Genomic DNA, 288,358 nt, shown 5'->3' on the forward strand with positions numbered 1-288,358 from the left:
TGCAGTCTCTGCTTGAATATTTCTTGTCCAGGAGTCTGTTTTTGTATCAGAAAACAAATACTCCCCATTAGCTGCACTGGCAGCTTTATCTCTCTGTAATAAACAGGCAAGACATATTACACTGAAACAGCATCCAAAGGCCAATGCAAGGACAACACGCACAACAGATGCTCAGTTTTAGGGTTTATTTCATCTGCTAACATTCATCCTTGATCTAGACAAAAAAGCAATTAGATGATTTTTTAAAATTTTATTTTTCTTGTGGAAGAAAAAACCTTTTAACACTTTTTGTAAGATGCTATAAATAAATATATAAAGCTTTAAGTGTTACTCGGCTCAAGTTAAACAGTTGCCTTTTATTTTTTGTTGTTTTTAAGTTCCTGAAGTGAGGGGGAAAGTGCAAACCATACACATTCAGCCCAATAGAATGAGTCCAGCCACAATCACTTTCAGAGAAGCTGAATCTGTCTGATCTACAACATGGAGGATGGAAGGCAGGTGGGGGGGACAGTTGTAGTTTTAAACCCTCAGTCACACAACTCCTAGAGGAACTGCGTTCCTTGGTAAGTTAAGCACACAGGAAAGGGGAGAGGAAGAAAAAGAAAATCCTGCCTGCATTGCCCTCTCCCTGCTCTGTGCAAACTGTGCAGCAGAGAGGAAAGAAGAGACAACATAAGCAAAGTCCCAGATGAATAGAAATGACAATGAAAACCAAAATCAGATAGCTGTGAGGACAGTGAGAAATCCTCTGCCTGTTGTGTGTTTGACTGGCAGACTACACATAAACACAGAGGAACTTCACATTGAGAGAGGATGGGGATTTTGTCTTCTCCTTATGGAAAAAAAGAGATTAAGAGGGGCAATAAAAATAAGTTAAATCATATTCCAATATGTACAAAACAAATCATGCTCAGTAAACCTTTTGAATATAAAATTATTCATTATAGTACAACTCTCTCAATCCAGTCTCCAGAATTGACACCTGGGGGAATTGAACAGGGAAGGGGAATTGTGGGGCTCTGAGGAGACAGACTCATTTGCACATCTTATTTTTTTTTTTTCGGCTTGCATGGCTAAGAATGACAGAGCTGGGACAACATAGGCTTTAACACCCATGTGCTTCTCAGGGCTGCATTCACCTTGGCAGAATTCTTGTGGATGTGGTAAAACAAGCAGCCATGGATAGCTGGGATTGTGTGCCCTGGCTCACCTGAGCTGCTCCTATAAAGGCTTGGAATACTCCTGATCAGGCAGTGAATCCCCTGTTCAATTCTGCCTCTGGAACATGATCTGCTAATATTAGTGAAAGTGAGAACAGGAATAAAGAGAGTAGGCAGCCAGCCCTGTGATTTGAATCCAGCAGTGTCACCCGCATGCCAAGCTGGTGACTACAGCTGGGAATACAGTGTCAAGCACAGTTTGGGTGATGAACTCCTGTCCTGCTACCCCTTTGTTGTAATGACTGGCAAAGTCTGTGGGATAGGAGGGGGTCTGGGTAACTGAACACTAGTGAGACACTGGAGATCTCCTTAAGCCCATGACACGAAGCTCAGTCAGGTCCTGTGCTGTTACCATCACCTTCTGTAGCTGTCCACTGCCCTCTGTGAAGTGACTTGATGGGCTCAGAGGGAAAACCTCCTAACTGTACTGCCACTGGGGAGTCTTGCCTTGGTCATACTCTCAGCAACTGGTCTAACAGGACAGCCCTGGGAGAGAGGATTCAAAGCCTAATTGGAATTTTTCTTATGCTGCTTTCATTGTCATTCTAGTTTTGTAAGCAAGTAAGGGACTGTGGGGTGCAAAAGCATCAGCTGAAGTGCTCCTCATTTATTCCAAAATGTTGGGCATAAAGGGAGAAATTCAGACAAGCCAGAAATTCACACTGATCCTTTGCTGACTTTTCCTTTTTTTTGTTGATGACTTGGAACCCTGTGACAGGCTGGGCTGGCAGCCTCACCAGTCAATCCTGCATTTTGTGACCTGGTACAAGGTGGCACCTGAGTGTCTGGAAAGCAAACTCCTTCAACAGAGCTAATAGGATGAGACAAACCAGCAAGAAAATGTTTTCTTCAGCAACTACACCCACCAAGCAGTGATGTTTACACTGTTCAGGTGACTAAAAGCAAATTTCTTAGCCCTAAGAAGTCACCAAGTCTCTAAGAAGCAAGTCCAGTCTTGCACCTGCCTGCACTGCTCCCAGCACTCTCCTAACCAGACCATGATGAACTGACAGACCCCCTGAAGAAACACTTCAGATACTGAAGAAGGTCTTGGTGTGTCTGGAAGTCACAGGAAAAAACATTTTGGAAGAAAGGGGCAGATATTGAATAAGAATCTACTATCTGGCCACTACTTCTGCCAGAGTGCCTTAAAGCCATTGCTCTCCATTCATTTTTAAAACTACACACACACTTTTCATGTTATTGTAGCATCAAAATATCAGTCCTAAAAAGAAAAGAAATAGTACCACTTCAAAGTGTGGTACGTAGAAATCACAAAAAACTACATTCACATTATGTTAAAAAAGTTCCCTTGCACCCACTAAAGGAAGAAGATAGTGCCAGGTATGTCCTGCAACCCATGTTCTGGTACACAGCACTTCAAATAAATTAACACATGGCTTACAGCCAGAAGCAGACCAGCACAGCAGCCAGGGTGAGGGATGGCTTTTGGGTGATTCTGTTCACTCCCATTACTCAGAATCTGTTTCAAAGTGCCCTATACTTTTCATACCTTGGAGTACCCTTTTAGAGTCCGTAAATTTGTTACTCCCACTGTAGAGGTGGAAAAACTGAGGCGTTTCCTGGGTGCAGGATTTAAATCTAGAAACTTCTGCCTCAGTACTAAGTGAGGTCAGCCCTCCTTTTGTGGTTGAAAAGAAACTGTTAACCAAAGACAGTTTTCAATATAATTTCATTTCTTCTGCTTGTTAATGCAATACATTACAAAGAAAATGCTGGAACAAGGTATTTTACTGACATGCTTCTAAGGTCAGAAGCTGCTTCTGATTTAGACAACCCTGCAGACAGATTCATTAACATCCAGCTGGTTACTCAGAGCCTGTAACACAGGAATAGCTCAGGCAGACACAGCCTAATCACAATACTGGTCTGAATCACACACAGCCCCAGCAGTGCGACACAAACATGGATTAGCTGCAGGAGCCACTTGTGCGTTATGGATCCATGGCACAGGACACACCCTGAAAGCTTTTGGGGAAAGGTGAGAACTGTGCATGTACAATAGTTGCTTTTTTTATCTCTGGTGTGCTGGTTTTGTGGGTAAACAGCCTGTGAAGCTGCATTTTTAGAATACAGTTTTGGAATTCGGAGATGAGCAAATGCACTTGTAACACCTTCTCTGTCCCCAAGCCAACCACCAAATGCTGCTTCATTTTGCTTCCCAATTTTCATCCAGGAGGAAATGCTTATGGCCAGATTACACTTTTTTTGGGAAGAGGAGCCATTCTGTGGCAGAAGCACTGACACAGCCTCAAAGACATGGACACCACCAGCACATACTGGTACCAGCCAAGTGTGTGGGTGACAATGTCCTGCTGTGCCTGCAGACAGGTGTGTGCTGTGCACTTTGCACCAGCAGGATGCAGACCTGACCAAAATTCACCTGCAATCCACAGGAAGGACATCCTCTGACTCTGGTGGGCTTTGGCTCAGGGCTGTAAGAGGATTGTATTTGAGCCCTAAGTGCTCTTTGTATTTTCTCAAGTTTTTAGTTGTCTTTGCTCTTCAGGAGGAGAATGTCTCCAAAAGCAAGGTGTATGCCCCAGGGTGTGCACAGGAGAATAAAGAAACCCCTCCTTTGCAAAAACTCAGTCTGAACTTGAAACTGCTGGAAACAGCACACAGAGGCAGAGAAAGAATTAAAATACAAACCAAGCAGCACATCAGTGGATTTGTGTGATGGGAAAGGGATGCTATAAAAATGACATGCTAAAGTTGAGTGCATCAGCTCTCTGCCTCTCCTCCAGTGATTTCAATGTCATATTTGATTTGCAGTTAACGTGGCCTTTGAAAATCAAATCATATTCCACTTGGTTCAGCATTTACCCTAAACAATGGCTGGTTCAGGTCTTACAGGCTGAGTAATAATGGAGGGAGACATGAACCAGGCGAAAACTACTTCATTTCCAAGCTTCCAGCCAAACAAAGAAGTGCTTGCAACAGCAAAAAAATAAGCCATATTTTAATTTGGTGAGTGGGAAGAGGAATTAGAGAAGTCATTGTTGTTCTGTGACACACAAGTCAGTAAGCAGAACCTGGTTAGACTGTCCCCACACTGGAGGATTAAACTTACATGAGGCCCTAAAAACCAGCATTGAAAGAGAAAGACTTCTGCTTTGAGAGTGGTCTGAGACTAAAAAAACACTATCCATGATTCCCCTTTACACTTTTATGAACACAGCTTGTTCATTTAAAGTAAGGGCTGCAGAACAGGCACCCAGCCAAAAGACAATGTGCACTGTCTCATAATTAATTCAGACCCATAGTCAGAAATTTTCACAGCTCTGGAAGAGAGCCCCATCCTGTTCCCACTTAAATCAGTTCTAGTAACTTCACTGGAAGCAGGCTGATGCCCATTACCTCTTGATAAAAGCAAGTAAAAATAACTGAAATAATACAGCTAGAGTACGTCTGTATGCTTATTCTGGGTCACTATTTCACATAGCAACAAACAAAACAAAATCACCCCCTTGCCACATTCCCATTAATGACTTCTCATTTGCAGGGTCTGAATTTTGTGCAGATTTATAAAGGACTATTTAAATATTTCTTAATTTTTTTTTGAGTACGTAGGATAGGGTTTTTGTGTGCTGTTAACACACAGTACTGATAGTGGCTTGCATGGTAGTGGTGTAAGCTGACAGGATAACATGTGAGTTAAGGTTTGAGTCTGTATTGGCTTTTAACTTGTTTTGGGACCTGTCTGGGAAACAGACCTGGGAGTTTTGTGTACGAATTCCCTATTATTTTTGTGATGAAGCTACATGTGTATATGTGATACCACTGCAATGAATCAGAACCATGGTGCTAAGTACATTTCCCAGGCCACAGTCAATTTGCTTTAATGTTTCTCATCCTCTGACTGGTTTTCTTCTTTTTTTTTTTTTTTTCTTTATGGTGCTCTACTTTCTGGTAGTGGCTGCCAGCTGAAATGCTGTGACTGCCTGTGTGCTCAGATCGCAGCCTGACAGGATGACCCATCCTCAACTTAGTCACCATTAACAGTTACTGACAAACAGTGCAATTCTCATCCCACCTCCCCATAACAGAAAACCTCAGTTTCCTTGGTTTTTAATTATGCATCTTTAGATCATTTCGCTCAGGGGATAAACAGATTTTTAAAAATCCTACTTCAGCCATTTGTGTTAAAATTGCAAGGATAAGAGACATTCTTCTGGATTTGGCCTTATGAGTGGGTACCTGCACTTGTGCATTTTTTATCTCTGCATTAGAATGTTGACCTCTTTTTTATTTTTATGTATTTATTGGTTTTTTTTAAGAATCTCATTGGTCTTGTAAGAAACAGTAAAAAGACCCTATGCTTAAGGAAGCAATCTATCTTCTGTTTTACAGACTTCTTTTTAAATAAAATATTTTTTGTCTTTTTTTTTCTTGTTTTTGTTTTTTTTTTCTGTAATTTTACTTCCACAACCTCTTAATATGGAAACCCTAGAACGTCATTAATACAAAAGTCTGCCTAGGCTACCACTTCTCTATAATATGGCTCATGTAGTCCTCAGTGGGCAAACGTCCTTGCTCCTCGGTCTCTTCCTTGGGAAGCGCTTCGTTGGAGCGGTGGAGGAGCCTCTCCTCCCGGTTCTTTATCCTCTGCTCCATCCTCTCCAGCTGCCTTTTGTACTGGTAGCGCTGTTGGAAGAGGTCCTTTGCATAGTCATAGAGCTGCATGTCCAAGTCATTGAGCTCCTCAATCCTGCGGATGGTGTCGTTGTCCACCTCCACCCCGCCCGCCCGCGTGCTGTTGTACTGCATGAAGGGCCGGATGAACTTCAGGTTGAAAGTCCTCTCAAACAGGTACTGAGTCTTTCTCTGGAACTCTGTCAGGCCGAAGAAAGCCATGTCTTTGAGGTTTTTTTTGGCGCTTTCCAGCAGGATCTGCGCCCGCTTGTTCTCCGGGATGAAGGACATGTTGTAGCAGCCCACCAAGCTCAAGTCGGCCAACATCCTCACCTGGCGGTTGTTGGCCAAGTTGTAGGGGCAGTCCATGAACTCCTGCAGCGTGCAGCCCGACCAGTCCGTGCCCTCATAGCACGAGGGCAGCTCTTCAGGAGTTGGTGTCCTGCCATCACACATGTGCAAGGAGGTCTTCCAAGTAGCTCCTCGCTGGACGTGACGCCATTCGCTGAGGTAACGAGACACGGGGTCTCTCAGCAGTGTGATGTAGTAAAATTTTCTACAAGGAGAAGAGAAAACAGAATAAATATTCTGCTAACAACAGGAGAGATGCTAGGAAAGCAGACATCTAGTTCAGATAGCAAAAACCTAAGACTAAATCAACATCACATCATCCATTCCACTGTTCTGGTGGGTTATCTTTTTTCTTGCAATATCTCAAGCAAAACAGTTTGTGCAACATTAGACCTGTGTTTCTCTTTCTCATTTTAGCCTTGCCAGGTAGTAGCACCTTCACCAGGATGTCCATTCCCAGCAAGAGACCACAAATTCAGAACAAATCACCAGGACTGAACCTGTCTACTGACTCCAGAGAGCAGCTGTGGCTCCTGGCAGTGCCTGGCCTTTCCCACCAGGTACTGTGTGCCCATTGTGTCAGCCAGGATCTGCTCTGAAGGACAGCCCAGCAGCCCCTCTGTCTGTGAGCTGGGCCTGTCTCACTTCCACTCCATGCAGATGCTGACCAGGACACCCACTGCTTGATTGATCTGGCTGCCGAGCTGAAATCTGGGAGTCTGCAGTGAGTAGCAGGATAAAACCACAGGAACATAAATGAAAAACAATGGGAAATTTGGAATGCAATATGCTTTGCAGGAAGAGAAGGCTGAGCTGACAACCAGCAATAATTTATTCCCATTTCAGTCAACCTGGTATTAAATCAAACAAACTTCAGACACACTTTTGACATAAGACTAAATAGAAGGGAAAAGCAAGGCAGCCAGGAAGAACACACATAATGACATGGGGCATTCTTACTCTTCTAAGTATAATGAACTCCCCAACAATACAAGCTGTCCCTAGAACTGAAAACATGACAGCTGTCTCTAACAGAGACCCTCTGGCTTCAGCCCATGAAGTTCTGGGATTGACAGAGATGGCAGCCTGTAACAGCCCTCTCCACACAGAGGAAAATGGGCCTTTTCTTCCCTAACTGCCAGCAGCGTGGGACTGAGGGGTCTTTGTGTGTCTAGAAGGAGGAAATACCTTCTCTGGTTCCTAAAGCTGGCATGTTCTTGCAGGGCATGGGGCTGTGTGACACTGTGCACACACAGAAGAACCTGGCTTTGGCAGGGAACACACAAACACAGCTGGAAGTGTTTCACACAGGGGTGCTGGTGGATTCATGTCCCAATCAGAAATGCATCTCCAGAATGCTGCTAGGAGTCATTGTCATGGTTCAGGAACACTGAATGGAATGGCCATTGAGATGGCAGTGAACAGTTTTCTGAGGAAAAAAATAGTAAAAGTATTCTGTTTTGGCTAATTTTAACACACTCATGTTCTCCTAGCACCTTCACTATTATTCTTCCTAGCAGTAACTTAAATTTCTGCAATAAGAGCAATTTAATTTTAAAATAACAGATCAAAGCCATTGCCCAGGAAGTCTCATATTAAGCAATGTTTGCTTTCCTAACTCATTATAAACTTGCTGAAGGGCTGTTGCAAAGCAGTCAATTTGGGTCTTTCCAACAATGGCAATGGGTGTCCAGTCCAGCTCCAATTCCTCTCCTGTTTTCTGCCTTTGTAACTAAGGCTGGTACAGGCATTTGTTATTTTTGGAAACTATTCCCTCACTCTTCAATTGCAAGGGTATCTTGCTGTCTAGTAATACTGTCCAGTACTATCTGTGTACAGAGAGAGGGGATGAAAAGGGGAGCAGATACTTTCCTTCAGTCCACCTCTTTTTCCTTCCTTTACCTTGCAGCCTATAGTGATTCCACTGCCCTGGCTGAGAATGAGGCAGCTGTAATTTATACAGACTAAGCTAAGAAACCTCCAGTAGATGGGATAAAATACAGCAGTGGAAAGAAAAGGAAAGCAGTGATGAATGCCAGATGTTCCATGACAGCCATTGGTGCTAAACACTATCAGCAGCTTTTGACTTGTGAACTGCAGTGGACTTTTTATTTTCACCAATGTAATCCAAAGGTTGCATTTTTCACTGAGCAGGTCAAAGCCATTTATTATCCTGTGGCTACAGAAGCAACTAGAAGGTTGCTTCTCCCTGATCCCTAAGATCAGGGATTCATTTGTGTGTGAGGTATCCAGAGACAAAGGAGGAGCTGATCCCTGTCCAAAAACACCACCTACACAAGTAAGGATGGGGAAAAAAGGGAAGAATTGGTATCTGCATTTGTCAGACAAAGGAACCACAAATATTAAATGATGTGCATAAAGTCAAATACAAGTGTCAGAGTTGGCATGAATCTGATTCCTGCAAGCCTGAGTCCAGCTTATCTTCTCTCTCTCTGTTTACACTTTATGAGACTGTTAGTAAATCAGATTAATAAACATCATGCAAAGCTTCTGGAGTCCATTGAAACAGAGACATTGAACAGGACATGGATTGGAAAAAAATTAAGGAGCGAGTGCTTCTTTCTTCACACCTGCTCTATTACCTTAATTAATGTAACACCCTGGTAAATATTTTATCACGAGTGATCTTTCTTAAAGATTCATCTCAATGAATAGAAAGAGCAGAAAAGTAAGTTACTGTTTTGGAAATTCTGCTGAATCCAATTTGCCCCTTTCCAGGTCTGTCACATAGAAAAGTGCTTGCTGGTAAAAGCTTGCCTCCTAACACAGAAATCAGATTTATCTTTGGAAACTGGAACCAGGCCCCTGGAAGTACTTATGGAAGCTGCCCCAATGGGGCATAAATAATAATTAAATAAAACCAAACCCAAAACCAACCAAACAGAAAAAACCCTAACAAACAAAACTAAAACAGATACTTTAAAACAAAAGGATAGTTTCAACTGCCTAAATTCAGATGCATATGGACATAGTGAAAGTTATGCTCCCAAATTTGTATTTAGCTTTCTAGAAAGGTATTAATTTCCAAGGAGCAGATTCCCTCAGCCCTCAGACAAGTGAGCAGTACACCTTCCAAGAGACTGAGACCTCAGGAGCCAGAGAGGTGAGCCACTTGGATATCAGAGAGATGACTGAGCAGGTGTTCAGCCAAGGCATTTAACATACTGAAGTTTCTGTTCTTGAAGTGTAACTTGGGCTTGCCTTTAAGCTTAGAGAAAAACTAGATAAATGTAAAGCATTGTCCATTAGCACTGAGACAGTGAGAAGGCTGGGGGAATTCTGTTCCAGCATGGCTGAGAACACAGGCAATGCCACTTGTTAACAGTGGCTTGAACACGACCAGCACTTTTTTTTTTTTTTTTTTTTTTTAAATCAGAGCTAAAATAAACCCATAAACCCCACACAGCTGTGAGTGCCCTTCATTCAGCATGGTGTCCCAGACAGCCACTTAACTTTGGTGTTCCTAAAAGCTCATTTCAGAAGTGTGGTCTTCTCCTAGCCCAGATGGTTCCACTCAATAGTGCCTCATAAAAAGCCCAAGCAGCCCCACTTTGGTCATGCAGTGTCACATCTCACTGATCTTTCTGGATTTAACAAGCTTGAGTAAGAGAAATGGATGCTGGAGTTATAATACAGATTTTTCTTCCCACATGAAGCTGAGCACAACAGCATTACTGCTCTTGGAGGCTCCTCTTCTACACACCCATGGGGCTGTGAACCCCAAGGGCACAAAGACAGGCAGAAGACAAAGTCACACCTCTGCCCTTTCTTGCATTGCTGCTCCTGGCAGTGCCAACATGAAAATCCACCTGAAGTTCTCTGAGGCATTTGCAGAATTGCAACTCAAACCTGCATGCAAGCTGCAGAGTGTCCAAGGAAGGAATTCCGAGCATATTTATTAAACAGAACAGAATAAAAGAATGTTTTTGATCAACAACCCTATACCTGAACTAAAGTTTCAGGAAGAACAAAATCCAGTTTTAGAAAGGAAGGCCAATCTTGTGGTCATAACACACAAATTAATTCAGGAAACTTCACTTTAAGTGCCCATTCTGTCAAAATTAGCCAGCTTGCCCCAGACAAATCTCCCTCTCCCTGCCTCTGTTTCCCATGTGTGAAGGGCTGACAATGTCTCCTTTGTCTGTTTTGGAAATTCAAAACATAACATCTTTTGGAGCAGGAGCCAGTCTCCTGGCATGATTATGCAAAGCCCCTGTTTCAGCATGGATTGAGGTCAGAGGACAGTAGTTAACTGCAGGAATATTTTCATGACACAGGCGTCAGAGGCACCACTGCCCCACAGGATTCCCACCCAGATCTCTCCTTCCCATTCTGACATAGCAGCACAAAGCAGTCTTAGTTTTGCCAGCAGAATTTTGGGGTTTAAAAAAATTAACCAGGGCCATGCTGCAAATGCAGTCACTGAGCAGCCCAGGGTTAAAAATAACCCTTTCTTGCATGGCTGAGACTGCCATTTAGCAATGTTCTGTCTTAGTTCCTGTCAGCAGGTTCCTCAGCTAATGAAGGGGAAATGAAACCCTTCTTCCTCTAAAAACTCAATTCCTTCTCTTTTGCTAATAACCAGTCAAGATTATTCTGGTAAAGTGACAGATTCTAAATATGATGCTATCATTTCTCTTCAGTTCATTTCCACTCTTTTCTACATGCCAATGCATCCTTCTTACTGCTGCTGGTCTCTAAATTCTGCCAAGAACTGCTTATTTGACTGTGCAATTCCCTATTCTTTCCTGTGCTTAAAAGCTTCCTCCCACATAGCCAATTTTTTTAAAAAATTAATTTTTACAAGTTCTTTACTGAGCTTTCAAGCATTCCTCACAGGAAAAGCATAATATTTAACAAGTCCCTTTTTGACTACTGTGGTGGCCTTCCATCAGATAAAGAACAAAATACAGCTAGCCACTTGCAATCATAAATGCCTCATCTGCCTGCCGGGAGGGGGAAGGGGAAGGAAGCTGCATAGGTCAGCTTCAGCCATATAACCTCAATCTGTCAAAGCAACATTCCCTCAGGCTACAATTCTCCTACAGCTAAAAAGAAAGAAAAAAAAAATGTAAAAAAGTCATTCTGTGTCTTTGCTGAATTAACTGAGCAGGGGGTCTGCCATCTTGCAATAATGAGGAATACTGTGTTTTGTTTAAAGATGTAGCAATGTCAAATTTGTGGCTGATTTAAGACATCCTTGTAAGTCAAACCCATATACTGTGCACTCCATACATCCTTGGCGAGGGTCCTTTTTCCATTTATGCTGCCTCTCACTGTAAGTAATTTATCACTGAAACAACCACGGATTTTGCCTCCCAGCAGTGAAATGCACTCGGGCAGCTGCCCTGCTCTTAGTCTGCAGGGACCAAGGGAAGGAGAACCAGAGCACTCAGCACCCCCTAAACCACCTAAACCTGCCCTTGGCTGGAACACTGAAGGGAATTGCCAGGTAAGGGTTATCGCCATTTAAAATGAGCAGGGTATCCTCAAGGAACAGGCCCAGCAGGGACCTTCAAGTAAGTAATAAGTATAGGTGAGTCATGATGGATGAACTGAGAAAGGGGCACAGAGCTGTGCCAAGGGACACTTATATTGGACATTAGGAGGAATTTTTACTCAGAAAGGGGCATTGGATATGGGAATGGTCTGCCCCGGGGGGGCGCTGGTGGAGTCAGCACTGTGGAAGGTGTTCAAGGCAAGCCGGGGTGCAGCACTCATGGCTCTGCTCTGCTTGCCAGGGTGGCCATGGCTCACAGGGCAGAGTCGGTGATGTCCCACAGCTCTGCCAAGGCAGGGCATTCTGTGATTCTGTGACATCACAGCCTCTGGGGACAGCACCGTGGCTGGCAACAGTCCCCAGCTGTCACCGTGGCCCCAGAGCCTGGGCAGACTTCATTGAGGAGAGATGCCCAGAGCTGGTGTGGTGCTGGAGCTCCTCACCCAGAGCACCATGGCTTGCCAGGGCTTCTCATTCCTGCTCCAGTCCTGCCTGCTGCTGCTCCTGGTCTGTCCCCTCGACCCTTCCAGCAAACCTGAGAGGGACATGGGCACCTTGGGGCTGCTCCCCGAGGAGCTGGAGGACATGGACCTTGAGCCGGCTCCGTGGCTGGACTTGGCCCTGGTGTCCTGGACAGTCTGCCTGGCGGTCCTGCTGATGGCAGGCCTTGTCCTGGGACGGCGCCTTGGCATAAAGCTCTGGAGATGGTGGAGAGAGGTGAGGGAGGGGGCTCAGGCAGGCAGGATGGGGCAGCCCCATGGCAGAGGGGCTGAGCCCCAGGGACAGCAGCAGGCAGAGGTGGCCGGAGCTGCTGCAGCCTCTGCCTGGGGCAGCCCAGCCAGGCCCATGTCTGTGCCAGAGGCCAAAGGCAGCCCCCCGGGCCTGGGCCCTGCTCTGCCCCTTCCAGCAGGATGGATCCCTGTGCTTTGCCTTGCAGAAGCGCCAGAGCCCCGGGGCCTGTGCAGGCCCGTGCTGCTGCCAGGGAGAAAGGTGCCCAAGGAGGCTGATACAGCTCCTGAGGCACAACCGGGCCCTGCTGCGGCTCTGCCTCCGCTACAGCCGCCAGGAGAGGCCCAGGACCAAGAGAGCAGCCAAAGGGGCCCTGTGGAAGAGGAGGAGGCTCTAAGTCTCCCCTCGGTGCTGACCTCCAGCTCCAGCATTGCAGGGAATGTGTGACCAGTGCCCAGCCAGGGCACTGTGACATTCCCCACCTTAGGATTTTTAGAACCCCCCATCCTCAGTTGTAGTATTCCCTATTTCTCTTTAGGAGAAGTTAACATTTCCCTTAGTGTTCCAGCTGTAGAAGTTTAAGTATTTTAGGCCTAAGGTTGTTACCCCGTAGTTTTTTAGTCACCCCGTATTGTAGTTTTTCAAAGTTGTCAAGTTAATAAAGTTCATGTTTTCTGCACAAAGAGACTTGCTTTCACTGGGACAGCTGTTAGTGAAAATCTGGGGTATAACCTATAAAAAATGGCAACGTGCACAACTGTTCCTTTCCCCAGTGGGCACATTCAAACACTCCTTTGAATGGCCACAAAGTTGAGCAGCCTCATTGCACAGCCCCTTCTCCCATGTACAGGCCAGTGACCAAGGAGGCAGTGCCAGCCTTCTCAGGGATGGGCAAGGACAGGAGAGAGCAGATGGCAAAAGGGTCAGAAACTGTGTCAAGGGAGGCTTATATTGGATATTGGATATTGGACATTAGGAAGAATTTTTACTCGGAAAGGGGCATTGGATATGGGAATGGTCTGCCCCGGGGGCGCTGGTGGAGTCAGCACTGTGGAAGGTGTTCAAGGCAAGCCGGGGTGCAGCACTCATGGCTCTGCTCTGCTTGCCAGGGTGGCCATGGCTCACAGGGCGGAGTCGGTGATGTCCCACAGCTCTGCCAAGGCAGGGCATTCTGTGATTCTGTGACATCACAGCCTCTGGGGACAGCACCGTGGCTGGCAACAGTCCCCAGCTGTCACCGTGGCCCCAGAGCCTGGGCAGACTTCATTGAGGAGAGATGCCCAGAGCTGGTGTGGTGCTGGAGCTCCTCACCCAGAGCACCATGGCTTGCCAGGGCTTCTCATTCCTGCTCCAGTCCTGCCTGCTGCTGCTCCTGGTCTGTCCCCTCGACCCTTCCAGCAAACCTGAGAGGGACATGGGCACCTTGGGGCTGCTCCCCGAGGAGCTGGAGGACATGGACCTTGAGCCGGCTCCGTGGCTGGACTTGGCCCTGGTGTCCTGGACAGTCTGCCTGGCGGTGCTGCTGATGGCAGGCCTTGTCCTGGGACGGCACCTTGGCATAAAGCTCTGGAGAGGGTGGAGGAGAGAGGTGAGGGAGGGGGCTCAGGCAGGCAGGACGGGGCAGCCCCATGGCAGAGGGGGCTGAGCCCCAGGGACAGCAGCAGGCAGAGGTGGCCGGAGCTGCTGCAGCCTCTGCCCGGGGCAGTCCAGCCAGGCCCGTGCCTGTGCCAGAGGCCAAAGGCAGCCCCCCGGGCCTGGGCCCTGCTCTGCCCCTTCCAGCAGGATGGATCCCTGTGCTTTGCCTTGCAGAAGCACCAGAGCCCCGGGGCCTGTGCAGGCCCGTGCTGCTGCCAGGGAGAAAGGTGCCCAAGGAGGCTGATACAGCTCCTGAGGCACAACCGGGCCCTGCTGCGGCTCTGCCTCCGCTACAGCCGCCAGGAGAGGCCCAGGACCAAGAGAGCAGCCAAAGGGGCCCTGTGGAAGAGGAGGAGGCTCTAAGTCTCCCCTCGGTGCTGACCTCCAGCTCCAGCATTGCGGGGAATGTGTGACCAGTGCCCAGCCGGGGCACTGTGACATTCCCCACCTTAGGATTTTTAGGACCCCCCATCCTTAGTTGTAGTATTCCCTATTTCTCTTTAGGAGAAGTTAACATTTCCCTTAGTGTTCCAGCTGTAGAAGTTTAAGTATTTTAGGCCTAAGGTTGTTACCCCGTAGTCTTTTAGTCACCCCGTATTGTAGATTTTCAAAGTTGTCAAGTTAATAAAGTTCATGTTTTCTGCACAAAGAGACTTGCTTTCACTGGGACAGCTGTTAGTGAAAATCTGGGGTATAACCTATAAAAAATGGCAACGTGCACAACTGTTCCTTTCCCCAGTGGGCACATTCAAACACTCCTTTGAATGGCCACAAAGTTGAGCAGCCTCATTGCACAGCCCCTTCTCCCACGTACAGGCCAGTGACCAAGGAGGCAGTGCCAGCCTTCTCAGGGATGGGCAAGGACAGGAGAGAGCAGATGGCAAAAGGGTCAGAAACTGTGTCAAGGGAGGCTTATATTGGACATTAGGAAGAATTTTTACTCGGAAAGGGGCATTGGATATGGGAATGGTCTGCCCCGGGGGCGCTGGTGGAGTCAGCACTGTGGAAGGTGTTCAAGGCAAGCCGGGGTGCAGCACTCATGGCTCTGCTCTGCTTGCCAGGGTGGCCATGGCTCACAGGGCGGAGTCGGTGATGTCCCACAGCTCTGCCAAGGCAGGGCATTCTGTGATTCTGTGACATCACAGCCTCTGGGGACAGCACTGTGGCTGGCAACAGTCCCCAGCTGTCACTGTGGCCCCAGAGCCTGGGCAGACTTCATTGAGGAGAGATGCCCAGAGCTGGTGTGGTGCTGGAGCTCCTCACCCAGAGCACCATGGCTTGCCAGGGCTTCTCATTCCTGCTCCAGTCCTGCCTGCTGCTGCTCCTGGTCTGTCCCCTCGACCCTTCCAGCAAACCTGAGAGGGACATGGGCACCTTGGGGCTGCTCCCCGAGGAGCTGGAGGACATGGACCTTGAGCCGGCTCCGTGGCTGGACTTGGCCCTGGTGTCCTGGACAGTCTGCCTGGCGGTGCTGCTGATGGCAGGCCTTGTCCTGGGACGGTGCCTTGGCATAAAGCTCTGGAGATGGTGGAGGAGAGAGGTGAGGGAGGGGGCTCAGGCAGGCAGGATGGGGCAGCCCCATGGCAGAGGGGCTGAGCCCCAGGGACAGCAGCAGGCAGAGGTGGCCGGAGCTGCTGCAGCCTCTGCCCGGGGCAGTCCAGCCAGGCCCATGTCTGTGCCAGAGGCCAAAGGCAGCCCCCGGGCCTGGGCCCTGCTCTGCCCCTTCCAGCAGGATGGATCCCTGTGCTTTGCCTTGCAGAAGCGCCAGAGCCCCGGGGCCTGTGCAGGCCCGTGCTGCTGCCAGGGAGAAAGGTGCCCAAGGAGGCTGATACAGCTCCTGAGGCACAACCGGGCCCTGCTGCGGCTCTGCCTCCGCTACAGCCGCCAGGAGAGGCCCAGGACCAAGAGAGCAGCCAAAGGGGCCCTGTGGAAGAGGAGGAGGCTCTAAGTCTCCCCTCGGTGCTGACCTCCAGCTCCAGCATTGCGGGGAATGTGTGACCAGTGCCCAGCCGGGGCACTGTGACATTCCCCACCTTAGGATTTTTAGGACCCCCCATCCTTAGTTGTAGTATTCCCTATTTCTCTTTAGGAGAAGTTAACATTTCCCTTAGTGTTCCAGCTGTAGAAGTTTAAGTATTTTAGGCCTAAGGTTGTTACCCCGTAGTCTTTTAGTCACCCTGTATTGTAGATTTTCAAAGTTGTCTAGTTAATAAAGTTCATGTTTTCTGCACAAAGAGACTTGCTTTCACTGGGACAGCTGTTAGAGAAAATCTGGGGTATAACCTATAAAAAATGGCAACGTGCACAACTGTTCCTTTCCACAGGGGGAACACAAACATTCAAACACATTCAAACACTCCTTTGAATGGCCACAAAGTTGAGCAGCCTCATTGCACAGCCCCTTCTCCCACGTACATGCCAGTGACCAAGGAGGCAGTGCCAGCCTTCTCAGAGAGGGGCAAGGACAAGAGAGAGCAGATGCCAAAAAGTGTTGGAAGGTGTGCCAAGGGAGGCTTATATTGGATATTGGATATTGGACATTAGGAAGAATTTTTACTCGGAAAGGGGCATTGGATATGGGAATGGTCTGCCCCGGGGGCGCTGGTGGAGTCAGCACTGTGGAAGGTGTTCAAGGCAAGCCGGGGTGCAGCACTCATGGCTCTGCTCTGCTTGCCAGGGTGGCCATGGCTCACAGGGCAGAGTCGGTGATGTCCCACAGCTCTGCCAAGGCAGGGCATTCTGTGATTCTGTGACATCACAGCCTCTGGGGACAGCACCGTGGCTGGCAACAGTCCCCAGCTGTCACCGTGGCCCCAGAGCCTGGGCAGACTTCATTGAGGAGAGATGCCCAGAGCTGGTGTGGTGCTGGAGCTCCTCACCCAGAGCACCATGGCTTGCCAGGGCTTCTCATTCCTGCTCCAGTCCTGCCTGCTGCTGCTCCTGGTCTGTCCCCTCGACCCTTCCAGCAAACCTGAGAGGGACATGGGCACCTTGGGGCTGCTCCCCGAGGAGCTGGAGGACATGGACCTTGAGCCGGCTCCGTGGCTGGACTTGGCACTGGTGCCATAAAGAACTGATATTGTCATTATGAAATCACCCTGAATGTTATCTACAAATAGTAGGTGTATGAAGAACAGTTTTGCCCTTCTGCATAGAGTATAACCTTCTCCTAGGAATTGAAACTCTGGCTGACTCTCCAGCCACCACTCACTTCAGTTAAAGCTGCCTCCTGGCTTATTTTCTAAACCCATACTTACCACTTTTAAAGCCCAACCTTGAAAAAGACTCCACATATTTCCCTGTTTTCCTCTACAATCAGGTTTCTTGCATAACAAGCACATTCTCAGTTAGAGATTGGAATTTAATATATGTACAATGATTACTTCCTTTGATAGCAAATAGCCCTAATTTTCCCCAGTCTATTTCCTCTCATCTGTTGTTCATTTAGACTCTTCCTGCATTTCACACACAATAAACTCTTCGGTCCTTCAGAAGTCATAGAAACAGAAAGAAAACCCCAAACAAACAAACAAAACAAATGTCTTTTCTGTCCTCTCTGTTTAAATAAAAATTGCAACACAAAATCCCAAAAGCCATGAAACTGAACAGTAATCCTGCAGCTCTCAGACTGGGTAAACACCTAGAGCAGTGATTTTCTCTGCTAGGAAAGGAGGGGGTGTCAGTGCTCACTTTGGGAACCAGGTTTGTTTTGCATAATTGTGTTTGTTTTGCCTGATGCTCTCTGCTCTTGGGACTTGCCTGTATTAAAAGGGAGGACATTTGGAAATGTAGCAACAGCCTCACACAGGCTCTGCTCACCCTCCTCATCCTCACTCAGGGGGCTGATTTCACCATGGGCCAATTCAGAGCAATGCTCAGGCTGCTCCAGGAGGTTGAGGCAGACAAGAAGAACCACACCTCTCTCTTTTCACCCGTGTATTTCATAAAATGTGGGCAACTTGGAATGGTTTGCAGTCCTGGTGATGCAGCCTATCATCACAGCGTGATGATCCCACTGCAGAGCCTGCCTGGAGAGCAGAGCTCCTGTGGGTTGCACCTGTGTGCACCAAACACCACAGGCTGTGTGCAAGCATGACAGAGTCTGACAGTGAAAAAAGAGACTAAGAGTAAGCAGAGCTCAGGCATTTCCCGAGAGAAACACCCATCCCTCCATCCACTTTAAACAATCTTAAACAAAAGCTCCTTCTTGGTGTTTGCAAGCCATGAATGGGCTGAGTCACTGCTTAAAAAACACCAGAGACAGTCAAACACAACTGCAAGGCCTTCTCCAGCCTGGTGGTGAAGAGACCTGAAGACATGAAACCCAGGAAAAGGTCAATCTGTGTGCTTGATCCAGCCACACTGCATCAGGACAGCCTTGATTTTGGGATCTGTAGGAGCAGTAATGCCCTGTGCCTGCACACAGGGTGGCTGCAGCACAGCACGAGGTGTCTCTATTTAAAGCTGGCCTACAAAGAAATGCAGGTCTACAAAACAATAGTTAGAATAGTATTGTGTCTATGTTCCTGGGACAGATATTCCTCTTGAAATATACTGGCAAAGGCAGCAGAGCTGGAGGGGAGGCACAAAGGATGTGCCTCCAAGAGAGGTGAGATCTGGCTTGTCACAAAGTTGGGAGGGCACGTGGATCCTTGACACCCATGTTGGGAGAGGCAGAATGATACAGGCTATTCCAACCTGATTGATGTGTATGGTAATGCAAGGAAGCATTTTATGTCTGGAATCAAATGGAGCATCAAGGTAGCTCTGGCTGGGCATTCATTTCTCTGAAACCATCAGAAATGAACACTTTCAGGACCACTATCTCCATTTATCTCCATAAATGAAATAAGATGCACTTTTACGTCAGATCTCAGTGTTGTGCAAGGCTGGCACTCACTGTGCTCATACTGCACTGTTACACACAGCCCCAGTTCAGATTTGTTAGCAATGCACTAATAGGGTTTACCCAGGAAACAAGTGTGGTCCTATCATCCTCGTGTCTGATGACTTTTTTATATCCAATTAGCAGAATAGACACAGATAATGAGTTTTAACAACATCTCTGCTTTTCATAAAAATTGCACTGCTGTGTAAGCACAAGAATTTCCTGTTGAACTGTCTCTTTGCAAACAAGTTAATGTAAAAAAAGATGCACGGCATACTATGAACCTTAGGAGTGAACTGCCAGCTCATTTTTCAAAATGACAGATATGATGAAAATTGGACAAAGGCTTGGAAAAAACCATAGGGGTCAGGGTGAGGGGAGCAAAAGGGGGTGGAGAGAAAGGCATTCCAGAGCCCTCTGGAGCCTTGGACTCCTCTAGGACCCATTAAAAGCTTATGTTACTTGCACAGTTTATAAACAAGCGCTTTCTTTTGCCAGCATAGCTTTCCTCATGTGAGGAGCTTAGGAAGTGTTGACTGCTGTCTTCTACTGAAGCAAGGCACCAAAAATGACAGCAAGTCACAAATCAAATTGCTTTGATTGAGTACCTTTCCTGAGTTTTGGGAGGCTTGTTGTGATTCCTAAGTGACCTCAGCAAAGCCCCTAATCAATAGCACATCGGAATGCTGACAGATGGCAGAGGGAAGTTTCATTGCCAGAGGGATTACATCAGTGCTGGCAGGGAACAGATGGCAGAAAGGTGGACTGCAACCTGTGCTTATTCTTTGCATTCCTTTGCTTCTATTATTGCCCCTGCTGTCAGCAAGGTAGGAAGTTTCAGGAGGGAAAAACATGGCCATTCTCTGAAAGAAAAATTTTCACTTCCTTCATGTACTGGTTCTGTCACAGAGACTTTCAGTTACATTGATTTTGGCATTACAAAACATAGTAACACATTATACCCATATTTACTATAAAATATTTGCTAGAAGGGTTCTGTATCCTTTTTTTTTTTTTTTTTAGTATCTTCCTGTGTGTGGCCCCCTCAGAACCAAGCAAATAACAAATCAATGCCTAGACTAATGACACATTTGCAGTGAGCCACTGAACTTTTCATCTCTGTGTCAGAGATCAATGTCCACTGGACATGTAGCACAGGATAGCAGTTTTCACCCCACCACGAGATAAGTGGAAAGCATTTGGGGCTTCATTCCAGCTCCAGGGAATAAGTGTTTTCCCCTTAACACACTGCCCATGCAGGCTGCCAAGTCAGGGAGCTTTCTGCTGTGTCACTGGGGCTGAGCTGCACTGGTTCTGCACAGAAATCTGTGCAGCTTCATGCTTTGTCCTGGCAAGAGAGAATGCCAGGGATTTAGCTTCCCCAGGTGTCAAGTTGAATTCAATGAATAAAACAAGTGAATAACTAATAAAGCATTATTTCTGCATCTGATGCCTGCACACTTCAGGATGTAGAATATTGTCAAACAGGAAAAAAGAAATACAGAAGCAAGCTGATATAGAGCAAAGACAAAGCTGAAGTAACTATGCAATATGTAGAGATATTTACTTGAAGCAGCTGTAAATAAAGCAGATAGGCTGGAATTTGCATTTTCTTTTGAACTGCAAGTCAGCTTCTCTCGTGAATCACAGGAGCTCCACTGGCTGTGAGATTCAGAAAAGTTTCAAGGAAAATGTAACAGCAAGACAGACGGGAAATATGGCTCCTGGAAGAAGATTAAATTATAAAAAAAAACTATAGAGGAAGATTAAGGGAGCAAGAGTAGTCAGAGGAGCAGATATTGATTGCTTATGCGGGACAATTGAATTCCTTGGCAAAGGGAGGCAATGTTTGTGTCAGCAGCTGCAGCTACACCACAGCACCCCTGAGCTGCTCCTTGATCAATCCTGCTCCAATCAAAAACTGATGGAGGGCCACTTTTATTGGTCTGAGTAGGAAGACTCTGGAAACAGAATGGAGATGCAGAGGATTTTTAAACTGGACTGACATGTCCTGAACAGACAAGTAAACACTGTAACTTTCAGCCAACATACAGAAACAAGACATTCCAAGGAAGAAAACACAAACAGCGGCAGAACCCATCACTGAAAGCAGGCTCAGTGCAAGGACTGGATTCCAAGGAGCTCTGCAAGCCACACAGGGCTGCCAGGAAAAGGGAACTGCTGCTGCCCTGCAAAGCAATCAGCCTGAGCTGCAGCCTGCCACACACCTCACAGCATCAGCCAGGGGACTGCTCCTAATTCCATTTACCAGCTCCTTAAAATCAGTGCTGGGGGAGGTTCCCACACGGCTTCTTTTCTTGTGAATAGTCTTACTAGTGGCTTACAAAGAGTACCAAAGCTCCCTCTCCTCAATTAACTGACTCTCCCTTGCTCAGGAATAGCAGATGTTGTTAAGCAGCTAAAGAAAATCCTCAAGAAAGCAGAGCTACTAATCAGTCACTTTTATATTTAAGATCACTTGGAGTTGCCACTGTCTTATACTGTTTTCCTAATTAATTGCACTGGAATGCACTTAAGTAAGCCCCAGATCAAAGAATCATATGCAGAGATTGAAATTAATCCCGTCTGTGTTGCTAATGCCTCGGAAATGGATGACTTACTAAAGCATCCAAAATCCTGGGTTTCATGGTTCAAAACTATAGATAGTGTGAGATGCTTTCAAAGGAACAGATTTAAGGATGAAAAGGAAAAAGCTCTCTTCGTTTGCTCGTAAAAGACAATTAAACAAAGGCAATTGTTCAACTAATTTAGTGTGAAGTTTGTGTATCTTAAGTTCCTTATTCTTCACTTTCCTATCACAAGAAATCACAGTTCAGGAGTGTCAATTTTTATTACAGCAAAAACTTCATCATCATTACAGATTTTTTTAATGTGCTTTAATGAAGGGTTGAAATCTTTTCAAAGTAATGATAAATAAAAACGACTGGGGCTGAATATGTCACCAGTTGGTGCAATAAATCACTGTCTCTTCCTGCATGAGTCTCTTTCCCATGATCTAGAATATCATCAAAATGCTTTGATTGATTTACAGTTTAGTAACCCAGCCATCATCATCCATAATTCTGCAATAAACCACACCACTTAATGTAGCTGTTACAGATGTTCAGAAGTTCATTCCCTGCCTTTCAGGAGGAGATATTGACATGGCAGCTGCAGACACCAAGATTAGCTGGGGGAGAAAAATTTGTCTCCGGCACAAGAAAACATCCCATTTCCCTCTAACAATACCCTGTCTTTAAAGCTGAAAGACATGCTGCCAACCTTGAGACATCCAGTTTCAATTATTAAACACCAAATATCTATATGCATACAGCCACCCCCCTCCCAGCTGGCAGGAGTAACAAGCTGCCTGGCTTCTGTCTGAAACACATTATTTCCTGGGAAATCAAGACATTACTAAAAGCTCTATGCAACAAATCCCTCAAAGGGTGTGCAGTGAACAGCAGCTGATCTCAGGCCTCGCCAGCTTCAAGGAGCCCAAGCTGCATTCTGCATGTGGCACTGCCTCCAGTCAGCCCCAAGGAAACAATTGCTGGGATTTTGCACTTAAAGTCACCACCAGAGCCAGGCTGGGCAGGGGGGCTCAGCCCCATGGAGAGAGGGCTGCTCATTATGTTCTCTGTAACCAACAGCAGCCCTGCCCCACAGCACCATGGGACAATGCATGGGTATCATTAGTAATTTTTCACAAATTATTGATCTGAAAACAGTAGGTTGATTCTTGGTTTTGCTTGAGCCTGAAAACAATGCAGAATTAGCTGGCCTGCAATTATCACTTTCCTTAAAACTGCTTTCTAAAGAAAAGGAGAATATGCAACATGCAGAGTACAAAGTGTGGGTATTTCATCCCAAACAGCACGAGTGCTCCCTGCCAGCCTCAGCAGACACTGCTTATTTAAAGCAGGCACACAGACATCCCCAACAGGAATTGTCAGGGTGATGATCTAGCTCACAGAGACAATTTCTCTCCTAAGTGAATCACCATGCTGAGGAAGCTAACAAAGACTGCAAAATTCATTAATTGGAATGGGCTGCTCCAAATCCATCACTGCTCTGTCCTGGCCAGCCAGCATCCTGTCTGTGACAGTGACCTGTCCCTGACACTGCTGAGAGAGGTGCAAGGAACAGCAAAGCTATTTCTAATCACAGGAATCCTCTTTTTCCCCTCAGTTGCACTCACAGGAAGCACAAATCAGCCTCGTGGTTTGGGGCTTCAGATGGACATTTGAGTCTACAAAACTTCAGCAGCCTCAGGACTTCTGTGCCAGGTGATCCCTCAGACCTGTGCACTGTGAGGCTTGAGAGAGTTATGAAATATCAGATGGGTATTTCACAGAGCCAGCACCCCTGCACTGCGAAGAAGGGATATTTTGCCCTGACAAACCTTGGGTTCTTCTAAGGGTGCTTAACGGAATTCCTTGCCCTGTGGTTAGCAGGAGCACTTGTGAATACCAGAAAAGCAGCAATGTGTTAAATGTGATTTTAAAAATCTGATTTTTGATTAATAGATCCTTGAAAGACTTTTTATATTTAAATACAGGCCAACATCATTCCCCCACCTTCATGTGAAGGACTCCAGGGGTGTTCCAGCTGGCCAAAAATCTGCCAAATTCCTCTGCAGCTCTAGTGCAGATAAGTCTAACCACGTACTTAAAAGTGTACGTTGCCATCTCCCAACGCGCTGCTTTCTACTTGAAAAACCCTTCAGCCGGAGGAAGCCACAGAAAGTGCCCAGTGGGGCTATTCCTGCTCCTCTGCAGGCCGGGAATGCCCCGACCCCCCAGCGCAGGGGGAGCCCGGCCGTGCCCCGTTCCCACTAGATGGCACCGGCCTGCCGGGAATGGCTCCGGCGGGGAGGGACCGCTCCTCCCGCCCGCATTTCCCTCCCGTGGGATTTGCCACTGTAAGGCCAGCAGTGCGATCTCATTTAATAGCCGGGAATCGCTCACTGCGGCTGTTTCCCTCTCCGCAGCCATGCCCGTGTGTCACCCCGGAGTGCCGTGAGGTGACCCGGCCGGGAGCCTCCCGCATCCCTGCGGGGACCAGCCGGCACAGGAGCATCATCCTACGGCAACCCCCTGCTTGCACAGCCCTGCTCCCAAAGGCTCTGGAGCACCTTCCCCGGGTGTTTCCATTTCCAGTGTGACAGCTGTGCCCTGTTCACAGCAGTGCTGCACCCTCTGCCTGCGGGGGATGTGGCACTGGGACACACAGCACTGCCCTTGGCCTTGGGCTGCAATTCTGTCCCTACTGAGCCTTTTGCTCATCTCTCTGCTTCAGGCTTGACTGAGAAACACCACCTTTAAAACATTTACACAGGCATTTTCTCCCTCATAAGCTGAAAGAGTTTTGCTGGCATAGCTGTGCTGTGAGAGGTAGATAATGAAAGAACATCGCTGGCCAAATAGGAATGCCAGCAAAAAGTTGTGGGTGGCAATATCTGTGTGGTTGTGGGTATGGCTTATTCTGTCCAGGGGAAATGGGGTAAATTATGGAGCAGAGGATCCTTGCCAGTGTGAGCTCCTTCCCAAAAAGGGTTTTATCATCACAGCTCCACTGAAATAAGCAGAGCCTGAATGCAGCCATGTGCTCAGTCTCCCGGTAAGAACAATTATCACGGAGAAAAACTTCCTCGTGTTTGGTAAATTTTGAAGTAAGTGTGTGGCAATCCACATCCCTGGAGCCTGCTGTGCTAAGTCTCTGCCCACTGGGGTCTGCTGGGCTGGGGCCATTAGCTCTTTCAGACACTCTGGCAAACTGCTGAGCTTGAAGAGCTTTTCAGGCACCACCAATCTGGGGTGAATGAGAACTGGTGATCTTGTTCTATGAGGCTCCATATCTTACAGCTTTGAGTCATTCAGTCCCCTGCCTGTCTCTTCACATAATAATTTATCTTTTCTTTGAATATTTTGCCAATGGGAGCTGGAAGGTAGCAGGAACATTGCAATCCATTTCTTTCAATACTCTGGGGGATCTCAGCTTGGTGTATTGCATTTTTTTTTCATCCTAAAGAGAGGATGTATGCAAAAGCAAGAGATCTGGAAAGCTTTCAGCATCACAGAACTGCCAGCACTGCTTCCTTTGTCTGCTCCATTTAACCTGGTGATGTTTTTTTATTATCAGTTAGCTCAAACACTAGAAACACTCTCAGTCACCAGTGGGCCACAAATACTGGGCTTCAAACTTCCCTTGTTAATCTTTCTGAAAGCTGGGCTGATGCTTGTGCATCCTGTTATTCCAGTCAGCCCAGAGACAAGTGCCAGACCTGGCACAAAAGGTTTCTATCAGAGGTAAATTCCAAAGGTGAATTCCAAAGGTAAATTCCTCCCACTCCATGCCCAGGCTTGGTGTACCTGTTACTACATGTGTGTGCTCCTTGTGCCAGACACAGCAAAGGCAGAAGCAGCTGTGGAGAAGGACAGAAGGGGGATTGCTAATGCAGAAAATGATATAGTGAAATAATTAACACAGAAAAGATGCACAATGTTCACTCTGGAAAGACAAGGTGTTCCTTCTGGAGAATTCAGTGCAGGGAGGAACAGCAGTGACAGATTTGAAAATGATTTAGAAAAAAAAAAGGAAAAAGAAATCCAATCACATCCTCTATATTTAAAAATTAAAAAGACTACCAGATGCAATTACATTCATGATTAAAAGATCTAACAGAAGCATATTTAAATTCATTAACTTAGTCCACACTTTCCTGCCTCAGGAGACTAGCTGCTCCTGGAATACAGGGCACCAAAATACAAACTACATCTTGCTTGTATTTGATCAAAACCTTTTCGAAGTTCCAATGATCTGGCTGTTAACATCTCTTAGGTGATAATTAGGCTCTTGGGGCAGCAAACATTGTTTGGGAAAGAAAGTGCACAGTGGAAACATAAGTAATGGAGCTTTCTGCCTGGTGAGGCGTCAGTTATCCCACTGTATAAAAAAAGGCACCAAGGGCAAAATGAGACCATTTTCAAACAGAGCCTCATTTTCTCTGTGTATAGCAGCAATCAGCAGATGCTTTGCCTCTGTGTAAACTGTTTACTTTAGGTTTTGCTCATTTCTTGCAACATGTTTTAATCAAGAGATTTCAGCCCTTGCACACTGTGGCTCACATGCACAGCTCTCCTCTGGAAAACAGATGCTGCATGATTTTTCCATCACTGCTTGACAGACGTTTGGTAGCAGGTACCAGCTGGGGCTGAGCAGGTACTTCTCCCAATTCCTGTCCTCTCAAGTCCTGTCTCTCTGCTCAGGGGATGCTCCAGGGCCTCTGGATGAGCTTCAGGGCATTTTCAGAACCAGAATCTCCTTGTGGGATGATGTCTGTTATCAAACATGTGCATACATGTGATATTCTCTGTCCCAGGAGGACACTAAATTAACAGCAGAGGCACTGACTTATTTCCTTTCTCTTACTGCCAAGGGACCCATTTCCCTCTGATGGGACAGGAAGAGGCTTAATTAAAGACAACTGGGAATTTCTGTTTCTGTTGCATCTGACAGGTATCTGTCCTTCTCAAGCCTCCCTCCAGGTGCTATCCCTGGTTTTGGTCTCCTCCATCCTGCAAGGCTCACCTCCTCTGGATAATGACCCTTCCTTCTCAAGAGATCCTTTAAATATTTCTGACAGCTGGAGGCTCTGCTGTCCTTCCTGCACAGTCCTCTGTAATCAAGCACAGGAACATCAAAAGACAGAATTGCTCTATCAGACGAGACAGCTACGCCTGAATCTGAACTTTGAGTTCAGATATTTTCAGGACCCACTTCAGGATTTTCCTCTTGTCAGTTAGTTATGATCCATGGCAGAGATGTCTGCACCATGGAATGGCCTGCTCCCCTTCCTCTGAGAAGCATTTAGTGCCCTTGGAAAGTTGCAGCATTGCTGAAGAGCTGTAATTCAGCTTGAAACCAGCAGATTTAGACCCCAGCCTTTGATGTCTTGATGTCAAATGCAAAGGAAGATTCCCTTTATTGCTGTATTTTTTGGGACAAGCCTCCATACTGCTCCAGAAGTCCAAAAAGTACGTGCTCAAGTCCATTACAAAGTGAGATCACTTTCCTGAATGGGAAGCTGGAATTCAATCTGAGCTGAAGTTATTTACAGCAAAACTCCAACATATATAATGCAATACCTGTGCTTGTGCATGTAACCTTGAAAATAATGATATTTGGTTTTGTGAGGAATTGACATGAAATCATGAATGTTTTCTCCTCTTTCTTGAGCATTCAGTCTCAGAGAAAATGGAGATTATTTCCATAGAAGAGCAAAATGCCCATTATCACCATGAACACACAGAACTTTACAGATGGGGCTTTCTGATGGCACTTATAGAAATTGGGTGCCAAAGTCCCATATCCAGCACTGTGCCTTGATCTCATCATCAAGGAGTCTGTAAAAGCTGCTATGAGTCTTGAGATAGGGAACTGAAGATGATGGATGGCAGATTTATGAATCACATTCCAATTTTTTTAACCCAAAGAATCTTTAATACCTTTTGCTACCCTTTCCCCTCACAAGAATGTTACTGGTTATCCTTGACAACTGATAGCTCCACATAAGCTTTCATCTATCCCCAGTGAATACACGGATTTTCTTTAACCACAAACTCTCATCTGTCTGAGCCTTTAGGAGCAGCAAAATACTCTGGGAGAAAAACTCAGAATGATCCAGATGACAGGATAGGGAGGACAAGGAAGGAAGACAAGAAAAGAGGAGCTTGGGATGAATTGTGATTACATTTGTTAAGTTTAAACTTGATTAGATTTGTTAGATTAAACTTGTAAAATTATTTAAGACATATCAGCCTTGAGTACACCATCAGGTCAATCTGATGGTAAAACAAAGGGCTTCCCTTTTGAAGAGGGGGAATTAAAAATATTAGCAATTTTCTCTTTTAATGCTAGTTTGTGCAGCAGGGGATAGGTGAGGCTGCAAATGACACGATTGGCTCTCTTTGGGGTGAATATTTGGGTGAGGTTAGCTACATACATCATCATCCAAAAGCTTTATTTTAAAAACTGTATTTACTGTAATCTGACCTTTTTCTTTTTTGTGGATAAGATTTTCACAGGTCTTACTTAAAAAGCTGCATTGATTCCAAAGTGAGAAACTGTGATGATGAATTTTTCAGATGATTACCATTAATACAGGTGAATTACAAACACACCCAGCCTTGTTGCAGGCTGAAAGCTGAACACCTTAGGGGTCGATTGTCACTTTTAATTGACTGAACATGCCTCTAACTCTGACAGAGAACTACTGTCACTACCAGTGTTTTTCTGGGCACCAGTGCTGACCTCTCTGTTCCTTCCTGTGCTTGGCCTCATGCACTCAGCTCAAGCTTTTCCAGCCACCATTGGTTTGCTGAAATCTTTTTCCTTGACTTAAGTCACAGCTAGTCTGTAGCTGCCAAGTTTTCATTCCATTAGGGCACAATCCAAAGCTCACTGAACTCAGAGGGAAGATCTGCACTCGCTCTTGGGGATTTTGGATCAGACTTCACCTGCCTGTCTGCCAAAAGCTTTCCTTGAAGATAAAGCAAATGCTGCGTATGAGTTCTCTTAGGGAAGAGTGACAGCTGCTAGGGGAGGACACCTGAGGAGATGTGTGGGGAGAAGGAAATGCAGCCTGCTGGTGACCTGTGCTGGGGAGCAGCAGTGACAAGAAGAGTTAAAGAGAAAACCAGTAAGAACTGTGGCAGAGAGGCAGCCAAAAATGATTGCCCCATTACACATTATAACAATTGATCCTACAACTTGATCCTACTTTCTATGCCCAAACCCTTATTTAGAAGGATAATATCTAGGTAAAGTAGGAACTTGGATCTCCATGGGCCTTTCTCAGAAAGGGACAGCTGGGATCCCAGTAGGGTCCACCCTCCTGCAAAAAGGGCAGATATGTTTAACTGAGGACATGTGGACCCTACCAGGTCCATGTTCAAAGAAATCTTTTGAAAATCAGCTGGAGCTACTTTGCTTTCTGTATCCCCACCAGTTCCCCCAGGCTGCATCCACACCATCAGATCCAGGGACTTTTATCCAGGTGGGATAACCAGTTTGTTCAGAGGTGCCCCAGCCATCCTGTGCTGTGTTTTCAAAGGGCTGGAGGAGAGCTGTGGGCTGCTCCAGGCAGGTACTTTATTAGCAGAACAAACAGGTCAGGAATTGCCACAAATCACACATATCTATCCCTGGACAGAAGCAGTGTCAAACATCCCTTGGAAGGACAAATTGAGGAAAAAAAATATTGTCAAGCCTTGTTTAGGGAGCCAAACACTGTTTTCTCCCCAGAATTATGTCTTATTTGCCATTATCACAATGTCAACCTTCTGTCACCTGGGACTCTGCTGATCTCATAGCCGTTGGCAGAAGCACTGGGGTCTCCCAGCTGTTCAGCAGCACCAAAACCCCCAAACTTTTCCCTTGCTAATTCTCTAAGAAGCTAAAAGGTAGAAAATAAAAGCCATAGCAGAAACTTCTCTCAGTTCAGTCTGTGCCCCCCCGCCAGGGAAGCACCAGCGTAATTCATTCTCGTGGCATTTACTGGCTGTGATTCCCACATGTCCACGTGCACATGCAAAGTGGGGTTTACACTGTTTGTGGCTGATGGTTATAAAGGGCAAAAAATTTACAAATTGCCAGAGTCATGCATTCAGGAAATTTGACTCAGGCCCCTGGAAAACCACTGGACTGTCTGAAAAATTCCACCACATTAAGCTGACCTCATTCTGCTTAACTCCAAGTACTCTGGCAGGGGAGCCCAGGATCCTTCCAGCTCCAAGTCATTCACTCCAGTAACTACAGGAAAGCTGTGGGAGGAGTCCTCTGCCAAGGCTCCATCCCTCCCAACAGCAAAGCCTCTGTTTGTCAGTGAGCAACCTCAATTTCTGTTAGTTGTGGCCTAGTTCTGCTCTATTTTAGGACTTCTAGAAGCTGTTAAAAACTAATATCCTCTCACTCCCTCTTTCTAGAAACTCATTTATCACTCTGCCTCCTGCACAGTTACAGTTCTCTCTCTCTTAGCTGGCAATTTCTCTTCTATTTTGGATGAATTTTGGATGACCCCAAGGGCTTTGTAAGCACATGGGTGCAGTGGACCAGACTACACAGTGGCAAAGAAAGACTTCAGCAACTGGGACTGCTAAGCAGGGGGAGATTGTGTTAATTAGAAGGAAAAGGAACAGCAAATAGCTACAAACAAAACTGCAGAGATCCTCAAGCAGAAGGCCCTCACAGCCCCAGCAGCAGCAGAGTTCCCTGTGCTCTCTGACCCTTTGAAACAGAGCTCTGAAATTTAATGTTAATTATGAAATCTAAATTATGCAACTTAGTGATATCACCAATTTAGCTATAAATTCACTCTCAGAGTGTATTCACTGTCATGTCTGTGACTTGCAGATAGATCTCATGATAAGTGTTTTTAAAGATAAGCAAACACTAACTAAAGTAAGATGTGGAACTAAGAGCAGGCACCTGGAAAGGGAGTTAATACAGGACAAAAGGAAGCTTTTCAAAACCATTAATCTATTTTGAGTAGGTTGTTTCTACATGTCAGCTAAAGTGACTGAGCTCTTCCATAAACAGCTCAGCCAAAATACCTATTTAACTTCATGAGCATGAGGAGTAACTCAGAGAGTCTCTTCCAGGGCAACTGCTTTCTAAGGCTGGAGTCCCCTGAAGAAAATTGATCTCCCTCAAATCTAACAGGGGCTTTTCCTCACAACCAGCACAAGGCTTCATTCACTGATAACCCAGTGGCTCAAAATGTCATGGAAGCAATTGCTCCTGGGACTGTCACTGGGTATAAAACATTTGTATGCCTGAAACTCAGCCCATCACCAACCTGCTCTGCCTCCAAGCACTATGGCATGTCCATGGCTACAGACAAGAAATGTGTAGTGCAGGGCCAGAAAGGGCCAGAGGTAGCTGCTGAATGCCTCTGAACCCAAATCTGCCTTATCCCAGGATGTCTTGGGTTGCAATGCAAGATGTATTCTATTCCCATCTGTTGAAACTGGTTGAGGAGGTGTTTTCTTTTTCTTTATCTCTTCCATGACCTATTCCTCACACGTCTGGGGCGAGGAGGGGGGGGGGGGGCGGGGAAGAGGGGGCGGGTGTCTTCTGTTAATGGGCAGCTGTTAAACCAGCTGGGGCAGTGTTCTTTATCTCTTCCACCAACCATCCTCCCTCCAGGGGATCTCTGCTGTCCATGGGCCATCCAGGCTCACTGCAGGGCTGATACAATTCCATCATCCCATGGGGAGATGCTCCACCCAGGGGGAGGAGCCCAGCATTCCCACCTGGATCAAACCTGGCATTCAGAACAGCAGCACAGCCTGTTTGCACTGGATTCCCAGAGGGAGACCAGACCCATCTCAGCACCACTGGACCTTCAGAGGAAACCTGCACCCTTCTATTGGATCATCTCTGCTCCAAGAGAACCACATCTGTCACTGCAGGAGGAGTTGATGGGACTGACACCAACACTCTGATCAACAGGGTGTCAGGTTGTGTTCTGACTCTGTCAGGGCTTTTTTTTTTTTTTTTTTTTTTTTTTTTTTTTTTTTTTTTTGTTTGTTTGCTTTTTTGCACTACCATGTTTTTAATTTTCCTAGTAAAGAACTGTTATTTCTATTCCCATATTTTTGCCTGAGAGCCCCTTAATTTCAAAATAATAACAATTCTGAGGGAGGGCGTTTACATTCTCCATTCCAAGGGAAGCTCCAGCTTTTCCCTGGCAGACACTTGTCTTTCCAAACTAAGACATGCCAGTAGTAACTGGCAGTAGTTCAAAGACTGGCTTAAGTTTACAAGCTGTCAGGGGTTCCTGTGGGGCAGTAAAGCACCAGGGGATCAGTGGCAGTGTGCAGAGAAACCCACTCCAACTCCCTTAAATTGCCACAACACAGACTCCAGGATGCAACAAGGCTCCCCTCTGCTGGGATGGTAATTCAGGGATCAATTGCACTGCTGGAAATGCCTGCCCTGGCACCAGTGAGAGTCACAGTGAGCAGCATGAGACTGGTGTCTGCACCTGGAAGGGCAGTGGGGGGTACAATCCTCTACAGCCCACCAGGTGCTGGAGCATGGTGCGATGGAGAACACACTGATCACACCACAGACACCTCTGAGCCTCCCACTCCATTCACTGCTCACTGTCTTGCTTTCAGACAATCAATATTCCTTCTGCTTTTTGTTCACATTCTCTCACACACAAAAAGCAAACAGACAAAGCCAAATTTTCCCTGCTTCTCATCTCATTACTGGAATTTTCCTTGCAGCTCACTAGTTTTGTTCTCTCTCAGGTATGAGCACTCCAGAAGCAGGTTTCTAGCAGCAAATTAGACCAGCTAAATTACTGGAAGTTTACCAAAGGAAAAGGAAATAAAGACCTCAAACACCTAGACTTTTCCCTGCCTCAAATCAGTAGCTTGTTTATCCAAATAATAATAAAGCAGGCAGAAGGATGTAATTAATGTCAAGCACAATTCTTTCCTGTTACTTTGAGGTACTAAAATCAAAACCAGAAATCCTGACCTTGAAACAACATCCACGCAAAAAACACAAGAAAAGTTTTATATGTATGATTTTCTAATTTAGGAATGTCCATGTGCTATGTGAGCTGCTCAGCAAATTGAGCCAGGAAATACATTAACTGAAAGCTAATTTAGGGCAGACCTATTTTACCTCATGTTTGAAACTGTTCCACAAGGTTATTTCTCTGCAGCAAGGCAGAACATTTTGGAGATGAGGATGAGCACGACAAGGAGAAGAGAGAAGGGAGGAGATTTGCACTGTGGGTTTTTGGCTAAAATGGAAAGGAAGCTATTTCTGGTGAAGTGGACTCTCCCACACACATGGTTAATGGATAAATTGTGTAAGAAAAATGTCTCCATCCCAAGGCAGACCCAATTATGTTCCGCATTGACTGAAACATATGGGAACATTTCAGTATAAACAAAACCTGCACTGTATGAGTTTTTTTCTTTGAGCTTTCCAGTTCATTTAACCCTTGATATGGTGCACATTAAGAACAGCCTTAGATTACTGGTGTAACGCTCTACTAAGTATTTCTTGGCTCAGATAATGCAGCAGTATCTCCCAGCCTTTACATTGATGAACTGAGGGCCTGCTTGGGGGTATCAACCCCTCTCTTTGTGCCAATTTTGGAGCTGAAGGAGGTGAATGTTTCAGTGGGCTGCCTGAGAGCACCAGGTTGAACAAAAGGCAATTTTTTGAATAGAAAGATGGCAACACCATAAAACCATCTATGAGAAAAATGTTATTCACTTAGGCTTGGTCTCCCAAATTTCTTGTCTGCTTCTTGAAATGCTGCCACTATGTAATCCCTAGATTTTCCTGCCCTTTCAGGACTGTGCCCTTTCACCTTCCCACTGGGATTCCAGAAGCACTTTCTGCTGGTTACAGGGGTGAGCACCAGGAGTCATAATGAATCAAGACAACTCAAAGCTGTGTTAAAGTTCATGCACCTCTGGGTTCCAGAACAGTGACTCACTTTCTTGCCTTTTCATCTCCTTGCTTTTCTTGCCAAGACCTGCCCTGCTGAAATGATCAGCTGCCCCATCACTTTTTTCATCAGATAAATGAAGAGCTATCAAGATTCAGACAATTTTCTTATGTTAACTAGTCTACTTATACTTCAATGCCAATGTTGACTATGTCAACTAATTTACTTTTCTCTCTGAGAGCTCACTGACATGAAATCAGTGAATGCACGTCCAATCTCTCATACCCTCCTGACTGCTAAACCAAGCAGACACCAGCAGCTTGGGCATGGCTCTAATGAAAAGCTTTGGGTTTATATCTTCATACAATGCATGTGGCAGGAAAGAAGATTCACCAATCAAGGCAAAAAAGCCCTTCTGCCATGGAAAACAAGGGCAGTTATCTCTTCAGGATCAAACTACACACTGATTTTCATTTTCTGACCAAATCACAGTAAAACCAGGAACCTGTCCATCTCACTGTCATTCATGAAAAATAAAACCACAAAAGATTATTGCAATTTTGACTTCTGAATTACAGGGGCCATTGGGTTCCTATGGCTTCATTTTTCCTTGAATTCAGCATGTATTCCTGAAATAATCTTATTTCAATTGGACAATTGTCAGCAGTGCTCAACCCTGTACAATCCAGTGAGTTTTCTACAATCTTCAGCCCCTGTTTTTCTAGCTTCATCTGTCTTTAGTCTATTAGTCTACTGCCAGCCTGCTGTTCTCTTTCCAGACTGCAAATCAATGGCCCTTTAGACTTTGGGTTGAGCCCAACAAATTGTGCTCTATAAGCTTCTTCTGGAGGTCTGCTTTCCAGTCTTTTTTCTTTCACATAGTTTCCAAATGAATCCTCTTCTATTTATTTTCTGCCTTCTCCACCTGAGGGTACCAGAGCTGAAGAGGGTGAGTGAATGCTCCACTCAGAGCTGCAGGGGATGGGGTCACAATTCCTGGGTGAATACTTGTTGTGTACCTATAGTACCTCTCAAGAGGAGAACCATGGCACCAGACCCCCCTAATACCCCCTGGCCCCCTTCAGATGTTGTTAGGGTGAGTGTCATGCTGCTGTCTGGGTATGAAAAGTGTTCATAAACTGATCTCATCTCAGCAAACAGATTGACCTTCTCAAAAAGAGTACAAATGAAGGAACCATAATGATGCAAATACTGACAGGGATATTCTGGACAAATTTCACATTCTGCTACGCAGAGAAACAAGGACCTGAAATTGCTCAGGACTGAAAATTAGAGGTTGCAGCATTTGGCTTCTGGATCAGGAATTCTAATCAGATGGAGGAGGGTAATGAACAAAACCTCATTATCATCTAGCAGCCACTAATGTGTGTCAGGAATGAGATGAATACAGGACTTTGCTGACTAGCAGTGGCAGCTCCTATTTTAGCACGAGCTATGTTTGTAAGAAGGTCTGGAAAAATGAGCCAACATTCTGAAACCAAGTATTCCTTGGCTACAAAATTCTTGCAAGGTGGCAAGTGTGGGGCGGTGACTTTATTTCTAGGTCACTTTCTTATAAACCAGACAAAAGAGTACAGGGAAGCAGTTAATGCTTAGTTGTCTGTGTGTAAATCATTTACTGGCCAGTCCAGAGGGCAAACACTCAGGCTGGAGGCCAGGACCAGCAGTTTCCCAAAACCCATGGAGGGGTAGATGTGTCCAGCTGCCCACACTGGGTCAGCAGGGTGTGGAAATGAGGAAACCTGGGGCACAGCTTCTGGTGCTGCTCCAGGTCAGGAAGTCCAGTAGCCCACAGGCCTTTAACTGATCAGCTTTGATGATTTTAATTTGGCTGGCTGGGAGGAGGGAAGGTCAGTCTGCAGCTTTCCCCCAGGCTACAGTCTCATAAAGATAATTGCACTCTCACTTTTAGGGAGGACTTTCACTCCATAAACAAATGGGTTTTTTTGAAGCTCTGTGACACAAATGAGTGTGCCCATTCTCCCTCCAAGTGTGGACTGCTCTGGCAGTGCTGTGGCACAAGCCAAGTCCCCCTCTCTCTCCCCCACTGTGCTCTGCACTCACTGTCTCACTGCCTGAGAGGTTTTCACCCTGTTTTCCTAAATGTGTTTTTCTCTTTGGCTATTTTTTCTTTCCTACATGAAGTGCAAGCCTGGTAATATTGAAGAAGATGACAACTGTCAGACCTTCAGTGTTCAAGTCAACGAAAATGCTGATGAAATTATTTTCTTTGTCCCTGATCTCCACTGCTGTCAGTTGTGGTCCTTTTTACACACTTTGAGTTCACTTTCAAATGTGTCATCTTGGCTAAGGCGGGTCTTTGGGCTCAGGATCCCACCCTGAAATCCTTGCATGCTAGAGGAGGCTGCTGCTATGGAGAAGCCTTGTTGGTTCACAGACAGAATGCCCCAACTCCCACAGATACACCTTGCACAAGGGTTAAAAGAGGAAGGGACCATGGGTTTCACTGTTAGCAGCAATGACAAACCAAGAGAAAGAGTTCTGGAACCCTGGGCAGAAGAGTTCTGTTGCAAAACTTGCAGCAGAGGGTGGCAATTGGAGAGAGAGCGTATGTGGCCTGTATAACTCTGCTGGAGCACTGGGATAGGCTTGGGAAGAGGAGCAGAAATTTTTCTAGGTATCAAAAATGTTGTAAGAATCTCCTCATAACCTTTTCTCTATACCCGTTAGTTAAACTTCCCCTGATGACCTTCTCTGCTCTGTCTGAAGCGTGGTGTAAATCACAGACATAAAATCACACAGAGTTCTGCATGAGCAAGCACTTCCACAAGGAGTGCAGCTCCCTCCCCAGGTAACTGGGGATATTAAGAAGTTAAATCCTTCAAACTACTGTTGCGAACAGCAGCACTTGACACGGTAACCCCAGACCGGAATAATCTCGGACTCTGATCTAGTCAAGCATCCTTGGCTAATAACTGCCTCAGGCTGTCAGGCTGCAAACCTTGGAAAATAAAGTAGCATCACAATACAAAGGAATCTTACTGATGTCATTCCTGGCTGACACTCACCTTGAGCTGCCAGGTCAAACAGGCAGGTAGGAAGAGCTGGGGGCATGGAGGGTAGCCAGGCCAGCACCAGAGAAATCAGGGTGCACTTGGTCTCTGAATGGAAACAATTGCTGCTCTCAGCACTTTTGTTTCAGAGTGTCACTCCTGCCCTGTGAGCTGTGCTTGGTGAGCTGGGGATGCTGGAGGTGACAGTCCTGCTCTGTCTCGGGCCTGCCAGGCTTCACTTACAGCCTGGTACTGAGAAAAATGGAGACTTTTTTTTCTGGAGTAAGCACAGGAAATCCCTGGATGGTGACATTTGGAAATAGGGTCAGGAAAGGCTGTTCTCTGCAGGTCTTGGAGAACACAGCCCTTTTTGGAAGCCAGAACCTTTGTGGAGAGAAGTGCAGGATAAACAAGAGCCTCCAAAGCAGAGAAATGCCACACACTGATGTGCACACTCCAGAGAGCACAGGAAAACTTCAGAGCAGCAGCTTGGAAATGAACAATGAAAAATGAGGAATTTGGAGTAAATGAATAAATAAACTGAGGCCATGCTCAAGGACAGAAAAGAATTCATGACAACTGGCCCTTCCTGTCGGTGGCGAGCATGTTTCCCTGATCACACTCCTCCTCTTTAAAGCACACCATCAGCAGATTAAACTCCCCTTTGAGAGCAGCTCCAGCCCTGCCAGCCTTAGTTAGGATGTGCCTCACTGTCAGCCAGGGATGTGCTGAGTGGGAAAACTGGGCACAGACCCCAGGGACCCTCAGAAACTCCAGAACACCCCTTTGTGCTCCCATCCTCCATCCCCCTCCATGCTGAGTCCAGGATAGCACAGAAACATGAGAGCCCTTGAGGATCATTTACCATGTGACAGGTGTAACCTCCAGAGCTGTTCAGAGACCTTCCTTTTGCTTTTCAATAGTGGCGACAGTTCAAGGAGACCCTTAGAAATTCTTTTTTGTGTGCTGTCCTAAGACCTGCAGCTACACAGCCCCACTCCTGGAGGGCATCTACAAGTGTCAGCAACAGTCCCAGGGTTAAGTTCCTTCCTTTCTTACTGACAACAATAGTCTAAAGCTCCCCAGGAAATCTTTTGTTCCATATCCTCTACAATGAAGCCAAATGAGACCCCAGGACATCCCACAGTGATAATCCAGCCACATGTAACTTGTCTGAGGGCCTGTGAATTAACATTTGCAGGGACTGGGGAAGTAAAAACTTTCCTCTCAGCTGTTTTTTGGCACTGCAACACTCATCAGAGCCTTGAGCATACCTACAGTAGCACCACTGTGAAATGTTTGTTATGGCCTTGGATTCTGTGCACACACTTGGGTAAAGATCCAGCATATGATTCCTCTACTACCATATTTTTCTGCTCTTCTATCAATTAGCTTTCTTATAAATGTATATCCCACCTCGAAGCCCATTTTAATGGAGAACCCCCACCATTCCCAACAAGTTTTTAGTCTCTACTGGGCATGAACAACCATCTCCTCAACAAAACCCAGGAACCTTCACAGAGTTGATTTAATTTTTTGTGACACACTTGCAGCTTCTGTCGTTTTGCCTCTGGCACTGGCATCCAGCCACAGCGGTGAGTCACTGAAAATTCCATTGCAAGGGTTAAATTTACATGTTTTACATAATGAGTACACACATTTTCCAGTTCCTACTAATTAAATTCATTGAGTCTTCTGTGACTCCACTGTCACTATGTAAATGAAGGCAACCTAACATTGTGGAGAGAGGCACAAGGCTACTGAGTCCAACCCTCTGCCAGTCAGGCTCCGGAGCACAGCCAAGCCTTTGCAGGGTTGTGGAGATGACCCAGACACAACAGCGTGGACTTGTGGACCTCTGGGAAGTGGGGGAAGTAGAAAGTTTGGAAAAATAATAGTCTTTTCCAGATCTGCCACAGACCAGGACTGTCTCTGCACAAGCTGGGAAGCATCAGGGCTTCACTATTTGCCACTTGCTGGTTACATATTAAACTGCTCATTAAAATAAAATTTCTCACTTCAGTTTCTGTTGCTTGTCTTCAGTGGAATTCTGTGCTTGGAAATTGTCAGAAAATACACAGTCCTGCCTCCTAACATCTGCACATTTCTAAATTTCTCCTGCAAAACATTTTTTTTCTCAAGTGTCCTGGCTGTGGAGGAACAAAGAGCACTGAAAAGGCATCAAAAGGCAGCGAGGTTTGGGAAGGACAGGCTTGGGGATATTTCACCTCAGACTTTGGCAGACTCCCAAGTGGCAGAAAATGCAGTGTGAACCAAAGACATACTTGTAACAGAGCAGTAGAAAGCAAACACGGCCAGATTTCAGGGACAGACAATGTCCTTGCCTGTCTCTGGACACCTCTCTCTGCATACTCTGCTCTTGACTGGCATCCCCTCTCTATCTATTGTCATTTAAACTGGGTGATATATGTGATCTTTAAATTGCTGTGCCACCTCTGACAGTCCCAGTTTTCTGGGACTCCTGTGAAAAGGGAAACACCAAGTGTCTGTGTCTCTCCTGCAGTCCTGGGCAGATTTGCTGTTTTAGGCTGCTCTGATGCCCCCTGTGAGCTGGCAGAGCTAGGTGGCACAGGAGACAAAGCCCAGCTGGCACCGTGTCCTCTGTGCTGGGGGTGGCCCAGGAAAACTCAGCCTCCTCTGTTGGGGGCATCAGTGGTTAGTGAGGACAAATTATAAAATGTTCTTCTTAACTGGAGTTCTTGCACTCCAAATGGCCTCCTTAGCAACCTCCTCCCCAAAGAGCTTTCAAGTTTTATTTCTGTACCTCTGAAACATGTATAATAGTGACTGGGGAAATAATAATCTTACCTTTAAAGTGATGAAGCAGACATTGTCACACAGAGATATCAAAGCCACCAAAAGACAAATCCAGGTCAAATGGGAAAAGGGAAAAAAAAAAGAGAGAAAAGACACAGTTAGGTTTGTATTTCACTATGAGTACACCAGCTAAGCAAGGGGGAAAAAAAAGACATTTTAATTCAATTTAGTTTGGTTTCTCTGATAAAGCAAAAACAATGGGACAAATGAAATAGGGTGACACAAAATGCTTTTGTCAGTGGATAAAGATTTCAAAGATTTATGCAAATGATCTTTTACCAGCATTCCTTCATGACACTGACATGTCATCAAAGGAGTAACAGTAATATTTTCTGTACTATGAAATTTAACACAGACACACACCATTCCAGCAGAAGCCCTGGGTGCAGGGAGAGGGAAAAGGAAGGGGAGGTATCAATAGATCTGTCTGCTCACACTCAGCAGCATTAAGCCCTTGGCAAAGCTCCAGTTCCCAGTGGTACCAGCCCAGCCCACTGCATTTGCCGGGTTATCCCAGAGCCCCAGGCAGAGTTCTAACATCCAGCCCCTTTTCCCTCTGCTTCCAGCATTAGCAATGGGAAAGGCTTTGGAGACCTGTTAACACTAAAGCAAAAATCCATAAAACCACACAAGTTTGGTGCAATGAAGGTACAGAAGAGGGAGGGGAAGGATTACTTGCAAGAAAAGAAACAAAAGACTGTTCTAAAGCCAGAAAATCTGTGAATTTCCTGGGGAAATTATCAGACTGTAAGGTTTCCAGCACTACTGAAGGAAGCAAGCAGGAAGCTCAAGTCCTTCAACTGCCTCATCATCAGTGCTCCAACACTGTGGTAAAAGGTTTGATAGGAGTGTCTGTGAATAAAGGAAAAAACCCAAGCAAATAGGAAATTCTGTCTCACAACACCTGCGTCCCTTCCACAATGCCTGCATATAAATGTAATGAATTTGGCATGGCATCTTTGAATGATTTCTATATTTTTTTTCCATTTACAGCAATGACAAAAATTAGAAGATTTTTGTTTTTTAATCCTAAAAAGAACCTTTTTTTTGGGAAAGCAAAATCAAACTGGCTTGAATACAAAAAAACTTAAACTGTTTCTGTTTTTTTCTACTTGAGGTACAATGCTTGACCCTAAACGGCACACAGCTAAAGAGCTGTTCCTTCACAGAAATTAAGGTTATAATGTAAGAAAAAAATATTACAGACAAATACAGAAAACAACTGTAAATGTGCTGAGGTAGTGCAGCAAATGTATCTGCCATGGTGGCTGGAGGAAGACATGCACTCCCTGGTGTCTTGGGTTGCAATGCAAGATGTAACCAAAAGTGTGTATTCTATTGCCAGCTGTTGGGGAGGTGTTTTTTCTCTTCCATGACCCATCCCTCATAACACTGGGGGATCTTCTGTTAATGAACCAGCTGTTAAAACCATGTGGGGCAGTGTTCTTTATCTCTCCCACCACCCATCCTCCCTCCAGGGGATCTCTGCTGTCCATGGGCCATCCAGGCTCACTGCAGGGCTGATACAATTCCATCATCCCATGGGGAGATGCTCCACCCAGGGGGAGGAGCCCAGCATTCCCACCTGGATCAAACCTGGCATTCAGAACAGCAGCACAGCCTGTTTGCACTGGATTCCCAGAGGAAGACCAGACCCATCTCAGCACCACTGGACCTTCAGAGGAAACCTCCACCCTTGTACAGGATCATCTCTGCTCCAAGAGAACCACATCTGTCACTGCAGGAGGAGTTGATTGGACTGACACCAACACCCTGAGCAACAGGGGGTCAGATTGTGTTCTAACTCTGTCACTGTTGTTCTTTTTTTGGTTTGTTTGGGTTTTTTTGTACTACTGCATTTTTAATATCCTTAGATATCCTTAGTAAAGAACTGTTATTCTATTCCCATATTTTTGCCTGAGAGCCTCTTAATTTCAAAATTATCACAATTCAGAGGGAGGAGATTTATATTCTCCATCCCAAGGGAAGCTCCAGCTTTCCCTGGCACACATTTGTCTTTCCAAACCAAGACACCTGGTCATCCCAGCCTTGAAGGGGTGTAAGGAGACCCTTGGCCCAGCTGGCTCAGGTTGCTGACTGCTGCCTCCCAGCTAATCAGCTCTCCATGCTCTGCCTGGCTGCAGCTCCCAGGGCAGGAGCAGCCTGTGACAACAAGGAGCCTCCTCTCCTCCCCTGGCCTGAGCTGGGCGCTGGGAACTGGCCCCGCAGCCACCACACGTGTGGGGAGGCAGCAGATGAGCCTCAGAGATGGTGCTGGCTCTCACTCAGTGTGAGGCTGTGAGGAAAACCAAGGCCTTCTGCCAAAGCATTTCTGCCAGAGTGTTCTTCCATCCACCTTTTTTTGTTTATGAAAAAAGACAGGAGGAAATGAAATCTTGGATAAAGTCACTGTGCTGAAGGACCCAACAGGGCGGAGAGAACAGAGCTCTAAATGAATTCCAGTTATGATCTCACCCCTCAGCAACTACTGAGCAAAGATGAATGAGAAACAAGCAAGGGCACGAGTAATGAGACATACATTTCATACGGTCACAGAAGTAAGTGGGAACATGAACTGTGTCTGACTTCCACCCTAAAACCTTCACGAGCTGCCTCTTATTGCCCTGACACTCATCCATGTACTGAATTCACTCAGAGAATTCAACCTTTGACAAGGGGTGCAGTAAGAATGGAGGAAAGTGGTTAAAAGAAAACACAGCAATTGTTAGAGCAAGCCCTGTAAGGCAGGAGAACCCAAAGGGTCTGCACTTCGGGCAGAGAGTTGGTCTGAGAGCTCCTCCCTCCCACTGAGATCTGTCCCCAGCTGGTTTCTTTCTGGGCTGGGGGAAAACCAGCTGGTGTCTGAAAGGGATGGGGAGTTTTGTGAGGACTTCCTTCACAAGATTATTTATCTTTCCTTCTGTCTCAGCAGAGCTCTGTAGCTCAACTTCCCCATGAGGAGCTGGAATGAACGTCGTCTGCCGTGGGGCCTGGAACAGAGCACAGGGATCAAGGAAATATACTCTCTCAAAGATACTCTGATGCTTAGAGGTACAATATTGAGGCTGCACTACAGAATAAGCAGAATAAGAGTCCTACACAATTAACTCCACAAAAAAGATCCTATTTTCTAGGTGGATATGTAATGTTTTGTGTCTCTCCAGTTTTGCTTCCAATTGTGGAAAATGCTGCACTATTGAAAGATTACACATAAAGGCAAAATGGAATTACCAGTCTTTATTCCCAGGCCCAGCACTAAATGAGCTCTGTGAAGGTGGATGCTTACAAAGGCAACAACAATATGTGACAACACCTTGACACTTCAGAGCATATCCTACTGCAGGGTCAGAGGAACCTTGATACAACATCCATAAAAACACCCTGCAGGATCCTTGGGAAACCGGCAAAGACTAACAATTCTGAAAGGCAGGCAGGAAAGCTGCAGCCTGAGAGAGCTGTAATTAAAGATGCCCAGGAGGTGGATGCAGGTCCAGCTGCACTGTCCAAGCACAACCCTCCCCAGGCTCCTGGGCCAGGTGGGGCTGAGGCCAGGGAAGGGAAGGGCTGTGACAAGGGGCTCAGGAAGGAGGGAAGGGTCAGACAGGGTGGCAGCTGGGACCTGGCACTGTGAGCACCCTGCTGCCTGTGTCTCCACCCTATCCAGCTTCCTCTGGCTGCTCCCACCACTGTGACCATGGCCAGCAGAGGCTGGAAGGGGCTGGGGAGCCAGGAGCCCTTGGGACAGGGGTGCTGCTCTCAATGAATCCTTGCTGCTGTCTGGATCACCCCTTAGCAGCTGTAAAGGAGTAGGAAACAATAATCCTTGCCATGATGGAGCTCAGTTCAGGCTGTATTTTAAGCATCATCACTACTTCTCTGCTGCCACACGAACCAGCACAGCTATTTATACACCAGCCTTGATCCCAAGAGCACTGCAGCATGGCCATAAAGACTGCTGAGGTATCAAAGGGATTTGTAACTTTATTTTATCTCAAATGGCATGGTATTGATGGAAATATGTTCTGTTGCTGGAGATGAGCTGAAGATAATGTGGTTTGTATGGAATTGGACATGCCCTCTGTCTCCAGTGCTTGCTCTTAAACAAGAAAGCATTGCTCTCTGTCTGCTGCACTTCACTCCCTGCTGAGCCCAGGGCAGATTCCAGTCATTCCAAAGCTCCAGACAGTTTTAAGGGTCTAAGATGCAAGCACATCAAAACTCAGATTTCCTTTTAATTTATTTCCTTTTATCTTGTGCTGATGGGCACAGTGTCTCCTATCAGCAAAAATAAGAGCATCACCCACTAAATCTCTTTCCAGAGGTCAGCATGAGAGCACAGAACAATTGTCTAGGGAGAGCAAGATTATTTGCTTAATTCAAACCCACTTTTTTCTCATTATCTGGCAGAGAAAGGGAAGGGAGTAGGAAAATCAATAAATATAATAACTTTAATAATAATCACATAGGAAACAGTTGAAGTTAAATAAATGAAGTTTAATAATGATTTTTAATTACAGGGGCTTTCATTTCACTTTTCAAATGGATCTTAAAAACCTTGCCCTTGGAAGCCTCACTGTATTTATGAAATAATGAATAATTCAACACAGCTGCAGTTGACACTTTACACACCACTGATGGTAATAGCATTGCTGTGATCAATCTGCAGAATGCCTTTCTTCAAAGCTCCTACATCTGGCTGTTAATACAGCTCTGAGTCACAATGCCTTTTGCAGTCCCTAATTTTGTGAAGACATGCATGGAAGCAGAACTGAACTGCTTCCTAAGCTTCTGCATGCCAGCTTACAAAGGCTGGATTGCTCTGTGAGACATCTCATTCAGGGCTGGAGTCGGAAGCATGAAAGAATGGTCTTGGAAATTACAGCAGGATGGATCCTGGGTCTTGGCTTTGGGCAGGGAGAGGAGAATGCTCAAGAATGTGCCTGCAGGATGAAACCGCTGCGATGTGCCCTGGCACGCCAGCTGAACAAACCAGGGTTTTGTCTCTCTCCCAGGACAATGATTTCTGGAATCTTACAAATGGCAAACTGTCTTTAAGGTGTCTGAGCAGGAGAGTTAAGCAACAGAAGCTCCCTGCTCGATTATTGTACCAGGAGCCTGCCTCAGCCCCTTTTCCTGGAGCACCCCTCCATCAGCAGTGCATTGAAGCATTGTTTGTCTGCAGCAAGGAGCAAGCTGCACATTGCTGAAGTGTAAACTTCACAGACTGCTGGGACTGTCAGCAAGGTACCAGGGATGTAAAAATTCTTAAACATAAAGGAAATGGAAGGACTACCATTAAAAAACAGTAACAAAGCAACCTCCAAAAAACAAACAACATTCAGATTTCTGGAGGAAGTTTCCCCATGAGTGACAGAGTTCTCAGTATGTTTCATGACAGTAAGACAAGATACAGCTTTAAAGTTCTGCCTTAACCAGAGCAAAGCAATGACTTGAGAGTGTATTGTCTGTCCTTAATGCTTTTGGTTTTAAGCAACCACAAAATTATTAAGAAATTGTGTCATGTTGCATATTAATCCAGTTTTTCAGATGGTGGACTCTTCACTCAGTTGTAAGGAAAATTTTGAGCCACTTGAATGATTTATGCTCTTCGTTTTGTGGACATTTGGAGTTTACAGATGCAGACGGTGCTCTGTGAACAGCCACGTGGCTGAATAACCTCGTTCATATGATGTGATTCACTGGCAAGTTCATGTTGCAAAACGTGCTCACATTCACTTGGACTGGCTGGATTGGGGTGCCTTGCCATAGACATGGGGGGAAATAGGGTGTGACTGTGTTTCCTGGGGGTCAGAAAACTACTGGCAGCTTATTACAAAACTCTTGTGCTTTTCTTCTCCTTCCCTTTTGGAATGATGCTTGACTCTAGATGTTTGCCATGCAGCAGCACCAGAAGCAGGGCAGTCTGTACATCAGTTCGTGAGTTACTTCCATAACCACATCCCACAAATAACAGGTGAGGAGGAGTTCAGATTTCTTTCAGAACCCACTTGTGGGAAATCCCACAAGTCTTCAGTTTTGCTCAAATTCAGCCACTCATTCCTTTCAACTCACTTTCTTGACAACTGATCAGAAAGGCCCTTCAAAACAACTTGTACACTTAACTTTCCAAAAAAATTTAAAAAGACATCTAGAACATACTTAGGAAATACTCAAACAGTAATGGCCTTTTCATCTGAGGCTAATCCTATGGAAAAATCCTAAGTCTCTCAGGAGATTTCAGTTTTTACTGATCTTTTGAAAATTTCAACATTTTAATGTAATTCATAAAAACCACTTTGGATGCTTGTGTTCTCATTTACCTGCCAACCCCAACAAAGAAGTAGTACTAAAGCTTACCAGGCAGCTGAAAAAAATTATCCTGAACACCTATAGGAGAGAAATCTGTGGTGAGAGCCTTTTAGGGAGATGAGAAGAATGGGCTTTGTAGTGGCTCTATCAAGAGTCCCTGTGGCAGGCTCAGGGGTTTCTGTAATGCTTCCCTGGAATGAGCCCAGAGGTATCCACTGATACAGAGAGAGGAGAGATTGTGGCTTTGGATCCTTCCAACACTGGGCCACCAACTCCAGCAAGGCAGCAGGAAGAACAACAAGCTGTTCTCCTCACAAAGATTTGGGATTGGGCTGTTTCTGTCACTTTTTGTCTCACGTTAGCAAAGTGGGATTTCCTCTGTTACAGGGTGTGAATGTAGCATTGGTCCTGAGGTTTGGTGCATAACTGTAAAAAAAAGGCTGGAAATGCTCTATTTTCTTTTCAAAATTAAAAAAGAAACAACAAAAAGACCAAGAAAGGGAGATTTAAAAATGAATCCTGATTTAGGTGTTGGCCTTCCCTGTCTCCTGTGTAAAGTCACTGTTAAACTCCAGGGAATGCTGGCAAAGCGTGGGAGACCACACGGGTGCTGAATTCTGTCATCAGCTGGGGATCCTATCATTACAGTTTGGCCAGAAAGTCTCAATGAATCCTATCTGAAATGCTAATAAAAGAAACAACTCCCTAGCAAGCCTTCCATGCTGAAGATGCCATGTAAGTTTTGGTGCAGCTCCCCTCAAGGGCCAGTCCTCAGACTCTTTCAGCCCTACAAACTGTGATATCCCATTGCTCAGTGGTCTGCCCTGGGCACAGAGCTGACATCCTACTGTGTTTAGACAGAGCCATGTATTAAGCAAACCTTAGTAACATGTCCATGAAGTCACTGAGACAGTGCCAAGCTCTGAGGTGCTGGGAAAGCTGAAGTGCTGTATCATTTATGAAATGAACATTCACTTTACAGGAGTGCAAATTTCTGTAAAATTGCCTTTAGGTGAAGACAGAGCTCTGAAAAACTACTGCTTGGGTGGCAAGCTTTGGTTCTGCAGCCCAAGCTTCTCTGCAACCTGATTCTTCTTAGCCAAAGAAAACAAAAAGCAGAAAAATCTTGTCTGAACAGATTTTGTTTTGTTTCTTTTTTCTCTTTCCTTCAAAAGAATCGCTGGTGTCAAAAGATGTCAAAACACAATTAGGGAGGCCTTTCCTCCTCTTCTGTATGCTTTCTGACAGTATTAAATCATTACCTTCCAAATTAGTCTCAGAATGAGGATAAATAAATGGGGAAAAAAGACACCACCAGATACAGAGCAGACAGGGCTAACCCTCAGTTTGAGCCTCAGGTTCTGGCAGGTCTACCCCACATGGCCCCTTCCTGAGAGGGGATGGACAGTCCACTTGAGATCTGATGGAATTTTGGTGTTTCACTAGAGCACACCATTATATGAGCTAAATGAATTCTGCAATCTGCACATTGTAGTAAGGCATCTCCCACCCCCAAGTAAGTATCTCTGTATAAAGAAAGAGTTTCAGTTTACCTTTAGACATTTTAGGGAGTTTACCTAGAACTTTCCATACCCTTCTGACAGTGACTGGCTCAGTACCAAAAGAAAAGAGCCTGATGGACCTTGTCACTGTTCTTCAAATCCTGCACCTCTCCCTGTTAGCAACAAATTGTCCCTCCTAAAACATTCAGTATTTAGGAAGGAGCCCAAAGGAAGTAAGAGGCTTTTTGGAGTGTTTCTAGCAGGGCATCACAGGTTTTCTCAGACACCTGTGCATGACTTTTCTTTTGTTTTCTGTATCGTTTGTTATTTTTCACCTATTAAAACTTTTGCTTTACAAAACACCTCTGAAGAGCAGTCTTCCTAAAATTATTTTAAGCCAATCTGCAAGGCTGGACCCTTAGAGACTGATACATTTACACGTGGTTGATAAAACTCTGGCCACATGTTAACCTGTATCAACACATAGCAAAGCTGATACTACAAACCCCTTTTATTTAGAGAAATAGAAAGACAGACATTATCCTTAAGAGAATTCTGCAGCTTTCAGCCCAAGGTAGCACCAGTGCAGCAAAGATCAAACACAAACCTCACTCCCTGCAGTGTCTGACCTTTGCCTTTTGTCAGGACTCTGACAGCAGCCACCAGCACAGGGAGTTCTGCCATACAACAGAGTTTCAAGAAAAGCTACAATAAATAAGTGGGTTTCTGACAACAGTTTGGGTCTGGAGCTTGGTGGGATTTGATGTAGCTTTGCCAACATGGCCTAGTATAAAAAAATTGCATTTTGTTAAAAATTGATGGAGATTTGAGAGCTGTCTAATGTTCTTCTGGGTTCAGCATCATCACTGAGAGTCAGGCCAAACCATTCTGCACCACACCTGAGTGAGAGGAAAAGCAGCTGGCTTCCACCTACTTCTGTTCCTCTCACCTGCAAGCTTAAGCTCCTGCAGAAAGCTGCACTGAGCACCCACTCAAGGGATGAATTCCACAGGCAGGAATTCAGCACTGAGCTACTTTGCAGCTACTTCCTTTCCCTACCTGGAATATCCCTGCAGCACATCCTCTGGGCCAGCAGAGCTTGTCATATCTCATGCATCTCCCCAGGCTGGCAGCAGCTGAACCTGGTACTTTACATCTCTTGTAAGGCAAGCACCAGGTCCACCCAGGGTGCCATATAAATCAAAACAATCACTTCACTTGATGCAGCTTTGTCTTCTCTTGCTAAGTGGAAATGTTAGGGAGAAAATGGGGGAGAAATAAGGCTGGTTTTTTTAAACACTGTCCAATTTGCCTGGGTCTGCAGGGTGGTACGTCCCTTTCTCTTTGGGAGTCTTCAACACTTGCAGCTCCATGATTCCCAAAGGCATCAGCCCCCTTCTATGTCCCTGTCTCTGAAATCCCAGTTAGAGGACAGGAACCTCCCAAAGACAGGGCAAAGTGTGCAGCAGGAGAGGAGAGGGGCAAAAGAGCATCCCCCAAATTCCCTGCCCTGCTGCTGCTGCCTCTGCTGCCCATGGGCCTCACTGAGGGCAGAGCTGAGCTCTCAGTACAGGTGATGACAGCACAAAATCTGGTAATGGATTGGGAATTAAGGAGCTTTGTCACTTAGCTCTCAAAACCTGTTAATTTAACAGATAAGGGAAAAGATAAAATCCGATCAGCTGGATGGGTGTACCCATCCCACTGGGGACAGCAGTGCATGAGCAGGGACTGCAGGTTTTCCCCTCAGATTACTCAGCTGCATGGATTTCATTGAGGTTTTAATCAGGTCAGCTTCCCCCACTGTCTCCTCTTTGCACATTCATGTACAACATTGCCAGGCCAAGTATGGAACGAGTTAGGAGCCTCCACCTGCACACAGCCATAGCTTCTATTGTACAGAAAATACCAAATTTTAGAAAACTTCCTTCTGCTCCATAAGGGGAGTCCAAGGTGAAAGTGCAATTTCAGCAGCAGAGATATAAGGAAAAACCCTCCAGTGCTGCTATTAAAAAAGCCTCCAATTAGAAATGCTGTTATAAACACAAATACTAGTTACTGATTCTAGTGTGTATTTCAACTAATCCAACTCAGTTTGCTGTAACTCCCCTCTGTGTACAATATATAATAATATAAGCACTTCCTCTTACAGGTAAATTCAGTGTAGTCAATAATGAACCAAATATACACATTTCTATATTTAAATTTTTTACATTTATATACATTTTTGTATTTATATATTCATCTCCCATCCCTCATTTGTTAAATACTTGTGACTGTAGTTTTGGTTTATGGATCACTCACAGCTATTTTATTCACAGAAAAAGAAAAGAGATAGAAGAAATCCCATGGCAGGACAAGGTGACAGAGCTATGACCTGCAGTACAGAGTTTATTCAAGTTCTGTCTCCAGTCAGTTCAGCTGCCAGTGCTGAAACACTTGCCCATCTCCAGAGCTCCAGCCCAGCCTCAACCTACACTGCCAGGGCAGGAGTTTCCTCAGAAGGAAAAATCTCTGTGCTGAAGATTTCAGATAAATCCAGAAGGCAGGGAATGGATTGGGCTGTTGAAGCAACAGAGCAAAGTTTGGGATATGTCCTGACAAGGTGCTTAGGAATGGGACCTGATGAAGTGACAAACACCCAGGTGGAATTTCAAAAAACTCCTTATGAGTCAATATTTTGGCAGCTTCATCACTACCTGGTTCATGCAGAAAGATAAAATGAAATAATTTTTAGAGGCAGAGGACACAGGTATTGTTTGGCTGCTCGATGGGATGTGCTGAAATGTGCTTAAACACTTGGAGAATTCAGGATTTGGGATGTATCCATTGTTCGGGATCTACAACTGCATCTTCTCCCTGTGACAAACTGTGGTCACATTCTGCTTTATTCCAGTCTGGGACTCTTTCAGGCAGGACATGCACAGGGACATCCCACTCTCCCAGATGCTGTGGGACTGGCAGCCAGCCCTCCAACCTGCAGGTGTGCAGTGCTGCTGTGGAGTGCAGGGCAGCAGAAGTGACCAACACACACCCCAGGAGAAGAGAGAGAAAAGCCTGAGGATTTTCAAAAGACATTTTGAGGTAATTTAGGGTGATATATATAAAATATAGGGTGATATTTTAAAATATCACAAAAAATTAAATTAGGGTGATAATATAGATATTAGGGTGATATATATAATATAGAAATATATTATATATATATATATATATAATATAGAAAACTTGGGTGATCATATAAAAATGAGACCATGTCTGAGTGAGGCTCTGCTTAGAGCTGTAGCAGAAAGAAATAACAGAAAGAAAAGGTCAAAGCTACTCTGTACTTTATGACTTCATTTAGAATCACGTTTTCCTATGTGTCAGAAAATACTGATCCTGCAAGGGATTCCCAAACCCACATTCCTGAAGAACTTCCCATTTTTTTGCTAGAGAGCTTCTTTCCATTTGTCAGCTTCTGTCCCTCTGCAGTGGACAGTGAGAGATGAGTGTGCTGCATTACATATTTTTATTTTCCTTAGAGACACTTTTGGGGTTAGTGAATGATGACAGTAAAAATATATGGAAAGGAGGAGTGATCTGCTGGCACCAAAACATGACTTTTCTGGCAAGTTTTAATGAAAAGTAATGAGAAATACATGCAGTCGTGGTCATATCAGCCCGTATTGACTCTCTTGGACTAGTTACCAGAGGAAATCATGCCCTGGAATGCAGGCTGCTCTGCCAGAAGCATTATTTCTTTCTGGAATTCAGTTTCTCAACCCAACAAACAACCACTTTCTGTCTAAACTGAAAATACCAGACAAGAATGTCACATTTTAAGCATGTACTGAAAGTCTGAGTAAAAAGGGAAACAAAAAAAACCCCTCCCTTCTGCCCCTTTACCTTGCTCTGTCAATTCAAATGCTCCTTTCAGGCCATAAAGAAAAAGACTAACACTTCCAGAGATCTGGCTGGCTCCAGCATGACAGGAGTCAGACACAGCCTATTCTACTCCACATTTTCTTTAAAATAAGGGATCTTCTGAAATGGGGAGACAACAGAAAAAAAAAAGAATGTCAGTGCGTAAGAACTAGTGTATCATTTTGGTGATGGTAGAAGAAAGATGAGTGAACACTAGTGATGATGGACTTTTTAAAGGAAAAGGTTTCAAGAAAAAGCTTTTTAAAGAAACTGCCTGGCAAAGAAACAGCCTGCAAACTGCTTCTGGTCACCCAGTCAGGAAAATCCAGCCCTAAGGTTTGCCAGGTTATTCTGCATCTCTTTGCTTGAAAGGGAGAAATCTCCCAGGTCAGAGAATGAGTGAGCTCAGAAGCAAAGCAGAGAACAGCAGGTGGCTTTGCACAATCCCTGTGCAAAGGGGAATGTGAATTCCTGCCTTACCTGAGAGAAAGCTCCTAGAACATGAACAGAGTGGAAACATCACTGATATCAGCGCTACATTTGCATTCAAACAGATTATTTATTTCCTTTGAATGAAGTTGCTGCATGCCAAGCAAAACCAACCACCTTTCAGTGAGGATGCAATATTTGGAGACTGCCAGGGAAAGACTGAGAGCTGTCTCACACTTGTTGACATTGACTTTGGGGATGTGAGGGCAGCAATGGGCTCTGCAGGGAAATTCTTCAGGAATAACCCTGCTGGAGCAGTTTGTTGGAAGGACGTGCTGTGGGAGCCAGGGCCACAGAGGTTTTTGGGTTTCCACAAAGGTGTCTGGCACTGACAGAGAGAACACAAGAAAATTTTCAGCTTTTCTTGTGGAAAAGTGAAAGCAAGTGAAAAATGAGGGTGTTGATGGGACAGGCTGATGAGGAACAGCTACTGCTGAACTCAGAGTTTTATCAGTTAAATCAAGGGAGAGTGAAGCCATAACTAAATGGGACTTCATTTGTGGCTGTGCCTTTGGAGGGACAGGCCATCCTTCACATTTACCTCCCTGTATTGCAATAAAGCACTAGACAAAAGCACTTAATCTTCACTTGGGCCAGAAGGAGCCCTTTCTGCACTAACTGGTATGTCAGAAATGTCCTGGCTTTGATACTGGAAGGGCAGTGATTCCCTTGCAGCAAATACGCAAATATTTAATGGAGCTCATGTGTCCAGAGCAGGGAGATAGGAAAGGAGGAAGGAGAGACAGCAGCAATCTCAGTTATCTGTGCTCACAGTCCAGGAGAACTGATATCTGGACCATCGAGATAACGGCCTTGCTCCTCTTGGGACTGCAGGAACCATCTTCACATGGAACCAGCTAACAACATGCTACATCTAAAAGAGCTGATCACCAACTGCTTCACTTGCAGACTATTAATCTAATTTCTTTATGATTATCTTTCCAAAAATTGGATCCAGCTGTTCAGCAGTCTTCACTGCGAGGTTAATGAATATGCTGAGCTTGCAGAACAAAATGTTGAGCTTCAAAAAACTTCTGGGTTCATTTTTAATGAAATGTTTTAAATTCTTTGCTTTTAACTATCTTGCAGGCTTCAGAAGTAGCCCTGGCATCCTTTTATCTTGCTTATTTGATATTTTTCATTAAAGGAAACTCAAAAGGCGTGTATTAAAATGCATCATATCTGTTGCCCTTTTAGCCCAAGCAGTGTGCAAAATTCAAAGCCTTCCTGTCTTGTTTCCCTGAAAAATTTGTATGGCTCCAATACTCTTTTTGTAAATAAGGGAGGACTGCGCAAGAAACTGCAAAAAGTAAATTTTTCCCCCCTCTGAACATACAAGGAGTAAAAAGAAGGACTAGAACTACTCTTGGAGGGTGTTAGGGGCAGGGGCCCTCTCTGAGCACCATCTCTACCTACTGCTAGGAAAAGATGGTTTTGGTGGCCTGCTGCAGTGTGGCTGCCCTCCACTTTCCCACACCTCCCTTTCCTCCAGTGTTCTGCCTCAGAAAGCCCTGCCTTGATGTGCCTCAGCACCAAACTCAGCCCCTTTCCTCCCTCCCTTTCCTTCATGACTGCTTTCACAGGAGCTCAGGAGAACCTGAGAACTCTCTAACACAGTGACCCTGCCTGGCTAAGGAACATTCACAGAAACCATTTGGGATTTAGCTTTGGTTCTGGCCTCCCTTGCCAGACTGCAGTGTTGGCAGCATCTTCTGGTATGAAATCATGACCAAGAAAAGAGCATTTAAATGGCTTCACTATTTAGCCTCAACATAGAATGATTACCATACATATAGATGCTTTCCAGCTCTATGACTGAGGGCTAATTTTATCTTCCACCACTGCAAAATATTTATTTTCCCCCCAGAAAGACGAGAATGCAGCAGTGTAACCACGTCCCTGTGGAACATTTTACTCCTTGACAAATACTGCATGGCTTCCTCCATGCCCAGGAGTTCCTGCTTGGAGAACATCTCACCTTAACTCACAACACAGCACAGCAAGGGTATTTTGGAATGTGTCAGAAAGAAACTTCTGTCCCCAGGCCAGCTGATGCTGGCTGCTCCTCCAGGAGCCCTTCATCAAGGGCTTTATTTTGCTTCTGACTTCATGGGCAGCTTCCACCTCACAGCTCCTGTGAATAATCAAGGTACACAATTCTAGTGGCCAAAACTTTACCAGAAGGGCCTAATTGTTCACCTGGCTATTCACTACTGATATTTTACCCTCTTTCCTTCATGGAAAGATTGTTTGGGTGACCTGTGATTGTACACCTTGCTTTAATTCTATTTTCTCCTTCTCTTTTGCACCCCTATCTGTGAAATTCACAGAAAACTCCTATGGGTGGAGGTAAAATTTTCTATGAGGAGCATCACTCACTTACCTCCAGGACTGGCTCCAGGCACAGCACCACAGATGGCTGTGCTGTCTGTCCTCCCAGGCCAGTTTTTTTCTGTCTTGCTGGGCCTTATAAAACCATTTGGCCAAAGAAATCAAGAACAGTTCTCATCTATGCTTATCTGTGTCACTTTTGCATTTTCCAGCATCAGGCACCTGCATATGGACTTTGTGACAAGTTTATTACCTCTCATGTTTATGTCCCAGGCAAGTACCAGCAGGATAAGTGTGCTTCTGCTTCAGTCCCTGCTGGCCAGCTTCTTGCTAAAATAATTTTGCAGGATATTAATGCCTTTGGGTCAGATCTGAAAGCCAGTTCTCTTGTCTGTTTATCCCTTAACTAAACACTGGCAAACACAAAAAGAACACACCACCTTTCTGCAGGAAGAAGTAAACTGACCTTCAGCTTGGCTTTGCCCTTTGCTCTGTAAAATAATAAAAAGAGTAAGGAAAAAATATGTACTTGGTGCACAGCTCCAGTGACTTTCAGGCAAATCTACAGCTGGTCTGCAGTGCAGGAGTGGACACAGTTTATTACAACTCTGGCATTTTTACATTGGTTTACTATCAACAGGAAGCAAACTGTTTGAGAAATGCCAGACAAATGGCACCGTGTGATCCTGCAGCCTCCTAAGAGATGCTTTTAAGCAGCTAAACTGGGGAAATCTCTCAGATGAAACTCAGCAATAGCTTGCAGTCAAGATGTGCTGACAGAAGGACAAGGCACTGTTTCAGCCACAAGAAAATCCACTCTGCTTCTCAAGTTAAAGCTGTGCTGGGCTAATTATTAATTCAGATAATAACTGTAAGAGAAAGTGGGAGAGACTGTTCCCTGTGAGTTGTAAAATGCATTTATCTTGCACAACAGCCCTCCTGCAGTTCTGTAGGCACACAGATCTGCACACAAACAGCCTCATTCCCAGCTCAGCCTCTGGGGCTGGTGCTCCTCTGGCTTGCTCACCCCTAACATGTGCTCTCTCAAATCACTGTTCAGGGGTACAAGCTTCCATCTCCAAAAGCAAGATGATGAGAGTGGAAATTCAGTCTGTCCCAATAAAAGGCCCAGCTCAAAAGCCACCTTTACATAATTCCCTATGAAAGGTAAGTACTCCTTGTGTTCAGACCATAAGTTTCATACTTTGCTGGGAATACACAGCACATGGTGGATGTATAACACTCTGATAGATCCCATACACACAGACACAGAATTCTTTACCAACACTGACAAAATCACATTTTTGTAACTTTCTTTGTCTTGGACTGGTGGGTGGCAGCCATGGGGAAGAGTGAGCTTTAAAATACTGCAAAGATTTGCAGTGGAAAGTTAAGTTAATGGTTAACTTAGTTATAGTTAGCCATAGTTACTATCTAGAGTAACTGCATTTCTTTCTTGCAAGTTGAGGAGTCCAGTTTAAAATGCCCCTGCACGTAATATCCTCCTTCCTAGGAATACTCACCAAGTGGTGCAACAGCACTCAGCATTGCAAATTAATAATGGGCAGACTCCAATCATCCAGTATAACTGCTGGATACTGTGGTACTATAAACATTGACAAGGACATCACAGGTGGAAAAAGCCTTCTCATATATAAGACTTACCAAGATCTCACTCTAAATTGACATTTAGCTCCTTCATAATGGCAATAAAGAGCTTCATGAGTAGTATGTATTTTAAGAGCAGCTCTGATACTCAAGAGTAGGTGAATGGATCTAGAAAGATGTAATTTACACTCTGATTTTGAGTACATGCAACACTCACTGTATAAAAGAGTTGGCTGGTCCTCCATAAATATTTTTGAGGTGACATCAAAGGCCAGCTGGAATCTCTTCTGTGGAAAACATGCAAACTCTAGGATTACACACGTGGGCAGAGAGACTCAGCTCAGGGGCAAGATAATGAACAGCCACACTCTCCTCCCAAGGTCACGGCCCCACATTCAGCCTCTATGGAAGTTCCTACCTAGAGATTGATCAGGGCCTGACACAAACTGAGGCACTCCTAATCCAGTGCCTAGGCAACAGCTACCCATGCTAAAAAACAAACTCTGACAACTTGGTGGACAGTGACTGCCAAAGGCAGGACAGAGGCAGAGGAATGAGGACATGTGAATTAACGACCACTTTGACCTACATGCATCCTCATCATTGTAATAGCTCAGCTAATGTTCTTCAAAAGGTTTCTTCATGCTGAAGAGGAAACTCTGCTTGGGGACTGCAGGGAAAATTGTTCTTCCTCTCTCCATCATGAGTCTAAATGGTGAAGAGGGAGCCTGTGCACCAGCGCTCTCAAGGCAGCACTTCTCTGCTGTGCTGCATTCCAGTGGAAGAGTGATCTACATTTATTTTGGCAGCAAGGTCAACTGAAGCAGCTCCTGCCATCCATCCTTGCCCTGCACAGTTCTTTTCCACCCCCAAAGCATTCACTTCAGCAGTGTCACAGCAACTGCTTCACGGGGATGAAACGCTGGGCTTGATCGAGCAACTGAGACAAGTTAAAAATAACGCAGCAAGGAAGGGAGAGAGGGAGCCCTGAGTGCTCTCCCAATCCAGGGCAGCATGCAGCCCTGGAGCCAGCAGCTGTGGGAGGCAGGCAGAAAGGAGAGGGCAGCAAGGGAACGGTTAGCCCTTGAAGCCACCAATAATTAGATTTTCAAACCATGACCTAATTTGATCCTCGCATCCTCCAACCTTGTGGAATCACTCTATTTTTTGCCTCACTTTCTATACTAAGAAGAGAATGAGTTAGTTACTAACCAGAAGAGAACTCCAAAAAACATCACATGAAACTCCAGTCTCCTTATCACTAGGTTTTGGGGTTTTCAGAGTCAGACAAACTGGGTCTCTCTCCTCCTTGCAGTTCAACTCTACTTTTCCTACACATGATTTTTCCATGGGTCCCACCAAATATATGGGACAATCACATGCTAACCATTTACCAAGACAATGCAGAATTTCCAGCAAGACCACTCTCAACTCGCTACAGTATTACAGTCCCTTTGCTAGATTAAGAAACAGGCTCAGAATTCTTAAACAGATACCCAAGAGACTCTGTTAAACAGAGAAGACTCAGAAATACCACAACAAGGATTATCACAGTGCATCTCAATGCAGAAAGGGTCTATTAAACTTCCAGGGTTACACACCAAAGGCAGTCATCTACCCAACCCATGTCCCACTCGGCTCTGTATTTTTTGCTGTGCAATCCTGTGCAGGGCAAGGCAAGATCCAGTGACAGGACAGTCTGCTGTGGGCAAATATCCAGCCAGCAGCCAAAGTGACCACTGGCAGGACTCTGGGAACCTCCACTGTCAGAGGCTTTAAGAAGAAGTTATCTGAAGATCTGTCATGAGCAGTTTATTTTGAATGGATCCTGCCTGGGGGCATCCGAATGGAGCAGATCTCCTGTCCTTCCTAGGCTGATCTTCTGGAATTCTGATGAAAGAAGAGAGAGTGGAAGACTGATTCCAATCCTGTCTCTGACACTGGCTTTTCATTCATCCTTGCAATACACCATAAGCTCCTCAGAATGCTGTCCTTGCCATATAACTGGGATTAAAGCACTTCCTAATTCATATGAACACATAAAGTGCAGAGGCACAGAGACAGAAATGCAAACATGATGTGTTTCTCTAGCTCCATTTGTATCTGTAACCATTTATCTACAAAACACACATGCATTGCTCCTATAATGTCATTCCAGAGGAACATGAAAACAGTAGATGAGAAAGAAAATGGAAAAGCATTAAGGTTAAAGATTCAACAACAATAATTCCATAACTGGTACTTAGAACTGCTACTTTTGCAGCAGAGAGACTCCACCTCAGACCAGCAAAACTTTTCTGATAACAAGTGAGTTATGAGAACTCCTGACACCAGAACAAATAACCCACTGCTGTGGTAGACTGGAATCTGTGTATTCCAAAACATCACAGGTAGCAGGAATACTCCCTTTTGTGCCAGTACGTGCCAAAAGGAGGACAAGACAAGCTGTAAAATAAAGGAATATTCTCCAGCTCACGCCATGCTGAGAGGCTGTGTGAGAGGGACAGACAAAACTTCTGTGTGAAGGGCCCAGAAGGCAAAGAAGCTGCATTTTAAGGGGAGCTTTTCAATTAATGTCTGAGCAGAGCAGGCATTTAAACTTCATTAGAGCACTCCAAGGAGCAGAACACAGAAGAATCTTTCTTGGCTTATCTGTTCAGCTGTCACTTCAGTGTGCCAGCAGCTGGACTGTACTGCACAGTCGTGCATCTTACACATAAAATGCAGTTTACTGAATACATTCTACAGGAACACAAGACAAGATTCATACAGAACAACCAGGCTCCACCCCTGCAAACACAGGGCAGCCAAACCAAGCTGCTGCTTGTTGAATCACATTGATTGCAGCTCAAAATCTGCCTCTGCAAAGAGCAGAGGATGCACACACAGACATTGCAGGCACATTCATGGGGGCCAGCTGAGCCTCCTGCTGCCCTGCATGCATCTACATACATTAGCTGTGGCCAGGCAAGAGCTGAATACGTACAGACAAGTTTGGAACACCATACACACACACTGCACAAGCACATTTCTGCAGAGATTAGATGTCTGTTCTCCAGAAAATGACAGGAAATGACTGGGGAAAATTTATGAAAACTGAAATAATCGCCATGCAAATCACCAAAGTGGGTTTGAGATGCAAAGGGATTTAATTCATCAATTTGCACAGATTAGGCAAAACTGAAATTCACTGCATTAAGAGCTCCTATTTATTTCTTAAAACCTTTCTTGGCAGGGAGCCATTAGGTACTTGTAAAAGATTAGAATTATTGGTGTTTGATGGGCTCTCCTAAAAGGAATAGAGGGAGAAAATCGCAGTCTGGAGTCATTAGGATCATCTTCTGCTAACTCCTGTATTTTACAAAAATATACTTTAAAAAGCATAAATAGATGACAAATTGCCTACCACCTAGCATGATTCCTGGCCATCTGCACTCCCTGTGAGCACATTTTTCCAGGCAAACCACCTGCACTCCACAAGTGTTCCTCCTCACTCCTGTTGACACATCCCATAGGCTGAAAAATCCATTTTACAGACAACTTTGTTTTGTCCTGCCACACGAACACTCAGCAACTCCTCCAGAGCTGCAAATCAGCTATTTTATTATTTGGAACCACCAAGCTGGCTTTCTTCTCCTTTTCTGACTTGAGGCAGGATGCAGGAGAGTTCTCCTGGCTGCCTGCAGACCTTCCCTGTGAGCATCTGTCAGCACAGCTCTAAAGCAATCAGCAAATCTTCCCTGCTCTTCTCACCCCAGACCCTGCTCCCCTCCTCCCAGACATCCCTTGTTTGCATGATGCTGCTTCTAGGAAAGCACCACAAACATTCCAGGCAACATGATTTCCAAGCTAGGACCTAATCTCAGGTTTTTATTGGGCAAGAGATTAACACCCCAGCCCATTCCATTAACTCTGCATCACCAGGCCCAATTTGCTGATTGACTGGAGTGACGTGATTTGAGAGGTTTGTGGAAAGAAATGCTTATGCTGACCTTGTAGTCCAAAAAAGAAGAAACCCAGCAATTTCTTAGGCAGTTCTACAACAAAAAAGACATACCCAGAGTAGGCAAAGCAGTAGTTGGTGGTTTTTGAGGTAATTAGTTTTCAAAATTACGTTTATGCAGGCCCCCTATGTTTTATACTTTAAAAATGTCCTTTAACTTGCCTTCAGTGCTGCTTCTGCACTAGAATACTGACAAATGCAGCTTGAGAAATAACCAGAGTCGATGTGTCTCATCCTGCAAAACCTGATTTTGAGCCACCTGCTTGTCTTCAGCACATATGGGACTGAGTCTGAGGTCACTGATTATTCCAGGAAAGTGGACCCAAGTCCAGCTTCTCACAGTGGTTTTCCTTTTCCTTAATCTGTTGGTCAGCCGGAAAAATAGTTTGTTGTTGTGCCCACTTAAAGGATTTATCTTTTTTTCCCCAGATTTTGTAAAAGAATCTGAATGCTTCCTGTGTCCAAATGAAGGTGAAAGCCATCACAGACTTAAAAGTTCTCCTGCAAACAGCAAGATGTTAATGTCTCTGGTGTTAGCCCAGCCTGTCTCTGCTGCATTCTCACTGCACTGTTCATTGCAGCTCCTACAGGCACTACAGGAGAACTGGCTAAAAACCTGTGTCATACAAATTGTATTTGTCATGAGCAGCACTAGCCACAGCCATTTGGCCGTATAATTCCAGTCTTTTGTGAAAAATGAGCTACACTGACACTTCCTCCCTGGTTTATAATTGACACCAGGTGCTAACAGTGACCAAGCTACAGCTGACACAAGGGATGGGCTAAGAGGTGGCCCAGGAAGGGGAGGTTTGGCAGCCAGGCAGGTGCACTCAGCAGAATCGGCTGAGGAGCACATCTGTGCAATCTGTTGCTCTGCTGGAGGCTCAAACCTGCAGCTCTCCCAGAGACTGGAAAGGTTTTCAGCCTTACCATCCATCTTTTAAGATCAGTCAGTAACATGAAGGAATTTTGCATGATTTACCAAAGTGTTCTCTTTCCTTACCTCAAGACGTTCCAAAGGGACCGTGTGGGCTCGGGCTTTGTGGGATGAATAAACAAAGCTTAAATGCCACAGAGTTCTGAGATTTTCTTGTTTTGCTAAGTTTTTATCCCCTGCTTCTTATGTGTAATACAGATTTATGCCTTGCTTACTTTGAAAGGTCCTGCTAATGCCAAAAATTACCACAGCACGTGAATCAAGAGAATGAAAGCTGTGTAACAGAGAAGACCCTTCAATTCAGGCTCCTTAAAGGCTCTAGTATTTAGTTTAAAATTCCAACAGTTAATGAGCAATTTTTTGAGAAGGGATGTCCTTGTTAGGAATTCAATAGCTCTACTCTTTCAATTATCAAGTAAAATCACACTCATGCTTGAATACCTAGGAGCAAAAATGGGTACAAGCCACGAGCACAAGAACATCCTTTGAAAAGGTCACTTTTAAAAGGCATTCCAGAGTGCAATACAAGGCAGCTGTGTTACCTCCCCCAAGAGCCTGACATGTTTTCAGTCCTTTTAAATATAATTCTGGGGAAACGAACAGGCTTCATTTTTCTCCTCGGCTTTGCAGAGACCTTAGCCCTTGGAACACAGGTACTCCTGTTTTATGGCAGCCAAATTTTGACATTTATTCTAATTACCTGTGCTGGGAGTACAGGTACAACCTTCCTGGCCACTTAAAGGAGAGAAAGACTCCCCTGGAAGGTGATAAAAGCACGTCAAACAGAAGCCTCTCTCTCTGCTAACAATATAAAAAGCCTGAAGTTCAATACTGAGCTGCTGTTACAGCTGTGATGGTCTGAAGTTGCACATTAGCTCTGAATTTAGAGTGAATTAGTATGAATATACATCCTTGTGCTTAAGCACCTTCAAACCCAAGGCCATTCTGGAAAATGTCTGACAAAATTCAGTTATGATTTCCAAATTGTATATTGTACATTCATTATGCTCATCTATGCACAGGTACAGCCTCTGTGTGTGTGTGTTTGGAGGATTCCACCCTTTCATTTGCTCCTGAGTGTAACCAAAGATTGGATGGGACTTTTCAAGGCACCACGGGGCAGGGATCAGCTTGCTGCTGCACTTCTACTCCTCTGGATCTACACTTGGGAAAGGAAAGAAAAGCATATCTTTTGCCAGAAGCAGATGACAGTGAGTTTGGGAGGAGCTGGCGTGCTCTTTTTTATTTTCTTTTTTTATTTTTTTTTCTAATTTTTAATTTTAGTTATTATCTGTATTTTGGAGTTTATTTCTACAAATTTTCACAATAGATAATATTTGAGACACAGAGGAAAAAAACTCCACACTATTTTGAAACTAAACAGCTTTAGGAAAAGCTATAGTCACAAGGATAACTAGTACTAACAAGATGACAGCTTGGAAAGAAAAGAGCACAGGACTTAGAAACTGTGATTCACATCAGTCCAAGACTTCAGACAGCAGGACCATCAACCACTTCTGTTTCCAAAGGATATTCCTAAGAAATGCCCTTACTGCCTTGAGTGACAACAAGAAAGAAAAGAACAGATGATGGGGAGAGGTTAGTCTATGCTGTGGTAATGTACAGATCCAGCACATAAACTGGGTGAGGTTGTTTTTAGTCATCTTGGAAAAGTTGAAAAGAATGCAAACTTAGCAAAGGTTTTATGGGATAGAGAACCCTGTCATGTCTCTGCAAGCTCACTTGAGGCTTTCCACTCTGAACTATGGGACAAAATGACCTAATTAAAAGAAATCAACCAGTGGAGAACAATGCCCAAAGGAACAAAGAATGTTCATTAGCCAAGTGTGTCCAGCTCCACTTTACATAATGCCATATCCTGGGGACAGCAGCTGCTGGCTGTGCCTGCTGCCGTGGGCAGCAAAGCTCCAGCTGCTCTCAGGTAGGCACAAGGAGCTGGCAGATCTCCCCCTCACTCCTCAGGAAGAAGGAACCAGATCCTCACACGTATTTGTTGCTCCTTTCCCAACCAGCGACACGTAAATAGGCACATTGGGGAAGGGGGGCCTTGCCAGGAGCCAGCTGCTGCTGCCTCTCTGTGCTGTAAAAGAAAGCATGTGTGTTCCTGCATGTGTGTGTGCATGGGCTTGGACAGAGAGAGAGGATGAAGTAATGATTCCCAGCCTCAGCCCAGGCCAATTAACATTCCCGTGGAGGTTTTTAATTAAAGCCAATGTCTGCCTGACAAAGAAGGCGAGTCTGGGAGGTTGACAACTCATCTCCTCAAAAAACACACACAGACACACCTCCCAGATAAAGGCTATTTATTATCTGCTCAAGAGACTTTCTGGGATCCATTCCCCTCCTCTGGCCTCACTGTGGCCAAAGCGTCCCTTTCTTATCTGTCTGACAGGTCCACACAAAGCTTAATTGACTTGCCTGGGGTCTTGGGTTTTCTTCTTTAGGGAAAGCAGAGCTTTGGGGTGGTGATGGAGAGAGATCCCATCCTTTTGGCTTTTAATGAAAAGAATCCCATAATAATGCCAGCCATTTGCAACCATGACCCCCTAGAAGATACTGTGTGGACAACTGTTTTCCTCCCAGTGGGAGCTGGGAAAAACACAAGGCTGAATTCTCAACTACTTTGGCTTTTGTTTCCCTAACACTGCAAAAAATACAGTATTCAGAGGATGGAACTTCCCTTATGCTGAAGCTGGATTTTTGCAAACACCAAAACACATCAAAAAAGTCAGATACAGATATAGATACCTTGCTCCGATACAGGCATGGCTGACCACAAACACACCTTTGAAGTTTGACAAAAACTTCATATAAGAAAGTTTGAGAAGGGCCAAGCTGTTGCTGAAAGCCCACAGAGATCCTAAATAACAGCTGAAGGTGCCTGAGCTGAGTATCCTGAATGTTCATAGACCTCCAGCTATGAACACAAGAGCACCCAGCCCCAAGCCATGCCCTTACTAATGCCTTGGGAGATGTAAGTTCACTCCAAGGAGTTTGGGATTCACTCATTTTCCCAGAGCAGCACTGGATGGCAGCAATGACACTGTGAGCATGTTCTGATGGGAGGAGCTGAGCCACCTGAAGAGCCTGTGGCTGTCAGCAGGACCCACACTGCCCTCCCCACCTTGGCACACCAGGTCTTGCCCTCTCCTCCTGCACCAGCACACCCCTGATGTCCCCCTGAGCCAAGCCAGCACATCAAGCTGGGTGCAAACTCACATCAAGTCAGGGCCAAATTTGCACCCCTGCTGTTTTTTTGGGTTTTGTTCCCAAGTTTAGTGAGGCAAAGCCACTCACTGAGATGCCAGTGACAGCCCTGAATTAGTGCAAAGGAATAGGCATGCACAGAGTGGGGAAGGGAAGACAGAAAGCCACAGCTCCCCTTGGACAGCAAGCCATTAGTTGTCAGCTCAGACCTCCTGAAGTGACCAAATCTCTCAGTAAGGGGTCCCAAGCAGCCCCCCCATAGCAGACTCATCCAAAACTTTGCCACAAATGCAGTCTCAGTAACTGCAGATGAGAATATGCAGTTACTTTATAAAATGAATAATTCAGTTTACTTTATAAAAAGATATGAATACGCAGTTTACTTTATACAATGACCAAGGCTGGCCTGTGTGGTTCCTGGCTCCCCTTGCTCCCCATCCTTCCAGCAGAGCTGGGACAAACTGCTCCTGCCCTGTGCTTGCAGTCCTGACCAGGGCCAGAGCAGGGAAGAATTGAGTTTGCATCCCCTGCTTTTTTTTTGGCTTCAGCTATAGCCAGACATTGGTGAACTCACTGCACCTGGTGAAATCTGGTTGCTAAAAATTTGTTTCTCTTTCCCAGAAGAAGAGGAAGGCTCCTTACCCTGCTGGAAGGGGGCCAGCCCACCTCACCCACACCTTGCCCCAAGGATTTATTTTGTCTTGGAATCTGTGGCTGTAAATTTCAATTTTTCCTGAGGATCTGTGTGGAAATGGTGCAGCAGAGGAACAGTGCTGGAGGAAGGAGGGCTTGAGGGAGCCTTCCCCTTCTTCCCCCTCATGGCTTTAGGGCAGCACTTTGGAGAGGCTGCTGACAGCACAGGGAATGAGCCATGTGTTGCCACAGGGTAGGTGACAGCAGAGCACTTACCATATGTGAACATCTGTGAGATTCATGGGCCCTTAATACACCCTTGGGCTGGGTGAGATCTGTGCACTCTGCTAGTTGGATGGAATAAAATTCCAGAAATTCTCAGTAGAAAACAAGGAAAACTAGGATTCTTCTAACCAGTTGTAGTTCAGAGAACTGGTCACTGTTACTTTGTACTGGGAGTAAAAAACTGTTCCCGTGACTTGCATTCACTGAACACACTTAGTGTCTAGTTGCTGTATTAAAATCAATATTCATAATTAGATAACAAAAAGGAGAAAACAGAGAGAGACAGGAACTCTCTGAGTGCAGGCTACAGAAGCACCCAGCTAACATAATAAATCCAAGAGGAAATCTGCAATTAAGAATGAGGACATTCCATAAACTGTTTCTCTAATGACAGCTTAGCATCTCTTCTATCCTGCATTCTGAAATTAAAAGAGGCTGCTTCTGCATACCACCAGAGCTTCCCTGGCTGTCCTCACACAGCAATGTGATTCCATACCCCAGAGCTGTGAGCTTGGGACACAGTGCCCTGTGTGCATACACCAACTGGTCTGTTCCCAAAGTTTTAAATATAATAGCAGAGTCTTTCTAAAGTCCCTGTCTTCACACAGCATCTTGAACACACCTAAAGGCAGACAAAGTATACTAGGATTCTCAGGTGAAAGTGTAAAAATGCAAAGAACAATGATTATAAACAAAGCTGAAGTCCGTTTCAACAGATAAATGCATCATATATTCTGTGTTTGTGTATTAATATATGATAATTAAATCCCTGTAGCACTAATGCCGGCTTGGCCTGGAACCAAAGCAGCTGTCTTGGGGGATTCTCTGCATGGTACTCCCTCTTAAATACACTAGAAGCAGACACTTATCCACTTTTAGGCCTTTTATAATGTTTGCAGGGACAAAAATAGAGAAAAGAGGCGAAGACGGGAGGCATGGGGAGAAAAGAATAAAAACAAAAAAAGCAATGCAGGCTGGAAGTCAGGAGGAGCGGGGTCCCGCAGCACAGCTCCAGGGGTGCTTTCTGAGCCTCTCAATGGCGATTCACAGCGCCGGCGCTGACTGGAGGGAAGCAGCCTAAAGAGATTATCCAAGTTTGCAATTGTATACAGGTTTGGTTATTTTACATGCGGCCTCTGATGTCCATTTCTATCCCAGAGACAGAGCTAAAATCGCGGCTTTGTTCGGTCCCCTCGGGAGCGGGGACGCGGGCAGGCGCCTTTCATCAATGTTGCCATGCAGAAAAGTTCCTAATCTCTCCAAAGCCCAGCCTCACTCTTCTTTGTCACTTGGCCTTTGTCTGCTGGCATTTCAAACCTACAAATTCCAAAATGGTCCCCAATGTACACGTTAATGGGGACGCTTTAGTCGGACACTGCACTGTTACCCGGCCTCTCCAACTGCACCTTGACATGGGCCAAGGAGAGTGTGAGGAGCCAGGCACAGTGAAAATAAATATTTTGAAGAAGTGATGCCTTAAGTTTGAGCTTTCTTGTTTTCCAGATTCTGTGCTGCCTAGGTGTGTAGTTCTGACCCTCATATTAAGGTCACTCAGCTCTCTTCACAGAGCAGAGAGACAAAACAAATCCTTTTCCTGCTGAAGACCAAGGACAACTTTCAGGCCCAAAAGCACAAACAAGGATGGCTGAAGGGAGAAACAAGAAGGATGGGACCTCACAACCTCAAGTTGTAATTGCACAGTTAAACCCTAATGTGCAAATGGACCAAAACTTATAAAAATGTAAGACCTCGTCACTGGTTTGGTATTTTGTGACCATTTTGGGTCCACCTTGGGTGTAGCCCTGGTCAAGCTCTTGTCCTGCCCAAGGTGTACCCTAAAGGCCTTCCAATAAATATCTACTTTATTCTCCAGCTCTGTCCAGTCTCTGTTTCAGGTCAGCCCTCTCAAGGCATAAGAAGAACAAAATAATCTCTGCAGAAAATACAGCAATTGAATAATTAATAATGTATTTGAAACTCTGCATCAAGCAATATAAGCAACACTGTGTTCATAAACTTTGTGGAAAGAAAGGAAACTTAAGACCAAAAATGTTGAAGTTCTCAAAATTTAAGCAACATTAATCATTGGTTTTCCTGTTACAAATAACTAAAACCTAAGTTTAAGAAAATAAGTCACTCAGCAGGAAGAGTCTCATTATTATGGGTGCAGCTGAGAACCAAAGATTTCTGTGTCAGAGAAACATCCTCTTTTGCCATCTGAAAGACTGAAGCGCTGCTGCATGAGGCACAACAAAGGGACATTCCTAACGTTATTACCTTGCCTTCAGAAGGATCAGACCTCCCTTTAGCCTGGTGTTGTGGTTCTGTGGGGAAGTTCACCCCTGCCTCATTGTGTACCATGTGCTTAAACCAGTTTACCTGGAGGTTAAGAGTTCACCATTTCTAAAACTTCTCCCCTGTGACCACTTCCAACTCTCTCTTGACCTACTTCTCCTAAAGGTTTCAATCTATAATGTATAAAAGTGACTTTCTTATAAAGCATCCAAAACCCCGCTAAAGGGTCTACAGCCTTTATTGGCATTACAAAAAGCTCTCAGAATTTTGTACCAGCCTTCCTGGCTCTGCAGGTTGGCTCTGGCTCCATCCCTGTGAGCAGAAGAGAAGATAACAATTTGTTGCTAAATATCAACATCATTTTTCATATCATTCAGGGCAGTCAAAGTATTTCCAAGCATGTGAAGTAGCAGTATTGGGGCAAGGGATTTCATGAACTATCCCATCACATTGTTTTATATAAATGGCTTAAATTAGTGCAGGCTGACTGTGTCAGTGAGATATTGGTCTCCAAGCTGCATCCATATGTGTAACAGAGCACAGGGAGATACAGAGAGATTGAGGTCACGTTGAAAAACAAGAATAAGCACAAAGCCCAAACCTCTCTGTGTCTGTGGATGGCTGTTTACAACCCCGCACACTGAAGGAGCCATGAAGGAACCACCTGATACCTGGGAAGTTGGACACAGCCCCAGGTGTGACACAGAGAGTACCCAGAGGAGGTGAGGTGATGATTTCATCTCAGCTCCTGGGCAAGATCAGCTTTCCAAATCTTGCCACACTGAGAAATCAATCCACGACTCTTAAAGAAACTGGGGTTCATTGGTTCTGCTGGTCACAAAGTGACTTCTGTGCAAAGGCAATAGTCTGGGAAAAGGCTGCTTTTCTCACACAACATCCCCTAAATGCTGCCACTGGCAGCCTCTGCTGGAAATGGCAGTGTTTCATTGCATCTCCTTCACCACACAGGAAAAAACATTAACCTCCACTGAAGCCACTGTTCCTGGAATCTGAATTTCCTTTGCCTAGCACACACAGTAGATCAGGCAGAGTGACAGGATGGTGTGTCAAACTAAACTAAACTAGCACAGCTCAATTCTTTTTGTATCTTTTACAATAGTTGCAGCTAAAAATAAATGTCAGCTACTGACATACCAAGCACTAATCAGAGTCCGCCCTTTTTTACTTCAGGAGAACTTACAGTATTTTGTTTGCTTTTTGTCAGAAAATTCCCAATCTTAAATCTTACATCTGCTAAGGTTAATAAACCTCACTGTGTCATCCTGTTCTGCTCCTTATTCCTCCTTTTCTCTCTGTGCTCGTGCATGTTTGGAGAGCTGTGCCACCATTATTTATGACACCACCAACCCTCCTGTCTGCTGAGACATTTTTATGGCTCGTGGCCACATTCCAAAGCACAGCGTTAAGGGGTTTAATGGCTGTGGCAGAAAACTTTTCAGATATTACACATGTGTCAGCCTAATATTTTAATCATGCTGTGCTTCAGGTACAACACTCTGCCCTCGGGGGATTGTCAGGTTACAGCACACTGATATATGTTTCAACAGCTCTTTGCCTCAGGAGGGCTTAATCAAAATTTATAGTGGGGCAGTGCATTCTGTTCAAGGGCATGAGCAGGCATGAATCTTGCACCTTGGGCTGCATCATCGTCCCTGGCTTGTGGTTGGCTTTTTCTGCATGGAAACAGTTCACACACCTGAGTGAGCAGTGCTTGAAGAGCTGAGCTGGCTCCCACTCCCAGCAGTCCCTGCTGAAGTGTGTTTTCTGATCTGCCTGTAGCTGGTGTGACAGGGATGAGGCTGTCCTGGAGCAGGGTGTGAATTCTGGAGAGCCTCCTTGAGCTGCGAGTGCTGTGAGAGGCACAGAGGGGGGACAGGGCACTGACACCCTCAGCCCCAGCTCTGGCACAGGGATGTGCTCCTGGGAGTTACTCACCTCCACTCTGCACGTGTCTCCAGACTTTAATGGGACATTAAAACAGAAGTAGCTTGGATTAAAAGCCTGTCAGTTCACAGAGAAACACAAGCCACAGCCTGAGCAGGATGACCTAGAGCTGCAGGCAAGGCCATGACTTGACCCTTTCAGGTCCATCTGGCCATTTCCAAGCTCTGGTGCCAGAGAGTTTTCAAAAAGCGTCCTTTAAAAGGCAACTGAGACTGTGGAAAGCCTTGAGGCATGGACACACACCCAGCTAGTGTCTCTTCTTAAGCTCTGAAGGCACAGCACAAATTATAACAATCATCTTTTAACTGCTGGGGGCTGTTCCTCAGAAGTACCAGAATACCTCACATGTATTTTCCCCTGCCATCTGCCCAGCCCACCACACCACATAATTCTGCTCTGCTCAAAGGTTGGCCCCGATTGTGCAGAGGTGAGGCATGAAAAGGAGGATTAAGCCTCCTGACTCGAAAGCTTTGTAGGAAGGACTGATCCAAGGTCAGGCACACACATCTCTTTCCCACAATGCCCAATGGAAAAAAATGAACTGCAGATTAAGAGAATGGCCAAAAACACGACTGTTGTTATCTGTTTTCAATATTTTAAAAACAAAACTTGCATGAAAATTAAAATAAAGTATGCAGGAAGGAAATGTCTCTGGACATTTGCAACCAATTGACCACGTGCTTCAATATCTAAACTCAGACTGGCCCAAAGGAGAAGCCTGAGTACAAAATATCCTAAGAGAGAAGACAAGCATGCTCAGACAGGCCCCATTTGGAGAAGACCTTTCCAGAAGCTAGTTCTTGGGGCTACATTTAACACAAATATAATGACAAAAACTTGCATTCACAAAGCTATTTTCTGCCTCAGGCTGCAAACACACCTGCCTACATGCTCCTGTGACTGTCAAAGCTGGAACCTGCCACTTTTTCTACTGTAGAAGTCCAGTGCAAATTCACATTTCTTAAGAATATTTCATACACAGGCTCACTTCTGAATGAGAACACAACATAGAGCTTACTTCAAAACTAAATTAATATACACTACAACACAAAATAAACAAAATCAAAAGGGGACTGTTTAAATATTACAGAACAAAAGAGGTACCAGTTTTACTGTCTTCCATTTTTACCAGCCTTCAGATTGAAAAATCACTACAGGAATATAGCACTGACTGCTACTGGCTCCTTGTGTCCCTGCATGCCAGCCTCCAGCTGCTGATCTTAGAGTAGAAACTCTGACAGACCAAAAATACTGGATTGTCTTTCTGCTGTGCTTGTCCAGCTCCCAGCACAGTGAGAGTCTTCTGCTCCCTGGGCTCCTGTGCAGCACTGCAGTGGAGAACTGAAGCCAATTTTGAAGACACAGCTCATGTGCACTCACATCTCAGCTCCTCATCCAGAACCTCCCACAGTGCAAAATGAATATGGGAAAAAACAAGAAATCCTGTGCTCTCTGCATTTGTGACATTAGGAATGTGCAATGAATGCTCCAGACCATTATTCCTCAATGAGAATGAGGAGCTGGAGGCAATGACTGAGAAAGAAGGAAACCTCCAAAGCTGCGTTCCTTGCTGAGAAACTGCATGGCACCAAGGCAGCCTTCAGCACAGCTGGAGTGCAACCACCACTCTGAGTCTGAATGGGACATAAAAAGACCTTCTGGTCTTTGAGGGGAAAACAAAGAAGCACCTCCAGCCTTGGTGGGACAGAGAAAGGACTGTTCAGCCCCCAAAACAGCAGCAGAAACAGGCCACTGAGGAATGCTGCCCTCTGCAAGGCTCATAGCTCTTACAAAAAACTCTGCAGGAAAAAGAAAGTAATTCTTACAGCACAAAGACTTACAGAAATGCAGTGTGGCAAACCCAGCCTCTCTCCCCTGCAGAAAGCTGCCTGCTGTTCCCAGGCTCAGCTCAGATATGCCCTTCCCTGTGCTGCCTTCGAGATGAGACACTCCTGCCACCATCACCCTGATGCAGAGAAACTATCTCTGCCAACAAATTGACAGAGAATTTCAGTCTTAATAATCATCCTGCCCTGCACTTCAGCCTGATCCACATCCCAGAAGCAAGATTAATCCACTAAGCCTCTCAGCTCCTAGGAACGATACTTACAGGCAAACAACTATCCCCACTCATTCTCTCACTCAGATGATAATCAGAAAAATGTCTGTATTTGGCTCACTATGACAAGCTGATTTGAAACCTCCTAAGGAGCACAAGCTTGTTTGGCTCTGGGATAACCCTGCTTGTCCCTGTGCTTTAGCCTGGCTGCGTGGGGAAGAGCAAGGTCTCCTCAGAGGCCTTTTCCAACCTTAACAACTCTGTTTGTGTGCTCTGTGGAAGGGTTACGCAAACCCTGATCACTGCACACCCCAGCAGGGCAGGTGCCTCCGTGGAAGGGCTGGTGATCCCTCAACTCTTTCCTTCTCCCAGACAGAACAATCACAGGTGCTGCTCCACTTGACTTCAGCTTTTTCATCCTATTGATGCATTCTTCTGATTTGAAAAATGGCAAGTAGATATGGAGAGTTTGTGGGCACCTTGGTGGACCAGAATCCTTATAATCAGGTCTGAAGCTGGATGGCTTGTTAAGAACCAGCTCAAGCTTCCCCTATAAAGAAATCAGTACCTTTGAAGCTTTATCCCACCACACCTTGGTCTAGAAAGAGTATTTTGTTTAGTCTTTGCAAGGATAAGAAAAGGAGTGAATAAAGTCATGGAACATCATAGTCATAGCATTTAAGAAAGAACTGGTTTCCCCCTCCCCCCCCCATTAATTTTCCATTTTGATGCAATTATGCTTTATCATACGAATTTCAACTTTTTTTTGTTCTTATTTAGAGTTTTCAAACCATTTGAATGATGAAGCTTACTTTTAAAAATGTATTTAAAATAAAATATTCAAGCTGTTACAGGGAGCTAGTAAACCATACATTTTTTAATATGTGGATAATATATGCAATTTCTGGCTGGATGAAAATTGTCTTTCAGTATTCTATTTTTCCTTGGAATCAAAAGGGGCTGGAGAAGGACAGGAGAGGCAAGGAAACATATGCAATGTACAGTATGTCATGGTCTATGGCTGCTTCACATTAAGAAGAGGTTAATTAGAGCAGCAATAGAAAGGAACCAGCAGTGGAAACTACAAATAGTCATGCAGAAAGGAGAAGTAACTTGTCCAGCCCTGCCTTGCACTCACCAGGCCCCAAGGCTGTTCAGTAGAACAGATGGCCAAGGAGTTATGTCCTCTTAAGTCTTAGTAAATCTTCCTCCAGCTTTGGCTTCAAATGCATGGTGAAACAGGTCAAAGCAAACCCTGCATTTCTGGGAGGGCAGGTGGAATTAAAAGGCACAGGTAACTTAGGTCTGCCGTGGCAAATAACAGTTTTGCTCAGCATCACCTCTATCCAACACCAGATTTGGAGTCTCTGCATCATTTCCTTCCAGAGACAAGAGTTTTCTTGGATTTTGCCCACTGAGGAAGGTTCATCATGACACTCTTCCTAGGAGATGTGGCACATATCCCTATGGAGCCACAGCTTTGGAGGAAGCGGTGTCCTCCACTTGACAGGTGTAAAGACAAGCCCCAGGAAGAAACTGTGGGCACCTCATTGCAGTAAAATGAAAGTGAAAGTGGATGTAACAATGGGAGCAGGAGAAGAATTTGTTGTAAATGTTTAATTATCTGATGGCTAAGCAGGTTGGAAAAGCCACACAGACATAACAGGTCTTCATCTAAATGTCTGCAAAAATAAACACTTTTCTTTCAGCAGCTTCATGTTTTGTTCTTGCTCTTTTGGCAAAGTGCTTAAAACGTTCAGGGGCTGTATATGGTCAGAGCACACAAGCCAGGCAGGTCACTCAAGAAAACTGTGAACTCACTTTTTTTTTTTATTTATTTCTTTGTACATCACTCTGAGAAGCCTTGATTGCTTCAACACCTTCCTAAACCCTGCTCTCCTGCATCTTTTGCAAACTCACACCTACATTTTGTAGTCTCAACAATAATCCATTCCACAGTGAACTGGGTACTTTCTAACACATTCTCCCACTTCAGTTAGGCTCTTTTAAGGATAAGGAATCATTCAAAGGGCTTTACTGTGACTAATCCTTCTACCCTTCAAACAATTAAAATCAGCAAGCTCGATAAAACTAATGGCAAAAAAACATAAGCCTGGAACAACTGAGTTAAACAGAAGGTTTTATAACAACCCCTCATCCCTCAGTACTGAAATCCAACTACACAGGAGGGCTCCTTTCTCCTCCCTGCTTTTCTGAAGGGCTTTCTTGATAAAGTTCTGTGACAGGACTAATTCTGTGTATCCAGAGTGTGCTAATTGAAATGCAACCCATCATTTCCTTCTAGGTGATCTGTTCCTAATATCTGCTCTGCATCAGGGTTTTGATACTTAGATGCACCCACTGTGCCATTGGGAGGGAGGAAAAAACCCTATTAGCTGCAGCAGAGATGATGAAAAGCAGAGGAATCAAAGGGGAAGGGAGACAGAAGGCTCTCTCTCTTCAGCCAGGGCTGTTCCATATTCCCCATGACTCTCCAAGGCTGGGCCAGCACAGCCAAGTTGGCACTGGATGCCCTGAAGAAACAGGCTGGCAGTTTGGCATGAGGCTTTGAAAGACAGCCTGGCTTTGGATCCCATCCTTGCTCCCCAGCTGACACCTGACTTTGGACAGAGCTCAACAGGAAGCAAGGCATATGGAAAAAAAGCCTTGTCTAGGGAACAATGAGAAGCTAATAGAGAAACCTAAATGAGACATGACTCAATTAATGAGAGCTGATGGGGCTAATGACTAAACAGATGGTATTCCTAAAAAAAGACAAGGGAGAGGAAATATAGCTGTGATAATGGACCTGCTGTAGTGTAGATGGCATCTCTAATGCTGCCTCTTGCAGAGCAGTGAAAGCTCTGAGAAAAAGGAGTGCTCTTTGCCTCAACTGCAATACAGAGCAACCTGGAAAAGGAAGCTTACCTGAATTAAGGCACCTCATCCCTTCTTCCTGCAGGTGGAAGATAATTTTATCTAAAAAGCCTCCTAGTACAGCCCCCAACAGGCAGGTAAAAACAGTGTTACAACCATATTTTCTATCTGTACATACGCCCACTCTTTGTTTTTGACACACCACAGTAGAAAAGTCAAAGTCTTTCAAAGTCAGAAGTGCATAGAGCCGAGATATGGCTCTAACTAAGGAGATTCTAATTGCAAAGCACCACACAGTGCTGCTGTCAGCATCTTCCTGCAATGGTAGCTCAAGGACAGACAGACTGTCCTCTCTTGAGACACTCCTGTACATTCCTGGAGCAGCCTTGAGAAGGTTTGACTGGATTTGATCCCACTTAATGCTGTAACTCTGCAGAGAATTACAGGTCAGACGTTATGGGCCACTGGACTGTCAGGGCAAGTCAACATTAGGGCAAGGAGCAGCCCCTGTCCCTTTGGATGATCTGTCAAATACAATTATAATTGTGACATCTTATCATGGGCTGAGAAACTGTAATGAGCCCAGACCTAAAAATCTGATCCAAGGACACTTCCAGTTCCAACCAGCAGTCTCCTTTTACGTGTTACCCAGGTGTCCATCCATCAGCCACTCCTGGATGAGGCTGCTGTGATCAATACCTGCAGCTCCTGTGGATTAACCATGCCACTGTAGCACTGCTCTGATCCCAGCTGCTGCAACAATGGGCCCCTGTGTGGTGTTTGGCAGCAGGAGGGAGGAGGGAAGGCTCCTCCTGCTCAGCCATGTGTTATGACTGACAGGAGTGTCTGCTCTGGGATGAACTTGGGATTTCCTCCCCTAAACCCTGAGATAGCACACAGCTGCCTCCTCCCACGACCATCAGCCCAATGCAGCCAGCCTTACAGCCACTCACATCTCTTCAGGCTTTTGCATTTAGAAACAAGCTGGATGGAAAAAAGAAATAAAATAAAATTGAAGGAAATGAAGTTGATGTTCCTGAACATATAAAAATACTCTCCTAAAAAGGGTGGTGCCCTGTGCATCCATTTCCCTATTTATGGGCTTCTGTGAATTTGACACTCTGGTGTCACTTCTCACACAGGTCTTGGTGCTGCCATTGGAGGGCCCCTTGCTCTGACCCTCAACAACCCACAAGAGCCTGGCCATGGAATAATCCCCAGCACCAGTGAACCTGCCCATTCTATCAGGTTTTTCTTCCACCAGAGGAAAGGCAGCAACAGCTTCCCATAAGTTCTAGACACCAAGCGCAGGATATCTCTGTCTCCTCAACAGGGGTGTATCAGGATGTTTGGGAGATTTATAGCTGAGCCATAAAATAACATCTTTTCAAGGAATAGTTGAACAGCTGCCATCCATCCCAATTCCTAAATGCCATTGTCTTGATATGCCTGGTGACCAGAGACAGCTTGGGATAAGAAACTCCTCTGAACACAAATGGCCTCAGCAATTGCCACTAACACAGTGGACACAGTAATGAACATTTTATGATTAAAATGGGGGAAGGAGTTGCTCCTCAGGGATGATTCTGGGATGAATCCAGGTGACAGCAGTGAGATTCTGCTCTCTTAGCTCTGCTCAGCTCTGACTGCTGGGATGAGGCTGATGGGGAGGTCAGCATGCAGCTCCCACTGCCCAGAGAGGACTTTCAGCCTTCTGTTTCCTCTGGGAAAAAAAAGAGAGAAACAGCAGCACAAGTATGTCTAGGCTTGAGTTCTTTCTTACCAAAGAACATTAAAACACGATCATTAAATTCAGAAAGATTCAGGGACCAATGTAGAAACAATTTAGGAAAGAACAAATCAAATGAAATTAAATTCTCTACTTCTGTTTGATATCTGCTCTTGAGTGAGTGCCAAAAGCCAACGAGGCTGACTCACATGAACATTTCCACTGACTCTGGCAGCAAGGAGCATTGTCCAGCTGCCTCCCAGAGAAAGAACATATCCAGAGAAATTAGAAATGAGTGTTTGTGGGGAAGGAGAGGAAAAGAAGCCTCTGAGAAATGTCTGAAATTACACACAATAATGAAGGATTCATTATTGTTTCAGTCAATTACATTGACTGAAATAATTATATCATTAAATAATTATACATTAAATAATTATATCAAAACTCTCTTAAAATTAGAATATTTTGTTCCTTTGTTCAGACTACAGAGCAAAATAAAGAAAATCTTAGGCAAAAAAGCATAGAGGGGGAATTCTTAGATAGAAGCACAGAATTAAACTGAACATACTGGCACAGCATCAACAAATCTTTCAGAGAAAGCCTGACAGTCCTGCACAATAAATCTGCTCCCTCTTCATTACAAGCCTGTCTGCAAGAACACTCTCCACTAAAAGCATTGCTATAGCAAAGTTCTATTTATAGAAATCCTCGTGGCAATTCCCTGCTTCTCCTCCTTCCTACCCCTTGTCAACAATCACAATAATCATCTCTCTTGGATGGCAGTAAAACAAAGGTGAAGCTTGTGTTTCCCTGTTTTAAGAAATGGTACATATTACACAGAAGGACCAACAAAAACATACTAAACTAGTGCTATTCATGTTAACTTGTCTCAAGTCAGTTCACATGCATGATATTTTTGGGTTTTTTTGGTTTTGTTCCCTTTCCTCTTGTGATTGTATCCCTCCTGGAGCAGCACCAGCCCCTTGTCAGGCTGTGGGGAGAGCACATGCAGGTGCCTGTTGTGCTATCAGTGTGTGTTCAGGTGTGTTCGAAGGCAGAGCCTTTTTGAGGGACTCATTCCACACCCCTGCCTGACAAATGCCATGTGTGCTCCCCTTTCCTGCAGGAGCAGCAGCACAGGATCATCTCCCCAGCCTCACTCGAGCTGACAAAACCCTGCCCATTCTTTGCAGCTGCATTAGCCCAACAGAACACACTAACTATCCCTACTATCCTTTCTTCTTTTACTCTTTTGATCATGATGGCTGTAATATTCTCACTGTTACAACTGATCCTGCAACATTAGAGCTCCTGTCTCATCAGGGGAAAAGGGGGTTTGTGTTTGCTCACTCCTTGATCTCCCAACGAGAGCGGTGGTCGGGAGCGTGGCAGGTGGCAGGGGAGCTGCATCTGATTCCCCATTTGTTACAAAATGGAGCACTTCTCCTTCACTGCCTTTTTAATGAGCAATGAATCAGCCAGGAGTGAGGCTGTGTGTGTGCAGGGAGATTCTCTGTATTGCTTCTCTTTATTCTCCCGTTTTCAAAATCAAAGGTTCTTCCTTGCAGTCATATTCTCCACGTGTGGTTTGAGTTTCTGGGCCAGGGCTGCCTGCATTTTAGGATTACAGAGAAAACCAGGGCAGGGACACTGTTGTTGTGCTTCTGACCCTTAGGCACGGGTTATTCAATTGCTGGGCGAGAAAAAGTGGAAGCAGAGCACTCATTATTTTGCTCTGGGGAATTGACACTCCTGAACAAAGATGCTGCTGGCACACACAGGTTGCCAAGCTTCTCCTTTACTGGGTACAGCTCCAGCTTTAGCACTCCAACAAAAGCAGCTGCCTCCAAACAACTTCAGAAGCTGTTTCCTGTGCTCATCCCATCCTGGATGAGTGCTGTCCCCCCATCCCCTGCTTCCCAGGACATCCAGGGGCCTCAGGAGTCACCACAACAGCATCACAAGCCCAGCCTGAGCATGAGGGAGCAGGGTCTTGGTCAGCCAAAAGGCAACCCAAGAACCAGAAGCCTCTGTGAGAACAGTGAATGAATGAGGGATTTTAAAGGTGTGCATCCCTCCTGATTCCATTTTCTCTGTACTATTTCAACTCAATGGGGATTTTCATAGTTTTCTGCATTAATTACAATGCAAACAATACCCCTTTCAAATATTTAAAACATGTTTCAACTTTCTCTGATACAGGCAGGTATCTGCCTTTCTCTTGAAGGTACACATCCAGTCTGGTACTTTTGTTAAGTGACTCAAATCCAGGAGCACCAAGTTTCACTGTGAACAGCAGAAAGGAGGTGGTGGCACCATCCACACGGGCTCCAGCTGCAGCCTCAGTTTGTTCCTAGGACAGGGATTGCAAAGCCCTGCCAGGTGAGTTATGCATTATTAAAAGGAAACTCGCCAAATGCCAAGTAGACCAACTCTCAATGTCTTTTTCCATCCATCTTCAGTGTTGCTTTACCTCAGATTTGTAAATTGCCAAAAGCTTTTTTGTTTTTAAGAGTTTTCAATTATTAAAACATAACTAAAGAAACCACAGAAACAGGCAGGCGAGATTCACAATAAAACTCCAGCACCTTCTGGAGTGTGAACACTCTGCCTTGGGGAGCACTGCTGTTACTATAATGTGGATTTATTCTCCATTTATAAACAAGACTGAACAATCACTAGTGCAAAATTTCTTCTTGTCATGACAGTTAACAGAAAGCAAACTATCATAAAGGAATGAGATGTCCCTGGATACTGATTATGCACACAATGGCATCCATTTGAGTTTTGTTTTGGAGTTTGAATGCAAAATTGTTAAACAATACTAATGTTTTTCAGTAACCCCCTGGCAATCACTCTGGAATTTCTTATCTTTCTTACAGTAAATGAGACTATTCAAAATTACCTATTTGGGTTTTGTTTTTTTTTCTTTAACCAAATGACAGTATTTGGTACTACTCCTTACAGATGATAGAATCTGAAAAGTAATTTCTTCCACTTTCTCGACTCCTTATGGGAAAATTGGCCTTTTGTGCTTGTACCCAGCAAAGCACTCAGCCTCAGTCCAGCTGTAACTGACACAGGAGCCTCCAGCTGGGAAATCCTATAACACAAATTTTCACTTACAGCTTCAAACACTGCTTTAAGGAGCACAGATTTAAAACAGGAACTCAGAAAATGAAGAAACATACTTGAAATAACAACATACAGGATTAATGAACATGAAAATGCTTCCCTGTTGAATTTCTTTTGATGCTCAGCAGTAGCTTATTTGCAATCAGAAAGAAAGTGCTATGGATGCTGTTACACCTTCCTCTACATATTATATCTCTATTTTCTATGCACATAAGAAAGTAATATTAACCCTCTCCTTTTTTTTTTTTTTCTTTTAATTTCAAGATACTATTCTTATTACTGAGTCCTTTAATCCCCAAAAAGTTTTTGTATTATTTTAAATGGGGAGGAGGGAAAAAAAGCAGAAGTCAGATTTGTACTGCCAGCAATCGCTGTAACAGGCTATTTAGCCAAAGCTGGGGGGATACAAGTTAGGAGAGCTGCCAAACCCGGCAGCCTCACTACCTGTGCAGGTTCCTGACCCCCAGCAGGCTCTGCTGGTCCTGCTGCAGCTCTCTCCACTCCCAGGGAAGGTGAGATAAGCTGAAACCAACAGAACCCGGCAAGGTTTGAATGAAACCTTCTGGAATGTCAATTAAAAAAAAAAAAAAAAACAACAAAAAACCAACCAAACAAAAAACCCCCACAACAAACCGGGGTTGCATTTTAGTCTCTGAGTGCTTCAAAGCCTGGAGAAGAAAATAAAAATGAATGAGAATCGCAGGCAGTAAAACCTGTGAAGGTACTGAAGGATTAAGCTCCCTCTGCTCTGCCCATGCCCATCTCCACATCTCCACGGGGCAGCAGATGGGAAAGTGGAATGATAAGACCAGCTAATGCTGCCTCCCTCACAAAAATGGCACCATTTTAACATGGAAGGCTGACTTTTTGTGCTTAATCTCCAGCCGATTTTATTTCCTGAAGAGTTCCTTTGAGAGAGGTGGTTAATGAGAAAGGCGCTATAGAAATGAAGAATGCGGCTGATTGCATACGCAAATCAGCATGTGCATTTTCTTTGGGGAGGGGGATTTGCAGATGAATGGGTTAATGATAAAAGCCATTGCGGGCTTTTTTTTTTTTTTTTTTTTTTTTTTTTTTTCTTCTCCCCTCCCAAGCTCGGCAGCTGAGCGGGATGGCATGTGAGAGGGGGGAAGGATGGATGGGTTAGGGACAGAGAGATTAAAAACTACAAAAGCCATTCTGACTGCTTAAAAAGTATTTCTGGCGAGCCTGACAGCACCGGTGGCGGGAGGACCCGCCTTGACACGGGAGCACCTGCCTCAGGTGTGACTCCCAGACAACCTTTTCCCCAAAGCCTCCACTGCTCGTTATTTGGGGATGGGACAAAGAGCAGGGGAGGAGCGCCAGCCGAGGGCACCGGGCAGGGATTCTCCCAGGGAAGGATGCTGTGTGCTGAAAGGCTGGAAAGGAATCAAGAAACAGAGAAAAAGCAGGAGCCTGAGTCCTCCAGAAGCAGCAAACCTTCCCCTTCTTTTCTCTCCTGCGCTGTCTTTGGGAGCCGCTGCCGAGGCGCTGAAAAGGGTTTTTGTCAGGAGCCCTCCCCGCAGTGTCCTCTGATCCCTCCGGAGGCACTGCAGCCCCTAATACAGCTGTCACCTTCTCCCCACTGCTCTAACAAAAAAAAGGGGGCAGATATAATAGTAATAAAGCTCTGCCCAAGGGAGCGGAGTGCGGGGACAGCCGCCCACAGGGACAGGCCCAGCCCGGCCGCCCTCAGCCCGGCCATCGGAGCTGCCCTCAGGGCACATTCACCGGCCGGGCCGGCAGCCCCAGCCTGGGAACCCGGGTCTGTCTGATCCCGGAGCTGCTGCTCTCCCCCACCCTCGGCCCGGCTCCCTGCGAGTGAAATGAACAATACTTTGCTCTGGATGCAATTGCCAGGGAGAGGGAGGGAGAGCACCTTACCCTCACCCCCTCCTGCACCTCTCCCTGCCTTTGTCAGCTCGGACAGATCATAGTGAGAGCCAAGGCCCATCTGTGGCTTCTGAGCAGACTTTGTCCCAGTTACTTAGGCTCATCTCTAAGCCTGCTTTAGGCTCCCCGCAGTTTAATGCATCTTTAAGAATTGTCATTCTCAGTCCCCTGCTCTGCCGCCTCCTGCTCCCTCCCCTGCCCCGGTCCCGCTCTCAGCCTCCCTTTCCCCCAATTAAAAACCCTTCACATTTGAATGGCTGTATTTTCATCGTCCCTCGGCTCAGAAACAGGCCCTCCCCCCTCCCCTTCACATCCATCCTCCCGCTGAATAAAAAAACTGGGCTGGAGGAGGTCTTTTCACACATTATTTATTTAAAAGCTCTCCCTTTCATTTCATATCCAGCCCTCAGTGTGTCAGGCTGCCTTGGGACAGGCAATGTGGCAATGCTCACAAAACCAACACCTTAACGCTATCAATGCATTTGAACATCTCCAAAATTCAATTCTTCTACTTTTATTCTCTCACCTCATGCTGCACAGAATGGTAAGGAAGTTGAAAAGGTACATTTTCTTGAGGATTACTTCTTTTTTTTTCCACCCCAGTGCTGGCTAGAGAATATTGAAGGTCCAATAATTTTTAAAAGTACCAAACATATGAAAATAGTGAGAGCTGCTGCCTGGGCTCAGCACCTCTGAAGAGCAAAGCTGTGCAGGTACAAGTCCATAATGAAGAAAAGTCCTGTATTCCCTTTCTCTGCAACTATTAGCATTTATTTGTAGTAGGCTAGCACCAAGAGAGACAAAACCCTGCCACAAATGGAATTTATAATGCCCATCCCTGGTCCTGATGGAGGCAGGGACAAGGTTGCTCCATGGCTGAGATGAGGCTTGTTCCTTTGTTCTGCCCTGTCTAGAGCAGGGCATGGTGTCTTTTTACCTCAGGTTTTACTGCACAAACCTCTGCTTGTTCAAGGATCAGTGATCCCCACAGTTCCAGGTTTGGCTCCTCAGGGAACTGGAAGGCCCTGGGCAGGCTGAGGATATCTCTGCATCTGAGGGGGGGTGTCACAGCCTGTTCCCCCACTGCAGGGTATGGCTGCCTGCACCCACAGCTGAAGAGAGAACTCTCAGTTCTAGGTTCCTAAACAGACAAGGCAGGAAGAAAAACATCACGTTAAGGATGCAGAGTCTTCCTGAAAGTCATGGCAGAGCAGGGGTAGGGCAGGGAATGAAAGTCCCAGTCCTGTTTTTTGAAGATTTTCTTTCCATTTAGGATCACCTCAGTTTCAATGGAAGGAGGGCTTGAGCTCAGAGGCATCACATCCTTCAAGGGCAAAAGCTCCATGGAAAAGCCTTATTTTTTCACATTAAAAGTATGTGAAAGAAAAAAACCTTTCTCCAAGGCATGACAATCATTTGAGTTGTTACATGAATGGCAGATCCACTTAATTCTGAAAGCTGGAGAGCACCAACATCTGACCACTACCCACGGTCTTCCCTGTCTCACACGGGGTCGGACTTCTGATTTCAGGACCTCTTAAGTGACAGTGGCCTTGAGCAGGGGATTAATGATGGCAGTAGATTTCCTAATTGGACATCACAGGGCCCATTCCAAGGCTGGAGAGAACAGCAGAGCAAGAAAGACGCTCACAACCCAACCTTAGGATTTACTTTAGCTAACGAGTCACTCCTAACCAGCAGGAAAAGAAACCAAGTGATTTGTCTCCTTCCCTCCTGCTGCCCAGCTGCCTGCCTGACACTGAGACAAAGCACCAGCAACTCTGACAAGTCCTAAGCAAATCCCAGATTGGATTTCCCCACTTCCTCAGCACTATGGTTTTGACAAAGTTCCCATGACACTGGCAAGACACATTTGCAAAAACCCTAGCACAGCATATTCCTTGACACAAATGAAAAATGTAATATGCAGATCAGAGAGAATGACTCTGCACTGGCACAGAACAGCACAGCTTTCTCTGTATTGACTGGCAGTGCTGTTTGATGCTGGAAATGCACTGGATCTGCTCCATCTATCTGATGCTTAAGTCCTCAGACCTCTTTGTATTCGGGACAGATAGGAGCAAAAGGATATTATTCTGAAAATACAGCCATTTGTAACATTTCCAGTACACAGAAAAAGAGTGACAAAAAAAAAAATGGGAAGATCCATAACTACTTTGAGAGAACTGGGAAAATTTATTTTGTGCTGTTATGGAGGTGGAAGAGGGAACCTGTGTGAGAGTCTGTATAGTCCCTGTCAGAACATGCAATAACAACAATCTATTTTCTGTCTCACACTTAGGAGCTGACTGAAAAGCAAGTAACTCCCAATAACAAATTACAAGCAGTGTTACAGCTGCTTTGAAAACACATGAAATTAGGCTGCTCTTCACAGTCCACACATATTTGGTATTGCAAATATATGACACACATTTAAGCCATAAGCGGGGAAGCTGTGTGAGGCTGCAGTTTCTGGTATGGGGCAGTGTGACAGATTCTCTGAACAGCATTTAGGGGCTCAGATGCCCCACACAAACCTTTTCTGTGATGAGCAGTCATAAAGCACCAGATCCTCACTGGTGGTATAAATGAGCTTGTCTCATCAAAATTGAAGGAGTGATGTTGATTCCCATCAGTGATGACCTGGCTTTATTCTGTCTGCAGTCTAAGAGGGTTGCCTACCTGTACACGTGATCAGTCAATACAAGTGCAAGACTGCAGACCTTAAATGAGGCTAAGAGCTACACAGAGCTAGGCTCTCCAGAGCCTGAGTCCCAAAGTTCACTTCAGACACTTGTGAACATTTCATCTACTGATATCTATGTGCTCACAGTGTCCACAACAACATGTACTGTGGGGAGAAGCAGGTGGGAAGTGCACAAGAGGCAGGAATTAAAAGGTTTAGCAAGGATTAATAGACAGAGTGACATTGAGAGGCTGGAGTTTGTGAACAGGGCTGTGCCGCCCTACACTCAGTGTCACAGAAATGTGGATGGATGAGCAATTGAGCCTAAAATCAGGCCATGCACATGTCCCAAGCACGTGTGAAGGTAGGAGAAGGTGGGGCTCTGCAGGACAGCTCTGAGCCAGCTGAAGCCCCTCTGTGCAGACATGTTTGTACTGGCAGCACATGCTTTTGGCTGGAAAGCTCATTCCATGTGTGTGCTCCACTCCAGGGAGAAATGTGTCTAGAACAGCACAATGAACAGCTCTGCCAGTGCAGCCTATTCCACAGCAAGAGCTCTTCATCTGTATGGTGGCTTTTTCCCTGAAAAAGCACTCCCAGTGTAGCTCTCCTAGCAATTCTTAGGTTAACCTCAGCATTGACTCCAGCTTTCAGCCAGCACTTTGAACTTGAATTTGTAAAGGTAGAAAAAGCTCCTTTAAAACAAACCACCTCAACCAGCTCTGCCTTCAGGTCGAGCTCTGCATCTTGGACGTGCTGGCTGATGTTCAGCAGCTGTGTGATGTAATTAGTACTCAGTGTTCAGACACACAGTGACAAACTAAAACCTAAACCCACGAGTATCTGTGTCACGTATGTACCAGAGACAAATAAATGAGGCAAAGGCTGGACTGCTGTCAAGGCATCAAAGCTCCTTTCCAGATGAGAGTATCTGGGCAAGCACTGGACCACACCACTGTGCTGCCTTGGCTGGTGCTAATTATAACCATACTTCTAGTTCCCCACCCTAAAACAAGGCAGTTTAGGCCACAGAATGTATTACAGTTGACACTGAAATGCAATATAATAAACCCCCAATTTCCTAATAAATAAAATGACAGGAACCCAAAATAATGTCTATCAGCTGCTAAGCCTTTGAAATGGAGGTGGGGGGAGACAGTGTTCAGTTCAGCCTCAGGATGGAGACAGACAGAACAACTTCTGAAGACAGACTCTCTGTGGACTGCCCTGAGCACCATCCCTGTCTCATTACCTCTCCCAGACTGAAGGGAAAAATCCAATTGGCCATCAATTAGGAAGAGTTCCCACTGAACCTGCAGAAACTCAAATTCACTGTCAGCTCATTAAATGTGCTAGCATTTGTAAAGGTTCAAATGGGCTTTTCAGGCTTCAGCCCAGCAAGAGAGCTATTCCTGTTGCTTGTTACATAATTGTCAGTTAATGAATTTAAATGCCATGTGGCAGTTTAAATGAGAAACTAACAACTCTTCACAATCCAATAAAATCAGATGAAATTAAGTTAAATCAAAATGTTTTACACAGCATCCCAAAAAAGTGACACTTGGGAAAGCACATGTGTATAAAACCTGTGTGATTTCAGAGTCTTTGAGTGGTCCCACTTCATGGCTGTATCCACCACGAAAGGAATGAGCTGACATGCTCCACTTCCAAGTGGCAATGCATCAAACAAGGCTTTATAAACCTCTGGTAGCTCCTTTATCTTGTTCTTACAGACTGTTTTGAGGAGTTAAAGAGTCAAAGCCAAATCACTGACAACCCAAATCACATGCAAGTTTCCCTGTATGTTTTTTCTTCTCATTCTCACAAAACATTAGTAACCAGAGGCATTTATTCAGAATAGGGCTGTACCCAGCACACATCACTCTTCCCATTATCACCTTTCCTACCTGTAGACACTGAAATGCCAAAGCAGGAGTGAAATGCACAGCACAGGGGAAAGCAGACTGGAGTGTTTATTTAGAAATCAGCATCTTGGTGAAGAGAAGACAGGTAAACATTTTGCCTGGGGCACTGGCACAATACACACACCTTCCCTGAGCAAATCAAGGACTCAGAGCTCTGCAGGGGAAGGTGCTGCACTTCCACTGTGCATCATTTTCATTCCTTCTGCCCTCACAGCCACCTGGAGGGTGCTGCAAGGGGGTCAGGAGCAGGCTGTCTGCCCACCCCAACAGACCATGCCAAGAGGGGTAAATTCTGTACATCCCAGACTCTCTTCCTGCTGAATTTACTACCTGATAATCAAAAAGGAAAGGGCTAAACAGTGGGCAAAGCATAGTGAAAGACAAGGAGAAGAGGCAGAAGAGGGAGAAAGGAGAATGTACATGGGCTTCCACTGCTTCAAAAAAGTTAGATCTGTTAGATTTTAGATTTTTTGATTGCATTTAGGAAATTGGAAGGATCAGCAGAGTAGCACATTCAGCTTAGAGAAACAGAAAAACAAAAGGGCAGCTACAGCACTCTGTGATAACAAAAGAATCCACATGAAAAAGATTAGATAATTTAGCTTGTAAAGATACAAGAAATTGTGTAAAAATGAATCTAGTTTATGAAAAACTAGATCAGTTCCTATCTCTGAATCAGACTTTATTCTCAAGGTGAACTGAGTAATCAAATCAGACTGCAAGGTTATCACAAGTTCAGTAGTTTCCTTCACATATGGCATTGCCTGTGCTCCTGCAGAATATTACCTATTACCACTGTAATTCTGAAGAGAAAATATCCTGTAAAGACAAAAGCTGTCTCAGAAACCAGCTCCAAAAGTGTCACTGGCCAAGGAGAACTAGAACCACTGAATTTCTACCTAAGTAGATGTGGATAAAAATTCAGCAATCCTGTCCTCAATATTTTTAACTGCTGGATAGGAGACCAAAGGATGTCTGCATCCATGATTTATGTAATCAAGTTTCAAGACCACCAGTCAGTGTTTCTGTTTGGAACAGCTACCTCAGCAGCATTGTGGAGAGATGGGCTGGCAGAGAGGACAGGCACTATTCCAAACTCTCACACAGCTTTTCCTGGTTTCATCACCCCAGGGAGATGCCTCCACATAACAAGAACAGGTTTGTGGTTGCCAGTTTTCAACTACTCCTGTCCTTCAGGACCCAGGCATGTCTGTCACCTTAAGCAAATAATTGCACGTTCCAGCAGTCTCCTGTTTCAAAACCTGTAAAAAAGCCAGTGCTCTGCCTGCTGGACTTGAAATGAAGATGTATGATTCAAGCCCCAACAGTCAGTCAGCAGGTCTAGCAGCAGGCTCTAATGGTTTATTGCCTCTCTGGAAGCTGGAATCAGAATGTCTGATTTTCCCAAACACTTTACTGACCTGCCATGTGCAATGCACACTCCCTCACACTCTCCAGCTCTGTATTTCTCCTGCTGCCTTTTTTTTTTTTTTTTTTTTTTTTTTTTTTTTTTTTTTATGGTTTGCACTGGAGGTTGGCTGTTCAGAGAAATCTCCTGGTTCACACAACCACCAGGACCACCTTTTACCTGGACTGTGGTTGTTCCTGCCAGTCTCAGTGTAACAGCAGGAACACCATGCAGAAGGTGCATTATGGAGCAAATTCCATCAGCTATATTAGTAATGAAGGCACCAGCTGACAAATGGAAGTTACTAAAAAACTCCACCAGGTAGCAGGACAAAGCACCCTGAAATATCTTCTTTTGCACAACTTGCAGCTTAGCAGTGGGGAAAGGAGTGAATTAATTACTGGAGTTCACTTGATTTCTAGTGTTTAACATGCAGCAGCTCTTCAGTCTGGACTTCTTGTCTACCATACCAGAGATTGCCAAGCAGTCTCTCCCCCCTGTGTTGGATAAGCCTAAGACAGCTTGGTTCCCAAGATCAGCAGGTGCTCTGAGTCCACAATAATCAGAACAGTTTTGGGGCGTGCCCCCCAAACCACCTAAAGCTCCATAATGGGGCCCTTCACACTGTTCCTTCTGCTTCCTCCCATCCAGCTGCTCCCATATGCCATCACCAATATTATTGGCACTGAAACTTTACTTTGCTGTGCAGTTTACAAGCAGATCAATACACCACTTTCCCTCCCACCAGAGCTCCATGCTGCTTATCCACTGCCTTTAATGCACTGTTTGACTCCAGCTGCACACCACAGGGGCAGGGAAAACTGGGAGGAAAGCTCAAGAATCTACTTGATGGAAATGACTCATTAATTGGAGTGAGTTCCTAATTTCCTCCCAGGGAAGCCCTGAGCTGTGTCCCTGGCAGGCTGGAGTGGAGCTGGCAGCAGCTGTGGCTGTGCTGCAGTGGTGGCAGAGAGCACAGAGCCTGCTCAGGTGACTCAGCACACTCACTGCCATCACCTCCACTGGAACAATCCTGCCATCTGTTCTTGGGAGAAGGTGAATGTGCTCGTTGTGGAAAGCTCCTGATTTTAATGCTGGCTGAGTTGCTGACTGCTGTGACCTGGGATGAGCTGTGTGATTGATGCAGCTGACAAGGCTGGCACAGAGCCCCTCTCAGAAATGGCTGCTGAGATAAGGCTGTCAGGACAATATGATTAAAAAATAAATAAATCAAGGAGGCAGAAGCGTTGCAGTGCACCCCCACACCTTAACAGGTGTCTCCATATCAGGAAAAGAGTTTAAGCTCTATCCTTGAAGTTTTAGGGATGAAGAACCAGAAACTTTGATTCTCCTCTCACTGTAATTGGCCCAGTGCCAGGACAAAGACATCTCTTGGACCTTTTAGCTGTACCTCAAGAAATATAGTTATTTTCTATTGGGCAGCAAGCCAAAAACCCCTCCTAGATCGTTGAATGCTTAAGAGAGAGCATGGACATTCTCAGGGCATTTTTGAGGTGTCTTAGTAGGTGCAAGGGACTTCCCTGCACCTTGCACAGATTTTACTCTTTTTTTGGTATAGTTTGTTATTTTCGCTTTAATTAAAACATTTTTGCTTCTCCAAACACCTCTGATCATGCTGCCTTGCTAATTATTCTTAAGCCATTTCTGAGAGGCTGCTGGCAACCCTCAGAGCTCGATACACCTTTGTGGGGCTCACAACACACAGAATTTGTGTCACAGAAGCAATTCCATATACTCTTCCCCAGTAAAGTATACATTATTAAAATCGAGGTTGCCAACTCAGGATGGCCACAGCGGAAATGCTGTGGGTGTTTTCAAACCCCAGTTTGTTGATCCTTTTAGTCCCAGCCATAAATATGGAATCCACAGGGCAAAGCCCCAAAAGACCATTTGTGCACAGATACATCCCACAGCCACAGTGACTTGCTCACAATCCAACAGAGCTCAAAGCCAAGGCTGAGGGTACGGCTAAGAAACCCCAAAGGGAAGTGCTTGCTCTCCAGTTCACTTTTTCACTTACCTAAGTGGATTTTCACCCCATTAATTGAAACCTGTGACTAGAAACCTGCATTTTCTTACTATACATGAAGCTGACTATTAGTTTGTGTCCCCTCCTAATGGCAATAAAGGCTGTGGAATGCTGGTGCCTCATGATTAGTATTATAAATACCAAATCAGACAACATAAGCTGAAATTAATCTGTGATTTCATACTCAGCTTTAAGAGTCACAGATAATTCCCCATGCAGGATGTCTTGCACTATTTGCCACTAGTTTGATTTTGTATCACACTTTCTCCTTGATATTGTTGGACATACAGATATAGAGCCTTCAATGGGACTTCCTCCTCCTATCAGCAGTCAAAATTTTCTTCAGTTAATTGCAATTCTGTTTCAAACACTTCATGAAAGTAATTTTATTTAGTCTTTGCAACAAAAACCCAACCAAATATTCCATGAGCTGCCTTTGCTGTTGCCCTCCAGCAGGTAAATGCTGAGAGAAACAGATGTGGCTTATGCTTGGTTAGAACATTTCTGTAAGAAGCTTAAGTCAGGAGTCTCTTAAAGAACTGAACTGGCCCTACAGAAGAAGGAATCTGACCTTATCAATAAGGTCAAGGATTCACTGAGAGACTACAAGAAAATGAGAGGTCTAATAGGTTCAGGCCAAGGCCTCTGTGCCCACGATCAAACCAGACAAACTCTTATGCAAAAAACTCCTTGTCAAGCAGGACCATCAAATTTCACCTTTCCTAAAAACTTCAAAAAAATTAACTCACACCCCTGTATTTTTTACCAGTTAAGATACTTCTCAGGAAACAAATGAAACTGAAAATCAGAAAGTCCAACAACTAATTTTCATGTTGGTCCTGTAAATGGCACCTGCAAATCATTATGTGAACTGAAGATATTTCTGTAGAACCCAGTCATGCTGTATCTTGTTTCATCTCGAAAAATGTATAATTATCAGTCTTTACAGAACAACCATAGAACAAAATTCAACAAGGTAACTCATTGGGTGGCTTTACAATTTTTTTAAAAATGATTTTCATTCTTTATCTATGGATTTAAACACTGTAAAAGCAAATTAAATAATAGAGACTCAGCTGCACTGACAGTTACATTTCCTTCTAAGAATCACAGTGAGATTGGTTTCAGCATCCTTGAACACATAAAATTTTTGTTAGTTTATATTTGCTAATCAAGTTCCTTTCTTCATCAAATTACTTGCTTGTATTAGGTTAGAAAGACAAAATTACTCCCCAAGGCAGGAAAATACTCGTAAGATGCTACACAGGAGAAGCAGGAAAATAAGAGAAAAATGTATCTGGGACTGGACCAAGACAAACCAGTCACATTCCTGTCAACCTCTTGCTATAAGAGCCTGGGAAAATTGCAGCACTGGAGCTGGGGACAATTTTCCAGATAATGCTGGCTGGAACAAGAAAAGAAAGAGAGGTTTTACAGGGAACTGGGAAATAAAATGAGGTGTAGATTGGTAAGATCAGCTCTGTGCACAAATTTTGAAGGTGGGTCAGTACCTGGCATGGCCATTCTTAAACCTTTTGACAGCCTTCCACCCCTCTAACACCCCAGGGGCTGAGGGGTTTTCATCTCCTGACTTGTCTGACACCTCCCCAGAGACACTCTCTCCAGGGGAGGAATACAAGGGCTGGAGATGCACTATCAGAATTATTTAGGCCTTTGAGAATTTTAAGTAATGGGTGTTATTTTCTGTAAGTTAGTCTAGTTTATCTCAGCTGATGTCAGAGGAGTTATCCTGGTGAAAAAAGGGTGAGATGCTGAGTTCTCTATTTTATTCTGAGGGTTTACATTGCTCACTTGTCCTCTCTGGACATTTGATTTCCCAACATATCTACTAATATACTTCAGATTTTGAGTTGTTATTTATTTTGTTTTTGATCTCTGGAAAGATGGATTACTTTTTTGCTTGTCTGACTGGACCATCTGCTGATATTGCAGGAGGACACATGTTGGTATTAATAAACTCTATATATTCATGTAATAATTTTGCTTGGGAACCCAGCTGAATTTGTTTAGCCTGTTCTCAGTATGATGCTGTCAGCCACTGATACTCAGAGGGGAAAGCCATAAACACTTTTCTGAGTCTGGGTAATGATTTTTTATTTTTTTATTTTTTAAATTTCAATCAGAATAATTGCCATGGTTTTGCCCAGGAAATAACGACTTGCAAAAATGCACTCCAGAGGGATGCAGGAGATTTAAACAATGCCAGATGTGAATGCCTTGTTTTAGCCAATGAACTGCCAGGCACTTCCCAACCTCAGTAATGATCTTCAGGACAACAAAGCCCCCAGGATGAAGGAAAAATTACATTGTGCATTTCTGAGAGACACAAACATGCAAACCAGTGTCTGTGCCCCATTCATTGATGCAAATCTGAAGAGTTCTTGCTTTCTTCTCTTAAAACCTTCTGGTCCCTCTAGAGCCAAGGCCAGCTCAAGTCTCTCCAAAAAACAATTAAAAGCATAAATAATTTTGGAGTCAAAACAAAAATGGCAGGGAAAAAGGAGGTGAAACTGTATCTTTGCCTATTTTTAATTCAGAAGAACCAAGAAACAATGGGATAAGATAAAGCAAAACTTTTCTCATCCAGGCTCAGCTTCACTGAGACTCATTTTGGCTTTTGGGTTGTCCACCAAAGAAGTCGGGGAAGTTTGGCTTTTGGGTTGTGCCATCAAAGAAGTTTTTTCCATTCAGGAAAGAAGAAGAGATGTGGGAAATGGATTTGTAAAGGATTCTCAAAGCCTGACAGAAGGCTCACATAGACTTGTGCATCTGTATCCAAACTCTGAGATAAACTATGCTGACTTAGAAAGGGCATGGAATAGGACAGACATTGCTGAGAGAGAAATTGAACTGGAAACAAGTTTCAAATGACGGCCTTGCAAATAGACCAGATATTTTTAAGAAACAGAACTATGAAAGATGCATTGTAGTAGCACCCACAAGGGGTATTTTAATAGATGATTGACTTAGAAGCATTAGCACCATTGTGTGGCAAAAGCTGATAGGCCAAAAAATGCTTATAATGTATTGTAATTAGGAAACAGTTTGGCTTCTGATTGTGATGATGTAAACTGTAATATCTGTACCATCTCACCCTTCTCATGAGACTGAAAATGGAATAAAGATCTTTAAAACACCTCTCAGGAGCCCTGTCTCTGGGTGAGAAAAATGGTTTTTCTGACAAATACCTATAAATAAAGCAACTTGTGACACCTGTACCCTTCCCCATGGATTGGTCAGCTTGATTCCTGGGGTACCAAACGTGCTGTGACTGAAGTTTACAAGCTGTACCTGAGCAATGCACAGACATTTGTCACTTTACCAGGAAAAACCTGTTTGCAACTCATTTTCCTCCCAGCATCTCCATCAGGATAAAAGGACCAAGCAAACTGGAAGCAAGGCATGTTGCTCCCCAGGCACACCTGGCCTCACACTGAGCCACATGGGTCTCCAGGGAAGCAAAAAAAGCCTGCTCTGACTTTCAGGCACCTTCTTAACATCCCATTCCTTTGTCCCTTTACCCTGGATCATCACAAGCTTTAAAGCCCCCATGCTTGTCCCTCCTAAGAGTTCTTTTATTTCTGCTATGAGCAGTCAAGTTAAATGCCAAAATAAAAGCAGGGAACAGTAACTACAGAGGTGATACAACAGCATGGAGCCAGCTTAGTCATTCTTATCTCCTTGTGATCAAAATCACAGCCCTGTATCTGTTTGCAACAATGCCATAAGACATGAAAAAACCAGGAGTAACTCTGCCAATAAATTTTCAGACAGTTTCATGTTAAGGAGAAGGCAATTCAATTTACAGAAGTAAATCTTTTTGGTTATGTTGGTATTTTGAGTGCAAAGCTATAAACCAGAACATCTTAAGAAAGAGTTACTGTTGTATAATTAATGTTCCAAAGAAGAAAAATATTTATGCTCAGGGATGACGTTAACTGCATTCCCACTTGAGTATGTTATGGTACAATATTTAATTACATGCTTGCATTTCTCAAACATCTATTACCACCTATCTTCTGCTAGACATGATGCATGTGTATTATTGGGCTGAACAACATGATAATACATCAAAAGAAATTGCAAGAATTGTTTTGCAGTTATCACAACAGCATGCCAATTCCTTTCCACCTCAGAGTGCACCCAAACTGATGAACCAGGGCACTCCTCCCTCCCACTCAGGCCAGCTGTGAGCAGCAATCCTTAACCTGAGGGATATTCTCAGAATACTACAAGCAACAAGAAAAAAAGGAAAATAATGCAACTACAAAACAACTTTAACCAAGAGGACTGCTACTGATACAGCTGTATCACAGCTGCAGTGAAGGCGGGGGTTCACATTTTGAAGTACACACAAGAAAATCCAGGATTCCGTGTACTGTATATGGGCTTTTTCTTCACTCCTCACATCATTCCAGAAACTTAAGTCCACTACACTTAATTCACTTGAGAATACATGCAACCTTCAGCTGAGCTTTCAGACACATCCAGGTTTAGTAAACTAGAAATTCTGGCTGAGTTTTCCTACGAGAGGCTGTGAAGTAGCTCTGCAGGGCTATTTAACATTTAGGTGAGCCCTCACACACAATTACATGAGTATATCAAAGTTTAGTGTCTAAACCAGCTAATATTTCCCTCCAAAGAGGTGTTGGTACCTTTGACAGGGCTTTAACCCCAGCTGGTGACACTGCACTGCTCTGTCACTGTGGGCACTGCAGGATGAACCTGAGCAAGGGGACAACACCAGCCTGGGAAAGCTGGGATGCTCATACAAAACCCACCCCCCAAAAACCCAAAAAAACCCCCAAACCCCCTAAATTTACGAGGTTAGAGAACACCTTTGATCCACTTCCAATCTTTTATGCTAAATTTCACTCAGATCTGCAGAATTCATGTATGCTGTCTTCATCCTGTTAAAATCTGATTTTGTCCACCATGAGATTTCTGATTGTTTCAGGACTTCCATCTCCTTACTCACGGCTAAGTTGGGAAAAGTTTGCTTCAGTTTGCCATGTCTCAATACAAGGTGTGCTACAACACCAGAGACTGAGGAGTGTTTAGGAACTGAAGAAAAGGAGGATAGGAAAAATTTCAAAGCCATTAAACTATTTGAGAGTCAGTGAGGCAAAAAGAGAACCTATTTGGAATTCTTTTAATGGAAAAGTTTGTTGTGAATAGGGACTGTTCCTTCTAAACAGGACTTACATGTATTTAAACCTTCCCATCACAGCTGACAACACCCCGAGGGCACAGTTTGCCAAAAATGGTAGACAAAATGTCTGGAAACCTTCCACATGTACAGCTGACAAATTGACAGTTCATGTCTCATTCAATCCCCAGCAATGAATTCTTACTCTGACATCAACCAAAAGTAAAAGTTGTTCCTCTCAAATGTGCTACTTCCCAAATTCCTGTGCACAAAAATGCACACACATTTTGTAAAAAGAATAATGGTAGGGTTAATAATTCTGCTCCTATCCCTTTCCTGCACTTCAGTAAGTCTTACCTTTACCATTTCTCTGCAGAAGACTTTACTGAACACAGTCTTTTCAAGGGTACACCTCTCCACTATAGTATTCAAACCCTGGTATTTTGTTTGCAAGAATAATTTGGAAAAAACCAAAAACCACAACAAAACCCCTACCATACTGCCATTGTGACTTGCTACACAGCAGGCAAAGCTGCCTGTGAGAGGAGCCTCCTTTTGAGTGCAAATCTAGTGGTTTCATTTCCAGATTTCCTGTAATAGCACAAACACATCCAGAGCCACTCCTCCAATGTGTGCACGTTACCTTTCTCCAGCTACAGTTCAACATACCACTTTTTGCAACCAAACGGAACATTCTCAGTAAAGGATAGACATTATTTCTGAAATAAATCATTTCAAAATGATGAGCAATGATTGTTTTTCTGCAAGGAAAGTAAAGGCCAGCTATTTGTGCTCAAGAACATCCCTGGCACTGGGGGATTAAACTCAAGGACTCACAATATCCCTTATGCACTGCAGAGGACAGCAGGTAGATGCTCCTAAGAGATTTAATTCTAATGCTGCATAAGCCACTCACAGTCACAAAGACTTTGGCATAGACACAGATTCCAACTGTTCAATGTAACTAAACAAGCCCAGGAAGAGCATTCATTGCTGGCAAGCCTGGAAAAGAGCATGTGGAAACCACAGAGAAGGAAAGGAAAGGAAGGATCTCTCCCACAGCCCTGAGCAGTGCTTTGGGGAGGGGAAGGAGACAAATCTCCCTCTGCCCCAGAAGAGGAATGTTCTGCTTTGAATTTTCCAGCACCAACTACAATTTCACTGGATAACTATCACTTACACTGAAATAGTTTTAAGGGAGCTACATCAAAGGAACCTGGACACCAGTGCACAATATTCATTTGCCCTCTGGGAAAAAGTCAGCATTGCTGGGTGAGCACAGGGGGTGCAGGGCTGGGAACTTTAACGAATGTGGGACCTGGGGAAGAAAGTAATACATTGCTGTAAGCAGTGATTAAATACTTAGGTCAGAAACTTATTCTGTCCCACATTTGTCTGCTGAGTTTAATTTTCAGCCTCCATGTCCTATTTCTGCCATGCTCAGGAAATCATCAAACTGAAAATAATTGGAAGCTGGAGAACTATTAAGGGGAAGTATCACATTTGCTTGCCCTGTTTTAGTCTTCCTGGAGCTATCAGACTGGATGGATTTTTCTCCTCCTCCAGTACAGCTGTTCTTATTCTTTTTTTTTTTCAGAAAGGGTAACATCCCATAAGAACACAATTTAGGGTCAATATATTGTGTACCAAGATTACACATGCATGTGTGCACACAAGCTTCCAGAGCTGGATGCCTTCAAATTCTGCTGACACAGCTCAGACCTGCAGCTCCATATTGTGGCACATGAAATATTGATGGCATTTTGTTACTTTTCAAATTTTAAAACTGCACCACAAAGCTTTTAAAGCACTCAGTTTACACGGGTGCTTTTACAATTGCAATTACCCTTTGCTTTGGGGTTCACTTATGCAGCAAAACAGCTTCTCAAAAAATGGCAATTTCAGGTGTTTTGGCTATTGCAGCATCATTTTGCAGTGCTGCATTAACCAAACACATTTAAAACAAGATTTAATCCAATTAAAAAAAAATATGACTGGTGAATGAGGGGCAGCACAGTGACAGCTACTCTGCCTCTGCAGAATCACAGATATTTGGGGGGGAAAGAGACAGAAAACACAAAGTTGGGAACAGGACTGAATTTTCAGCAGTTGCCTACAAATTGCCATGAAAAACCCAGGTGGGACAGACCTGCAACAACCTCCAAATAATGCAGCCATCAGCAGGGAGGTCCAGAGCAAGTTCCAAAGCTCCAGGAGGGAGCTCAGGGCACACACAGAGAGGGTGGGAGAAGTTTGGGCTGTCCTGTGCTACTGAACTCAGTGGAAGCAGTCCAGGCTTCAGGCACCTCTCTGAAAACTCCTTTTTCAGATCTCACAAACCCTTTTGACTCCCCACACATCATCAGAGACGGGAGGAAATTTTCCAAGACTCCAGCAATTAAATATTTCTCATTCCCTGCTATGTAGTTGATAATTAGAGGAGGCTGGGGGAAAGGATTTGGGACAGGGTTTGTGTTTTAACAGACTTTACATATTGCAGCAAACTGCCAGTAAACACTTTGTGGGAGTGGGCAGAGAGTTTTTGAGCTCAAAGCTACACTGGTTAAGTGTATTGGTAGGTTTTCTTACATTGAAAATCCCCCTCCCATTTTGAGTTACACTTTGACTGAGGGAAAAGGAAGAGTTTCCTCACACAGAGTTCTGAATTCCAGTGCTTTTCATTGCAACACTGGCACAAAGTGAGAGGTTAGCAATTCCATTGGCAGCAGACTTGTGTTGCCTCACTTCAGACTGTTTCTGGGTTAAATGGGAAACTTGGATATTCTTTTCTTTTTTTGTGAAATGGCTCATTTTTGAGACATGTATTTAGAGAGCCATTGGGGGTCATACCATGACTATTTCCCCTCTGTGCAACACACTACTCAAAGTCACTTGTAATAGATCATTCAGTGGGGTAGAATGGCAAAAAAGAAAGAAATAGTCATCTTTTTGATTAAAAAAAGATTTTACACTTACCTGTATTTTTCAGTTCAAAAATGAAGTGGAGAAGAACAGAAGATCCAACAGCAGGTGAAAATATGGAAGAGAAAAAAAAAGAGAAAAGAGACATTGTTAATTCAGAAAATGAGGTTTATATAACACAGACAGCTTGGTGCTGTAAGAGCAGAGGCTTGAAGATCTTGCCCACTGTCTCTCCACAAACCAAATCACACACTCTGGGTCTCAGAAGGTGTAAATTCATGGCAGAAACCCCCTTTTGGCTTGGGACAGAGAGTTTGTTTTCTGGCTGAGGACACAATTTGTTGAAACGAGCTTAAATTGTGGAGTGTGGCAGTTTCTTTCTTAGAGCACAATGAAAGCCTGGTCAAAGTATTTCCTTTCCTGAATACACTTCTGACCAGCAGCATCCTGAAGATGATGAGATTTTTGGCGTGTCTTTTTGTGTGTTCCAGTCATTTTAAGGAAAAAAAAAAAGGGGGGGGGGGGGGGCAGAACAAAACACTTTGGCAAGAAAAAGGACTGCTTTTCATCCTTGAAGAGGGCCCTTACTTCTCTGTTTAAAGGTCTCCGTGCTCAGAGAGAATTAACACTTATTTACCAGCAGAGTGCTTTCAAGGATTCTCAAGTTCAGTGGATTTCTCCTCTTTGCACACGATGAACTTTAAAAACCACTGAACAAAACCAGGCAGACAGGGCTCTTTTCCAGAAAATCCTCCTTCCCCTCCTTCCATCCCGCCCTCTCACCAGAGCTGAGGAGAAGGCTGAGATAAAAGGCTGCACCTTCACTAAGCCTCTATCTGCAGGAGTGAGGCCGAGCTTCAGTTCCTGCACTGCACACAAAGAGGAGCCATTAGGAGCCCGAGGGTTACAGGGAAAGGCACTGACAGGTTCCTTTTAATTAGCCTGAAAACTGACTTGGTGAGAATGGCTTGTCTGTATCAATAGCTCTAATTGACTGCTCTGAAGACAGACAGAGCAAATAAAGCAGGGGGTAATTATTGTCTGTGACAATTTGATTGACAAGCTTGTCCCCTGGAGGAGAATCCAGAGAGCCCATTGTCTAGCAGAGCCCCCAAAATAAAGCTTTTGCTTTCAGAGGGCTCTATTAAAAAGCCCAGCGGAGGCCTGGGAGATTTGGCATTCTGTTAATGGGCTGGGAGCCGTTCCAGCCTGGGAGGCTCCAACAGGCTCAGGTGTGTCAGCTGGGGAGGGGAAGGAAGAGCAGAGCTGGGCTGCACCCTGGGCAAGGGGCGGAAGAGGAGAACACATGAGGGAGGTGTGAAAAACGAGGTTCACTTTCCTGGTAAAATTTAAAAGGTTTAATTAAAAGACAATAGGAGACAGATAAAACCAAGGGTTGTTGGCCGGGTGCTTGGCATTCAGCCAAGAGCACACCTATCATCTTTGGAGATATTCCTTAAATTCCTTTTCCATTACATCGGCCTGTTGCATATTCACAGACCATTATGCAGATTTATACTTTCCCACCAACTAGTTTACATATTCTAGGAACTATTTTGCATGGCCCTTCCTCGGGTCTGGCTTTTTAGAGCACACTTGGTGTTTCTTGGCTGTGGTTTTGGTCCTCCTTTACCATCACCTCTAGTTTGGGCTTTGGTCCCTACTTTCCACAGGCAGCAGGTGCTGGTGGTTGACATGTCAGCAGCAGGGTCCTCATCATGTGTGCACTGGATGTTATCTCAAACAAGCAGTCCAATTACAAGCATAACTATAGATCAGCTATCCCACTGCCATTTTGTTAAATAGCAGAAATAAAAGCTATATCCATACAGCAAAGTTATTCCAACATTATACATATAGCATTCATCTAAATACTTGCAAAAACCAAATATATATATATATATATAAATGTATTTGTACAATATATAATATGTACAAATATATATATGTACAAATATATAATATGTATTTGTAACAGGACAGGAAAGAGGAGCAGAGGTGTGCTTCAGCCCTTGACAAGAGGAAGAAAAAGAGAATAGATGAGGAAGGTGCTGCCTCACTCTCCCTGTAAGGCACAGCAATTCAGGGCAGCAGATTTTCAGTTCAGGACCAGCATCCCATCCTAAGAGAGAGCTCTGCTTGAGTCAGCCAGGAATTTTTAGGAACCAATTGAAAGGGATGATGTTGTCCAATCTAACACACCCCACCTGGAAGAGCTGCTGCCCATGCTTGTTTTCTAGACCAGCAATCACAACCGAAAATAATTCAGGCCATGTTTTTAAACAGCACCTTCTGAAGCTATTTCAGCAGAAGCTGAAAGCTGCCCAAAACACTGTGTTAACTGCCAGGCACCCTACAGCAAAGGTGAGAGACCCCCAAAAGACAAAGAGGGGTTGGTAGGACAGAAACAGGAGGGAGAAAGCACCAGGTAGAAAAAAAAAGCTTGACAGGTAAGTTGGAAAGAACTAATACAGACCCCTCAGTGCTGCCCACTTGTTCACCACCTTCCAAATCTCCTTCACTGCTAAAGAAACATCATTAAGGAAAAGTTTCTCTATCCACTGCTGGCCACACTTGTTTTCTCCCTGTGAATACTACCTGAATGTGTGTGTTTAGGGATCAACAGTGAAAATGAAGAGTCAGTATTACTAGAGGCATAAATTTAATTTTGAATTGTTTAACTATTTAACCAACTACTTGGATTCTTATGGGAACTTGTAAATTCCCCCTTGTTTTATTTTTTAATGTCAAGACAAATTCATTAGAAATTACAAACTGCTTTGTTAAGAATATTCCTGTTCTCCACATCAGTGAAAAAAAAAATATTTCGGCATTTTAATTCAAGAATGACCCTTCAAACCACCAGGTCGTTCTTCTCCCCAGAATCACAGAGCACAGGGAAGCCCAGCACAGTCTGCTGGCAGGAGCAGTGCTGGGGCCTCAGGCACAGGGATGGGCCAAACCTCAGTGCAGAGAAACAAAAGCTCCTCATCAGTTCCAGGCTGTCACTGTGTGTGACAGCAGCACCAAGGGTACAAGCAGAGCCTGCTGCAGGCAGGTAGGACACAGCACAGAGGGACAGGCAGGCCCTTTGAGAGCTGACAAATTCAAATGTCTGAGACAAAGGATGAATGGAAAACTGAGCGACAGGGGCTGCCCAAAGGCTCAAAAGCAGGGCAGGGGCAGAGCTTTTGAAACCCCCCCATGTCCTGACCTCAGGCTCAGTGTCTCACCACTGAGGACTAAGCAGCCCAGCAAGTGTCAATGCCAGGTAACTTCCATGCTGTGAAGGGAAAATAAAACAGGAGGCAGGGTCAGTGCAGAGCTCAGGCTCTGCCAGGGCTCAGCTTTGGGAGCTGTGTCCCCTGACACTCACAAACCAGGGTTTTTAATGCCACTCTGCCTCCTGACTGCCTTTACAAAGAGTGCCACAGGTCAGCAGGCCCCAGACTGTGTTCCAGCCTCCAAGGTGGTGGTCCCTGAGGGTTAATAATTACTGAGTCAGGAGCACAGGTCAGTTCATAAAGTTCAATCTACTGTTCTGCCTGGAAGGTCAAAGACATTGCTTCAAAAACTGAAACTGTGCTTAGAGGTCATTGCCCAAGAACAAATTGCAACAGCATAACCACATAAACCACAAAATCTCAAGAGGCATTTTAGGGGAAGTCAAAGGGTAGGAGAACATTGCAGCCTGGACCTTGAGAAATACAGAAACCCTGAGGCATCCCAGGTCTTGGCTGTGGAGAGTATCCCTAATCTGCAGAGTGTAGGCTGAACTCAATAACATTTAAACTTTGAGCTACACAAAGTATTTTAAGTCAAAGAATCATCCAATGGGTTGAGTTGGCAGAGACCTTAAAGATGATCTTATTCCACCTCTGCCATGGGCAGGGACACCTTCCAATACCCCAGGGTGCTCCAAGCCCCTCCAACCTGGCCTTGGACACCTCCAGGGATCCAGGGGCAGCCACAGCTGCTCTGGGCACCCTGTGCCAGGGCCTCCCCACCCTCAGAGGGAACAATTCCTTCCTAATACTCAATCTAACCCTGCCCTCTGTAAGTTTAAAGCCATTCTCCCTTGTCCTCTCACTCCAGGCTCTTGTCCAAAGTCCCTTTCCAGCTCCTTTGGAGCTTCTGCAGGCACTGAAGGGAGCTCTAAGGTCTCCCTGGAGCCTTCTCTTCTGCAGGCTGAAAATCCCCCAGCTCATCAGAGAGGTCAGTGACCAAAGTAATGTAGAAGTTTCATTTCTGCTTACACCAAACCAATTTCATTTTCTGGGTCTTAGACCTTTCCCCCATATACATAGAAAAAAAAAAGAAAAAAGAAAAAAGAAAAAAGATCTTTAATTTCTTTAAAAAAATTATATTAGTTTTTTTGGGCTGAAACTCTTTGCAACATGCAACCCATTTGTACGTAATATTGATTCTCCCCACGCTTAATCATAGTTCTTGGCCAATTCACTGTTCACTGACTATTTTGCTGCCATCTGCGTATGAACAACTTGAATGCAGAAACTCACTCTATGGCAGATACCAAAGTGAAAATACACACCTCAAAACAAATCACAGGCTGGAATTCTATGGGAAAAAGGTGGAAGAAGCAATACAATTGAGCAGTTCAATCAAGAGAAAAATCCAGCAGACAGAAGGCTTACAATGTACACATAGGACTTAGTGACCACTGGCATAAAAACATAAGCCAGGACTAAATCCACAATTAGGCTCACAGCGGCAGGTTGAAACAAAACCTGAATCAGATGAGCCAAGATACTACATGATCTGGACTAGTGGCAAAGCAAAACGAGTCTTTAAGCTTAACAGACAGACAGAAGTCCCAGACTGATCACAAAGTCTCTTTTGACTACTTCCTATCTTCCAGATCAAGTAGATATGATTCAGTCCCCTTCCAGACTGAGCTTTTGAAACTACACTGATGCAAGTCCTATCTAAACCCCCTTCTGCTGTCTTAGATTGCAATGCAGGATGTAACCAGCAGTGTGTGTTCTATCACCAGCTGTTAAAACCATGTGGGGCAGTGTTCTTTATCTCTTCCACCAAACATCCTCCCTCCAGGGGATCTCTGCTGTCCATGGCCCATCCAGGCTCACTGCAGGGCTGATACAATTCCATCATCCCATGGGGAGATGCTCCACCCAGGGGGAGGAGCCCAGCATTCCCACCTGGATCAAACCTGGCATTCAGAACAGCAGCACAGCCTGTTTGCACTGGATTCCCAGAGGAAGACTGGACCCATCTCAGCACCACTGGACCTTCAGAGGAAACCTCCACCCTTGTACAGGATCATCTCTGCTCTGAGAGAACCACATCTGTCAGTGCAGGAGGAGCTGATTGGACTGACACCAACACCCTGAGCAACAGGGTGTCAGGTTGTGTTCTGACTCTCAGTGTTTTCTTTTTGTTTGGTTGCTTTTTTTTTATACTACTACATTTTATTTTAATGTTCCTAGTAAAGAGCTGTTATTCCTATTCCCATATTTTTGCCTGAGACACCCTTAATTTCAAAATTATAACAATTCAGCAGGAGGGGGTTTACATTGTCAAGGGAGGCTCCTGCCTTCCTTAGCAGACACCTGTCTTTCCAAACCAGGACAATACTTTGGTGCTGGCTGGGAATTGTTTCCTAAGATGCTGGTTTCAGGCACTCAGGTGTGAGCAGCTGGCACCCTGAGCCAACATTTTTGCCAGGCAGGACTGGGAGGTCGGTGGTTTTCCCTTCACAGAGTGCCCCCCATCACTTAAGGTAAACATTCTCATCGCATCTGTAGCTCCAGAAACATCTCAGATTTCAGTGTGTTACTCAATCTGGTAACTAGCCCAGCACCCACGAGGCAACAGATGGACCTGAGATATTTCTGTGCCCCCAACCTTGCTTCTGTTAAATGTCTGCAGTTTGATGTGATAGAGGAACATTTCAGCTGACAAAATGGACAGAAGCAGCTCCTGGAGCCATGAGCCTTGGGTTTGATGGAGATAAAGAGCCAGATTCTGAAAAAATGGAGCACAACATACATCTGATACATTCACTGCAGGGGACACAGGCGCCTGGGCTTGAGGGCAGTGAATGTGGATCAAAAAGCTGCTCTGAAATGGTGGATGAGCCTGTTGCAGTTTTTCCACAGTGCTGGAGGAAGACATGGCTGGGGACAGGATGAGCCTCCTGCTCCAGAGAAAGGAAGAGATATTTTCCAGACTTGATCACGCCAAATTTATCTATCAAAGAAAGCAAGTGAGCAGTGGAACTTACAAAGGCTGATTTCCCAGGGCTTGGGGTTTGATTATCCCATGTCTAACAAAAGTGGGAGCTCTACTCAGAGCTCCTCTAGAAGCAGAGCCATGTGTCCCGTGTGGGTTCATTAATGGCTAATAATGCAGCTGAGCTTACCCCTAAACCTCCCCTCAAGCAGGGAATTAATTTGTGTGTGTCTCTCTGCTTTGCCTGGCCACCTATTTTCACTGAACTTCCCAGCTGAAATTGCCTGGTGGGTTCAAAAGCTTTTACAACAGGAGTGACAAGCATGAAATTAGATGATACAATCATATACACCTCATTCCCTTCAGAAAGCAGGTTAAAAGTCACTTAGGACTGTTTTCAGCACAGAACTCCTAATGGCTGACCATTTCAGAATGAAGATTTTTATTATACTTTGCTGTACTGTGATGCTAAATAGGAATGACTGAGGGGCCAGGGATTGAAATGGGTGCAGGCAGTGGAAGCCTGAGCCTGTGGGTGACTCAGGCACAAAACATTTTGAGTACGAAGACCACACTAATTGGACCCACACTGCCACAAGCAAGGCAAGACATGGCAGCTCTTCCCCCTGCCACCAAAGCCACCAGGAAATTCTTGCTTCTTTGGCTGTTTCTAAAAGGATACTGCTAATGACTACTGCTAATTTGTACTGTAAACAGCCTCTCTCAGACCCAGGAAAGTCTACATGACTCTGCTCCTAACTGAGCCCCAATTATTCCTCCAGGTCTTGTGCTGTGCTGCAGGTTTCCAAGTGTGGCACAAGGACTGACCCTACAAATAAAGAGTCACCACTGCCTTGCATGTGCTTCATGCTTTGAATCCATTTGCGTTTTTTAGCTGCTGGCACCATTAGGGGAGATACTGTTCTCAATTAAAACCAGCCCATTGCTTCCCTAGGCTTAATTAGAAGCAGGGCTGTACATTCTGGCACCAGCAGTATTTTCTTTTCAATTAATGGACTTAACAGGCAGCAGATGCCAGTGTCTTCCTTTCTCCCCTCTCCAGCAAGCATCCCACCCCTATTTTAAAATCAGCAATGATTTTAAAGAGACAGCTAATTCAGATACTGCTTCTAAAACTGAGAATAATTGTAAAAAACCCCCACATATATCCATGAGAAAGTCTAGTAATAGTAATCTTCCACCTTCCACCTTCTCTGTATATTAAAGCAGGTGAGAAATGCTGAGCAAAAAGGAGAATGATGAATTAAATACAGTGCAAGCTGTGATAGTCTAGGACTAACCTTCTTGTGTGACTTCCATTAAGCCCAATGGTACGGCTGCAAAAAGACTGCACTTAATTTTTTCTTGATAAAATAATTCACACACTTCCACTTTCTTGTATTATTGCATTGATCATAAGTTGCATTGATCATAAGTTGCATTGATCATCAGTTACTCCTATTGGAAACTAAATTTCTAATTAAATGTGGTGTTGATTTTTTATTATATAGTTGCATGTCACAGCCTTTACCCTGATAAGATTATTGCCTCTGTTTTAACACTGTTGCCTGTTTTCATTTTCATTTGCAGACCTTCCAGTCTTTAAATGACTACTCCTCTTTGGCTGGAATTTGCCAGACTTCTCTGCTCCAGATACTTTGGTCAGAGATTCAACAAAAATACAGCATACTGACATGAATCTTGCTTGCTTGGAAACAGCACTGGGGGAATCACTTCCAGCTCAGGATGGCAACACTCTGTCCAGCCATGGGGGACTCCAAGGAGGCTTGAGATCCCTCTGATAACAGTGCTGCCTTTCTGGCAGGCCTGGGCAGGAGGGTGTTCCAGAGGCATGGATGAATCACATCTAAAATCCTGCCCAAAGTCTGGCAGATAAAACTTCCTTTTCAACCTCAAGGGCTAATCACCAGGAGATTAAGGGATGATTTCATAAAACAGTCTGAGAGCTGTCCTCCTCCTGTTTTGCCCCTTGCCCTGGAAGTAAGGTAAGGGGGAAAACCTTTTCCCCACCCCTTGTAAGTAGGAGGAATAAAATCACACAGCACAGGAGCACCAAACTCCACACACTGAACTGCAGTGCCCTAAATCAGGGCTTCTGCTTTACACCAGTGAGCCACTACTTCAGAAAGCAATCCTGAAACCCAACCATATTTAGTGCTTGAGAACACCTGTCTGTCCCAATGCTATGAGAAATGTTGTGATGTGGAGATCCTTCTTTTCCTGAGGCTGCTGAGCACCCACCTCTGCACTGGTGCCCATCCACCTGTGACTGTCCCTGGCAATAAATAGCAACATATGGCAATATCTGACAGGTCAGCCTACTTTGTTCAGTGTCCTGAACGTTTAAAATCTATAATTTCTCACAAATTTTACTCCTGAGCACTGTAGTACAAAAGGTCCAATGTCCCCCTTTTCATGTCTTACAACCCAGGCCAGTGCTGGTGTTCATTTCATGGCACAGAGCCAGGAAAGAATAGTTTGCCTTCCTTTAGTCTAACAAAACTAACTTGCCTTTCCATTAAGCAGCTGGATCAGATCATGTTTAAGAGAAACTGTCCTTAATTAATTTGATAAGATTAAATTTAATTTAGAAAAAGCATAGGAGCTGCCCAAGGGAAAATCTCCCTCCCCACTCCGTAACACAAACTGGTTCCAATTCTACAGTCTTTTCCATGGAAACTGTGAATGTGATAGATAGGGTCATTCATAGCTTTAAAAAAGGGAAATAATATAATTGTTGCTGACATTGAAATTATTACTCTTATTCCAGGAAAGCAGGGAACAATTGAGAAAAGAATAACTAAACAGAAAGGCAAGGGGAAGGCAAGCAGGGGAGTTTTTCATATGGTAGGTCCACTTTTTGGAAATTGAAATGAATCTGGGACAGTTTCCTAATCTAAAAGTGTTGTTTACATCAGAACTATGCCCTTTTAATGCTTTCTTATTTCTACATTTATTTTTCTTCCTGAAAAGAAAACAAAGTATGTAATTACATTCCCTGTATGAGCAAACCAAAACAAATATATAAAAGAGCATTTCTCACAGAGAGAGGGAAAGAGAGAGAAAGAGAGAGAGAAAAGAGTCCAGAACTGTCCCACCCAAGTTTTAGACATTTACCTGAGATGACTGACTTGGAAACTTGCTGGATACCTGAAACTTGAGGCATCACTCTGGTTCTGTGGGTCACACTCACAACCTGTCCAGGGAGCAGCTCCTACCAAGGACAGCCAGGACCAAGTTCTCCAGCCAACCTGGATGGAGCCAGCTCAGTGCACCAGGCTGAACAAGGGTGCACCTGCCCACAAAGGTGACTTCAAAGACTTGATTTTGGCTCTCTCACTCAGCACTCAACTCCTCCAACTCATTTTCTACCACTTGTATGATAGGAGTCCAATTATATCAGTTCTGCTTGCTGTGACAATATTAGAAAAGTCTTTAAGCATGATTAATGCTGATAGGAAATACAGAGAGTGTTTGATTTGCCTGATTTTAATGATCCCTTTACATGCCTCTTCCAAGCGTTATGAAACTTCTTTTCCACGTTGGAAGAAATAAATGGTATTTACAGAGAGCTTCCTGACCAGCACACCAGGAATCAAATGAGGCAATTTAACTGAAAGAGCCCACTTTGAAGGAAACAGTAAAAGCTGCCACATACAAGATTTAAGAGAACTGAGGAAGAAGAGGAACTACTACTTTTGAGAAGATGGATTCTGTCTAGGAAATCACACTACATCAGCTTATGGTAAGTCTGGCTCAGGCATCCTATCTCAAGGATTTTTATCTGATGCAGTTCATTTTGCATATGCAACTTTGATTTAGGAAATGCAACTCTATCTAGGTGAGAGTTACTGATATTTCTCCTGATGTTTTTCCTGACATCCCCCAAGAGTCCCTGTTTCAGAGCTGTCTGATGTGCACAGGTGCTACAAGAGCTCCTGTTCCTTACAGTCCTGTCTCAAAGCCAAAAGCTTTAAATAAAGTTCCCTCCAATAATGACCTCATCTGCCAGAATCGTGAGAGAAAGGTCTTGAGGAAAAAACTCTCTGGCAAAAATCCACTTCACCAGGTCAAAGTGACTTTTGTGTGAGTGAGATGAAAAGTGTTTACTACAGCATCGTAGGTTTTGTTTGACATGGACCTTACCACTGTTAGCACAGGCTGGGAATAGCTCAGCAGTTCTCTCCAAACCAGTGGCTGGTTTCATGGCAAGCAGCCTTTCTCCTGCCTTTCTGTCTCTACAAGCAGGGATGGACCCAGGTCCTACTTTTTTTTTGGAGTGGGACAGTGTAAAATAACATTGAGGAGAAAGGACAAAGTGGGGGCACAACAACGCAACCATCTGGTGAAACAGCATGTAGATGAAAGCATATGTTAATTTGGATAGAATTATGGTCTTTTCATTTATTAAAGAAGTCACTCCAGCTCCCTTGGACTATTGTGAATGAAAGATCAGGGCAAACCTCATCTATTCTTCCCCTACTCACTAAGTAAAGTCAAAATGCAGAGGTCTAGGTGAGAACCAGCCAAGCCCCACTGCAGCCCCAGTCAGAGGCTGTAAGAGGAGCTCACACAGAACTTGGCTCATTACACACCTGTTAATTCTGGGTATTGTGCATTGAGCAGCTTCTGGGTTTTACAGCCTGTCCACTTTGCTGTCTGTGCAGGTGTTTATGCACCAGGGAAACAGGTTTTAAGAGGGGAAAACAGGTACAAAGCCATAAACACTAACAAACAGAAGGTGTACAAGAGATTTGAGACAGACCTGTTCCAAGTGGCTGTTGTTCCTTTAAGATATTGGTGGGAAGGATACAGAGCTTTGGGATTTGAGCAAAGTTAGACTGAACTAACTGCCCTGAGCTAATAACAAACTCCCTATTGTAGTTCTCATCTCAGTGACAATAAGTCAACTCAATTTCTTAGCTTAAACAACACTTTATGGGATCCAGTGTTTATCTGCCCTTCAAACATAGGAACGAAAAGAAAAATGAATGTTTGCAGTGAAATACACTGCTGAAATATTATGTTTTATATATGTACACACACACATATATACTTCTATATATACATATATACAGAGATCTTAAACATTCAGTGCTTGTTCCTAGGAGTAACTCAATTTGAAAAATAAGAAAAGGCACATTACAAATTGCTGCTAATTGTGCCACCATTTTATCAAATGCTAAACACTCCTGCCTGAGACACTGCCTCCATAGATGTAACAGCAGGGAGCTCTTGTAATAACACAAAAATACAGCCCAAGATGGGAATACACTATACATCCTCTTGCCACACCAGGGAAATGCATTTGGCAGCTGACTCCTACAGTTTGCCATGAGCAGAAAGGCCAAACATCCGAGGGCAGGCAGGAGCGCTCTTCCTGGAGCGAGCAATTTCTTTCCCCTGTTTATGATCCCAGAATTACATTGCTCTCATTGAGTCCATTCACCAACTTAAAATCAGGCCCTCACTGCAGTGCCCAGCATATGAGGAGTAGATGAATTTCAACAAGTTCCTCTGGAAATGCTCAGAAAACACACACCAAAGAAACCTTTCAGACATCTCCCAAGCAGACTTGGTGAGCTGTTCTTAACACTCCCCTTTCTGTAGCAGAAAAGGTAATTCTTCATTCCCTCTGGCTGATTTAAACATGAGTATTTAAAGAACTACTGAATCATCTTGAAAACCTTAGAAAACATGATCTCCACAATGTACAGATAAGAGAATGTGCTTTGATATTTCAGCTGATTAAATAACTGCCATCAAAAGCTTGTCCTGCTTTCCCATGCAGATCAGTCAGGGCAACAAAAGGTATCATCTGTCTGTGAAACTATTATACCCCTAGACTTTCATCACTGCTGCTATTTCAATACATTGTCTTCCAGTTGCCTAAAAAAAGGCATTTGAGTGAATGCAGACTAATCTCATACGTCATCTGTCTGCTTCTCAGTTGTACAAAAAATCCACTGCAACATTAGCTTAGAAGTTGAGTGACCAAGTCTGCAGTGTGGGCATTTACTGTGCCCTGACCAAAGGATGAAATGCATGCTCCAACCTCCTACAAACACCAGTTCATCTGATTCTCAGAAAAGAGGTAACATTTAACTACTCAGAATATAGGAAATGGGTGATTTAAAAGCCAAACCAAAACAGAATCCCTATGGACTAGGTCTTCAAAACAAGACAGTAGCCAAAAGCTCTTGTACAGTTCTAAAAGATGAGATTTTGGTTTTTTTAAACTAAATCCAAGTGTGGCTTTAATATCTTCTGATCATCTTCTTTGTCCTCTCCCTCACATACAAAATGGACCTTTACCCTAAGAGTAGTATGTCAATTTATGTGAAGTTCATTACCTCATGTTTTATACAGTCAGAGTTTTCATACAGAACTCAAGCTTGCACGTGATTATTAACTTACTGTTATAGCTGACATTAGTTATTCCGAGAAAAATAAGTAACAAAAGCTAATATAACAAAGCTTATGATTTTGAAAAGGTTCCATTTTTGGAAAGCATGAAGCAAAAAAACCCAGCAAAGCAGCAGAGCAGTGAAGTGTTTTAGCATCTCTATCTACTTAGAAACTGAAGAGCTGCATTTTCAAAAGAAAAGGGCATATCAGCAAGCTTCTCCCAGACTTTTAAAACACAACATCCATCTTGCCTATCCAATACTGCAAGTGCTCCTCTCAAAGGGCATGCCCTGGCATGAAAGAAATATAGATGCATTTCTCAGCAGAGCCCTTGCAACTCCATTTTCATGGTGTAACAGGGAGCACCCTGAGGCAGGTCAGCAGTGCACCTGGCTCGAGTCTCTTGGGAATGTAAGGTTTGGACTTTTAAGTTCAAAGCCAGGCCAGGCAGGTGCTGGTTTTGTTCCTTCTCTAAGCTTTGGAGCAATTCCTTCTAAGATTCAATCAGGAGTGATACATGGTATGGGCATGACCTGAGCACCATCCTGGATTAAAAACGTGCTTACTGCTCTGGGTAACCATCCTGAGTTGTTCATGTTCTCCTGCAGCTGGACAGAGTGATGCAGGATGTGTGAAAATTGTCACCCCATCAAGTTAAGTGGGTGCTTGTTTTGGCAGGACAGATTGAACAGGGAAAAAAAAAAAAAAAAAAAAAAAAAAAAGGAAACAGCTCCCAGATTTTGATCAGTAACTGGCGTTTCACAGTTTAACAGTTAGCCAGCAAAAAGTTTTTGGGAAAAATACTCCCAAACCCATGCAAAAGAAGGTTACATGTTAAACAGGCTAAATGAGTTTATATTGTGCCTCTCCCATTACAGATCTGTCCCTACAGTACAGTATTATTTGTATCAGTTGGGCTTTATGCAATCCAGTGGGAGAACTATTAAGAAATGAATCAATTTCCTTGTCAGGCTGTTTCATTTCCTTCCTCCTCCTATCCTCTCAAGCTTACATCTTCCTCCATTTCCTGTTCTAGCTCCATAAATCACTCTCCTCCTTGTATATCTGTTTGCCTTGAAACTGCATTCCTCTCAGCCACTCATTTTTAAATTAGCAAGTAAAACCATAAGATTTTTCTGGCAAGAGTTACTCTCCATAAACTCTGGCTGTTGACTGTCTGTGGTTGTTCTGCTCATTTAGGACCAAACTGCTGGCAGCACAGGCACCACGTTCAGCTCTGGGTGTTCTTTCTCCCAAAAACCAGAGCAGTGTTGTCTTCCAGGTTCCTCAAGCCAAGTCAAATCACAAAATCAAAGTTGTCTGACTGACTAGGGGCCAAACCTATGGAGATCCAGCAACCTGCACAAAGAAATTCTTCTGCAACACGCCTCACCATGCAGGTGAAATAGTGTTTTGATTGTTGAATAAAACAGGCAAATTTCAGTCCACTGTGGCACAGATACTCCTCACATGAAGAACTATTTGAGCTCTCTGGTAACCTGTGAAGTGTGACTGGTACATCAGAGAGGATTCTCTGCAGAAGGTAGAGCTGATTTAATTAATAAAAGTGTACCAGGATGGAGACCTGCAGAAGGCAAGCAGACAGCAAATCTGGCTCCAGGTACATTCCAGCCCCACTCCACCACCCCATGTGCTCAGAGCTCAGGATGTGCTCCCTGACTGGGGCAGGAGAAAGCTTCCCTGCAAAAGATTTGGCATTGCCCCTGAAACACGAGGTGGTCTGACAGTGGAGATCACTACAGGAGCTCATTTCTCACCCTTCCCCTTTATGTTCCTCGAGCAAGCAGGGAAACACAAATGGCTCGTGATAGGCCTAACTGCTGCCCAAGCTGTTCTTTGGAGGAATCAGAAATGCATACATATGCTTTATTAGCCACTCACACAAGGACAAAGCAGACAAACTGAATTTCATTTGGTTTTCATCTGAAGCCTTCGATTTCAAGCACTTTTCTTCATGCTGGCCCAACAGTCCTTGACACTTTTGTATTTGTGATGGACTTTAGGAGTCCAGAGATAAAATTCTCCCTTTGGTTTCCTGCTTTCTGTTCCTATGATACTCAAAACTGGTGAGGACAGAATATTTTTATGATAATCTTAACAAATAAACTGTATAGCAGATTTTAGATAATAAGCAAATATAAATGTGTATATTATCATCTGGTTCTATTTTACAGCTGCAAGTCATTCTTTAGGCTTAAACCCACAGTATTTTACTTTAAAGAGTATTAGTTGCATGGCAGATAAATAAACACAAGAAGAGACAATTTATATATATTTTCAATGAAAAGTTCATGAAATCCCTGCTATTAAAATAACACAGAACTACAAATGAGAAGATACTGTCCTCAAGTAAGCAATGGAAAGAATAAAGAGAAGAGAAAACCCTGGAATGATCTTTCCACAGCACAGAAATGACACTGGGCTCAACCCCTGTAAGTGACACAACTCCCATGGGGTTCAGTAGAACTCTGCCTGGCATTGGAGGATCTGGAAGTGAGGGAGAATACAGCAGGATACTTTTACTTTCAACCAACCAACACAGAAAGCCTCCCAACTGAAAAATTAAACAGGGAGCTTCAGGAAAAGAGCTGGCTGAACAAAACTCCCTGAGATCTGACTCTCAAAGAGACTTGACTGGCAGGCAAGCCCTGAAATGCCCACAGGGACCTGTGACTCCTGAGTTATGCTGGGATGGATCAGCCTTCCAGGAACAAGATCTGGACAACACCATGGTCAGCACTGTGCTCAGTGTGCACAGACAGAGTGAGCACAGCTAAAAGTGACAGCAATGACAGCTGAGGGTGCTACACTGGCTGAGTCAGTCCTCTAGATGATTACTGATGACAACATCTACAAACCCAAAACACCTAGAAAAGACCAATGAGAAAGACAAAACTGATTTTAGTGAAGACCTGCATATAAACAAATGCTGTTGACAATGCACTATAAAATTTCCTCTCCAAAAGGGCTGTCCCAGCAGTGGTTCAGCCCTCAGGGCAGAGGGGGAGTCCCCATCCCTGGTGGGATTTAAAAAACTGTGTGGATGTGGCACTTGGGGACATGGTTTAGAGGTGGCCTTGGCAGTGCTGGGTTAGTGGCTGGGCTTGATGATCTTACCAATCTTTTTGTAGATTCTGTGATTCTACAGCAACAAAGCAGAGCAGGGTGTGCCTTTTCATGTATAGTCATAGAGTTCAGGGGAAAAATATATGAAATGTCACAGTGACAACTGAGATTAAGAAGAGTTTACCACACCCAAACCCTCTCTGTTATCTGTTGCACAGACAGGGTAAAAGGGATCAGTTTTGTGTGTGGAGTTATTACAAAAATTATGTGCTAAAAAGGTTTTTTTGAAGGAAGCATTTATTTCAATTAATGAAAGACACAAAGTGTAATAATTAATTTACTGTCTCAGAATATTAGGACAGAGGAGGGGTTTGACTATTTAAGCAGTACTACTTCTACAAAGAAGAAAAATCTAGTTCAGAGAAGTGAGAGGCATCTTCTTTGAACTCATGAAGTGAACTACCCCATGATACAATCACAGGTCAGTGAATGTATGACACCTCCACAGACACAACCATAATTTTTCAAAACAATATCTTTACCAAATCTTGTGCCTGGTACAGGGAAGTTTCTCACTGTGCAAGAGTAGAACCTGGCCCACCTAATTTGACTGAGCTGGGACTGATTTTTACTCAAGTGCAAAAATTCCAGGATACCTTGACTAAGGCCCACAGCAGACCTGCCCCACAGGGAGCTGGTGAAATCCAATAAAGAACAAATAATGAGAGTCCCTTCATATAACCTTTGAAAAAGGACAATCCAGCTACCTGCAAGCAAGCCTTTGTGCCTCCCAAAGAAGGCAAGTGTGTGTTTTCACTCAAACAATCTTCCCATCTCCTCTGTGTGCCCAGCAGGGTTATAACACTCAGCTCTGCTCCTCTTTAAATGAGGAAAGCAATCCAGGATCAGAGAATCTGTGTGTTGGAACTGCCTAAAGGTTATCACGGATATTTGGAAGAACTGGCTGGATTCTAACCATATGTCACACTACAGACAAGCACTTCTCTTTTTAAAAAAATTCAATCTTGAAATTGTAGCTTCTACTGGTCCCTGACAGGCAAGGATAATGAAATCACCTTGCTCTACCACTGGGTTGCCACTCAAAACCATTACGTGGAGGAAGATGGAATAGTTCACCTGATATTTATTGGTATCAGATTAGTATATAAATTAGGAAACTACCTGCAGCCAAAATGTGATTCTCCACATGTAAGAAATCTCTGTAAATGCTCTGTGATGTCAACAGAAATATTGCCCGCATAAATGGAGCCAAATTATTACTGAATCTGCTTCCTGACAGCATGGAGAAAAAGGAAGAAATTCCAGGCCACAGCTCATCTCCTTGGTTTAAAAGGAGTCAGTAGCTGCCAAGGACTCTGCCTGCCTTGCCCTGTCAAGGATTTTTCACCACTCCTGAGAGCTATGGGTAGGATCTTGCTGCCAAGTTCAGTGCCCAGAGAACAGTAAAAGCTTGGAGGAAGGGGCTGCAGGTCTGTGGGATATATTTACACAGTGACCTACAGAAGGGATTTTTGGTCCACAGGCTCTTTGGGAAACATCTATTGAAGTAAAGGTCAGATTTAGCACTAGTGTGCCTCAGGGGATGATACAGGGCACACATTACATGTAAATCCTCAAGACAATGTCCCTAAATCACAATGTTCATATGGAATTATTTTTCTTTACTGTCGTTACTGCAGGAAAAAAGAAATATTGCATGAACAGTAGCATATTTAATGCTTGAACATAAAAAGACCTTTTTCTCTGGCTCTAAGGGTAGCCCTTCAAAGAAAGATGAGCAGACTGATCCAACTCTGCAACTTCCTCTCATTAGCCACTGTGATTTCCTATTTTCATGACTAATGTATTTCCCACGGAGATGAGACTGTTTTTCAGAGCAATGCTATTAACAGACATCCTTTTGCTTGGTTTTTGTTTGTGTGCTTTTATTTCTTTTTTCTATCCTTAACAGTAACAAAGCTAATTTCAAAGCATCAGGGTATGTTGTCTCCATAGCACAAAACTGACAGATGTTTCACATGTTAGAAATAAACCTCAGTGATATTCCTGTGCTGCCTTCAATGAGTTTTGGCATTTATTTCTCATAGCAAGGGAAAATACAGGGTTGAGGAGCAGCTTTGGAGGATTCAGCACAGTTGTTTATCTTCTGTAGTCTCTACAAGGTTTATGTGACTGCTCCAGAGCTGGGACTGTTGTGAATGCAGTGGATCAGCAAGGAGCTGAAAAAGGAGCTGGACAGACACTTGTCACATGAAGTGACATCCAGAGTGACATGACAGTAACACCTGCTGGCTCTGAAACCTGAGCAAAAACCAAGGCAAATGAAAACCCTGCCTCTGTGTGCCTGGAGATGTGACGGGTGATGAGTGGAAGGTGTCTCAGTCCATGGCAGGAGGTGGTTTAACATCCCTTCCAGCCCAAACCACCCTGTGGTTCTGTGGTGTTAATGGGCAGGAAACAAGCACAAACATGCTGGGCCTTCCAAAAACAATTTTGCAGTTTTTGTTAGCCTGCAAATCCTTCATTCATCAGGAGTAGTTCAAAACCTGCTCTTCCAAAACCTCACTGAAACACTCACCTCTGAAACTTACAGAATTTTGTTCCATCTATTGGAAATGATACAGCTTCTAAAATGTTTTTAACTGACTTTGGTCAAGGGTTTTTTGTCTGTGCCCAGGGTGAAAGGAATTGAAGCTTCTTTCCAAAAGACTCTGTTTCATCAGCCAAGGCCTGATGACCTTCACATCAACAGGTTGGGAGTAGCCAGAAGAAACACAGCAGGTAAGCAGATAACAAACATTAATGAACCCCAAACACCATCCCCTGGTTTGCCTGGTCTGAGAAAAGACTGATAAGAGAACTGAAGAACTGAAGAGGACTAAATGAGCATCTAAGGTGAATGGGTCAATAGCCAACAGGAGATCAAATACTAAGAATTGTGTCATTTAAGACCAATGAACTTGAGAATTCCTTTGGGGTTTGTCTGTATAAATATGCGAAAAATCCGGTAAAGAGCTATGTGAGAGGGGATGATTTTCACTGCACAACCCGGGCAATGTGTGGATTAAATGATTTCTGTTGCACACCCTGGCCAGAACAACATCCTGGCCAGAATAAAGCAATGCCTTAATTCTCTAACACTGAAATGATGTTGGAGAGTTTTTGTTTTCCCCACAGTTTCTGGTGACACATCAAACTAAAGATATACAATTAGAGAAGTTACAAACCTCATGGATTGTCCCAGAGAAGCCAAATCCCAGTGTGTCTGTTATTAAGCCACAATGGCAAAAATAGTAAAATTACAAAAATTTATGGTGAATTTCCATTTACCTTGAAAAGACCACGAGCTAGCTCCATTTTGCAATGCAAGTCCTGATGAGATTATTCCTTGCCAACATGAAGCTTGACACCAACTGCTCATGCCAGTCTTTGCCCCTAATCTCCCCTTGCATAAACATCCAGATAATACTATTTCTGCTATTAATAATGATAATAAAAATACCTCCCCCACATCAGGCCCGGTGAGAAATCACAATCTGAAAGCATTTCAAAGGCTGTCAAGCATGAAAATCAATCAGTGCTGACAGGCTCAGCCAAATCAGGGCTCATGGAGGCAGTTTCCAGCATTACTGGAGAGCTGCCAGCCTAATCCTCCCGCTGTAAATACAGTGCTGCGAGCGCCTCTGACAAGGGAAAATGAGCAGATTACATGGGGAGGTAACAAGCTTGAGCTGCACCATGTCATGAATGGTGGGGTGGAGGGGAGAAATCAGCCTGCCTTTGTGCTCCCAAATTATTTGTTTTGTACCAATCCTTTGGGTAAATATTCTGGCGAGAGAAGTTAGACACTCACTGCAGCCTTGCTCTGGAAGTGAGGTGGTGGCTGTAAGAGGAAAACTCTTTTGACTTGTCCAACAGAAAATAAACCATTTGCAAGTCCTCAGCTTCCCTCAACTTGACATAACCAGCCTGATGTATGCACTGGAAAGCCAGCAAAGAGCAGGATTGCTTTGTGCTCCAGGAGTGGAGCCCAGATGGAACCAAAAGCTGGGGGCTGCATGTTCTGCTGCCTTCTCTGACAGAGAGGCTCTTGAGCATCCCCTGGGCTCTCACTTGGGCCATGCAAAACACGATTTAAAGGGAGTAGATGGATGACATGCACATCAACCAAACTGATTACTCAGCACAGCTTTCCATATATGAGGTGCTCTTAAATGAAACTGGCACTAAGCCCCATTTGTTTGCCCTTGTGCTGCTCACTCCTTTGAAAGGATGCTCATGAGAAATTAAACCAAAATCCAACAATGAAAAGACCACTGGTGATTCACAGATTTGTATCATTCCTTACACCCCATCCAGAAGTGCCTGAGCATTTCTTGACCCCGTGGCTTTACCAGAACTACAACCAGAGGCAGTTTGGGCAGCTGGTCTCTGAGAATGAGCCCACCAGCCAGGACCTGCAAGCATTTGACAAAGCTTCCTCCTTGCTTTTAGAGCTTCACTGACAGGACTCCATGCAGAGGTCTGTGTGCTATTGACCCCAGCCAGGCACCTGTGCAGGTGTGTCCCAGACAGTGCAGAAATGAAGGAAATATCAACCCCCCCCAGTGCTCCCCCAGTTTTGGTCTTTGCTGCTGGACACCACAGCCTTATGATTTCAATGGTTTCATTTTTTCAAAAACTTCATGCTCTTGAACAAAGAAGTGAACTCTTCAAAACGCTGCTTTATATGTCAGTGCTCACCCAACAGCTGGTACAGACAATATTCATGCCTGATTATTATTCATGAATGTTCAACTGAACCATCTTTTTTGTTTCCACAAATGTTGGGGAAATGGCTCCTTTCTCCAGAGCTGAAAGGGTGTTTGTGTAAGAACAAGAATCCCCATTATTACCTTGATGGTCATTATTCTCAGTTGTTCATTTCCTCCCTTTAGAAATTTAAATCATGCAATCAGAGCAGAGCACCACCACCACCTGACATGCAAGAAACTCACTCACTCACTCACTCACTCACTCACTCACTCACTCACTCACTCACTCACTCCCCAATTCCAAAGAGAAAATAATTAAAATAGGGGATTTTTTAAATAACTGCTTATCCAAACTACTCTGTGAATCAACAATGTCATGTTTGCTGAAATCAGAAGTAAAATGGCTCAGAAAACAGCTCTGTCCACAGTGAACACTGGCATTATTTTTTAGCCATGAGCTACTGATCAGCTTTATTTCTGACCAGCTTTGCACCACCAGCCAGCATGTGTGTGGGTACTGGGGCTGAAATCAAGGGGATCATAAACTCCTTGAGAAGCTTGAGAAAATCTCGACACTTTTAGCTCTAAGTATTTGGTTTTTTACTGCACCTTTAGTGAACATTATCCATCTCTGGGAGTTTAAATTAAATTTTGTGGAGTATTTTGATCCAAGTTGGCATTCTCCAATCTACTTATGTGGCAAATGGATTTATGTGATGTACAAACAGCAGATAAAGTACAGGCAACCTGTAAAGCATCAGGAGGAGAAACAGATATTTTTCACCTCTTCTTTAGACTTGCTTTCATGCTTGATAGACCAAAAACTTCCCTATTTGAAAATAGCATTTGAGCAACACAGTTAATCCTTTCTCGGCCTCCATGCCTGGAAAATAATCTTATAACTCATTCTGGAGCTGAAAAGAGGTAGATAGGGAAGAAATTCTCCACTGTGAGGGTGGGCAGGCCCTGAGCAGAGCAGCTGTGGCTGCCTCTGGATCCCTGGAAGTGCCCAAGGCCAGGTTGGACAGGGCTTGGAGCAACCTGGGATGGTGGAAGGTGTCCCTGCCCATGGCAGGGGGTGGAACTGGATGAGCTTTTATGTCCCTTCCAACCCAACCCTTGCAGTGAATTCTGAGTCTCACCTGTGTTGCTGGGCAACTCTGTTTTCTAAGCAAAAAAGTGCAGATCCAGAAGAAAATCTGTCTCAAAAAAGAGGTTTCAGTGGGTGGAGAAGAGGAAGGATAACTGCTTTACACACAGATAACAAATGGTTGCTTTTCTTAGGAGCACAAAGGCAGAAGAAAACTGCACACAGAACTGTGCTGGAGTCTCTCCCAGGCAACACATTCCCGGCCAATATGAAAATCCATGATTAGTAAACACCAAGTTCAAAGGTACCAGTGTATCCAGACAGGAAAGACAGAGTATTTCAGAGAGTTGAAGAAAGACCTTGCTACACCTGTGAGAAATAAAAAGGCAGATGAAACCTAGGCAGGAAAACATTAAATCAGGCACCCAGAGTGTAATCCTAACTGAACACATGCAGTGATGGGCTGTAAATTGGTCATTTCAGAATCCAGCTTTGGGAGTTAATGAGACTGCTGAATAAAAATGCCAGCTCAGAGCTCCCTAACTGCCTGAAAGCAAGGAGAGTGACAAGAATTAAGAACAGAAAAGCAAATATAAGATTGACAGGTATGATGGATGCACAGCCAGAACAAGATTGTGTTTTCCTACCATATGGAAAAGGATGCACCTGAACTAGAAAAAAAGCCCTTCAGTCTGAAATAGAAATGATTTAGCAGACACATGGACAAGGGCTATGGAATGATGTGACACAGAGCAGATTCCTGAAGACCTGGTGTCCACTGCACCTTCTGGGACAGCAAAGGGGGCAGCACATGAAACTGCAGGTGGGTAATTCCCAAGTGGCCAAGGAAGTGTTTCTTCACACAGTTCTGTGAGACTCATTTTCACAGAATGCTGGAAATGCTAAGAGGAACACAGGTTCAGAAAGAGACTGGAAAAATGAATGGAAGTAATAGCTGAAGATGTCACTTTTCACTCAGGGAAGTCCTTGAGGATGGAACATCACTCTTGCCCTGGTCTGATGCTAATTTGCAGAATTTCAGTCTAGTTGCTGTTGGATACAGGGGCTAGGTGGACTGTTGTGGTCTGACATGATACATCATTCTTTAAAATAATAAAAAACCACCCCAAAAAGCCAAACAGAACTCAGTCAAAACAGATTTAAATTGGGTTTTAGTGCAATATCTGTATACCAATGAAGAACCCATTCAGTGGAGCTGATGTAGGAAAAGGCCTGTAAAAGAAAAAAGTATGACAGGTCCTACCAACACACTTATATATCTGTTCTGTTGTGTTTGTGTACAGAAAGGACCTTACTTTCAGAATGCTCTTACATTATGAAAATTAAGAAAAATCACAACATAAGTCTAGAGAAAAAAAAAAATCTATATTCCCCCACACTCTAAATTAAGTGCACTACAACAGTGTTGCCACAGTAAGCTGTCTGGAGCATTTAGCAGCTTTGGTTGGCTGGCTGAAAATCAGGAATCTTAATACATTTAGGAGACATCAACCACAGTTTTACTGTTCACTACTGTTGACCTGGTAATTTTCCATAAGCTGTTATCCACCTGTACCTTGCACTATCCCTTCATTAGTCCTACCATCAGGACACAAGCTTATTCAGGCTGGAAAATCCTATCCACAGAACATACTTCTGTTCTTATGATGATAACCTGAACAATACTCCCAACCACAATCCAACATGAAGCTTGTAATGTAAAGGTTTCCCCTGGTCTCCAAGTGCAAATGGCAATGGTAGAAAGGGAATTCAGAATGAAAAGGGACACTGGTGGTAGAAATGACAAAGGAAATCAAGTACTAGAAATCAGGGAAAATACCTCTGTGATTCAGAGAGAACACATAATTAAAAAAAAAAAAAACAAAACTGGGAGAACCCCATACAACCAAGGGCAAGAACCAATTGTGTGTGCACTGGGTAGCTCTGAACTCCCCACAGGATTTGAGCTGCCATCCATTCACACCCTGAAGAGATTTCCAAGAACCAGCTAAACCCCACTGGAGGGAGTGGGGAGAGGAGGGGGAGGGGGAGAGGAGGGGAGGGGAGGGGAGCGGAGAGGAGAAGGAGAGGACGGAGGAGAAGACAAAGGAGAAGGAGCAGGAAAGGAAAAGGGAAAAGGGAAAAGGGAAAGGCCTGAAACTCTTCCAGTTTCCAACTGCAGGCTGTCACCCACCCGCACAGGTGGGAGCAGGGCAGGGAAAAGGGGCCCTGGGGCGAGGGGAAAAGGGGCCATGGGGCAAGGGGACAGGACAGAGCAGTGGGGACAGGCAAAAGAGCCAGGGCAGGGCAGTGGGGACAGGGAAAGGAGGCAGGGCAGGGCAGTGGGGACAGGGAAAGGAGGCAGGGCAGGGCAGTGGGGACAGGGCAGGGCTCCAGCAGGGCCTGGCTGGCTGGTGCAGGGCTCAGGCTGCCAGCTGCAGAGCAGGAGCTGTCAGCTGGAGCTTGCTGCTCCCCATTAATCATCTGGTGCAAACCTGGCCTTCAGCAGAGGGCCTGCCAAGAGAGCCAGGATCTCATAAAAACCCTGACAGGCTCAAAGTGAGGCAGCCTCCTGCCTGTCTCGCTGCCTCCCTTTGAAATGTGGGGTAAAGGTTGGGGGAGAACAAAGAGACACTGATGATTGATAACAGCTTAATATCTTTGTGCGCCTTTATCAGGCTTTTTAACTAATGACTTAAGCAACTTCACCTCTACAAAATCAATCATCGTGTCATAAAAGTCTGAAACACTGCAAAATGAAGTGCCTGCCCCAGGGACACAGAGCATGTGTCACGTTTAAAGTGAACCTAATTCTTCTGGGGGTCCCTCGATGTTACTTTTTACTCCCTTGGAGATATTCAGAGATGGAGAGAGACACAGCAGGAGAACCCAAAATTAGTGTCTTCACTTAAAGAAATTATTCAAGTAATATTTAGTCTTCATCACTCAAAGATATAGTAGTGAAAGATACTGAAGCTGGCTGTCCATTTTTAAGAGAGAAATAGCTAGGAAATTTAAAGAAAATTGCTGATGCCAGGAAAGAGAAAGCTCCAATTAAAAATAAATAAGTTCCTAATTCAGGACTTGGCAGATTTTGTCCCTCAGTAGAAAGTGAAAAAAAAAAAAAAAAAAGAAAAAAAAAAATACTATCCCCCTCTCTTCTGTACATAAAAAGGAAAACAAAACCTTCTACATTTAGCCTCACATTCTCTGAAGCCTCTTCTTGCTGGCAGAAGAGCTCAGCAGTGGCTCTGGGGAGCACATGGCCCTTTGCATCTCCTTGTGCAGGTGCAGCTGTGCCACTCTTGCTGTTCCTGCATCAATGAACCCACTCACACCTTTCCTCCCCCTTTTGCCCTTGGGGAAAAAAAATCCTTCTAATTTAGGAAAAGGAAAATTTTTCTCAGATTGGGTCAGACACCTCAAAGTGATCAAGGCTTAACTTCCTAAGCAACTTAAAAAAAAATAACACCATACTCCTCCTGTTCAAGCTTCTGTAACGCTTGACTGGATGTTTTATGTGACAATGACTTCAGCTGCCAATTTCAATGTTGCACACAGCCAGGTGAGATCATGAGAGCTTTTCTCTACAGACATGGGATATTTGTACAATGCTTTGAGTTTTAAACTGTTTCTATTTCCATCCTGTTTGTACCCATACTAACCTTTTAACAGCAGGGCTCCTGCCAAGGATGAATTACTTGCCAGATTTTTTTTTTTTTAAAGCTCAAATCTGATACCCTGGATTCTTTTTCTCCTGCTTTCATACAGTATATAATTCCAACCTCTCCCTGTTCATAAACTTTACAAGAAATGTATTTAAACAAAATCTAAACTGGCATATTTTCCATACCCTTCATGGACATATTCCTGACCACTTCTGCAAGCAGCTGAAGACGTGCCTTTATCTTGCCATTAAGTCACAAAGTTTAATTTGCAACATCACACTTGCTTCTATGGCAACAGATGGTGACATCAAACACAGGATCATGACTTCACTACAGGATCAAGAAGGATTAGCTTTGCACTGAGGAAGTTAAGATCTAATACAAACAAATAGCTACAACAATTGCGAGGGGAATTTACAGTGTGATAGTTTACTCCCTGTGTAAATGTCCTCCTTGTTTACTCCAGAACGAAAATCCCTTTAAATCAACCAGCTGTTTGTAAATGAAGCACAAATGGATTAGCTTTAAAACAAGCTCAAGGGTTTAAGATGGGGTTTGCACACGTACCCAGTTATGACTGCACTCAGATCTATGACTTCCACCCATGCTTAGGAATAAAAAGAGGCTAGAATTACAATTTCATTCCCTCACTATAACCTCAAGGGCTTTCACCTGCCCTAAGCAGGTTATGAGTGCAGCATACCTGCATGTCATTTTTACTGGAACATCAGCTTTGAGCACTGCTTGTTACCCATGAAACCTTTGTGGGGGCAGTTATTTAATTACCTGATATATTATCTTTCCAAAGATAATCCTTAAATGGATGAATTCCCTGGCCTTTCACCTTTCCATCACCAAAACAGGAGCAAACAGAGGGGGCCCAGCTTGAAAGGCCCCTCTAGAGACATTATTTATTATTAATGTCCCTAGCTAGAGCCAGCCCCGGGTGGGACAGTACATGCAATCAAAGAATGAGCTTCTCCTGAGGGAAAACACAGAGATGGATCTTTCCAGGACACAGCTGAGTCTGATGGGGAGATATGGAAATCCACATTCTGCAGCTGTTGCAGGGACTCTCACAGGTGGGAGAAGACACAAAAGCCCTAAAGCAGCAGCAAAGGGGGAAGCTCTACCTTGGGGACTACTTTTACAAGAAACTGAACCAATTCTGCTCCTCTTTGCCAGGTTCCTGGGCACAGGCCCTCAGCAGGCTGATTCTGCCATGTCTGCAGCCCTTGTGCTGCACACACACACTGCAGTGAGAAAGTGCCCAGGCACTGACACACATCCTTTCCACTGCAGTAGATTCCAAGTCTTTCAACAAGTGGCATTTAGCTTCCAGAGAAGTATTCACATGAATTCTGCTGGACCACTGTTGCAGCAGCCCTCTTGTTAGAAGCTAGAAATAAGCCAAGGCACAGACTTCTTGTTTATCACAGCATGAAAAGGGCCCTGGTTTATTCCTCTTTACAGCTCAGCCATCCTGACTCCAACCATTCACTGCCTCTGGCTGAAGCAGCTCCTGCTGTGGGTTTCCCTTGCAGCCTCTGACTGCTGGTTATTTCCTGCTAAACTCTGACTGCAGGAATTGGTGTGTGACTGTGACTGCAGGGATGGGTGTGCAGACTGTGACTGCAGGGATTGGTGTGTGACTGTGACTGCAGCTTTTACCCAGCTAGACTGTGACTGCAGGTACCAACAACAGGCTCTGACTGCAGCCCCAGACTAACCTTACAGGAGTGATTCTCTCTCCCTAGGTCCTTCTTCTTCACAATCCTCTTGTTCCCTCTTCCTCAAGGTTCCTTCTCCACAATCTTTCACCAGCTAACCCACTCCCTTTAGTCACACTTATCCTTATTGGATATAGTTGTGACTCATCAGGGGTGGGTGACCTGTATTCCCTTCTCCTACAGGCCAGAGCACTGTCTGTGTCTCCACAGACTGTTTTTACTCTGAAGTGGTGCCAGCTTGGACAGCTTTGCTCTAAGTTGGGTACTGTGAATGTCCCCACCATTGCAGGGCCCTGCCTGGACAGAAGCCCCATCACAGGATATAAACTTTTGATCCCACACTGAGTCACTCTCATGCCTCTTTGCTGAGATCCCACCTAGGGTAGGAAATTCTCTTCCACTATCAGAGTTTTCTTTTATGCAGACACATCTATTAGACTACCAGTCCTGTTTCATAAAGCAGATTATGTTGATTAGCAGAGCCCTTAAGGAAGGGATGGTTTTGAGCAGTTCTCTCCAGAATTAAAGTCAGACAATAGCTGAAGCACACAGCAGGGAAGGAGAGTTATTTTAAACCTCCCCATCCATTTCATAGGTTTGCAAGTGCTCTCTTTATTGTTTGAGGACTCAGCAGGCTTTGTTGGACAATCCTTATCAATGTTAGTAAGGATTAACTTCCAGAAAGGAACTCGCCTAGGCAAATACATTCATTTTGCACATGCACAATTAACATAAAACTAAAGTAGATCAGGAAAGCAATAGCATGAGGGGAACTGTGGAGACTGATGTAGTGGGACACATCTGTTAGATTCACTTCCAGACACATTTAGGTTGAGGTAACAGATTTTTTGACCTTCTTTCACATGTCTTTATGTGATAATGAGAAATACTTCAGACTATGCTTGTCACCTCCACTTTTCCTGTTGCATCTCAGTTCCAACCAGCTTCCCTTGCATTCCTGATGAGCCCAGCTCCTACCTTAGTAACACTATCAGACTCTGTCTCCTTCTCAAATACTTCTAAGAGAAAGTCAAAAACTTCTCATTCCTAAAAACCTGTTGGCCAGAACTATAAGAATCTTTACCTCAAAACAATTATAATTCAGTGAAAGAAAAGACTGAGTACAAAGGCAAAAAGCCTACTACTTCAATGCTGCAGACATTTGACAAGCCATTTAAACTCTGCACCTCAGGAGCCAGAAACAAAGCATGGTGATAATACACCCTCTCCCCTGCTCCTTGCCTGCTCAGCTGTTAAAGAAGGTGCTCCCTCTGTGATACCCAGAGCTGACTGCTCTGCCCAAAAACCTGGCAATTCCTCTGCCCCTCAGTGATGGTCAGAGCCACAGAGCAGAGCAATGCTTCCATCTAACACTGCTTTGGAGACCAGAAGTATCACAGAGTCTTCAGAAGCAGAGGTGCTTCACTGGTGTGAAGGGAGAAAACATGAGATCTAAATGTTTGGATCTTTTAGCATTTATCCCAGGCAACAGGAGGAACATCCACTGAGCACACCATTAACAGCTGAAGGCACCTACAGAAAGAGCCAACTTGCAAACAAAGAGCCAACTTGCAAATATTTTGCAACATCCCTGAGACCTAGAAGCATTAAAACTAACATATAAGTGTTCCCCAAATGATGAGCAGGTTCTGGGATGAGCTGTGTGCAGGAATCCCCAGTCCAATCCATCTCCAGGTGTGAAGAAGAGGAGGATTGCTCCTTCCCCACCAAACAGAAAGCAGGAAGAATGACAGTTCCTGCACAGAGAAGGATTGAAAGACAAACTCTTCTGGGGGGAGTTTCAGAAGTACCTACTAAAGCCCCTTCCTGACAGAAACCAGGCCTGAGCTGTTAGAGGAGAGGGTCCAGCATTTCATCCCTGAGGATGCTACTGATGAAGAACAGTCAGTTGCAATGTTGTTTTAGCCATGTTTTAAGACACACTCATAAAAATTATTAGAAGGGTTTGTGGCCTTTGATCTTGCTAAAAAGACATGCCTAAGATCCATGTTTTTTCTAAAATGGTTCTTAAATGAATCAGGTGCCTGCGTTTGACCCAGTTCTACTCCCTGTTCCCAAAAGAGCAATGCTGTCTCTGAGTCCTGACCAGCAGATGAACCCAGTGCTGAGGCTCCATAGATCCACCTCCTACAGCACTGTCTATTCAAGCATGACCTCCAGAGGCTCACATCCCCATTCATATTTCATACTCCACAGATGTTTCCCAACCTCACTTTTGCTGCCTGGTTTTAATGTACCACTGGTCTCTGTACAAGCCCCACTTGAATGTATCTTACTTTTTGTTATAAGCAAGCAACAAGGTGAAAAGCAAAACTGAAAGGCCTGACAGTCCCAGCTTCCCACTAACAGAGTCCCTTGTTTGTGTCAAAAACCAGGGACTGTAAGTGACAGAAAGCAGCAGAGAGTGGAGAGTGCTCAGAATCATTTAGGAGGCAGCAGTGACATGAGAGCCTTCAGAAGGCCAGAGCTGACGTTTGTCAGGCTGGGAGGGTGGGACTGCATTAGGCTACATTTCATTAAGAAAATACTCAGAAACTATCAAGGGGTCCCATGTGGCTGCTTCAGCACATTTAATTTAATGTCTTTCCTCTCCAGTGACCAATCCACCCCCCACCTTCTTACAAACGATGGCTTGTGGGTCTTAACCTAACAAGTGAAGATATCTTTGACCCATTAGTTACCCTATTTAAAGGCTTTTGTTAACCTTTAGTACAGAGCTCCAGCCACGGTTTTACACTGAGGCTCCAGATCACAGAGGCAGATGGTGCCATAAAAACCCACCTCCCCCTACCCTATTTATCCAACTTCTGTTCTGTAACTGACATTCATTCTTTGTGCACCATTTTCTAGGCACCAGTTATCCCCCCAGACCTGGAGCAGTGGGTATATGAAATGCTGGGCAAGGGGAGTGCCCTGGGCAGTGTGTGTGTGTTTGAAGATGCTGCTCCTGCCTATTTCTTGGAAGAATGTCTATTTCTTGGGAAGAAATTCCATGTCTAGAATTTCTGTATTTGGGAAAAATGTCCCAAACGTCAAAACCCACACTCCAAATGCAAAAGCCATTTGAATGTGTAAAAACTCCACTAATACTTGAGGAATTGGAAAGGAAGTACAAGACAGAAAGTATTTCATCTTGATACCACACTGCCTATGCTTTAATTTTTTAAGCTTTGTATTCTCATTGTCCAGATCCAGTTTCCCCACTCAATGTGTGTATTTTCCCCTTCCAGAAAGAACTGCAGGAAAGATAATGAATTATGGCTCTCTTGGCTACAGAAGAGGATTTCCTAGTAAGCTGCAAAGTTCACAACCTTCAAAATTCATCTCTTAGACTCAAAAATGACCCCAAAATAAAGGCTGTAGACTTAAGGAATGGAGAAAAACAATCCAAACACAAGGAAGTCTCTCTTTTACATTATTTCTCCAAAATGAACTGGAAAGCTAGAGAGGGGAAAGAAGCCCACAAACCTCAAGCACTCAGTACTGAGGAACTGTGAAGAGGCAACATGTGCTTGCATTAATAATAATAATAATTAATGAATAATCTTGTTAGGTATCCTGTCTCATAGTCAATGAGCAAAATCCTTACAGAAAAGGTTTCCAAAGTCTGGTTTGTTTAATTTTCAGAAGGAAAAGAAGAAGATTAATATTGTGACTTGCTGGTAAAACACCTAAATTACAGAGCAATGTTGATTGCAGTGCTGCTTAGGATCAGCAGAACATCAATTCTCCCTTTGTGCTGTGGCTGCAAAGCCCAGAGCATGGTGAGTGTCTGATAAGGGGCTGGAGGCAAGCTCCTGGCCCAGCAGAGTCTCACTTGCTGAGCTCTAATACCATGACATATACAGCAATGAGCTTTTATTGATTTTGCATTTGGACCTGCCTCAAACACTCAGGCCATCTCTCTACAGGAAAAAAAATAAAATGTGGGAATGTAGGAAGGACAATTCTGGCGCTGGATGTAACAGTAACTGAACAAACAGTATTTCAAATCTTCTAAATAAATTGAGTTCTTTATCTAAAAACATGGAAAAAAATATAAAAAAGCAAAATAACCAGAACTAAAAGAAAGTATCGATACAGAAACAGAGAAGGAGCTACTGAAAAGAGACATTGGCTCAAAATTTCAGTTGAGTCTGTTCCAAGAAACAGTCTCCCTCTGACCACTCTCTGTAGCCACAGTCAATTCTGCTGGGCTGTGGGTGTGCACTCACCCTGGTTGTTTCTCATGGCAATACCTGGCTCAGCCAACATGGGAAATCCATCCTGTGAACATCCTTTCATCCCTCCCAGCACAGGCACACCCTGTGGGACAGCAGCACGGCCACCAATGTCTCTCCAAGTGTCCTGGAGGAAGTGGGGACTACACAAACTTCCCTCTGTGGTTGACTCCAAACATCCTGCAGGGAAAGCCTTGACTCCTTCCCTGGTCAGGTCACACATCCTGCAGAAACCTGGGAGTGCCACTGCCAGAAATCTCTGTGGTGAGACTGCCCAACCAAGAGCCCACAGACTGCAAGCAGTGCCAGCAGCTGATGGGATCTGTGCCAGGCCTGAAATATGCCCTTGGCTGTGTCCCAGACTGTGGGATAACCCTCTCCATGGAGTCTGTCAGCAGCACAATCCAGGGACCACGGGCTGCCAGGACCAAGCTGCTGCCCACAGCAGCTCAGGCAGAGCTGATGTAACCACACAGCCTCAAGCAAAGCAGAATTTCCTGTGTATCCAGACCAGGCTCCGGCCTGAGCACTCAAGCCCCAGACTGTCAGTCTAAGAGTCTCCTCCACAGCACAAAAATCAGTGGTGATTGCCCCAGCTGAAAAGCACAACAGCTCATCATGGTAAGGCCACTCTGTGGAAACCCCTCACTTTGGACAATCACCAGGCAGCTGAGTGTCCACAGCTGGGCAGACACACTCCTGGATCCTGCTCATGCCATGATTGCAGCAGCCCTGCAGCCCCCCTGTCCCCCCCAGACCTGCAGGGTGTGCAGGGCCAGCCTGGATCCCGGGGAGGCAGATGCAGAGCAAAGGCAGAGTGGAGATTAATTCCCCACAATGACAGTGCAATCAGCAGCAGAGGTATCATCATCTCTGCCTCTTTTCTGCTCACCATTTATAAAATCCAGGGCAAGGCATTTAACAGTTCCTGGCCTCAAAGGGCCATAAGATTTGCAGTGAAACTGGAGTGACAAGCAGTGCTGCCTGGGGCTGTGATTTACCTGGCTGCTGCTGGCACTGGGCAATGACCCAAACTACAGTGTGTGCTTCACTGCACAGGGAACTGGGAAGTACAAAGGTCTGAGACAGGTCATATTCAGCATCTGTATTGTTCAAGTGTCATTATTTGTGACCTTGAGGTCAGATTTTACCTTTTCTATGAAAGCAATATTTCTCACCCTTTTTTGCTATATATATATATATTTAGTTCATATGAACTTGTGGGAGTAAATTCAATAATTTGTATAGACAACATGTTCCAGGATACTAATAGGTTATTAACAGAGCAAAAATTGCTGCAGATTAGAGTACATAAGCATGCTGCCTAATTGCAAAGCAAAATGTCTATCTCACTGCGTGGCAGTTGAAGTGAAATATGTGCCCTGAAATCTTGGTTTTCTTTGCATCACTTATCAGCTTGGTGAAGTGTCATGATAATCCACAGAAGGAGTCATGCAACAGTGGAGAAATTCAGTGAGAAGGTTTTAAAGAAAAGGTAACACACTAATACCATAATCCTACTCCTGTTCTGTCAGGTAAGCTGGATTCTTGCAGCTCCTGGAAAGGTGTTCTATGCTAAGCAAGTTTTTGACATTTCCCCTGGTCCACAAAAATTAAGAACAATATGAAACAAAGAGATGGATTTGAATCACAACTGATTAAATTCACCAGAACTGTGTTTAAAGAGACCCTGCTAACAAGACAGAGTCAACTGCACCTAAAACTTTATTGAATTACACATTTTCCCAGACCATCCATAAACTCTGAGCAAATTTCCTCCCCACCTGCTCTAGTAACCTATTCCAGTGCTTAAGTTAACTTTTTCTAATATAAGCACAAGCTCCTTGTGCTGAAACTTAGGACCATTTATTCTCAGGTCATGTTTCCCAAGTACCAGAACATGCAGCACCAGCCCCTCAGAGTAGCAGAAAAGCTGCAGTGATTGAGCTGACAGCTGCTGTTGTCAGGGGATGGTCTCCATCTACCTCTCCTCCTCAATCCTTGCCTGTTTGTCTCCTCTTTGAGTGGGATGACAAGTTTAAACAGAGGCAGTCATTAATTACATGGTTTGAAGTTAGCTCAACACAGGAGCTAAAATAATCGAGACTTTTCAGCACTGCTGCAGCACAAATGATGCACAGCCCCCTTCAGAACTGTCTCCTGCTCAAATGTTCCTTCTCTTTGTCTCTGCAGCCCTGAGCAGGGTTAGGAGGGCTCAGGAGAGGTTTAGGCACAGGAGCTCTGACACTGGGCAGTGTGGATGATGATCTCTTTATCCTGGTCCCTCACCAGACTGGTTCCCATCTCCTCAGAATTGCTCCACACAAGGCACAGGCAGCAATGGGCTGGTTCAGCTCTTCTGAAAGGGAATATCTTCAATAACCTAAAGGAGCTTCAGCTCATCCTAACTACCCTGATCACAGGAGTTACATATCTTCCTCCCTGGCAATGACTCCTAGAGCATGGATACCCAATGTAGCTGCCCCAGAGCAGAGTGTGTCAAATGACAGGAGGTGGCTCTGCTGGATCCCCCTTCTCTCCATATGGTCACAAGGAGCCAACCCACAACCACCCCCATCCCTCCCTGCAAAGCAGCTGCTGAGACAAGACCTCCAAAGACGCTTCCCAAAAGAGCACACAACAACAGGTGATGCCTTGGGAAGGCTGAGCTGGAACTGAGACTGGACAGAGCTGGAGAATAAAGTAGGTATTTATAAAAAGGCCTTTAGGGTACACCTTGGGCAGGACAAGATCCTGGCCAGGGCTACACCCAAGGTGGACCCAAAATGGTCATGAAATGGCTGACTGGTCACAAGGTCTCGCATTTTATAAGTTTTGGTTGCATATTGGGGTTTAATTGTCCAATTACATCTTCATGTTGTGAGGTCCCATCCTTCTTGCTCCTCCCTTCAGTCCACCCTTGTTTGTGCTTTTGGGCCTGAAAGTTGTCCTTGGTGTGCAGCAGGAAAAGGATTTGTCTACCTTCTCTGTGAAGACAGCTCACCAGAACTTAATATGAGGCTCAGAACTGCACACCTGGGCAGCACAGAACCTGAAATACATGAAAGCTACAACTTAAGGCATCATGGGTATGTTGACTGCTGTTGAGAAAGTCCAGGTAATGAAATATTGCTCATTTAATGCTGCAAGAACCTGTGGGGACACAAACTCAACACACTGTGCTGCCTGGTGTAGCTGAGGAACGTGGCACTGTGGGAATTGGACAGCTCCAGAGAATGAGCCCAATCTGCTGCCCCTGCATGGGTGGGAAATGCCAGGCTGGCATGTGTCAGGGTGTGACACAGCACTTGGCTCTGCTGAAGCAAGCAGGGTCCCTGAAGAGGCACAAATGCAGGTCAGTGATGCATTTCTCCACATGCCAGTGTAGGTGTTGGGGCCCAGCTGGCAAACTCCATGTGCTGAAGACAAAATTCTGCTTTTGCTGTTTCTCTGAGCACAGCAAGGCAGATGTGCTTAGTGCCACTCCCAAACTCTCTAGCTGGGACAACTACCTCTGAAAGGAACTGAAGCAATGGTCACAGGGCTGCTGAAAGTCACTTGCTCCTCTGCAGGCAGCTGGCTCAGGTTTGGTTTCCCAGTTCAACCAGTACAGAGAGGCAGAGTGTCCCATTTGTCCCTTGCAAGACACCACGGGCAGGTGCATATCTGCTTCCAGAACAGAGCTTCCCTCCTCTGCCCTCATGCCCCAGCCCTGTGCCCACACCAGGACAGGGCTGAGGATACATCAGCCAGGGCAGGAAGGACCTTGTCACACCTTGTCACCCCTTGCCACCCCTTGCCAGCTCTGGGGCAGCCTGGCCATTTGTTCCTGGGAACAGCCACTCTGCTGATGGGCTGGGATTTCTGGAATGGGAATTCTAAGCTGCTCTGTCCTGGTTTGCCCATGGGGACAACACTCACACTCGGTCCCTGGGGATTATTTTCTGTTTCAGTCCTGGTGTCTCCACCTTGCAGCCTCACAGAACTTTGCAGGATAACTAACTAGCTCTGCTGTTAGCTCTGAATGTTAAATCCACCAAGGATGTGCTTCCTACACAGGAAATCTAACAAGTAGGCTGCCCTCTCTACTTTCTCTTTTGTCAAGCATATGGGCTCCCACATTATGCATGCAGGCTTTGTAAAGCTGCATGTTTCTCACACATAAATACTCATGAAGGAGAGACAGTCCATGCATCTTTATTCTGCAATTCAAATTACGCCTCATTTTTATCAGTGGAAATCCACTGTGGTTTAGTGAAGGCAGCAGCTACCCTATTACATCATGCAAGAGTAAAATGCTGCCCTGGAATATCAGCATCTCTATGTTCTGTATTTTTCTAACAAAAGGAATCCATTAAAAAGTCACACAGTGATGGCAATTAAAGCTTCTCTCACCAGTAGATTACAAGGACACAAGTCAGCTCCCCAACCAAGGAAAGTGCTTCTCTTGTCTCAGTCTCATGGCTATATTAACACTCTCAATTGATTCCAGCATAGTATCTATGTCTAGATGCATTGAAAATATAAAAAAACCCACCTAATTTTGAATTTAAAAAATAATGGCTCTGTCAAATAATGGTTTAGAGTCAATATCACATGGTAGCAGCTCTACTGCTCAATAGGTAAATGATTTCTGTCTGCATTTATGGTGATATGGATTTATCACTTCAAAAGTATATGAATACATTTCCTAAAAGGGTGAGATTTTTCAAGCATCCCTTCAAAGAAGGCTTTGTGGACCCCTGTTTGTTTTTAACACTGAAATTTTGGAGAAGTTAAAAAGATCTCCAGCTCCTATTGATCTTGGGAGTGTTGTGGACTCCAAATACACATGAAGGTGCCCCACAAAACAACTTCTTTGATTTGTGGGCACAAGAAAGGGGAATTCTAGGTGAGAGAAGGTGGCTTTCACTCAGCAGTCACTCAGGTAACATCATAAAGCTTGTCTCATCTGCTGTAGGTGGCCAGCCCTGTGTGGTAGCACTCATTTCACCAGTGTAAACCACTGAAACAATAATGGGGTGTCATAGGGTTTATAAAAACATATTTAAACTCCCAGTTGCAGACCATTCAAAGAGCACATCCCACCAATGATGGCTTGCATCTTGTTTTATACTTTGCAAAACTCTGCTTGTTTCCTTTGTATCATGATGAACAGTAATTAGAGTTTTCTCTCCATTTTCCTCAATTTCTTTCAAAATTCCTGTCAGGTCTTGGTGTTTAATTAATAGCTTTACTAATGTAAGGTTCATCCCAATAGGTGTAGGTGATAATCTGTGATACATTGTGTTGTTGGACTTTATCAACTGGTGCCAAATATAAAAAGTCACACCCAACAATCTTAACAAAATTACAAATACAAAAACTAGAATGATCCTTAACAGGCCAAGTTACATTGTCATAATCTGTTTTTACAAAAACACAAGCAGCTCTTAAACATAGACAGCCTTGACCAATATATACAAGCAGAGTCTTTTGACTAGTGTCTGGATGAATCTCAAAGTGGCAAACACCCTGCTCAGTGTCAAGACATGCGTCTCACTTTTTCACACCAGTGTTTTACCTGGAGGCTGCCCTGGCAGCTGGGGCATCACTGAGGGCATCACAAAGAGCCTGTGAGGTCTCACCCTCCTTCCCAAACCCGGAGCTGAAGGAGCCCTGAGGGTGCAGCCTCACAGCTCAGCCCACGGAGCAGGGATGTGACAGATGGCAAAAAACTGCAGGACAGTCACAAATGCCATGTGGTGTACAGAAGGGGAGAGGGAGAGGATAAAAAAATCCCACAGTAAAACAACACTCCTTCAGAGCACATACACTTACCTAAACCATGTCAGATGAGGAAACATGTGCAGGTCAGAAGACATCAAGGAAACATGAAAAAAAAAAGAAAAAAAAAAGAGGGAGGAAATTAGTTGCAATTCCCATTGGCTTGATGATAGGGGCTAAGAGCACCCCACAAAATCAGAGTCAACCTCTATTAAAGTGAGCAAAGTTTAACAAAATAACTCTACTCCAGCACTGCCTTTTTGCTGTGTGTTAGTTTAGCAGTATGTGATGCATGCAGGTGAAAAAGCAGAGAATTAAACCCAAATCCTCAGTGCACTATGGATGGAACACAACTCCCCCTGCAAGGCTCACAGAGGCTCCTCACCTACAGCTTCTGTACTCAACACAGGTGCCCTGGGTACACAGAGGCCTGACTTTCCCTTCACTTCTCACTGACTTTGGTTAAGCAGTTTCAGGAACTTGATTCCTATTGAGTCCATTAACTCTTAGCTGTGCTAAGTCTGGAGCAAATTGCAAGAGCAGACAATCATCAAGGAGAAAACTGCTTTAGGAGAAAAGGAAAATAAAAGACAGGAATATGAATAATTTTCAAAGAAAATCTCTCTTTTGCACTGCTGGGCTTTTTTTCCTTATTGAAGCTCCTGTTACAGTGATATTTATTTGATACAATATAACTTTATTCTTTCACTCCATTGCATGACAGAAGTCTTAATTCTAAACAAAGATTTTGTATGAGAGCAGTCAGCTCTCTTCCACTAGTTGCAGTAACTCATAACTTACATTTCTGTTGCAAATGACATCAGCAGGTAATAGGATATGCTTTATTAACCTTGACTACCAACATTTAACAATGAATTTCAGTTTCTGCTTTCTTTGCTTAAATCATGGATGGACACTTCCAACTACAAATGACCATACCATTGCCCCCCAATGTCTCCTTTCCCAGAGTCTTTAATTTTTGTCTTCTGATTACTGTGATTTCATCTTGAGCCTTGCCATTACTTTTATACAAAACTTCCTCATAATCTCACTGTTAGATCAAACTAATTTATCCTTGTTTAAAAACTGGCCACCACCTCTCAGGGCATTTCTCCAGCCCTTCTGTGAGCAGAGGAGGATCATCAGTTTTCTATTTTGTCTATTCTCAGAGCTGGGGCAGCAGCTGATGGAATTATGAGCAAATTCCAAACCAAACAACAGTAAGTAAATCCTTTGCAGTACAGAAACACAGTCACCTACAGAAAGCTCTGTCTGGACAGGCACACTGGGCAAAATCAAAGAAAAATACACTGAAAATTACTAAATAGAGTAGGAACTGCATCTAGGTCAGGCAATTTCTTGTCTTTACTCAGGGGAAGGAGCACAGACCCTTGCCTTGTTTCAGTTATCTCTCTCTCCGAGCAGCAGCGAAGACATTGTGTTAAGGTGGGCCTTTATTCTGACTCAGGACAGTGATATCCTGGCATTCAAAGGTTGAAGCCTGGCTGTTCTCCAGGCTCTCTGTGGCTAGAAATCAGGGCAGGGGCTCATAAGGACAAAAGGTGCTAAGGAAGGGAAAATGGAAAAAAAAAATTAGGGAGGAGAGTAGAACAGCTCCCCTTACTCCATGAGATTAATAAAAAAAAAAAAGCTCAACCAACCAACCAATCAATCCAAAAGCAACTAAATAAACTCTCTGCAGTTTGGCTTAATCAGTAATATTTGAATTTTGAAGGAGAGATAATGCAGAACCCAAAGTAGGAAACTTCCTTTATGTAACCACAACCATGAGCACTGGAGCCATGGGTCAAGCTGAGCTCAGCCTGTCTGGATGGCAGAGACAGGAGTGAAACCACAGTGCTCCATCCCACAGCCCCAGCACTGGCCAGGGAAGGGCACTGCCTACCCAAAACAGCCTTTTTGCACAACACAGTCTGTGTCCTCTGGCACCAGAAGCTGAAAATCAACCAAGCAAACTATGACCCTCCACTCCCCAGTCTGCAGGGCTTCCTTCCCTCACGACCAGCAAACATCATCCTGTATCACTCTGCGTTGGCTAAACCAGAATTGTCTTTGTATTTTTCCCAATTTTAACATAATTTACAAATGAACAACTCTTGATGGCAGGCTGGGCTAGGCAAAGTGCAGGTGCTCCTTCAGCACTGCCTGGTCTTTATTAGCAATAACATTTTAGTCACTGTGTGGTTCTGCTGACATAACTCAGCCCTGATCCAGGGCTCCAGACCCACTGCCTCGTTAATGAGGATAAACGTACCTTTATCTTTACAAGCAAGAGCTTCTGCAGGATTTGAGCTGCAGAGATATAAAGAAGAAGAACTGTTGCTGGCTGCCTTCTGCAGGGTATTACAGACACCTACATACAGTCCCACAGCCAGACAGTAATAGGAATTAAGATTGGACTCGTGTGGCATTGCCAGGGGAATGATGCCAGCTCTCCAAGGTTGACAGATGCAGCCAGGGACCAAAATGCAGACTGCAGGAGCAGCCAGGGAGCAAAAAAAAAGAGACAAAGCTACTGGTAACATGAAGAGATAGCAAAATTAAACATCTACAATGTGAACTTCTCCCTAGCTTAGAATCAGAGTTATATTTACAGCATATCACAAAACTAACACAACATGATTTAAACTCCACTTAAATCTCTCTCTTTTTGCATTTTTAAAATCCTAATTCTCACTTCCATGAGGACAAATGAGTCCTCACACACAGACCAGGCATCAGCCAAACAGAATACAGGGGAACAAAGCCTAGTTAGCATCCTCCACTACAAGGAATTTCCTATGGAAAATTAATGAAAAGGCAATGTTTTCTGCCACAGCAAGCCTGGCCCTTGGCTGGCTGTGGCAAGACAGCAGAATTCTTTGTTGCAATATTTAAGCAGGGTTTTAGTTCAAAGCCTTGGGCACAGAAGTGACAGAGAAAAACAGCTCAAATAATTCTGTAGCTCAGACTCGAACGATATCATCACTTGGCATTTCTACTAATGACACAAAAAAGTGCTCTCTCTTTTTTTGGAGCCGTTCAAGAAGCTCCATGGGCAGGGCTGAGCAGAGCAGAGAGGGAAAGGCTCTGGGTCAGATGCACAGCTCAGTGCAAGGCCAGCTGGCACAGGGACCTGCTGGGACTTTATCCCAGCAACCCTCGTGCAAGCTGAAAAGAAGATGAAAACCAATTCCACTCAAAACACATTTTTCAAAAGCCTTGATGACTTTTACTGCTCTCTAGAATAAGCTAGCATTTCACTGAAATAAAACCACATGGTAAATGCTACGGGTTTTCTTTCTTTTTTTTTTTTTTCCCTTTCAGATTAGTCATGAAAAGGTTTGTGTGGAATGAAATTAGACTCATTCCTCTCAACTGTCACTAAAGATATTTCTATTTCTGTCTGAACTGGGCTGGTTTTATATTGGACATTGGTGAAACTACAGTTTTTCCCCCTAAACACTTTTAAAAAGCATTCAGTATTCCACTTTAGGAGCTCCCCTATTTAGTGAACTGAAAAACAGTGATGTCTCCAAAAAAAGTTAGCTTTTCAGGCAGTGAAAGTGATACCTTTATACTGGAATATTTGTTTTACTAAACACTGAATAGTATTTTTCAGAACTGAGAAGAAAATCTAAGGATTCATCACAACTAAGTGACACATCAGCCATTCCATACAGTCTTTGAAACCAACAGACAGTTTTGGGGCGCTGGAATTTAATTTGTTTTCCTCAAACAAAACAAGCATGGATATAAACCTGCTCTTACTGAAATCAGTAGCTCTGACTTCAGTGACAGCAGAATTAGATCAACATCCTTCAGGTTTTGGGATCCCCTGCCTTCAGTGCAGCCCTGTTTTTGAGAAGCAGGACAGAGCATGGCTCTGAAAGGGTTACTTCATTACAGAGAATTTTGTTTACTTTACAAACCAAAACATATTAAGTACTATTTTTACCAACTTTTCCTGTAAAGTGTTTTTCTTCCTTTCAGGTATATATTTCTATTACGGAAATAGGGTTTTTTTATGAGGAAAGGGAGACCCAGAGGTTTGCTTTGACTGAAAAGTGGCACAGAGAGGCAAATGCATCCCTGTGAAGTTGAGAACGTGCTGGATCATGAAGCGCAAGGGTTCCCAGACCCCTGTCCTGTTGTACAGCTACAGCACCATTTCACCTCCTGGGACTCTTCTGGTCCTTGATTGCAGGAATCTGAAAGGAGGAACTGCCTGTTACCATTTAATGCTCAGCAGAAAAAACCCCACTCGTATTTGTGCCACTCTGTTCCACCAAATCACAGTGATTTTGCAGATTTCCCTCAGTATTTCTCCTCAGAATCTCAGACTACAGCAGCAGACTCGATTTGGCACAGCCAGAGTGGAGAAGCACTTCAGGAACAAAAAGGCTGCCTTGTTTCAGAGAATTTGTCACTGCCCATGAAATCATAATCTTAGCTCAAGGGCAAGTAAAGCTGTGTGCTCTACATGGTCTTTTCTAGTTTCCAAATTGGGATGGGTGCTGACTGGAATGGGTGAAGCTGAGCTCCCAGCAGAGGTTCTGCTCACACCACCTCCCCTGCCTGTCACCAGCAGGTTAAAAGCTCAGCACAGCCACTCCTCATACCAGCCAAAAATGCCCTTCCCTCTGAGCTGCCTGGGCCATACCTGCCCATGAAAAGCAGAAACAAAACCCCACTTTTTGTCCCCACTTTCACTGGGGACACAAACCCCAAGTAACTGTTCAAGAAAAGATGATCTATTTGCTCTTCCCTGCTCCATGGTACTAATGGCTTAAAAATTCCCTGCACACCAAGTACTCATGTGTGGCATCTTGGCACAATTGTCAGAACAAAGAAATCAGTGCTGAGTGTCTTTCCCACTAATGGCTTGTCCAGTTACTCACAGCTCTCACTCCTCATGCTTGCAAGGCAGCTTGAACCCCAGCTTGGCTTCTTCCCCAACCCTATGAACTGCATTAAAATAAAGCTTTTCTTTTTTTTCTGTTTGACAACTTCAAAAGAAAGAAAAGTCTTAATTAGCAAAAGGGTGTCAGCTCCTGAAAAGTGTTTTCCCTGTGATTACAAAAACATTTCCAAAGTCTTACATTTCTAGAGTCTTTCAAAAAGTCTGTTTGAGTTTTCCTCCCTGGCCTCAGACTTCACAGGACAAACTCTTTTGGTTATGAAACCTCCATTCAGACACAGTCAGAGCTAAAGAAGCATAGAAGGTTTAGAGAGCAATAGGTATGGAAATCTAAACTTCCATATCCTGATACTTGCACTCAGGTCTAAAACTTAGAGAGGGACAAAAGACTTAACATTGTCAGTGCACACCTTCCTCAGGTTCTCCCAGGCTGCACTCTCATTTGTGCTTAGGAATTAGAGAAATACCAGATAGTCACAAGTCCTCTGGTATCTTAACAGAGTGAGAACCAGGAATTTTATCACTCCTATTAAGAAAGTAAACATTCTGCCCCCTTCACTTGCCTCTGCTTCCCTCAATAAACTACCTCAGCCCTGACACATGAGAAGGCTTTACCCAGCACACACTTTCCAGGTAATAACAAAAATCCACAGGACTGCTGTGACATGATAATCCTGTTCACTTGATCCTGCAGCAGAGGAGGGTCTAGTGGGCAAATTACACCATCCCAAGATGAATATGCCAAAGCTGGTCACTGCTCTTGTGTCTCAAATCCCACCAAAAATCTGCACTATTATGAGCATGGCTGCTTCACTCCAGACACTCATGATATCAGGAAATGAGAAGAGGGAGTTAAAAACCAAAATCCTCTTGAGAGTTGCTCAGCTCACAGGGGCACGGGAGACATCACTGCTGGTAGAGAAAGGAGAAGTTGGGAGCTTGAGGGACAGTGATCACAACCCCCTGAAGGAACAGGCAGGACAGTTCAGCTGAAGTCAGCATCTGGTGGTCTGTAAAAATGACTGAACTGCAGGCTCAAGGAAGTTTTCTGTTCAGACTGAGCATAGCCCTGAACCAATTCAGGTTGTATATCAGCTCTGCCAAGGGAGAAGGGCAGTGAAGGGACAGGAATGTTCAAGCAAAGGTAAAAACACCAAGGATCTGTGCTGGTTTTGTTAAATTTTCCATAGTGGTTTTTGTGGCACTGTGTTCTGATTTGTGCTGGAAAGAGTGTTGATAATCCAGGGATATTTTTGTAATTGCTGAGCAGTGCTTACAAGAGTCAAGGCCTTTTCTGTTCCTCACCCCAGCAGAGGAGACTGGGGGTGCACAAGGAGCCAGGAGAGGACACAGCCAGGACAGCTGACCCAAGGGCTGTCCCACACCACACGGCATCGTGCTCAGTGAGGAGAAGTGCAGTGGGATGGTGTTTGTCTTCCCAAGTCACTGCCACAGGGATGAAGCCCTGCCCTCCTGGAGATGGCTGAACTCCTGCCTGCTGATAAGGGCTGAGTGTATTCCTTGTTTTGCTTTGTGCATGTGGCTTTTGCCTCACCTATTGCACTGCCTTCACCTCAATCCCTGAGTTTCTCACTTCAGATTCTCTCCCCCATCAGTGGGGAGTGAGTGAGTACCTGTGTGGGGCTCAGCTGCTGCTGGGGTTAAACCCAACAGAGCCCTCGTGGGGTGAGGCACAGCTGTGGGGAAATGGGGAACACACAGCCCTTCAGGAATGACCCACAAAGACACCAATACCTGCACTACAGTGAAGGCAGGAAAACAGACACATAAGCAAACCAACACATGGACACCTGGGAACAAGAAAAAACCCCCACTGTTTCCTTCATGTGTATATAAAGAAGTCTAAGCAGCCCTCAGAGTTTCTGTGAATACACTCCTGCCTGGGTGGCAGGAGCAGCACAGTTATGTAAGGTACATGTGGTTTTCACATCCCAAACAATACTCCTATGCCAAAGTGATATATAGGCCAGCTACTGTCAGAACTGAAAATGCTGCTCATGAAGGTATTGTCCTGTGTATCAGCAACAAAAGGAATAAAACAATCTTGCAATAATTTCCCTAGGGCTGGGGAAAAAAACCCCTGCAGCTAACTGTTCTCTGCACCATGGTAAACTCATTTTGATTCCTATTGATAGAGTGAAACATAACATGCCTCCAATTTAACTCACTACAAGCTTAAGGGACACCTCTCTTATCCTTCAGCCAACAGTGACAAACAGAATACTCAGAGGTCCACATCAGTATCTCAGCCCTCTTATTTCAGCAAGCTTTTATCAGAAGACAGCAATGGTTATGGAAGCCCATCTTTGCCTGTTGGAGTATAATTTTAACACCTCCTAAAATTTACAAAGGCACTTCCACCAGCCTGTCTAAACCATCCCAAGCTCAGCTGTTCAGTACAGCAGCTTGCCAACTGTCTGTAAAGAGCAGCACATCTTTATGTTACTGCATAAACAAAGCGACATCAAATTTCCTGAACATCGGTACAAGTCACTAGATTTTATTTCAGCGGGGCTCAAAGCAGCAGCAAAATGACAGCTGCCATCTCTGTTGTGAAAAAGCACTCCAAGAGAAAAATTATGCCTTGGTTTCAGGCACTGTAGGTGTGCACAGAACCTGTTTCCTTCTCAGCAATCCAACCCTTTCAGGTTCTGTTAGGATAAGTCTAAGCATCCTCCCCTGTACAAGCAAAAAAAGGATTTAGATTTGGAGGCACACTTTGCTGCAAGATCAGGCTGTAGGCAGGCACGTCTTTGTGCAAAGAATAAATTTTCATTAACCCACTCTTGGGGTTTTGTTTGTTTGTTTAAGCTTGACATTTATTAGGTATGAAAAAGTATGTGTTTGTGCTGTAGGTGTACCAGTGGTGTAAGCAGCTTCAAAACACACACAATCCTTTGGCAACCGAAATGAGCAGAGAGGCATTTCACCCCCTGGGATCTCACTTGCTGAGTTTAACTGCAGGGAGCTCCCATGTCTGACCTTGCTCCCCAGCCCTTCAGGTTGCTGTCAGAGGGCAGCAGTGCTTTCCCCAGCCCAGGCTGCTGGAGGCATTCCTGCACACCCTCTCCATGTGCCACTGAGGGACACAATCCATCCCCACACAGCTTTGGATCCACTGAGGGACACAATCCATCCCACACAGCCTTGGATCCCAGCACACAGGAAAACTACCTGCAACTGGAGGCTACAGAATAAACTTCCTCCCAGGTGTGGGCATTTTCCCTAGGGAATTCTGATTGAATTTTTCTGTCCTTCTAAGAAGGAAGGGCCTGAGATGGGCACAGGGGAGCTTTGCCATGGCTGTAAAAATGGGAGAAATTTCCAGGTCCTGGCCCTGGTGATGCTGGGTCTGCTCTCAGTGCTCTGCTCAGCAGCAGGGCTGAGGGGACAGAGCTGGGCTGGGACAGAAATGAGGATTTCACCAGCCCCCAGACACAGCCCAGCTTCCCTCCCGTTCTCCCTCCTGGCCAGCCAGGGAGGCAGACATTTAATATCCAGCCTCATTACTCGTCCTAATGAAATGTCAGCAGCAAACACACAGGTGTTTAAGTGCTGCTGGAATGCCTGCAGATGCCAGCAATCCCTCAGGCAGGGAATCATCCCAGTCAACAGCCTTACAAAGGTCACAAAGGCAGTGCAGGGTCCTAGGAGACCTCTGACCTTCATTTGCCCGGCTGAAGGAGCTTTAGTTCTCCCTCCTTTGCTTTCCCAAGCCCCCGGTGCTCTCCCTCAGCCCTCTCTGCCTGTGCAGCCTCTCGAGGGCTCTTCTGCCTCTTTCAAAACAAGTGCAAATGTGTGACCTACGGGAGCCCTGAGCGGGGCTCAACAAAGGCCAGTTCCAAACAGCCCCACGGGCCCTGAAAGGAGCCGCAGCTCTGCCTCCTCCTCCCCTGCTCCCCCAGAGAGGCTGAGACATTCATCTGCATTACAAGCCCCGAGCTGGCTAAAAGCATCCTTCTTCCAGTGCAGGGCAGGGTGTGATTTATGACTGTGCTGCCTGTGGGCTGGGAGGCTCAGAGCTGGCTGCAGGCACTGAAACCCTGCAGGAACTCGCTGACAGGAATCCAGTGGGAAAGGACGCACCGAAACCAGGAATAGAAAAAGGGCAAACAAAGAGGGCTAATTTAAGCAAGGTTCCTTCCACTTGCAGCTTAAAAATTACAGATATAAGAACTGTTAAATATTCTACCCACTTCAGCTTTTTTCCTGCATGAATCTTGGGTTTTCTCACCACTGCCCCAACAAACATTGAAATTACCTCATTTAACCTAAATTGATGTGTTCAGTATTACTGCAGTACAAGTAAAGACAATTTCAACACAGCATTAAAAATATGTCACCTTCACTGTAGCATTCTACAGGAACTGACATGACTCCTTATTTTGCTTGCCCGTGGCAGGGAACTGTTATTTTCTTTGTTAAAGTGTTTCTTTTCATTGGACGGAAATAATTACAAATGGAATAATTACAAGCCTTTCCTGAAAAAGGGAACGGGGGTAGGGAAAGGACAGAATTTCTGCACGGTTGTTTCATTTTTCTCCTGCTCTAAGTCACACACCTAGGAAAACCCACAGGTATTTGGACAGCTGGAGGCTGCCATTGCAACTGTGCAACGTTGTTAGAAAGCAGGACGGAAAGGAAAGGAAAATAAAAAGCAACATTTTCAATAAAGCAGCCAAAGCCACAGGAGGTTTTTAGTTCTGGCATCAGCTGCAAGCACACAAGTATTTGGCAAGTCTCATCCTGCTCCTTGGTTGCTAAAAAAATCCCTCCACCTTTTGGCACAACTGGCAGCATCTGAGCAGAGCTGGACCAGAAAGAATCCAGCAGGGCACAGAAAGAGCTTGTTAAACTGCCCTTACCCAACTGGGCTCAAATAAATTCTCTGTAAAAACCACATTAAAATGTAACCACTACCTGACAGATTTGTTGTTTACTTCAACAACACCTGCAGCTCTACCTTGGACTCTTAGAGAAGACACTAGAGATGAAGTTATGAATTTCAGTTTCTACTCATTTATGTCTGACTGAAAAATCCTCTAGTTGTCTTCAAAGTGTTTGAGCTCACCTAAAAAGAGAGATGAGGAATCACAGTGGCTTATGAAACCAGCTGACCTTTTTCCAAGAAGAAAAGGAAAGCCAATACCTATGAACTCATAAATCTTGTGCTCACTAGGCACAGAAATCAAATGCTCATTTTGGAATAAGCACACAATAAAACCTGAAGGAAAAGAGTTAATGAAAAGACAAGGCATTTAAAAACATGTATGTCAATAAACTCCCTTTTGGTTCACATGGTGGTTTTTTTTGGTTGTTTTTTTTTTTTTTTTTTTTTTTTTGGCCTTGGAATTTTTTTACCTCATTCATGGTGCACAGTAAAATAACCTGCTTCTTTCCTCACAAAAACCTCCTCTGGGTCCACTTCAAATTGTATTGCCTTTGGACTTCCCCTTTTGTTCACCCTCTTCTCCTACCAAGAGCCTTGTGTCAAACACACTGTGAAATCCTCACTGACACTTCCTACTTCTCCTTTCCCACAGCCAGAATAACAGTGCTGCTGGTGGAGCCAGGAACTGAAGTAAAAACATCCCTGCCAAACTTGGAAACATGAGATGAATGCTGAGGGGTTGCTCCACACCCACACCCATCTCAGAATCCCCTGGTGCACTGAGTTCCTGCCCACCTCTCCCCAGGGCAGACCATGGTGATGGGATCCCATGGTGATGGGATGAGCAGCAGCCCCCTGTCCTGGGATGGGCAGAGATCAGGACCTCAGAACACACCTTTGTTTTGTCCTTGCTGTGGTGCAGACATCAGGAAATTCAAATAACTCTCCTACAGCTGACACACCTGAGCTGCCCAGGTGTGAGCACTCTCCCTGCTCCAGCTGCCCAGCACACACAGAGGGTCTGCAGGCTGACACTGGTATTTATACAAATAAATAAATGAATTCTCACAGGCATGCTCACATTTTTGCAAACTGAAATTCAAATAACTCTCCTGCAGCTGACACACCTGAGCTGCCCAGGTGTGAGCACTCTCCCTGCTCCAGCTGCCCAGCACACACAGAGGGTCTGCAGGCTGTGGAACTGGTATTTATACAAATAAATAAATGAATTCTCACAGGCATGCTCACATTTTGAGCAAATTGAAATCTCTTTGGGCCACTGCTCAAAGAATAACTGAGGATTATAGTAAAACCACTCCTGTAATGCCAGGGCTTCCACTCCCATGGCCCCTATGACAACTTAATGAACAGTTTAGCTACTGGGGTCAGGTTGTTCTATTCTCTCCACAAGACCTACATCAGGACTGAGCTGTGTACATTGCTGCTGGGCACAGGATTTCCCGTGTAAATGGGGGTGTCAGAATTGTTATAAAATTCTCCCCTCTTCTCCTGTTAATTCTCTCTACAACTCCTTTTTCCCCTTTTAATTTCACCACCGTAGTCGTTCACTGGCAAGCAGCAGTTGGCTCAGTAAATTATTCTCAGCTCAAAATACTGAGCTTTCAAATAAAAATGTGAGTAAATTCCACCTCAGCCCTGGAATTCCCTCGAGTTTATGAGAGGTCAGGGCAGCACCAGGCAAAGCAGGGAAGAAAAAGGTTTACACATTCCTGGCTAAGAATACTCTTTCCCTTCCTCCTTCCAGCCCCCAGCACTGAAAAAATCTCTATTTCAGGAGCAGAGGTAGTAGAATAATTAGAAGTTGGACAGTGATGAGAACTGTGGTTTGAAAATCCAGTCTGTCCCTTCCTACTTCTTTTGGAAAAGGAGCACAAGGTGACAAAGGACAGTGAGCACAAACACTGGGCAGTTAAGTTCCCAGACTACACTGCATAGTTAAGCCATCTCATATGCAAGCAAAGCACCAGAAATATGTTAAGTGCATAAAGAGGAAGTTTTTGCTTCTCTAGTGAGCTGCTTTTCTTTTTTTTAATATCACTATGAAGAGCATAACAAATTATCTGTTCACTCTGATTACTTTTATTTCAGATATTCAAATAGTTCGATGTACCATTCACCAATCTCTGCTATGAAATGGTAAATGCATTTCTACAGCAGAGGGTGGCAGGTGCCTGTGTTGGGATGTGCAGACTGCAGAGACACACAAAGTTCATTTTTCACCTCTGAGGTTTCACACGAATGAAGAAAACAGGAAGTGGTTACCTACAGCTGAAGCCAGCAGCAATCCATTGCAAGGTGAAAAGTTTGAGTTTCTAAATGTAAAGAGTACCTCTCAGACCATTTTTGTACCTTCTGTAATTCTACAAAAGACACCAAAATGAAGACCATGAGGAGCTCTTACAGCTGTGAGCATTTAGCATTTAGGCCTAATGATCATTTATTTGTTTCCCTTGCTGTTTAGAGCAGTACCTTGTCTTGACATGATTTAAACAGACAGTATGGGCAAGTGGAGAAAATGCAGATCCAAACCACCAGCTTCTTCCATAGCACTGTCCAAGCCAGATCATTTGGGAAGTCTACAGGGCTTGTGCACAGCTCCCCATTTATCCAGCATCCAGCAAGACCCCACTGCCACGTGCAACTCCCCATCAAGCTAAAGGAACAACCTCCTCAAAATTGCAGCTTGTAACTCCCTGCTTTGCAATAAATACCTCAGTGCTACCACTCCTGAGGTGAGGATGTGGCCCTGATACTTCTGGGGCTGAGAGATTTTAGCCTGCTGGCAGCTGCTGACTTTTTCCCAAGGAAAAATTTCTCAAGAAAACTTCTTCTCAAAACAATCTTGGAAAACAACTCTCTCAGAACAATCTTTCTCCAGGTGGTGTTTTGCTGTTTCTCTGGTTTAACCAATGGGATCAGAGAGGTGTTGTTCCTATTCAACAACCATGTTAAGTCTGTATGGGAACTACCTTGCAAAAGGTAGTAAGAATTAGATAATAAAAGCCTTTTTTCTAGGCTCTTTGCCTTCTGAAATATTTGGAGTCTCTCATTTTTCTTTCCTGTCCTAAAATGACAGTAGGGATGTGCTGCAGGACTCCTGGGCAGCTCATGCTCTTCCCTCACTAAGATATTTTTTTTTTGGCCTGAGGCTGCCTGAGAGGCCAAGTGTCTGACAGAGCTCTTCCTTCTCCTTCTCCCTTCTCCTCCCCTCTTCCTGTAGGTACCATGAAATCATGCTTGCTAGAGCAAAACCTCATAACCTCTTAAAAATGTGTCCAAGAATATCTTTTACCAGCATTTCACAAGTCCTCAGGCAAGCCCAATTCAGCTCTGTCACAAAATGTCCACTCAGTGCCTCATGTAAATCCCAGCTGGACATTGGATGGCACCACACCTTTCATTCTGTGTAATTATTTATAATTTTGAGAGTTAAAACTAATTTTCTCAGAGACTCACAAACATGACTGAAAAAGCAGATCATGTGCAGTGGGAGAACTGCAGGGGAAGCACATCCCTCATGGTCTCATTCCCTCTCTTAGCATACCATGTATTAAAGGATTCATATTCATTTCCCTGGTAACACAATACTGACCTTGTTTCATTAAGGTCAAAAATTCTCTACACAGACTTAACCACTGCTTTCCATCCCAGTGTCTGCACCACTGTTCTCCCAGCTAATGGCATCTCCTGAACAGATTGAAACATCAGCTCATGGGGTCATTTTGAAAGTTGGCTCACACATTTTAAGAGACAATCAGAGCTCAAAGATACTCTGTTTTGGCATGAGAACTGTGATAGGGACTGAAATAATATGTCCAGGAGCAAAAATTCATGTATTAGAGAAAAGAGAATACAAAAGTGCTGTTAACCCCATCTCTGCACCCTGTTCCCTAATTCCTGCAAGAAAATGAAGACTTTTTAAAGATGATGATTTTTCTGCATTGACAATTGGCACAACTCTTCAAACGTAAGGAAAGAAATTGTTGTGGCCTGAACAAACAGGAAAGAAAGAAGATTAGCAAAGAATTTCAGATGACATTTCTATCAGTTCTAGCCAGCAGGTGCTGCTCTGGCAATAGGAAGTAAAGAGTTACCAAAGCTTCATAAAAACAACTGCACCACATGAAGACAAAGAGACATCATATGGATGCAGAAAAATGAACAATTAAAACTACAACTGTTACATGGAGCAGAAAACAATAAATATTTCAGCCCTATTATTATTGATGCTGCATGCCACAGCTACATTCTGTTCTCTATCATTACATCCTCACTGGTTAATTTCACAAATAACATCCTACTAACAACATGTTGACTTCAAACCATTGTTATCTCTTCTCCTCCCGTTCTCTGATATTTGACACTGAAATTGTTCCAAGGACATTTGAAACATCAGGAACTAAATAATAAAATAGTTTCTTGCCCCACTCCAGTGTAAAAAGCAGCCCAAACATGCTGTAAGTAGAGGTGGAAAGGAGAAAGTCACAAAGATTTTTAGACTTTTTTAAAAAAAGAATAAACTGAATAATTTCTTAACATTTGCCCCACCCCCTTCCTTCTGTAACCTCTCCTCTTTCTAAACCACTTCCAGTCCAGAGGGGAAACATAAGGGGCTTTCTAATCATGGAATATTTATGGACCTGGAGACCTGGGAGCCCTGAAAAGAAAGAAGATTCATGCATAATACAGGGACAGGACTTGCTGTATGAAAGGACAAATACAGCACACTGGCAAAATGAACTAAGAGGCATAAAACCCATCAGAAAAAAACCCCATGGCTTGCAAGTTATGAATATTGGACAAGAACCAAATATCAGAACAAGTAACCAGCATACATGGACTGACTAATGAAATTTCCTATTACAATTTATTAGCTGATAAATGATCAAACAAATTAAATTAACCTTTTCCCACCAGCAGTTTCCTGAAAAGTTCCCTCCCCTCTTAATTACAAGGAGATTAGGAAAAACTAAAAAGTAATTGCAAGTACTTTATACAATGGAGGAACCCTCAATTCTTCAGTATTACATATAACATGAAACAGATCAATCACCAGGCACTGTTCTCTACATCCAAATAATGAATGATACAGAACCTGATCCAGTGGCTGCCAAAAAGCCAAAACAAAGGTGTTCACACTATTTTTTCCTCTCCCTGAGTGGCTCTTTGCTCATTTTTGCTCATTCTTTATCAGCACCATTCCAGTCTTATAATGAGAAGGTATAAAAGCAATACTTTCTTTCTTTATTTATTTTTTTAATTTTTTTTAACTGCAGTAAATAGTAAAATGATAAATTTCAAACAGAACAGAGGCTGTTGCAGATGTCAGGAGTGTGTCCTACAGACAGACTGTAAAGCTGTGTCACAGGCCAACCACATGAAAAAAGAATAGATGTGAAGGTATCGTGCCTTCCTTTAGCAAGCTGAGAAACAGGGAAGGAAAACCTACTCCTTCTCTGCAAGAAAAGGAAAGAATGACCTTCACATCCCAAACTCCTTTTGTCTGCTGATTGTGGAGGTCCAAAATGAAGAGGCGAAAGACTTCCAATGACATAAATCCCCACATGACCATAATATATGCAGAAAAACCTCTTCACTGGGTGAATACAAACTGATGCCCTTCAACATTGCCTTAAAACACCCATTGCAGTACCACACGTCTTTTCAGCTTTTCCAGGGTTTTATGGGGGAGGTTTCTAGAAAACGTAAGCAAAGAAGCAAGTGTGACATTTTACCTTTTCCAGTCTGCACAATTTCCTTAAGCAGCTGCAAATGGACTTAAGGACTTACTACTTTTTTTAAGCTATAGGCAAACTTGCTCAAACTCACTTGGCCTGGGTCTTTCAGAGCCCCTTTAGAAACAGGCCATGAGGCACAGAGGAGCTGAGAAAGCAAAGGCTGGAACAGCCCTTATGGCAAGGTTTTCCAGAGATCCATCATCGCAGATGCAAAGGGAAAATGCAGAGTCCCCATTGTGGTTCCTTCCTTCAGATTTCCAGGTTCTGTGGCTGCTCCCTGTGGTTCCTGCCTGGTGCTGAGCTCCATGTGGCTTTACCAGAGGACAAGGAAGTACAAACTGTTCATAAAACACCCTGTCACCAGCCCTGGGCAGAGGGAGCAGACAGAGTGGGTTTTTTTCTGCTTTGTTCTTGCTTTTTTCCAGCTCTGAAGCAGCAAGGAGAATATGAAGAGAACGTTGTCATTTCAACTTTCTCTGAGAAACAAAATTAGAATATGCCCTTCAACTCTCCCTGAAAAGCATCTGAGTTCAAGCAACTCTTTTATCAGGATTAGAGGTGAGGCTGAAAGCAAATGGTCTCTCTTAGTTGGTAAAAAAAATGCATTCCATTTTTCAACCTCCCCACCCCCTGGGCCAAGAGTTTCTTGCATATTTGACATGTTTTCCATCTAGACAGCAATACAGCATTTCTACCCACTTTCTTTCTTCTTTTAAGTGACTCAAGCACACTGTTTCTTTCTGAAATTTACTTTTTAATTGTACCTGAATACTCTGGGATTTTTATATTGACTGCACATGTTCCAATTTGTTAAAAAAAAAAAATAAAGAAAGAAAAGGAAAAAAGTAAGGTAAATATTATGAACAAAAACTATTTGCAGTAAACTAGGAAGTGCTTATGGGGTTGTTTTTTACTATTTAGGATTGTCATTGCTATTACAGTAGAACCTAGAGGTTTTTAAGCAAGATGTGCCATTCTACCATGTTAAGACATGCACAAAGCAAAGGCTCATCCTGGCCCAAGGCACTCATAATACTTGTAAAAATCCCCAAAAGAACCAGAAGGTGAGGGTGAACAGACACATACTAGCATAAACCCACAGAAAAAGGGTGAAGTTGCTTGCCCAGTGCTATGGGAAGCCAGGGGAAGAGAGATGGAATAAAATGCAATGTGCATCACTCTGAACTTGTGCTGTGATTTCGAGCAACCTTAATTGGAGTCCTGGTTACCACCTTAGGGATACAGTAGAAAAAGTTCCCCCTAACAAATCTATAACACAATAAATAAAACTTTTAAAACTTGTAATTACACACAGATCAACTGCAGATTTTTGCAGTGTTTAATCATTTCAATAGTTCTGAAATTTTGGATAAAAAAGTATTTGGAAAAATTCAAGCAATTTAGGCTCAAAAGAAATCCTTGACCTAAGAGAAGCAAATGTTGACTTCCAGATGCTTTTCCGCTATTCAGAAAATGTACGCATTAATAAAAAACATCATATTTTTATTTTCCTTTTAAAAGTCAGACTGTTTGGGTTGTGCTTGGAAAGATTGCTGTTGGTCAGTGAAGTGTAAGGTTAAGTTACAGCATCTGTGTGGTAACAACAGCTAACACTGATCTAAGTGCAATGAAAGCAACTGCAATAAAGGCCCAGAAAAGGGTAAAGTAGGCAGAAAAATGCTTGCTTGATCATTTCCACGATGATGTTTGTTTTGATCTTCTCTTTTGCCTACAATTAAAAAAAAACTCTCTCAGCTTCAATGTAAGAATGTTTTCAGTATCTTGTTTTATTTCTCCCCTAAACAAATCTGTACTTTTCTATAATATTCTTGTAGAAATTGATGGAAACATAGGAGACGTGAGGAAATGTTATTGGAGACCTGTTTACTCTTAACCAAGACTGGTGGTCAGAGGTTACCTCATCCTCCTCCTCAGCTACTCTTGTTACCCTCCATTGCCACAGCTGAGTGTAACTGCTTAAAAACCACTCTGGAAAAAGCAGCAGGCTACATTTTAACACCGATTCAAAGAAGGCACCTGGAATTACTGTTTACTCTGCCCCTCCATTAAATTTGAGGATAAAAACTGACTGAAAGTGTAACTTCACCTAACAGTGTAGTTTCCCATAGACATTCAAATGAAATAGTAATCCAGGACTGAAGAAATGAAGTATAGAAGTCAAAAAAAAATTATATCCCTTGAAAATGTATTCCCAACTGTAGGAGAAGGGAATACAGGTGGCCTTACCCCTGATGAGTCACAGTTATATCCAATAGAGATAAGTATCATAAAAGGGAGTGGGTTAGCTGGTGAGGGGAGTCATGAAGGAGGAGGAACATTGAGGATCACAGATGGGACAATCATGAGGAAGAAGGGTCCTGTGGAGAGAGAATCACTGCTGTGAGGTCAGTCTGGGTCTGCAGTCAGAGCCTGTTGTTGGAACCTGCAGTCATAGTCTGCACACCAATCCCTGCAGTCACAGTCTAGCCAGGGAAAAGCTGCAGTCACAGTCACACACTGATCCCTGCAGTCACAGTCTCACACCAATCCCTGCAGTCACAGCCTCACACCAATCCCTGCAGTCACAGCCTCACACCAATCCCTGCAGTCACAGTCTGCACACCCATCCCTGCAGTCACAGTCACACACCAATCCCTGCAGTCAGAGTTTAGCAGGAAATATCCAGCAGTCAGAGGCTGCAAGGGAAACTCACAGCAGGAGCTGCTTCAGCCAGAGGCAGTGAATGGTTGGAGTCAGGATGGCTGAGCTGTAAAGAGGAATAACCCAGGACCTTTTTCATGCTGTGATAAACAAGAAGTCAGTGCCTCATCTCACTTCTACCCTCTAACAAAAGGCCTGCTGCAACACCCAAGCATATAAAAATCCCTTACTTTCACATTGTAACAGCTGTGAAGCTCACAGGGACACCAAATGGTACATCAGGATAGCACAACATAAATAATGCCACCCCCAGCAGGTGCCAGTTCATCCCGTTTCTTCCCCCCTGGTCCCCAGGTGAACATGCAGAAAGTCTAATCCTTCGAAGGCTCTGCCAAATCTCTGGAGAGCTTCTGGCAATATTTGACTTCTGCAGGAAGGCCTGGGAAGGAAACAGTTTGTATCCTGCAAACAGGCAAATGGAATGGGACAGTTTTAGAAAGATGACAAATCATGCACAGATACAAATGGAGCTGTTCACACCAGTTCCACCTTTCTTGCTTTTCTGATGTCTTTTATTCCTCTCTCCCATCTTTCTCCAAGAAGGATTTTGGATCTTGCTCTCTAACTTTTCAAGAGAACTGTAACAGATGCAGACTGCGAGCAAACAGTGTATTTTCCTGATCAGCATCAGTCAGATGTATTAATTGGGTGCTTTGGCTTTACATTTTTAAAGCACGTGTAGGAGTCACTGCAATGGTCCCACTACTGTTTGAATTAGTGACCTTGTGTCCAAGAAAGGTGGTCTCCCTTTTCCACACTTCATTTGTCTCTGAGAGCTGAAGTGCTGTGTTCTGGTCTCAAATTTCTTTTTGCCTTTCCATTTAGCACTGCTGTCCTTCCTTATTACAGTAATCAGGGAACCTGCTGTCACAAGCAACCACTATTCTCATAAACAGCCTCACACTCTGTCTCCCCTGGAAGGTGCCACAGAACCTTTCAAATGATTTGGGTTTTCCCACCTTGCTTACTTTACATGCTCACAAATAGATTTGCATTAACAGATTTCAGAAATAATTACATTAAAGATAATAGGCAGCAGAAACAGGAGGAAGAATGTCATAGGGATGAAGGGACTCCCTAGGAATTGTGGAGTCTTTCACATAATTAATGAAGTTGAAGAAATTCCAGCTAACGTATTTCATGACAAACTTGCCCCCCATGTTTTTGCAAAGCCTATGCATTTATATCCAAGTGGCATCTACTCATATTCTACACCTATTGCACAATTATGTTAATATACATAATGTATACACACTAGCACAGCAGGAGCACTTAAGATGTGCTTCTATTTGCAGAGGAATTCGTTATGAGAAACAGAAGGCTTTTCTCTGCAAGGAAATTTGTCCCAATGGATGTAGGAGTGGGTTTCACTTTCTTCTCCCCTTCTTTTGCTATTACTCATTAAATGGATCATTTCCTTTTATAAACAAAGGAGTCCCTATAATAAGTAGGTATGTTTGGGTAGATCATTAATGAAGTAATAGTCTCCTTGTCTGCCAGCCTGAAAGATGAAACCTAAACCCAGGGCTCCCAAGAGCCAATCCCTTCTCAGCTGGGCTCCAAGAGCACCCAGCCCCTCTCTGACTGACCTCCAGAGTGCCTGGCCAACCTCTTCTAAATACCTCACAGACAGAGTGATGATTCCAGCAGAAGCTGCTTACATGTGGTTTAGAGAACATAAATCCTTCCCATTCCACTGTTGTCTATGGAGATCTCCAAAGAGATCCAAAAATATTCCCTCTCCAGTTTACCTTGACTGTTTCTTATGGAGGTTTATTACAGACAGATTTTGACAACAGCAATTCCTTAGAAATCCACTGTGGTTTCTGAAGCATCAAGCTAGCAAAGAGTAAGCCAGAAACTTCAGCCAGCTTGCAATATCTAGCTTTTTGTATAAAAAAATCAGGTGAGTGTTAAGATACCAGCCAGCAAAAATTAAACAAAGACATGTAACCTGACACTTTGAGAAGTGTGCATAAAACATGGCTCATCATTGAGGTGACTCCTGTATTGAAAATAGACTCTATTTGCGATCACTTGCTAAGTTTCAATATTCTTTATTATCCTTTATCCAGCATTGTCAGAAACCATACTGCTGCTCCATAAAACATGCTTTGATTTATTTTTCAAAATGAACTAAGAATTAAACTACCCTGGTCTTCCAAGGTGCTCAGAAATCACCAAATCAGGTGAGAATAGTGCCTGAAGAAATAAAGTTAAAATACATGGGTAGAGTATATGCTCTCTGCTGGGAAAACTATCACAAAATACAGGACTCTTTCCAGCTTCTGTTTGTTTTTAACCTGTGCAGTGGTTAGGTGCTGGCCAGATGCCAGGAACCCACAAGAGCTGCTCACTCACCCTCCCCTGCCACAGCTGGACAGAGGAGAGAAAATTTAACAAAGAGTTCACGAGTTGAGATAAGGACTGGGAGAAAACACTCCAAGGGCAAAACAGGCTCATCTCAGAGATATAAAGTAAATTTATTACTAACAAGATCAGAGCAGGAAAATGGAGAAGTAAAAAAAGGCTTTAAAAACACCTTTTTTTTCCCCCAACCCCTCTCTCCTTCCCACTGACATTGCAGGGGACAGGGTGGGGAGGTTTAGTCAGTTTGTCACCCGAGGTTTCTCTCACTGCTGAGAGAGAGGAGTCCTTCTCCTGTGAAACTGGGGGTCCCTCCCACAGGAGACAGCTCTCTGTGAATGTCTCCAGCTTGGTTACAACCTCACGGGCAGCAGTCCTCCCAAAACTGCTGCAGTGTGGGTCACTCTTCCACGGGGTGCAGCCCTCCAAGGACAGGCTGCTCCAGCCTGGGAGGAGGGACCTCTTTCTCCTCCAGGTCTCCCACTGAAGCACAGCCTCCTCCAGGCATCCACCCACTCCAGCCTGGCCACCTTCCCTACGGGCTGTGGGTGGATCTCTCCATCCCTGTGGATCCCCAGGGGCTGTGGGTGGATCTCTGCACCCCTGTGGATCCCCAGGGGCTGTGAGTGGATCTCTCCATCCCTGTGGATCCCCAGGGGCTGTGGGTGGATCTCTGCATCCCTGTGGATCCCCAGGGGCTGTGGGTGGATCTCCCATCCCCTGTGGATTCCCATGGGCTGTGGGTGGATCTCTCCATCCCTGTGGATCCCCACAGGCTGTGGGTGGATCTCCCATCCCCTGTGGATCCCCATGGGCTGTGGGTGGATTTCTCCATCCCCCATGGATCTCCATGGGCTGTGGGTGGATCTCTCCATCCCCTGTGGATCCTCATGAGCTGTGGGTGGATCTCTGCACTCCTGTGGATCCCCATGGGCTGTGGGTGGATCTCTCCATCCCCTGTAGATCCCCAGGGGCTGTGGGTGGATCTCTCCATCCCCTGTGGATCCCCACGGGCTGTGGGTGGATCTCTCCATCCCCCATGGATCTCCATGGGCTGTGGGTGGATCTCTCCATCCCCTGTGGATCCCCAGGGGCTGCAGGGGCACAGCTGCCTCACCAAGGTCTCACCACAGCCTGCAGAGGAATCTCAGCTCTGGCCCCTGGAGCACCTCTGGCTCTCTTTCCCCACTGACCTTGGCGTCTCTGCATTGTTTCCCTCACATATTTTCATCTCTTCTCTGCCTGGAATTAACAGTGCACCTCCCTTTGTTTTGATTTTCTTCTTAAATCTGTTATCACAGAGGCTTTACCAGCCTCTCTCACTGGCCCAGCCCTGGCCAGCAGCAAATCCATCCTCAGAGCCATCAGGGACTGGCTCTGCAGGACATGGTGGAAGCTTCCAGCAGCTTTTCACAGAAGGCACCTCTGTGGCCCCCCTGCTACCAAGAACCAGGCTGTGCAAAACCAACACAACCTGGAATTGTCCTCTCAGAAATGGCCAGTACAAACTGCCAACTGTTCCCAGCTCAAAGCAAGAAGGGCAGGTTGCCTCTGGCCCCATCAGAGGGGCAGGAGAGCTTTGCAGGGAGTCACATCCAGCTTGGGTAGTTTTCACCCCATGACCTCTTTCTCTAGAGTGTTACCACTAATCCTTTTTTATTCCACACATACATCCACTTCCATACCAAGACAGAGTGCAGATAATTGCAATCCAATTGGGGGTTTGATTTTTTCTTTAAATGACTACCAAGTGCTAGTGCTGGAGTTCAGCTCCACAGAGAGGCAGAGGGAAGAGCTCAGCCCATGGCGGCCAGCTGCTCTCTCTGGCCAAGATATTTGAGACAAACACTCTTCTTTCTCCTCTTTTACTGTGAATGGAATCTTAGACATTTTTAAAAACCCCTGTTCTTAGTTGCAGTTAAGAACAATCAAATCTTCTGCCTTTAGCTGCAAACACCACAGGATGAAGGCTCCACTGCCATTCTGGCCTGAGTTCTTAAAAGGTATCTTCACTTCTGTCTGGGCTCTACTGCAGCCTGAAATGGAATGTAAGACTGGGTCCAGTAAGTCTAAGTTCCTTCTCCAGAAGGCTGCTGACAAAACAGTGAACCCTATTTTTCCAAAAGGTCTATAAGAGCTTTAAGCACTACCAGAGAACACTTCTGGCTAGAGGAGTGGAGAACCATACCTCACATCCATGGAGTGTACCTGGCCAGGAGCTCAAGGGGTTAAGCCTCCCAGAAAAGGGAAAGTTTAGGCCCAAGAGTTCTTGAAGTGCACATCATGAAAACTGTGACTTTAAAAAGGGATAATGAGTTATAAAAGAAATTGTGAAGTCAGGGTCGTTCCTTCAGAGCAGTTTCTGTTGCCCAGTTCTTCATCTTTCAGAACAATTTAAAGGTTTTGGCTGCCTGTGTAACATTCTGATGAACATTATCAGCTAAAGATCTTTGTCTCATTAACACTTAGAGCTTAAGCCAGTAAAAACAGATCTTGTGGAAAGAAAAAGCATTTGTGAGCTTACCTAACTAATCTCTTAACCAGAAAACTCTTATTTCCCCCAAATATCCTTAGAAGCCTTTGTTACTTATTTTCCACTTATCTATCATCTCTCTCCTGGCAAACCTACTGGGATCAGGTAATTTTCTCTCCCTTTTGATCCGAGCCACTGGCTCATGGAGGGGCTCTCCCCTCATGCCTGACCTCACCATGTGCTTGAAGCTCAGAACTTGGAACTGAGCTGTTCAACCCCATGTGCTGATTTTAAACAGTTTAACCAAATCAGCCCCATCCTCATTTCACTTTAATTTTAAAAGCTCACCACTCCAGGGTAGGGGAAAAAAATTCTGCCATGAAGGCTACACAGTGAAGACTGTACAACCAGATCAAAGCCTAACAGGTCTGTAAGACCTTGACTTTCAGGGCCCAAAGTCACAAAAACATGGCAACAATATGAAACTACATTTGGAGTCTACTGAGTTCCTAAAAGTCAGCTTCATGGTATAACCACCCTTCAGTAACTAATTGCTGCATTCAAAGCTGCATGTGTTGCTACATCAAAACTTCCATGTCTACCATGAGCAACATGTCCTTAAAATTACTTCTACAGTTCCAGTAGAGAAGTGAAAACTGACTACAAAGGCAGTATTTTTCCTCTTCTAAATACATTCCTTGGGAATTATCTTTAAAAATATTTTTTATTTCTAGGAACAAGTAATTTGTCCATGCAACAAGCAATTACTATGAAAAACTGCATTCCCTGCAGGTGGGTGATGGCGGGGAAGGAAGAGCTGCATGTGTTCATCCTCATCCCCATTCTCCCAATTTACTATTCCCTAATCTAAAATTTCTGAAAATTACCATGGTCAGGACAGGAGGGTGGGTGGGGACGTGCAGACACAAAACAATGTACAGTACACAGTCACAAATAGAATTTTTTTCCCTAATTAATCCTCTTCCCCTGCCCTGAGGATGAATAACTCACTCTAGTGGCCCATTAAGCCTAAATATAAATAAAGGAGGAGCTGGTAACTTCTGATCCTGGTTAAAAACAGCTCTCAAAGTTCTGTGCAGTAACAAAGCTCATTACAAAGCTACTCACAGAGCTCCACACATCTTCACTTGCTCATGTTAGACCTACAGACCCCAGATATGCTTCTTACAGTCCAACTACTTTTCTATGCAGTATTTTGCCTTTATCTTTCATGTTGATGTAATTTTAAGAGCAGCTCTGGCAGAAGAAAGGAGGCCTTGCTTCCTACCTGGACCCACAGTGCAAGATTAACTCAAAATCTTATTTTTAGAGTCTAATTCTTAGGGAGAAACAATATCATTGGCTACATTTTTACTTTTCCTTTCACGCTTGGCTGGCATGAACTCATTTGTTAATAATGCCCATCTGCGACGGCCCATTTTTATATTCATAAATTTCACGGCAGATTACAGGCTTTCAGAGAGCTCCCCAAACATCAGCTCCCTCCCAGAGGAAGGTTCACCCACACCCTGCCATCCCTTGAGCCCTGGCAGCAGGGAAAGCTGCAGCAGGTGGGATTGTTTTCCATCCCTGTGTCCCGGGCAGAAAGGAGCAGCTGTGAGTGACCCCAGGCCCTGGGAGTGCAGCCACAGAGAAGATGTCACTCCACTGCTAAACTTCTGAAGGTCATGAGTTTGATCCTCACACGGGGCACCATTAAAATGTGGGTTTCTTATCTTCTTTTCTTTGTGTTAGAGCCAGGATTAATGCATGGGAGTTGCACGTCTTTGGACTCAGTGTTTATCAATTCTTATCTCTAGTACAGTCTCACCAGTCATGAGCTCTAACTAACAAGGTAGGAAATGGATCCTTGTAACTCTTTCCAAGGTCTTCTTAAGCATAAACTATCCACTAATGAGGTAACACTTATATTATTTATACTTTTGACCCTATAACTGACCACTCAAGGTCTGCAATGTGGACCCTTTCACCCAATTAGAAAAAACACCCAAAACCAAGAAGAAGAAGGTGAAGAAGGACCTAGACAACACCCTAAATCTTCCATATTGCTTCACATATATTACTATATACTAAAATCTCAAACTCCAAGTTTTTCACCCTGTGATATCACACATTTCTATTCAAACTACACACCCATAATCTCAGTGTTATCACTCAGTTTTGGAAGCCTTTTCCACAGCCTCAGGTCAAATGTAATGCTTGCTCGAGGGTCAGTGCCTTTTAGCACAGAAAGCCTGAAATCCTCAGCCTCCAGGTTTTCAACATAAACCAAAGTTAAAAGAGCCATCTCCTGATTTCTGTGGCACAGCAGCTCCATGGGGTTTAAGAGAAAAAAACTTGCAGAACCATCAGTCTCCTACCTTCCAGGATCTCTAGATCCAACAAGCAGCACTTTTTAATAGAATCAGAAGAGGAATGGAAAAAAAAAAAAAAAAAAAAAAAAAAAAAAAAAAAAAAAAAAAAGCAGCAGGTAGAATCCAGCAAATTAGGAAGTCAGAATGGATGGAAACTTTGTACAAGGGAATTTTAGGGTCTTCATGCCCTGCAAAGTGCCATTTGTGCATGCCATAGCTCAACTACTGCAACAGATTATCTGATCACCAAGGAAGGGACAACAGTGGAAAATCTATTAGCTGGTGGCTGTGGAGCATCACAGGTCTATTAGAGATTGACTGATTAGCCTGTCCGGTGAGAGTCAGGCTTTCTCAAATCTGCTTCTCAATAAACTGTTAAAAGTCAATATGACACAGAGTGAAAATTCAATTCAGGGTAACAAACAAACAAACAAAAAAAAATAGCTAATTATTCTTTTACAGCACTGTAGATCCTTCCAGGTCTCCTTTAACAACCCATTAAACATTATAATGGACTATTTATATATAGATTAACAACAAAGATAATCTGGGAAATAACTCAAATAAAAGCACCAGAAGAGAAATTCTACCTGCCAAAATTCACAGATTTTTAAATACTAAACTACAAACAAATGTCTCTCATACTACAGTATCTCTGTGGAAGACCCAAGAGATGACAGAGTCAGCAGAAAAATTACCTTATCTCAAAAAAGTATTTTTAAACAATCTATCAACTTAAAAATGCAGAATTTAAACTGTGGAACACAACAATCAATATAGTATCAGTGCTTTGGATATAAAATAAAACTAAGTGTGACAAAGGCCAGAGCTTTACAGACATTGGTGGTTTGCCAGCTCAGTTTTGCTATAGTAAATAACTGGGTGCAGGTGAGAAAGGCAAAGCAAACTTTAAATGCTGTAGATTTTCTGGGCTGATTGGTAACAATAGCAAAGGGCACATCCAAGGAGTTGCTTGTGTGCAATCTGCTCTTGCAGAGCCAAACACGTGTGGCCTTGCACTAACTCCTTTATACTGTTGTTGAATAATCAGCTGTGTTAGTGGTCTTGTGACACACCAACCCTACACCACCTGAAAACACAGGTATAGAATGAGAAAAATCCCCAAAATCTGTATTTCATCCATACTTCAACATTATACTTTAGTTTTTCTCAGCTGCATTGAGGCAGACATTTGTGGGACCTTGTGCAGAAATCAAAAGTTATTTGGATTAGAGAAAATCAACTGCTTTGAGGGATATTGTTTGAAAGCCTGGTCCCCAAACACTTGCATAAGTACAACCAGGACACTGGTGACGTGGCATGGGATAAAAACAAAGTACAGGAAGAAAAGGAATAAATCAATTAATGAATATATGTAGCATTGCTTGGTCTGCAATTAATGCAACCTGTAAACTGTAAAGCAGAAGTTCTTGGTGACAGCATAATTCTCACTGCAGAGACCTCAGTGTGAGCTGTAAAATCTACTCATGCTACGAGATAAGATGCAGGTGCTTTGTGCCAGACAACAGGAGGTACCACAGATACCAAAACCAAGGTGTTGCCTGAAGGCAGCTCAAGCTTTGGGCTGAGCAGATGGGATGGTGCTGGCTGTGCAGATGGACCTGCAGCATTTCACTTCACCCCTCTCACCTGCAGGGCTGTTAATGCAAAGAGCATGGAAAATGAGGAGGAATATCAAATGCCAGCCCAGAACTTGGATATTTTGCAACTTTTACTAATTTAGAAGAAATTGCTTGTCATTGGCATGCTAAAGATTAACACACCCTGGTACTACTAACTCATCCTACCTGAAAGTGATGTGAGAACATAATTAGACAGAAAAAGCAAGCAAATGAAGAAAAGAATCTAATACTGGTTACAGGTAGTGCCATGATTTCAGTGGACTAAGATGGACCACACACATTTTAAAACCACACCAACATTACCTCGAGGGACATGGGGCCTGAAATGCCTCCAGCTCTGTGATCTCAGTTACAGATGTCAGGCCTGCATGGCTTCTTTCTGATGGCTCAGAAACTTTGACATCTTTAGAGATCCAGGGTGGGGTTTTTTTTTGTTTGTTTGTTTTGGGTTTTTTGTTGTTTGTTTTTAGAAAACCCCAGTGAAAAGCAAACTAAGTTACACAAATACTTGATTTCTAAGCTGAAGGACCATAGGGCTCCTCCTCCTCTCCCAACACTTTAAATCCACTGGGGAACAACAGGGCTGCAAGACAAAAGCCTTCCAAAAGAAACTCCCTGTCAAGAAGGGTTTATTCCAAATTCCTCAAATCAGATCTACTTCAGAACAGAAAAGGATTTCTAGCACCATGCCACAACTTCATGGGTTGATGAAAAAAACCCCAAAACCCAGTTTCAACCCAGGTTTGGTCTACCTTACTGTGGTGTGATTTATTCTGAGCCACTTGTCAGTGTGAGGAAAGCAGATGATGATGCATTCAAGCAGTCACAATTTCACTGCCTCATCCTCTGGCAGCACTTTTTGAGACTGAGATTGCACAGGATGATGCACATTCCTGTCTTACACCTTTCCCCTGGATGGGGGAAAAGTGGTCAGGGAAAAGAATCAAACCTGGCAGGCAGCAGAACTTCACAGTGAGACAGGCATGGCCAAACCAGAATCAAATGAAGAGAAGAGTTGATAAAATACAGGGCCTGGGATAACCCTTGCAACACTGAAGGGGAAGTTCAGTCACCAGAAGCTCAATAATTAATTTAAGAACATGAAACACAGTTTCAGAAGCAAATCTTTGTCTTTAAGACCCCAAATGCCCAATCCTGTGGGCTGTGTGCAGCTGTCCAAATCTACTTAAACTGCCAAACCCAAGAAGCTGAGCAGGAATCTGAAATTGCAGCACTTGGATTCCCACAGCAACTAGAGATAAGGAATACCAGGAAGAGCATAATTTTAGTGTTTGCTAACCAATTCCCCCTTTCCCCTTTCCCCCCAAAACCAGTTTAAATTACATGATGTTTATCCTAGCTGGATACTTTATTTATTTAAGACAGGGATTTGCCATCTGGTTAGCAATCAAATAAGCTACCCAGACTGAAATCAGCAATAATGACATTTTCCCTCTGTGAAATGCTGTTTCTTCAGAACATGCACACAGTGTTGGGTGTGGAGGTGGTGTAGGAGAGACAACAGACAACCAAAATAAACCTCACCAGGGCAAAAAACCCCATCCAAAATGAACCAATTCTGCCCATTCTGGCCACCATCATCTTCCTGCTCTTTTCCAACATCTCCAAACGTGCAACAAACAGGCAGTAATTGCATTCCTACCTACACAGGGTGAGCATGGAGAATAGCTGAACAGACAGACTGAATTACTACCAAGCTATTTACAACCAGGAGTGACAAAATGCATTAACCCCTAACCCAATCTCAAGTAAGTACTGAAGGTTTGGGTTAGTAAATATAAACACAAGACAAGAAGTAAAAGTTGAATCCATTGAGGAGTTCTCTGCTCAAATTTATTCCCAAGAGAAAGCAAATGCATCAAAAGCTGTGGAGTGAAGGATACATTTAACTCCTTTTTCATCACTTTAAAACTGTTATTTAAACTTAAAAGCTTTCTGCTTTGAGCAAGGCATTAACAATTACAAAACCCCCCCAAAAATCTGTGTTCCTTTCTCAACACACATTCTATTTCAAGGGTCCCCATAATGACTTTTTGTTGCTTTTTAAGAAGAAAGACACAGGCTGATTATTTTTGTTTTGGTGATTATTCACCAAACAGAAGAGACACAGGCTATACAAACTTTGGCTCAGATACCAAAAAACTCAAACAAAATTAGCTCTACTTCACGCCTGCCAGCAGGAGAAGCAGCAAAGACAGATTTAAATTTACTATTTACTCTCAGTTTCCTGCTGCACACAGGCAGCCCTTCAGCTGTCCAAGCCCATTGAAAGCAGGAGTTTTGGGCACAAAGCAGCACAGGTGGGTTGCTCAGACTGGGGCACCTCCACACCTGCAAAGAGCAGCAGGAGCATCTTTTCATCCTGTCTCCCCACCCTGCTGAAGCCTGGGAACACCTACAGACAACTGGACTGGCCAAAGCTTATCTAGAGACGAATTAAACTGGGCTAAACCAAACCCACACACCTCCCATTTTATGCTTCAGAAATCTCAACTTGAACACGTCTGCTCTATTTGTTTTGAACTCACTATTTTCAAAAGAGAGACTTCTTCCCTCAGGGAAAAATTTTCCGACAATCTGGTCTTTTTCACTTGATCACTGCATGTTTTCAGAGTCCATTGCCATTGTTTACTTCCCCTAAAATTATTACCAGGCCCACAGATACGATGGCTGGATGTTTTTCTAATATACTTTTCCTCTTTTCTTGTGGGCTGTTTTTCAATTCCTTGGCTCTGAACACTCTCAGAGCTGTCACAAATTAAGCTGATCACAGCATCTCCTGTTCCCAACAAGAGGAAAATCCACTTCTCATTGAAATTAATAGGAACTTTGCCACTCACGGCAATGCAAGTAAGATCATGCACTCAACCTCTGTAACAAAAGTAAATAAACATTTTCATTTTCATGTCTGAATTGGTAAATGCTGGAATAATAGCTTTTTCTCCTTCTAATAACAGTGGAAAAAAAATCTAAGTATAATTGCAATTCAGCTGCTGTGTGAAGGAAGGAAAACAAAACCCAATGAAGCTTTTTATTACATTTGCTGTTTGCAGAAAGAATGAATGAATGATCCCTTTGCGTCTTCCTATTCCATTTTGAAAAGGTGCCCAGCTCTGGTTGGACATCCATGAAACTCCTTTATTTACTGTGGACTCTACTGCCCTAGATACAACACAGAAATCAAGGGCAAAAGGAATATATTTAAATGGCCTCTACAATTAGCACAAACAGTAAAAAGCAGTAAAGTTATACAGTTTTTTTTCTGGATGACAATGAAAGCTTCTTTCTTTTGGAAAAAGGGAAGAGGAGAGAGCCCAGGCACTACAGTGTTACCATTTCCTATGAACTCAGAGGATCCAAGCCCTGGGGAGCCTCACTGCTCACCCTGTCCTGCCCCAATCTTCAGCTGGAACTCCTCAGCTCAGCACTAAGAGAAACTCTGGTTAATGGTGGCAGATCGACATCAATTTATAGCAGCTCAGAAAAGAGCTGTTCTCCTCTTTTCTTCCTTACCCATTTTCTTTTTGGAAGCATCAGCTGTTCAGCTACAGATACAAACATCCACTAAGCAGAGTGTTGAAGAGAAAGCAGAAAACCAACCCAGCTATCAAACAGCTCTGTGTAAATCCAGCTTCCACTCAGCTGTTCCATAAAAACAGACTTTTCTCTTTACATTAACAACAGGAGACAATCTGTGATCAAGTACTGACTCAGATTGGAATGAAGGGTTTAAATCCTTTTGTGCCTTCAGGTCTATTTAGTATCTGATGGAGCTGACTCTGCATTTTCCTGGTGCCACCCCATTGTAACCTCCAGGACTTCCCCTATATCCAAGGTAAGGGAAGGATTTGGTTTAGACTGCAGGGGACTGAACTTTGCTTCCTTACAGGTGTTCTGTAACCTGTACAGAGAACCAATGGCATTAATACAAACAATTGGCTTTTATGGCTCATGACCTCAACATCACCATCACTGATTTTCTGATCTTGAGACCCCCTTCTCTCTGCAAGACTCCTTCTCAACAAATATAAGTGCACAAAGTGACAAAGGATATGTTTGAAATAAACCAGCCACGAGTGGTGATAATGCCAGGCAGCCTCTGGCTCAAGGCACAAGCCCCTTTGCTCCTTCTTGCAGCCATTTAAGTGTGTCTGAGGCCACAGTTTTTTCAGAGCAGATAGTCACTGATCATAGTGGCATCACAACTAAAGCATCCACTTGTGGAGCTAGTTCCAATTAAATAAAGTGGCAAGGAGCCAGTTGGGATTTTTTAAAATCAATGCAGGTCTCTTATAAACTCGAGTCCCTTTGCAAAGCAGGGCTAAAAAACAGGAAGAGATGGCTAAAACTGCCTGTAGCCTATTATTTTTCACTTCCAAGGAAATCCGTTTCCAGTCCAGCCAGAAAGGCTCATCAGAGAATTACAGCAGTCAGTGAACTACCAAAACATGTCAATGCATGCTCACAGCCAGGTACCCAACTGAGGGGAAAAACTGGCAACAAGGAAAAAGCCAAAACAACAAAACCCAGAAAATCTCAAGTTGCAAGTCCAGCACCATTCTTTACTATGAGCCACAAAAAAAGAAAAAAAACCCTAAGAAACATCAGTGGAATAATCAGCTGCTGAAGAGAAAACTTCCTGCATAAGCAAAATCACACTGCTCCATCCTTTGACATACTGCAAGTGAACAAAGAAATCAAAGCTGGACCCTGTAATTTATCCCCACTTGCACAGCTTCTGCTGTGCACATTCACTTTCACTGATAGGCAACTGATACAGAGTTTAAACATTTTATTTTTAGATGCTATAATGTCCAAGCCAAAAAGGACCCTTAAGTTATAAATCTGCATTTCTCAGCTTTTATGAGCTGACGTCAAGCTTTTAATGTCAGTTCTGGTGGAAGCATCTAATGCTTGTTCCTCAAACAGACATTGGAAAATATATTATTTCTTCCCCCAAAGAGCCTTACTATTTTCACCCACACCACTATGCACCTACTAACAGACATCAGGTAAATCCCTGGCTCACACTGTTTCTGCTGCCAGGCACCAAGCACCTGTGACGTTTATGTCCCTCCCTTAAAGCTCAGCACAGACCACAGAAGTGATGCAGCCACTTTTTTCTAAGCACCTTTCACATCTACTAATCAGCAAAGAGCTCTTTTCCTCCATCCAGGTACACAGCACAGCCTTATTCTCTTCCAGGGCTGCCTTGCCAACAGGAGTCAGAGAGGGAAGAAGCCACACAGAGCTCCCCAAGAGCACAATGGGGCACAGTTGTGAGGAACCATAACTTTTGATCAAGTTTTCAACAGCCAGTTGGCACGTGAGAGCTTGATTTTCTTCAAAAATCCTGCATTTCTTCCCGTCCCAGTGGGGATTTAACAATCCTCTGGTGATGCTGAGTTAAGAAATCATGCATGGTGTGTTGGTTTAATCATGTCTTTGGCACAGGAGGTGGCTTGTCATACTCAATCTACCACAGAAGCCACTCCAGTCAGGTGGAAACAGGGAGGGAGGAGTGCTGGTTTGTACAAGTATTTTTCTGTGTCTCATTTGAGTGCTGTATTGAACTCCAGGCCTTCCCCCAAGGAGTACAGATGATGGTTGAAGTTCAGGCTAAGGAAGAATGGCTACCCATCAACAAAATTTAAAAAAGGCAAAGAAAAAGCAGGAATCACACAGTGAGCTTCACTCCCTGTCACAGACAGGCAGAAGAATTATAAAAGAAAGGGCTCATAAAATCAGGCCTGCTCTATCAAATTAATAGCTAGCCTGTCATCTCATCTCTTCTAAGTGTAGTTAAGCAATTTGCAAGTTCCCATTCAAAAACAATCCTGGTACGAAAGGTTTGTTAACACAACAACTTATTCTTGGGCTGAAAAATAAGTGTTTAAACTTCTGTATAAACAATAAGATCTGTTCCATGAGAACTCATAAAGAAAAAAATGTGACCAACCTGAACCTTAGCAACCTTAACACACAAATCACCTTCTGACCAGTAAATGAAGTGGTAAGAGAACTACCAGGAGGTCTGTGAAAACTGTAAAATTAGTGATGTGAATAAAGAATTGGCTTTTCCTGCATGAAGATAACGGAGTCTCTTGACTTATTGCAACAGCTCCCAGTATTTACTGTACAGACAGGACTCAGGGGTTTGTTTTCACTTTCCTCTCCCCCTTCCCTCCCCTCAGTGGGTGGATGGAAGCAGCACATTTGGGGAGGAGGTTCATTGCACATTGCTGTGTTCAGAAGATGAGCAGCAGTCAGGGATAACAGGGAAAGGTTCCCTCATTCCCCTGCAAAACTGGGCACTGATTCCCCACCTCAGCTCCGGATCAACTCTGCAGTTTAAGCTCTTGAAACTTCTGAAATTTCAAGAGCTTTATGCATGTTTTCTACATCTCACACTCAAGATAGTAAAGAAATGGTTGGAGACCACCCATCCTTATCCTCTCACTATGATCACCAGGCTTGACCAAGAAGTAAAGAAGAACCTTGTACCTCCTAAGCTCAGTCATAAAGAGGAAGCAGGGCAGTGTCACCTCCTTTAAGGCCCCAGCCTTTCCACCATGCTCCCAATCCCAAATTTCTTCCCATTTACTCTGGTGCTTCCCTGTGTGTAACAAATGTCAAAGCACAACTACAGCAGAATAAGCTGTGCAATGTTACTATAATGCTGTTGATAGGATCAAAATTAAAACCAGACTTTAAATGTGTTATATGCCACATGAACTATATCAACTAGATCTATCCAGGACCTGCTCTGCCTCAAAAGAGTGAACTTCAATTGGTCATTCCAGATTTCCTGCAGGCAAACATAGCTAAACCAATCCCTTCTTGCTGGGAATGGGAAATTAAAGGACTAATAACGAAAATTTTATAACAGATTGGCAGTTTGTTAAGAAATACATCTATTGTACGTGCAGTGTTATCAAGCTGGTTTTACTACACTGGTTTCTCTTTCCCTACTCATCTAACTACAAATATCACACAGGGGGCACTAAAACTTTCTGAAGTAAATTCAAAGCAAAACCAACACAACTGCTGAAAAATTCTACATGTCGCTATAAAAACCTCAACTAGTCCAAAACTATTTTTACAAACACTATTTTTACTGTCTGGATGGTATTACCATCCCCACCCTAGTCTGGCAAAACTCTCCTCTTAGAGAGCAAAACCTACCTCATGTGCTTCTTTACAATGACATTTGCTGATTTTAAGTAAAATTTCTATTAAACTCTGTTTCAACAGACTGACCTATCCAGTGTCAGGGTCAACACAAACTTAGAGAATCCAGGTTTAAATTCCTTACAAGAGAGGACTGAAATCAAGCAGCAGAAAAATGAAATGGGAACATAAGCCAGTAAGACCCTACATGAGAATTTCAGAGGTCTCTCTGCCCCAGAGCTCCAAACTACTTTGACAGAAACAAGGAGTTTAGCTTAGGGGTTGCACCTATTCTCTCTCTCCTGTTTCTCTTTTATTCTCATCTCCTGTGTGTGCAGGAACAACTGGAAAATATCTCATATGGAACTGATAATGGACCTACTGGAACTCAAATATTTACCAAAGGGGAATCAGTCATGCAGTGCTTTTTCCTGCCAGCAATCATATATTCCCAGCATGGATAACATTTTCACATATAAATAAAGCCACATATCATTCCTGCTTCTGCTTGGAAAGTATTGAACTTTAGCAGCCATGGAAAAAAAAAAAAAATACAGTGCATCAAAACCTACCCAAACCTTCAGACTTTCATACTGAACTTTTAATTTAAAAATACCATTCACATACTTAAAGACATGCATGTGCAGTAGAATCTGCAGATTTAAAATCTCCTTCAGTACTTGTGTAAATCATTTAAGATATTACCAGCTATAAGCACTAAGGCTGCAAAGCCAATTTCCATTAGTTCTGGTTCTGACCAAGCCACTCCATGGAAATATTCCAATTGTTTGTACCACTTAAATTATCTCAGTCAGACACCTAAATGTGTTTGTTGTACACCCCATTTCAGCATGAGGTGTCATGCTACACCAACACGTCAGTTCTTACAGGGGGAAATGGTTTATCAGTAACTATTTCTCTCAGCATGGAACAAGCAATAGTGGAAAGTGCAAACCAATTTAATTTAACAGGAGGGATTCCTACCATGGCACGCAGTTGTCCATTAACAGAACAAACCTCTGCCTCCCCCCCTTTCTCCAGTTGGCAATTGCAGCAAATCTTCCATGAAAATACATTTCCTGTAATGTTCTGGTCATGGTTGGCAAGAGCTGCAACCCATTTCCATAAAGCCACCATGTGGAAAATTGCCTTGGCTGTTAAAATGGACTAATGCAAAGGAATTTTTTTCTTAATGTTGGAGGCATCAATCCTTTTCAAAAAACCCCACCACTTTGCAGGACATTAGCTGATCACCCACCAGCTGTAAGGCAGAGCCCTCAAACTAAACAGCAAGAAAAAAAAAAAAGAGCCCTTCATCCAAGTACCACTTGCAGACCACTAACTCAGAAAATACGAGAAGAGAAGCCTGAAGGAACTCTGCAACAGCAACTCTCTTTTCACCCAAGTGTAACCTCATGCTGCCACTGCTGATCAACAAGCTTTGCACAGTACTAGTTGGGCCCCAGAGGTTACATCCTGAGCCTGCAGGGTACAAGAGGCTGTACCACAAGGTAAGTCAGGCTGCTAAAGATGCTGAAAGGCTTTCAGGGCTGGAATCCCATTCTCCAGTACTGCTGTCACCTCCTGCAATTTACTCTTTAGCTCCCAGGGACTTGCAGAGATCCTCTTGACTCACTCTTGGCCCACAGGGCTGATCCAGCCCATAATTCTGACCCACACCTGTCTCTGGCCTCTCCTACACTGTTCTTGCATGGATGAGCAGAACACATCTGTCTGTTCTCCCTGAGCTCCTCAGCTGTGCTGGACCAAGCACGAGACCCAGATCTGGTACCCAGGGAACCTGCAGCTCCCACACTCTGCATCTCTTACTGTTCAAAGCACATTATACAGAGTTGAAGCAGCTTTGCATTCTCCCCCTGACTCTGGAAAATCCCTGGAACTTCAGGGTGTTTACAAGCCCAGAAGCTGTTAAATGAAATTGCCTGATCTGGGGAAATCCACCAGTAGATTTTACAGAAATGCCAGTGAGATAAGCCACAGGCAGAGGAGGCACCTCTTTTTGGAATGGAGAGACACTCAACATGCAAGACCTCAATGGCACTGACTGATCTCAAACTGTGGCCCTGATATTTCTGGGGTTGAGAGATTTCAGCCTGCTGGCAGCTGCTGACTTTTTCCCAAGGAAAAATTTCTCAAGGAAGTTTTCTTCTCAAAACAATCTTGGCAAACAACTCCCCTTTCTTAAAACAATCTTTCTCCAGGTGGTGTTTTCTGTTTCTCTGGTTTAACCAATGGGATCAGAGAGGTGTCGTTCCTACTCAACAACCATGTTCAGTCTGTATCAGAACACCTTATAAAAATTAAGTAAGAATTAAAAAATAAAGCTTTCTTTTTCTATGCTCTTTGCCTTCTAAAATACTTGGAGTCTTTCTTTTGTGTCCTACAATGACACAAACCAGTTCTTAAATTGATAAATGTAGACTTGAAGGCAGACCCTGCACACATTCCTGGTAATGTTTTATAAATGGCACAACCAAATTACCTGCAAAAAATTTAAACTTGGTTACAGCCTTTTTTTGCACATGAAAAAGATAACAAAGTGTTACCATGGTATCATTTGTATAAAAAAAGCTCACAAAAAAGCTTATGCCAGGAACCATGAAGTGCAGGACAGCAGTGGTGTCAACAAAACATTTTGCAAGACTGGAAAGGGAGAGAAAAACTAAGAAAAACATTCAGGAAATTCACTATAACAAAATTAGGAAACTGAAATCTCTGCAATGTATCTGCTGGTCACTTGGGAACTTCTCAAAATCAGGCCAAAGGTGCCCACAGTCAGGGACTATTATAGATATACTAAAAATAAGGACATTTTTTGAAGATATAAGGCTTATTTTGGAAGTCCAAGGCTTTGCAAAGCTAAAATAAAGCAGAAAGGATGTCCTAGAAATCTTTAATTGCCAGGTGCTATTATAGTAGTAGGCCAATTTTGGACTGCTGTACAAGAAGGAAAGGTCAAGATCACTGTAAGCATTAAGGAAGAGTCATTAAAGCAGAGGAGAAAAGATTTTTAAGATTAAATATCTATGATTAAAATAACTGATAGAGCATGGAGAAATATGTTTATGAGCATGTGAGTTCTCTGAAATTTAAATACTATTGTGATGCATTCCTTGACTACAAAATGCTGCTGGTTGTGTTTCCAGGCTCAATGCTGTGCCCAAGGCAATGGACACAGAAATACAACAATGGCTTTCCCAGTTTTGTCCTTGCTGGCCCCAGTACGAAAATAAGATCTACATGAACAGAAAAGCTACTTTACAATGTTCTTCTGTCTCTTCAAACTTCACTGGTTTGCTTTCCTGGACAAAAACCCCCATCATATTATAAAGGGTTTTGGTTTTGGTTTTTTTTTCAATTCTGAGAGGCAGCAATGGAAAAAAACCCAAAATCCCATGAGGTAAGAAACAGGAATGGAGGAACACTGTATGACTATGTTGCACATGCCATCAGAAGGGTGTAGCGTTTTGCTACCAAAGAGAAGCACATAATTCAGAGTACAGAAAATGCAATTAAAGGGGTGCATGAGAAAAATCTACATAATGCTGATTTCCTCCTGTATAATCCTGTTTTCTATTTATCATATCTGCTATGCAAAAATTCAGTTTGTGCAGGGTCAGTGAGCAGCTAAAGTATATTGAAAAAAAATTTAACCTTTCCTAATCACCTGTGTTTCCTGTAACCACTCCATGAGCCCTTTCTCCCTGATTTATGATTCGCACACTGTCCCTGTGATTAAAAGCATGATGGTTTGTTTGCATTTCTACTTAGGCTGATGATTTTTTGCCCTTCCTCCAGCTCCAGCCACCCTGCAGATGACAGGTCTAAGGGTGCAATACTCATTCCCAAAAGCAGGATGCTCCCCTCATCCCCATCACACAGGGAATGAGCACCCTGAATCTGCTGATTCTTTCAGCACTGGCCCCACTGGGTTTGGCTGTCACTACAAAAAAGTTTCAACTTTTTCTCTGTCTAGGCTTCAAAACCCAAAGTCTCCAGAAATACGAGATTGAAATGAGAGATCATGTTTTCATTTGAGTTTCCATAAACCCCAACCTGAAAAGTGTCCTGGGTTTTGCCTGACTGACAAAGCAGCTGCTGGGGACTTTTGGGAAGAATGTCTTCCAGTCCTGCTGGCAGAGAGAGAGAAAGCACAGCCTGATGGCAATGAGGTCCTGGGATGTCTGCAAGGGAGAACAGCCACAGCAACAACACGTAGGTTCAACCTAAAAACAACACTCATGTTATGTCAGAGACATGGCTGGCCAAGAAACTCATACATATCACAACAATTCAGCAACACAATGAATTTCTGTTGCTTTTTTATCTTCTTTTCTGTCAGAGTTGGGATTAAATGCTCCAGAGATGGTGTTCATGTTCAGACTCAGATGTTTATTAATTCTTATCTGTGTTACAGTTGCACAGGCTGTGAGTTCTAGCTAACAAAGTGAAAAATGGCTCTATCTCTCTGCAAGGCCTTTTAAGGATAAATTGTCCAATTAAGAAATTTAATTTTTTTAATTTTTACTTTTAACCCAATAACCAACTGCCCATAGCCCACAATGTGGACTTTTCTACCCAATTACAAAATACCACCCAGACCCATGAAGAAGAATGTGAAAAAGAAGGACTCAGCCTCCGCGCTAAATCCTCCATCTTGCTTTATATATATTACTACATTCCAAAATCTTAAACTCTAAGTTTTCCACCATATGATATCACACACTTCTATTCAAACCACACCCCCACAATCCCAGTGCTGTCACTCAATTTTGGAAGTCTTTTGCATGGCCACAGGTCAACTGCAGATGTTTGCTTGGGGGTCAGTGCCTGTCAGCACAGAAAGTCTGAAATTCTCAGTGCCCAGGGTTCCAACATCTCTCCCTCTTGCTTGAGCCATGAAAACTGCTTTGACAGCTTTGTCAAACCTCTGTTGGATACACTGAAGCAGACAAGGCACAAATATCATGATAATTATGATGACAACTAACACATCCACACCTATTTTCCAAAGTTCTCTCCATAATGATCTTTTCCCGTATAGTTAAATTTGGGACCAAAAAACAAAACAAAAACCATCAACAACAAAAAAAACATCTTTACAGAATCAAAGATGTCCAATCCTGCAGGTCTAAAAGATGCCTTGGGAAAGTGAGGAATCCACCAGTCCCATCCCATGCATTTACTGGCATAACTAAACAGGTGGAATGACCGAGCCCAGCATCTTGAGCTCACTGTGGCATGGTTATTGGGTATAAATCACACTTCTGGGAGGCTGGAAAAACATTGGGGTGTTTCTACTGGCTGGTTGCTGTTTTGTCATCATTTTCTTTGTAGCTCTGTGAGGGTGTAACTGCTCCTGCAGAGCTGGAAAATGCCACTGTGTCCACAGAGGAAGCTGCTGGTTATGCAGAGGGATGATGGTGAACACCTCAAAGCACACAGGGGCACTCTCCAGGCAGCACCTGTGGGTCCTGAATGAGTAACCTCGTGTGTGTCAAGTGCCAACATTTGTTTTAAGTATTTGTAAGACCACAAAGACACTTATGTGTACAAAGGGCACCTGTTTTCAGTCAGTCAAAAAGAAAATTCCACAGATGAAGAATTAATATAAATCTGACTGAGTCTTGGCAAACTGTTCTGATGCTGAGTAACACAGTAAGAATGCACATTTTCATGCTCAGACATGTCTACCAGCTCATGCCTACAGACTGCCTTAATGTCATCTGCTGAAGGTAACAAGAAAAATAACTCACCCAACAGTGTTTTGTTAGCAGTTTGGCTAAACCAACAAAGGTATTTTTCATCACCTCTGGAATCACTGGATCTTTTTTTTATTGGAGTAGCTGTCAGTATTAATAACTTTGCAGAGAGGTGTTTTAGTAAGAAGCCTCAGCCATTTTTATTGTGCTTCATCACCCTCTCATCCCACCAAGTCTTGCTTTCCATTTTTCACCCCCAAGACAGAAAAGAGACTAGAAAGAATTTCCTTTCACCAAAATTGGCAACAATCCTTTTTTATCATCATGACATGCCAAAAACAACAATACATCTCCCCCCATGATCTTGTTTTTCTTCTCACAACTGACTTATTACTGTGTGGCACATCAAATGTTAAAAACCACCATGGTTAGTATCTGCCAGGTTCCATGATGCTATTCCCCTTGCATTAAAAGAACATTATTAACTTCAGTTTGTACTGCCTCAGTAATTTTTTTTTGCAGGCACAGAATTCCCATATATTTATAACTCATGGCATTTCATGAACTTGTGAAATCTGCTGTGTTTCCTTCTGCAGTGGAAAACAGTAATTTCAGCAGAAATATGAATTTCATTATGTTTGACTGACAAGCTCAGGCCACATAACTGACTTAACATACACAAGGCTTGCTCCCTTCTTCCTTTGATTTATGAGTCTCCACTATAGTTTGTTTTTTTCTGCAGGAACAGAAGCAGAGTATATTTATATAACTATTCTATTCCCCCCCCCCCCCCCCCCCCCCCCTTTAATCTTAAACCTTTATATAGAACATCTGTTGCTGCAAGAGCAACTGGAAATTATTGTGCTGGAATAATAGAGCTCGTGGCAGTCTAATACAGCCACCAAAAATCCAACCCTTCACATGCAGGAGTTTTGAAAAACACCAACACCTTTGAAAAGGTACTGACAATTGCACTAACATCATCTTCTGTGTTGACCTGCCACTAAATCATTCCAACTCTTTTATTTTGTTTCAAAATAACTGCCAGAAAGAAAAGATCTTGTTGTGCTTTTCAGCTGTCTGCATGTTATTTCAACTTCGTGTTTCTTGTTGGATGATTCAATTGTAGACTTTTCTCATTAAAGAATCCCCCTCTAATACAGAGCTCTGTCCCCCACGTTAGTTTTGACCCCAAATATATAATTTACCTCTGCTCATGCCTTACATGCAGTGATCCAGCAGTCCACTAAAAAAATCACTTCAAAAATGTAACAAATTTAACCACACTGACCACACAACAGTGGAGCAATAACCTGCAGCAGAATTCCTTTAAAACACTCACCCAAACAGCAGCAATTCTATCACACAGCTTTTCATGCTGCCACAGGCTTGGGAAGGAAGCTGACTCAAGTCAGGGACTGAGGAGCGAGGAAAACCAAACATGAAATTTCCACTTCCTCTACATGTGCTTTCAGCACAGAAAAGGACACAGCCAACAAAATAACAAGTTCTGTCTACCCTTGGCTTGTGAAATGGGCTCTGATGGAATAAAAGAGAAGATAAAACAGATCTCCAAAACCCTCAAGCCACCCTGCTTGTCTTCCTTCTCCCTGCACCCCTGAGGTGACACCAGTCACCCAGGACACACCATGGCTAATGCAGACATCACCTTTTCCACATATTAGCCCAAAATACATTTAACAAGAATTGTTAAACACTTGATTTTTCACACACTAACCCCAAAACCCATGAAACAGTGATTGCCAATGTTTCACAGATGCAAAAAAATAGGTTTTATATCTCCAGGGCGAGGAAATGTAATGGTAGTTGTAAAGCGTTTTACTATACAACATTGACCAGGCTTATTAAGATATTAAGTTGTTTTTCCAATCAGTCTCCAATTAAAACAAACAAAATGAATCACTGAGCCTTTCCTCCCCAATGCAGCTGTATGGCACACTCACATTTTGTATTTTTTTTAGGTGGTGAATCAGTGGGAAATAAAGAACATCTCACTTGTAAACTTCCCCTTTCCTCACAGCTCCTCCCCACCTCCCTGAGAAATAACCATGGATATAAATGTTCTCACCAGATCAGTGCACACATTCTTAATTTCTTTAAAAAGCTTAGCTTTAGAGCTGCTGGGTGACTTCTCTTCAGTACAAAGAGTTCCCCAGTGCCCACAGGTACAGAGGAGTAAAGGGGTGAAGCAGCTGCCAGGGCAGATGAAGGAAGAGCTGCACAGCACCTGCTTTCAGTGGTTCTATTTGCTCTGCCAGCCCTTTTCTCTGGACATCCTCCCACTTCTTACCCCAACTCATTCCCTATTTAATTCTCAAAACTCTTATTCCAAGGAGAGGGCAGTCACAGTTCTCAGTCTGTAATCAGTGCCTTAGACTCACCATTGCTGAACTGTAAGAATCCACCCAAAACACAGATCTTAAAAAAAAAAAAAATCCAACACTTTCAAGCATAAAGACTTTGACAGGGACAAACAGGGCCAACACCACAGAAATGCACAGCAGCTTCATTTCAAAGTGCTTTTCTCTCTTCAGCAGCTAATGTATCTGTCAGGACAACAAAATTAGGCAAAATAAAATAAAATTGCCTTTGCAGATCTGCCACTGACTCAGCTACAGCTCAAACACTGTAGGTACAAACTGAAATCACTGACCTAACTATAAAGCAGAAATAATGCCAACCTCTCCTCTTCCCATCTTCTCCAGCAGTCTGGGAACTCCAATGAAAAAAGCCAGAAAGCACTTTTCTCCTTGATGCTTTTGCTACAGAAAATCCAATGTTTTAAGAGCAGAGGTCTGTAGGGAAGATGCAGCAGAGAAAGGAAGAATCACCTGTGAGTTCCTTACCCTGGCATTTCACAGGTGAGACCCCAATATTTCCTATTAGCATCACTCACTGCTTAGAGGGCACCTGCCAAAAAACCTCCAGGGTTAAGCAGGGATTGAAATAGGAAAGACACTGGTCCTGTTCCCTTCTGAGCATTCTACAGAAAAATAAGTAATTTACACTTTCATATGTAAACTTAAATGAGAAAAGGCACCAGACAATATCAAAGGGCAACTTCAGATTGCAGAAATGAAGAGGAAATTAAGGCAAAGGAAAAAACCCCAACCCAATGTATCTGGAATATTCAATTATTAAGGGCTTGGCCCTCTGAGATACTCAGCAGGTTTTTCAAGGCAAGAAAAAGATATGAGCTTACTGTGATTTTAGTGGCCTAAGTCTAAGCCTGTTCTCAGTAGTAATACTGCTGAAAAACACCATCTCCAAGTTAAAGAGCACATTTAATTATATTCTATGAACAGCAAGCAAAACGTAGGAAAAATACAAATAAAATTGTTCCTGGCCACACACTATTAACGTATCTGTTTTCAAACTGCAGATAGTTCAGGATGCCCAGAAATGTAAGCACACAACAAGTTCAAGAGAATTTTAATCCACTGTTCCCAATTATTATATTGAAAAGAGGGCCAGTAAGCAGTAGTCCCTGTTAGGCTTCTTTTCGAGAAATTTTTGCTTTATTGCCATTATAAAATGGTACTTCTTAGCTCTACCAGTTTCTTTTTAGAAATTAGATTTGTGTGTTTTTTAAGAAACCAAGATGAAGCCCATTAAATTTTAATATTGCATGGAAAGTTTCAGAAAGAGATAGGACCAAACTTAATCCCTCAAAGATTAAAGATGTGTCTGAGCCTCTGTCAGTGAACATCTATAACACACTACAAACGATGAGGAAGCTGCTCCTTTCCCATGAAAAAACAATTTTATATACATTATATGTATGCACAGTATATAATGTGCCTATTTTTATTACTGAGAAATAAAAATACACGTAGTAGATTCTTACTGTCTACTTGTACTGATCACTGGATGTCACAAAATACTTTGTTAGGCACAGCTTTGGAAAAATCAGTGGCTTGGCAGGTGGCAGCCAAATGGCTCTGCAATCCCCCCAAACTACACCTCAGTAAGACACTTGTAAGACAAGCAGCTCTTCAGCCACCAGAGCTGGTCGGCCAGGCTTGCTTAAAATGAGAAGTTATTTCCTAAACGAGTACCAAAATACAGGTATTGAAATAATAGTGAGATGTTGGGGTTTATCTTCTTTTTTTTTGCCAGGGTCGGGATTAAATTCTTGAGATGGTATTTCTTGTTTGGACTCAGATGTTTATTAATTCTTATCTATGTTACAGTCTCACAAGCCGTGAGATTCACAGCACTTCTGGGTAACAAATCAAAAATGGTCCTCATCCCTCTCTCTACATAGCATTTTAAGGACAAATTGTCCAATTAAGAAATGACACCTAAATTTTTTTTTACTTTTAACCCAATAACTAACCACCTGTGGCCCACAATGTGGATTTTTCTACCCAATTACAAAATACCACCCAAACCCAGGAAGAAGAAGGTGGAAAAGAAGGACTCAGCCTCTGCCCTAAATCCTCCATCTTACTTTATATATAGTAATATAGTAATATATATATATATAAAATATATTATATATATATATTACTATATTCGAAAACCTTAAACTCTAAGTGTTCCACCCTGTGATATCACACATTTCTATTCAAACTCCACACCCACAATCCCAGTGCTGTCACTCAATTTTGGGAGCCTTTTCCACAGCCTCAGTTCAGTGCAGTGTTTGCCTGGGGGTCAGTGCCTGTGAGCACACAAAGTCTGAAATCCTCGGTGCCCAGGGTTCCAACAGTGAGAGAAACCAGGAGTGACATCATCCTTCCTGGTGCTGGAGCAGTGCCCTTCAGGAGCCTTGCAGAATGACATTTTTGAGAGAAGTTACCAACAGCAGCAAGAGAAATGTTTGAAAGTAGGAGAGCAGGGCTGAAAAATGAAGTTGTGTAATGCAGGTGAGGAGAGAAACAACCTTCTAGGGAAGACAGGAAGCAAGGGCTGAGCTCTCAGCTGTGAGAACTGTGACACCAAGGGATCTGGGCACCAGGAGAGGAACTCCATCCCTGATTTCTGCTGAGGTTGGTGGGTGGATCTGTTGTATTTGCACAGAGGGTTCAAATGGTCTTCACTCAGATTCAGTCCCAGGTCTGCACTTTTTGTTAGCAGTGTAGCAAACTAGAAAGAAATGCTCAGAACAGAGCAGTCAGGACCACAGTCAAAAGTTATGAGGTTAATTGGAGGTAGCCCGGAAGCAGCTTATGCCCTTGGGCTCTAAAGGACAGCTGACATGGGAAAGGAGCTGAGCAGAAGATCAAGAGCATTCTCACAGCACTGGTCACACCTTCTGCACGTAGTTTGAGCTGGGCTTAGAGGAGAGCACATAGAAAACCTCCAGAATAATATAATTACACACATATCTACACAGGGGACAGCACTCAGGTACACTCCCAGTGCCCAGTACACTCCACAGAACACGCAAATCCCTGTGGAAAAGGCAGCATGCTGCATGCCAGAGTAGACTCTGAAAATGTTACTCTAGTTCATTTCCACCTCCATGCTCCCACTCAGCAAACACTGTTCTGTTAAAACATCAGTGTGCAGGGCAAGAGACAACAACAGCCAGAACCAGACATGGGCTGTGCACACCTGATGGGAGCTCAAGCACCTTGCCAGAGCTCCCTGCCACCATTAATTAAATTGGGCCATTACAAATTCTTCAGACAAGGTTTCTAATAAAGCATTTCCCACCTAATTTCCTGCCAAAATTCAGAAATGCAAGTTCACATTCATATATGCTTTGTGGCATGGCATGCAACTTTTCGTTCTCTTTTTTTCTCATTTTTTTTTCTCATGCTGCTGCTAAAGGCAAGTGTTTAGTACTGGAACAACCAAGTGTAACTGTTCTCTAAAGGAGGGGAAAACAAAACAAAACAAAAGATTAAACCATGTTCTTGTACTCCATCCCTTTATATTTCTCAAATAATAATAATAAAATAAGCAGGAATCCTTTTTGCTATTGAGGGCATCACTATCTCTTCCTTGAGTCAAAAATCCAATCTACAGAAAACCAAACTCCTAAAGTCTCATGGACATCTTTGTTGTTTCTTAGCAAAGACTTTTGCACAGGTATAGAGGTGTAAGAACTGATGAACCTGATCACATTACATCTTTTGCCTGTATACTCAAAAACCCACAGGGCTGAAAAGCTTAGAAATTGGGCAGCAGTCTGCTCATACACAGCAGCTCTCAGAGATCAAGGAGTGGCAATGCTTGTCCTCAAAGCCATTGATCCAAACCTGCTTTTTCCGAACCTCTGGCATGTGTGTGGTACCTGACAAAACTTCCCAAAACCTAAACCTTCCACGTTGTGGACAGGTAGAATTACATAAGAAAGGCCTCATAAAATCAGGCCTACTCTATTAAATTAATTTCTGTCATCCCTTCTAAGTGTAATTAAGCAATTTGCAAGTTCCCATACAAAAACAATCTTGGTAGAAAAGCTCATCAGCATAATAACCCATTCTTAAGTTAAAAAACAAATACACCTGCAACAACAAGGGATTTGTGCCATAAGAATCAGTAAAGAAAATATGTAAACAATACAAGAATAGAGAGATTTGATGAACAAGTAAAATACCTTTTACTGACCAATAAAGTAATTAACAAAAAAGCTATTAATCAACTAAAGTTACACACAAGGTTTGTAAAAACCATATAAAATGAGTTGTAAAAATAAAAAATGAGCTTTTCCCTACATAAAAATAATAAAATCTCAGCTATCTTATTACAACACTCCCACATCTTTCCGTTCATGGAAATCAAAAGCTGGATGTGGATTAGTCCAACCCAGAAAACAACCTGTCTGAGGCTGCACCCTATAAATTAATTGAATAAATGTGGACTCTCAGTGGAGGCATCCAGAAACCCTAAAGCCAGAAAAGACTTGAAGGCAAATGGGGATTCTTGGCCAGCTAAGGCACCTTCCAGTGTCCTCTTTGTGCCTTCCTTTCCTAGCAGGGTGCAGTTGGATACAGCACATAAACCCAAGCAGTGCTGCCATGCAAAGTCAGAAGAGGATTAATAGCACCAAAACCTCTCTCTTGTTGCCACTGAAACCAACTGTGCTGAGCTACAAGTCTGCATGGACAGCCCAATCCTTCCTCCTGTCAGACATGAGTCCTTTTCTGTCCACTCAGGGTTAGATCAATAACACAAAACATCTTCAGTGTGACACCTTATCCCCATTTCAGCCCCGAGCTCTCAGGAGAGAGCTGCAAACCAAGACATTTAGTTAGTGTGCCTCTCCTGAGGCTCCTACTCATGATTGGATTTCATTAGTAAAATGTTGAAACTAAATCCAGCCTTTTTTCAGAAGTGGCTCAGAATCCTATGACAGGTTCACTTAATTCTGTGGCTTTCTGAATGAATTTCATCTTCACCAGATTGAGTGAGTGCTGGCATCTACAATTCTTTTTTTCCCTCATGTAGAGGAACAGACATAAAGAGGTAAGGGATGGTGACACCAAATGATTAAAAGAAAAAGAAAAGAAACTGAAAAATTGTGATTGCTCTCATGTGTGAAAAAGAGCATTAATGCACAGAGGATGGAGCCATACCCCAAACAGCTCCTTCTTGACACACCTCCCTTCTACCAAGCAAAGAGAACTCTGATAAGTCATAGGAGGAATCAAAACTACAAAACCACACAAATGTTGAGAAAGCTGAACTCTGTATTTAAAACCGAGATCCATGTTTATTCCTGGTACTAACATTGTGTCTCTTCCTGCTGTCACACACACAAAGTGGGCAAACTGCTCCTGTCTCCTGGGCTGACAATTCACTGTCTTTATAAAAACTTCTTCAGATCTGTCCAGTGCCATTAAAAAGGAAAGGAAGAACAAGAACACCCAGTACCTGCCCAAGGTACTGAAGTGATGGCCACTGTGACTGTGTCCAAAAGTCTCATTTTAAAGGCCAGGTGTCTCCTACATTCCACATTGTGTGCCTTTGAAACAACTTTTCTAACCTGAGTAAGCAGAACATTTCTGGTCCTTGTGTCCAAGGAGCACCTGGATGTAAGTCTGGATAGTCCTTGAACCACAGAATTAATGGAGATGATTGATGGATGTCAGGAGGGCAGTTTTGACACTGATATAAATATGCTTCAAGAGCAGTGACAAGCTCTGTACCTGTGTCCCATTCTGCCATCACTCTTCTGTTTCCAAAGAGCAGAGGAGCACTCTGGCATGCCAGAGGCCACCTGGAGGAATCAGAACCCACCAGTGGAAGTGTCAGAACATCAGGAATGACTTGGCCATCAGTTCCTCCATTTCATTCCCATCTTACTTTTGCTCAAGTAAGGCTTCAAAAGAAACAGGGGTCTGCTTGGTGCCATATGGATAGTCACAATTTAGAGAGAACATCTGTCACGCAAGAGCAGCACTGAAGATACTGCCCAGGAGGATGTGAGCTTTTAGCACATTAAGCATGGATCCTGTGACCCTGGGGGTGAAAGCTCCAGCTATCTCCTTACCTGACCTCCCAGCACTGCTCTCACCTCCATCTCTAAGCAGGCAGAGCATTTAAAAGAACCATCTGCATGCTAATGCTCCTCCTGCCCCTCCTGTGGTGCCATCAGCTGTGTGCTGAACAGGATGGAGAATGGATTGCTCAGAACTTGCCTGTAGCTGTTCCACACAGGCTTGGAGGTGTGATTTAAAAGCAAGGCTTGGAAGCACGTGAACTTTTTTATAGAGCTTAAAGGGAGCTTAAACAGCCAGGCCTTTGTTTCAACTTGCATCATCAAGCAGAGTGGCAAATAAAAAAGGATTATGTGACATGCAGAGCAGTCCCAGCTTTAGCCGTTAGTCACAGTTAAATTACTTATAACGAGGAAGGGGGAAGAGAAGCCAATAACCAGGATGAATCAGTATAACCAGCTCCTCCTCTGAGCTCCCTCTCCTCTATAAACAGCTGCTGAACTATTTTCTGGAGCAAGAGGTCTGTATTCTTAGCTGCAGAAATCCACCAAGACTCCGAGTTCCTGCTCACACCCAGTAACTGGGTTTGCCTGAAGGAAGGACAATTTGTGCTTTATCCTGCGGGAAGCTGTTAACGCCCAGTTGTTTCCCCCTTGTATTCTCTCCTCACTGACCCCAGAGGGGCCACTGCATATGAAAAATGAGTCTTCCTCAAGACAGGAATACTACAGCAGTGTGCACACTACAGTAAATCCTGAAGCATCCAAAGACTTTACAACTGATGCCTTTGGAATTCACCAGCACTGGTTCCTGTCTATACCATTTTGGGTGGTTTTTGCACATATTACATGATGATTCTCAGAGTAATTCAACAAGTCATGGTTCATACAGGTAGAGCATCCAGCTTGAGTTTAATGCATTTATTTTAACTTGGTTTAGTTTAAACTTTCAAACACGTGCCAACACAAGAGGAGATTCCCATGCAAAGAAGTAAAGTGCCACATAAATTCCTTGGTGTACAAGTAATTCTACTTATTTCCATAAGAGAAAACTGTTCTCAGATCCTTTCTGCACTAGGCAAGAGTCTCTAAGTCTGCCTTACCCACAATGGTAGAGTTGACAAATATAACTGTTCTTGTTGTTCTCATGAGCAGTTATTTCCAGATTTGGGATTGGCTGGGCTTCAATCCAGAAAACAGACTTTTCATGACAATTCCCAAATAACTACTGAAGTTCAGAAGGATCAGGAAATATCCAAATTAGGAAAGGGGTCAATTCATCCTGCCTGAAGTATTTGGCAGACCCAGCATCCCACATCCCCAGAATGTCCAAAGAATCCATTCTTCAATTTCAGAAAGGGTTTCCAGCTGAGTGACACCCTGACAAGCAGTGCTCTATCACAGCTCACCACGACCCCTGCAGCAGTCAGGACAGACTGCTGAGCATCCAGCACATTTTATAAATTGCAGCTGCACCCCTGCTGCTGTGATTTATATTGTCATTACAGTCCAACTATACCTCAAGTGTTAAGTCATCTCCCCTCCAACACCAGCCAGAGCACAAGGAAGAAAATGCTCTCCCCAAGAAGGTCTTCTGACAGAAAGCCTTAGGGGAAAGTTGTTTCCAATTGGAAGCAGTCATACATGGACAGTCTGCAGAAAGATTTACTTCTGCATTTGTTTCAAGGTATTTAGAAAGCTGATTTAGAAGATCTTTAGTCCTGGTGTCTGACTGAATGACAGGAAATCTCAGTTACCTGGTTACACAGTGCAATGCAGGTCACTCCCCCAGTAGATCCCGAGACAGGAAAGTCCATTGTGCTGTACAACACTCAACAAACACACAGTGTCATAGATTTGGTGTACTGGCACATCCCATGGTGAGCAATCGAGCCTTTGCCTCAGTTTCTGCATTTATAAAAAGTCCAAATAACATCAATAATATCCCCCTCAGAGTGGCACATGGATTACCAGTTACACTGCAGAGGAATTTGAAGAAACACAGTATGTCCACATTCACATACTGTGAATACGGTCTTGAAGAACAACAGCCCTTGCACACCTTTGCCAGGTTTTCATTTGTGGTTTCAAGACTGGGATACAAACATTTCCCCATTTCTTGTGCAGGAAACTATTTCAAAAAAAGCTCCAAGGTGACACCACTTAACAGGCAATACAAAATAACGATTGTTGAAATACTTCAGGTCAATGGCAAGGAGCATTTTCCCTGAGTATGAAAACTAGCCAAAATTCTCTGCTGCCTTTCAGAGATAATACCTGGGCTATTCACAAATACAGGTTCACAAGTATAGCAAGAATCTTCACTCCTTGTGTAACAAATGAGTTTAGTGGTGCTGCTGCTTCCTTCACACCCTGCTGTGCTGGCTCAGTGACAGAGGAGATGTCTCTGAAGAGCTCTGGTGACAGAAGGTGGGAGCAGTGCCTGGCTCCCCCAGACACCAGGAGAGCAGCAATCCCTGCACCTGTGAGCTCATCTGTCTGGGAGGGGCACAGACCCTGTGCTGAACACAGCCCAGCAGCTCCTCACCTGGGGGATCACCTCACAGCCCAGCACTGATGCCTTCAGTTTCAGCTTTCATGTTATAAAGATTCTGTGCTGCCCAGGGGTGCAGTTCTGAGCCTCATATTAAGTGTTAATAAGCTCTCCTCACAGAGCAGGGACACAAAACAAATCCTTTCCTGCTGCACACCAAGGACAACTTTCAGGCCCAAAAGCACAAACAAGGGTGGGCTGAAGGGAGGAACAAGAAGGATGGGACCTCAGAGTCTGAAACTGTAATTGGACAATTAAACCCCAATGTTTGCAAATGGACCAAAACTTATAAAAATGTGAGATCTCATGACTCCTCATCCATTTTTGTGACCATTTTGGGTCCACCTTGGGTGTAGCCCTGGCCAGGCTCTTGTCCTGCCCAAGGTGTATCCTTAAAGGCCTTTCAACAAATATCTACTTTATTCTCCAACTCTGTCCAGCCTCTGTCCCAGCTCAGCCTTCCCAAGGCCTCAGCACCACCAAGGCTGGCTGTGCAGGACCCACTTTTGGCACTGCCAAACAAACATGGAACCTACCTGGCAGGCTGGGACAGACACGGGGCTCGGGGCAGTCTCTCTCACTTCCCTGAAGAACATCACACTGTGGGCAGCCATCCAGCTTTTGTCATGCCCAGCTTCCACACCCCTGCCTGGGCCTTCTGCGGGGATGGAAACGGGATGGACCATTTCCTGTTTGCTTTCCAGCCACTGAAATCCTGGTGAGCACAACTATTTCCACCAGCCCCTTCCAAACAATTGTACTGCTCCTGCTGTCAGCTCCTGCTGCACACACTGGGAAAACATTTCAGCCAGATCTGGGAATATTTCTTCCCAGGAACTGCTGTCTTAGGCAGGTTAACATCTAGATAAGAACTGCTGGCATAAGCACAGTCCAGAAAAATCTTCAGTCATGTTTCTGAGCAAGGGATGTCCCAGGAAAAGCTGTGTCCCCACACAGGGACCTGCTTCTCAAACTGAAGATACTCAAAGGAACATGCAAAACTTCTCTATCACACCCACCAAAAATTCATCCATTTCTAGGCACTAATCCTGTTTTCTGAGAGCTCCCTTGAGCTTTGATTGCATTTTCAGGGAAAGACACCTCTCTTTTTCATGCACTGCTGCTCAGAGAAGCTGCTGCAAGCAGCATGTCACAGCACAGAAAACCTTCAGAGCAGCTGAAGGCAAATCCACAACCTCTTCAGTCATCTCAAGGCAGCTAACACACAGAAAAAAGGTTGGAAAGTTACACAGAGCTTGCTAAATTATTCTTCTGAGGAGGTGCCTAAATAATATTTTAAAAATACATTCTTTGCAGATAGCAGCTGAAAAATCTAAATATGTTTTAGAAGTGAGGGACAAATGTCTTTAAAATCCTCTAAGCTAGTTGTCTCACAAACTGCATTGATTCACTCTAGACTTCTCAAGTATTTTTCTTGCATGCTGTACTCCAACATTATTTCTTTAAAGAACTGCCCACAGTTTTGGCAGCAAATCCCAAGGCCAAGAAATTTGGTGGAAAGAAAGGCAAGAAATTGAAACTATGTCTTCACTAAGATCAAAGATTTTATGGTTACTTAAAAAAAAAAAAAAAAAAAAAAAAAAAAAAGCTTTACTGGTAACTAACAAACCATCTAATACCTGAAAATCCTAGTCAACACAAGTTATCTATGTTATATACATATATATATATATATTTTTGTATCCCATACCTCAGACTCTCCTTTTACACCCAAAAGTTAACTACAGCTCCTCCTGGCATCGAGTAACTCCCTGAAACTCCCTTTTTGGTGGGAGCCACATTAGTCCTCATGACATACAATCAAACCAGAGCTCATTCTCATACAACTGTGGCAGCTTTTTTCAGTCCCTTCTTGACGCACCCAAGTCACACACAGATCACCTCCAGCCAGCCCTGCGCTAATAGAAACAGTCAACAACAGGGTTATTTTCTAAATTCAAACTCATGTATCATTCAGTGATTTTTGTTGCACCGTTTCAATATTTGGAGTGTCATTTTTTCTTAAAAACACAAAATAACATATAAACTGCTGGCACACTGTGTGCCTGGAGCCTGCCTGGATTGTGAACAGTCAGGGCTGAGAACTGTGAAGTGGAACTCCTGAAAATAGCAATTGGCTACTTTGGAGTTTCTATAAGGTATGTGTTTGTTATGGATGACTTTGGGGTTTCTATAGGGTATGTGTTTGTTATGGATGACTGACTCCATAAACAGGTGTCAGCTCCATCCAATTTAGCCAAAGTCATGAAAACAACCCTTTCTCAGTAGTGCTAGAAGTATCTCACCAAAAATATTTAAGCGTATTGACTGCATTAAATTTGACTGTTCAGATTAACAGCTGTTCCTGATGTTGGCATAGTTATGTTTTGTTAGGCAAGAACTTTCTGACTTAATACAAAAGGGGCTCTTCAAAAATCAGAATAAAAAGAGCCCCCCCAGTAAAAAATCTGGAAACTTATGAGAGTGAGAAGGGTAAGCAGTAAGAGATCTCTAAAGGGAAAGCAGGCTTCATTTATCAAGCTCAGAAACACAGATTGAAGCAATCAAGGTACAAGAGGATGACAACCTGGAAGAAGGTATTAGTTCAGAGAATGGAAAATAAAATTGCTCAGGTGTTATAAAGAAATAACACATTGCTCAGAAAAAGCAAAGTACAAGAAAAAGAGCAGAATTAAATGCTGGGCCCAAATAATGGTTTTAAATAATGAAGGGCAATATTGAGTCATTAGCATTCAGTGTAATATTATACTTCAAAATCAAAGCCACCGGTAGCGGCAGCCGGAGACATGATCTGTGTAACACAATATGGTTGTTAAAAATACAGGACCTCACTACACTGCCTTGGGCCAGGGCTGAGGCTCCACTGGAGTCAGCTTAGGTACACACAGAGAGATGGTGTCATTTTGAAACACATTTGTGAATAAAGCCAAATAAATAAATAAATAAAAATACTTCAGATGATTTATTTTGGATCTGGTGCAAATAATGACACCAGCCAGAGGAATATAACCCATAAGGGAAACTTCACTTGGGTGCTCAGAACAAGAAGTTCCAGTTTTGCTCCCCTAGGAGAGAAGCCAGGGTGTTTCCTTACCTGAAAGGACTCCCATGCATTTGTATTTCTCTCTCCTGTGCAGTGCACCACGGATGAGCTATTCCTCTTAATGGGGGGTTGATCTAAATGACCCCTGCTGTACTCGCCTCAGCAGCCAGAATAAACCTGTTCAATCTTCCTCCCTGCATAACTACCCACATCACATCTGTCTTCTCTCCTTCAAAGGCCTCAAAAAAGGCACAGGTGGCAAGAGAAGAGAAGAGAAAGAGGCCGAGAACAGAAGAAGGTAATCCTGTCTTTTGTGATTTAAGCCATGTTAACAGAAGAGATGGTTTACCGATTGTGGTTATACCCGGCGATTCCTGTTCTGCTTGTACTTTTGTCTCTCTCCAGCAGGAGAGCAGAACCAGTCAGGGAATTGGTGAGTCAGCATGCTGCTGCTGTTTGTCTTAGCTGTGAGGCATTGATTTCTTTCCTGATGCTTTGATATGGGGTCACAGGTACCCGAAGTAAAATCTTTGCTGAGAGCAAGGGGGTCATGGCAGCAAGAGCTCTTAGTTTAAACAAAAAAGTCGATTCTACCTTTGCAGTATTTGATTGGATGTTTAAATTTTCCCAGAGAGTTGAGAGGTAAAAAAAAACAAACAACAAAACCAAACAAACTCCACATTTCTATTTAAGACAAAAAAAAAAAAAAAAGGAATGACCAGTGCAATGCTTTTCACAAAATCTTTTAAAAGTGGCTCAGTATTTCACTGTAATCAGGTGAAATTTATACATTTTATATGTGTATATAATTAACATAAGAACTAAGGCTAAAACATAGAGTAACTCCAATATATGGACAAAGCAGGACCTTTAAATCTTTAGCACCTGCCCAGCAACAAGGTCCCTTTCAATATATCTGAAATTAGTGCAAAGTCACCACACATTTTCAAACTCTAAGCAATTCTGTTCGGCAGAAAAATCTCAAATCATCTTGTTAGTGCTTGAAGATTAGCATGAAGCCAAAGGAAATTTGGTCTGTTTTAAAAACAAAAATGCAAAGGCTGCTCAGGAAGCTCTGAGGTTTTCCCCCCATGTAGAACAGCTCCATAAAAGTGATCATAGGATTTCAATCTGCAGTGAGGTCTAATCAAAGTATCTCTGCTTAACAGGATGGAGATTTGTCATGTAATAAAACACAGAGTCAGACCATAAAAAGTTAATTGCAAATAACTGTTTTCTTGTTTAAATTGGCAGGAAATTCTGAAATAATTTCTCTTGAAAAACACAGGTGAGCTACAATGTAGATTTTACCACTAAAAGGCTGGAAGGGAGGGAAAAACAGAGCCAAACAGTAACAACAAGTGAAGAAATCAATTGCTTCTGAAATAGACAAAGTGATTGGGCAGGAAAGTCTGTACACTAAGGTGAAAGTCTGAGATTTATGGTCAAAGCCAGATTTAAGACAGACCCCTGAAGAATCTTCAGGTTGAAATGAAGGCACAGACCTGAAGTCTGAAATTAATACAACACCAGCTGCTATTTACCATAAATTTTGAAGGGGCTTTGAGATGCACAGGTGAAAGAATGATATAATTACTGCTAAAAAGGTCAGGTTACAGCTAAAGGTGAACAACGGGACCTTCTTAACCCTTTCTGGACACACCACTGAAAAAGAGATGCCCCAGAATATCTCATATCCTTTGCCTTGTTCAGCAGTTTGAAGGGATGAAACACATCCAGAATAGTACAATAAATACACTATGAAGCTAAGCAAGGAAATGACACAGATTTGCATCATTCAATGAATGTAGGGACAACTAAACCTTATTAAACATCCTTCATGCCTTTCACCTGCATGGACCTCTCCTGAAATCCCTTTTCCCACTCAGGAGATCTCAGGCTCCCCCAGACACGCAGGGAAACAGCTCCTCCTTTGGCAGTAACACACAGGAGTGTCTGAAGCATCCTCTTCAGATCTCAGCCTTGACATGCCACAGTACAGGGCTGTTCAAGGCTCTCTGTGCCTTTGTGACAACCACCTCCAAAGGACTCTTCAGAGACATTCTCGAGCCTGGATTTCCTGCAGAGTACTCTGTTAGGGAAACAAAACTACATCAAACAGTGATTACAGAAGCTGTGCTGCCTCAGGTGTGTGCTGGGAGGTATATTTCCCTCATCATTCTGCTTCAATTCCTTTAGAAAAAGCAGAAGGTGGTGTTTTTTGCTTGTTTGCTTTTAAGGTCAACCATCATTGGGGAAACAAGCAAATTTCTAATGGGCTACTTCAGCTCCGTGTTCTTCCTGTACTTTGTTTATTCTCCAAACACAGTAACATCTCAGTTTATGAAGGTCTTTGCTTCTTATGTATAAGTATCATTCCCTTCTGTCCACATCAAGCAAAATTTCATCTAAAAATCTTGACTTGACAGCCAGCACAATTGTGATCATTAGGAACTAAAGACCTTCCTCTCTTTGCTTGACTAAGTATAATTTCAGTCAATAACAGAAAATTCCTCTGTTCTAATACTCAGTGAAAATACAAGCATAAATAAAGCTTTGTGGAGTTAGCCTATGTCACTTTGGCTTTCTAAAGCAAACATAATCCCAAGTGTCCACTGACAAAATACTACCTATTTAAAGCATTCCTACCACAAATTTGGTAAAATTACTTCCAAATAACTGGAAGTTTGAAACAAAGAGACATAAACCAGAGATTTTGGTTTTTCTCTGACTGGCTGAAGGCAAGTGTCCATGCTGCTTTCCCACTTGCCAAGATTTACAAAAGCCATAATCTGTGAAAGACAACAGGATCTGTAGTAGGGAGACTTTTACACTTGATAAGACAGGTATGTCATACATTTGAAAGGACAGGTATTTCTAAGCAAATGTAGAATCAGGTGTGTTCTCCCATTACAGTCACTCTCTGCTTCCAGGTCAAAGTAACTAGAAGAGCACAGACACAGCCTCTCTTAATTAGCTTTATCTTGATTAGCTTTATCTTGGTTCTTCTGGGGCTCTGCTCTTCACTGCTGTGAGTAACATCTGGGGCAGGAACATGCTGGCAAGGAGTCATCAAGGGCTCTGGTGCCAGGCACAAGGGTGGGCACTGTGGGCAGACATGACTCAGGTAAGGCACGTCAATCTCACCTATGAAATGAACTCAGGAGGAAATTCTAGTTTTCTTCAATAACTCCAGGCCTGCATATCCCCAATTCCTTTCTGGTAAAAGGGCTCCAGGTTACACTCCTCCAATTCCTACAACAGGCAGCCAAAAGCTTCTGCTTGACTGCTGGACAAGCCCACGAAGCCAAACCCAGAGGATCAATGAGTGAAGGGGCCACAAGAGCAGCTGATCTCCTCCTCCTTCCTGAAAGATCAGAGGCCCAGGGACAGGGCAGCATTGCAATCATATCCAGTTGTAACTCAATCTTCTCTAGCAGTGCTTTCTCAAGTGGTACCACCACCTGCTCCAGTTCACCTTCTAATACCAACTAAAGACCTGCCCCAGCCTCCTGCAGGGAAGAGTCCTCACCACACTGCCCCAGCCACACCAGGTAATTCTGCAGCTGTTCTACCAGGCAGCACCAAATCCACACGTTTGCAGATCACACCCTATTTTTCACCTACAGCCCCAACGAAATCCAAATTCCTTCCATCACAGATTCCTTCCAAGGTGCAGCATGAAGCTGCCACGGTGGCACTGCTCGAGATCACATTGGGTTTTTATTTCTTGGTGAGTGTTCTCCTTCTCACACTGACAAACTAGGACCCTTCAGCAGAGCCCTGGAAACTCAGCTTGGCATTGCTTTGGCCAAGAAGTGTCACTCAAAATGTTACAAACTCTAAACAGATAAGTAATTAACCTCCCAAATGTTTGCCTGCACTGGCATGGTGGAACCCATCAGCTGTGCATCTACAGAGAACCAGCCCTCAATGACTCTCCTTATAATGGGAATATCTCATAAACCATCCAGTTTGGTTTATTAATAAAATTCAAGCCAGCTCTTCTAAAGTAATTATTTCACAACCATAAAAAAAACCCCAAACCAATCAACCAACCAACCAACCAACAAAACAACATCAAGAAAAAAAAAAAAAAAAAGAAACCAACAAAACAAAACAAAACAAAAAAAAAAAAAAAAAAAAAAAAAGGAAAAAAACCCCCAACAACAACAACAACAAAAAAAAGGGAAGACGGTTATCCCAGGGTTTACTCCGAATACTGTACACTTTTATTTGTGGAGCAGGAAATGATAACCAGAAAAAGGCAAAATCTGAGGTCTAGGCAAAGAGTGTTTGCAAACTTCTAAGGAAGAACAACAAAATCACTAGGTTATGATGCAACTTTTGTTTAAAGATTAATGAAAACCAGCCAAATGTCTCATTTTGAAAAACCAGGTCAGTACAAATACACATCCTTTTGCTGTGTCAACAACAGCAACAAAACCCAGTAAGAGTGATTAAACCTGGCATACCAGCCAAAAGTCTCAAGCTTAGATAAATACAATACCTCAAACCTAAGGCAGCTCTTTGAAGAGTTCCAATTTTCAGCTAGTTTTGGTAACTGGGTCAAATTTAAAGATTTTTCCCTACAAAACTACCTGGCCCTTGAGGATTATTTGGCTGTGAAAGACCAGCCTGGCTTTGTGGGTGAGCACAACCAGGTGCAAAATGTTTCCTATCAGACTAGTAGGGTTTAAAATACTGCACCATGCTAGAGGTTTGAGAAATGAACCAGGCTACTGAAAATAGCTTTATATTATATTTCTCCACTGGTCTTTACGATAAACAAGTCTGAGTTGAACTGGTGAGTGGAAAAAAATGCCCCTTGCTCCCTGCAGACAGGTATTATTCAACCCCCAACACACACAGATCCAGAAAGAATGACAAGCCCAAGCTTTTAAAAAAGTGCTAATATTACAAAAATGATTTGGTAAAGCTTTTCATTCTCAAACAGTTGGTTTCTTGACAATGTGTCTCTGCAGCTCCCAAGCACACATATAATCAAACCCTCATCAAGAACAGATCCCTGCAATGGGACAGATATGTAGTTGGAAGCTGTGAAAGTTCACACTTCAGAAAAATCAAACTAACAAACTGCTGAGCCCTGTTAATTGTTTCTTTAAAAAAAAAACCCAACCCAAAACATAAGCTGTAAATAGCTAATCAGAGAGATTCTTGACTGATCTGCATAACAGCAGGTTTTACAAACCTGCCATGGATTTCTTACATAAAAGTATGTGGATTATAATGTTTTTTTCTTTCTACACCTATGAAACCTTGAGAAAAAATACTGACATCAGAAGCATGCACAAACTTTTGTCATTTTTGTCCACAGATGAACTCGGAAACCAAACTTCTACGACAGACTAGCACAGAAACCCAAGGCTAAGCCCATGTCTTGAGGCATCTCATAAAAAAAATAAATTAAAAAATCTACACAGTGCTGGCAACAGCCTAACAGGAGGTAGAGCTTGTGTGTGAGCTGGGGGAGCACAGAGCCAGCAATGCCCAACCAACACTCCACCACTTCCATGGGTTCTCCCCAGCAACAGGGAGCTTCCAGAAATGCAGCTTTAAAGGAGCTGTGTGTCTTGAATCCTTTCCAGGTGAATAATGCAGCCCCAGGAAAACGCCAGCTCCAATGCTCTTGTTTTCACCAGGCAGCAGAAACCAGCAGGAAAGCAACAAAGCCTGGGCTCTCTGGGGTTTATTCAGGGTTTGGTTTTTTTTTTTTTTTTTTTTTTTTTTTTTTTTTTGGGAACAGGCAGAAAGGGAAACACACAGAGAATTCCTTTAGCGTAATATATTTGTTTTATTGCTTCTGCAGCACATTGGAGTCGAGTTCATGCATGAAGCATCCTCCAAGTACAAGCTGAGAACACCCAGGGCTGTGCTGCTGTGTTGGGAGCAGGGCAGCACAAGGGCACTGGGACACATTTCCTCCAAGGGCTTGCATTCCCTCCTTTGACAGAGGGGACAAACAAGCTAGTAGTGGCTCAGTTCAGAGATTTTTCTAATTCTGGAAGTCAAATTAAAGAAGATGAATTTGGCTCTTTTTTTTCCTCAGAAAAAACTGAAGAGATTCGGTCTCTGAATTTTTAAGTGAAACAGACTGGAGGGAGCAGTTCACAGTTTCTGCTTAGTTTCTGCTTGCTGAAATATCAGCGTGGTGACTCAAGGCATGCATCCCAATATTGCTTCTTTTTTTAAAAGAAGTCTTTTGCAACCATTATTTATGCCCAACAGCACAAGGAATAATTAGGCCTCCATTCCCCAAATCTTGGCATTTGCCTTCTCCTAAAACCATGAAGAGAACCACAGCTAAGTGACTGAACTGATAAGCACAGCCAACTTCAGAGTTCCTTGGAGTGCCAAGTTTTACAACCCCCAAACAAATCAATCTTTCTTTCACTGGCTGTGTATAAAACATAACATTTGCTTCAAGAAGTCCAGGAGCCTTTTGAATACAAAACAGGAAAGTCACCAGGAGGGGGTGAGAACCAGTCCTTTTTTAGAGTGCTGACCCATAAGAGCTAACACACCCATCCCTAACACTGCATCAATGCAGGAAAAAAAGAAAGAAAGAAAGAGAGAAAAAAATGCAGCCTTTGGCAATCTAGGGCTCCTAATCATTCAGTCTAACACAGAACAACTGAACAACGAAGAAAGTTGAATTGCATTGCAAATTTATGTTCCATGTCCAGCTTATGGAATGTAGTGCAATGGGGCACTGGGCAGCTACAGAACTGCATTCCTTACAAAGGGAACAGCTTGAACCTCATGATTTGTGCATGTGGGCAACACTGAATGACCTTCATGCTCTCCAGCATTCACTAGAAGGCAGATTTATTTATAATCACAAGTCAGCTCTTTTGTTTTTGAGGAACAAACATATATTTGGAAGAGCAAAGGTTTAAACTTTGTATTAAGCAGCAAATGCAGAAACCAATACATTAGTTTTAAAGGCTGAATTTGAAGACTACACTCCAAAATCCAGACTGGATAATATTAGAAGCTGAGAGAACCTGGACAGCATGGTTATTTGCTGCTCCTTTTTCTGTTTCCTTTGTAAGAGATATGTTCATAGCTCAGTTCCATTATAGAACAGGAGCCTCTCTAGCATATTCCTTATCTAAAAGATGTCCCGTTTCAACATAAGAGATCCAACTCCCACAATGGACAAATAAAGTGATATTGCTCTTACTGTAATGGACATAATACAAGACTATCTGTATTTCAACAAAGAAAATCCATTGAATTTTTATTTTAAACAAGCATTGCCTGTCTCTCATTTGAAATTTCCTTAGGCATGAAATGAAACACGTTTTAAATAAGGTGCCAACTGAACTGGACTGCAGTACAACAGAGCTGGACCCTAGGACAGTATTATTAAAACAGCCAGCAGCTGGTTGCACTAAAACCATCCCCAGGACACAATGATCAGTAAATTCTGGGTTTTGTTTAACAGACCAAGGTGATAAACCATAGATTATCTAAAGCTTCCACATCATGGTCCTTAAACTCCTGGAAAATAAGTTCCAACTTAGATTTAAAGGGAGTCAAGAGACAACGCCGGGCACAACTATTTCTTGATGTGCAGAGACATGAGGGAATGGGACAGGATTAATGATTTTCCTGCACATCCAAAAATCAAGACAATTAAGAAGCATGTAGAAGCCTACAGTTCCTGATGTTGCAGAACAAATGGCAAGGAAAATCTTATTTACAAGCGTGTGAGATGAAGCAATAGACTTCTGATTCTCAACTTCCTATGAGCTGCCGTAAGGAATTTAATTGCTACCTCACAACCTGACGTGCCCCTTTCTCAGGTAGCTGTACAAAAACCCAGCTGCTGAACAGAGGAAAGCTGAATACTGAACATGCAACAGATTTAAATACAAAACTGCCAACAACGGAAGCACACAAGGCTCTGAGACAATTCATAAACCCACACAGGTCTTTATATAAGGTTAATGGTTTGCTAGCCAAGTGCCAAGGTTCACAAAATGGGTAATTTCTGTTTCTTTTTTAAAAAACAGGTTTGAACTTCACGCAGTTTTTTCCTAACAACACTTCACTAAAATCTCAGCAGCAGCATAGATGGGCAGAGATATTTTACTCAGAGGTGTTCTCAAACACTTCATCAATAAGAGAGCACAGGAAAGCCTCAAACCCTCAGTTGTATATTTCAGTTTGCCAGTGCTGGGTCAGGCAGCACCACAGCAGCCTGAGCACACTCGGATGACTAACACCAAACGGGCTGAAAACAGCAGCAATCATGACAGAGACAATAAAGAACCCCAGCAATCGCACACAGCTCCGAGGAAAGAAAAATCATTAAGAATCTCTTTTAAAAAATGCAGGGAAAACACAGCCACGATGCCCAGATATACTTTCCTTAAGGCCACTTCTCATTAGAGGGATTATGTATGATATTAATAACACAGGCACAAATAAAATATATGGCATAAGCAAATATTAGCATAAGATCTTGGGGCACCTTAAAGAATGAAACTTAAAGGCAAACAGATCATGAAGTGTTGTAATAGAATGACTAATGTGTCAAAGGAATGTGCACAGCGTTAAAAAATAGTGATAATTTAAAAAACTGCCTTGTGGAATGAAAGCAGTTTATTGAGCTAAAAGAATACAATCTTTTGGAGATCTTAATATCAGCTACTGTCTTTACTACAGTGCTTCAAACAGAATATTCCTCTGAAGCTCATAATTCCCGAAGAGACCAAGGCAGAGAAACGATGGGCTAACAGGGCAGAAATCCATCGGGTGTTCACACGGATGCACCGAGGGATGCTTTAGGACGGCTCTCCCTCTCTCCTGGTGCACACAGAAAGGACACTCAAGGAACATGTACAAGGGAGCTGCTTTCCCCAAAAGAGTTCACCTCGGGTCTCCCATCGAGACCAACAGCTAAGGACACAAAAGGGTGTTTAAGGAGCGTTTCCTGCAATGAGCAGAAAACTGTGCAGACTACGGGGATAAACCGAGGAGGAAAGCACGAGTGAGCACTGCTGGCCTCCTGTGCCTCTCCTCGGCTGCACTGGAGAACAATTTCGGCCGGAGGAAGAGGAGTGCACAGCTTAGGGCAAGGCTGCTTACAAAGACAAGTGATGTCTGAGGCAAAGGCTGAATGTTTAGAAGAGAGAATACACAGCACAAAGGTGCTCCCGGCACAGGGTCCGCAGAGGCTGCCGGAGCACAGCACCACGGGCTGGAGGGTGCCGTGTGCGAGGTGCGGGGGAGGCAAAGAGCAGCAGATTGCAGGAGGAAGGCGCAGGGCACAGCCTGGAGGACGGGAGGGGAGGACAGGTGAAGCAGCCCGGGGAAGGCTCGGGGCAGGTTGAGGCATGGCACAGCGGCAGCGCCTGGCAGGGCTCGGCAGGGCAAGGGCCGGGGCGGGCGGGAGCGAGGGGCGGGCAGGGCACGGCCCGGGGCCAGGACACGGCACATACCTGGGCGCCTTGGCCGCGGCGCTCTCCCGGCGGTCCAGCACGCCGGGCACGCAGTTGGTGAGCTCGGTCCAGTCGGCGTGCAGCCCGCAGCTCCAGCCCGTGGAGAAGCGCGAGAAGAGCCAGGTCTCCCTGCGGTTGGGCCGGTAGCAGGTGCACTTCTTCTGGCCGGGCCGGCAGTCGCAGGGCACCTCCAGCCGCACGTTCTGCACCAGGTGGCGGCCGAAGGTGGTGCCGCCGGTCTTTTGGATGTGCAGGAAGACGATCACGTCCTCGCCCTTCATGTCGAAGGCGAGCTCCCGCTCCAGCTCCCGCACGGGGAAGTAATACTTCTTCACGTAGTGCGGGTCCGGCGTGGGAAAGAGGTCCAGCTCCTCCGAGTAGGAGCGGCCGCTGGGGGAACCCAGGCTCAGCCCCGGCCCCACGTACTGGTACAGGATAAGCATGAAGCACACCGAGACGGCCACGATCAGCAAGAACTTGCTGGTCCTCTCAACCATGGTCCTTCCCGCACGCTTCATGTGTCAGCATCTCCCGGGGCTGCCGGCGCTGGGCGGACCGCGGCGGGGCCGGGGGCGGGCGGCGGAGCTCCGGCGGCCGTGCCACCGCCTCCCCCCGCCGCTGCCGGAGCCGAGCCTTCCCCGGGGCCGCCGGGCCGCTCCCCGCCTGTTCCCTGGCTGTTCCCCGGCTCTCCCGGGCTCGCCGCCGTCCCTGCCCGCCCGGCCGGCCCGGGCAGCGCCGGGAGCAGGGCAGGGGCAGCCCGCGGGAGCCGCTCCGGAGGCGCCGCGGCACACGGCAAACTTGCGAGAGAGACAGACAGAGAGAGAGAGGGGCAGGAGGGGGGCGGAGAGGGACCGAGAGGCAAGAACCAGCCTCCTCCCGCCCGCCCTCTCTCCCTTCCCCGCGCTTCAGGAAGCCACCCCCATTCCGGCGCTGCCTCCGCCGTGCCCCAGCCCCCGCGGCACCGGCACGGCTGTGCCCGCCCCCGCCGCCGGCTGCGCCCGGGCTCGGCTGGGCTGGGCTGGGCCGGGCTGGGCTCGGCGGGGCCGGCAGAGAGCGCTTCCTGGCCGCCCGCCCCGCCCGGCATGCACAGCGCCGCCCGCACCGCCCCGCACCGCCCCGGCCGCGCTCACACCGCCTGAGCCCCGCCTGAGCCCCGCCCGGCCCAGCTCCGGGCACCGGGATCCGCTCTGGGCTCCGCTCCGGGCTCCGCTCCGGGCTGCTCTCCCTGGCTCTGCTCCGGGCACCGCTCTGGGCTCCGCTCCCCGGCTCCGCTCCGGGCTGAGCTGCGGGGCTCCGCTCCCCGGCTCTCTCTGGGCACCGATCTGAGCTCCGCTGCCTGGCTCTGCTCCGGGCACCGCTCCCCGGGCACCGCTCCCCGGCTCCTCTCCCTGGCTTTGCTTCCCGACCCCCCTGCTGGCACCGCTCCCCGCTCCGCGCTCTGGGCACTGTCCCCGGCCCCCCTTCCCCGGCTCGGCTCCCCCGCACCCTTCCCTTCCCCGGGCTCGGCTCCCCGGCCCCGCTCCCGGCCGAAATCCCCCCGTGCGGATCTCGGTGGCTGCGAGGCGGCTGCTCCTCCCCAAGCCCTCGGCTCCTTTTTGTGCCGCCTTAAAATGTACCCCGAAAAGCGGGGCTGGGCTCTCCTCGGGGGCCAGATCTCTGCTCCCGCTTTGAGGCAAGGTTATTAGCTATCAGTAACGAGAGGGTTTGCACGGGAACAGGAGCGGGTCTGCCCCCGCTGTGGCCGCCTCGAGGGGCGCCGCAAGCCCCGGCTTGTGATGCCGCGAGTGGATGGAGGAGGAAAAGGCTCCGGCCGCACACAGGGCGATGGAGGCTGTGAGCCGGAGGAACCATCAGCCACAGAACGTGTAAATAATAATGGTAATGCTAATACTAGGTGAAGCTGAGGCCAAAACCGGCAGGGGTGTTATTTATAGGCAACTTTCCCAGCGAAAGGCTTTGTGCCGCTCAGCCGGGCGGGCTCCACCCGCCAGCGGGGCTGCGGCGGGGATTGCTCCTAATCTTAACTCTCCCAAAACCAAGCGCTGGGGACGCCAGGAATGGCCGGCACGGAGCCGCCTCACAGCGGTCTCTGCAGGGGAAGGAGATGTTCCTGCCAGGAGCGGGGCCATCCTGCCCCGCAGAGCCCGGCAGCCCTGCCCGGGGCGGTGAGGGACAGCCGGACCCGCGGCTCCTCCTGCAGCCCCGGGATGCGGCACCGCCACTGAGCATCCAGGGAGCCCCCGAAAGCAGCATTTGGTGCCTCTCTGACCGTAAACGGGGATGAAACGTGGCCCCCGTGTCAAAGAGTGAGGCCAAAATGTGGGGGCAGTCCTGTCCTGCTGCTACCGAGACACGAGTTGTTGTCTGTGCAGAATAAACTATACAGGAAATTGTTCATTTCTAGAAAAAAAAAAAAAAAAAAAAAAAAAAAAAAGCGCCTAACTGAAGTACCCTGTTCTCCTGTCGTTACTGCTGTTGGAGAAAGTTTCCTTAAATTTCTGGTGCTTTTTTAAAAAATAGAAGTTACAAGTAGATTTTAGCGCTCCAGCACCGAAACATTCCATCAGGTTACATTGTTTTAAGTCTTAGGTTACATTTTAATCCAAATCAGGTTACATTTTAATCCAAATGCCTTATGGAAATGTAAAGGAATTCGTTCTGATGGGCCATTGTTAAAATGGATCGAATTTATAACGGCCGAGGAGGAAATGAGATCCTGGGTTTTGATGTGAACACCCTGACAGATAAATCTGCTCCAGTCTGAGATGGCTGCATTACTCACGAGTTATGGAGCCCCAGTGAGTTATGCAGTTCTTCCCAAACAAGTAACAATAAAATGTTTATAGCACCCAAAAGCATCATATGTTGTGTTCAAACCATTCATTCTGTTTGATATTTTCCTCTTAAAAGTCTGCTTCTGATTCCCCTCTTCTGTAGGTTAGTTACTCCAGGAACAATGATGTCATTCTTATGCACAGAGTTCAGCGACACAAACCTAATTCACAGGTTTGAAATTTATATTTTGATTTGGGATATACATGATGTTTACATACATAGTTGCACTATACGTTGCAGCATTAAAAACACAGAGCAGATTTTTTGATTGCACTTGTTTGCCTTATAGGTTTATAAACATATAAGTATTTAGAAATGCCAGAACTGTGGAGAAATCAGCCATTAAAATAACTTCCAGTTACATAAGCAATTGTTAAAGAATTGTTTTAAACTCTAAGGTATAAAATATTTTGCTAATATAAAATATTTTTGTTTATTTTTTGCTATATTTTACTATATTTTGCTTATTTACATATATATTACATTATATATTATATTATATTATATTATATTATATTAAATATAATTTATTATATATTATTATATATTACATTATAGATATGTATATATATATAAAAATATATACATATAATTTAATACTTTTCATTAGTTATACGGATGGATATATTTCATTACAGATTTATATTTGTGGAAAATGTAGTGCCCTGTTAGTTTGTGAAAGAACATTTTAAAATTCAATTCATGTATCACAAAGGAAAATAGAGTTATGGCTGAAAATGTGCTGTTTTCTTTACTGCAGCACCTTCATCTAAAAGTGGAGTGTTGGAGAACATGCTGGAAGCACAGGGAAAGCCTTTTCCCTTCTGATTTACACAATTACCTGCCATCCTGCCTTGGAGACACTGCAAAACCAAAGCTCTGGGGTCAGTGTTTTTATTTTTATAAAGTGCTTTGGAATCCTTCCCTGATAATTCTATATGCTGCTCTAAAATGCTGGTGTTTTAAAGGTCCTTACAGGTGTGACACCTAAAATGATCACTTAAGTGAACACTTAAATCAATCTCTACTTAAAATTCCACTGGAGACAATGATAGAATAGCTTGTCACTGCATGGGGAGTTAAACATCAGGTGCCACATCAGTGCTAGTTCAGATCAGTGCTAATTTAGATTAGCACATTTCTTGGACAAGAGAAGATCCAAGCAGAGTTAGAATAACAAGATCAACACTTTCCCTGGCTCCTGCATTGAAAACAACAATGCAAAGAGATGAGAAATCTGACAAATGCAAGTTGTTACTGCTGCCTCCTGTTATGTACTGTAACTGCCTGTTTGTTCTCTGGGTTTCCCTCCACCATGGATTTAGCCATTATCCATCTTTCCAAGCTGAATCTTCCTCTCTCAGGCCAGACCTCCCTAGGCTTTCTACACCTTCTCTGGAATTCACCACCCTGGGTATGACCAGCTCCAAAGCAAAGCTCTGTTTCCTGTGAAGCAGTGAGACTGACAATCTGCAATCATCGACATGCCTGAAATCCAAATATTTACCTTAAAAGCATTTTTAGGGGCAGGGAGGGGGGAAGTTTTTATTTTTTATTCTTTAACCTGTGGACTAGAGGAGCTGCATTTCAGATTTTCTCTCCACATTCTCCTAGGCAAATGCAAACAGAAGACTCCCCCAAAGCCCACTGAAAAAGTTCTCTGACATTTTAGTGTCCATCCAATCCTTTGCATCCTTCCACTCCAGAACTGTGTCAGACTGAGCAGGACCCTCTTATATCAGCAAACTGAAATATTATGTTTGACACCTCTGTAGGAATCCAGTTGATCTTGGAGGACAAGCTGCATTGATTTTCAGTGATTTTCACTCTACTAAGTTCCCTCTGGTACCTTTGAAAGATGTTTTTGTATATGCCCCAACACTAACCTGTGTTTGTGAAGGAATTAACTTTGAATTCTCACTACAAAATAATTCAGACTGAGGTCAGGTTTATACTAGCTAAGTTACCTAAGCTTGGTCTACCCAAGCCCCTTTCCTGGCTGTCCTAGCTAGGTAAGCCAGCACTCATGATTTATTCATGGAAAAAACCTTGCTAGAGTCAGGTACAAGGATTAGAGATCTTAGAGATAACAATAAGCAGATGCAAATTTTGAACAAGCAGTTGAAAAGTATTTTATCATTGCTTGCTGCTGGCTATAGGATGCCTAAATATTTATGTTAAATCTACTAAAATATTCCAGCCTAATCCAATAAAATATTAACGCGTGAGTTGACACTGAGGGGAGGACAAACTCGGCTATGTCAGAGTATGGCTTACTACAGGAAACCTCCCATGAGAAAACAACAGCAAGAAACGTGTAAACCACACACCACCTCTGCCACCAAAACCTCAACGAAATACTCATCTCAAAGCTTCATAAATAAATAGTGGCTTTACTAGGCAAGGGAAGTCTAAAGGCTTCTTGACTCAGGAGATACAATAGTTTGCTCTGGGCTAGTATAACTTAGTTAACCAAAAAATCACGAAAAATCCTCTCAAAACACTTGCGAACCCCAAGAAATACCTCAAGAAGTAAAGTTCTACTATTCACCCTTATGAGAAAAACCATGTGCTTACTTTGTTTCTGGGGGATAAACTCCCACTTAACCCAAATAGGTTGAAACAAACCACTCGTTTCCCCAATTTAGCTGTGTGGGTTTATAACCCAGCTCCTGTAGGAAGAGTGGGCGTGTGAGACTCTTTTGCTTTGCTATGTTTGTACACAATACACTGAGTGAATTGTGAGGGGCCATGAATTGTAGCCCTCCACCTGTAAATCAATATTCAGACCTACAGCTAACTGTAGAACTCTTGTTTTTCTGATATGAATTGGTTTTGCTTGGCCACTGCTGCTGCAGCATCAGTGGTAGTTACCAGCCCTGCACATTTGCACAGAGTGGCAGCACTCACACACCGTTTTCCTGTGATACTTGCACTCCTAGATGGAAACCTGTAGCAGTTTGTAAACTCCAGTGTAAATACTCTGTGGCTCCACTACTGATGCTGTAGGTTGGTCACAACCCCACAGAGCTCTCACAGCCAGTGAGGTGATCACTGATGCCTGAGCACAGCATGGTTCCACTTAATTAAGGGAAGCAGGTATTGAATGATGCCAAAATCTGTTAAAGTCAGCAAACCTGGTTCTGATTTTAGGCTCTTGCACTGCTTTTGGGGACCACTGGGAAGTTCTGCTGTTCAAAAGGTACCAGAGACAGCCTCAGAAACCCTGGCAGAAACCAAGACAGTGAAGACACTAAGAGCTGCCCTAAATGCAGAAAAGTGTAGCTTCAACAACAACAGAGATCAAATCTGTGTTTTCAGCCTTCCTTCACAGACTGTGTATTTGTGGTGTGATCCTGCTCCCTCCTCTCACATGGATGCCATGGATCCATACACGTGTGGCTTAGCAGGATGTCAGCTCATGACTGCTGAGACAGAGCCAGGCACCTAAAAATCGTATTTTTTCTCTTGCAAAGGGAAGATGATTGAAACAGACCCACTGCAAAAGCCTTCGTGTGCAGATCAGTGCTCTGAGACCTCACTGATGATAAGCAACAGTGGAACTTCTCAAAGCCACAAGTACGTGTTGCTGCAGTGACTGCAGATGCCAGATTTGACTGTGTGACGTTGACAAGACCTTAACTGATCTCTCAAATGCCTACAAGTTTAAGCAGAAAGCTGCAGCTGAAGCATATATAGTTTCTGAGATATTAATCCTTGTAAGGAAGGAGCTTGAGTGTCCACAGAGAAGGCACAAGGTGCCAGCTGTTCCCCATTCAGACTCTTTTTTTTTCCCCCTGCTTGTACTACAACAGCTGCAAGATGATGCTGTCTGGGATTGATGGAAAGGACAGGCCTATTTGGCAGGGGCATATTATTAGCATTATTCCCCATCCGTTCATGGGTATTAAATAAACCTAAAGGGAGCTTGGCTTCTACAAGATTTCACTTCCCCCTGGTCTGTCTCATGCAGCAGCTGTCCACTGGGACATGCCTGTTAGCAGGGAACAAGTGTAGCCCTTTCAGCCTTGCTCTGTAAAACCCCTCAGAACACAAATCCTTGGCTCCTGGCAGGGACAGCAGTGTGATGTGTTTAGAAACACCAAGATTCCCTCGGTGTGGAAGGCTGGCAGCAAAGTTTCCTGGCTCTCTCCACACATGTAACATGCGTCTCTACAGTCAGAAAATGGTGCTGGAAAGTTTCTGTACAACAGCTTAGTAACTTTCTGCAGTGGCTTGAAGCTCAAGACTGTTTTTTGCCCAAGCTGGCTGTCATGGGGTTTTTGTATCATCTGTATTAATCTAAATATTATTGGAAATACAATTGTTTTATCTTTATGCTCTTCAGTAAATGCTGCAATGCACGAGGAAGATCCTTGTCTCTTTGCCATTGGGACTTACATAAGCATGTGGATGTCCTGTTAGCACATGCACTGTGTTTTAATGGTTTATGCCATCATTTCCTTGATCTTTGTAAAAAAACCAAACAAACCCTTTTGTAATAAAACCCAGTGTGGAAATTGCATTCTAAAGCATATTACAGAATTTTGACTTTCTGTATCTGTGTGATTCTCTGGGGGGAAAAAAATAGAACTTTCATTCATCCTTCCTTGCTGATAATCAGTGAACAGACAAAGGAGGGATGCTGAAGTTCATGAGAAAAGAGTTACACACAAAAAATGTGACTATTCAGTTTCCCATTTAATCCTCAAATTAAGAAATTATGTAACAAAGTGAATAAGTGAAAGCTATAAAATAAACTGGCTATATAGCAATTATGCTTAGGGATATGCAATTAAACTGGTAATGTGCATGGTTCAGTTCTTAGGAGGCTTTTAGACAGAAGTCAACCACCTGAAAAGTGTAAGGAATTTGAAGTGTGCTGTTTAATGTATTTTTTTAAAAAAGAATTTGACTGGCATAGCCAAACTGTGAATAATCACAGCCTCTGCCTTTTGTTCACAGCACCAGCTTTTTCAGTTATGTTGCTTCTACAAGCCATGGAGCAGAGGAGCTGTAGAGTCCACCAGTTTGAATACTTTCTCACCAAATAAAAGCCACTGGTTTAAAAATCCCTTAGAGTGAAAAAATTGTGGAAATACTGCCCCCTTCTCTCTTCCCTTATTCATTTTTGCAATATTTGAAGAACTGTAAAATGATTTCAGAGACAAAACAAGAGGAAGTTCACATTCCAGGTGCTTCTGTGTAGTAGAAGCTGCCAGAACCAAGAGAGGGAGGATTTTCCTGCACTTCTGCCCACCCACCAGGCCAGGGATCTGGGCACTCACAGGGATCTGGGCACTCACAGACCTGCTGAAGGTGTGAACAGAAGGGATTTTCCACAGTTGGTTTTATCACAGGGATTGTGATTATCAGCATCTTATCAAAAGAGTCCTTAGAAGTGATACCACATCAACACTTGAAAGCACAAGGGAAAGGGATCTCAGGGAGATTGCAGGACTAAAATTAAATCCATGACATTTATAACTAAGGGAAAACTACTGCAAAAAGAGGGTTGAACATTTTTAGGCCACAGCAACAAGAACATTGGAAGAAAAGGCTGAAATGCCATGAGGCAAACCTGTTCAATGAAAACAGAGGGGACTGTGTGGAGCACTCAGGCTGCTTGCCCAGACTGAATTTCACATTTTTTCTTGGGCTGTTCTGTCAGAGGTGGCACTTCAGTCCCTTTGTGACCCTTTGCCACAGGGTGACTTGGCAGAGAGACAAGAACCAAACAATACCCAGTGGTGGCTTAAAATTGCACCAGATGAAGGAGTGACCAGCCCAGAGGGGATCATCAGCTAAGCCTGATATGGGAGCACAGGGGAAATAAATGTAGACCCAGCAGTTTCTGCTCTGAGAGCTTATGTATTTTAAGCTTGATCTACTTAAGGCATTATCCATAGTATGCGAATCTCTTAATTCTTTTTCTTGATTTCTGCCCTGACCATCAGTGAGAGCTGGTGGCACAGACTTGCCTGCCTCTTCAATTTTGATATGACGTCCTAGAAATTGGCTTAATATGCACAGATGAAGCACAGTGGTATTACAGTCAGTTGGGGTTAAGGACACATAAGAACAATAAGAGGAAAAAACCAAATAAATTAGAGCCTGCTAGTCCATACATAGCAGAAAGAGAGGACTAAACTTGAAAAAAATAAAATGCATTATTTTATTTTTAATCTTTGTGTAAGCATAGAAGTCCCAAATACCCTGTCACCAAATCTCACAAGCCAGGTAAGCATAAAACTCTCTATGCTTAAGAAACAACAGAGCTTCCACTGAACTTGAGCTGGCTTTTTCCTAGATTCCATTCCTAGGCACTGACAATTTCAGTTAACTGATCCCTTCTCTATGTTACTACACTTCATCCATCTTGTATTTCCATTTATTTCTGCTGCAATAAAAAAACAAAACAAAACAAAACAAAAAACAAACAAACAAAAAAAACCCCCCAAAAAAACAAAAAAAAAAAAAACAAAAAACCAAAAAAAACCAACCAACCAAACAAAAAAAAACCAAACAAAAAAAAAACCCCCAAAAAACCAAAAAAACCCCCCTGCCCTGTTCTCCTTTGCCAGGAGGAAGAGAGGTTATGGTTAACAACTCTTCACAGCCAGAATTCCAAGAGAGAATTCCACATCATTCCCTGGGAGGGTGCAGTGTTTCCTTCTTTATTGTACCACATTCTAACCACTGGATGATGCTGAGTGGAAACAGGAGGAATTCCAAGAATTCTTTATCATTGACAATAAAATAGAACCTAAGCAAGACCAGCCAGCCCTGATAGATTTTGCACATTCTAAAGAAAAACACAGAACACATACAGGCTGCTGTAGGATACCCAGGAACCTATTTCCCTTAAAATATGTATCACAGGAAAGGAAAAACGTGAATGTATAGACAGCAACTTCCCCCTGATTTCAGAAGTTTTAATCTCTCCCTCTGATATATTTATTACACAGTTAAAACAGTTGAAGTTTTAATATCACTGGGGCCTTTTCTTTTAATTGGCCATTTTATCTGTCTCCCTTTTACTTCCAATCTGGCAAAGTTTTGTTTACCAGCAATTAGCTACCTTACTTAGACTGCAGAGAGGATTGAAATGTAACAGAGGGCACCTCGCTGAGGCTTTGTCACAGACAGGAATGACACAGAATTCCACTGCTGCTGGAATACAGAATCCCTGTCTCTGCCCTCCCCTCAGGTGGAGCTGATGTGCCCATACTGTGATGAAAACTGGCTCTAATGTTGCTATCCCTGAATGAAAAGTATTACTTTGTAATTACGTATTGCTTGGAAAACTGTTAGAGGAATATTCTTGGTTAAAAGTGGAGCAGGTTGAATTTATGGACTCATGGGACATTATTTATAAGAATAATGATTATCTCAGACTTAGTTTCCTAGATTTGATGAGAAGGTTCATGACAAGGCTGCTTCCTGAAGCCAGAGGTGAGAGATCATTTTCCCTGGCTCAGACACAAGTGTTTGTTTCACAGAACAAACTCAAGGGAAAGCTGTACTGTCTAAGAAATGGAGGAAGAAAAATTTCTTTCTCCAGCCAGAATATTATACAAACCCACATATTTGTCATGCTGGTAACCTTTTGAAAAACAGCTTTTGAGAACACTAAGATAAGAATCTCTGAACAGAAACAGACTGTTTAATACTATTTTTACAATGGAAATAGCCTGAAAAAAATGAGTTCACACGGGCTGGATATTGTTTAAAATAAAGCTATTATTCTTTCTAGTTTGTGCTTTGCAATATAGTGAAATGTATTATAATAGTTCCCAGGGTGGACACTGTTCTATAATGAAAATTATTTATTTTGGAATAATAAATTTGCTTCAAATGTAATGTACGTTCTTTTAGTGTAACACACACAGAGGTGGTTTTCTAGAGCAGTGTCTGTACAGAGAACTATTCTGGAATTCTTATTGAGGTCATTTACTACCTAATGGAGACAGGCTGTAAGCTTGTGGAAGGGATTATGGAAGTCTTTCTTTTAAGGGAGAACCTCAGTGTGTGAGTGACACAAGGCTTCTGTTGTAAGAAATATGGCCCAGAATCTGGGACTTTGTATCAATGTTAAACTGTTGCATCATTTCAGGACAGATGTTTCAGCTGGTGGATACTTGCATTGTTAAATAACAGGAAAATTACTGTTGAAAAGCAAAAGCCAGGTTGAGTAATTGTAATGCATTGGAGAATTTTAATTCAGAGTTTCCTCTGCTCCTGCTGCTGGGTTAAAAGGGGGCATTTTCTTCAGAGAAGAAGGTGTAGGAAGGAAGGTGTTTAGACTTTGTCCTTGAAAGAGAAATGGAAATTGGAAAAATATGTGTTATATTGAAATGAAAGCTGTAACAAAGCTGTAACAAGTCCATGGCATCCCTTGCAGAAATATACAAATCTTACTGGTAACTACATGTCTTGGGTTGCAATGCAAGATGTAACCAAAAGTGTTTTCTGTTACCATCTCTTGAGGCTGGCTGGGGAGGTGTTTTTCTTTATCTCTTCCATGACCCACCCCTCATAACTCTGGGGGGATCTTCTGTTAATGGGCAGCTGTTCAAACCAGCTGGGGCAGTGTTCTTTATCTCTCCCACCACCCATCCTCCCTCCAGGGGATCTCTGCTGTCCATGGGCCATCCAGGCTCACTGCAGGGCTGATACAATTCCATCATCCCATGGGGAGATGCTCCACCCAGGGGGAGGAGCCCAGCATTCCCACCTGGATCAAACCTGGCATTCAGAACAGCAGCACAGCCTGTTTGCACTGGATTCCCAGAGGGAGACCAGACCCATCTCAGCACCAATGGACCCTTCTACAGGATCATCTCTGCTCCAACAGAACCACATCTGTCACTGCAGGAGGAGTTGATTGGACTGACACCAACACCCTGAGCAACAGGGGGTCAGATTGTGTTCTGACACTGTCAGTGTTTTCTTTTTTTGTTTGTTTGTTTTTTTTTTTTCTTCTACTACATTTTTATTTTTAATATTCCTGGTAAAGAACTGTTATTCCTATTCCCATATTTTTGCCTGAGAGCCCCTTAATTTCAAAATTATAATAATTCAGAGGGAGGGGGTTTACATTCCCCATTCCAAGGGAAGTTCTGGCTTTCCCTGGCACACACCTGTCCTCCTAAACCAAGACACTACAGCATCTCTTGCTTCCACCTATGAAAAGGATCCAAATGTCCCAAGTAAAGCAGAAACCAAAAGAAGTTATGAGCACTTCATTACTGTTCTTCAGACAATCCAGCCAAACATACTAGAAAAAAATCCACACCATTCCTGGAGATAAATCCTGGGGAAGGTTTTGTGCTGATTTTGCAGAACCTCAAGTAAAGTGGGGTTAGCACTTTGCTCTTCATGGCTTCGAGGAGCAAACAACTGCCTGTTGATAAGGTCAAGCCTCTGTCTAGCATTTGTTGCCACTGGACTGGCAAGACTTCCTTTAAATAACTTCAAGAGAGTTTCGACAAGAATTGTTTCAACAATTCCGCACTCAGAATTGTAGAAACAAAACAGCAGATGAATATGTATCAGCAGACTGTGTTTGTTCGAATATTCTGATCTGGAGAGAAGGAAAATTTTTGTTCCCACAGCTTTTTCTGGTTGTTAATACAGCAGCTGTAAGCCCTGGACTGCTAGTGCCTGGTTGCCTTGCCAATACAACCTCTGAAAAAGATGTTCAACTCTAGAAAAAGTAGCTGAAAGTGCACCTATTTCAGCAGCAGAGCAGCACCAGTAAGTGGAAATCAGTAAAATGGGTGTGGGGTCTTTGCTAAAAATATCGGGTTTAGCACAAAAATTCCACCTTTATTGGCACTGATGGAGGCACAGTGGGAGCCTGACCATTGGAGTGTCTCTGGCTTGAGCTCAGAGCAGGTTTTATGGCAATTGCACTGCCAACAGCTGTGGGAGAGTGTGTTGGAGGTTTGTGCACAAACGGGATGGGGCCACTCAGAGACTTTCCTCAAGCCTTTATTGTGACACCAGCCTCATACCAGGGTTTGAGACAACTGAAAGATGGCAACAGCTCACATCCTGCCAGCAGCAGGCAAAGATCTCTGTCACAGAGCATTTTAAAAGTTTTCCAGCCAATAGCACATTGCTAAAGCTCACAGACAATTGTTCTGGCCAGTCACTAAAAGCACACACACACCTGCTTCAAACAATGCTTGCTTGGATGCTTTTTATTAACAATAAACAGTATTTCATTATTAAGCTTAAAACCTTCTATTGTCTTGCTAGGCATACTTTTCTGCAGTCTTAAGGTCTATCCTAGCCAAACCTAAGATTCAGACTAGTGTTTCATCTCCTTGCTTGCTGTACTATTGCAACTTTTCTTACTTTCAGGCTTTGCAGCTGCAGCTAATTCTAAATTCTTCTGCTTTTTCTGTTTCTGGGGCCTGCTTTCACAGCTTTCTGACAGTCTTCTTACCTTAGTATTTCCCACAGAAGGGCAGGTGTGAGCAGCAGCCAGAGGGCAGCCTGTGTGTACCCTGACCAGCAGAGCTCTGCAGCAGCCACAGCAGGATGGGCTATTCTGTGGTGCCCTTGCACTGCTGAACTGCACAACGCTCTGGAGGGGAAGGTCAGAATGGGAAAAGCAGAATATTCTTTCATTATCTCCCTGCTTAAGTTCCTCAAGATTGGTTTCTACAAATGACTGTCGTTTTGGGAAAGGGTCTGGTGCAGGAAACACACACACCTGACTGGGAGGAATTGCAGTTGTGGTTTCCATGCACAGCTGGCTCGCTGCTCCCTGAGATTTTAGAGGACATGAGCTGAACTGTAAGAACTTACAGAATGGTAAACTGGCATTGATTTTAGCTTTCCCCATTATGTCAGCTATAATTTACAGTGATTTGGGAGATCTTCAGATAAGTGAGCCCTCCTCCACTGGAGTAGAGCAGGCACCTCAGTAGAAAAGAAAATGTGGGTTAGCTGAGAGTAGAAATTATCAGATCTCCCTATGTAGACCAGCCCTAAGAATTAGAGCCCCAAAACAAGCCTAAAACCTGCAGTGATTTGTCTCTGGGAAGGAGAATTCAGAGACAACTTTTGTGGCATGCAGGAGAAAAGAAGTGGAAAGAAAAATGAGCACCATCCTCCCCTTTCAGGTAATCTGGAGAGAAGAAGAAACAGGGGTTTGGTTCTGGGTATTAACATCTGTAGGAAGAACAACTTGTACCTGTTCTGTGCCCCTTTATCTTTCCCTAGACCAAGATGAGGGTTTGGATGCTCTGCAACACATTTCCCTTTGTCCACTACTGCTGAGGGAGATAGGTATACATGAAACTATAAAAAATGATCTTGCTTGTGTATCTTGTAGATTCAGATTGCAGACAATTCTCAGTGGTAAATGACATTGTGTGCCTTAAAAAAATCTACAGCTTGAGTCATGTGGCTACAGGAACATTTTGAAAATGGTGATAGGAGAGTGTGCAACCACCCTCTCGAAGATCTTTTGATCTCCCAGATCAAAATTCTGGGTTCCTGAGCACAGAGATTTATTTATCAGTGCCTTATGACTTTAGATAAAGAATGATAATTGCAGTGACAGGGAAGCTTGAGAAAGTTTTTGAGAAAAAACATTTGAACTAAAGCCATATCACAGTGTGCTGCCACCTCCTGTATGACTTTTCACTGTGGTAGGTTTGATAATCACTGGACCTTGTGCTCTTCACTTTACTAACCTGGGAAATTCTGTGAACTTCAGGTCATGAGCCATGAACTTTACCCACAATATTTAGTCCAAGCAACGGCCTAAGCCCCAGAATTTGTGCCATCTTGCCTTAGTTCTGCACAAAGCACAGTCCTGTGCTCCCTGCATTGTGTGGATGGAAAATGCAGACACATCTACACGGATATGGCTTAGCTTTGGACATTTGAATACCCAAACTCGACCAAATTCTACTCAGATTTACTTTTGTCTTCTTACAGAGACTATAATGGGAGAGAAAAAGGGAAAAGTTAATTTGTGTTGATTGTTTCCCTGCAAACAGCCACCTCTAAATCTGTTACTGTAGTAAACATATGTATGACAATCCAGTGCATTCAAATTTGAGTTCATCTCATCTTTTGAGTTGGCAACAATGTAATCCACTGATGATGGGGACAGTGGAGGAGTCTCAGGCACCTTTTGAAGAGAATTAACTCGGGTCAAAATGGAGTTATATCTGTGCCAGAGCCTAAACTGAACATGGAATTTAGGCTATAACAAGACAGAGCAGTGTTCTATAAATTGCCCTGATCTTTACAGCAAGCTCAGCTAAACCATTGGAGGCAAATGCTCTTTGAGCTCGTGTTCTTGAAGACAAATATATTTTTCCTGTGTCTAATTCAAGATGCAGAAAGCTTGTGTCCCCTTCCAGTTCTTAAGATCATCATACCAACCATTTTTTTTTCTAAAAAAAGGAAAATGAAGCTATCCCAAATTAACAGATCAGTGTGACTACAGCCACAAAAAAACCAATCAACCAACCAACCAACCAACCAACCAAAAAAACCCCCTCAAAGAACCCAACAAGAACAAAACACACAAAAAACCCCAAACCAAAACAAACAAAAAATTAAGCTGTTTGGCAATCATATAATTTTGGCAAATTTATTGACTTAGTTTTTAATATTCTTGCTTTATAAGTAATTATGTTTCACTCCTTAAAACCTCATCCTTGTTCTAAATTCTTTTCAAGTCTATCTCTTAAAACTGCAGAGTTTTCTTTTGTTATCTCAAATTGTGTATCACAAAATTTGATAAAAAATTTGTATCACAGAATTTGATAATTTTTCCCAGTGCATCCTGTAGGTAATGAAGCTGATCTCATGAATCAGTTAATATCTGAATATTCTCACCATTTTATCTGAGGCTCATGTGAGTTTGGACACTGGTCTGAGTCACTGAGGCAAGTTTTTATGTGCTGCTAACGTTTAATGTTCTGCCTTGTGTTTCATTAAAGCTGTGAGTCCTCCTGTCACAGACCTCAGGTAAAGATGGAATTATGACAACTAGAAGTGTCAACTTAATTGTTTCAAAATATTATGTGTTGTTGAGAAAGCTGAGCTCTTAACAGGCTGGTTTTGGGACTCATCACAGTGGATTTTTGGGCCCTTTGACTTTCTTTAGCTGTGCCACCAGGCTCTGCCACAAACCCTGCTGAGCATCCTGGGCACCACCTTTTCCTTATCCTCACTGAAGTAGGACCTGCTGCCAAGGGGCTGCTCCGAAGTAGCTTCAAAACTCCATTTCCTGAGGCTGCAGCCCTGTGAGCACTTGGGGTGTTTTGTCAACCTCTCCAGGAGCATTTGGCCACCAAAGCAAAAGGGCACTCAGGATTTGAGAGGGCTCCAAAATACCACCAGGTTCACTTATTTAAATGTGTGCACCTACTGGTCACTCATTGCCTGCATTCATTTACACACAGCTGCTTCCTTCCTGCTCTTTGCTATTTGTAGGTTTGAACAATCAGAGTCCTGCTGGAAAAGTGCATTACATCTTTGTTTTCAACACTGGAAGCTCCTCCCTTTCCCTATGCCACCATACTTTGGGAGTTTTTGCTACTCAAATCATATTTCACATCCCTTCCCTCCACATGGGTTTGCTGTGTCTGTACCTGATTCTTTCACTGCCAGTTCTCTGTAGTTACAGTGCCCAGACAACATTTCAGCCTTGCTTTGGCATTGCTGATTTACCAAACTCCCTCCATTCCCCCATCCGAGTCCTGCAGCTCAGCCTCAGCCATCCCTTGCTCACTGGGAAGGGCAATCATTCCCAGGCTGGCCTTTTAGCAGTGCTTTGATGGATGGAATATGACTTGTATTTCACACTTAATGCAATTTGGGAGGCAGCAGTTGGAGGAAGTAGAAAGCTTGGCAATAAAATGCCAATTAGGTGTGACTTAACAGAGACTATTAACACAGTGTTTGAAATGCCCAATGTCCTCCTATGATTCCTTATTATTGAATTGTCTCCACTTAGTCCCATTATGCCCCCCTGATAAAGAGATTATTCAGTTCTTTGCTTCCCTGTTCACTCCATGGTTCTCAGGTGGTTTTTACAGACTCTCCTTAGTTCCACACTGCTGTGACCAGCTGCTCTGACACCAAACCCAGGTCATTTAAAGCAGGCTCTGACAGATCTAACACAACAGCTGGGAATAAAACTGAGGTGTAGCTCTTGATGATAAAGTTTCCAACTGGATATTGTGTAAAAATTGAAACAAGCAAGGTGAAACTCTGGAGCAGGTTGGTGATTGTGGCCTCTCCATCCTTGGGGGTGCAGAAAACTTGACTGGGCTGACATTGAACAAACAGCTCTACCTGTGAGATTGGCCCTGCTTTGGGCATGAGGCTGAGCTGGATGGACGTCCAGAATAAATTATATTATTCTATTGTTAAAATAACACAAACCCATCAGGGTTTTTTTGTGTATATATAATAACAATTTATATTATTTATTTGTTAATTTATTTATTTGACTATCTTTTAAAGATGTTTTCAAATGACATAGTCTAGAGTAGGAGAGATCTAGTCTCTCTGACTAGACATCCAGCAGGCAGGCTGCTCTGGAATTACTATTTTGACTGTACCATAAACTTAGGTGTCTGAACAGAGACGCTGAAGCTGCTGCTGAGATGCATCAACAACGTAAAACAGATAAAGAAATTACCTTTCTCACACATTAACCAGTTGTATTTCAGACTGCACCCTAAGTCCAGCAGTTTAAATCTGATGCTTTAACTGCCTGAAGTACACCTGTAACCAAGCCATGGCAGGTGGAAAAGGCCCTTCAGAAGACAGGAGAAGCTGAAAGGCATGTCCATGATGTTTCTAAGCAAAATGAACTCCTTGTTCTGCATTTTGAGCTGCAGTTCAGTGTGCACAGAGGGTACCTGGGACAGCTACTGGCACTGTGGCCTTATGGACTTCACAGAAAAAAACGTAGTTGCACACTCTGACTGAGGAACCAAGGCACAGAGGTGTGATCCCTGCTGCTATCAGCCAGTTTTGGATTCTCTCCTATTTTCTCCAATGCTGTTTTCCCGTTTCCCTGTCCCAAAGATACTCCTGCAGAAAATTAAAAAGACAACACAGAACCCTTCTTTCTTTTTTTTTTTCTCTTTTGAGGAACAAACTTCTCCTTCACACCTGGCACAGCCTCCAATATTAACTCTTGCTGCCATAAAGAAGGTGGCAACAGTCTTCATTCGTGGGGGTTTTGTTGATTTAATGGCAGTTTTAAAAGCATAGAATTTCTTTATCCATAATCCATGGTTTCTTCCTCAACCCCGGCCCTGCCTCTTGAGCTTATTTTTGGCTTCAATCAAAGGCTTTTTGGTCCATATTAGCCATAGTTCTGGAAGTGTTTTACATGGACAGGGGTACTTTATTGGGCTCCTGTCCCAAGTTAACTGTGAACAGCCAGCTCACAGCACCGTGGTTTGTTACACTGCATTTTAGTGCTTGGGGTTGGGAGTTACCCTAAGGAGTAATGGCAAGCAATTCAAAAAATATTTTTTATGCTGAAGGTTTGGTGGAAGACAAGAAAGAAGGCCAGTACAGCATTCTTCATACTTTGCTATGATGCAGGGAAAAACACAGTTTTCATCATGATCATTTCATGAATCTTCATTCAACTCCTTGAATAGGAGTTTTGGGGAGTGTCTTTCCTAATGCATGGAAAAGCCTTCATTTAAAAAGGTAATACTTTAGACTTGTAACTGTATTTTTGCAATAAGCAGGCAGCTAGGTTATCTTTATATTTATCAGAGATCACACTGGATTGTGGTTTTGTAATTCTCTTTAGAAAAGAGTCTCTGCTCCTGTGCTAAATGCAGCTATTCAAAGGCACTGCAATCTACTAGACCTCATTTCTTAGTTGTGGTGATTACATCCTTGTGCTTACTGGTTTATGAAGAATAAGCCACTTGCCTGCCCCCCCAAATGACCACATTCATGCTGGAGAAGGAAGGAAAACAAATGTGTGAAGGTCACAACATCCCGGTGTCAGTGGAGAGCAGGTAAGGGCCTTGATGACTTTTTCCTCCTTGATCACGCACAAGCCACTCTCAACTCTCAGTACTGATCTTCCTCAAGGTCCATCCTCGCAGAAAAAGGCTGGGATTGAGGAGGAGCAAAGCAGCAGAACAGCACAAGCTGGAGCCTGGAGACAAAAGTGTCTGAGAGATTGGAACCTGGACAACAACAGGCCTGAGGAGATGAAGGTGAAGTTGCTGCAGCTTATGAGGCTCTGCTCACTAAAGCAGAGCAGCACTTCCACAGCCTGCAAAAACACGTGGTATTCTCAGAAATAATAATTTCTCTTAGGAAAGCAAAATTTTCTAAAGGTAAGACAAAACCCCTTTCCCTTCCCTTCCCTTCCCTTCCCTTCCCTTCCCTTCCCTTCCCTTCCCTTCCCTTCCCTTCCCTTCCCTTCCCTTCCCTTCCCTTCCCTTCCCTTCCCTTCCCTTCCCTTCCCTTCCCTTCCCTTCCCTTCCCTTCCCTTCCCTTCCCTTCCCTTCCCTTCCCTTCCCTTCCCTTCCCTTCCCTTCCCTTCCCTTCCCTTCCCTTCCCTTCCCTTCCCTTCCCTTCCCTTCCCTTCCCTTCCCTTCCCTTCCCTTCCCTTCCCTTCCCTTCCCTTGGAATGCTCCCATGTATCTCAGGCTGGAGTGATAAATGCTCTAACCCTGCTCATTGATTATGTCAGTACACAGATGATGAAATTTGAGGAAGGGAGAGGACACGGACTTGTAAAAAATTGAAACTTAAAAATACCAGAAATAAAGGTGCTTGTCTAATCTCAGTTTGCCTCCCCACCCCCTTTATTTTTTATTTTTTTTTTTCTGTGAAGGATACAATATTGAATTACATCATTACACATGTATTTTTTACTTCAAAATAGAACAATTCTAGCCCCAAGGGGCTCAGCAGAAAAATGAAATTAAATCATGCAATAGCTGAGTAGGTTCATGCAGTTGTTTACAACTGTATCAGCCTCCTGTAGCAAATATCTTCTTTTTTTCTGGATTTCATGGCCATGGTATTAGTTGTAAATATGCACCAGGTAAGTTTTACTTCCCCTTGATGTAAATTTGCAAGTTTAGCAACTACAAATATTGCACTACTGATCAAAAATGCCTGAAATAATACAGATTCTGGGCTCAAAGACATAACACATCAATTTGTTAAATCAAAAATGCAACTGAAGAATGCACAGTTTTGCACCTGGAACTCATCAATTCTGGGACTTCAGACAGACTTATACTAGGAAAACTTTGGAGAATTTGGATATTTTAATACATCACAAATCTTAAAGAATTGCAAATTGTATATCACATTTATATACACATATGTCAGTACTGTGACTTTTAGTATTTTGGCATAAGACATATTAATAAAGATAATGATAAATATGATTAAAACCAAAATCTTAACAAAGATTCCTAAGACCTTTTCTTCAGGTGAACACATTCATGGAAAAGTGAACTGTCTGGAAAATATTCACATTGTCCCTGAAACAATCAATCAATAAATGTAATAAAAAAAAGAAGAGCCTGCTGTAATTCTGAGTACAGCAAAGGCATTGGAATTCTGCAACTTGGTTACATTTTTTTCCATGAGCGACTAATTTAACCTCTCTCTCTGTCTCTCACTTCTTGGTTTTCCTATTAGTAGAATAGGAATTGCTTACTTCAAAAAAAACGTTGCAAGCATTATGAAGATGAAATGTTATCAGAATTATTGAGGTAGGTAAGGTCCTGTCAGTTTATAGTAAACCATCCCCACAGTGAGGGGTGCTGTGATAACCTGGCAATTGTGAAATTGAAGATTCAGCATTGTTCATACAGTGAGATTAGAAAGGCTGTAACACTGCAAGCTGGCATTATTTTCATATTTGGCATCAGGGAAGGTTGCCCTCATAGCACACCTGCCTAGCTGAATATTGATTTGCCTTCTCTGATTCCAAATGGAATGTAAACTGATTGGAAAGCAATTAGGAGTAAATCCATATGGACAGGGATTCTTCCTCTTCTTTCTTCTTGGCCAGTTAGCTTGATGTGATGTACATGAATTTGAATTTGGCACTGACTGGCTGAAGGCAGGCAACAAGACAACAAGTTACCATTGCTGATTCAACCGTCAACTGCGAAAATAAAAGTCTTTGTTCATTCTTTTCCTCAAGGATGAGAACCCCTGCCATGTTTAGTGGCTTTACAAAGGAATAAGAAAAACTCAGGTACGGCTTCTTAAGGAAATACTCCCTTATTACCTCTTACCTTTGTACAGTTCCTGTTGAAACTGCACTGATAATAAAGTCTCTTGTTGGTCCCTTTAGTTGCTCACTTAAATACTAATGTAACAATCTAAAGGACAAGTTGCCATGGATTCACAGGAACTGCCTGACCTGAAAAAAATGATGAAGGCTAAAAGAAGTTTTGCTTTTAAATTTGTCACCAAATGGAACCAATGGTTAGTGCTATTCCCCTCACAGTTTGCATGTACGCCTATGCCACATGAAAATTTCCCTGGAGAAAAAACAACTTTTTTGTACTGTGAGTAGCAAAGCTCCCAAAGTCTGGGTCTGCACAGATTTGTACACTGTGTTCCTGAATTCACCCCATACTCTGCAGAACTCCCATGTTTTTACCACGCTCCCAATGCTCACTGCCTCCCCCACATCCTGGATCTCCAGTTATACAACACTCCAACTATTCCAGGGGTGACTCATCATCTCTAGCTACTAAATATATCAGAATAGATAAGAATATGTGTGCATATATCTATATTTAACTGCATATATCAGAATATTTAATACCTTATTTAAAAATCTTCGTATATTGGGACAGTAAGACTCAGCCCACCCAGCTTTCTCACGGAATTTGGTTGCTTGTTTCTTTCCTATGTACACATGAGGATTTTTCAAAAAAGCATGAGAACTCCATGCCTTTGGAAATATTCCTCATTTCTAAAAGTTAACAGGACACCAACAGAGGCAAAAAGAAACAGCTCAGTGTTAACCCCCTGCTTGAGGTACTTCTGTAACATAATAGGTGGTTTATTCTGAGGCATGTCTCAAAACAAACACAAATCTGCACAAACTCATCTGGTACAAGAGGTTTTTGCACCTGCTACATAACACTGGACCATAAATGCTCTGTGCCATTACCTGGATGTTTGGCACTGATATTTCCTTTAATTGAAGGACTCCTGAGTTATAGAGCTGTAACTTCAATGAGGGGAAGAAATGGAAATCCTTAGGTTGCTACATGAAGGAGCTAAAGCGACCAGCTCACCATCTTTTCCCCTCCTTTGCTCTTATTTCCATGTTATTTCATTAGAAGTGTCCTGCAAGGAGAGCTGGATGGTTCTCATCATGTCAAGGACCAAAGGACAACTTCAGAGGGCCAATGAGATGGATAAGTCTGTCTTTCTTGTTCAAAAGAATTGAAAAAAAAAAATCAAAATGTGGCACACTAGGAGAGGTCTTCTTCACCAGACACAGGAATCTATTTAAAGAGTCCACTGCTTTGTCCCTTGATTATGGGGAAAAAACCACCATCTTATATCTTACGGATTTAGAGCATAAATACCTGCTACATCAACTCTCTGCTTGTCATGAATCAGTTTTTTAACCTGTATTTTCTCCACAAGTTAAGAGCAGCTTTCAGGTGTTATGAAATCTGGTAGTTTCTGCACAGCAAACACTCCAAACTGGTACCTCAGAAAGCTGGACACTGAGCCAGGCTGTCGCCTCCACAGGTCCCACGTCCTCCTGTGCTCTGAGAGGGCTCTCAAGCTTCACATTTGACAGTGGAAGTAGTTGAAGATTTAAAGTACTTTAAAAAATCCTGGTTTTGTTATATATCACTAAGATTTATGCTGTCATGAAAGACATTTCTTCCTATTTGACTGGAGAGGCATTTGTTGCATGTGAAGCTTAGATTTGTGACATCCTTGGTTGTTTATTTTAATGTTCCTAAGCTTTGGGAAGGATATAAATACAAAACTGCCACTTTTGTAAACTTGAGCAGATCTTAAAACAGAGAATTTTCTTGTGCTAGAGAAGGGTCCTTATTCCCTTTACCACTTGTGACTAACATTTATTCATTTTGCTTCCATGTAAAGTACTCCCAAAGCTTCCAGCTCAGGCTTTCTAGATCATCTCCCTGTGTATACCACTGTATTTCCCTTTAATTTTTATTTTTTAAAAGAAACATCTCCAAACCACAGCCTTGATCACTACAGAGAGATACTTGCAGAATAAAGTTTGCTCGCACTACAATTTCCTAAACCACTGCTTTTCTTGTGTTGCAGAAACGTGAGAGAGCATTGAACTCAAATTATACTAAACAGTATGTGGACAAGAAAGGCCAAGATTTGTTGAAGTCACAGTACTCCAAGCCACTATTGGCAGACATTTTTTGGATGAATGCTGCTGTAATTCTCCCAGGGCATGCAGCCCTGAAGAAAGGGAAAGAACATGACCAAGAAAAAGCAGCATTCCTGGCTGTAGCAAATAACTTAGCATGGAAGCTCACAGAAAATGAGGGGAAAAGAGGCACAGTGGGAGAAGAAGAGACAGGAAACATTAACATTTTTGCAATTTAGGTGGATTAGACCATTACTTTGAAGATTTAAATTTTCCACCGATCACAGAGAAAAATGGAAGCTATTTTAACTGAAAGAAAACACAGTCACATAATGAATTTCTGCTTAAGTATAATGGTAGTACTGCAATGCATTCCATAAATAAAGCATTCTCCAATTAAACACAGACATTTCATTCCCCTTCTACCAAACAGTGAATAGAAAGAAGAGATCACTTGTCCTCCTCTAACTTAGACTTAGATCTAAAGTGTAGATATAACCTAAAACCCTAAATCAATATAAGGCAATCAGAAAGTGCTGACACAGAATACTGGCATGAAAAACTCCTCTTGGCCTTTTGGATTGTCTAAATTTAAAGGCAAGAGATGACACATTCCTTGCTTTATAACCAACACCTCTTTGTTTGACTGATTTTAACCTGTATGGAAGGATTCTTCCAGGGTCATGCTGTTTGTTCCTCACTTGCAAATCCATTGGTGTGGTGGCTGTGAATATTTAGACATAAAAGCATAGGGGCAAAATAGTAAAATCTCACTATCTCAACTGTTATTTCTACAAGAGAATTCAGGCAGGCAGAGACCTTTTCACAAATTCATTTAATTGTGGTGCAGGTCCTGCTCAATTGCAGTGTGGTTCTGGTGTTCTTCCAGAATTTACTTTTTGCCAGAAAGGTCATTGAAGTGGCAAAGGGCAAACTAGAATAAACACTAGAATATCACTTATGGGATACTTTTTCATTGCTGGTTAGATGAAAAATCAAGCTTTCATTAATTCTGGGATGAAATAATTTTTCCTTTTGGGTCACTTCTCAGAAAGGTGTAATGTGTATTTGTGATATATCCATTTGTCATACCACAATCTGCTCGTCCACGTTTCCAGAACTGAAGATGTGTTCGTTGAGAGGATTTTAACCAGAGCTGAACATGCAGCCTGAAGGGAGCACAGTGAATATTTCAGCAAGCTGGGTTTGCTGCTCTACACCTTCAGCCACTTCTGGAGGAGCTTGTGAGTAACTACCACCTCTGCAGTAAAGACTTCATGGAGCATACGGAACCGGTGATGCTCTGATGGATTGGTATAAAAACACATTATCCCCCTTAAACATTTCCTGGTAGATTTCCATGTTCATACTTTGGATATTTATTGGAGATGAAGGAGCAGCAGCAGAATACAGAAGTGGTAAGATTCTTATAAGTATGTAAAGGAACACAGGGAGCCAGAAGTTTCAAAACCTGATCTTTCCTTTCAAATGAGTGGGCATGTGAAGCGTGTCCTGCAATTTTGATAAATTTAGCTTGTTTCTTAAGTTTTATTTATTAGCAATCCTCAAATGTGAACCGTTTACAAGGAACTTCCCAATATATGAGAAACTCAGACTTGTTTTGGTGTATCTACATCTCCTTTCACTTTGTGAAGATTATTTTTTCACAAATCATACTGATTGATAATCTTTATGATAGGGTATAGCACTGAAATATACAACTCCTTTATGGAAAGCAAAACAAACAATGAAACCCAAATAGAAAACGTATCAGTTAGTGAGAACAGAACCAAAAGTCATGATCCCAGATTCTCCCAGGGACAGCAAACTGCAGGACCACAGGTATCCAGGAATTCCTGGATGATGTTTACAACTCTGCCTACATTATTCTTGAGAAAATGCCTTTGGTTTGTTAAAGGATTCAGCTCTATGAGAGATGGTATGAGCCCTGCTACAAAGGGCTGCTGTAAAATATCAGATGGGAAAAATTAGACTGACATATAAAAAAAAATCTTGGCCTAGTTCAGCAGCCTTGAACCTCCAGTGACAGCCACTATGGAACAGTAGTTGCTTTCCTATGGAGGTGATTTGGGTTTTCAAGCTCTTTGGGCTGTTCTCATCCATGAGATTGCCTCACTCCTGAATTTTGAAGCTTTCTTGAGCAGGGACAGCACTGAACTGCAGACTCCATTTGCAGATCTACTTCTGCCCTAACACTGGGATTACTTCCACAGCAGAACACAGAATGGTAACATTAAACATTTGGTCCCATTCTCTCTCCTTCCAAAGCACTCAGCTTCTTTGATGGCAATTCTATATATCTGCTTGATCCCTGCAGACACATGGAAGAACTGTTTGTGAATCCCAGGATGGGATTTAGCATTAAGAGACAAATAGCTTTTTGTGTGCAGAGCAGTGAAAATTGGAAGCAGGCAACGTGTGAGGAGCCAAGAAAATAAATGCTTCATGGCTACCTATTTTTCCTCTCCTCCTTATCTTAAAGACTTTCAAGGACTTTGAATGTTCTGCAGTTTAAATGATTAGCTAAAAGTCCCAAATTCATCATCTGAGACGGAAAATATTCAAATTGCTTCCATGCTCTTGCTTCACTCAAATAGCTCTTGTATTTGCTTGAGAGGTGCTCACCAAATCCTATCCCCCCATTAGCTCACCATACATGACACAGTGTGTGTGAAATGCCCTGCTGAATGTCAGGACGCGTGCCTTACACTGTGGTCTCTTTAAATTAACCCCTGCAATCTCTCAGTGTCTGACTAGAGGTGGAAGTTCATGAGCTGTTCTAGCCTTCCAAAGGTGTAGCATAAATTCATGCTGCTCCTGGGGAGCAGCTGCTCTGGGCAGCCTGAACATCTTCAGGGCAAACAGACAGGCAAAAAGACACTCTAATATCATAAGCAAATTCTAGCTCAGGAGAATGCACATGGCACTCTCCCATTTTTTTTCCCACAGCTGAAGGGATCCGTGTTCCTTGGCCTGTCCCAGGAGATGCTGAAGTGAGGTGCAGGTGGCTGTGTTATCCCCAGACAGCTTTGGAGGGGCTGCACAATGTTTGTCATCTGTGCCCAAGGCCAAAGATCAAAGTTATCACATTTCATTTGTGCTGCACAGAAATAATTCAGCAAACTTAAAAAGATGCAAGCTAGGAAGAATTGCTGGAGTGAGTTAACAGAGCCACAGACAAACCCATTGTTACTGCCAGTTCCTGTCCTGAGAGGGAGGAGTCCACATCTACCACACTCTTCAAGCCTTATTTTGCTTTTTAAACTTCCAGTCTCAGAAACTCTTCACTGCCTCAGCTGAGAAGACAATTGAGCCATGACATTTTGGAAAAGATCTCCACATTCTGGATCCTTTCTCTTCTGTGCTCTTGCCCACTGTACAGGGAGCAGTTGTGCCTGCCAAGTGGGCAGGGACATTGCCTGAAGCATCTTGATGCCTTAAGTTTGAGCTTTCATGTATTTCAGGTTCTGTGCTGCCCAGGGGTGCAGCTCTGAGCTCACAGTCAGTGTCACTCAGCTCTGCACAGAGCAGGGACACAAAACAAATCCTTTTCCTGCTGAGGACCAAGGACAACTCTCAGGCCCAAAACACAAACAAGGGTGGACTGAAGGGAGGAACAAGAAGGATGGGACCTCAGAACCTGAAGATGTAATTGGACAATTAAACCCCAAGATGCAAATGGACCAAAATTTATAAAAATGTAAGACTTTGTGACTATTTTGGGTCCACCTTGGGTGTAGCCCTGGCCAGACCCTTGTCCTGCCCAAGGTGTACCCTAAAGGCCTTTTGTGGGGGTGCTGAAATTGTCTCATAGGTTTTTTAGTTGTAAGTTTGATGTGATTTGGACTTTAACCCTAGCCAGGCAAAGTTCTTGTCTTGGATTGTTCTTATCAGAAGTTGATAAGAGTTGCTAAGGCAACCTAATCCTCTGCCCAGAGTTTCGGCCATCCTATTGTATTTTCCCCCATCCTATTGTATTCTCTCCCCCATGTCCATCATCCCCCAGGCCTCAAAACCTTCAGGAGAGGTGTCTGCCAGTGATTGGTGGGTCTCCCAGGACCACATCCCAAATTCACCTGATTTGTTAATGTTGTGTATTGCATTTTGGCCTTACCCACCTGGCTTTGTTTCATTGGTCTTGTAACTTGTGTCCAGCCCCGAGATTTTGGGGGAACAAAAACCCCCTGCAAGACAGGCCGGGGGTCACTCCCCAGAGGCACAGGCCTGGAACCAGGGGCTGCCCCTGAGTTACCCGAATAAAACCTTTCTCCCTGAGCCTGGAGTGTCCCCTCTTTCGAACCACGGCCGAGACAGCTAAGGCAAAAGGACTGCGGAGCCAAAGACCCACGCAAAGGTACTGTTGGGCGTATCAGAGCTAGCAGGGTGGCCCAGCAGAACGCTGAGCTGACCTGAGAGACAGATACGCGAAGCAACAGCCTTTCAATAAATATCTACTTTATTCTCCAGCTCTGTCCAGTCTCTGTTCCAGGGCAGCCTTCCCAAGGCATCAATCTGATCAGGCTGGAGGCCTGGTCATGCATTGGCCTTTTGACTGGAGGCAAAATTTTTCTTTTGGATGGCTTTGCCATGGCTCTGATATTCCCATACCACTTGGAGTAGGTTGGCTCCTGGCTGTTCCATGGCACCTAATCCAATAAAATATTTAAAGAGATCCTTGAGCTGAAAGGAGTATCTTCTTCCCCTAGTGTACCAAGGGAACTTCTCTTTATCCTCCCCTACCTGGCACATTTCTCAGGCATCCCCACTCCCACTGTCTCTGGAGCTAGCCTAGGGGAAGGCACTGGGGCATTTGGGGAGCCCGTTCTCCCAGCTCCTCCCGGTGCTCAGAGGGAAAAAGAGCACAGAGAAACTTCCTTCCAATGTCTGCACTCTCCGAGGAGAACATAATCAAATCTACTCTCCATGAACCTTTCTGGACAGTATCTCAATTCCCTGAGCTGCCCCTTTCCCAGCCCCTTGTGACTGGAGCCTCAGAGCAGCAAAGGAGATGCTCAAAACAGAGGCCTGTGAAACCTCCAATGCCTGTGCATCCCACCACAGCCTGTCCAGTCTCATCTGGCACTGACCACAGTGGCCTCTGAACACACTGGAAGGGCCCACCCAGCCTCCTCTGTGACTGTGTGCTCTTTGCAAGATCTTGAAGAAGGGAAATGAAAATGAAAATACTTCAGCAGTGTTGGATGGTGTGCTGCCCAAGGACTATCAAATTGGGAGCAGCTGTGCTGGGAGGTACCATCAGCACTTACAAGATAGCTCTTTTATTTTCAGAAGACTAGATGTGCAGGCAAGGTCCCTCCACCAAAGCAATAAATACTTATGTGAGAAGTCTGCTGACAGAAAAATCCTTCCACCGTGAGCAGAACCTTTGCAGCCAGCAAATTCTGCAGCAATGAAGTGACCACACTGTGCCCCTCACATTTTTCCTATATAAAATCATCCTTTCCATCTCTACAAAGCGGAGTTTCTGCCAACCATTCAGCCTCATGCTGCTGCAATACAAAAGTGAAACCACGACCATATGGAAGAGGTAGGTGATTTCTGAGAGGCTTTTTTGATGAATAAACAATAATCCAATTAAAAAGAGCAGTGATGGATGTGTGGTTAAAGATACTCCCACACTTAGTGTCCTTTGACTTCTCTTGGCTACCACATTTGGCAGGTACACAACAAAAACAAACCCTTCATCCAGGCTAATGGTTTTAGCAGCCAAAAGCTGAAAAGCATCCACCACTTTCTCTCTGGGACTCCCAGCACAGACCACAAAAATTCTCAGCCCAGCCCCACTCAGAGGCTTGCAGTACCAGTCTCAGAGGCTGAAGGGGACCTTGCACAGGGGAATGTTGCAATTAGCAATTAAAAACCCTCTTAGACATGATGGCTCTTAGCATATTTCTCAAGTTCTGATTCAAACTCACTGGCAGCCTCACCTGCAGTACAAATGACACCAGAGCACCATCTACTTTTGCCTTGACCTCTCTGTAACCCAACATCTGAATTTGTTAGGAATTGATGCCATCAAGTTCTCATACAGGATACCTTAGTATGAAGTTATAAAGGTTATAAAGTTTATGAGAGGAAAAAAGGTTTTTTAACAGGAATTGGGAAAGATTCTTGTTAACCCATCATGCCCTGTTTGCAAATGTCTTATCCCACTGCTGAGGAGAGGCAAGAAGGGCATTAGCAGTAAATCCATATGACACCCTGGATAGTGGGAGCCAGTCTTGTCTTCATGTCTGGTGCAGTCATGTCTGTGCAGTCAAGGAAACTGAACTGCTTTTTCCTTCCTCCTTGAATTCTAGGGCATGGAAGAATTATTTCCTAGAGTGTGAGGACAGCTTTGCTGGAGCTGTTGGTGTTGCAGCACTTCAAAGAAGCAATCCCTTTAGTTAGAGATGCTTATTTCAACAACAAACTAAGGATTCTGGGGCCTGCACCCACCTTTATTCTTGCTTGGTTAAGACCAGAGTGAGAAAGAAAATAAGGGAGAAAAGGAGTGAGGTGAAGCAAGCAAGCAAGACACAGAAGGACATTTTAATTGTGATGCTGTATTCATAATAAATGGATTCTCCATTACAAGCTTGACTTGTAGATTTGTGTTATCTCTTCCCCCACCTGCACAGTTGTGCACCACAGATATGAACCTGAACCTGTCAGCCAACCACAGCTGGGGACTGTTATTCCAACCAAATGCCTTCAAATGGGAAAAGGGAGGCTGTAGCACTGGCCACGGGGGTTTCAGAGAGCACAGAGGCCGTGTGAAGGTTCTGTCTTTGTCCACTGAGAGCACATCTCCTCAGCTCCTGCTGTTTCTGACACGTTGCCATGCTTTCTGCTGGTGCTGTGCACTTCAGCACTGTGCTGAGCAGAGAATAAACAGGCCTTTCCTGGCATCATGGGAGGAGGATGGATTGTCAGAAGGATGTGGGGAAAACATATTTCAAACCGAGTTTTTATGAGTTTGTTGAACACTCAAGTTTACAAAATACTCAGAGGAACATCCTGCTCCTTTCACCTCAGAAGAGGGATTTCCCTGTAGGTGTGCAGATTTCTCTGAGCACTCCTGTGTCTGCTGTGGGGCAGGGGACACTGGGATCCTTGGGGGAGCAGTGGAAAACAACAACTGTTCAAAATATCAGGGATGCTGAATGGTGGATGTAGAGAGGTGAGAACTTCACAGTGGCACCAATAGGGTGGGGAAAGGATTGGGGTTTTTCCTTCAGATCTGTCTTTACCTCTTCCTTGCTGTTCTCCTGCACAGGTTCATAATCCTGCTTGGCCTTTCTATACACAGCCCTGGCCTCAGCAAGGGAACAGTTTCCTGCATCTTATTTTTTGAGAGAAGGGAAGCTGCAACTCACCATCAGCTTTGCTGAAGCCACAGTAATGGTGCAATGCCCTTGGAAAAACTTCTATATTCTCCCAGTAAAAAGTGCCTGAACATATGCTGGAGTAGGCTTTTTTTTTTCAAGAAAATGTAAATATCCTTCTAACTGTGCCCATTTTATACTTCACATCAGAGTATTTCCTGAGGCTCTTGGCAGCTTTTCTTTTATTTCACTACTTCTTCAGTCAATAAATCATCACGAATCTCATTTCCATTTGTAAGTCCATTACTGCAGCCATAAAGGGTACCTACTACTGCATTTCTAATAACACTGTGTCTTTCTTGTGGAAGCAAGTTTCCACTTAATTTTGGAAACATCTGTCCAGACCTTGAAAGGTTGTCTGACTTAGAGGATGCCAGTGATGGGTGTCCTGGCAATGGGGCTTGGTTGTCCTGGCATCCCTTCATTAAGTTATTGGAGGCATTTCATGTGCCAACAAGAAAGGAAAGATGATTAAACGAAATAGGCAGGATAGAGAAAGTCAAAAAAAGAGAGAAAATTACACTAGACAAGGGTAAAATTGTTGCCTTTTCCATATACAGACTACGTTTTCCTAAAAACACAAGGTTAAATTCCAAGACAATATCCCAGAGACTAAAGAAGGTGGTGTCCTGGGTTGCAGTGTAGGATGTGCACAAAGTATTTATTCTCTCACCATCTTCATGAGCTGTTGGAACCAGGTGGGGCAGTGTTTTCCCAGGCCCCTCCTTTGGGCTCTTCTGCTCATGGCCCATCAATGCCTTGCCCAGGACTCACAGGGAACTCCCTCCAGGAGCTCTCTCTGTTTAATGGGCCATCAAGGACCCACTGCACGACTCCTCATCCTATTGGGAGATGCTCCGCCCAGGGGGAGGAGCCAAGCATTCTCACCTGGAGAGAATCTGGGATTTGGAACAGTGCAAACAGCCCTGACCCACTGGATTCCCAGAGGACCAGAGCTACCCGACCTTTCTACAGGATCACTGCTTCAGGAAGAGCACCTCACCTGGACTGCTTCCACCACCCTGCTCAGGGTGTGTTCTGACTCTGTCAGTGATCCTTTGTGTTATTGCATTTATTTTATTTTATTTTATTTTATTTTATTTTATTTTATTTTATTTTACTTTACTTTTTTCCTTTCTTCTTATTAAATTGTATTACTGACTTGGAACCTCTCACTCATTTTGCTTTCAAACCACGACAGGTGGGAAGAGAGAAAATGCAAGTAAAAGAACTTGATCATCAAACATGATCACCCTCAAACCTAATTGTACTAATCACATCCTCATTTCTCAGAGAAACCTCATTTCAGGTTGTCTGAGATGCTGCAGCACACTTGGAATGCACCTCCTGTGGATGAGATCTCCTTATAGGGTTGATTCATAATAACCCAGTGACCACCAAACCCCCAGGTTCAGTGCTTCAATAAATTAGATTGTCCAATCTATCTTCAGGACTAAAACCTCCCAGCAGCAATGATCCAAAAGCACAAACAAAATGCAATTTCTTAAATATTACAGAATCATCTTTCAGTTTGCACAGTAAGTTTTACCAAGTAAGAAAGTGCTATAACATGTTTGGAAGGTTTTTCTGGTACAGTGTTTTCTAATGGCAAGTTCAAATTTTATGCCTACAGAGCTTAGCTTTAAACTTAATTATTAGCTAGGCAAAATTTGCTTGAGCTTCAAATGCAAAGTTGCGTTTCCATGTGCCATCAAAAAGCCCAGCTGTACCCTCAGCAATCAGGGCAGCAAGAGAAAACCAGAGAAAATATTAATCTTACCCAATTCTCATGCTATTGACTTTTGACTTTTCTTTCTTCTTGTCTTGATAAAATTTGGTGATTTTGGGGGAACCTGAAACTAATCTCAAAATACCACCAGTTAATCCTTTGTATTCTCTGCACCATTAAGCTGAACTTCTTGCAGACACAACATTTTCTGTCCTACTTAATTCTGCAAATTTCAGAGTGATTTTGCTTGCTTAAAACTGTCCTATTGATGTTGAAAAGAATCACAGAATGGTTTAGGTTGATAAGGACCTCTAAGATTATCAAGTCCAACAGTTACCCCAGCACTGCCATGTCCATCACTAAACCCCAAGTGTCCTCCAAGTGGCACATCTGTACATCTTCTAAACCCCCCTGGGGATGGGGACTCCACCACTGCCCTGGCAGCCTATTCCAATGCCTGACCATCCTTTCAGTGAAGAAATTTTTCCTAAAATTGAATCTAAAGTTCCCCATGGCATTTGAGGTCCTTTCTTCTTGTCCTATCACTTATTTGGGAAAAGAGACTGACTGTCCCCTCACTATACAATCTCCCTTCAGGCAAATGTAAGAGAATAAAAAGGTTTTCCCAAACCTCCTTTTCTTGAGGCTGAACAGCTTCAAGCTCTTTCCTCAGCTCCCTCAGCTTCTCCTCATTAGACTTGTTCTTTAGACCTTTCACCAGAATAGATCTGATGCTGTTCTGTGACTTTACACCAAAAGAAAAACGCTCTTGGGACATTGAAAACTGAGCTCACAAAAAGCTCAGGCCTTTGCAGCAGGAGCACAAGGCATGAATTCTGTTCCTGGAGCAGCAACAGCCACTCCAGGTCACAGCATCTTTCAGTGCCTCAGTTCTTAGTTATATTTTATCCTTTAGACTGAGGGACCATTTTGTCCACTGGTGAATTTGGGGTGCAAGTGTCTCTAGCAAAGCCCAGAGATGACATCTAATAGCAGTTTCCATGCTGGAGATGTGCCCAGGACAGGGTCAGTGCTGTCTCCTGCACCTGACAAGGACATTCTGCTGAGCCCATCTGTACCTAATGGCAAACCCATTGCCAGTGTACAAATGTGCACTGAGAACCAACAAATGAGGGAGAAATTCTGCTATTTCCACTTCTTTTTTCTCCTCTCTTATGAGAGGAACATGCAAGAAATATGTTTGAAGTCTCAAGGCTCCATTGCTCCTTCCCTGACTGGTTTTGTATTCCTGCTTTACAGGAATTTGAGATCCTATGATTTCTATGTCCCAAGTTTGGCAGTAAGAGCACAAGCCCTAACAGAAGAGTTTAGTACAATTGTCCACTACAACTGAGGGTTAAAACTATGATGGCATAAAGCACTTTCCAAAGAACTTGCAGTTAAGTTTGCCCCATCATGCTCATGTCCAGACCCCCCTCAGGGACTAATGTCACAAAGTCATGGCACAAAGGAAGCAAAGCACATGTTCAAATGCAGTAAAACTCATCAGTTTGCTCTTCCTGGGTACAATGAACTCTCTCACTGTAAAGAGAGATACTATTTTTATGTATCTAGTGAGATACACTGTTTTTGTATAGTGAGATACTATTTTTCTCACTGTAGAGAAATATACTATTTACATTTTTCCCTCCCAAAGGGTGACCAGGGTTTAGGTGCAGCAAAGAACAGACGCACGGCAGACTGGGTGGAAATAGCCAACTCACCATATTTAAATAGTTCATTTGTGGTTAGAAATTCAAATGTTAGTTACCTGTTGGTTCTCAGTGGGAGCCTTAGTGATTTCTGTGTGAGTTACTGGGATAATGGAGGGTGTTGAGCAGATAGGAAACAAAACATTTTAAAGAGTGGTTGGTTTTATTCTTGTCAGTGAGGCTGTGCTTTGACAGGGCTCACCAACACCTCACCAAAGGTACCTGACTACAACTTGCTTATATTGATAAACTATCCTAGATAGCAAAAGGATAAATATTGCTGTGGAGGTACTTTGTACTAGACCTGCTCACTGTTTTTTAGCCAATTAACTCCTGTTTTAAAAAGGTGTCTCAGTCAGGAAATAAGAACTGTGGCATTTTTATATAACCAAGGGGAATCCCAATCCTTCACCCACACTCAGCAGAGAGAGAAGGAATTCAGGGCAGGGTGTCTTTCCAGGAACACTGTCTGAACTTTTCTCCCATCTCATTCTCTCTGCTTCTTGCTCCACTGCTGCTGTTCCCCCACACTCATTTCACTCCATGGTTCTCATGCTGCTGGACAGTCCTCATCCCTTGCTGTTTACCTCTTTCTCAGGGCAATCCTTTGGTGTTGCTTTTCAGTTTTTCACTTATCTTCAGCTGCTTAACTCTGCTGGGTAGTTTATGGGTAAAAGAGTTTTCCTCCTAAAGCTGGAACACAAATTTTTTTTTTTTCCTGAAATCAACAATTTGGTCAATGTAAACAATGGGGAGCACTCAAGTCTCTCAAAACTCTATACTGTGGGGGGAGAAGGCAGGGGAAACATTCTGGCTTTTTTCCCAATAACATAGGAAACATAATATCCTCCTTCAGTAACCACAGCGATGCTGCAAGCCTCTGCTGCTGCTTCAGCATCAAGTGTAAATAAACACAATTTACAGAGTTACAGTACGGATATTATTGGGTAATCTGGGTAAATACGATAACAAAATATTTATATTATATGTTTATGTAACCCTGCCATGTCCTTGGAAAAATCCTTGCCCTGTTTTTTACATGCCCCAGTGGTGCTGGTACCAGAAAATGCTGGGAGGGCCCATTTCCCGTGGGTGCTGCAGCCAGGGCTTGCTGCCAGCATCGCTCATTTACCTGCATTTACCTGCATCACCACCCAGCCCGGGGTATCAACAAACTGCTCCCACTGCAGGCTGTGGAAATACAGCAGCTTCTCCCCTGTCTGCCAATACATCACCTCCCTGTGCTCTTACACACAGCTGTGAGTACAGCTGGAAATGACTCTTCCAGCCGGGTAACTTGAGAGAGTTGGAAAAATAATTTAAATTCCCCTTCTGGCTCACCGACATCAATGTGCCCCTGTTGGTCACTGTCCCAAGTGAGGACATGGGGGGCTCGGGAGCGCTGCTGGAGCTCTTGGCCGGGGCTCTCCGGGCTGGGTGTGCCAAGGGGGAGGTGGAGGCAGGAGATGGCAGCAGAGAGCCCGGGGACAGCCTGGGGACAGCCCGGGGACAGGCCGGGGACAGGCCGGGGACAGCCCGGCACAGCCCGGCACAGCCCGGCACAGCCCGGGGACAGCCCGGCACAGCCCGGCACAGCCCGGCACAGCCCGGGGACAGCCCGGGGACAGCCCGGGGACAGCCCGGCACAGCCCGGGGACAGCCCGGGGACAGCCCGGGGACAGCCCGGCACAGCCCGGCACAGCCCGGGGACAGCCCGGGGACAGCCCGGCACAGCCCGGCACAGCCCGGCACAGCCCGGCACAGCCCGGGGACAGCCCGGGGACAGCCCGGCACAGCCCGGGGACAGCCCGGGGACAGCCCGGCACAGCCCGGCACAGCCCGGCACAGCCCGGCACAGCCCGGGGACAGCCCGGCACAGCCCGGCACAGCCCGGCACAGCCCGGCACAGCCCGGGGACAGCCCCAGCGCCGCCTCCCGCACCGGGAGATTTCCCTGAGCTCGGGATTCAAACCTCACACGGGACACAATCCTAAGTCCAGCAGCAGTGGAGCAAGAAGCAGAGAGAATGAGATGGGAGAAAAGTTCAGACAGTGTTCCTGGAAAGACATCCTGCCCTGAATTCCTTCTCTCTCTGCTGAGTGTGGGTGAAGGATTGGGATTCCCCTTGGTTATATAAAAATGCCACAGTTCTTGTTTCCTGACTGAGACACTTTTATAAAACAGGAATTAATTGGCTAAAAAACAGTGAGCAAGGCTAGCACGAAGTACCTCTACAGCAATATTTATCCTTTTACCATCTAGGATAGTTTATCAATATAAGCAACTCGTAGTCAGGTACCTTTGGTTAGATGTTGGTGAGCCCTGTCAAAGCACAGCCCAGCTGTGAGGGAGCTCACTGTACCCAGGAAGAGCAAACTGATGAGTTTTACTCCACTTGAACACACACTTTGCTTCCTTTGTGCCATGCCTTTGTGACTTTGGGATTCTGGACATGAGCATGATGGAGTAAAATTAACTGAAAGTTCTTTGGAAAGTGTTTCATGCCATCATAGTAATACAGCATCAAAGTACTCTGACAACAGCCCCAGCTCAGCAACTGGCTCATAAAGACACAGGCTGCCACCCCTGGAAGGATCCCAAGGCTCTTCTCTCTCCTGAGTTTTCGTTTTTTTCATCGGGAAAGAGAGGAGCTGCAGGAACAACAGGAGTGAAACTCCAGCAAGTGAAAAGTCCTGGCCCATGCCAGAGCTGTGCAGGGAATTGGACAAAAAGAAACTCCTAGAACACGGCAAGAGGCACCCTGCAGGTGTGTGACCCCACTGACAGCTCTGCAGGGGTGTGAGAAATGGGTTTGTAGAGGGTTCTCAAAGCCTGACTAAAAGCCCACATATTCTTGTCCATCTGTATTCAAACTCTGAGATAAGGCATGATGCCTTAGAAAGGCCATGGGATAGGACAGATATTGTTGAGAGAGAAATTAACTGGAAACAAGTTTCAAACACTGACCTTGCAAACAGACCAGATATTTTGGAGCATTAGAGCTGTGAAAGATGCATTGTAGCAAGACCACATGGAGTAAAATAATCGGTGATTGGTGTTAGAAGTATTAACAGCATTGTGTGGCAAAAGCTGATAGGCTGAAAAGCATTTACAAGGTATTGTAAACAAGAAATAGTTTAGCTTCTGATAGAATGGTGTTGAGTTTTACATCTCTTGTGTCTCACCCCTCTACAAGATTGATAATGGAATAAAATCTTTAAAAATGCCTCTCAGTTGCCCTATCTCTGTAGAGCTGGGTTTTTCCAACCAGGGGCAGCTCCAGGGGATACCCTGAGCACTGAGGTAGCTTCCACATTTCCCTGGTTTGGCTCCTCAATGGCATTTTTGCTTACGAAAACACTACATCATCCTGTTCTGGTAAGGAAGTCAGATGACCTCCATCCTCATCGTAATTGCCCAGCAGCTGATAAGGCCTGACACACCAAATCCTATGCTTTGGGGAGTTCCTCTCTCTGGGATACACCCACTACCACAGGAAGCACAAGGGACACTGTAGGTGCAGTTCTCACTCACATCTCAACTCACAAAGGGCTTGTGGCCATGTGTTTGTAGCTGGAAGCCCAGGAAAGGTCACTTGTTCAGTCTTCCACCTGCTTTGGGGTTGAATACATGCTCAGACAACCTAGAAAAATGAGTCCTTTCATGCCCATAGCACAAAAATGAAGACATAACTATGGAAGAATTACAAGGCACTTGTGGCATGACCAGTTGTCTCCAAATTCCTAAATAATCATGTTTATGGGAAATTTGCTTTTCTCACATCAGCTCTGGGAGCAGCTGATATAAAGGAAAGGTGTCCCAAAGGGTGTGGATGGCATTAGGAACTGGAAGGCTGCTGCAGTTAAATGAGTGCCTGCACTTCCTCACACAGGGTTGTAGCCTGTGCTGTGCACTAATAGCACGAGATTTCTGTCATCAGTGTGAGCCCCTGCAGCTCTGAGAGCTGGACTGGCAGCTGTGCTAATGAATGCTTTCACATGGGATTTAATGTAACAGGTAAAGGGAAAAGCTTTTCAGTCCTGGTCTGGAGTGCCAGCCCTGCTCCGTGTTTCTGTACAAAAACACTGTACCAGCTCACACAAAGGTTCCCAAGGTGGTTTACTGCTATGGTTGGCTTCTCATGAGGGAGATTTTTCAGCAGTGATTTGAGGAATTGCCATGCAAAAGTTTACTGCATTTATCAGTCAGTTAAATTGGCCATTCTCCATGGATACAATACAGGGCAAAGAATTGGGACCAACTTAGCAAGAGACCAAATTTATTTCAGAGTGGCTGGAAAGCTCTGAGTGCTAAACAACAGTAGCTGGAGCCTTGAGAACTTTTAGCTTTACCAAAGGTCAGAGAAGATTAACATTAATCTGAAAAGCTCTGTAGAACTGTATGTCCCACCCTCTGAATCTCCACTCATTTCCTTCAGACTTGTCAGAACTTTGATATTGAAGGCTGTTTCCTTCTCTGGAAGAAACAAAACATTTCCAGCTGTGTTAGCCTTCAGTCCTGACATGGGTAGGGTAAGGTGAACATCACTATTTACCCTGCAGGATGTAGGTATATATTTTCTCTAGAGAGCTAAACTTCTCCAGGACAATGGAAAAGAAAAATGAAAATTGAGATTTTGTTTCCAGGCCACTTAACTGATTTTTCATCTTGACTCCATTTTATGAGCCCACACACCCTCACACACATGCACAGCCACCATCTCTCTCTTTTTATCCAACTGTCACTGTCCAGTGTTGCAAGTCACTGACCTTTGATTGCAGCTGAGCTCTGCTCTTCCAGATTTACTGTCTTTATTGATACAACATAATTTGTCTCTTCTTTTGAGAAGATCCAGCATCTTCTGGATTAATTTAATCCAGAGGGTTAATTCTGTCAAGCATCATTCCTGTGAATTGGTAAGGGTGCAGCTTGTGCATGACAGGCTCCAGGGGTTTCTCTAAGATGCAGATGAGGTGAATATTCTAGTTAAAATTGTGCTTCATAAATTCTTTTTTAACAGATCTCCCCTTGGGAACTGCAACCCTATTTAGGCTTGTACAGTCCTGTCATCAAGTATGAGGTTCTGAAATCTAGTAAAAAAATTAGCCTAAAACTAATACCTCAAAGTCATATGTGCAAAGTAATATAAAGTGAAGAGATGCAATCCTTGTGAAATAAACCTATCATAATGCCAGGATAATTATCAATCCTTTCTTCAAGTCTTCCAGCAAGCACAGCTGTTTTTATTTTTTTCTTTTTTTTAATTACTATATTCAGTGATACTTTAATATCCTTGACTTGTCAGTAAGTATCACATAAGTCACTGTTTGATTTATGAGGTTTTAAAAAGTCTTTATTAATGGTATTGTAGGGGTTTCCCAATAAAAGTAAAAGCAGGGTGCCTGGGATAAAAAAACAAACCTCATTCACACTCCCAGGTGAGAGTTACTAACACCTTTAACCATCAGATTGGGCAAAAGTGATGAATTCCTTTATCGAACAGGTGAATTGGGGGTCAAAGCAATTAGCAGATAAGCTTTTATTTAAAGGGAGGTTTAAAGGTTCTTGTGAAAGAAAAGATAAAACTTTTCCTGTCAGTCACTGCAGTGTATTGAGAGCAGTCCCGTCATTAGGAACGTGCTGCACTGAGGCTGGGCAGGGTGTGCTCCCAGTTCTGCTCCCGTAAACACAAAAATGGATTTTTTTTCTTTACGTGGCTCTGCCAGGCCAGTTACCACAGCCCTAAAAGGTTGTGAGTGTCACTGCAGCGTTGGGATCCTGGTAACTGCACACAGGAGGACTGAAAAAACAAGACACAGCAATAGCTGGAAACTTAGAGATAACCAGAGTATGGACAGAAACACAAAATTCTTTTTATAAAAACCCTCACAAACCTCAATGTGGGTGTTCTGGCTTTTATAAATAGTTATGTATGTTTTACAGTTCAATGTATTGAGTTCAAGATGGCTTCCAAGTTTCTGTTCCCTAGGTTCCATCTTGTTGTTTGTTCCCCTCATAAGTATTTTTAGATCATAAGTTGTTACATTTCCTTTGCCTTGCCTCAGAGACAAGTCTCTATTGGCTGCTTCTTCCCGCCACTCATCCTGTCCATCACCCTGTCCCCCCCATGCTGATCACCCTGAGGCCTGGGCCTAGGGATTGGCTGGGCCCTCATGCTTTCTCCTCCCCGCTTGCTGCGATTCGCTCTGTTATACAAGTTGCCACTCCCCAGTTTATTCCTGTTGGTTGAATCATTGTACCCACCCCTGTCCCGCCTCCTAAGAGACCAAGTTTAAATGCCCATGTTTCTGCTGTCCGGTGTCTCTTTCGAGGCATCGGACCTGGAATAAAGTCCGTTCCTTGTCCTTTCCTCAGAAGAGTCCACTCTCTTTCTTCACTCTGACGCTATTGCAGTCCTTGGCTGAAGCAACGCGTGGGCCAAGGCCCCATAGTGGTGTGCTGTCAGGTGTGCGAGGGCTGGCCGCGGATACGCGCACACCGCGGCAGGACCTCAACCTGTAGGGAAGCATCCAGTGAGGGGTGTTTGTACACGTACAATCCAATGGATGCTTCCTACCCAGGAAAGCATTACTGACACAGGTACAAGGAACAAAATCTCCTGGAGGAGCAGCTCACAATTTCCCAGCATGCTGTAATGTGTTTTAGTTCATCTGATCTACATTCTTTCTTCGTAATGGATGTGCTTTGCTTGCTTTAATTATTTCCACAAGTTGTCAAGATGTTAAATACAATCTTTCACCTTGGTTTCAACAAGTTGCCTTGTCCAAAGGATTGTCCAAGATGACTTTGCTTGCTGTCTTTCCTCCTGAAAACCTCTTCTTGATTTATTCTGAAAAGCATTGGTAGGAAAACTAAAAATACCTGCAAGATGGTTAGCAAGAGAGTTTTAATTGTAATAAGGGGCAACAACATATTTAGAATTGAAAATTATCCCACACATTCAAGAGCCATGAAATCAAAACTTGGACAATCTACCTAAACCCCACAGTTACCAGCCTAGAACACAAGTTGTAGTTTGCATGTTCTAATCCTCTTGAAAAGAGGGATTTAATAGCTCAATAAGCTGTATTCCAGCTCAGTGATTTCAGAGTGACTTTCAAAGGGATTACATAGAAGAGCTGAACTATATTTAAGTGCTCTTAGGACCAGGTCACAAACTTCATTTTACTTCTTGTGTTTCTTCAAAGAGCTCGATCAATACTCAAGCTTTGGTTTCTGGAAGATCTTTCCAGGCTTGATTAGGGCTATTATTATTTTCCCAGGATAAAATAGCTTGAGATTCACAGGATAATATGCAACCATTTAGATGAAAACACAGTAGCTCCTGTACATGGTTTAATTTCAATGTTTTACTCTATTCTACCAGCCATTTATTTTGTCCCATCTATTTTGTGTGGGCATTCACAGCTCCTGCAGACTGTACAAGCTCCTCTTCCCACTGAGTGACCAAGAATGAAGGATTTGTGCTCAGCCAGAACCTGAACAAGAAATTACACCAATTTCACTATTCAGTAAATAACTATTTCCAAATTATTTCAATTGCATCTGGATCTTTTCAGTCATTTACCATTGCAGAGGAAAACCATGTTGTTCAAAATCACACCTGAGCTGTCCATACAGCATCACTCACCTGTGCCTGACAAATCAGGAGCGTGGCCCCAAAAAAGCAGGAATCCTTACACAGCTCTTCCTGTGTCTACACTACACACTTCCAAGTCTTTTCTCTTCATCGAGGCTTTCTATTTCTACTATTATAGAGATGGAAAATTAATCAGATTAAAAGTAACTTCCAGTTCTGGAACGATTCCTGAATTATTGGGGAGATATTCCTTGATGCCAAGAGCCAGGGCATAATCACATTGCATTTTATTTTATGTACATTTCCAGCATTTGTAGCTTTGGAAAAGAGGTTGAAGTTTACATGCAGAATAATTTAAAAGTCAGGCAAATAAATCACTTATTTGAAATCCTGGATTTCTAAAGCCATCTCGGGGTTTTTCCACAAACTTTCCAAGAAATCCAACAAGGCCTTAGGTGAAAGATGGCCATTGGAAAAATTACAGGGCTTTGCCAAAATGATTCCAAAGTGAACATATGAGACACAAAAATTACACTTGTTTCATCTCTTTCTGCTGCAGAAAGGCCTCTTTCAAATCTTCTCAGTGTCTGTGCTGCACACCTTAAAGCTCAGCTCTCCCCACAAGCATTGCATTGTACACCAATCACTCACTTCACCATCTATTCTAATTTTTGTTACATCAGCAGTTTGTGATGCTAATTAAAAGTAAATTTGCATATCTCACAGTACTTACATTTATTTTTTGATATGACAGTAATTCACCCTTCTGCATGAATTAAGTCTTGTCTGCCTGTGTTTAGTTTTATTTTTTTTCTTCAGATTTTCAGTGAAATGGCCTTAAAGCAAGGTCTTGAAATACCATCATGAGATTTCATACTACAGGCTGTAAAGATTATTTTTATAATTTGAATAATCAACACACTTATCTATTTGCCAATTGAAAGACTATGACCAATTCACTCATATTGTTCTAACTTGAATAATGTTTTTAAAAAGTGACAAAATGAGGAAAAGCTGTTACCCTGAGGTCTCTTCCCTGGCATGGTGAGACAGTTTGACAAGTTTAGGAAGCCAGATACTTCTCTCAAGCTCATGTGAGAGGAAATGACACAAGAAGTAAAAAAAAATGCTTCCCCAGAATGTGTCAGTGTTGGAAGGTGAATTTTGTCTCCACCTGGTATCTTGTCTAAAGCTGACATTGTCCCCTTTGATAAGGAAATGATACTTGAACTCTTTCACTCAGTTATTTCATCCAAACACTGCAGCATCAAAGCTGGAGCTGTGGCTCTAAAGCATGATGAACAGGAAAGCAACACAGAGAAAAATCCTTTTGTGGTGTAGGTGTGCTCTACAGATGCTCACAGTTTAATATGTAGGCATTTTCAGGTTGTCCCATTAGATGCTCCATCTCAAATTTTGCTGTTCAAAGCAGTTTCTCCTTTGGAAAGATAATGGAATATCAGAGTAAAGCTGTTTTTAAACCAGTGCTGTTACAGATAATTTAGGTTCTTAGAAGTTTGCCTCTATATGCAGTTCATTACAAGCAACACTTCTTACAAAGAAAACAGAATATTTAATTATGAGCTGGTACCTCAGACTGGCTTAAAGCTACACATATCAGTGCTCTAGTGAACAAACAGCTTGTGCATTTAACAGGATTGCTGGTTTTCAGCATTTTACACTTGAATTTTGTGGGAATTAGGATGAATACTCGACCATTTCAACATGTGAAGGGCCAGGAAAAAGTACCAGAATCAGCGCAGATATAGAGACAGGAACAATGGGTGTGAATCTCACGAAGCACCACCAATACCCAGCAGGAGAAATGACCAGAATATCTGAAGTGACTCAGGAGATTTCACAGCAGATATGCACAGTGAAACTATGGGGAAAATCCAAGATGTACCTACTTTGATCTCCTTCAAAAAGGTTTTTTTATAAGGTATTGAAAGGTTAATGATACTTTACAGCAGAAACTGAGTTTTCTGTGCAATGGGACTTGTCATTGACATGCTCTCTGACAGCTTAAGTTGCAGTAAAGCAAAGTGTGAAACAATATATTACATCTATGCAAAAATCTCTTTCCTCTGCTTCTATCTCAATTAAGATTATTGAATATTGTTATAGATTTGTGGAAAAAAAAAAAAAAAAAGAAGAAGAAGAAAAAAAAAGGGCAAATTTCAAGCAAGTACCACTCAACTTTTCTAATGAAATACTTAATCCACTAATTCTAAAAGGCTCTATAAAAGGAATGATTCTTCTCACCACAATTACTCCTCAATCTGTTTTGGAAAAGGAGAGATAAGTGTCCCAAGGTGTGGATTACTTTTCAGCCCATTTGCTTTTATGTGCTGTAACTCCCATTGACCACAGAGAGGCTGCCAGATTATGTGCTACCTCTGCTGGCTGCCTTCAAACTCACATTTAAAAATCAGTTTCATGAGATTTTTATAAAATCTGTTGCAGGTTTGCAATACTTGGAGTAATATCCTAGCTCTGTAGCATCCTTTTTGTTTCTTAACTTAGAATCTACAGAATATTTTTGCTATCAGAATATAGAAAGGAAATGATAAAAAGGACTACTTTCATAATTTTGTTTAGGCTGAATCTGTATTACTGTTATTGCTTGCTATGCTGATTTTTTTTTAACACCTCCATCCCACATTATAAGCAATAAAAGACTAGAATCTAAATCTTTCCTGACTTTCTTTTGTCATTTAGTTCCATTTTAGTTATGCTTAAATACTTCTCACTCCCAATCAGAAACTCATTTTTAACAGAAGGACATGCTAATGTCAGTGAGCTTTATATCAAACATATCACGTTAAGAAAGCAATTAAAGAATTAATGGTTTTACTCTATTTTTAAAGTTAAATGTCAAGTAATTTTTAGCTGATTTATAAATTCTAGTTTTGCACCAGTGCCATGGGTTCCTTTTTGCTTCAGGCAGCTGTAAACCCATGCTTTTAAAGAAAAACACCCCACTGAGTTCCCAATTCCACAGACTTCACGTTGGAATAAACTTTGGACAAAGGCCTTATAATCTGAAAAATTCTGTTATAAATTATTTTATCTGTTGACATAATTCAGTTGTTAAAGAGATTGCAACCTGACCTTGTTTGTTGGCAAAGCCTGAGAAGAATTGCCTTAAAGAACAAAACCAAAACTGGGAATGTTTCATGCCTCTGCCTCACTTCTTGCAGAAGGCTGGAAAGTGGACATTGGTAATAGGAAATAGGCTGGCCAACATGCAACTCATTCTTTCTATTTTTCATGTGTTTGATGTACAGTTTAAGCACAACTTCCTCCCCTTTTTGAAAGGCCCAGTTGAACAATGTGTGTATGCACATATTCCAAAACCCTCAGAACTATTTCCTAACAACCCCTGACACAGACGTGGGTCAACCAGCAAGAAAATATCAGTGAACAAGCTTCCAACACCAACAAAAAAGGTCAGGGTTCAACTCACACCTGCCCAGAACAGCCACAAACTCAGACTCAGTTGGTGTCCACACGTGGTACACTGACTACCATCCTCTGCAGGGTCCTAAAAGTGTCCCTGGAAAGAAATCGTACTTCAGGCTAATACAGAGGACTGGGTACTCTTGCAGACGAGCTGGAAATAATTTCCAGTTCATTGTTCATTTAGGTTTTTTTTTTTTTTTTTTTTGTCCAGCATCTTAAGGAACCTGGTTGTTTCCTTTTAAAAGCAAACTGGTGCTTTCTTTTTTTCACCCTCCATTGCCCTCAATCTGGTCAGTGCCTCAGACTGATTTTGACACCAAATTTGTTACAGATATTGGCTGATGGCCACGGATGTTGTGCTGTATATCACAATACAGATGGTTTGGGTGCTTCAGTGATTGGTAGAAGCTCTAATGAATAAACCATAGGTTTTGCTGCCTCTTGGGATTTTAAAGCTTAAACACTTGTTTCCAAAATTACTTGCAGCTGGAATTCCTGGTGACAGTTACAACCCTGGGGGCAATTCCGTGCACCAGGAAACCTCTAGTTGAGGAGATGGATATGTGACAGCAAATCACTTCCTTGCTCTGCAAATCCAGTTTCATGCCAGTCACTTTAATACAACAGTATGTAGGTGGCATTTGGCTTGCAAGGGTCTCATCACTAAGGAAATAATTTTCTGTGTAGGTGCTCAGCCTCCTATAAATACTGGAAACAACACAGAGTGTTTGTGTTATCACTGCCTTCTGTTGGGTACCTTGTTGGGTGTGCAAAACCAATTCTTTCCAGAATACAATAATATATTCTTTCAAATTCATTATTCAGCCTGGGCTTTTCCACCCCTTCACAGCCAAATAAGGCCCTTTCAGCCTTTTGCAGCAATGAAGCACTAAACTACTTTCAATAGTTTAAGATGGCCACAGAGTTGGGTCTGTGGATCTTTCCAAGGGGTTTTGTTGCATAAGAGCCAAAGTGAACCATTGGGAGCCCAAAGAGCCCTTTTATTCTGCCTGCAAAGTGTCTGACTCAACAGGTTTGTCCACAGTGATGGTTCTAGATATTATACCAGAAATTAAATAAATAAAAATAAATAATGAAATAAAAGTTAGAGTCAATGCAATTCCAGGAACAGTAGAGTTCCATTAGCATCAAAGCAGCTGCAAAATCAGATTCTAATTCTGCCAAAAGTGCAGTGAAGACATCAAATACTAGGATTAACAGTCTCCTGAATATGGAGTTAGTACTCTGGGTTTTGGAGCAATTCTCTGACTAATAAGAGCCTTAGGACAAGTAATCTGCCTTACAAAAGACACTGGTAGCCTCCACAAAATATTGAGAGGGAAAAACTCACTCGAGTCTAAATTCATCACCTGAAGGTTGATTTCATTGCTTGGCAACACAAACTAAGTTCCTCCTGCCAGACTTCTCATGGTTATATATTTCAACAACAGCATCAAAGCAATCTCAGAGAGGAGTATTCATCTTGGGATTGGAGCAATCATGGGATCAGTTTGCCAGCACACACATTGAGCCTTGCTATGCAATTAGAAGATGCCATTTCTAACATTGAAGAAACAAGGCTGATGGTAACAGTGGTGTAATTATGGCTGAGAACTCAAACTGTTAGAACATGATAGACCAGGCTTCACAATTATTAAAGTAATTTAAAAAGGCCTTTGGTCAGCTGGCAGCAGCAGATGAGTGGTGTACTAAGGTGGGTGAAGAAGACAGAGGTCTTGAAACAGGAGGTGCTGCTGCAAGTTTCAGACTCTGTTGCTCTGATTTTTTCACCTTTCTTGATGTTTGTATTTTTGTAGTAGACTTTTTCACAGGCTTTTAGGTAAACAAAAGTAATGTTTACATACTTCTGTGGAAAAGAGACAATTGAGGAACTTCTAGTTTGACCAGTGAGGTCACAGAGGTGACAACATCATCCTCCAATCTCTGGTTATTGTCCAAGATCTATATAAACCCAAGTGAAAAATAAATTCTCTCTCTTGCTCTGACAATCTAACTGTGTGAGTATTGTTATTTCCATATCCATCTAGCAACAGGACTCCAGGCTGGTTGTGAGGCCAGAGACTCATTTACAGCAGGAGCTGTGCATGGCTGGATTCCAAACAGTTGCACATACTGTTGGATACACCCTTCTCCCTCTTTCTCTGTACAACAAAAGCCTCATGTGATAATATTGGACCTGTTGTGTACCTTCTCATGCCCATGAGGACATTGGGCATAAAGAGAAAGGATTGCATCATCCCTATGTCATCCACCTTTCCCTGGTTCACTGGAGTTCATATGGCCTTATTCCTGAACCCCTCTTCTCATTTTTCTTCAGATCAGAATGAAGCCAGAACCTTTAGACAGAATGCTAAACAAAAAGGTAATGTCTCAAATTTGGCCTCATGTACTCTGTCCATACATATATTACATATATCACATATATCCTTATCCAGCTATATTGAACTTGGTTTGTGTCTACAGAAAATACTTTTCAAAGCCTGGTCCATCCCTTAGAATGAGAACAGCTGTCAGAAACCTGCCCTGCAGCTGCAGTGAAGCCCTTTGGGCACACTGTGATGGGGGTTGTGATGCTGCTGGGGTGGTGAAGGGCCTGAGCTCATCGGAATCCCCCTGAGATAGCCTGGTGTGATGGAACAAAGCATGCTTTATTTAGTTTTTGTGTCTTAGTGCTCAGATGAACCACACAATTATCAAATTAGCACTTCATTAATTTTGTTTTATTGAACCTCAGTCATACCATATTTTACAGTTCCACAGGACTTGAGCTGCTGTGGCTTAAGAGTAAATTATGGAACAGTAGTTTAATGAAATTCTGTGTTGGCAAAGAAAATATAGCCTGGCTTTGCCAGTTATAAGATTTGCAGGTTAAACAGAGTTTCATTAGTTCAGTGTACAAAGTCAGCATGGTTGTTGAGATAATTTAAGGATTCAGTGTGTAGAGAACTAAAAATAATTGTTTCTAGGTCAGTGAGGTGGCACTTTTATGGTTTTCTTTCCCTTTCTACATGAAACCATTGGATCCTTTACAGCAAACCTTAAAATGGATTAGACCTAAAAATTGATTAAAAACTAAAAATACAGTGGATAGCAGAATCAAAACCAAAATTCTAAAAAAACTCATTAAAATTAGGAATTATAATAATCATTATGAAACTTAAGATTGCTAAATACATTAACAAAACTGTATTTGGTACTCCTGGTTTTTACTAAGATATGTAGCTGGAAAGTCTGAACTAACAGGTTAAAACCAGCAACAGCTGTAAAATTCTCTATAGCTAAAACCAACTGATTTTAGTAGCATATCTCAGTTCTACTGTGAAATTCATGGCCTTGTAGTAAAGACAGACTTAAAGAAAGCATCCTTTTTGTCACCAAATCACTTTTAACTGCTGTTGAGAGCCTTGCTTAGCTGGAAATTTTTTATATATCTATATATCTATATCTGTATATTTATAGTTATAATTTATATTTATATTTAGGGTAGAATATTTATATATATATAGTGGAATATACTGCAAGATTTACCCCAAGATTTCCTTTATATTTAGACACCTCACCTCATTTGAGGCACAAGTTTTGTTGTCAAGGCACAAAGGCATAACTTTATAGACACTCCAATATGTGGGTTTGTATTCTTTGGGTAGTGGGAAAGTAGAAAATGCATTTTCTGAAATATTTTGTTGATGCACAGATATTTTTTGTTTTGTGCCTGTGTAATCTTATTAAGCAGAATGACAAGTGTTTCTAGGAAACATGGTCCACTGACATGTGGCAAACCACTATGCACACTTTGCACACACATTACAAAATTGGGATTACGAGCTACTTCCCTAATATTGCTGAAGAAGTGATTGTCGCTGTCCAAAGGCCAGGAGCTGTGTTCTCCCCATTTATGCTGTACAGACCCTTTTTCCAAGTGTGATTTCTCCAAAGATTAGTTTTCTCCTTGCAATTATATAGTAGAAATCACTTATACTTCCCAATAAATGCTAATTATCATGATTCTGAGGCAAACACTGGGGTTCTCAGCTGACATGAACCTTTGGAGTTATGTTGTCATCAGCTGAAGGTGGTCTGGAATCAAGAGAGGGACAGATGTGGAAAAACAGGAAGTGGCTTTATACAGGTGTGTTCTACTTTTCCAATATTTACAAATCACAAAATATTTCCTTAGTGTGTATAAACCCTATGACTATTAATTATTTAAATATTTTAGATCTGCAAACTCCAACAATGAAACAGGGGACTGCAGTGCCAGCCCTTGTGCCTATAAAGCCCTCTGACTCTTCACATTCCTCCCCTCCATGGCTGAGGCAGTGGCACACTCCACAAGAGAAGCTTTACCCTTTTCTTCCCAGTGTTCAGCCCAAAAAGATTTTTAGCTACAGTTTTTTTAAAGTTATCAAAAAATGTTGACTTAGCAGAGATTTTATCAGCTTTGCCCTAATTGCTAGAAGGGAATAACCAGTAATAAAAATCATGTGCCTTATTAATATATAAATAAATGATTATAGCAGGCTTTCTGTCTCCAGGAGGTTGGCTGAAAAATGGCTTGTCATGGTTGGGTGGCATTTACTTTTCTATCTGTCAATATTTGGAGGATTTTATTACTTTGCAGTGCCAAGTTTAAAATGGCTAATGGAAATACTAAAATGGAATTAATCTAACTAAATAAAACTGGTTCTCTGTGTGTTATTCCCTTGACAGTAACTTAATGTGCCTTCTGAAACAAAGCTATGGTGGGAAAGTGGGTTATATGTAAATTTATGTGTTGTTCATTTACTTACTCTCAGAAACTTTCTTTTTTAGCAGTGGCAACCCATGGTGCTTTATGATCACTATACCTGAGATGTTTATACAGGACAGAAGGTTAGAAGTAGCCAGAGGGTTTCCAGACCCACTGACTGACCAAATGTTCCACTTTTGGAAGTCACCATTAACACAGTGGCAGGTAATTACCCTCATCAGGAGCTGCCACAGGTCACTGCTGCAGGGTCTGGCCAGGCTGGCAGGGGTGGCCAAACATGAGAATGACACACACCTCTGGCTGGAGCTGCAGTGTTTAACAAAAGCACAGGTGTCAACAGAAGAGCTGTGCCAACAAAGAACCCTCTTGCCAAGTCAGCTCTGCTGCTGCAGTGACAGCAGCATTTTGTCGTCTGTGGGCTGGGTGCAGCCTCCCTTTTCTGAGGGGCACTGCATCATGCCTGGAATAGCTGCTCTTCAGAGACATCAGTAACAAAAATATTTCTAGTCTATTCTGCAAGAATCATAGAATAAGTTAATTAATCTCCCTTTATAGGTCTCATTGCATCATTTTAAAACTTTATACACTGACTCCTACCTTTTTCAGAAGAGTTTAATGAGTTACTTTCAATAAAAAGATACACACTTCCACTTTGGAAAGCAGGAAACAGAAGGCCCAGGAAATGAAACACAACTCTGAAAACAGCACAAGCAATAACTGCTGAAAAAGAGTTGAACTGAAGAACCAGCAAGGCACCAGAAGCTGAGAAACACAAAAGATGATCTCATTGTCAAAGCAGCAACCACTCCAGCCAAGATTTGGGAGCTGTGGGAGGAAGGCAGAGATGCCTCAGGGGATGGCAGGAGAGCTCCTGTTCTGTGCACACTCAGGGGAGCAGCTCCAGGGGATCACAGAGCTGTTACCAGCAAGGCCCTCCTGCACTTGGGAGCACAGATTTTAAAGTAACATCCAGGGCAGAAACAAGACACACTAACAATGCACACAAAACTTGGAAATGACAAAAACCTTTCCATTTAAAGCACTGCAGGTGTTTCATACTGCACTGAGAGAAAAGAGAATGGGAAGAAACTATGGCACAAATGTTGCTTTGAGTTCACTCACCTTGCTCTTGGATTGGCCACACTCTTAATTACAATTCCTTGTCATTTATTTCCTACCTACAGATTCCACATTGGGTAAGTGGCAGCTTTGCCATTAAGCTGAGCTGAGCTCAGACTCAGTCCTAGCACAAACCCAGCACAACTATGGGAATTTTCTGCACCTTGGCAGACTCATGGCAATTGCTCCTTCCCTTCCAACAGCCTGTGTGAAGTCTCATTCACTTCTTCATATTCATCTTTTAAGATGGCACTGTTAGCATGTCTGGGTCTTACTGTCACTGCAGGGAGCCTCTGGGAAGTATGCAGGTACATCATTAGTACACAAGAGATAGATGTAATCCCCTTATTTCTCATTTTCTACAGAGTATCACCCATGACATCCAAGTCACTGGGAAGGAATGCAGTGGGGATTGAAAGGCAGAGGTTCTGTGAGCCATGCCCCACCTTCTTGGCTTCTTATCAGTTTCTTTTTTCAAATGCCTCAACTTGTCCAAGGTCCTTTATCACTCTCTGGTAAAACTGCCATAAAAAAGAATTGTCACTATTCCCTCTTGTTTTATGTCTACAGAGCCATGCTGTCTTCTGCCATCGTCATCTTCAATGCAACTTTTCCACTCTTCCCTTAAAATTTCCCTTAGCACCAGAGCCCAGCTGACAGACACACTGGAGGGATTCAAGCACCGTGTCTCAATCCAAAAGAGATGGAACAAGAAGGCTGGAGCTGACTCCCTGTGACATAGCACAGCATTTTGTGCTTGGGACAGTCGTGGTGCCCATACATTATCTCATGTAAGGCAAAGTCAGTCAGCTCCGTCATTGCTCCAGAGCATGAAACAATCCTGAACCATGTGGACTTCAAATTGTAGCAAATACCAGTGGTGACTTTGAGGGCTACAGCCCAAGACATCAATTTAACTATGGTAAAAAGATCAGGGATGCAAGAAGTCAAGATTGTTACCCACAACCAGAAGCCTTGAAACTTTAAATGCCAATTCACTTGGTGAGGGTAAGGGTAATAAGATAACACAATCCTTAACCTTATTCTACCTTATAATTTCTTGCAAAAACATGCAATTCACTGACCAAATTATCTTTTTAGCAATAAATATTTTTCTGACCAAGTCTCATGGCATTAGCTGGATAATCTGCCAGGAGGGAACTCAGTAATGCTACATCAGTGTTGATCTTCATCCCAACTTCTTTTAGACCTGGAATTGATATGAAAAAGATCCCATCTGCACTGTCCCAGGTAAAACTCAACATTCAAGAGCACACAACACAACTGCTCAGGAGTTATACAGATTCACTTGACCTCTGAATTAAATGCAAGAATTAGTGTTTGTCCCTCTTCCTTGAGCATTTCCCAGCAGCATCAGCTCCTCCTGTCACTCAGTTTTCAGGGATATTGGGTTTAGTCTACAGGCAGAAACACTTTCTCATGAGACACATCCATAACTGAAGGTTATCTCTAGAATTATAGATGTTGCTTTGAAGACCAAGTCCTGAATCCTGGCACTTACATCTGGGACCCTGGACAGACACATTGCCAAAAATGTCACAGTGTATAATGTTATACAACTCACAATTAAATGGTATAAAGATATTGTCATGGCAAGAAATATAAAGATCTCTAACAAGTTAACATTCAGCCATGTCTCTTCCAGTCTGCAGTTACAAAATAAAGATGTCACAGGAGTCTTGAGCCTACAGAAAAATTTATACACAGGACGCGGCCTTGCGTTCCAAAATGATTTTTCCACAAACTGATGAAAAACATGTTGACAACAACTATTTGTAATCCATCAGTAAATCAATTTCTCCCTATAGACTCCTGGGTTGTAATGAACTTGTTCATTCTGAGAGCTCTGATCTTACAGATTGAAACATGAATCTTGTTGCTGTTGTGATATGGGTTACGTAGAGGGAAGTATAGTTTTGTGGGAACTAGGTTTATCCATATAAAATAAAAAAAAAAAAAAAAAGAAAGAAGAAAAAAAAATGAGTCCCTTCTCAGGACTGAAGTTTGCTGTCTATTAGGTTGTGGTTGAAGCAGCTCTTAAATCTGGGGGTTTTATATAGGCCCTTCAAATCATAAACATACTACCGTGATTTCTTTTAAAAATATTCTGTAGAGGAGGTTTTCATTTTGATGGGACAGCACCACCACTGCTGAATTTGTTTTGCTGAATGTATTGCACTGAACTGTAGACCTTTAAATTGATTTCTCTTCACTTTAATAAAATTCTCTGATGTTAAAATGAGTTTATTACGTTTATATATTTGTTGGCCAGCAAAGATCAATATTAAAGGTAGGACCTGTAAAAGTTGGTGACTTTGCTCCTGGAATTTAAAAGATTAGCTGCACATGAAAGTCCAGGTTGCTGCTTATGGGGTGGCCTGTGGTTCATGCATTCCTTCTTCTGGCAGAAACTTTTCCAAATATTTTTTGGATACTCAGGAACCATGAAGGTGATTTAATGGTGTTTGTATTTCCAGGGAATTTCCAGAGAGTATTGACTCTCTGCAGCTCACAGCCTGGAACATTTCCTAACGTGTCATTATAAAAGTCCAAGTCTCCCTCCCTCCCATCACCACAGAGGAGAGGTGCTGACAGCAGCTCATTCTCATTCCCATGTGCTTTTCCCATAAGCACAAGTGCTGCTGATGTGGTTCCATTATCAACTCATCCTTATTCGTCTCCTGGCTTTGCTGTCAAGGTCAGAATCTCATCACTGACACTGATGAGTGATCTCCTTGTTTGCCTGGGCAGGTCTGATGCTGCTGCACTTGCTCCTGACAGACTGAGGCAGGGAAAGTGGCCCAAGCCCTGGGGAATTCCTTGGGTTTTTCTTCTGCTGATGGATTTCCAAGCAATTCCATTGTAGGCTCTTCTCTTTTGTTCTCTGCTGTGCCACAGATTTTTTTTTTTAACTTCTGCAGAGTTATTATCCCAACCAAGGAAATGGCAGGTGAAATTCACCTTCCAACTACCCAAACATTTTGTTGGGTTGGAAGGGAGATGAGGGAGTGAGCACAGGGCCAAGAGGAGGACAAGAGGGCAATAAGTGGGATTCTATGACAATCTCTTTCAGGCTGATGCAGTGCCTGAATCAGAGAGTGGCTGAACCAGAAAGAGATTTCTGTTCCAGGCACCTGAAACAGGATCCACTGTGGTAGAAATCTCCACAAACTCTTAAGAAACTGAGCAATGGCTGAAGATAAGCAGTGGCTGAGGGGTCTTCGCCTAAGAAAAAAAAAATCAGGAAATAGTTGAAAATATTCTTGATGCTGTTTTATACTGCTATTCCATTTTTATACTCCAGAGCAGATAAAAACTGCAATAAAAACCAGCTTCTGGATTAGGGTACCTCAAGAAAGGCTTAGACTGACAAAGTGGTGAGTGACCTAAAATGCAGTTCTACAGTAACTGAGGCTGGGACACGACTACAGCATTTCTTGTTTCTTTTAAAGTTGCTCTTTAGCATCAATTCCTTAAGCCTTCACTTCTACCTCAGACAAGTGATTTCCTACAAGCAAAAATTTTGCAGTTTCACACATGGACGTGGTTACAACCAAAAAGGTGCCAGTGCCTCTGAGACAAGCACCAACAGTGAAGAGGGGCATAGAGGAACACATTTTCCTGTGGTTCTCCCAGGCCTGCACAGTTGCAAAGCTGCAACACCTAATTTGCAGCAACAAACATTGCAATGCTTCAACTAGTAGGAGCAATTAGATTTTCCTGATTTAAATATACAGGAGTTCATAAAGGACTAGGAAGTAAGTCTGCCTCATCATAACATTCCTCTGATCTTTCCAATACTCTCATTCACACTCAGTTCAGGAAAGTGGCATTGCAGACATTATATCACTACATCCGCATGTCTAACAAATGTTACTTTGATGTGTATTATCAAAATCTGTCACTTTTGATAAAGATATGATAACTCTTCCATGTGCTTACTCAGTTCTTCAGTTCATCACTAAGTGGGGTACTAATGGAGCTGGAATGTTCCACAGTTAAAATAAATTCTGAGACATAAACCATGTAAAATTGAACATGGAAAGTGAAAAGAACAATTTTAACATGAGAATGAGGTGTCCTACATGCCCAAAGTTTATTGCCAAGAGCTCTGTCTGAAAGGCAGCCCAAATACCTGGAGAATCCTATATGATGTTGAATTACACTTGGCCATCTTGCTTTGTTTACACACTTCAGATGTTGCTGTTGAACTCTCCCCCAGGCATGAAAGATGTTGAAATTTTACCAAAGGCAAAGGCAATATGCATGCAGTTTGCAAAATGATTTAATTACTGCGCAGTTGCTTGGCAAGGGGGATGCTGAAAGCCACACAATTTAGTTGCAATCAGTGGTGTGCATGTGCAAGATTACATTTCAAGGAAAGGAAAATAAAAAATGGTTGTTGCAAATACAAGACATGAAAAATGACCAGAGCACTGAAAGCAGAGGCCAGGATTTCTAATGATATTTAGGTAATAAATTGCTCATATATGGCCAAGATCAACTTTCTATCAAGCCCTAAATTACTATATTTTGTTTCATTACTTTTTAAATGTCCTGAGTCTTATAGTAAAATAACTTAGTAGTTTTGTTTGCCTTTCCCTCTTCCTTTAGATTGAGAAACAAATTTCAGCTTTTCTGATTTACAGTAAACAGTGGGGAGGAGGATGATTGTGAGGATTTTGTTGCTGCAAAACTGGCACATCACTTATTTGGGAAGGTATTTGCTCATCTCATCAGCTATCTTGTGTACTAATTAAACTGATGGATTATTAGCCAGGGAGAAATCTTCAAAGCTGTTTTTGGAATGCTGGAGGCACTTTGCAGAATAAAAAATGCAAACAGCTTGATGGTTTACAGGAAATAATTAAATGCTCAAGTGATGTTACAGCACTGCCCGTGGGTGATTACAAAGCCTCTTCCCCCTCCCAGCCCAAGCCAGGTCTGTTAATGGCACTGCACTGAGTAACCCCTGAACATTCACCTTTAATGTGCTGCTGGCTTGTTCTTTGGAGAAGCTTATCCTTTATTGACATTTTTATTTGCTTTGCATGTTTTATTTTTATTTACCTTGCATGCAGTGTGGACAGGACAGCCCAGCTGGGCAGTGCCAAGTCACTTGTGCAATGTGCACATAAACAACAATCATGCTCTCCAATATTGCATCTAAAAAAACCTTGGAAAAGCCTGATAAACCTGAGAAGAGAAATCCTACCCAGCATGTAATTTCTACCCAAGCAAATGTACAAACAGTCTGATCCCATGATGATAAAACCTGTGAAAATATTTAGAAATATCAGAACGTCACTGAAGTGTCTGAGACAGTAAGTACCTGCATAACGTGGCAAAATGTAATTAATTAAACAATCTAATCTTTATCAGTTTATCAAATTTGTACTTAGGGGTGACCCATTCAGTACAGGTGCAATAAAATCACCTTCAGATTTTCAACTTCCCACTGGAAAAACAGGAAAGTTTGTGAAACAGAAAAAGCAGGAAAATTTGCTCAACTGTGGTTCTGCTGTCACTCCTCCTCAGAGCAAAACTAAATGACACACTAAATAACTTATCTGTTAGTAGGTGTATAAAGATCAGAAGCTGTAATAGTGTGAGAAATTATGTACAAGGAACTACTAGTTCAGATGGATCAACTTCATGTTTTCCGCTAAGAACAAAGCAGAAGTTGGTGCTGGCAGTTGAGTTGGAGCTGTTTATTCTCCAAAATGAATTTGAGCCAAGTATTTGATGCTATTCAGCAGTTTACTCTGATTTTTCCAGCCTTGTTTTTGAATAATGGCAGGACTCCAGTTTTTATGAATTTAAAAAAAAAATCACATAAAAGTGGCTAAATTGGATTCTATCTGCTGTTTGGTAGAAATACAAAGATGATGTGAATGCTATTAATGGATTTTAAGTTTGACATGTTGGGCCTTGTTAGCAAATCCCACCCATCTAAAATATTCTTCTTAATCACATCACTAGCATGCAGAACCCCGTGTAAATGATCACTCTTTCAGGAACTTGCCATATTTCAGAGGAAATTTTGGCAGACGAATAAGTACTGCAGGGTGGTTTTTTTTCACCACTGTGATCCTTGTAAAGAATAAAGCTTACTGAAAGCTGTGCTTTCATTTAAGATGTTAGGTCACAGTTAGGTCTTTCTGATGTCAAAACAAGAGTAAAGCATAATAAGTTCCCTTCCCAAATCTTAAAACCATGATTTAGCACATTTCTGAAGTTTCCTTTATTGGTGTGTTATGTGACTTGACATTTCTTGACCTACCCAGCTTGACTGATATCCCATAGGAGGAGTCTCAGGATCACAGGAGTCCTGGATTTTACAGGAGCCAGGATCAGGATCCTTCTTCCCAACAGAGTGACTGGAAATGAAGAATTGTGTTACTTGCATTGTCCAGCATCACTTCTCCAGGTTGGGACTTCCCATCTGTGGACTGATTTTTTCTTGTTGCTCACCTCTGATTCACTCAGCTACATATGTGCCCCAAAACATATTTTCTACTTTTAAAGTGGCTTCCAGAATGAGAAACGCTCAGCTCCAACAACATTCAAAGCAGAATTTCTCACAGAAATCACTGTGAGTGAGACATTTGCTGCTGCTCTGTCTGTAAACAGCCAGGTCTTTCAGCTGTATCCCATCCATTAATCACAATGGAGTGGTCAAACTCACAGGAGCCTGCATGCTCCTCCCTAATCCCACCGTGGTCCATGGTAATTCCAGCTCTCTAAGAAGATGTGATGAAGCTGTTGGATTCCTCCACCCACTAGTACTGATTTTACTCATGAGGAAATGCCAGGATCTGGCCAAACAAGGCTACACTACTACACAAAATTAACTTTCCATTGTTCAGGGACAGAAAATGCTGAGGAGGAAAAGAAACCCCCAAAAATTGCTGCTTGCTGATGTCTGAGCAGCTTTACCTACAATGCAGGACTTGCTGCCAAAATGTTAGAGGTCTGCCTGGGTGCCTTCCCTGAGAAAAAGCAAACTGCACATCTCAGAGCAAAACCCAGTTGTGATTACACTGGCAATCCCCCAGAGGACACAGAATGTGTCTGGCAGAATTGATGTCTTGGGAAGGCTGACCTGGAACAGAGACTGGACAGAGCTGGAGAATAAAATAGGTATTTATTAAAAGACCTTAAAGGGTACACCTTGGGCAGCACAAGAGCCTGGCCAGGGCTACACCCAAGGCAGACACAAAATGGTCACAAAATGGACCACAGGTCATGAGGTCTCACACTTTTATAAGTTTTGGTCCATTTGCATCTTGGGGTTTAATTGTCCAATTCCAGCTCCAGGGTGTGAGGTCCCATCCTTCTTGTTCCTCCCTCCAGCGACCCTTGTTTGTGCTTTTGGGCCTGAAAGTTGTCCTTGGTCTTCCTCAGGAAAAGGATTTGTTTTGTGTCCCTGCTTTGTGCAGAGCTGAGTGACACTGACTGTGAGCTCAGAAGTGCACCCCTGGGCAGCACGGGATCTGGAAAACATGAAAGCTCAAACTTAAGGCATCAGAATCAGTACTTTCACTGTGGAGTTAAATTATGATTTAAAGACCCCTCTTACTGTGAAAATTTACCACTGAAAGGGGGAAAGTAGACTACTGCTCTAATGCTGTGGTTCTGTGTGCTGTTAAATTCACCTCATTTGAGTGGCAGTGCACTGTCTGATGAGACACTGCTAGATAAAATCTTATTTCCAGCACAAAAATCTCTGATGGCTGCAGAATGGTGCTGACATGTTTGCTCCAAAGCAAGTAGTGTCTATAACATGCTGAAGAATGGCACTGAACAAGGGATTTAGAAAAAACCTCCATTGCCTGTCTGATTATGAAATGAAAGTTACACATAAAACGAAAAGAATCAGAGTGGGACAGCACTGACTTGGGACTGATTATGGAAACAGGCTCCAGCAGATTTCTTCCTTCATCCTCAAGCTTCAAAAGCCATTTCACATTCACAAATCCCTGCTGGTGCTTGGCACTTCCACTGATCAGACACAGAATAAAAGGCCAAAGAAGAGCAGGAAAAAAAGATCAGTACTCTTTATGGTCAGAAAAGTGTTTAATGTTAACCAGCAACGCTGTTTTTCCCTTCCCCTATTTGTAAGAAACAAAACTCTTTATGGAATGCCTTGTTTATTTAGGCCATTAACACTAGGAAAAAAAAAAAAAGGATTTTGAATTAAAAGCCTTCCTTATATTCTCTGATGGTAACCAAGAAAATAAGTTCAGGCCATTTTCTCAAGTACCCAGATTATTATAGAAGCTGCTGGGAAAGAAGCTTTCAGCAAAAAAGCAATATGCAGTATCCTTCAGACTTTAGCAGCCAAACAAATGTTTTTTCTAACCCTGTTATTTGAGAAGTTCCTACATTAGATATACACTAAGGCAGTGATGCCTGTGACAGGACACGAAGGTGCCCCTTCTGCTTGAATCATAAATTAAATTAAAACAAAAGCAAGTATTTCTAAGCAGTATTGACACAATAGATTGCAAAAGACAGAGCACAATTATTTAGTACACAGCAGAGAGGACTAAATAAAAGACTGCCCATTATGGGGTATTATTATGAAAAGTGCTGTTCTTCTGAGATGTTTTTGTACCTTGATGAGAAGAGTGGTGGGTTTAACAAGTGCTTTGTCCTACAAGGGGATGTACAAGCAATGTGTATCTAAGAAACTCCATCAATACTCAAGAAACTGCCTTCATTTTTAAATATTTGGGTTCTAGATCAGGAAAAAGAAAATCCACAAACCACAGCAGTGCTTCATTATTACCCTTATGTACACTGTCTAAATATTTTTATAGGAGACTACTTTGCACTGACTGCAAAGTCAGAGATGAGAACGTGCAGTCAAGCAGGTACTGCCAAATGGTGGCACAAAGCACCCAAACTTTGATTCCTTATGCTAATTTCTTATTACCTGAGGCTTTGGGAAGAAGAATTCAAGTACCAACTCCTATGTAATTCTTTCTCTTCTGTTCTTCTTCACCAAAGCTTCCTGAAAAACCTTTTCCTTTTTTTTTTTTTTCTTTTTAACAAGGCCTAGTACCAAGAAAGTTAGTATACCACTAGAAATTGGAATTCAAATTTAATTTATTTCTTCCTGATAAGTTTTACTTATCAGTACTCTTGTTTCAGTATTATTGTAGCAGCTTCTACAGTTTATGGCAGCAACTACATTTCTGTATTGTAATAAGCCACTGTTGATGGTTTATAAGAGAAGTTGGAGTTCAGGATCAGCTGGTAAATATCATTGCTGGTCCCAGACATCTTCAGTGCTCCATGACAGTTTGGTATAATCTTTCCTCTTCCATCTGCCTCATTTTCATGGGGATTCTTGATTTTAATTCACATGGGAGCCACTTTTTATTATATTCTGGGATTTATAGATAAGAAAATCATGCATTTTTTAATAGTTTGTTGTTGTTGTTGTTGTTGTTTGTGTAGCATTCAGCATGCTTTAACCCATTTTGGACACTTGCTGACCTGAATTCCTCATGTGCTGGGCAAAACTGATGTGTCATTGTTCACACAGAAACAAACAGTGATCATTGTCACAGTTCTGCTTTTTCATCAAGCTTCAGCCCTACACAAGTGTGTGTATTCACTGACATGAGGAGGATGTAAGGAAATGTCTGTAGAATCATAGAATATCCCGGGTTGGAAGGGACCTACAAGGATTATATAACCCACTTCCTACCCTGGCACAGGACAAAGCCCAGAACCACATCCTGGGCCTGAGAACATTGTCCAAATGCTCCTTGGACTCTGGAAATTGTTTGCAAATTGTTTTTATATTATCTTGGTTTGGACAGACAGGTGTCTGCAAGGAAGGCAGGAGCCTCCCTTGGAATGCAGAATGTAACCCTCTCCCTCTGAATTGTGATAATTTTGAAATTAAGGGGCTCTCAGGCAAAGATAAGAAGAGGAAGAACAGTTATTTACTAGGAATAGTAAAAATAAAAAAATTATTGTAGTACAAAAAAGCAAACCAACAAAAAAAGAAAACACTGACACAGTCAGAACACAGCCTGACACCCTGTTGCTCAGGGTGTTGGTGTCAGTCCAATCAACTCCTCCTGCAGTGACAGATGTGGTTCTCTTGGAGCAGAGATGATCCTGTACAAGGGTGGAGTTTCCTCTGAAGGTCCAGTGGTGCTGAGATGGGTCTGGTCTCCCTCTGGGAATCCAGTGCAAACAGGCTATGCTGCTGTTCTGAATGCCAGGTTTGATCCAGGTGGGAATGCTGGGCTCCTCCCCCTGGGTGGAGCATCTCCCCATGGGATGATGGAATTGTATCAGCCCTGCAGTGAGCCTGGATGGCCCATGGACAGCAGAGATCCCCTGGAGGGAGGATGGGTGGTGGGAGAGATAAGAACACTGCCCCAGCTGGCTTTACAGATGGTGATAGAATACATACTGCTGGTTACATCCTGCATTGCAACCTAAGACAAACATCTACCTCAGTGAGTGATTTACTTTTCATTGTTTTTGATTGCACAACAAACAACCTTGTTGTGCAGGGTTCTTCTTCTACTCACCTGGGTTTTAATGTGTTCTTTAGAGCATAGGAAGCCCCAGGTGAGCCAAACTGAAAAGAAGGAAAAACTGAATTGAAATGCCTTTCAAAAGCTCTTCGTCAATCCAAGTGTTGAGAATGATGATTCACTTACTTCCACTAACCTGTGCAATATTTATTGTGTATTCTAGTAAAAGCTTTATTTAAATTTTATACAAAACGTGATGCTCTTTTTCTGAAAGTAGGAGGAAAAGCTGAAGACAACACTAAAGTACTTTCTCCAGAAGATTCTCTGCTCATTCTAAACCTCTGGTTACTGAAACTCCTGCTTCTCTTGCTGAGCTCAGGGCTCCAATTGTTTATGACCCTCTACTCTTCCTAAGGGAATTCCACCAATGAGATTTTGATTTTTGCCTTTCTGTTATTTCATACAAAAGTTACAGAACACACATTTTTCTGCCCAAACTTCCAGGCCCTTCTTTTGAACTCCTCTGTATTGTGCTCTTTATTTTGTATGACCCCAAATTAGTTACTCATAAGTAGTTCAGCCTCTAAAGCTGTACAAGAGACTGTGGACAAAAAAATGGAGCTACATTCACTTGACAGTTATGCCTAATTTCCTGAGCATTGTTTAAAAATCATAAATCCTGTGCTATAAAGGTACAGACTTTGAAATATTCTCTTTTTTTTTTTTTTTTTTTTTTTTTTTTTTTTTTTTTTTTTTTTTCTTTCTTTCTTTCTTTTTTTCTTTTGCTTTTGTTTTTTTCTGGTTTGTTTGGTTGTTGATTTTTTTTTTTTTGTTGGTGTGTTTCTTTTTTTTTTTTAAATAATAATATTTTGGCTTGAGTTTTTGCAGTATGAAGTTCTGGGGCTTTGAAGAAGAAGAAGGATTTGGTAGGTGTGGATTATCTGTGATTCAGTTCCATTGAGTTTTCTAACTTTGTTTCTCAAAGCGTATTTGGAAAGGCACGAAAATGAAGTTCTTAATAAACCATCAGGCATATTTTTCTACTTGCTGCTCCTCATAGTAAATACAGAAACGCTAATAGTTCTAAATTGAAAGGTTATTTACTTTACCATAAAACAATATCTGTAATTCAGGTGCTGGAAGCATCCCAATGTGGTACACAGGAATGTCTCTAAGAGAAATCCTGGATCAAAATATAATTCACCATATGCAAGATGCACTGAATTATTGCTAAATATAGCACAGCTGCAGAATAAATATAAAGGGAAAATGGTATTTATAAACATTATTTTTTTTCCTTGTAGCTGACATTATAGCCTATATTTGACCTGTATTTCTACATGTTTGCCAAAAATACTTGATCTACTAAAATTCAGTATTAATTAGCTATAAGGGAATATTTAAGCTTTGATTTTTATTTTTTTTTTTAATATTGAATAAGGGTAACCTGTGATATTTTCTGTGTTTTTACAGTTATATGTTAGAGAGGCCTTTGTGGACTACCATAATCCTTTTTTCTATTAACTATGTACCTTCAAAGTTCACTCTGGCATTTCTCATACACTTGACAATATAGGGTCAGGAAAGGAGGCACAAACTTTATTGGAGGGTATGAAAACTGCCTGAATTCTCATTCAAAGCAGGGGCTGCAGATATTCAACCTCTAGAGCATTCACCCACTGTGACATAGGAATATAAAAAATATTTATTATTATTTATTGTAGGAATTAAAGGAATTTAGTTTTTTAGCAACAGCCTGGCCTATACAAAACCCTTTTCCTGTGTTTCTCCAGCTAACATGAATTCTGCAAGTCTGATTCCCCCTGCCTGTGTGCTCAGTGTGCATTAACCTTCTGCCCACCCTGATCCAGACATTTCTTTGCCTCCTGCTTTAGTGAATTAACCCCCAAAAGCAGCAGCAGCCTCCACCTCAAACATTAATTTTGTAACTGCAGTTAAAGTAGTGCCAGGTCTAGTGCACAGCTGTAAAACAGAGAAGATACAAACCACAGCATTTTAAGTTCCCAGGTGACACAGTGGGGATTTCTGTGTTATGTAAAAGATACTTGAAGTTATTTTTCTCCGTTGTTTGCACTGAGGAGCTATCACCTTCCTTACAAAATTTAACTGGACTTCAAACAGCACAACAACAGAAAACTGAAGTTTTCTGGCTATTTTTTCTCCCCAAGTGTCCTCAATTACTATTACTGAATTATTGCAAAAATGAGGTTGGGCTATTTTCAAGACCAGTGAATATGGTCCTATGTGACCAAGGTACTATGTTTATCTAGCATTAAATACTTAACTATCCTTCCCCAAGAAGGGAATAGAGCTTCTTTGTCTTAAGGCAGGGCCTCTGAACCAAAGGGGATCTTCCCACTCTTTTTTCACAGACCCTGCAGTCTGAAGGGACTGTTTTATAGTCCTGAGGTTGCTAAACTCTTATCCAGGGGCCAGTCAAAAATGTCAGAAATCTGAAAATTACACACACTCCCCTCTTGTAAGGCCAGCAGTGGAAGTGGGGGCAAAAGGAGGGCGACCTCCACTCTTGGTGAGTGTGAGGATTGAACCTCTCAGCCACAGCAACAGAGAACCTATCGTGCTGTGGGTGGGAGAGGTGGGATTCTGTAAAGCAGCTGGAAAGAAAGGCTGAGCTGCTGCTCCTGTGCAGCAGCCCCTGGTGTGGCTGGCCTCCATCTCACTGCAAAAGGGGTGGGAGGGAGGGAGAAACAGCAGGGAGGCTGGGTCTGAATAATGAAACTTTGGCAAAGGACATGGAAATAAGAGGTACAAAGATCACAAGAGCTTTCTCAGGCTTAGAGCTAGAGCTCCCACAATGTGTTCCTGTCTTCCAGAAAGTTTTTATTCTGTGTAAAAGAATATCACTGTGTTGGAGAAATAGCTCAGTACATTCTCCAAAAGCCAGGAGTTTCAGTTCTCCATTTGGCACTGCTCTGACATTTCAGGGCCAACTTCACTTGCAGGAATCCAGTCTGACACAGTGAATAGCCCTCTCATCCAGTTACTGACAGTATTACTATTTCAAGTTGAAATATTTAATCAAGCTGAAAATATGCACGTGGGATGGATATTCTAAATCCAATTTAATTGTCAGTAGTTTGCAACCTGTGGAGTTACACACTTCACTATCAAAAAGTGGGAAAATTCACAGTTCCCCATCAAAAGGCACACTGCACTCAACCTGCAAAGAATGAGAAACTGAGCTTTTAAAAAGTAATCTAAAATAGTTCCCCTTACTAGGGCAAGTGCAATCATTAATATTTAATATACTTTTCTTCCTGTAAGCCTAGGACAGATGGATGTAAATGTTCATTTTGTATGATCTCAGACCATCCTGCTGAAGCAGGGTAAGTTTCACCATCTCAGGCTCCAACCAACATCAGCTACAGCATTAAAGTGCCCTAAAACATCTGTATACTCATTTCATGTGGGGAACCCAACACAAATTTAATTCAGGATGTTTTTCAGCTTGTTCTCAACTCCTCTAACTTATCCCAAATAATTAGCAATCTCCTTACACTGAACACAAACACTGGAAGCTTGCATAAAGGTACTGCTTTTAAAGTATGGGGCCTTGAAGTGTTAAGTTTTCTTTGTGGGGTCACATCCTTTAAATTTATTAGCCTGGTTAAAGCATTCTCAGCAAAGAGCAGCTGTAGCTTCCATAAAATGCTCTCTAGACAGACTTGGCTCAGTCCTCCACCCTTTGAAATTGCATTGGGTTCTACTGGCTGGGGCAGGGATTGGGAGAAAGAATAGAAGTTTAATTTCAGCACACACTTTCCCAGCACAAGAAGGCCTCTTGAATGATGTGATCACTAATATGTTGGGAATGTACTAAATCAGCTGCTGGCCAGCTAGGATTGAGCTGGGGAGTTATAGCTGTGATTAAAAGCAGTAAATACCTTTTCTTAGCATTTTTCTTGAATTCTAATTCAGTTAGAAGGTATTTTGGAGAAAGGAAGAGACTGGAAAAGTCATTTGTAGCCCAACAGTGCATTGAAATAGGAAACAAATGTTCACCTTTCCTCAGGTACAGGTAGAATGTAAATGGGATAGTTCGCTATGAAAGATTCTCTACTTGATAGAATAAAAAACATCTTTCACAGTGAGTTGCCCAGGAGAGACAGATGCAAACATTTGTTTATTATGTTGGAATCTTTACCCAGTGCATAATTCTCAATACCTCCAGGCTAATGGAATCCCGTTTTCAGAACTGAGCATTCATGGGCTCTGTTTTCTCGATAACATCACCTCCTTTTTTCCTGCTTGGTAACTCATTCCTCCACAACTCGATGAGCTTGGGTAATCTTTCAGACTTTTGGGAATTGTGCTATGTAGGGGAAGTGGCAACCAGCCATTCCATATGGTTTTGATCCCCTTCAGTCTAAAAGACCTTCTCTGTCCTATTATGTGACCATCTAAAAAAATCAAGAAATAGAACTTTTTATAGCACAGATATGGAGCTACAACATGACTAATATGAGTAATGGAGGGAGAAGAATTTAAGAGCCATACAGACCATTTGTTTTTTTTTTAGGAGTCCATATTTTTTTCTTTTAGATTCCATGTAAAGCAGTTACGATTATCCAGTGTCTTGGTTTTGGTCTGATCAGAAGTTCAGCCTGCCTGGTTCTCATTCTTCTGGGTGGTCTCCCCAGCTGAGTTCCCCAAAACCACAAGTTCATAATAAATATTTAGGCATTTCCTAGATACTTTACAAACAACTTTTTTAGTTTGTATATTCTTATAATAACTCCTATAGGCTGCCCAGGGAGTTCATGGAGTCTCTTTCTTTGGAGAGATTCAACACCCACCTGGACACGTCCCTGTGCAATGTGCTCTGGGTGTGGTTGGACTAGAAGATATGCAGAGATCCCTTCCAATATCCCTAAATATTGTGTGATTCTGTGAAAAAGCATTTAGCGGCAGCATTTAGCATATGGTACATCAACACAGCTTTTCCAGATTTTCCTGATTATTCATGGCTGTGTCCTGCGTGTAACAGTTATGGAGGCAACTTCGCAGTCAGGAATATCCCAATTTTTCAGAAGTCTTCATATCTGTCACCAAGCAGCCATACTGCTGATATGCTGTCAGCAAGAGGAACTGCATTTTTTTAAACCAACTTTTGAAAACTCATGGTCTGTCTTCCATTCCAAAACATTTGGAAAAGTCAATTAAAGACTGACTTCACAACAGAACCCTTAAGACATCCTTACATGCCCTCTATTGCCTTGAATGAAATCCAGGGTTCAACGTTTTTCAAATTCAGTAGACTGCAGCCTTTCAATTCCAGTCAAGTCAGTGGGAAATAGAAGTCCACCTCAATAAATTGGACATGTCACAGTCAATCCAATATATTTTGCTGGTAACATTTTGCTTTGAAAATATAAGGTGAAGCAAGTTTTTATTTACCAAAAGCCAGTTCGTTAACTAAATAAGGCTTTTTCCTAGCTATATTTTAGAGATCCTGTAGTTGGGTATATTAAAGTGAAGGTTAAAACACTAAAAAAAAGTCCATAATCTTTTGTGAGAAATTAGGAACCATAATTTCCAAGCTCTTAAGGTAACATTCTAAAAATACATATTTATTTCTGAGTGCTAATAGGAAAATTTCCATGACCTTGTTCTTGTCAGCATGCTATTTAGAAATGAAATCCTGATTTGCAGAGTGTCAGATAAACACAGCTGTGCACATCTGCTCACTTGATTGCAGGCTGCATGCACAACTTGGTTTACATGGGCCAAATCAGCCCACAACTGCACTTCCAGTTGGGGTCTCCAATCAGCAGAGGCTTCACAAGGTTTAGGAACTGCCCCCACGCAGACACTGAGTGTGTTTGAGAAGACCCTACACAGAGCTGTCTGTTGGACCTCAGAGATTTCATCCCCGTGGTGGTGGGAGCAGAATGTATCACTAGGTTTCTGCTCCAGGTCACCTGGAGTGCACAACACCAGGTTTTTCTTCCCCTCTCTTTAGGGTATTCATCTCAGTAGCGAAAAAAAAAACTCAGCAATGAGTTATCTTGCTGCATTTACATACAGCTTCACATCCCACCTGAGCATCAATCTATTTTAGCAGGGTAATATCTGTACACTTGATGGGTAGAAGAAAGCAATGCAAACTTGGTGCTTAGCCTGTAGCCATCTTTAGAGAAATGTGCTGTGTGTTTTTGAGCCAAACAGGAGTCACACAGCACAGAAATGTTCATTCTTCCTGCCTCATATAAGCTTCATTTTTAATTTTAAAAAACATAACCAGCATCTTTATAACAGCTCAGGGTTTTTTTGTACAGAGGAAGGTTTTCCATCCCAGCTGAATATCATGGAAGAAAACATTAAGATAGTTGTGGGACCTGATGCTACTTCACCAGGTTATTTACTAGACTATCCCTCTCTCTGTGAAACCCTCTGTGAAAACAGCAAACCAGTTGGCTAAACTTGGTCCTTGTGGTTCTGATTATTTTTCTGTACCTGCCAGAACCCCAGGTGTCACCAGGGAACAAGAGAGACTTTTCTTGGTAACATGTGCATAATCAAGTTGAAAGAATTCACAGTGTACAGCATCCCCACATTCACTACATTTGTAGGCTCTCTAAATCACAGAAAAGTTAGTACTGCTTTATTGTTTCTTGTCCATCCTTTCAAAACGAACACAAATCAACAGGGATGTGATGAATTTGGGAAGTCCTACCTGCTACTCTGACATAACTGTTAGTCAAATATACCTACTGCTCTAAGTGTTAATTTCAAATTTCTCTTTTCACAGAGCTAGGAATCAGTAGTTCCTAAATAAAGGTGATTAATGATACTTTGAAAGGTACTTGTGCTCTTTCAGAAAGGATGGGAGCTGCAGGTACAGCCTTATGCTGACAAAAAATGAATATGCCTTCATTCAGCAGCAGTTTGACTCCAGCAGTCACATGTGAATACAGCTGAGAAGACAAGAGTCAAATAAAGTATTTTCATGCAGAATTTTTTAATCAAGGAGACACATGATAGTTTCATAGATTTTTGAGGTTGAAATGAGCCAATAAATGTGACAACCTCCTGAAGCAGAGGTCCTCTCACACATTCTTGCACTCAGTGTAGGAATTCAATACATTCAGCCATTCCTCAGCAGACTTTGTTCCTAGCACAGGGAGTGGGCAGGAGAGGACAAGGCTGGACATTGCACAGAGCAGGGTGCACTAACAGTGTCCATATCTTTCCAATCAGCATCCATGCACCTTTAGAGCAGAGACTCTCCTACCTTAAACTGGGAAAAAAAAGTCTTCTTGAGGGCTGACACTGTTTTACACCACAAGGACACAGACTCTGAGATTCAGAAGGCTGAAAATGACTCTTCTGTTTTTGGGATATGTCTTTCTTATATACTATTTTACACAGACCAATTGGATTGATGACACAAAGGCAAACCTCTTCAATAACATTGGTCAGACCAGAAGGGTATCAAGAAGTCCCTCCTAGGAAAAGGAATGAATAACAAAGTTACAGTTACAAAAACATTTATCCTGTTTACAGAAAATTCCTTGGGAAAAGAATTTCAGAAAACCAAAACACATCAGGCATGGAACCAGGGCTACAGATGGCCAGCGGAATTAAAGGCATGATCTTAAAGAATCATCAAGATGTACCAAACAGGCACGTAGGGAAGACTAATGAGTCTGATCCATGTCTCTATGTGTAGGTCTTTTACAGTACACTCATTCAGGATTATCTCCAAGGCAATCTACCCCAGCCCTTGGATTAGAGGAAAGCTTGGTTCCCTCATGCAGACCATTAGCAGCCTTACTGTACTTTTTTTTGCACCAAGAGCTATATTCTAGTTCTGTTTTACTCTGAGACCATAACAACAGTTCACAGTGGTCTTCAGGGAAATTAAAGAAAATGAAAGGAAACTGTGTTATACAGGAAAGTACAGATAGCACAGAGACAGCTGAATTTATCAATTGTGAAGGAAAAACATGCTAGTTGAACCATGCTGCTAAAAGGTTTCATTTGAAGATGTCTAAAGGCTGGATGCCCAGTTTCTGATGGCTTGATGATTCAGCCAAAGTTCCCAGGCACTGTTTAAGAGAACATGGAAAAAATAGAAAAAAATTACTTTGCTCTGCCAACTGTTGTCCCCACCTATCTGTGAGCAAGGGTGCATTCAACAACACACACACAAAACATTCTTCTCTCAGTGAATCTCCTGAATCTTAATTTTGTGTCATGTCTGCATTTAATGGTTTCCAAACGGCTACATACCTCACTGAACCATTTTCATGAAGTTAGGACAAAAATCTTTTATGGACCTCATGAAAAGGGAAACAGATCCTTCAATGTATTCCAAACAATCCTTCAGTGTTTCTAAAGAAGAGATACTAAAATTAAGTTCTTCTCTTGTTTATATCTCTCCCAAAGTTTCTATTTTGGAAAGTTACTGAACCATAACAACAATAATTGCAGGCCAGATAGAAAGACCTCTCGATGTTGAGTAAAAATGGAGAAAGTTCTTTGCATACAGAAACTGCCGGGTTGGGCACACGATCTCAGATCTAGAAACATATTGTGTTTCTCTTCAATTCCAGAAAAAATGAGGAATTGGAAAAGAAATGGAAGCTTGTTTGCCATTTTTATGTTTTGTGTCCTAGAGAAAAAGTTGCACAAAGGATGTCTCTAAGTGATGGCCCTCACTGGAGACAACCAAGGAACAGCTTCTTGCTTTTCTTGTGGAGGAGAAGTGCCAGGACCAAAGGAGGCTCACTCCAACTGCTGCTCAGCTTCCAGCTGCTCTGATACATCACCTTCTTCATGCTTTTTCTCCATGCCTGCAACTAAAAGGCCTCTAAAGATCTCAGAAACAGCCACTTTAACAAATAGGTCTCAGGGCTGGGGTGTGAGTGCTCTGGGGGCAGCAGAGTTTAATTAGCACAGAGTGAAGGTTGGCTGCTGTCCCTGTCACAGCTGCATGGCCTGTGCTGCTCAGCACAGAGCCTGGGAATGCAGAGGAATCTTATATTTGAGCGCAACACAATAAGAATGTTGTTACAGGTCCCATGGGGCAACAGCATTTCAGGATGTGCTATATGCACAGCTTGAGGAGACACTAATGCTGGCCAGTCAATTTGGCAGAGTGCATTTTCTCTGTCAGAGATTTTAGGCTAGCAATTAGAAAAATACAGATTTTGGAGTTCCATGGCAGATCTCTATCAATTTCAGACAGTAATTACTCAATGAGAGTTCAAATGAAGAATATTTGTTTCTATCCAGGTTATGCATTACAGTGCAGAAACAAGTGAAAGCTGAAGTTACTAATAAAATAGCAAGTTCTAGGGATCTATATTCAGCAAAACAAATAAAAACTTAAGCATTTTAGGTTTTAGTTATTATTCAAGGAATTCTAAGACCATCCATCAATTAAATGCCAAACAGGTTCACAATCCAACTTTGGTTTGCAGTCCATGGAGGGAGCTGTGTTGGGGGGGGCAGCTGTAAAAGTGATTATTTTTAGAGGACTTAGAGCTAAAGAAGAAACTGGTCAGGGGATTTCTGGTCCATACTGTGATGGCATAGACACAGTTGAATTACTCCCAGGTGACCCTGTTTATAGTCATCTAATTCAGAAAATATTTTCATTTTACAGCAAGAGTATTTGTAATGTGATAGTATGTTTGTTTTCCAAGCAGAGAGAGTTTCAAATAAACTAGGCAGCTCTGTTCTCTTCCTTCCAAGTCTTGATAAAAACATTTCAATTCCCTTCAATCTTCTTCAGGTTATACTCTGGATGTAGAGCAAAGAGGGTGTAAGTGCTGCTCACAGCACGATCTAGAACAGTCTAGCAGACCAAAGTCTTTCATAAGATAAAAGAATCAGTTCTATAGTCTTGTAAACTGAAACACAGAAAAAATATCCCCCAAACTACACACACAAACAAAAGAAAAATCTACAAAACCAGAAAAACCCCAAACAATTGAACCCTAAGAATGACAAGACTAATTTGTTTTTGCACTAAGGGCAAATCTGGCTCTTGGACAAGAATTGGACTAAATGTATTCAGAAAGCTCTGTTTTTACAAGAAAGAAAATACCACTGTTGATCATTCTTACTGACTTACTGTAAATACTGACAGCTGGATTTAGAAACTTGAACTAACATGTACTTTAAAGTTTGTTCACTGGATGAGGATTCACAAAAATATTTCAAAATTAGAACCCCGGTGCCAAATCTGTGGATTTTGTACCATACAGTCAGTGATTGAGAAATTCCCCATGCCCACTTACAGTGGAAATGTATCCTATTTAGTGTGGTAGCCAGATTTCCAACAAAGTTAAAGCATTTTTAGGTAGGAATCCTCCCAGGCTGCCAGAGACTCTAATTCTATAGAAGTAATAATAAGGAATATATGGGGAGGAGGTCTGTGTCCATTTGATCAATCTATAACAATAACCAGACACTCTAAACAAAACACACAGTGTTGAATTGATGTCCACCAGCCCTGTCAGCTCCAGAAATGAAGGGTTTTGGGTATTTCACTATTACAGAAAACTTTATCACTTAAAAATGTACTCAAGTGTTCACACCATGAGGAAAGGCTCTGCTAGGCTGGGCTTCTGCTGCACAAGAACTCCCTGCTGCCTCAAGGAAGCTACTGTTGCCCATTCCTGGATAGCAATAATTGTTTAAAACACTGTGCTAGGAAGACATTGAAATGAGAAAAAATCTGTAATTCTTCTCAATTGGCTGTTTAGTACAGAAATGTGTTTTGCAAATCCCAAGACAACATTCCACAAAACCCTGCCCCAAAGCCCTTAATACAGGTAGAAAGCACTGCTGAGTTGTAATCTGTTCCTTAAACCAGCACACTTGAAGCTGATTTGGAGGGGCAGGATGGGAAAAGGAACATAATCAAAGAACCCTCTAATTCCTGGAAAAGTAGTTGATGATTTCAAAGCTAGTGGGTGGTTAAGCTCTGTAGCCCCTATTAAATTTGGGAAAATATTAAATCTCTCTCCAAGATGTTGGCAAATGGTGGACTCACATTGTTTAAAGGTGAATGTACAAGGGGGTTGGCTGGGGCTTGGGCTCCAGTAGCCCTTTTCTCTAACTGCCTCCAACCTTTGCCACTGTAGACATAGATATGGGCATGACCAAGGGTATGCAGCACAAAAAAATGGCCAAATTGTTGCAGGTCTTCAGAGCCAACAGCCTGAGGTCAGTGACATAAGGGCCAGTGCAGAGCAGCTCTTTTCCACCACTGTCAGAATCAGAAAAGGCCTGAAGATCATCTGTGTGCCTTCCAGTTATTTACTCGGGGACTAGAGACAACAGGACTTCATTTTCAAAATGGCCAAAAGAGTCTCAGGTTGGAAAATGTGGTGGAAATGTTTTACTGGGACATTGGGAGAACTCAAGTGGGAAGCATTCCTTGTGAGACAGATTCACTGCCATGCAAAACTTCCCTGAAGCAGCACAAGAAAGTAATGTCTTAATGAGCTACAGAAACCTGGTAATGGCTATTCATTCAGTAATTCTGAGTGTGTTCAATACCCACGGCTCTTTTTTTTTTTTTTTTAATATATATATAGAGTCAAAAAAACTACATTCAAAAAACTTGAAAAGGCTTTTTTTTTATTTCTGAGGGTGGAATGCAACTAAAACTTGTTGCAGTATGTCAGAATCAAGAACTGATAACACAAGTAAAATCCAAACCACATGAAAATTGCTCAGCCATATATATTTTATTGCAAAATTTTTTGAAAACCACTCAACTAAACTGATATAATAAGCAGTGTGATAAATTTGTATTTCTGTTTGAAGGCCCTGGACAATTGGAGAACTAATACATTTAATACATCTCTTTATTAACTCTCAAATTCATTGATCTCCATTTAGACATCCCGTTGCAAGAATGAAATCTCAATTGTCTTAAAATCCATTTCCACTATTTCCTTTAAGGGAGTGCTACTGAGTCATAACTGTAACACAAGATCTAATTAATTGGGACTTTGTGCCAGCACAAACACCAAAGCAGCTGATACTTTGATTTTTGGTTGTCTGTCCCCTAAGACTATTCAGTAGGTAGGAAACTTAATCACTTCCATAAAATTTCATTATTCTCTAAGAGAAATGCATAAAATTAATCTTTATGCTGTGACTTCACTTAGTTTATCCCCTGGCTCTGTTCCTGCTTATAGGGATGAAGTATCATTGCAACATTTGCACATAGTGTTCACCTGGCATTTAAAAATATATCTGTGCTTGTTAAGGAAAACCCCAAATACACTGTGACAATTATGCCTTTGTTTTGTTTAGCTGTGTACATAATATTTTGCAAATGTGTATGTGGAACATACATTTTGCATTTTGTTTCAGTTCCACAATGGAAGTTTGGGCAGCAGAACTGGCTGTGGCACCCACACAGTACTGAAATATTTCACTTTAACTTCCCCCGAAGGTCAACAGGTATCCAGATGCCTTTATCACTGTTCCCTAAATTTACCTTCTGCATCCTGAGCAGGGTTGTTTAATGTCCTGATTCAGGGAGGTGTTTCAGACATGATTTCAAGAGTCCCTGTTCAGGCTGATAACTGGCTCTCAACACTCCCCTGGACAGAGCCCTGCTTATGCCACCACAGAAAAAGCAGCAAAGGGCAAATCTTGCAAGGGATGTGTCATGTCTTACTCAAGTATCTTGTAGTGCTACCAGCACCAGGGTAAGTGAGGCCCTTGTGCTGCTGCTAAAGGGCAAGTGGAAATTAGCTGTGAACATGGTGCTGCTAACAGTTAAATTCTGATGGATCTGACAGCACAAGGCCACAGTTAAAATGAGCCTGTTTGGTACTGCTGCTGTTGCAGTAGGACAGTCCCTATTAAGTGATTTACATTTCTTTCCTGTCCCCAGGTACTGGATATTGTCCCTTTTATATTATCCTCTCTGTCTAAGGTAAAGAAAACAGCACTGAAATAACTTTTCCATGCAAAAGGAGGTCTGGCTTTTTCAGAGTCTGGGTATGGTGCAGCTATTGAATGGTGTAGGGGAGGAGTTACTTTTGAGCACTTCCACTGACCTGTCCATTTTGGTTTTTTTTAATCATGAAGCCTGCCTGAGGTTAGACACTCCCCCAGGCCTCACCAGAAGTCAACTGATTTGTGTGCACCACCCAGGACCACTTTTTATCATTAAACTAGCTAAGACTGGTAAATGTTTCACTTCAAATTGGAACATTTCTGCCAAATTTCTTAATAAAGTAAAGCAAATTTCCAGCAATACTACCTGCTCTGCCTTCCTTTGGAAACTCTGATTCATTTCCCCCTTTCTTACCCCTTCTGACTTCACAGAGTATTAGGTAAAAGAGGGTTGTTGGAGAGGTAGATCCTGGAGTTGTCTAGTTAGGCTATATTATCATCCCTTTTGGCTACTTAAATATTGCAATGAAGCTGTATCAGAACTTGACATCAGGTCATGCATCTATTTATGGCAGTACATTCAGAATTCATGTTTCCTAGGTATTAATCATTAGAACTCATTGCAGACTCTAACCCAAAAAAACACATCCTCTCATCTGAACTTAAATAAAAAAGAGCCAATCAGTTTGTGCAGGTAACTTCTAATAATTTTGTTTTTATAATTAAATCCTATGGGAATACTTTATATATAAAGTTTAAAATAAATAAGAGCCTATTTGTATTACCTAGTGTAGTGGTGTGGGTTTGGTTTTATCAGTTTTATGTATGTATTTGTTCCTTGTATTAAGTTCATTTTTATAAGTTATAATGGTTTGCCCCATGCACCCATGTTCCACCCTCATTGGTTTCATCCCAACCCCAGTTATGTGTCAATCAGAAGTTATCCAGCCCCTGGGCCTTGTCTGTCACTTTGGGGTCTCTCCCAAAAGTCTGGAAAGTTCCATGAAAAACCCCAAGTGATTGGACAAGACTTCAGCTGTCTCCCCACCTGAGTTATTAATTTGTTAGTATGTATGTCATTTATCCAGAGAGCCTTGCCCCTTTGGCCCCTGATTTGTCCCCAGTTAGACCCATCCCTGAGTTCCTCCCCCCAATAAAAGGTGCTGCATTGGGGGGGTTCGGAGAGCTTTTTTCCCTCGTTTTTCCCCCGCTGCTTCTGCTGAGGGGTGTCTGCTGGGGCAGATACCCTGATGAATAAAGCCAGCAGTTAACCCAGAACAGCCTCCTCTTTTTTCCTGCCGTCGTTGCTTCACTCCTTCAACCAAGCAAGAACTCACAGGGTCGGTGAGGTTCACCCTGCTACCGAGCCGCCCCCTTTACTGTTGAGGTGTCAGGGCTAGCCGAGGCAGAAAAAGACACCTCAGCAACCTAGGTATATGGAATATTTTAAACTGCTTCAGCAAGCTTCAAAAATAATCTTCAATATCTCCAATGTTTAACAATCTTCAGAATTTAACTAGTCTACAAGAAAAGTCAGCATATAAAATGGCTCTGAGTAAATGATACATACCTAACTTGCCAAAATTAAAATCAAGGAACCTCCTTTGTTATGAAGTTTTCCTATAAGACGGAGAATTTTTCATCTATTCCCAATAATAATAATAAAGCTTTTAAATTATTCTACCGTGAGTATAAAGATAAAAAAATTCTCCCAAGCAAATAGGCCTGTTTATGTTTTGTCAAGAATACATATCATGAATCCCCTTCACAATACATCAGTTTTGTATTTTTCTCAATAGTTTCACTGCAAGATAACAATGTTTAATTCTGAAATTAAAACTTAAACCAGTGACACTCGTTTCTTGACAAGTATTATTTAAAATGTGGTAATTCTCAAATCTATACCAATATAATGGCATCAGCTTCAGTAACCAAGCTTGTATTACTGGATTGAAACACAAAGCCTGGCCAGATCATAAGTTCTGCATCACTTAGGGTCCCCCACAGCTGTTTCAAACATGAGTGACTTTGTCCTGTTAAAATCTCTGCATCTTGTCTCCAAGTCTTTTTCCATGTTTATATTGAGAAAGCAATGGAAGTGGAAGCAAGAGAAGCAAAATCCCAGGGGATAAACCACCCTGCTGATATCCACTGAGAGGTACTTGGGCACGCCTGAACATCTCATTGCCACTGCTGGAATCCTCTCTGACCAACATTTTCAAGTGCACAGCTACCAGTCAGGTGTGGGGATGTTGAATCAGTTTAATTAAAAGGATATTGGATCAGTTGTTTAATTAATGGATTAAGAAGTGGTCAAGGGAAGCACCACATGCACCTTTAGCTTCACCTTGGAGGATTCACCAAGAATCTTTCTACACCTCCCAATTCAGCACTAAAGAATTGTCAGTAGACCAGAGCTTTCCTTGGGTAATATTTAAACACCTAAACCCCAACGCTCACCACCTGATCTGATCCCTCCAAATATGCTGAAAATTCTGCAATCACAGTAATTACACAGTAAAGAGACATGAGTGGGAAATGTTTTAGTGTCTTGCATTTGTTTCGACCAGACCTCTCAATATTCTTAGAAAAAAAATCAGTTCCTAGTACACCACCTCAGATATTCACTGTGTGAAAGTTCTAGGTGTAAACTGATGCTCAGAGGGGAATATCCTCACTCAGTAGAAAACTAAGCTGCCATTTAATGTTGCCTTGTCTGAATGACCAATCTCATATTGGAAACAAGATATGTAAAGCCTGATAGCCAATTTTACCTGCTGCTTTATGTGATAAGGCAACACTCTGCATAGTAATAGTGATTTCAGTTTTCTTATTACCTCCTGGGCAAGCTTTGCACAGTGTCAGGTTTTTGTGACCGTTTTCATTCCAGCTATGCTGTGTTATTCTGTGCTTCACCCTTGTATTGGTCCATGCTTTTGATAACATGCACTGTAGTTTTCATATTTACTTCAACTTTGCAATAATATTATAAACATAAAGGCTACCAAATATTGCAGGATGCAAGTGTTTGTTAAACATTTTAACACCATTTTCAGCCTTTTTTACTTATTGCCCTTGACTCTTCAGAAAACCCTGTGTTCCTAGAAGCCACAGTACCCAGAATTAACCTTACAAAGCATTATATTCTTATCTTTCCAAACATTCAATACCAAGTACAGTAGTAGTGCCTGTGGTTCAGCCTTTCAGGAGCTCCCCTGCAGAAAAATCCGCTTTTCTAATTCGAGCTTCAGGCATAAGATAATTTTTTTGGCTCATCATTATTGACTGTAGGTTCAGTCTGCTTAAGGGAATAATTTATCACCACACTCTGATTTCCAGGTGCGTAAGACAGATGAGCTAATTATGCTGGAAACTTACAACAGTCTTGGCTACTTGCACTGGAGCTACACCAAAATGTGGTTGACCACAGTGTGGAAAAGCTGCCTTTGGGCAGAAATACTCAATATGTTCTCTGCATCCCACTATCCTTCACTTGGGATAATTCCCCCTGACTCAAGCAGTTATCTGCATGTGCTGATTCAGCCTGGCTCACTGGTATCAGGGAAATTTATCCCTGCTAAGGCTCTGACACAGGAACTTCTGTACCAAAAATCAACAATGTGTGTTTTCTCACCCTGTAATAAATGCAGTGTGCTGTGATTCACAGTTGCAAGGAAAATGCTGAGAGAGGTGTTCAGCCTGATTCTTGCATCCAAGCCATATTCAGGGCAAAACTAAAAATATGGATTGAAAAAACACTTTGTCAGCTGCTCCCAGTAACAACAGCTGGTAACAATCCTTTAGCTCTTTTCCTCTCTGAAAAGGAAGTGAAACCTGGGGCATCAGCAGCAGCAGCTGTTCACCATCTGGGTCTTCCTTCACACTGGCAGGAGCTCTTAGCTCTGTGTTTCAGGTGCTTTGTAACCCTTTGAACAGATGCACACAAGCTGAGACAGAACTAAGTTGCAGAAGTCAGGACAGATTTGTCATGTTTTGGGGCCACAACTTGCTCCTCCAAGTCTGGATGAGGAGGTCAGTAACTTCATCTGGACACTACTCAATTAACTCTCCCTTCCTCTTCTGTCCCCCTTTCATCTGCATCTCTCCCCCATTCTCAGGACCATGTTACAAGAACTGTAAGGTGTCCTGGTTTGGAAAGACAGGTCTCTGCTAAGGAAGGCAGGAGCTGCCCTTGGAATGGAGAATGTAAACCCCTTCCCTCTGAATTGTTATAATTTTGAAATTAAGGGGCTCTCAGGCAAAGATATGGGAATAGGAATAACAGTTCTTTACTAGGAATATTAAAATAAAAATGTAGTAGTACAAAAAAAAACAACCAAAAAAAGAGAAAACACTGACAGAGTCAGAACACAACCTGACACCCTGTTGCTCAGGGTGTTGGTGTCAGTCCAATCAACTCCTCCTGCAGTGACAGATGTGGTTCTCTTGGAGCAGAGATGATCCTGTACAAGGGTGGAGGTTTCCTCTGAAGGTCCAGTGGTGCTGAGATGGGTCTGCTCTCCCTCTGGGAATCCAGTGCAAACCGGCTGTGCTGCTGTTCTGAATGCCAGGTTTGATCCAGGTGGGAATGCTGGGCTCCTCCCCCTGGGTGGAGCATCTCCCCATGGGATGATGGAATTGTATCAGCCCTGCAGTGAGCCTGGATGGCCCATGGACAGCAGAGATCCCCTGGAGGGAGGATGGGTGGTGGAAGAGATAAAGAACATTGCCCCACATGGTTTTACAGATGGTGATAGAATACACTTTTGGTTACACCTTGCATTGCAACCTAAGACATGAAGTTACCAAGTTTAGCCTCAGAAACAACAACAAAAAAACCAACACAAACAAACTAAACCCACAGACTCCAGCATATTCTCAGGTATGGAAAATCCAGCTCATTGGCAAAGATCTTATCTTTAATTGCTCACCATAGGAAGTTTCAGCAGTAATAAGCAATTCTGTCAACCTCAGTAACAATAAGGGCAACATTAGAGCTGTGCATATGCACACATTCACATCTATTTTCATACTGTGCACAGTATTTCCTTCACAATAGACTAATAGCAGTTTTCCCTTGCTTCACAGTTTGGTTTTGATTGGTTAAGGAAAAGTGGATAAAATGCTGGTGTTGAATATTTATTTGCTAGCTTGTTTCATTTCAGTGGTTAAGGGGTATAACATACAGTTTCCTATAAAACATTTTTCTTCAAATTGCTTCTCAAGTGGTCTGAGTCTGATGTCATCCAGAGTATTTGTGTCCACAATGAATAATGCATTACGAAAGGGTATTTTTCACAGATAAAATAAGGAAGTAATTTTAACTTCATATCAGCACTGTTTCAGACTTTTCAGTATAATTTCAGAGTCAAGTTTTTATATTGTTGGTTGTCTGAGATTTTTTTTTTTTTTTTTTTTTTTTTTTTTTTTTTTTTTTTTTTTTTTGTGCCTTACAACATGAACAAGCCAGAAGAAAAATCTGTGTTGCAAAGTGACAATACACTGAGCTCAATTTAATCACCCTAAAAGTTTGCGAGTTGAAAACTGTACACTCCTGGTAAGCTCCTAAGAATTGACCTTAGAGGGTTCTGGTCATGGACTCTGTGCATGAAATCCTGTAACTCATAAAATCACTCTACTCATGCAAACCATGGCTGTGCCTTGTTATTGCTGCAAACCCAGGACACATATTTGGCCTTCCTGTTTCTCAAGCATGCTCTGAAAAGAGCTATTTTTCTTATAAAATAATTCATAAGCTGTTTTAAGGAGCCTTTTTGATAAGGGTTTTTCCTTTACAGGGAAACTGTTCATCACATTTAGTTTGACCTGAAACTGACACGTTATACAGAATGAAAAAAGATTAAACCCCACATTTCTCAGCTTATGCTCAGTATTTGAATTCCTACTCTTTTTTTGTATCCACTTATGGAGAGCTAGAGATTGCAAGGTGTGTGGGCTGGCCATTTTTAAAGGCACTCCTTGGAGCTGTAATGAGCATTTGATTTACAAGTTCTTTGAATAAAGCAGTTTATCCAGACTGGCTCTGGACCAGCCAGAGACTTTCTGTGTTCCAACAAACAACTGAATTCTTTGCAGTCATCCCACTAACAACAGAGTCTATGGTGCTTGGGCCTTAAATTCACAATGAGGAGCCTTGCAAAGTGTTTTCCTTCAGAGCAAAATTCCTTCCTGGAAATTCAAACCACATCATACAGTTATGTTCTATACCTCACTCTGATTTTTATTTAACCATTTTGGCTTGGACATCCCCAGACTGTCCATCACAGTGGTGATGGGAAGCTCAGACTAAATAAGTGAAGGAGGACAGAGCCACCTCTTTATGATGGTCTCAGAGTAAGAAACTGCAATCTGCAGCTTTCCTACCCTAATATGATGAGAAAGCTACAATTTACTTTTTCGATTGTCTTAGTTTCCTGTTCTCTCTGTTATGAATACAGATGTTCCTAAATAATTCAGCCATTTTCCAGTCATCAAATCCTAAATAAACTGATACCTCATTAGTAAGTAGGGATAGCAGGTTTGAACAGCTAAATGCATTCAGCAAAGGCATCCAAATTAGTACAACATTTGGACACATTTAAATCCTTCCAATTGCAACTGAATGTGGCCACATTCACCAAAATGTATATGGTGACCCAATCAGGATTCCAAAATTTTTCACATATCAAGGACAGCCAGGATCTTGTTCATTCTTTGAACAGTCAGTTATTTCAGCTATCAGGTGATGTGTTCTGTAATGAGTAAAACAAGGAGGTGCACACAAGGCAGCAGAAAAAATTAAAACTTTCATATGGAAGCAATCAAACCATGTAAGCAAGCAGAAATATCTCAGCTGCAGAGGAATAAATTGTGTACAATAGACTACAGCACTAAGCACATGATACACAAGAAACCTTAATTTAGATGCTAATTAACCCAAATGTAAGAATTACAGGGTTAATTAAGCAACATATCCCTCCCACAATTTTATCTGCTGCAGACACAGGTGAGAGGAGAAGGATCTTACCATTTGATTAAATTAGCCACAAGCCACAGTGGGAAGTTATGATAAACATTTTTGGAAAGCATTTAATTATGAGCACTAAGTAGGATGGATTCTGCATTTAGATTACATCCATTTTTATTATTGGACATGAAAGATCAAATGATCAAGAAAACAGCCACTTCAACAGCTATGTAATAAATGCTTCTCCTTCAGCACAGTTGTTAAACCAAAACATATATTTCTAATCAATTTAGTTGTAACCAGCATGCAGAAAACTCATTAAGTTTAAATTAAATCCTTATTTCAAGCACAGTGTGACCACTCTTGGTACAGTGGCCTGTTGTATGGCAATTTTCTTTTCCAGCTCTGTTTTCCTTGTCTGCGCCACCACCCCCACTACCTGTAAAACAATATTCTCTGCTTAGACTCAGGCAGCTCATTTGTTGGGTAATGGTAAGAGGAGCCTTCATGCAGATCACATTCTTAGCTAGACTAAGTTTATTCTTTGGGAGCTGGGAGAATTCCATGACATTTATAAACAATTCTATAAACAATATTCCTTGTTTGAGTATTGATTCTGCAAGAACCATCAGCAGCTTGCAAGAAGAAGACTCAGGTGCTACGTGGCTGTGTGAGGCCAGTGTGTTTTTAGCCCCGTAAAGGTGTATCAAACTTTGAGAGTTGTCAGCAGCCTCCCAGAAATGGCTTACAAAAAATTATCAAGATGACTGATTAGAGATGTTTTGAAATAGCAAAAAGGTTTTAATTAAGGGATTTAATTAAGCCCTGGTTTCTAGGAACACAGGATTTTCTGAAGAGTCAAGGGCAATAATTAAAAAAGGCTGATAAATGGTGTTAAAATGTTTAAGAAGCACACTTGCATCCTGCAGTATTTGGTAGCTTTTACATTTATAATGTTATTGCAAAGTTGAAGTAAATATGAAAAGAGCAGACCTCAGGTGCTCTATGGCTGTGTGAAGCCAGCATGTTTTTAGCCCCACAAAGGTGTATCAAGCTCTGAGGGTCACCAGGAGCCTCCCAGAAATGGCTTAAGAATAATTAGCCAGATGGCTGATTGGACGTGTTTTTGAAAAGCAAAAAGGTTTTAATTAAAGAAAAAAATAACAAACTTTACAGAACAGAAGAGTAAAAGCCATGCACAGTGCAAGGAGGTCCCTTGCACCTGCTAAGACACCCTGAAAAGCCCCAGGAAGCTCTGTGCTCTCTCATAAGTACACAAGGATCTAAGAGAGATTTTTTGCTTGCTGCCCAATAGAAAATAGCTCCATTGCTTGAGGAGCAGCTCAAGGGTCCAACAGGTGAGTTTGTCCTGGCACTGGGCCAATTAGGGTGAGAAGAGCATCAAAGTCTCTGGTTCTTCCTTAAAAGTTCAAGAGTGAGGCTAAAAGACTTTTCCTGATATGGGAACACCTGCTTGGGTGTGGGAGAGCCCCACAACACTCACACCTGTCCTTTGAGCTGCCAAATCCCCAATTTCACCATCTGAGGAGTACAAATGGAAACCAGCCAGGCAGGAAACCTTTCACTCCACATAAAAAAACCCTCCATGAAACAATTAATTAGAATAATGGCTAGAAAATATTGTCATTGTAGCCCTGTCGTGGTTACAGAGGCTCAGCACAGTGCGAGTGTGTTCTCTCAAGTTATTTGTGTGGGGTTCCTTCCTCCTGCTGGTTTACTTTCAACATTTTTTAAAAACAAAGTCTAGAACTGAAGTAATTTTCTTTGATTATTTTGTTCCAAAAATTCAGCAAAAAAGCACCTTGGCAAAGAATTGAAAAGAACGACTCATGACTCACAAATAAAACTATTTTACAAGTTTTTATTTTTCCTCAAATCCCATGAGGAAAAATATCCTATTAAGAATATTCAGAATGATGCACAGGGTTTCCAGGTTAGTTGTACTTTATTACTTAAGTGATAAATGCTGAACTTGGTCTATTTAATACTTCACCAAATGGCAGAGGCGTAGACTCAGGATTCATTGGGGATTTTACAGGAAGTCAAAGAACATACCTGATCTATGAGGTTCAAGGAAAATTTGTAGGTTGCAAGACAACTCAAGGATTCCAGGGCATGAATTCCATGAAGTATAATCTGTTCTTCAACAATGGGTTCCAAATCCAAATATTTAACAGGATATTTTTGACCATGCCTTCATATTGAACAAAGGCAGCCAAGATAGGAAAAAAAATATTGAAATTTTGTTTTCCAAATCTGCTATATATTTTTCTAAACTGTTGTTTTTAACCAGTCAGTTATCTTGATAAATTTAAGCTGGAAAATGTATTATCATGACACTAGAAATTCTAGTTCAGTTTCTTGTTCTTTCTGAAAACACCATACTCTGCAGAAATGACTTAACAATATTTTTACTGCTGTCTCATGGAACAGTTACTTCAGTAGTTTGCCCTGAGCTTAAATCCAGGATCATTGCTGTTTTAAAAGAACAGTTTTATTTGAGAGAGTTTACATTGCAGGTTCCCAAAGTAACCCAGATTAATGTCTTCACAAATTAATGCTCGAACTACCACAAACTATCACATCTAAAGTCACTCCAGAAGAATTAATGACAGAAAAATATGAATTGAAAATCCTTATCCATTAGATAAAAGAGCAGGATAGAGAGATGTCTTACATCAGGAGCAAAAAGAGAGTCAGGACACAGCAGACTAAACTTCTCATTATGTTATTTTCTCAAGATTTCTGAATTTGTAGACATTTATCTCCCCATTTTATAGGGTTCAGTCACTTTTCAGAGCTCTCTCACAAGCCAGTGGTTTTGATGTTAACCAAATATTGAACTCGCTGCAAGTCAATAAAAATGTTTATTGACTAAAATATTCAGTCTATAAACATGCACAGTTAGAGGGCTTCTGTTATAAAAGTGACAAAGTATAAAGAGGAAATTAGCAGATTTGGAGAAAAGGAGTAATTCTCTGACATTATAGTTAGTAGAATGCACGTTATTAAGCATAGTATTTGTATTTACTGGAATAAATCTTATCTAGCATCAAAATAAGATTCTGAGAGATGTACAATCACAAAGGCAAAGAAGGCTAAAGAAGGCTCTACTCTGCAATCCTTAGAAAGAAATGGTTCTTGGGTCTTATTCGCATCTTCAAGTTGGTTCACTTAGACCTTTAATATAATTCATATTATATTACAGAGGTGACTCAGGTGCAAACCCCACGACTCTTTGTCAGCAGCAAAATTCTGCATCTCTTGATAGTTCACCTCTAAAGACAAAATATAAGAAACCAATGAATGATCCTACCTCTGTTTAATTCGTAAGAATGGTGTAGAAAAATCCCATAGTCTCTAAAATCATACAAAGGATGTCTACCAATATCTATTTATGTTCCATCAATCTCTTGCACATTTTTTTGAGTATACTTTTTCCATTTCTGTTTTTAATACTATACGACTATATCTAAATGTTTCAAGAAGCCACAGATATTTTAGTGTGGCTACAGAAATGTTAAGAAGCATTGATTGTTCAAGTTTTGTGGTCATTTCAAAACATCACTTTACAGCAGATATTTAACTATTTGTGTTTAAATCTAGTAATTTCATATTTCTTTCCTTCTCAAAGCCACAGATATACATGAAAAATAATTTTAAGAAATATTTGGCAAATCTATAAAGGATGTGAGCCATCTGTAATAAAGGGGAGACATAAATTGGTATTTGGAGTACTAGACAGTGTGAACCCTGCTATGGAGAAAGCAGAAGTCAATTGAGAATTAAAATCTTGTTAGAAGCAGCTTAATTCACTTTTGATAGCTCCATAACAATTACTAAATCTTCATTTGCAATGTAGATTTCCATACCTACTGAGAAGTTGTATAGATTCTATACGCCAGCACTAGAATCAATACAACATTCTGTGATTCACTGACAGTGAACCACTTCCTCTTCTTGCAAACATAATTCCTCAGCATTCTGAGAGCTTCCAGACATCCAATGGATTCCATTAAAATAGGGATTCATGTTTTCTTTTGTCAGAGTACTCCAGATCTCTTCAAATGTGGCAAAACCCCAAAAATCACTCTTGCAGCCCAAGAATGGCTTAGTCTAACCCATGAAACTGGCTGCTCTTCATGGAAGTGTTACTGATCATGATGAATCCTTTAATTATCCACATAAATGGTCCATGTTCTTCTACAGAACATTCAGTATGAATGTAATATTCTCAATTATATAAAGGTTTGATCCTGGCTGTAGCTTTTTTTTAATAATTAAATAAAATAGCTGCAAAATCCAAGATCAAATAGTGCTTGTTTGGGTCAGGAGCTACTGAGTGAATGGCAGCACTTGTGTCAGCAAAATGTGAATGGCCTCATTGTGATCTTAAAAGATCATAAATCACACACGTTTAGTAAAAAAAAAGAAAAACCCCAAAGACTTCTTCCTCTGATAAGCTTGTATTTTCATTGTTCCTTATGGAGTCAATGAAGTTTAATGTCAAAAAGATAACTAAATACAGTAACTAAAGAAAAGCCATAGCTTTGTATTTCTGGATATAAGCTTAATAATGAATCTTATAAATAGTTGTATCAGTTATACACATGATTAAAATAGCTCCAGCTTTATAGTACTGATGAGATAATTAAAGTAATTAGAAATTACACATACTTGAACAGTCAGTCAGTAAAAGCACCTTTAATCACAATCAAAACCTTTTCTTCCCTGAAGGAACAAATTTTTTTTGCATATTACAGCTTTTTTGTAGCCTCTCATTCATTTTCCTCAGACAGTGATTAGAATAAGCCTTGTCAGTGGTTGGAAAGAACACATTAGGAATGATTTTACATAGGGGAAAAAAAAAATCAATATCCCATTCCTGGCATTCAGAACTCTTTTTAGCTGACCTTTTATTCCCCCAAACATGCTACTCCTTGTTTCTCAGAAAAGCTCTCTTTGCAGAAACATCTGTCTTAAACAAAACATTTGCTTGTACACTTAGAATAAAGTTATGACTTTTATAATACAGAACACTATAGGCCAGTTTAACAGAATGTGTTATTTGTAATTTGTCCTCTGGTACTGGCAAAGGCTCAGTTAATACAGTTGCAAATGAACCTCATGAACACTCCTTTCTCGAGAATCATCTTCTTTTCTTGCCAACATAACAAAGGCATGCAAGGAATATAAGACAACTTCAAAATTCTGATCTCTGAAAAATTCCAGGAGTGTAGCAACTAAGGTGGATTGGATGCAAAAGCAGACCAGGTTTTAATGCAGTTCTCAGATTAAAGGCAGCTAATGTTTCATGTTCTATTCCTCAGTTCAAAGTAATCTCATTCCTCTATTTTTCAATTTTACCATTCTTTAAGATGTTATCTCCTTGCATGTTTTTTTAAATTTATGTTTAATTTTTACTTTTGCAGCAGGAAAATAGTTTGGTAATACTTCTATGATACTTGCAAATAAAGGTGCCAGTGAAGTTACATCTTAATTATACTGAGTACAAACACCCTTGCCCAATATTTAATGAGCAGTTAAGAAATATATTTAAAAGGGGTTTTATTGTATTCAGTTTGGGAGCACTGAACCTAGCTCTGCCACAGCCCAACATTCAAACAATCTCTATTAAAAGGCTTAAAATTTGGCCAAGATTTCTGTAAGCCAAAGCCCAGAGAAGGCAGCATCCACTCACAAATCTGCCTCAGCACCAGTTTGACTTTTCTTGGCACATATTACCATTTGACTGTTTTGATTTGGACAGGAGTTCAAGTAAAAATTGCCTTGATTATTGATAACTGCCAACTACCAACAATTTTCTTTGTCCTTAATACAAACTTTCCATATTAAAATGCTGTACTAAAATCACCTCCCATTAATCTTATGGAAAATCACTATTAAGGCCATGCCACTTTGAAGTATTTTTCCTTGAACTTTTAAAACCATGTAAATGGTTAAAACAAGGCCTTAAATGTCTTTTCAAGCATGTAAGGTTCTTGCTAAGAAAAGTGAAACAGGAGGTGTGTTTTACATTATATAGAGGTTATACACCAATGGAACTGCAGTCTGAAGACAAGTGATTCAGAAATTCAGACCCCGTTAGGGATAAGAAATCAGGCTCCTATTCCTAATAGTTTCTGACTGAGTTTGAAATAATCATACCATATGTTAGCACAGTAAAAGACATGTTCTTTAACTGAGACAACTGTTTTAAAAACAGATGAAATCCAGCTAAGTACAGATTCACCAAACTCAGTTTTAGCCTTTTTAAAAGTACTAGATAATTCCTTTGGAAAAATACCTTAACAAAGCAAAGCATTTACTTAAGACTAGCTCATTGTAAAATGCTGTAGTTTTAGCTGAATTAATGTTTCAAGAGCAATGAATTTTCAAGCTGGATCTACCAATCAAAAGATGAAAGCAGTTTGTTTGCTGTTGTTTTCTGTTTTGTCGTTTTTCTTTTTTTTTCCTAGAGACCTATGAATCACCTGATAGCCACCAAAACTAAAGAACAGTGCTGAGACCTAACTGTCAAATTGTTAAGCTTTTTAGGATTAAATGGCCACAGCCTACTAAGGAAGAACATCCAAGTGATGAAGAGGACTGTGACCTTTTTGGGTTTTGAAATTATCTGAGGTCAAATGAAGCACAGAAAGAATAAAAACCTGTCTGCCAAATCCCAGAGCAACAAACTGCGAGAGAATTAGGTGCCTTTCTGGAACAGTTGGGCAGTGGATTGGTAATCACAGATTCCCAGCCCAGCCTTTGTGGGGAATTTTAGAAACTGCCCACAAAGATTTTATTAAATGGATTGATCATACTCGGGCTGCATTCAAACAACTTAAGGAATCACTAATGAAGGCTCCAGCTTTAGATTTGCCAGATTGCAGGAAATCTTTTGAATTATTCACTTACAAGTGACAAAATACTGCCTTGGGGGTTCCAGCACAATTCCCAGGGGAACAGGGATGAGCCAGTGCATACCTTTAACAGCCTGATGATGCAAGCCAAGGGTGGCTGGGGAGGCCAGTGCACCTCCCAGACCAGACCACTCTTGGATGGATGTCCCTTAACTGGGACAACTCCCTTACTGTCAGGAGGAGAAGAAGCTGCTTCCTCGCAGAATTCTTTGGTTGTTATTCAAATGTACCCCACTGCTCCTCTCCCAGTTGGCCCGTTGGCCTCCCTGCCCCTTTCTCCCTTATATGCCCTTTGCCTGGAATGTTCTCCCTTCCCCAAGGCCCCATTGGCCCTGGTTTGATGCAATCCCTGCCCCTGTTCCCCCATTGGTTCTCCTTGTGCCTTGCCCCACCTCTGCAGCAGTTTCTCCCTCACCCATTGGCTGCTGTTCCCAGCTCCACCCCATATACAAACCCTGGTCCCTCACTCATGTCCTTGGCTTTGTCCCTGGGTCCCTTAATGTGAGGATGGAATAAAAACCTCTCGTGGAACTCTATAGGAAAACCCTTCCCTTTCTCACTGCTGAGGGATTTATCCCAGAAACTTGTGTGATTGTTGGGTGATTGTGTCAGTGTGCTGTGACTCCTGGTGGCTCCCTGTGGGAGCTGACAATGGTCAGAATATGGATTCTTTGGCTCCAGGCAGTGCCTTGAAGACTGTGGGAAACCCAAAGGCAAAACTCTCTTAGTATGGCCTGGGAAATCGTAAGGAGGAACCCAAAACAATCTTGTAGATATCCTCCTCCTGACACCTGGTGTTTTTCCAACTTGTTTACTGGTAGAGATGTTCACAAAAAGATGTTGCCCTAAAGGACCAGTATTCATTGTACTGAAAACGCTGTATAAAAAGAATGTCTTTCAATAAACTTTGTTTATAAGCCCTCTGAAAAAATCAGAGTTCTAAACGTTGTTACATGAACTGTCCTGAATTGTAACACTAGCTCTCCACTTGGGGACACTTCCAGAAACTTTTGACACCTTTCTACCTCCACCCACCATAACAGGTGTCTGAGCTGTGTGTGAGCAGTCACAGCCACGGTTCTGCTGACTCAGGGAGCTCCTACATTGACTCTGGGACAAAGCACTGGGGTCTCTGCCCTGCATATGGTACAGACAGGCTTGAAACACAAGGGGGGCACTGGCTGCCTCCCAGGCCAGTGCTGAAGGACCAAGTGGTGCTGATGGAACAGGATGATTGCCCTCAAAACCACCTCTGCTGCTGATCCTGCCATGTTTCTGTTGGCCACCAAAATGGGATATACTCCAGAACACAACTGGCTACAAATGATCAAAGAAGTTTATTCCAGTTTATTATTTACACTGGGTTTAAAGGACAGCCTGACAGAGAGCCCAGATTGGGAACTATATACAGACAGAAGTAGCTTTGTTTGCAGTGGAAAACACATGTCAGGATATGTGGTAACTACCCAGAGCGAGGTAATTGAATCTAAAGGTCTAATGTCACATGTTTCAGAGCAGGAGCCCAAACTGGTTGCTCTCACCCGGGCATTGGAACTGAGTGAAAGGAAGAAAGTCAACATCTGGATGGATTCTAAATTTGCTTTTGGCATAGTGTGTATCCTATGGGGCAGTTGGGAGGGAGGGAGGTTTGTCATCAACACATGGTATGTCGACCAAACATGGGGTGCAAATATTACATTTACTGGGAGCAGTACAAAAAGCAGCTGAGGTTGCAAATATGCACTGTAGAACACACCAGACAAAATAGGCCCAAAATGAGAAAGTGACTTGGCCAACAGGGTGTCTCAAGAGGCTGCAGAAAAAGGCATCCATTCTTTGGTTCCACAATGAGAGATTAGCCTACCAGACATCAAGCCAGAATGTAGTGCAAAAGATTGTCAAATAATTGAAGCATTGGAAGCAAGATTTCACCCCTGTGGATGGGTAGTCACCCCTAATGGACAAGTAATAGTTCTTGAAGCAATTATGAGGGAAATAGTTGACAGAGAACACCAGTCTACACACTGGAGTACAGAAAAATTGTTAAAACACTTAAGAAAGACAGTAATTATCTCCAAGATGACTGAGACTGTATATTCAAAGACTTAAAATCATGGCACATGTAAAAGACATAACGTAAATACTGGAAATAAAGTGGTAATAGGGGTTATCAAATCTGGTAACTCCCTGGAAAATTAGTGACTAGTTGACTTTACAGAACTTTCACATAAAGACAGCTATAATTATATTTTAGCCTGGCTGATCTTGGTATTATTGAGGACTTTTACTGTGTTTGAGATTAATCCTCCTGCAGTCAGTGGTGTGGTTTGGCTTGTCCCAGGGCAAAAGGTTCTGGTGATGGGAAAGGGCTTAAATAGGTGATATTTTCTCTACCCTGAGCATCTTTGTTACAGGCAGGATAACAAGGAGCTGTGGCTGAAGCTCTGCATTGTTTGGTGATTTCCAAACACTGTGCTTGATACTTATCAGCTTTTCCACCTGTGTGAATCAGTAAAGTGTTTTACACCTAGCAATGTGGGACACTTAATGTCGAAGTGGCTGTTACTTCTTCCCAGGTGGAAAAAGGAAGAAGCTGCTGTTGTTTTGATATATTTGCAGGTTTCAGCATTCAACTGTGCTTGGACCAGAGTTCCTG

The 288,358-nt window shown here is 43.1% G+C and overlaps 1 protein-coding gene across 1 annotated transcript; it reads right to left on the minus strand.

Annotated features, from left to right (window-relative positions):
• Positions 1-264: 264 nt before the first annotated feature.
• HS6ST1 (heparan sulfate 6-O-sulfotransferase 1) lies at positions 265-197,867 on the minus strand. The gene is made up of 2 exons (XM_083868609.1): positions 197,316-197,867; positions 265-6,432 (listed from the first exon to the last, which is right to left on the minus strand). The coding sequence occupies exons 1-2, from the start codon at positions 197,831-197,833 to the stop codon at positions 5,724-5,726; spliced, it is 1,227 nt and encodes a 408-aa protein (XP_083724735.1). The 5' UTR covers positions 197,834-197,867; the 3' UTR covers positions 265-5,723.
• Between the last annotated feature and the right edge of the window lie 90,491 nt (positions 197,868-288,358).

Source organism: Zosterops lateralis (genome assembly GCF_965231275.1).
Source record: "Zosterops lateralis genome assembly, chromosome: 10".
Taxonomy (NCBI): domain Eukaryota; kingdom Metazoa; phylum Chordata; class Aves; order Passeriformes; family Zosteropidae; genus Zosterops; species Zosterops lateralis.

Coding starts and splice junctions, on each gene's coding strand:
- HS6ST1 (XM_083868609.1), bottom strand. CDS start 197,833: ATGAAGCGTGCGGGAAGGACCATGGTTGAGAGGACCAGCAAGTTCTTG. Junction 6,433..197,315: donor GCCGCGGCCAAGGCGCCCAG/GTATGTGCCGTG, acceptor TTCTCCTTGTAG/AAAATTTTACTACATCACAC.